Here is a 282,874-nt window from a genome sequence, read left to right on the forward strand (position 1 = left end):
TTCAGCCCCTTCATCCTCTCTTCTTGATTCCTCCTCCTCCTCCTTCTCTTTTCTTCCTTTGTTTTTATTATTTATTTGTTATTATGATTTAATCCTCACCCAAGAATATGTTTTATTGAGTTTAGAGACAGAAAGGAGAGAGAGAGAGAGAGAGAGAGAGAGAGAGAGAAACATCGACATGAGAGAGAAACATCAATCACCTCTAGCCTCCAGCTCCTGCTGCACATGCCCCCTGGGATTCAAACTCACAACCTAGATATGTGCCCTGACTGGGAATCGAACCCACCAACTTTTGGTGTACTGGACAATGTTCCAACCAGCTGAACCAAACCAGCCAGGTTCCTTTGCTTTTTTCAAGTCTATTGATAAATTCTCTAGAGGGTTCAAAATTCTCAGCCCTGCCTCACCAACTGCAGCTCTGTTGGGGGTGGCCAGAACAGCACCACGTGTTAGACCAGTGGGATCAAACTGGACCAGGGTTCAGCAACCTCGGTACTTCAGTTTATCTAGAAAGAATTCAGAGCCAAGACTCAAACTATAAGAGAACATTTATTTGGAAAATCACAGAGGTAAAAGTAATTTGTAAAAAAAAAAAAATGGCTTAGGAAACAAGTTATAGAGGAAAAGGAAGGCAGTGTGGGCAAGCGAACTTGAACCATCCTCACCTGGCTCTACATACTCCTGAGGACATAAGACCTCCAGTGCCCTGCAGCCCTTCCTACTCTTCTAGCTCTTCTCTGGCCCTGGTCAAGGTGCTCTCCCAAGAAGCACCACACTCCCAGCCCTGCCATGCTGCCTGGCCTCGCCCCCAGCTGGCCCCCAGAACCCCCCCTGCTGACAACTGTGCTTCCGCATGCAATTTTCTCAGAATCTCTGGGGTCCCCCTGGCTCTGACCTTTGACACTCTTGGACTGGAAAGGCCGTATTTAGACTGAGGCCCAGGGAAGGGGCTTGGGTGGGACAGTGGCAGATGGAGAGCTGGGGCTGCCTCCCAGACCTCCCTCTTTGGGGTGCAGCACCAGCCAGAGCTGCCACCTCTTCTCCATTCTTCACAGTAATTGCCTTAAATGCTGTATCTGTTGTCATGACAACATATTACCAAACCTTAGGTAAAGCCCTGTTTGCAGGGTGGCTGTCAGGCTGTCTCCAGCTCCATCACTGGTCCCCACCTTGCGGTTCCCAGCTGGTGCCTCTTCCTCCCTCCCTCCCAGAGGTCACTTTTATTTTCAAAATTTCCAGAATATTTCTGTGACTTTTGTGTTCTCTGTTTCACTTTGTGTCTGTGGGTCTCCCTTTCACTCCTCCTCCTCCCTTCCCTCACCTTCTTCCATCTCTCCCTCCTTCTCCCCTTTTCTTTCCTCTTCCCTAGAGCCTAAGCTTCTTCCCTCTGTCTCCCTCTCACTGCCTGTCTCTATATCTCCCTTCCTCCTTCTCCCCGCACCCTTGAGTGCAGCGGGATAGCATGAAGGTGGATGGGGACAGGCAGGGCTGCTGGCTACCACAGGTCTGCTGTGCGGGGGGCCTCAAGAAGCCTGTGGGGCTCTGAGGGGAGCCCAGGGCAGGCACACCCTGTGAGCCTCAGGCCTCTGTGGTGTGTGGCCAGGAAGGCCTTCAACTGCTCCTGAAGAAGCATGGGCCGAGGGAAATGCCTTTCTGCCTCTACCCGGTCCTCTGCCTTCTGCTGTCCTCTGGGCTCCAGCTCGAAGGCTGTCCTGACTGGGGCCTGGCACACTTAGTGAGTGTCCCTGCACACTCAGCGCCAGCCCCAGGGCACCTACACAAGAAGACTTGCGACAATTCCAGAGGGTGAGTGGAATCACTCCATGTCACAGGCCCGGAAATGAAAGACAAGAGGGGTCAAGCAACTTGCTCAAGGCCACGGAGCTGGTCGGTAGATGAGGCAGGATTTGAAATTCCATTCCACAGCCAGTGCTCTCAACCATGGTTTCTAAGAATGACACTATCTCCTGAGCGTTCACTGTGCATTGAGCAACATCTGGAACCCATTGAGCCCTCACAGAAACCCTGCAAGTTGGGGCCATGAGCATCTGTTTTACCAGCGAGGGAATCAGGGCACTGTGAGGTTAGGTACCTTTCTCAAGGTCACACTGTTCTCAGGGGTGTTCTTGGGATCCAAACCAGGTCTTTGGTCTCCAGAGCCTGGTCTCTTAGCCCTCAGTGCAGCTGTTTTCTTCTTCTCCTCAGGGAGGGGGCCACAGCAGAGAGGGACAGGGACATGGGCTTCACACACGTCCAAGTCCCTCCTCCCTGATTCCCTGCAAAGTCCCCTCCGGGCCCAGAAATGCTTTTGGGAACCAGAGGAGGAAGCCGCATGGCAATAGGTGGGCACTGCATCCTCTTCTTTGCTGGGAGCTTCAGGTCACTAGGAGAGGCCCACATATCTTACAGTGATTGCAAGCCTCTGAGCACCCCATAAGCACCCCTGGCTCTCATCACGCAACCTAACCCCTCGGCATCTGGGGGACAGGAGGCTGACGTGTGGCTAGGGAGGCTGACGTGTGGCTAGGGAGCCTGAGCTGAGTCACAGGCCTGTGGGGCCCTGGCCTCTGGGCATGCTCTCCTGGCCGGGGGCAGCCAGGAACATCCATAGCCCTTCTTGCCCCGTTGCTCTGTCCCTGGAGAGCAGCTGGGCCTTGGAACACACTGTCCCTGAGTGTGGCTGACAGGATGATGGAGAGGCGGGTTATTTTTAACAGCCGAGACTCATCGACAGAGCCTCTTCCAGGCCAGGGGAAGTGACATCGAGGAAGGGTGGGGACCAAAACTCCAGGTCCTCCCAGCGTCCCTGCCCTCCCTATGCCTAGGCCTGAAAACCCCACAGGCTTTGTAGAGGCCCTGGGTTGACGGGGTGGCTGCCTCTTGGCTGTCAACCTTGAGAAGGGCCTGACAGTATCACTCCTCATATGTGTGTCCCCCCTCCAACTCCCCCCCAAACCCGCCCCGGAAGTTGCAGGTCTGGGTGCTATTGTGGCTCATGTGCCGCATGAGGACTGCAGGGAGCTCAGGCCTGGCGTGGCCTGCTTGGTCCAGCTGGTGCCAGCCCTGGATCCTTCTCTTTCTGTGCCTCTGAGGAAAACAGCTCATTCTCCAAGCTCCCCAGGCCCTTCTCAGCTTGAGCGGGAACCACTGTGTGACTGAGTATGGGCCCTGGGGGAACTCAGCCTCCCAGCTGCCACAGGTCCTAACACCCAGGCCTTTGGGTCCCCCAGTAAGTGTGCGAGGACCTGGACTATCTCCCTTCCTCCCTCTGAGGATGATGGAAACACCTTACCCACCCCCATCTGGACGCTGAATTTTTCAGTTCTGGCAATGACCCTCTCCTGCCTCCTGTGTCCCTACATGGGCCGGCCCTTTTCACTTGTCATGTAGCATCATATGGGAGCAACCTGCTTCTGGGAGTGAGCACTGGTCTCTTCCTGAGCTCCTTCTCTCCCTTCCACCGGAGGTAAGCCTCTCTCCCCAGTCTTTCCCTCTTCCCTTTGGGGTTCCTCTGGCTGCTTCTCCCGCTAGAAGGCAGACATCTGGTTTCCCAGTGTTCCTGGGTCGTCAGGGAGATGTGTGTGTGTGTGTGTGTGTGTGTGTGTGTGTGTGTGTGTGTGTGTGGTTTATAACTTCCTCGGTGTCACAGGGACCAGCCCACAATGTGCAGCTCCCTTATCCGGATGTTAGTCCTGTTTTCTTCCTCCTCCTGTCCACTGGGATGGAGCCCTGAGGCCACCCCGCTCCCCTCCAGACCTGAGGGCTAAGTCTATTCACACCAAGGAGCCCAAACTCTGCAGAGTGGGCGGGAAGCAGAGGGCAGAGGAGGGAGCAGGAGGCGAAGAGTTAACCATTCTGGCTCTCCCCCTGCTGCCGTGTGACCTCAGGCAAGCTCCCCACCTCTGGGCAGGAGCCCATTCTCTGTGGATTGGGAAAGCACAGTGATCACAAGGTCAATCACAAAAAATGAGGTGAGATCATGCAAGTCAAACATGAAAACAAGATGCCTGTGGCCAGCACTGGGGAGCAGGTAGTAGGGCAGCCACTGCGGTTGGTTAGCGCGAGGCCTGTGATAGGGAGTGAGGACAAGGGGGGAGAAGAACAGCAGCCATAGTCAGGGTCAAGGGCAATCCACAGGGCCCTCCTCCTCCCCATGGAAGGGCTGTGAGGAAGAGAGGGCCTAGAGGGCAGCAGGGAGGCGGGAAAGGGTGTGAGGGGTTCACAGGAGCTGGTGTGCTGGGCCCCAGGCGGCCTGTACACTTCAGGGAGCACCCGTCTTTCTTCCCAGCCAATGTTCCAGGGCAGACTGCCTACCTGCCCCACCAGTGCTCCCCCCTTGGGCACTCCCAACCTCCCAGTGGCCCCACCACACCCAGCCCATCTCCTGCTGCAAGGCCCCAGCCTGAAGAGGCTGCTGGACAATGGTTTCCCCGCAGGGCACAGTCAGTCCGGGTTAATGGCTCCTCGCTGGCCTGAGTGATGTCCCCAGCGCCTGCAATGAACAAAACATGGTTATCGGCTCCTCTGCCTCTGCCAGCTCCCAGATGCTCGCAATAGAATTACGGCCTCATGTCCGCCCTCCCGGAGCCAGGGCAGCTTCTCCTCAACGGCCCTTTGGGTGGGACCGGTGTCCGGCCTGGGGTCCTGCGGGCACCACGGAGGGCTGGGACAAAGGAGGCCAAGCACCAGAGCAGGGGGCTAGACACTTCCCTCTGGGTCTCAGGGTCCTGCTCACAAGACTTCCTGGCCTGGTTTCCTCCCCCCTGCCTTCCCCACCTCCCTTTCCTCTGCAGCTTTATCTCTTTGAAACCCAGACCTGCCCACAGCACTTCCCTGCTTCAAACCCATCAGTGGCTCCCACTGCCACCGGACAAAGTCCAGAGGCCTTGACTGGCGCTGGGGAGCGTCACCTCTGGCCTGCAGCCTCCAGGGGCTAGCTCTTCTCCATGCTGCATTTGAGCCAGCAGTTGCTGGCCGTGCCCTCAAGATGCCCAGCTCCTCCAGAGTGTGGGGGAGGAAGTGCCCACATGCATGCTCAAAGAGGAGCTGTCCAGGCTCCTGCCAGCCTGGGGATCCTCTTATTCCTGGGCACCGTTAGACCACACTCCCAGCCCCCTGGACCTAGGCATGAGTTGGGCCAGTGGGAAGGGGACAGAAGAGACCCAGGTCACTTCTATTTGGTCCATAAAAGTTCCCCCCATGCACTCCGCCACTCAATGTCCCTGTGCAGCTTCCTCAACAGCCTCGGGCTAGAGGTGGTGGCACCAGAGGCTGATTGGAGCTTAGTCCCTGAGCCACCGCTTGGAGGAGAGCTGCCTGACTCACGTGTCCGGCAGGTTGTTGGTGCTGTTGGCATCTAGATCCAGAATCTGCTGCTTCGTCCTCTCCTTCAGCTTCGTGGCCTGGAAAAGAGGACCACGCTGTGAATGGCTCCAAGGAGATTTAAAACATCTTTATTGAGATATAATTTGCATACCACATTCAACCATTTAAAGTACACATGACAATGGGAAGATCCCAAAAGTGTGATGCTGAGTAAAAAGCCTTGCAGTGGATGGAGGCTATCCCACGAAACCAGCCCTGCAAACTGAAAACAGACGCACACCGATCACACTGGATAGTTCTCAGGATTCATGGTGTTTAAGGAGAGGAGGAGGGACAGGAGGAGGAAGGGAGAACAGGAGGAGGAAGGAGGGTGAGGGAGATGGACATAAATCCTTCAGGTGGCACCTCACAGGGCCTACAGGTGAGGGTGGGCCGTGAACATGAGTAGAAGCTTGTGCCTAACTCAGGTCCTGGAAAAGGAAGAGGGGGAAATGGGAAGGCACTGCGACTGCAGGGGCTGTGAGACAGTTGCCTGTGGCCCTGCAGGGAGCAGGGATGGGGGAGCCCATGCAGGGCAGCAGCCCGAGGTCCGGCCTCTGACTGTACAGACCCCGGCAGGCCAGGCTCCGGAGGGGAAGACGTGGCCTTCTGCATGCCTCTCTGCTGAGGTCTGAGGAGGCTGAGCCAGCCAGAATTCTTGGCTCCCCTCTGGCTGAGTGTAGAAGGCTGCTGTCCCCAGTGAGGGGCAGGGGCTTTGGCCCTTGGCATCCAGCCAAGGGATGTGGATGCTGAGAAATGCACAGATATGAGCAGCTCTTGGCAGCCCTGGCCTGTGCCTGGCCAGCCTGGAGCCCAGCCTGGACTCTTCCTCCCTTTCCCTGACATCCACCACCCTGGAAGCCAATGGCTCAGCGGGAGGGACCCCTAGGGCAGAAGGGAGGGGAGGCCACTGTGAATGCCTAGAAGCTTGACCTCATCTGCTGCCTAATTAAAGTGACACTTCCCAGTGCAGGCTGAGTTCATTGGGAACTGACTCCAGGATGTGGCGGTCATGCCAGGGCGAGGGGAAGGAGCAGGTGGGCTTCCTACCCTGACAGGGGCCATCCCACGAGTGGGTGGGAGGGACGGCCTTGTGGGAAACTGGGCTCTGAGGGACAGGTGATGCGGACCCTGTCTCTGCCTGGTCCTTGCCAGTGGTGTGGGCTTTGGGCAAGCTTCCTTCTCTAAGGAAGTTGTGAGATCGGATTCACCCCTGGAGGTACAGGCACTTCCTTTGTAAACTGTGAAGTGCTGCCCAGTGGGAGGTAGAGTGGAGAGCTGGCCTTCCAGTGACCTGAAGACCTCTGCTGGGCAGAGTGGTCCCTGGGGCAGGCAGGTGTCCGGGCTGCAGGCTGAGCCCTTCTCTTTTGCCTCCCCTTCCAGACTAGCCCTGGGGCTGGATCACCCCTTCTCCACGCCCGCCCTCCCAACACCCCTCCATCCCGCACCTGACCACACACACACACACACACACACACACACTCACACACACACACGCGTGCGCGCGTTTGGAGTCTGCAGAGCCTCTGTCATGTCACTTTGCATTTTGCAAACCAGAAAGGACCGTCCTCAGGAGGAGGGTTATTACAATGGCAAGACGGGTCTGAGGCCTTTGGGAAGCACATGGTGAATGAGAGAGCAGCAGTTTCTCCACCCGCAGGAGGGGTGTGGCCTCACTAGAAGCACCTGCCCAGCGGTGAGGCCCTGGGAGGGTCATGGGAGCTGCACTGCGCAGCTGGCCGGCACTCTCGCAGCGTGGCACATGCGGCAGAGACCGGGGAACACAGGCCAGGCCCGGTGCCTGAGTTACTTGCCCAAGTTCACTAGTTCAGGTCCCTGACCCCTGCAGCCAGGCCTTTTGCCCAAGGTCACAGGGATGGTCAGTAATTGTCCTGACCAGCATTCAAGGTCTCTGAGTCCGGGGCAGCTGCCCAAGCCTGAGGGGTTTCCGCCTGGAGGCCCCACCCAGACAGTACGCTTCTTTAGAACTTGGTTATGCAGCAGCTCAGTGGGCAGCTGTGAGGGGCAGGTGATGGTGAGAAGGTGCACAGCATCCTGCCCACTGGTACCCTGGGGAGCCTCACTCGGGGCTGACCTCACCTCCCAGGCAGAGGCTCCACCCACAGCCCTGTCCCCTGGCCATCCAAGTTTTGCTTCGTTCCTTCCAGGGACAGGGAACTCACTGTTCTGTGGGCATCTGGGCCCAGTATTTCCGGGTGGGTGGGCAGGATGGAGTGCAATAATACCTCTGCACCGGCCACCACGTGGGCCCATGGAGGTGCCCAGTTAGCGTGTGCCCGCCTTGCTCCCCATTGCTGGGCCGTTCTTTTTGTTAGAAAGTGCTCTTGTAGCCTGTTCCTTATCAGTGAATCCAGTCACTCCCAGCCACTGGAGATGTCCCCAGGCTGCCCCGGGGAGCAAGCCTCATCTTTTAAAGTGTCTGGAGGAAACCATCTTGTCGTCTGTCGCACCACCCTTACAGAATCCTCAGGACGGAGCGCATTGCTGTTGTCACAGTGAGCAGTGCCCCTCCCTGAGGGACGATGGCATTCACGGCCAGCTGAACCAAGGCACAGCCACGGATGGGATTTTGCCAATGACAGTCTCATATGACCCTGTCGGGCAGAAGCTGTAAGAGCAGCTGTGGTTGGCCATGTCTTTACCACTGCCACCAGGTAGAGAGAATGGTCCAGGTAAAAGTTCCTTTGGGAACTTATCAGCTTGGGACCCAGACAACATGGTGCAGAGCCACAGCCAACCACAGTGGACACGGAGCATGAGAGAGAAGCCATTGACATTTGGCGAGCTCTGGTCACTGCTGTGAAAAGCAGCCTGTCCTGGCTGATACACGTGTGTATTTGCTAATGTCTCTTTGAAAGCGGGGTCTCCAGTCTCGAAAGGATGTGAGCAACGTCGGGGAGGCGGGGGCCTCCATGAGCAGGGTACATATTACTTCAGCCTCTCCAACAGCAGCAGCACAGGTGCTCATAATAAACTTGGACACAGCGCCTTCCTTGTGCACAGCTGGGGAACAAGGATGCTCTCACTCCCTGCTTCAGCAAAGGAGGCCTGCACCTACCTGCACAGACACCCCTTGCTCTGCAGCTGCCATTGCAGATTCTACAAGTTAGGTTTGACTATGTTGCTTTGTCGCTTATCCACCTATCTCTGCAGCATTCCACCCACCTATCGATTCATCTTATCTTCTGATGACTTTCCAAGTAAGTTGCAAAGCATGCACACAAAGCACTTCCCCGTCCCAAACATTTCAACATGCAATTGACCGGAGATCAATATTTGTTCATGCTTTTTAGGTTTATACAATGAGACGCACAAGTCATGTTTCGACAAATGCACACTCTTGGGTAATCCAAATTGCTATCAGGATAGAGATTGTTACCATCGCTCCAGAAAGCTCCTGCAAGCCCTTTCCCAGCCAATGTCCATCTCCCCTTCCAGAGGTAAGCATGGTTTTGACGGGTTTTGCCTATCCTGGAATTCATTTACATGGAGTTTTACAGTGTCAGACTTCTTTTAATCAGCATGATATTTTTGAGACTCACCCAGATCGTTGCCTGTATCTGTGGTTTGTTCCTTTTTGTCACTGACTGGTGTTCTGTTGTATGCTTATACCACAATATTGATGAAGAGCTGGGCCGTTTCCTGTTGACTATTACGAATAAACCTGCCTAGAACACTGGTGTATGAGCCTTTGTGTGGACCCATGTCTTCATTTTCTTGGGTAAATATTTAATAACAGAATTGCTGGCTCATAGGTGGAGGTATCTTTAATTTTATAAGAAACTGACAGACCTTTTCCCAAAGTGGCTGCGCTCTCTTACTTCCACCAGCAATGTCTGGAATGTGCCCACTGCTCCGAATTCTTAGGTTACTTTTTAATCTGGATCTCATCCTTCAGTGAGCTCGCTATCCTTTCCAGCCACTGCAGTCCTGGAGGTTTGTTAAAATGCACTGCGACCCATCTCACTCACTGCCGAGACTTTGAGCAGGATGGAACAGATGGCAGAGTATCAAAGGTCCACTAACCAATAGTTAGTTGTCCAGTCATCTAGGGAAACACAGCACAGAACTATAACCTGTGTACATCACCTCCACGGTATCATGAGATACTTTGTCAAATCAAGAAATTCTGGTTTATTTGTGTAAGTGGAAGAACATAATGATTGGAATAAGAAAAGAGAGAATTATTCTTAAAGACTGAATGAATTTGGACAACTGTATTGCTTTGGAAATATGATACATTTTGGTTCATTTTTCATAACTGATGTCAGCAAAATATTAAAGACTTCAATTACAGGTAGATGTGCTATCAGATTACGCAATGGAGACTTTCTTACAATAAGATTCCATAAAATTTGATGAACAAAAAGAAAAAGAAAGGCTGTCCTTCTAACATCCCTCTTCCTAATGCCACTCAAATATCAAAGAGGGGAAGGGGTTCCGTTAACGTGACCAGATTAGGAGCCCTGCACGTCCGTGGCTACTGCCTCCCTCTAGAAGAGTCTACAGATGCTGCCTCCCAGTTTTTGTAAATTAAGCTGTTAAATAATTTAAGAACCTTTCTAGAGATAATATTCAAGCATAGCTGTGTGCAGGATTCTGAATCCCTTCTTTGAAGCAGGTACAAAGGTGTCTGTCACTCACCGGCCTGAGGGAGAGGAGAGAAAGGAGGCAGGCAGACAATGGACATCACTGATCACTGTTGCACTGGGTATGCAGTATACGCACACTATTTCGTTTCAGGTGTCATTATCATCCTGCTTTTCACATGAGGTCAAATCTGGCCTGCTGCTGTTATTGTAAATAAAGTTTTATTGGAACACGACCATTCCTACTTATTTAAGTATTGTCTCTGGCTACTTTAGTGCCACAGTGGCAGAGCTGAGTAGTTGTGGAAGACAGCATTTGGTCTGCCAAGCCTAAAATATTTACACTCTGGCTCTTTAGAGAAAAAGCTTGACAAACTATTGAAGGGAGCAGTAAAAGTGTGTGGAACAATATTGAATAGTATTACAGATGTAAAATTGAAGTCCCAGAAGGAGAAAAGAAAAAGAATGGGGCAGAATAAATATTTGAAGAGGGAATGACTGAACACTTTGCAAACTTAATGAAAGACATCAACACACAGGTTTTAGAATCCCAGGAAACTCAAGCAGGATAAACACAAGAAAGGCATCTGTACTTAGGTACATTTTAATCAAGCTGGAAAGGGAGGTAAAGAGAAAATCTTAAAGTCACCTGGAAAATAGTCTACAGTCAGAGAAAACACAATGGGAGTTATAGCTAATTTATTATTAGAAGCGAGGGAAGACAGGAGGCAACTGAAGAACAACTTTAAAGGGCTTAGACAAAAGAGTCTGTGAACTTAAAAGTCTATATCTAATAATAATCTCCTTCAAAAATAGAAGCCAAATTAACACATTTTCAGACAAATAAAAGCTTGGAGGTGTCATTGCTAGGAGACCTACATTGGAAGAAATACTAAAGGAAGCTCTGCAGGCCAAGGGCTAGACTCCCAGGAAGAAGTGAAGAGTGCTGGAACTTGTAAATGTGGACAAATATAAACGATTGTTGTTTTTTCCACTTAAATGTTTTTTACTGTTTAAAAGCAAAAGTAAAAATACAGAGGCAACATATATGGCAACCCTAGCAGGAAGGGTGGAGAGCAGTAAATAAATGATGCTATCACAAGGCTTATCTGTTATCTCCATGTGAGTGGTGACCTCAGGCTGTATACATTTGTAGAGTTCACTGAGCTGTACCCGTAAGATTGGTGCACTTCATTGCATGTTAATTATGCGGCTCTTCAACAAAGCACTGTTAAGATGAGAAGAGAAAAATAATGGCCACGACAGAGCTGTGTAAGCCAGCAGGACTCACCAGTGGAGCAGATGTTTGTGTTTGTCACAGGAAGTCAGGTCCTGCTCCCTGGGAGAGGCTGTTACAAGCTGAAGATGGAGTGGGCTGAGGTTCAGGCCCCTTCCCACTCGAGGATGAGGCAGGAATTTCCTCTGTGACTGATTCCTGCTGGAGCATGTCCTCCTGCCTTCATGGAGACCTGCAACATGACTTGGCCCATGTGATGAAGGGCCCTGAGGCCTGGCCTTCCTGTCCTGGGCCTTGGGGGGGGGGGGGGGGGGGGGGGTGAAGAGCTGGAAAACTGATCACCCTCTTCCTGGGACCTCTCCTTATAATGGGAAAAACTAGAATATCCACCTGGAAGGGACCTTGATTCAATCAGTGCCCTGCTGCCATTTCACAGAGATGGGACTTGGGGCTCAGAGTGAATAAATTTGCGGAACTGGACTTGAAACCAGGCCTCCTCTTTGTAACATAGCAGCTCCCTTGGCCCCTGAACATAGCGAGAGGATCCACAATGATATCTTTTTTCCGCCCCTTTCTTAAAAATCTTCATCCCACCACTGCCTTTGTTTTTTGAGTTTTGTGGGAAACAGCTGACCAAATTAATTCATACTAAGGTGTGAGTGATTTATAGCCATTGAAAACCTGTCTCAAAGGACATGCATATTAGCCATCTCCAAGAAACTGTCCTATTGGTGCGATCCCATCCAGCATGGCAGGCCAAGGAGAAATATTGTGAGGCTGGGGCAGGCAAAGAAGGTGAGAAAAGTGTTTCCAGTCTGGAGGCAGCCTGGTGTGGGGTCTGTCTCTGCCCTCGGTCACTGGCTCATCGTGGGCACATTATATTACCTCCCGAGGCCTGTTTTTTTTCCGTGTAAAATGAAGGTTTAACTAGAATACCTCAGAGGCCCTTTCCACTCACTAGTGCCTTCACTTTACAAGAGTGGCCTGTTGTTATCTTTAGCTTTCAGGACTTAGAAGGAGACTAGAGCCTCAGCGGGTGTGGGGAGTCTCCACTTTACAGGTGAGGAAATGAGGCAGAGAAGGAGGGTCCCTGTGTGGGACGGATGCTGTGTGCCCCCCTCCCCCAGGCTGCCTCGTGAAAGGGCTGGAGGGGCCTCCTCTGCACACCAGAGCTCTGGCTGCTCCTCTGGACAGGGGAGGGTGCGAGCCAGCCCCACTGGAGGCCCCAGAGGACAGTAGGGACCCTGACAGAGGGGCTCTTCCCTATCAGCTCCTCCCAGACCAGGCAGCAGAGCCGCCCCAAGGGTCTGGGTCTGCACCTACTCCCCAGTGCCTCTCACCCTCTGCACCTGTGAGCCTCCGCCCAGCGCCCCCTGGGTACCCTTTTCTTCTCTGCCTGGCACATTCTCGCTGAAGTGGTTTCCCACTATTTTTTGCTTTTCACCTTTTTGGTAAATGCACAAAGTTTCTTTGGGTTAGTAAGACAGGTACTGATTTAGGTCTTTCCTAAAGTGAGTGGCATAATGCGTTCATAAAAAGAGGAGGTTACCTGTACATGAAGAAACTTACTCAACGATGACAACTCTTATTCCTGCTGTTAATACTCACAGTACCGCCTGAGAGGTGCTGGGGCTGCCCCGCCACTCCACCAGGCGCCAGGCGGTGCTTGCTCACTGACAAGGTCACCAGGAACCTGGGTCTCTAGAGTCTCCATCCCAGAGCCTCTGCCCATCCCCAGGGACCGCCAAGTGGGTGTGCTCCTCTCTTGCTTTGGGGATTTACAACTGTTCTATTTCCAAAATAAAGAGAACAAAGCTCCTCTACTGGCAATACTTATCTATTCTAATAAAAGGCTAGGTGGTCCTCGCGCCCTCTCTTGACGCCCTCACATAATCACAAAATGGCCACCACAAGATGGCCGGCAGGAGAGGACAGTTGGGAGCAACCAGGCCTGCAGAGGAAGGCAGTTGGGGGCAATCAGGCTGGCAGGCAGAAACAGTTAGGGACAATCAGGCAGGCAGGTGAGCGGTTAGGAGCCAATAGTTCCAGATTGTGAGAGGGATGTCCGACTGCTGATTGGGCCTAAACTGGCAGTAGGACATCCCCTAAGGGGTCCCAGATTGGAAAGGGTGCAGGCTGGGCTGACAGACACCACCCCCCCCCCCCCCCCGCCCATGCACAAATTTCATGCACTGAGCCTCTAGTGGGGTAATAAAAGGAGATTTAATGGGTGCTCAGGGAAGGAGACACAGCAGCTCTGACAACCACCAGTGCCAACTGCCAAAGCATTACCAGTGCCACTCCCTAAGAAACCAGAAGGCAGGTAGGAGACGAGAAGATGGCTACAAGGCTTGCCTCTTCCTTCCCCTGGGCGGCAGGTTCTCCTCCAGAGAATGTGGTCCCAGGAAAATCGGCGCTGGAGCAGAGAGCCTCGGGACCACGAGATCCTTGTCTGACTCTCACAGAGGTCTCCAGGGGCCTGTGGCCACATGGGTAACAGTTGCTGTCTGACCAGTGAAGTCGTGAAGGACAGGATCTTAGAGGCCATCTGGACCAGATTTGGCGATCATCGGTCACAGGTAACCACTTCTGTGCCCATCATGCATCTGTCCCCACTGAACCTAGAGGCAGCCTCTTCCTCAGTGGCCTCAGACTGCCACTCCAGTGGCCTGGTTGGAGATGCAAAAGCCCAGTAACCTGCGTGCCCGTGTGTCCTGTGCATTGGGTCCAGGCCCCCAGCTCAGCTGTCCATGGGAGAAGTGGTGACTGAGGCCTGGCTGGGGACCTGGAAGCCACGTACCATCTGCATCCTGCGCCCTCTTGCCAAGTTTCCTCTTGCCAAGGGGAGGGGTCTGCACTGGGCCCTCACATCTCTAGAGCCCATGTGAGCTCATGTCAGTGTCCCCTGGAGCTCAGTGGTGTCTTTCCTAATGGATCTGAGGCCTCCAAAGGGTGCGGTTTGTCTCATTTGGGTCCCACGAATAGAATCTGGCCTCTCTGTATAGTGTTGAACAGGGCAGGAGTTCAAACCCCCCCCCCCCCCCAACGTATATGACATGGGTGACACTTCTATGTGTGTGTGTGGGGGAGGGGGGACCTGTGAGCTGGAGGACTTGGCTGAACAGGGGATGGCTGGGTTTGCATTTAGGCTTATGGATCAACTGCTCAGTGTAACAGAGAGAGGCCCAAGCGGGAGGGAGGAGCAGAGGGACAGAAAGAGGAAGGAGGTGGGAGGGACTGCACGCACCTCAGCAGGAGGCCTTCTCTGAGGCTCCCTGGATCTTCAGTCATGTGACTGAACATAAATAGGTGTCCCCTGAGCCCAAGGAAGCAGGGTTGGCCAGGAGGAAGCAGCTCCAAGCTGCCCCCGGGGAAGGGCTTTGGACCACTCCCATGCAGGCCGAGGAGAGGGGGACAGGCAGGGAGTGGGGAGGCCCCTGGGTCTGAGGCCAGCCTCTGCAGCTGCTATTTTTTGGGTTGAGCAGTGACCAACCTGCATAACTGGATCCTTGCCAGGTGCACAAACAGGGCACAACCAAGGGACCTTGGGAACCTGAATCCTGATTTCATCCCTCTGCTCTCCGCCTCCCCAGGGACCCCTCAGGCTGGGCTGTCTGGGTTCGCCCCCCTTCTGCTGCCTTGGTTCTCCCTGGTGCCCCCAGCCCCGCCTGGGCACTCCCTGTGGAGGAAGAGGGCAACTTTCAGGAAACTGGCCAGTGCCAGGGCTGGGCACTGCCCATTAAGGTGAGTCTTTCTTGTTATGGTCTCTTGTTTTGATGGAATGTCTCTTCCAAAAGTTTCCTGAGGAAAGGTGCAGACGTGGCCACCTTCACGTGCTGCCGCGTTTCACGGATCACTGGGGCTGTGCGCCTCCAGGTTCTCCAGCAGCTGCGAGTCCAGAGCCATCTGACCTCCGGCTGCTTGACCTTGATGATTGGCTCCAGCTGCTGGGGCAGCTCCTCCTGACCTTGTGGACATGTCCCTCTCCCGACCTCCACTGTCACATCCTGTCACCAAGAGACCCCCAGCAATGACTGCAAACAAACAAACAAGGCAAACAGAGAAAGGGAACACTAACAAAGGGCAGCTCCAATGGCCAGCGGAGCACACGGAGGCCACATCCCAGGGATGCATTTTACTAGAGGCACCTCGTGGAGAAACTGAAAATACTAAGAAGGCAGCACACTCCCGACTCGGCCAAAGAGCTCTAGCAGCAGCTTCCTCCTGTTAAAGAAGATCCACATCCGGAAGTATCAAATTTCTCATTTTCAAAATTATTATGTAATATTTTTTTAATCCTCACAGGAGGAATTTTTTCCCCATTGATTTTTAGAGAGAGTGGAAGGGAGGGGGAGAGACTGAGAGAGACACATAGATGTGAGGGACATATTGATTGGTTGCCTCCCACACAGCCTGCAACCTAGGTACCCGAATTGAACCCGAATCGAACCCGAGACCTTTCAGTCCACAGATCGACACTCTAACCACTGAGCAACAGCTAGAGCTATTAATATTTTTTGGTGGAGCGGGTGTTATGTTTTTGAACCAGTAGCAGCACTGGAGGGAGAAATAGGGGATCCCCAAAGGTGGCTCAAAAGGTTCTTAGATCTTGGCCCCCTTTGTTGGGCCTTGCTGGCCACACAGACTCGTGTAGATCACATCGCTTGGGGGCCTGTGGTATTTGAATGAATGGAGAAGTAAAGTGAGGGGGCAGGCACAGGGGAAAGTGGTGCCCTGCCTGGGTTCTGCCCGGGAGTTTTCTGGACCACATTGGGTGGGTAGAGGTGAGGGGTTACCATCTGCTAGGAAAGGCAGTGAACCGGATGCCAGCCTCTGCCCATCTTCAGATGGACTCCATTCTGCACTCAGCCCCCACCAGGGGCCAGCCTGAGGTCACCAACAGCGAGGAGGTGGCAGTTCGAACCCAGGGCTGCCCCAGGTTCCCAGGAACGCCACCTGGCTGCTTAGCCACCCAGGCGCCTGGGAGTGCCCATTGCAGACTGGAACCAGGAGGGCTGACTGCACCTGCCCACAGTGCGGAACTAGTACCAGGGAGCTGGTACACAACGCTCAGGGGGTAAGGACACCCAGTGCACCCCAGGGAGAGGTGAACAGAGCGCAGGGGTGCGGGTGGTTTGGGGTGTACAAGGAGAAACCTCTGAGAGCCTTGGGGACAATACCAAGAGGTAGGACACATGCACAATAGGACCCCATTCGTGTAGAAAAAGAGTGAGTGTTTTATGAGGAAACAGTAAATATCTTATGTCTGTGCACTAATTTAAAAAGACCCACAGGAGCCTCCCCTCCCAAATTGTTACTAATGCTGATTTGGGGGAGAGAGACAGTTTATCTTAGATTGTTGGTTTTCATTGAATTGTTATCATGAACATGTATACATTTTTGCATGTATTATTTTTTCTAATTTTTAAATTGATTTTAGAGAGGAAGGGAGGGAAGGAGAGAGGGGGAGAGAGAGAAGAAGAGGAGGAGAGAGAGAGAGAGAGAGAGAGATAGTAAATGGTTGCCTCCAGCACATGTCCCAACCTGGGACCGCACCCACAACCTGGATATGTACCCTGACCAGAAATCAAACCCGAGACCTTCTGGAACACAGGATGATGCTCCAATCAACTGAGCCACACCGGCCAGAGCTACATATATTACTTTTATTTAAAAAGTGAGAGGGATATAAAAAAAAAAAAAAGTGAGAGGAGCTGACGTCATTGCCTCTAGGGACAGAAACTTGTTTGGGGGAAGAGGAGGTAGTTAAGAGACACTTCAGCACCGTCTGGAACAGTTAAGTGGTTTGTTTCTTTTTAAAGAGACGCTCTTGGGCAATTTTTAAAGCATTTTAAAAACCTAGTGAATAAATAAAAAATACAACTCCTGGCTGCTGCTTCTGAGCCCTCCCACTTCCCCTCATACCTTCTCCACCTCCACCGTGCCTGGGAGGCTCAGCTCTGAGGAAGCAAACCTGCCTGCAGCCAGAGGAAGGCCTGCAGAGTCCAGGCCCAGAGAGGCTGAGCACTGCAGCCAGGGCAGCTCAGCACTGGGGCTCCCAGCTCCACAGGAGGCGGCCACATTTACCCAGCCCTCCTGTCAGCTCAGAGGAGCAGGGTTGCAGCCCGGGAGCCCAGCTCAACTCCCCAGAGAGGGCGGGTGCTCTTGACACTGATCCCTGCCCAGTCCCCAAGAGGCAAGGCACCATTCCAAGTGCAAAGTCCTCCAAGGCCCTCTGGTTGCACGCTCAAAGGGATCCTCGTGCACCCTGAGCCCACCAGCCAAGGGCCCACACTTTGCCCAGTGTGATGTTTGACCCACTTCACCGGCTCCTTCCCCTCACTCATGGCTTCTCCAGTTACTGAGGCTACGGAACATGGGCTGAAGGAGGGGTGTGTGCTTGGGGAGAGACCCCAGGCCCCTGCCCGGCACCGAGCTCCCGTCCTCCCCTGCTCCACAGTGGCTGGCAGGAAGCGTTGTGCAGCACCTGACAGCTCCCTCCTCTCCCTCCTCTCCCTCAGCTCCTGCCTTCTTCATTGTCATATCAATTTGGACAGCTGTCAAGCCAGCCCTGAAACACACACCCAGTTTCCCTACTCGGTTCTGGAAAGAGCCCTGGACAGAAGCCAGGACACCCAGCCTGAAGTCCTCGGTCTGCTCCAACCAGTCTGGTGACCACAGGCATCCCTTGCTCTGGGAGTCAGAGATGCCACCTTCCTGCCCAGCTGGGCAAGAACAGGAGAGCTGAGGGGTGGAGGAGGCAGTGTTTATGCCCATCTGGCGTTCAGCATTTACTCAGCACCTGCAGCACACCAGGTGCAGCACCAGGCACACCCAGATAAAGGAGAAAGCATCTTTACCAGCAAGGAGCTCAGGGTGCAGGGCTGTGGCCAGCCAACAAGCAGACAGACACTTGTGTGGAAGTTCTACAGTGACAGCATTCGAAGTAACAAGGCAGGGCCTTAAGTTATGGCTGGGGCAGCTCAGAAGCTTTGGAGAAGAGGGGGCGTTTGATCTGGGCTTGGAGGGATGGATAAGAGTTCACCTATTAGAAGAGATCGGAGAGGACTTGTAAGCAACTGGCAATACAGAGAGAAAGCAGAACAGGCTTCGCCTAGAGATGCATCAGATGGTGAAGATGAGGCTGAAGAGACAGGTAGGTGGGCACTGGACAGTGGTGAGTCTGTATCAGTTAGAGCGCTTTTGGCTACAAGTAAATGAATTGACCAGCTAAAGCGTATAAACACACAGTGTTTTATTTTGTCACATAAAGAAGGGAATCAGGGCATTGCCAGGCTGGCGAATTTAGCAGCTCAATGTTATGGTTAAGAACCATTTTTTCGCCCTGACTGGTTTGCCTCAGTGGATAGAGTGTCGGCCTGCGGACTGAAGGGTCCCAGGTTCCAGTCAAGGGCATGTACCTTGGTTGCGGGCACATCCCCGGTAGGGGGTGTGCAGGAGGCAGCTGATCGATGTTTCTCTCTCATCGATGTTTCTAACTCTCTATCCCTCTTCTTTCCTCTCTGTAAAAAAATCAATAAAATATATATATTTTTAAAAAGAACCATTTTTTCCACTTTGGGCTTGTCTCCTCATGGTCACATGGTGGTTGCCACACACTAGACAACACGCCCTCACACATCCAAAGACAGCAAAGGGGCCGCTTCCTCAGCAGCCTCAGCAGGCTCCTCCTATCGCCAGGTCCTCTTATCTAGGCTTGGATCACATGACAGGGCTTTCTCTTGAAGGGAGGCTGGAAAAGCAAGCACGTGGCATTTTTCCGTTCTAATGGAAGGTGACATGTGCCCTGGGAAGAAGAGTGGAAGTTGAGGTCCCGGGAGTGGCCACTGTTAGACAACCAGCTGTGTCTGCCAGGGTCTTGAGTGCCAAGCTTACGAGTAAAGACCATCACGAAGCAATGGGGCAGCTGTCAGAAGCCTGTGGCCAGGGTAGTGGTGGTACAGCCTGAGTGCTGGGACACACACACACACACACACACACGCGCGCGCGCACACACACGTAGAGGGAGGAAGGGTGATTGGCAGGGGTCACCCTGCTCTGGAAGAGCAGTCACCCAACTTGCTCAGAGTTTCCCTGAAGGCGGGGGTCCCTGTGGGCATCTGCAGATGGCAATGTGAAGGAAGGGGCTCAGAGCCCAAGACAGGCTCAGAACACATGGTGGGCAGGGGCGTTACGCCAAACTGCCTCACCAATGCCTGCAACCCACCACTAAAACTTTGTTCCTTCGGGTTCAGCACTGCCCTCTATTTTACAACACAAACACCAACAGCAGGGCGAAGATGCCCTCTGCTGATGTCCCTGGATGTCTCAGCACTCCCCCTGCCCCCAGAGTCTTCCCCTTGCACTGAGGAAGAAGCAGCAAGCCACTCTCGTGGTTGCAGCCCCAGAGGCCCAGGCTGAGGATGAGTCAGTCGGGGCAGCCATGGGGCCAGAGGGAGAGGTGCATGGTCCCCAGCCTTCCCTGAGCCCCCCGAGGAGGGCCCTAGACCCTGATTGCAGGGGCACTGTCACTATCATCTGTCCCCTTCACAGACAAGGCACGGGGGCCCAGAGAAGCTGGGCGTGCACTGAAGTGCCAGCAGAGGGGAGGGAGGCAGGATTTCTGCAGGGGCCTCCTCTCACCCTGAGCTTCTGGGTGCTGATGGGGCTGCGGCGGGAGTGGGGCTCCCTGACCTCTGAGACACCTCCTCCCAGAGCAGAGCCACTGAGTTGGCTCCAGGCCCCCCACAGACAGATGTGAGAGAGAAACAAGCTCTCATCCTGTCAGGTGCTGTTGCAGCAGAAGTAAATCCAATGGACTCGCTCTTTGGTGTCCTGCTAAGTGGCTAAGTGCTGTCACTACGTCACCTCCCATGAGACCTGCCAACCCCTGTAGGGTTCTCTAAGCCCTATCATTTGGCAGGTGAGAAGCTGGAGGCCCAGGGCTGTGAGGTGGCCCAGAGTCAGACCTGCCCAGGTGGCTCCAGCCAAGGGCCCTCTGGGGTCATTCCCCAATTCAGTGAGCAGCAGAGTTTGCAAATGGTCCTGAGCCATCCACGGATGTGTTGGGCCAGAATCCGTCCTGACAAACCTAAACGTGCGTTTTCAGCATTTCCTGGTGCTTCTGAAGAGCAGATCAAGTCCAATGCTTTTGTTTAACTCAGAGATCAGAGAGGGAAAGAGAAGCCCGAGCCTGCCCATCCTCTTTGTGGCCCGGTTGTAATGCCAGCTGGGGACCTGGCCCCCCCCCCCCCCATGAGAAGCTGGGACAGCATTGCCACCCAATGCACGTGTTCCCCCATTGCTGGGGTATCCAAATCCAGCCCAGGCAGGCCCCCCACAGAGCAGGTTCCTGCTGTATCCGCCTAGTGCGTGTTGGCTGTATCTCTTTTCTGTGGGCACCCAGCCAGGCCCCCAGGCTTCTGCCCTGACTATGATCTCTGGCTCACTCCCAGGGCACTGTTCCTGCTGTGCAGATCTTGAACACAGGATTGGGCACAGGTCTGGGCAACCTGGGCCTGTCCTGACCTCAACAGATAGCCTCAGACAGATAAGTTACACCCTTCCCTGGGCCTGAGCTCACCTCTGCATGGCCAGGGAGTTGACCTGGATCATCCAGGGTCAGGTGAGGCTGGTGGGCCCCACTCCCATTCTCCAGGGAAAGAACCTATCCATTCACTCTTTTACTCATTTGACATTCAGCAAATACGTATTATACACTGACATTGTGCCAACTCCTAGGCACTGGGGACACCACAGAGAACAAACCAGACAGCAATCCCTGCCCCTCAGGGAGGTGATGTTCCCGGAGACCCACGTGCACTGTTGGCATCACCAAGCATTCTGAAATTCTACTGGATGGGAGGCAGGCAGGAAGGATGGATGGGAGGATGGATGGATGGATGGATGCAGAATTGGAAGGAGGGATGGATGGATGGATGGATGGATGGATGGATGGATATAGAATTGGAAGGAGAGATGGATGGATGGATGGATGGATGGATGGATGGATGGATGGTTTGAGAGGGAAAGAAGCATGAACCCTTGCTCTACTCCCTGTGAATAGATTTCCATTTTAGTGGTGCTGCCTGGCTGGCTCCCAGATGAAGCATGAAGGGAACAGTGGCCTGGATCAAGGCAGGGCATGGTGGGGATGAATAGTAGTCTGGGGGAGATCTGGTAATGGGCTGGACTCCAGGAAGGTGGCTTGAGAGGAGGGTGTGGAGGACAGGACTGGGGATAGGGGTAGGGAGGGCACAGGCTGAGACCGAGGTTTGACTGCATCAGCCTGCTTCTCTCCTCCTTTGGCCAGATGGGAGCCTCTCCCTGGGGCATGAGATACCACAGTCTGAGCTGCACTGTTCCCCTGTCCCGCCAGGGCCAAGGGCTATGAATCAGGTAACTGCAGAGATGGAGCCCAGCCAGGATACAGGTGACGAGGACCAGGAAGCAAGAAGGCCCAGGGTGAGGCATTTGCTGTTGTGGGGGATGGCCTCAAAGGGGGTGTCGGTGGGTTGGGCCTGCAGCAGCCCTTTAGTCCTCCCAGCAGGTCCGAGTGAGAGCCCGCTGGCACTGTTCTGCAGGATGGGCCGCCGGTGATGAGCCGAGGTCTCTGCACCAGAGCCAGCAGCAGCAGGGAGCATGAAAGTCAGATCCCCTGTGCACAGTGCTGGGTGCAAACCGCAGCGCTCACAGGACGAGCTCTCCCCACGCACCCTCTCCCATTGTCCCTGACTCACCAGCACCCTTCCCTTCCACTCGGTTCCTGAGAAGCTTCCTGTCCCCCCTGTCCTGTGAGTCACCTCCCATCCTCAGCGCCCCTCCCACACGGTGCGATGGATCATCCTCCTGCCTCCCCAGCCCCTTTGCCTGTGAGCACCGAGCACTGTGCTTTCAAAAGGCTGGCACGAGGCAGGGACGGCCAGGCTGGCAGGGCCCTCACTCTGCCTCTCCTCTCCAGGCCCAGGTGAGACCTGTCAGACTTAAGATCCGTCCCCTCGTTAACCATCCAGCACCCTCCCACCCTCCGATGAGGAGGACTGCTCTAGGATCTGGTCCTAGAGACCCCCCTGAGCTGAGGAAACCCGGGAAGGCTGCTGGGGTTCATCTTCAGTTCTCTGCCTGAGGTCATCCCTCAGCTGCTCCTTCGGGCCAGCTGTCCCCCGCTGAGGACAAGGACTCTGGGCGGTGGCTGGGAAGTCTGTCTGCCCCCCATCCTCTCTGTGGCCACCTTTCTGGACCTCGGGTCCCCATGGGCAACGTGTGTGGGGGGCGTCCTGGCTCCAACATCAGACACTGACACCCACCTCTGTTTACAGGGCGACTTTGGTCAAATTGCTTGACCTCCCTAAGCCTTCATTTCATTCGGTGCGAAGGGAACCAATAGTGAGTCCCTGGAGATCAGGTTTTTGATGGAAGACTCTCAACAGCAATGACGCCATGGCCCTTCACCATTTGCAAGGTGCTTTGCACAAAATGTCTCCTCTGACCCTCCCAGTGACCCTGTGAGGTGGAGTCACTTTCACCCCCAGCTTACAGTGTGAGAAACAAGGGCCCAGTTATCGGGGACCAGGTGCAGGGGGGTCCCCTGTCACCAGACCTAAGGCCAGAGCGGCATGGAAAGGCACTGGTGGCCCGAAATGTCGTCCTGCCCGCCTTTCCCTCCCGTTGAGGTCTCTGGGAAGGCAGGGCCTGCAGGCGGATGAGTGGCCCCTCCTGGCGTGGGTGTGAGGCTGAGCGCTGCTCTGACAGCCGTGCAGATAATCGGCTTCTCCGTCGCTGCTAATAGCATGTTTAGCTTTCGACTCCTCTGTTTGCTTGGTGCCTCCCACAGGCTCAGGGCTGTCTCTCAGCTCCTGCTTGGGCAGGGCAGCGGCAGCCGAGAGAGCATCCCTGCTCTCAGCCCTGGCCGGAGCCAGTGGCTCCACCTGGACCCTGGCCCTGGGGGGAACCCCCTGCCTCGGCTCCCCCCATGACAGGGAGCCCCTCTGGGCTCTGGGAAAGCGGAAGGCCTCCAGTTCCTGGGGATCTGAGTGCCCCTGCTCCCACTCCAGCGCTCTGTGGATCTCTTGCCCCCACAGGACCAAGTGCTCTCCGACCTGGAGTGTGCCTCACGGACCAGCCCACCTTCAGATTCCATTCCACCCCTTCCTCCGACCCCCTCACCTCCCAGGCCACCAGGGGCACAGCTTAAGTGTAATCTGACTGTTATAGGCACTTAGACAGACGAGCAGAGCGAGGACGTGGGGCCGGGTACAGAAGGTCAGAAAGCCTCGGGGGCCTGGCAGGGGCAACACTGGGAAAACGAGCACCTTGCCCCCAGGGTAACCTTTCCTCCCCTAGCATCTCGCTGGTCGTGTGGGTTAGGCCCCTGACTTTTCATATCGCTGGTCAGGCAGTTTAGACCCCCTGGCTTTTCCTCCTAAAAATAGCATCTAGGCCTCGGTTGTATTTCAGCTCCAGGCCCAGAAAAGCAGCAAAACCAGACAAGTGACATCAGACCTGCTTCAGGACTGCAGTATTGACTAGTGACCCCCTGCCTGGTGGGGCCCAGTTGGTACCGACCATGCCCCGAAAGAGCACACCTGGAAAGCTAATGAATATTCTGCTGAGACCCTCACCCCGAGATCTCCCCTAAGATTCCCACCTGCAGGGGAGCAAGCCTGTGCCATTCCCTCCCCCTCCTTCCCCCACGGGCATGCATCTCCCAAACTCTAAGGGACCCAGGAGCGTTACACCCAGGGGAGCAGTGGCAGCTCACCCAGGGCTCACCCCTGCCCTGTCTCCAAGGCCCTCTTTTCTCTGACTTCCCAGTGAGGCAAAGCAGCCCGGCCTGGGCTCCCGGTTGCTGCTTCTATGCCCTTCCTTGTTTCATTATCCTAAGTGTGTTTTTGCTGTGGCCAATGCATTCTTTTTTATAATCCTCACCAGAATTTATTTATTCTATTGATTTTTAGAGAGAGTGGAAGGGGAGGAGAAGGGGAGATAGATAGATAGATAGATAGAGAAACATCAATGTGAGAGAGACATCTGTTGGCTGCCTCCTGGAACGGGGCCAGGTAGCGAAAATGCAACCCTATGATGTATGGCGACACTCTAACCACTGAGCATACCAGCCAGGGCCAATAAATTCTTGCTTGCTTTGCCGCACTTTGTCTCTTTTTAAAAATTTTTTTGCCTTGCATATTTTTTCATTTTTAAATATATTTTTATTGTTGATAGTATTATAGATATCTCCCATTTCCTCTCCCTCCCCCACCTCCTCCAAGCCTCTACCCATCCCCCCAGGTCTTCACATTGCCTGTGTCCATGGGCTATGCATATACGTTCTTTGGTTTATCTCTTCTTATACCCTCACCCCACATCGAGGTATGTCAGTCTGTTCCATGCCTCCCTGCCTCAGGTCTTATTTTGTTGGTCAATTCATTTTGTTCATTAAATTCCACAAATAAGTGAGATCATGTGATATTTGTCTCTCTCAGTTTGACTTATTTCACTTAGCATAATGTTTTCTGGGTCTATCCATGCTGTCCCAAAGGGTAAGAGATCCCTCTTTTTTACAGCTGCATAATATTCCAGAGTGTAAATGTCCCACAGCTTTTTTATCCACTCATCTACTGATGGGCATTTGGGCTGTTTGCAAATCTCAGCTATTGTAAGTAACACTGTTATGAACATAGGGGTGCATCTATTCTTTCTGATTGGTGTCTTGGGGTTTTTAGGATATATTCCCAGAAGTGAGATCACCGGGTCAAATGGACGTTCCATTTTTAAATTTTTGAAGAAACTCAATACTGTTCTCCACAGTGGCTGCACCAGTCTGCATTCCCACCAGCAGTGCACGAGTGTTCGCTGCACTTTGTCTCTTGATTGAAATCTTTCCTTCAAGAAAACAAGAACTGAGGTCTCATCATCTGGTCAGTAGTGACCATCCTGGGGCAAGACAGACCCCCAGGCCCTGAGTTGCAATCACTGCTGAGCCTCACTTGCCAGGTTAGTAGGAAACACTCCCAGGAGCTGTTTCCCATCCTCTCAACACACACACACACACACACACACACACACACACACACGGCTCCTCCACCAGCTCCAAAAGCGGCCTGTCAGAGTTTCCTCCTGTGGGGAGGAGTCCGTCTGGCTGGCAGCGCCCACTGCCCTTGGCCTGGTGCCTGACTGGCCCATGGCGACCCTGGCTTCTTTGCTCCTGCCTGACCACAGGCTGCTCCCATGCTGGGCCACTCCCCGGGGACCCACCTGCCCAGATGGGATGGACTTCACAGTGAGCAGCAGAGGGCGGCGGGGAGCAAGGGACACTTGTCATTCTGTCATCTCCTGTCTCAGGGAGGCCCTTACTGGAGGGCGCGATGATTCATGGATTCATCCTTCTCCAGAGGGCTGTCCGCTGGGAGCTCCCGCAGGGGCTGGGCTTGGTCCCGCTCACCGTGGTCTCTCCAGAGCTGGAACAGTGACGTGCCCCAGACAGGACACTCATCGCCACTTGCTGACTGAATAAATATGTACAAGTGTGTTCTCTTTTCCCTTAACATTATCCCACAAGGACTTTTCCAAGTTTGCCATTTTTCTCGGCAGTGTGCTAAGTCTTCTGCCTCGTGGATGCACCATGCCCTCCCTTCCACAACGAGCAGGCCTTTTGGCTCGTTCCAGATTTTGCTATTATAAATAATGTTGCTATAAACAGCTGTGCACGTATAGCTCTTTTCCCTTGCAATTATGTCTTTGGGAGGAATTCCAAACAGTGGGATTACTGGGTCAAAGAGCAGGGCATATTTATGGCCTTGGATGTGGTGGGACTGGCTAATTCTCAGCCCCCTTGGGGCCCTGTTGTCCCCAAGGATTGTCTCTGAGTGATGCCCACAGACCCCTTCCCTGTGGTCCCCAAAGTCATCCCTGCCTCCCTGGGTGCGCTCTGGCTCCTGGCGGCTGGTGGAGCCAGGCCCAGTGGCAGGCAGCTGGTGTGGGGTGTGTGGAGGGGTCAGGAGGAGGGAGCTGTGGGAATGGTGTCCACAAGGCATGTCCCTCAGCTCCTGGGGCCAGGGGCCCTGTTCTGGGGAGGGAGGAAGGCCACGTCCTCTCCCAGATCACTTTTTCCTCTAGGATTGGCTCTCTCTTCACCCCAGTCTCTGAGGGGGAGCGAGATGCACCCCCTTCGGGAAGAAGGGTGGGGGCTCTGGCGCCACAGCTATTTCTGACTTCCCTCCTTCAGGAGAGGGCAGTGTCTGGGAGGAACAAGGAAGTGTGGGAACTGGTTCTGAGCAAAGGTCTACCTTGCTGTAGAAAAGGGGTCTGAGACCCACAGACTCCCAGCATGCTCTGTCTGCCTTCTGCCCCGTCCCTTCCTCTGCCCCCTCACTTCCTCAGCTCCCCCTCACACAGGGCCTGAGTGGCAGACGGGGGTGGGTCCACATTGGCCCCTTCTGAGTCCTGCCCCAGAACCTGCCTCCTCATGAAGGCAGGGCAGACGGCTGGGGGGCACCTCCTCCTGGGCAAACCTTCCTTGTCTGGGGAAACTCATTCATAGTTTGAGGAGTCTGCCTGCTCAACAGATGCCTCCATTCAATGGGGACCTCGGAGATTCACCCCAGGATGGAGTCTCACACTATAGAGTCCTGTGGTGAGAGGAGGGGCCTGCTGTCTGAGAGCTGGCTGAGCTCCCACCCAAGCAGTGCCGGCAGCAGAGGCACGAGTGGGCCAGTGCTGGGAGGGACATCTGGGGCTCCTGTGTCCCTGGCTCTCCCTCCAGAGCAGGGAGCAGTCCCCCTCTCTACCTCCTTCCAGGGCCCCTCTGGCTCCAGGCCTCTGGTGGCAAGAGTGTGGGGAGCAGTGCAGAAACCCATACGGAAACAGCACAGGCCTTGGTGTTCGCTCATCTTTGGGGCACTGACACCCACTCCTGCTTGCCCAGCTCCTGCTGTCGCTGGGGTCAGGGCCTCAGCAGAGTGGTTGCTGGTGGCTGACCCAACACAGAGCCCGGCATGTGGCTGGAACCCAGCATGTGGGGATCAGAAGGAGCCTAGTCCTGCTCCTGGTGGGAGTCCTTTGCCTGGAGCCAGGAGCCCCTCTAGGGTTGGGGTTGTCAGTCCCCCTTTTTTAGCTTCCGCTCCTCTTCCCAGGCCTCACTCTGGAGCTTTTTGCTGGCTGATGAGGGAACAATGGCTGTGGAGTGTGTGGGTGCACGTGGGGGGCTGTGTGATTTTCCCGGACAGGCAGGCGTGAGAGGAGGAAGAAATTATTCTGTCTAAAACCTCAGAGATGAGCTCTTCTCCAGAGCTGGCAGAGTGATTGCTTTACATCGAGTGGGGAGGGCCATTCATCGGGGCAGGAGCAAGGCAGGAAGAGCCAATCCTCAGGCTGGACTCCGGAAGGCCACCCCATCAGAGATAACCCTCTGTGTTTGTCCAGCTGTCACCCCATACAAAGAGCTGTGACACCCACCATAACAGCCCATCCTCACAAGCATCCAGAGGGGCAACGAGGAAGGCAGACATTGAAGTTAACCCAGTTTACGATGAGGAGACTGAGGCTCTAGGAGTTAACTGATTTGCCCAGGTCACAGAGTAGAGCAAGGCTTGAATCCAGGCCTCTGGATCCCAAAGTCCAATAGGCCCTTCACCACCCCTACATGACCACATCGAGGTGGTCTTTCTGAAGGTGCAGCCAGGAGCGACCCCCAGAGCAAACAGCAGCTTCAGTTTTGCTGGATCCCCAGGCAGACTTTGGCAAAGTGCCCCCCGACACCACCCCACCCAGCATCCACCTTTTAGAAGTGTGTCTGTCATGCTGGAGGAGGGGCAAGGTTGTCCTATTGGGACCCCACACCCCGGGAGTTCACAGGGAGTCTCTGGGAATCTGTTGGACCCCAGCTCTCTGTCATGATTATTCTTTTTTCTACCACAGAGAAGGAGCCAACTTACAAGGATAGAAACGGAACCTCCCCAGGAATGTTTCCCTCCTTCTGGGCAACATTTGTTTACATAGTGGGAAATTCCACAGCGATGGGCCAAGTGGGAAGAGTGGGCAGGGGTCTTGGTGACAGGTCATTACAGCAGTCACTGTGGCTATTCACAAATGTCACATCCCTTTTATCCCATTGGAGGAGCTGACTTCTTCATCCACTTCAGTTCAGGCCTGGCCATCTGACTGACTTTGACCAATAAAATGTGAGCGAGAGTGATGTGACCTATGACTTCCAGACAGAAGATCTAAGAGCTCATGTTCTCTTTCCTGGTCTCTGAGGTCCTGGACACACCTGCTGAAATGAAGCCTCCATCAAATTAGGTCACTGAGTGACTATGCCCATGGTAGATGTGCCGGAAATAAATTGCCATTGAGATTTGAGAGCGGTTTGTTATTACAGCATAACCCAGCCTATCCTGACTGATACACCCACCAAGCTGGCCAATAAGAGCCTTTCCTAGGACTTCAGAATTATGACCTAGGCTTTAATTATGACCAGTATAGTGGGTTAGGCTCATCCTATACAATAAAAGCATAGTATGCAAATTGTCCCCTCAACCAGGAGTTCTCCGAGAGTTTGACCAGGGGGCGGGGCCAGCCTGAGGGAAGGGAGGGAGTACCTGGCTGGCAGCTGGCAGCTGGCAGCTGGCAGCTTCTAGGGACCCTACCAGTGCATGAATTATAAAAGCCTAAGCAACCGAATGACCAAACAACTGAACAACCAGCTGCTATGATGTGCACTGACCACCAGGGGGCAGATGCTCAATGCAGGAGCTGCTCCCTGGTGGTCAGTGTGCTCCCATAGCCAACGTCCTGTGGCCCCTCCCCCTGACCAGCTGGCTCAATGGTCCCGATCAGCCCCAATAGCCGGCCAGGCAGAGGGACCCCACCCGTGCATGAATTCATGCACTGGGCCTCTAGTAATATATAAACCTGATTACTGTGGGGGAATGTAGAAGCAGAGATGTAGTTTTTTAAAGCTAGAAAAGAAAGCAGGCTCACAGCAAGGAGAAAAGAAGAGATATTCCCAGCCTCTATTTCCTGCCTAGGATCTAGATGCATAAAAATCCCATGTCCTTTATAAAGGGTGTCCCAAAATTCACACAAGAAGTACTTTTGATAGAAAACACAGGTTTATAATTAAAAATTGTAAATTTTTTATTTATTCATAAAGTATATAGTATAGGGTTATGTATGGAATAGCATATCAGGTAAATGGCCTCCACGGTTTTGCTGGCACATACTCACTCTTTTGTTATTTCCTGAGCAGCCTCATTTTTGAAGAAGAATGATCCGATGATGCCTCTAGCCCAAAATCCACACCAAACAGTGACACGTTGTGGATGCATTTGTGTCTCAACAATCACTCGTGGATTTTCTGAACCCCAAATGTGACAATTTTGTCGATTAACCAAGCCATCAAGATGAAAATGAGCCTCATCAAAATTCAGCCACATTTATGCAAACTGGTCATGGAAAATTTCAACAAAAGAGTGAGTATGTGCCAGCAAGGCCGTGGAGGCCATTTACCCAATATGCTATTCCATACATAACCCTATACTGTATACTTTATGAATAAATAAAAAATTTACAATTTTTAATTATAAACCTGTGTTTTCTATCAAAATTACTTCTTGTGTGAAATTTGGGACACCCTTTATTACACAAGCTTGGGTTCAGGTTGCTTTCAACCAACAGTCCTAATATAGAGTGAAAAAAGGATTCCTGACAAGCCCCATTTTACAGATGAGGCCACTGAGGTTCAGAGTGGTCAAGCCACTTGTCAGAGGTCACAGAGTCATGGAGGACAAATGCTCACTTGCTTCCCTTCCTGATAAAATAATTTAAACAGAAAAGATAAAATGTAAGTCTTCCCTTCTAGTTCTCCCCATCCCATCTCCCAAAATAACTACTCTTATCAGTTTGTTGAGCATTTTACTAGATCTCTTAAAAATGTATTTGCAAACATATATGTATACCACTCTCAAGGAGTTTTATTATAGCAATGGGATCATATTATACCCACTTTTCTGAAACTTTCTCTTTTCATCCAAATTCTATCTTTACCTGGCCAGGCTAGTGACATGCAGAGTAAAGAAGTGGTGAATCAGGTCAGACCCAAAGGCTGAGTGAGGTCAGAAAGCCCTTCAGGTGGGCAGTGAGGCAGGAACATTTCAGGCACCGTTTGAGGCTCCCAACAGCCCTTCCAGGCAGCAGCTCCTCTGGCCAGCTCTGCAGATGAGGTGTGGCTTTTTGTTTAAATGGAAATCTGCTCCCCTTTGAGCTCTCCCATTGGCCCAGGACCTCTCCATTAGTTCCAAGGCAAATTGCTTTTTCATCCTTCAGCCTCCCACAGTGGATCAAGCTGGGAGTGAGGTTGCCTGGAGGCTTCTGTGACACTCACTCCCTGACCCTCACACTATGGCCAGCTCTGCAGAAGGTGAGGACAAACACCACTGCTGACCAGGAAGAAATCAGGAGCCCAGAGGCAGAGAACCAAGGGCCCAGCATGTGGATAGAACGGGAGGAAACCGAGACAGCAAGAAGGCAGGCAGGCAATTAAAGGAGGGGGCTGAGTTTTGTTTTTTAATATATTTTTATTCAATTACCAGGCTCCTCCGCTGGAAGAGGATAATTAATGGATTAGCAAGGCTGTTAGCAAGGCTGCTGCCAGGGAGGATTGGGCAGGCTCTGGGGTGGGGGAGGACTGGGGCTTCAGATTCCATAGGAATGAAGCTCAGAAACTTAAGGGCAGCTGAGGGTCATGGGAATAAGCAGGGACGGTGTGCAGGCTGGCAGGTGTGAGGGCAGGCCCAGAGGAAGTGTGGGGGTGGGGTAAGTAGGGTCATGGACTGCCCCTGGCTTGCAGAGATTATAGGTAGACTAAGGAGGCAGCTCATGAGAGCAGCTAGGGGTAGTGGTGTTGACACCCCTTGAATGTGGATATCCATAGAGCTCACAACCAACATGCCCATGGTTTGGGGTCGCATGATGCTGAAGTAAAGGCTGTCTACAGTGTAGAACAAGGACTGCCACATCTGACACTCAGTTAAAATCCCACTCCCCCTTCTCAACTGGGTGTGGCTTATCAGACACCCCAGCTGCTCTCCCAAGCTTCTCCGCTCCTTTCTAGTTAGGCAGGGTCACACTAAAGCACAAGAGAACCGGGATGCCACCCTCCAGCTGGGTCGCGTGGAGGAGTCAGAGGAGGCCACTGTTCCGGAGAGCAGAGCCTTGATCCGCCTGAGTCACCGAGTGACCTTCGTGAAGCAGATCCCCCGCCAGCCCCTGGGAGCAAGAAGTAAACATTTGTGTTAAGTTATGATTTTGGAGCTGTTTGTTACAGCAGCATAACTAAACCAATCCTGGTTATTACACAGGGTGACCCTGGCCTCCCTGAGGCTCTGTTTCATCATTTATAAAGCAAGTGAGAAGGATCCTTGTTGGGGTCCAACCCCAGCAGGTCCAGGGGTCCCCAAAGGTTTGTACAGAGTCGGCAAAGAAGGAATGACACAGAGACAGCATTCAGTTGATCAGCAGCCTAGCCAGGATCTTGAGGCAAGTTCTGTCTTTTATTGTCTTGTTACATCTGTATTTATACTAGTTGATTTTAATCCTGTCAATTTCTATTCCAAAAGTTAGGGTGTTTCTTATCTCCATACCGGGGAGTAAAGATTATGTAGCTTGAGGGTGATTGTTCGTAGTTAAAGTGATTAACTACCCACCTGGCATTTAGTTAAGGGGTTTTATTCCCTCCCTAACTTCAGGGAAAAATCCCTACCTGGGGAAACAACCTTTCTCGGAGAGGTGACCTTGGTTAAAACACATAGCGCCAAGAAGGGGAGCAAACATATTAAGAACAGTATGCCATATACGCCAGGTCCCTTGAAACATATGCTGTGCAGATGTTTCTTCCCTGCAGCAACTGTGTCAAGCAGCAAGGATGGACCGGCTTCCGGCAGATCCTCACCTTGAATGATTATTGGGAGGTTAGGTAAGAGGACACACACTTTGGCTGAAGGGTACTCTCAGCTCCTGGATCCCACACCCCCTCTAAGAAAAAGGAGTGTTGCTATGTTCCAAGGTCAGGGACATCTGCTTGGCCACGGCCAATGGTCGGAACTTTTACAGTGTGGAGCAAGGAGTTTACGTGGGGGTGGGCAAAGACCACAAGACCCTGGAGGCCTGGGCTGTGCCTTCCCAGGGGAGGCCAGGCCAGTGCGCTCCCTCTCTGTTCCCTCGGCAGTCTTCTGTCTGAAAGGTGGGGAGAGAGGCCGAGGGCTGCGGGGCAGGCTTGCTGGATCAGAGTGCTTCTCCCCAGCTGCTGTCCCTAGGCCACTGCCCTTGGTTCTGGAAGCTCCAGGCCAAAGCCACTTTTGTGAGCTCCAGCAACACAGGCCTTCCCTCTGCCATGCTCCTACAGCAGCCCAGCTTCCCTTCCTTTCCCTTCCACCGCCTTCCCCCACCCGCTCTGTCATTACCTTCAGCATGTTCCTGAGCTGCTCCCACTTTCCGACAGAAGCTAGCGGGTCACAGCCATGGGAGCGGCCGCCTGTCCTCCTCTGCTCCGCTTTTGGCCTGTTCCCCACTGTTCCCTTTTCGTCTACAAGATCAAACCCATTCCCCCCGCCTCCCCCCCAGCTGAGCTCATTCCTCCTGGAGTTTCTGATTCTCAGCCTCCAAAGCCTGAGCAACGGTTTCTATCCATTTTCTGAGAGAGAAGCCGTGTACTGGCTCCTGCTCTGAGCTCACCCAATTTTTCAGAGGCAGGATGTTCCAGGCACAGGTTTTTAACATTTCCTTCTTAGCCTCACATAGTCCATTGGGACTCTTACCCTTAACCGGCTTGGTGGGGGGGCGGGGGGGGGGGCGCTGCTGCCATTTTCCCCGCCTCAAAGCCGGCAGCTAGGGCCTTCCTGCCCACCACGACTGAGCCCACAGCTCTGGACTCTGAGATGCAAACACAATCAGGTGCTCATATTCACTGAGGATCCCTGACTGGGAAAAAACTGGACTCTCACTTGTCCTACACACAGCCAGGGACCAGCAGGGGCTGGTGGTTTCCTGCTCTCTGTCATAAATGAGTTCCTGATGTACCTAACGCCAGCTGCTACCAGCCCAATAACCAGAGGTACAGGCACTAGGCCTGTGCTGTCCAACACAGTAGCTGTTGAGCCTTTGAAACATGGGCAGAAAAATTGAGATGTGTGGCGAGTGTAAGATACACATGGATGCTGAAGAGTCGGGATGAAAAAAAGAAAGTAAAATATCTCACTAATGTCTAATTATTGTCATACATTGTCTCATGGACTAATATCATAAAATCTCATTAATTTATATTGATTACATGTTGAAATAATATTTTGACTATATTGGGTTAAATTATATTATTGAAACTAATGCTACCTGTTCTTTGTGTTTTCTTTTTTAATGTGGCTGCTAGGAAATCTGAAATTACACAGGGGCATGCCTTTTGTTCCTATTGCATAGCACTGCACAGACATTCTGGAAGACTCCCTCACCACAGAGGACCAGACCCAGGGAGGATGGCCATCCTCAGAGCCATTCTTGTCACCTCACTGATGCAGAAACTGAGCTCTGTCAGTTAGGGCACGTTTGACTGCAAGTATAGAAACCACAACAGATGGGGGTTTAATTGAACGGGAGTTTATTTTACTCATATAACAAATCTATATGGTTCCAGGGTTGTGGTACAGTCCAGTAATGTCAAAGCATGAGGTTGGCATGCCTGAGATTTTCTTAGTCTTTCCCTCATTGTTACAAAATGGTTGCTGTAGCTCCAAACATCACATCCTCAGTTAGTGGTCACCAAACTGGAAAGAAGGGAGAAGGACCGAGGAGAGTAAAGGGCGGGGGGACTTCCCTTGTAGAAGAAATCTTTCCCAGAAAGATCCCAGAGGGGTCCCCTTCTTTCTCATGCCTGGGAATAGCTCACCTGGTTACCCCTAGTTGCAGTGGAGGCTGCCCAGGCAGATATTGACAAAGGGCAGAGGTGCTGCCACAACTGCTTACGGAGTGATGACCCACCCCCTGTCTGGGCGCATTGCCGCCCAGCCAAATCAGGGTGTGAAGAGAGAATGCCTGCCAGGTGGGAGACTGATGGGGGCCTGATGTGTCCAGGGTCAGGCAGTGACTGGTGGAGAAGGCAGGACTAGAGCCCCAATTCCCTCTCTACCGATCTCTGGGTGGGAGGAACCTTTCTGTCCTGGTGCAGCAGATGCTGCCGGGCTACGCTGGAGTATCAGAAGCCCGTGCTGTGGGGGTCGTTCCTGCCCTTAAGCCAGTCATGGCTTTCCTGTGCCCTTTGCTGGAGGCTGACCGAGAATGGGTGTGATGCAATTCTGACCAGTGAAATAGGACAGAAGCTGCTACGGGGATTCTGGGAAAAGTTCCCTAACTCTAGTAAAAAGACATATTCAGGAAGAGGTGGTCCCTCTGCTGGGTGTGGTCATGTCTCAATGTGATGCCTGGAGCAGTGGCAGCAAGCTGGTGGTCACGAGGGAGACTGGCCCAAGAGCAGAGCTGGCCCACTGAGGGCAGCATGGAATGCAGATGACACCGGGCCTCTGTGGCTGTCACTGCAGCACTGAGCGGACTGGCCCTGGGCTGTTGTACCTCGGGGCTTGTTCGTGCAGGAGACGCATCTCCTTCCTTGCAAGACCCTTCCCATTGGGCCTTCTGTTCCTTGCAGCTGAGAGCACTCTAACATTCACCTTTCCTTCTGCTCCACTTCCTGCTCTGAGGCAGGTGCGGGCCAGAACCGAGCTGCTCCACTCTGGGGAAAGCAGCACTGCCCATTCTCTGCCCACGGGCTGGGGGCGGGGCCTTGGGGGGCTGGCTGTGCATTACATAATGATGCTGCCCAGCAGAGCCAGAGAGAGGGCGAGAACTGTGTTCAAAACTCCGGGCAGCAGGGAGGAGTGGTTTGGGTGGGAGGTGATGTGGGGGCCGCATAAAGAAAGGCCATTCCTGACCATCAGAACCCCAAGTGGCCCCCCACCATGGCCCTGCCCAGCCCAGCATGGCCCCTGTGTCCCAGAGACAATGCCAGCAGCCACCCACCAGCTGCTGTGGGCAGGCGGGGCAGGAAGGCTGGTGGTTAGGTGCCAGAGAAGCCAGACCCTGGATCTGGCCCAAATAGGCTATTGTCGAGGAGGTATGACCATTCTCTCTCTGAAGCTGCCTGGTGCAGGATGAATACAGGCCAGTTAAGTACTTTCCTGGCAACTGAGTTTATAGATTTGCTTCCGCAAGAGCTCTTTCTTGCAATGACCCAGGACACCTGGAGGGCCCTCCCCCAGATGTTTGTGTTGAAATATTCTGAGCATGCTAGCCTCTTTGCTCTCAGGGAAAGGGGCTCTTTTACAGGGAGAAGGACCTGGGAAGAAATGCTAGAGGGCCTGAATGTCACCACTCCCACCAGGCCACCTACCATTAGCTGCCAAGGGAAGCCTGCAAATTGTAGATCCCATTATGCTGTCCTCTGATCGGGGGTGCTGATGGTGCCTGCTGACCCTGAACTGCTATGCCTGCTCCGGGCAGCCCGCTGTGCTGCTGTTCCAGCTTCATGGTGCTGGGCCTTTGCTCATGCCATTCCCTGTACCAGAATTCCCTTATTGTTCCAGGTGGCTGTGCCACCCTGGTGTGGTCATCAGTCATAAGGGTTGGTTCAGGCATGGGTCTGCAACTTTTCACGGGCCAAAGAGAGTCAGCCCTGAGGCCTTTGGGGGAACCATTGGAAAGGCACCGCACACAAGTGGCATTGCTTTGACCATGTCTGTCCCCCACATAGTCAGCCTAAGAATGAAACCAACCCAGAAGAAAGCAAATCAGAAAGGCATCAGGGGGCATCATTACTTAAGCACCAGAATCTACCTATAATTCTGTACTTTTCAGTCATTTGAATAAATAAGTGTCTTAGTGTTTGTTGTTGTTTTAAATATATATATATATATAAAATATATTTTTTTTTCTTAAAGTATTATAAAGAGTATTACACATGTCTCCTTACCCTCCCCCCTTGACATTCCCTCGGCCTCCCCCACCCCCCAGGGTCTTGTGTCCATTGGATATTCTCATATGTATGCATACAAGTCCTTCGGTTGATTTCCTACCCCCCCCCCCCCCCGCCCCAACCCTCCCCAGGCTTCCCACAGTAGTTTGACAGTCTGCTCAATGCTGCTCTGCCTCTGTATCCATTTTTTTAAATTAAATCTTTATTGTTCAGATTATTACAGTTGTTCCTCCCCCCCCCCCATAGCTCTCCTCCACCCAGTTTCCACCCCACTCTCTGCCCTTACCCCTCCCACTGTCCTCATCCATAGATGTAAGATTTTTGTACAGTCTCTTCCTGCACCCCCACACCCCTTTCCGCCCAAGAATTGTCAGTCCATTCCCTTTCTATGCTCCTGGTTCTATTATATTCACCAGTTTACTCTGTTCATCATATTTTTTATTCACTTGATTTTTAGATTCACTTGTTGATAGATATGTATTTGCTGTTCATAATTTGTATCTTTACCTTTTTCTTCTTCCTCTTCTTAAAGGATACCTTTCAGCATTTCATATAATACTGGTTTGGTAGTGATGAACTCCTTTAGCTTTTTCTTATCTGTGAAGCTCTTTATCTGACCTTCAATTCTGAATGATAGCTTTGCTGGATAAAGTAATCTTGGTTGTAGGTTCTTGGTATTCATCACTTTGAATATTTCTTGCCACTGCCTTCTGGCCTGCATAGTTTCTGTTGAGAAATCAGCTGACAGTTGTATGGGTATTCCCTTGTAGGTGACTGACTGTTTTTCTCTTGCTGCTTTTAAGATTCTCTCTTTGTCTTTTGCTCTTGGCATTTTAATTATGATGTGTCTTGGTGTGGTCCTCTTTGGATTCCTTTTGTTTGGGGTTCTCTGTGCATCCTGGACTTGTAAGTCTATTTATTTCACCAGGGAGAGGAAGTTTTCTGTCATTATTTCTTCAAATAGGTTTTCAATATCTTGCTCTCTCTCTTCTTCTGGCACCCCTATAATTCAGATGTTGGTGTGCTTGAAGTTGTCCCAGAGGCTGCTTACACTATCTTCATATTTTTGGATTCTTTTTTCTTTTTGTTTTTCTGGTTGGGTGTTTTTTGCTTCTTTGTATTTCAAATCTTTGACTTGATTCTTGGGATCCTCTTGTCTGCTGTTGGATCTCTGTATATTATTCTTTATTTCAGTCAGTGTATGCTTAATTTCTAGTTGGTCTTTTTTCATATCCTCAAGGGTCTCACTAAATTTATCAGCAGTTTCTAGAAAATTCTTGAAAAACCTTATAACAGTGGTTTTGAACTCTATATCCAGTCATTTGCTTTCCTCCATTTCTGTCATTTGTGACCTGTTTCTTTGTCTCCACATTTTTTATGCTTCCCTGTGTTGGTAGAGTGGCTTTCTGTACTAGGTGTCCTATAGGGCCCAGTGGCTCAGCCTCCCCAATTACCTGAGGTGGACACTCTTGGTGCACCCCTTTGTGGGCTTTGTGCACAGTCTTGTTGTAGTTAAGCCTTGATTGTTGTAGGTATCACTGGGAGGAATTGACCTCCAGGCCAATTGGCTGAGAATCAGCTGTGTCTGCAGTGGGAGAACTTCTGTGCTGAAGACACTCTTCTGGGGCAGACTTGCTTTAGTGGGGTTTTGGTGCTCACTGAGTCTTCCCCCTGAGTGTGTCCTTTATGGATCTGAGGAGTTGTAATCTGGATGGCCCCACTCTGACCACTGGGTACACTGGCTATTGGATCTAAGGAGGTGCTAATTTAGCCTCTGCCTGAGGCTTCCCAGAAGGAGCAATGAAGAGATCTGCAGATTCCCCTTCCTTGTTTGGGGTTTGGAGGTTGCCAGATGAGGGCCAGCTGTGAAGCAATGCAAGCTGCTGTGGGGCCTTGGGCCTTCTCTTGGAAGTTCTGGGTCTCTCTGACCCAGCTGCAGATTGTTAGGTAATTTTCATATTGCAAAGTGCCAGGGCATTCATATGCAAAAGCCTCTGCCGCAGCTTGGGTGGGACGGGGTCTCAGGGAATCAACAGGGCGGAGCAAGCAGCTATGGCTGATCCTCAGGCCTGCCCTAAGAGGCCCAGCATCTCAGCGTCCTGATAATCACTGCAAGCACCGCTGAGAGAAAGCCGCCCTAGAGTTCTGCGTTCTGCCCACTGCCAGACAGTCCAGTTTCTCCCCGTATGAGTCTGGATCCCCAGAGACTTCCCGGAACTGGAGTTCAGAGCAGTCAGGAGCTTGTGACTCCCTCCCAATTCAAAAAGACAGCCACATCCTCAGTTGCCAGCCCTTGCCCCATGCGCCTCCGTACCTCTGCACTTTACTTCTGCACTGCACTTCTTCTGAGTCTCAGTGTGCTTTTCTCTTTCCTTCTAGTTGTAGAATTTCCACTCAGCCAGCCTTCCTGTAGTTCTAGATGATGTCCGTTTTGTCTTTTAGTTGTATTTTTTTATTAACATAAAATATTTTTATTTAAAAAAAATACCCTGTATTTTCAGAAATAAAACTTAATGAGAAAAAGAGGCACTGTCTTAGATTTTTGCAAACCTGATGTTTGACTTAATAAAAGGCAGATGGATTCTGCAATATTCTGTGATATTCCAACTGGGGCACCATCTCGTTTCCATTGATACATTTGAAAAAAAATCAGTGTCACATAGATTGTAACTGGAAAAGGGGAGGGTACTGTAATATCCTTTTCTAATAATGTTGATATTCTCCTTTGATAGTACACCAAAATTTGACAAGTAGTAGTTTCAATTTTGAATCTGATTATCAATAAACTTCATATTTTATTACATAAACATGTATTATAGATCTGCCTTACACTTTGAATCAATCTCCTAGTTATACATAATTTTGTAACATTAAACATTGATCATTTCAAATATATTAACTAAGTGATGCAGTGGACACATTTCATTAAACAATATCAAAAAGTAGCATTCTTTAACATCACCATCAATATAATTGAAGTCTTTAAATATTGGGAAGCCATCAAGTTCACAGTGGTGAACACAAGCTTTACAGAATCTAATTTTTGTTTAAAGCATGAATTTTATCATTGGTAACACATAATGGTTTTCTTTGAAATGAGGCTCACTTTATTCATTTAGAGAAAACATCTGCAAGTCAACAATAGCTTGTCAATCACTCTTAAGTAAAAATGGTGTTTCAGTAAAAAAAAAAAAGCAGTCCCACTTGTAACTCAATCCATGAATTAATTGCAGGAGTGCTTTTCCTCTTTTTTTGGGATTAATCACTATGCTTTCATTATGTTCAATCTGTAACAATGAAATTGGGGGTCACCACAACATGAGGAACTGTAGTAAAGGGTCGCAGCATTAGGAAGGTTGAGACCACTGGTCTAAGGTTTATTTCTACCTCAGTTTCTGGCTCCTACCCAGCCTGGCCCTGGTCAGGGCTTGGGCAGGAGGCTACCAACTGATGTGTTTCTCTCACATCGATATATCTGTCTTTCCCTCTCTCTCCCACTCTTTCTAAACATCAATGGGAAAATATCCTCGGGTGAGGATTTAAAAAACAAACAAAGGTGGGTAACCTGGTCAGAAGGTCAAATCTGCAGGCTGCTCTTCCCAGGGGGTCCAGAATGAATGTCCTTGAGCATTTCCAGGAAGGCATTCGGGGATGGTGCCTCCACATTCTGGAAGGTGTTCTGGACTCTGCTGAACAGGATGAAGTATTTCATCTTCAGCCAGATGAACCCGAAGTGGTTCTCATCGAACAGGATGAAGACTCCAGAAAAGCGCCCGCGGTAGGCTAAGCCAGGTAAGGTAACAGTGTCCACGCCATAGAAACACATCCTGCAGGTTTGGGGGTAGTTCTGGTCTCTTGTGCGCGTGTGAACAGGCAGAACAAAACGGACAGGCTGCTCCTCCGAAGCTGCAGCCCCGGACTCCCCAACGCTGGGCTGGGCAGGGCTCTGCCAGCCATGGCCCTCGCTTTCCTCAGTCCCCTCTTCTTGCTGCTGCTGCTGCTCCTGGATCACCTGCTCGTCAATCTCCTGGACCACGCGGGAGAGCTCGTGGAAGTTGCGGAAGATCAGGCCATCTCGCAGCTGGATGCCGCGCCTGAGGTGGATCTCAAACGTCCAGATTAACCCTCCCCTGATCTCCGTGACCCTGGCATACTTCCCATGGAAGCTGAGCATGGCAATCTTTAGGCCGAAGGCATCGTACTTGCCTTGGAAGAGGCCTGGCCTGATGAAGTCGTCCGGGTGGCTCGCGGGGAGGTAGAGGCGGCGGTAGGCCAAGCAGTCATACTGATATCTCTCCTCCCGCACCAGCGCCCGTTCTTCCATAAGTCTCGCTGTTAAATCCTTTCGGTGGTCTGTCTTCTTGCACTGGAGGGTGAGCCTGTCCTTCTGAATCTGCACGAGGCGGTTGTGGGGCCTGATGTGGAGGCCTTCCATGCGCTCCACGGTGGCTGATTTCCTCTCCGTCAGGCGAATTCTGAACGAGGACTTGAATTGCAGTGGGCCATCCAGATGGGTGTTAAGGGAAGGCCCGTACGTCCAACCAGTAATGTGTAAGCCGTCCACCACGACATTCGGCAGTGTTCTATAGTGGCAGTATCTAGCTGCCACAAACCCAAAATGTTTCTGTATGGGTGGAGCAGCTTCGCATAGACTTCTCGGTAAGACATACCTATCGTCTCCAGTTTCTGCAGGTTTTCACCAACGCCAAACTCCTCGCAGCAGCGCCATCTCCAGATGCTGTCAGTGTGCAGGATGTGGTGGAATTTACTGCAGGCCTGGGCCAGGCTGGGCAGATCGGTGCCGGGGAGTGAGGCGAAGATCTCCACCAGCATCTCCACGGGCAGGTCCTGCAGCGAGCAGTGGGGGCGCAGCCTGGGGCTCGCGATTCCTTCACTCTCTGCACAGCACCGTGCTGCCGCGTCCGCCTCCACGTGCTTTTCGGCTGGGGCCAGGGCCCGGGCCGGCTTGCCGTTGGCCGATGCTGTCTCAGCTGGGCCCTGGCACTGCTGACAACACCGACATCCCCGCGAAGAGCCCACGCTGCAGAGACCAGCACACTCCTCCATGCCTCAACGTGTAACAGCCACCACAGCTTGGGCCACTGTGCCTCAACTGGGCTTTAAGCTGGATGGTCCCGCCCCAGAGTCCAGCCACATCCCCCAGGGCCTAGCCACACCCCCTCAGAGAGGAGCCAATTGTAGGACGTTAGCAAGACTTCCAAAGAAACCCATACCCATTAATAGTCGCCTCCCTTTTTCAGTGCCCCCTCCCTGTCCTCCAGCCCTAGTCCCAAGCAGTCACTAATCTGCCTTCTGTATGGATATGCCTCCAGGGATATGCCTATGGGGGCGGGGAACATTTCACATAAATGCAGTCATAATAGCTGGTCTTTTGTGACTGGCTTCTTTCACTTAGCATAACATTTTTTTAGCATACTAGGCTTTTATTATATAGGATAGATGCATTTAATTAATTAGCTGATTAATTGGTTGCTTAGTTTTATTTACTATTATTATTATTTTGCATTTTTGAATTTGCTTAGAAAGCCCAATATAATTGTGAGTAGATACAGCAAACATGACATCCTTGCTTGCTACTGATCTTAGCAGAAAATTTTCAGTCTTACAACATTAAGTATGATGTTGTCTGTAAAGTTTTCATAAATTCCATTTGTCAGTTTGAGACAGCTCCCTTTTATTTCTAACTTTTTAAAACATGAGGAAGTATTATGTTTTGTCAAATTCTTTTCCTGCATCTATTGAGAGGATCATGTGGGGGTTTTGTCCTTTATCACTTTAACACGATTGACATATTACATTAAATTAGTGTTTGGATGTTAGATTAACCTTGCATTTCTGGGATAAACCCCACCTGGTCATGTTATATAATCCTTTTGTATTTTGTTGGTTTTACTTTGTTAGTACTTTGTTTGGAATTTTTACATCGTGTTAATAAAGGATTTCATCTGTGCTTTTCTTCTCTTGTGATGTCTTTGGCGCTGCTTTCAGGGTAATATTAGCTCATAATATGGGAATGGTTCCTTCCCCTGCTATATTCTGAAACAGCCGTGGGCAAACTACGGCCCGCAGGCTGGATCCAGCCCGTTTGAAATGAATAACACTAAAAAAAAAAAACAAAAAACCATAACCTTTTATGTAATGATGTTTACTTTGAATTTATATTAATTCACACAAACACTCCATCCATGCTTTTGTTCTGGCCCTCCGGTCCAGTTTAAGAACCCATTGTGGCCCTCAAATCAAAAAGTTTGCCCACCCCTGTGAAACATCAGACTAAGTGAGGAATTGGTGTCATTTTCTCTGTAAATATTTGACAGAATTCAACATTGCGGCCTCTGGGCTTCAGTTTTTCTTTTTTTTTTTTAAATTAAATCTTTATTGTTCAGATTATTACATTTGTTCCTCTTTTTTCCCCCATAACTCCCCTCCTCCCAGTTCCAGCCCCACCCTCCACCCTCACTCCCCACCCACTGTCCTCATCCATAGGTGCACGATTTTTGTCCAGTCTCTTCCCGCATCTCCCACACCCCTTCACCCCCCCACCCCAAGAATAGTCAGTCCATTCCCTTTCTATGTCCCTGATTCTATTATAATCACCAGTTCATTCTGTACATCAGATTATTTATTCACTTGATTCTTAGATTCACTTGTTGATAGATGCATATTTGTTGTTCATAATTTGTATCTTTACCTTTTTCTTCTTCTTCCTCTTCTTAAAGGATACCTTTCACCATTTCATATAATACTGGTTTAGTGGTGATGAACTCCTTTAGCTTTTCCTTATCTGTGAAGCTCTTTATCTGACCTTCAATTCTGAATGATAGCTTTGCTGGATAAAGTAATCTTGGTTGTAGATTCTTGGTATTCAGCACTTTGAATATTTCTTGCCATTCCCTTCTGGCCTGCAAAGTTTCTGTTGAGAAATCAGCTGACAGTCGTATGGGTATTCCCTTGTAGGTGACTGACTGTTTTTCTCTTGCTGCTTTTAAATTCTCTCTTTGTCTTTTGCTCTTGGCATTTTAATTATGATGTGTCTTGGTGTGGTCCTCTTTGGATTCCTTTTGTTTGGGGTTCTCAGCCCTTCCTGGAGTTGTAAGTTCATTTCTTTCACCAGGTGGGGGAAGTTTTCTGCCATTATTTCTTCAAATAGGTTTTCAATATCTTGCTGTCTCTCATCTTCTGGTACCCCTATAATTCTGATGTTGGTATGCTTGAAGCTGTCCTAGAGGCTCCTTACACTATCTTCATATTTTCGAATTCTTTTTTCATTTTGCTTTACTGGTTGGGTGTTTTTTGCTTCTTCGCATTTCAAATCTTTGACTTGATTCTTGCGCTCCTCTGGTCTGCTGTTGGGTGTCTGTATAATATTCTTTATTTCAGTCAGTGTATGCTTAATTTCCAGTTGGTTCTTTATCACAACATCGAGGGTCTCATTAGATTTCTTGTAGATCTCATTAAGTTTATCGGCAGTTTCTAGAAAATTATTTAAAGACCTTAAAAGTGAGGTTTTTGAGCTCTATATCCTCCATTTCTGTCATGTTTCTTTGTCTCCGAATTCTTTATGCTTTCTTGGTGCACCCCCTTGTGGCCTTTGTGCACAGTCTTGTTCTAGTTAAGCCTTGATTTTTGTATGCAATACTGGGTGGGATTTGACCTCCAGGCCAACTGGCTGTGAGACTCAGCTGTGTCTGCAGTGAGAGAACTTCTGTCCTCTAGGGAGGTGCTAATCTAGCCTTTGCCTGAGGCTATCCGGAAAATGCCTCTGTGCAGGGCTTGGGCGGGGCGGGTCCCAGGGGATCAACAGGGTGGGCGGGCTGAGCGAGCAGTTATGGCTGCTCTCAGTCCCGTCCCCAGGGGCTCTGCCTCTCAGAGTCCCAGCAACCACTGCAAATCTCGGAGAGAAAGCTGCCTTTGAGTTCCGATTGAAGCCAGACGGTCCGCTTCTCCTGTTTGAGTCTGGGTCCCTAGAGACTCGCCTGGATCTGGAGCTCAGAGTCTAAGACTCCCTCCCGATTGAAACAGACAACCGCACCCTCAGCCACCAGCCCGCTCCGCATGCACTCCACACCTTAGTATTTGACTTCAGCACTGCGCCTCCTCTGAGTCTCGGTATGCTATTCTCTTTCCTCTTAGTTGTAGAACTTCCACTCAGCCAGCCTTCCTGTGATTCTGGATGATGTCCGTTCCATCTTTTAGTTGTATTTTTGAAGTGGTTGTTCGAGGCAGCAAACTCCGGCATTAACCTATGCCGCCATCTTGGTTTCTCAACATTTTTTTTTAATTGTTTTATTGCTTAAAGTATTACAAAGAGTATTACATATTTCTCCTTTTTTCCCCCTGCCCTTAACAATCCCCTGGCCTTCCCTACCCCCCAGTGTCTTGTGTCCATTGGTTATGCTTATATGCATGCATACAAGTCTTTCGGTTGATCTCTTCCCCCCCTTCGCCCCCCAACCCTCCCCGGCCTTCCCACTATAGTTTGACAATCTGTTTGAGGCTGCTCTGTCTCTGTATCTATTTTTGTTCATAAGTTTATAATGGTCTTTATTATCTATAAATGAGTGAGATCATGTGGTATTTTTCCTTCATTAACTGGCTTATTTCACTTAGCATAATGCTCTCTAATTCCATTCATGCTGTTGCAAATGGTAAGAATTCCTTCTTTTTTACAGCAGCATAGTATTCCATAGTGTAGATGTACCACAGTTTTCTAATCCATTCATCTACTGATGGGCATTTAGGCTGTTTCCAGATCTTAGCTATGGTGAATTGTGCTGCTATGAACACAGGGGTGCATATTTCCTTTCTGATTGGTATTTCTGTTTTCTTGGGATATATTCCTAGAAGTCGGATCACTGGGTCAAATGGGAGTTCCATTTTTAGTTTTTTGAGGAAACTCCATACTGTATTCCATAGTGGCGGCACCAGTCTGCATTCCCACCAGTGTTGAACGAGGGTTCCTTTTTCTTCACATCCTCTCCAGCACTTGTCGTTTGTTGATTTGTTGATGATAGCCATTCTGGCAGGTGTGAGAAGGTACCTCATTGTTGTTTTGATTTGCATTTCTAGGATGATTAGTGACTTTGAGCATGTTTTCATATGTCCCTTGGCTTTCTGAATGTCCTCTTTTGAAAGGTGTCTATTTAGGTCCTTTTCCCATTTTTTGATTGGATTGTTTATTTTCCTTTTGTTAAGTTGTATGAGTTCCCTATAAATGTTGGAGATTAAACACTTATCGGTAATAACATTGGCAAATATGTTCTCCCATGCAGTGGGTTTTCTTGTTGTTTTGTTGATGGTTTCTTTTGCTGTGCAAACGCTTTTTATTTTGATGTTGTCCCATTTGTTTATTTTCTCTTTAGTTTTCAATGCCCTAGGAACTGTATCAGTGAAGAATTGCTTTGGCATATGTCTGAGATTTTGTTGCCTTTGGATTCTTCTATTATTTTTATGGTTTCCTTTATCCATTTTGAGTTTATTTTTGTGTATGGTGTAAGTTGGTGGTCTAGTTTCATTTTCTTGCATGTATCTGTCCAATTTTCCCAACATCATTTATTGAAGAGACTATCTTGACTCCATTGTATGTTCTTGCCTCCTTTGTCAAATATTAATTGAGCATATTGGTTCGGGTCAATTTTGGGGCTCTCAATTCTATTCCATTTATCTATATGCCTGTTCTTGTGCCAGTGCCAGGCAGTTTTGAGAACAGTGGCTTTGTACTATAGCTTGATATCTGGTACTGAGATCCCATCTACTTTTTTCTTTCTCAGGATCGCTGCAGCTATTTGGGATCTTTTTTTATTCCAGATGAATTTTTGGAGAGTTCGTTCTAGGTCTGTGAAATATGTTGTTGGTATTTCAATGGGAAGTGCGTTGAATTTATAGATTGCTTTGGGTAGTATGGACATTTTAATGATGTCGATTCTACCAATCCAAGAACATGGTATGTTCTTCCATCTGTTTATGTCTTCCTCTATCTCTTTTTTTAAAGTCCTGTAGTTTTCTGAGTAGAGGTCTTTTACCTCCTTAGTTAAGTTTATTCCTAGCTATCTTAATTTTTTTGGTGCGATGGTAAATGGGATTGTTTTTTTAGTCTCTCTTTCTGAAAGTTCACTATTGGTGTATAGAAATGCCTCAGATTTCTTGGGGTTAATTTTGTGTCCTGCTACATTGCCGAATTCTTTTATTAAGTCTAATAGTTTTTTGATGGAGTCTTTAGGGTTTTTTATGTATAATATCATGTCGTCTGCAAATAAGGACAGTTTTACTTCTTCTTTTCCAATTTGGATGTCTTTTATTTCTTCTTCTCGTCTAATTGCAATGGCTAATACTTCCAGTATTATGTTGAACAGGAGTGGTGAGAGTGGGCATCCCTGTCTTGTTCCTGTTCTTAGGGGAAATGGTGTTAGTTTTTGTCCATTGAGTATGATGTTGGCTGTGGGTTTGTCATATATGGCTTTTATTATGTTGAAGTATGATCCTTCTATTCCCACCATGCTGAGAGTTTTTATCAAAAATGGGTGTTGGATTTTGTCAAATGCTTTTTCTGCATCAATTGATATGACTATGTGGTTTTTTCCTTTCAGTTTATTTATGTGATGTATCACGTTTATTGATCTGCGGATATTGTACCATCCTTGCATCCCTGGGATAAATCCTACTTGGTCATGGTGTATGATCCTTCTGATATACTGCTGGATCCTATTTGCTAAGATTTTGTTGAGGATTTTGGCATCTATGTTCATGAGGGATATTGGCCTGTAATTCTCTTTCATTGTGATGTCTTTACCTGGTTTTGGTATTAGGGTGATGCTGGCTTCATAGAATGAGCTTGGAAGTGTTCCTTCCTCTTGAATTTTCTGTAGTAGTCTGAGGAGGATAGGTTTTAGGTCTTCCTTGAATGTTTGGCAAAACTCCCCTGTGAAGCCGTCTGGTCCTGGGCTTTTATTTGCTGGAAGCTTTTTGATGACTGCTTCAATTTCTTCCATAGTTATTGGCCTACTGAGATTTTTAGATTCTTTCTGATTAAGTTTTGGAATGTTGTATTTTTCTAGGAATGTGTCCATTTCCTCCAGGTTGTCTAGTTTGTTGCAGTAGAGTTGTCCATAGCATTTTTTTTACAATCATTTGTATTTCTGTGGGGTCTGTTGTTATTTCGCCTCTATCATTTCTGACTTTGTTTATTTGGGTCCTCTCTCTTTGCTTCTTGGTGAGCCTGGCTAGAGGTTCATCAATCTTGTTTATCCTTTCAAAGAACCAGCTCTTGGTTTCATTGATTTTATGCATTGTGTTTTGGGTCTCTATGTCATTTATTTCTGCTCTAATCTTTATTATCTCCTTCCTTATGCTCACTCTGGGCTTTTCTTGTTGCTCTCTAATTCTTTGAGTTGTATAGTTAGATGATTTACTATCATTTTTTCTTCTTGTTTGAGATAGGCCTGTAGAGCTATAAACTTCCCTCTCAGGACTGCTTTCATTGTGTCCCATAGGTTTTGGATTGTTGTGTTTTCATTGTCATTAGTTTTTAGGATGCTTTTAATTTCTTCTTTGATCTCATTGGTAACCCAATCAATATTTAATAACATGCTATTCAGCTTCCAAGTGTTTGAGTATTTTGGGTTGTTATTATTGTAGTTTATTTCTAATATTATGCCATCGTGGTCTGAGAAGATGCTTGGTATGATTTCAATCTTCTTGAATTTGGGGAGACTTTGTTTGTGACCCAATATGTGGTCTATTTTTGAAAATGTCCCATGAGCACTTGAGAAGAATGTATATTCTGTGGCTTTGGGGTGAAATGTTCTGAAGATGTAAATTAAGTCCATCTGATCTAGAGAGTCATTTAGGATTGCTGTTTCTTTGCTGATTTTTTGTCTAGAGGATTTATCCAGTGATGTCAGTGATGTATTAAAGTCCCCTGCTATGATTGTATTGTTGTCGATCTCTCCTTTGATATCTTCCAGGAGTTTTTTTTTTTTTTTTATGTATTTGGGTGCTCCTGCGTTGGGTACATATATGTTTATCAGGGTTATATCTTCTTGTTGTATTGATCCCTTTAGTATTATGAAGTGGCCTTCCTTATCTCTTGTTATGGCCTTCACTTTGAGGTCCATTTTGTCAGATATAAGTATTGCTACCCCAGCTTTTTTTTCATTTCCATTTGCTTGAAAGATATTTTTCCATCCCTTCACTTTCAGTCTGTGTGAGTCCCTTATTCTGAGGTGGGTCTCTTGTAGACAGGAAATATATGGGTCATGTTTTTTTATCCATTCAGCCACTCGATGTCTTTTGATTGGAGCATTTAGTCCATTTACGTTTAAAGTTACTATTGAAAGGTGCTTGTTTGTAGCCATTTCTATTTTTTGTGCCTGTTTTCTTTCTTAGCTTTTTCTTTTTTTAAAAAAAATATATTTTATTGATTTTTTACAGAGAGGAAAGGTGAGGGATAGAGAGTCAGAAACATCGATGAGAGAGAAACATCCATCAGGCGCCTCTTGCACGCCCCCATACTGGGGATGTGCCCGCAACCAAGGTACATGCCCTTGACCGGAATCGAACCTGGGACCCTTGAGTCCGCAGGCCGATGCTCTATCCACTGAGCCAAACCGGTTCTGGCTCTTAGCTTTTTCTTTCTTCTTTTTATACCAGTCCTGTTAGCATTTCTTGCATTGCCCGCTTAGTGGTGATAAACTCCCTTAGCCTGTTTTGTTTGTGAAGCATCGTATTTCCCCTTCAATTTTGAATGATAGCCTTGCTGGATAGAGTATTCTTGGATTCAGTCCTTTGCTTTAAATCACTTTGTAAATTTCCGTCCATTCTTTTCTGGCCTGATGTGTTTCTGTTAAGAAATCATTTGATAGTCTAATGGGAGATCCCTTGTATGTAACTTTCCGTCTCTCTCTTGCAGCCTGTAAGATTCTCTCTTTGCCCTGAACATTTGCCATGGTAATTATGATGTGTCTTGGTGTGGGTCTTTTCGGGTTCACCTTGTTTGGGACTCTCTGTGCTTGTGTGACTTTTTTTCTTCCCCACCTCAGGGAAGTTTTCTGATATCATTTCTTCAGATAGGTTTTCTAACCCTTGTTCCTCTTTCTGTTGTTTTGGCACCCCTGTTATTCTTATGTTGTTTCATTTCATGTTGTCCCACAACTCTCTTTGGCTCTCCTCCTGTCTTTTAATTTTTTTCTCCAATTGCAGTTCAGTTTGGGTGTGTTTTGCTTCCCTGTCTTCTAATTCACTAATTTGGTCCTCCGCTTCTCCTAGTCTACTGTTGAAACTTTCCAATGGTGTTTTTTATTGCAGTTATATCTTCATTTCTTCTTGGTTCTTACCTAAGTTATTGATTTTTTTCATCCATTTCTTTTTGATTCTTACATAAGTTGTTAATTTTTTCATCCATTACTTCTCAATTCTTGCATAAATTGTTGACTTTTTCCTCCATCCAGTTTATGTTCTCTAGGACCCTTAATCTGAATTCTTTTTCTGTCATTTTGCATGCCTCTGTTTCACTTAGCTGCTTTTCTTGCGAATCCTTTTCTTTCCTTTGGCAGTTTCTTTGTCTACCCATGTTTGATCTCAAGGACATATCTAGATGTTGAGTCGTTCAGTGGCTGCTCCTTGGGTGGCAGTGGCTCCTTGGGCTGCGGTTGCTCCTCGGGCGGTTGTGGTAGCAGCTACTCCTCAGTTGACAGCAGCTCCTCTGGTGGGTGCTGTTCACAGCTGTGGTGGCTCCTCTGGCTCTTAGTTGTATTTTTGAAGTTGTGGGAGGCAGCAATTTCTGGTGTTTACCTATGCCGCCATCTGGGTTTCTTCTCTGTATCCATTTTTGTTCATCAGTCTATAATGGTCCTTATTATCCACAAATGAGTGAGTTCATGTGGTATTTTTCTCAGCTTCCCAGCAGCCGTCTCAGTCTCACAGGGGCCGTCTCAGTCTCACAGGGGCCATCCCAGCCCCACAGGGGCTGTCTCAGCCTCACAGGGGCCGTCTCAACCTCACAGGGGCCGTTAAGTATATTTTTATTGATTTCAGAGAGGGAGAGGAAGAGAGATTGAAACATCAATGATGAGAAAGAATCACTGATTGGCTGCCTCTTGCATGCCCCCCACTGGGGATCAAGCCTGCAACCAGGGTATGTGCCCTTGACCAAAATCAAACTTGGAACCCTTCCGTCCACTGGCCGATGCTCTATCCACTGAGGCAAACCGACGAGGGCTGTTGTTTTTTAAATAAAACCACAACAAGCCCTGGCTGGTGTGGCTCGGTTATGTGTCATCCTGTGCACTGAAGAGTTGCTGGTTCAATTCCTGGTACATGCCTGGGCTGTGGGCTTGATCCCTGGCGGGGGGCATGCTGGAGGCAGCCAATCAATGTGTTGCTCTCATATGGATGTTTCTCTCTCTCTCCCTATCTGTCTATCTATCTTGCTCTAAAAATCAATAAAAACTTTTTAAAAAAACAAAACAGTTTGATCTGGGCTGTCACTCACGTTGAAAGTCATTACTAATATAAAGGTGTGACACCATCAGGCAGATTCAGTCTGTCCTTTGCTGCTCCCACCTCAGCGGCTTTCCTGGTTTCTTTCTCTACCTGCCCCACGGAGCTATTCCCTCTGGAGGAGTGGACAGTGCTGTACCTCAGCTTCCCCTGGACCTCGAGTGGATTTATTTTCTTCTTCAGTCACCTTAAACTGTAGCGGTCAAATGGAATGAAGTTAACTAGAAGAGGACGTTCTGCCAGGAAAAGGTGGGAGCCTGCAAGCAGGCCACGTCAGAACAAAGTCTTGCACGCAAGACTTATTGTTCAGAGGCAGAACTTTCCTTGAGGTGATAAATAGTCCATGAGGGCATGGAAAGTTCAAGGGAGGGTGCACTGCTGCAGGTGGAAAGGGTCTTTGTATAACATAGGAAATTAATAGTGTAATGTATAACTTAGCTCAGATGGATCTCGTAAGCATACTTGTTAATCATTGTTACTTGCTGTACTCCATTGTTATTTGCTGTACTCCCCAAATAAAAGCCATGAGGGCTTTGGGGGCTTTGCTACTCACCTGAGCGAGTGGTAGCCCTCTGCTTCTCTGTATCCTGCACATCCGGCTCATCTCAGCATCACCGTTCACAAAGAACATCAACATTAAACTCTGCACATTGCCTTTGGTCCATATAAGATTCCTCCCTTGTGTCTTTATTCTTTCATCTCTGGACTCTCTCCCATCCCTTCCTCTGCATAGGCAATGTGCTAACAAGTCTTTTCCTCCCTTATATGTGCTCCTGCAAAATGAGTATTATCTTTAGGTGGTTTTTGTTTCTGCAAATGGTACTATTTTGTTTCTTTTTTTTTTTAAATATATTTTATTGATTTTTTACAGAGAGGAAGAGAGAGAGATAGAGAGTTAGAAACATCGATGAGAGAGAAACATCGGCCAGCTGCCTCTTGCACATCTCCTACCGGGGATGTGCCCGCAACCCAGGTACATGCCCTTGACCGGAATCGAACCCGGGACCCTCCAGTCCACAGACCGACGCTCTATCCACTGAGCCAAACCGGTTCGGCTATTTTGTTTCTCATGTTGTTTCTTTTTTTTCTTTTCTTTTTTTTTTTTTTAACTCAGCATTGTTTTAAGGCCCATCCCTGTTGCTCTCCTAGCTGCTACAGCATTCTCGTGCTGTGAACCATTCTCATTCTTCTTCCCAGTAGCCCTGAGATGGATTCCTAGGTTGCTTCCAACAGCCTCTGCCCCTTCACCACCATAAAGAACTCTGCAGTGATCATAGTGAAATGCATGTCCCATGCAACTGTGTCAATTCTGTTTGCGTCTCTACCTGGATATGGAATTGCAGGGGTGTGGGGGATGCGTACTATAGACTAACTACCCCCACCGTGACCTCACTGCTCTACCGTAGCATAAGCAGCGCTGTCACCAGCATCCCCACACGTCCACCCAACACCAACACTTGTCTCTATCCAACTAAGTTTGGCCTGCTTCACAGATTGCATTAGTTCTCTACTGCTGGGTAACAAGTTACCACAAACAGAGTAGCTTAAAATAACACCCAGTTTTTATCTCCCTTTTTTCTTTCTTTCTTTTCCTTTTTTTTTTTTTTTGTGGACCAGGAATTGGCACAGCGTAGCTGGGTCCTCTGCTCAAACTGCAATCAAGGCATCATCCAGGTTGCCTTTTTATCAGAGGCTGGATTAGAGAAAGAGCCACTTCCAGGCTGCCTCCGGTTGTTGGCAGAATTTGTCTCCCTGTGGCTGTAAAACTCAAGGTAACTTGCTTCTTCCAGGTCAGCAGGAGAGTCTCTGACCTCTACATCCTTTTTTAAGGGGCTCACCTGATTAGGTGCGGCCCACCTAGGTTCATCTCCACTTTGATTAACTTAAGGTCAATCATTAAGGGTTTTAATTACATCTGAAAATTCCTATCATCTTTTCCATAAATTGTAACCTAATCAGAGGTGGTGCTCCATAACTTTTGTTAAATTCTATTGATTAGAAGCAAGTTACAGGTCCTGCATACTCAAGGGAGATAATTATATAAGGGCATGGGCACTGGGGCTCATCTTAGAATTCTGCCTATCACATAGGTGTAATGTGATATCTTATTGTTGTTTTTTAAATTGTGGTAAAATATACATAACATAAAACTTACCATCTTAACCACTTTTAAGTTCAGTGATAGTAAGTACATTCACACTGCTGTGCAGCCACAACCACCATCCATCTCTAGAACTTCTTCATCTTGCAAAAGTGAAGCTCTGTACCCATTAAACACTAACTTCCCATTTCTCCCTCCTTTCATCCCTGGTGACCACCATTCTACTTTTTAATTTTATTTTATGAATTGGATTATTTTATGTCTCATAGTATTTGTGTTTCTGTGACTGGTTTATTTCATTTAGCACAATGTCCTCAAGGCTCATCTATCTTATAGCGTGTGTCAAAATGTCTTTCCTTTTTAAGGCTGAATAATATTTCATTGTATGTATCTACCACATTTTGTATACCATTCATCAGTAAGTGGACACTTGGATTTCATCCATTTTTTGGCTGTTGTGAATAGTGCTGCTATGAACATCGGAATACAAGTATATCTTTGAGATCCTGCTTTCAATTCTTTGGGGGTATATACCCAAAAGAGGAATTCCTGAGCCAGGTGATAATTCTATTCTTAGATTTTTGAGGAACTGATATATAGTTTTTCTAGTGGCTGCACCATTTTACATTCCCAACAGTGCACAAGGGTTCCAATTTCTCCAATCCTCAACCAACACATTATTTTCTGTTGTTGTTGTTTTTACAGTAGCCATCCTAATAGGTGTGAGTTGGTACCTCACTGTGGTTTTTTTCATTTCCTTACTTAGTAGTGATGTTGAGCACCTTTTCATGTGCTTATTGGCCATTTGTATGTCTTCTTTGGAGAAAGTCTGTTCAAGTCTGTTATAATCTGCATTTCTCTACTAATGATTTTGCCCATCTTCTCATGTATTTCTTCCAAAAATTGCCTGCTCATAATCTTTGTCCATTTATTTTTCTTGTTAATTTGTAGGAGTTCCTTGTATATTGAGGCTTTACTAATCTTGTAAATTTTAGACTATGCATATATTTTCCTTCATTTTGTGATGTGTCATTTGGAACAAATAGTTTTAATGTTGACATAATAAAGCGGCCCCCCCCCCCCCAAAGCCATTTTTTTTTTTTTTTCATGATGAATTGTGCTTTGATAGTTTGTCTAAGAAATCTTTTTCTCCCTCTAGGTCTCAAAGATGATCCCCTCCATGTTATTTTCTACCAATGTTATAATTTAACCATTCAGACTGACTTTTTTTTTCTATTATTAATCCTCGCCTGAGGATATTTTTTTCCATTGAGTTTTAGAGAGAGTGGGAGGGAGGGAACGGGAGAAAGAGAAACATCGAGGTGAGACACATTGGTTGTCTCCTTCATGTGCCTGGACCTGAGCCAGGATCATTCCCAGGTACGTGTGCTTGACCGGGAATTAAACCCACTCACAACCCTTTGGCCCGTAGGCTGACGCTCTACCACTGAGCCACACCAGCCAGGGCCACCTTGACTTTTTTTTTTTTTAATATATTTTATTGATATTTTTACAGAGAAGAAGGGAGAGGGATAGAGAGCTAGAAACATCGATGAGAGAGAAACATTGATCAGCTGCCTCCTGCACGCCCCCCAGTGAGGATGTGCCCGCAACCAAGGTACATGCCCTTGACCGGAATCAAACCCAGGACCCTTGAGTCCGCAGGCCAACGCTCTACCCACTGAGCCAAACCGGTTCGGCCACCTTGACTTTTTAATCCACCTTCTCAGCACCCATCTTGTATGGGATTACATTGTGGCTTTTTTCTATAAAGCCAGTTTCCCCAGTAAGAACAACTCTTTCCCCACTGATTTGTGATGTATTTTTTTATTGTACCTAAACTCCCCTATAGCCAGAATCCATCTCTGAACTCTCCATACTGACCCAGTGGGTTGTCCATTCTTCCACTAACACCATACTGGGGGTTTTAAAACAATGTCATTGTATGTCTGAATCTCTGGGTGGGAGGGGGGAGTTTCCTGTAGGCCTTTCTCCCTCCTTACACATTTCAAAGTAAGTTCATGTAGCTGGAACTTTTATTAGGATTACAGTAAAGTTATAAATTTAGGGAGAATTGACATCATATATTAGGCCACCTCTCCTTGATAGCAGATCCAGGTCTGAAAGGTGATGCTTCTTTTGAAATGTCTAATTGCAGCAAACAAAAATTACTCACATTTCTTCCAAAGAAGTAACATAACAGAGGCAGAACTCTACTAGATGACAGCCGGGTCTCTGCCATCCCAATCTGTCCAACTGTCATGTCTGAAGCATCTGTCTTCAGATAACTTCTCAGCATCAAATCTCCCTACTGACCACTGCAAAACCCCATCGCCTCTATACATGGAGTTCCTAGAGCAAAGAGGTATTGGGTAAATTCAAGTCTGTACTCTTAGGAGGCAACTTATGACTTCAAAATAAAGGTGTTTTTGTTTTGGAGCCTCAGAATCCCGGGGTTTAGTTGTGGGCAGTGTATTCTGATACAAAGAAAGACAAGAGGAGGGAAAAACGGATACTGCAAGTGCTAAAAGGACATTGCAAACGTGGGTGGATATGGATATACAGCCTGGGTAGATAGACACAAAGTGGAACAAAAAAAGGGAAATATGGCTACACCCTGGAGAGGAAGGGTGGAGGCAGTCACATCAGGGTGGTGTGTTAGAGAAGAGGGAGGAATGAGAACCGCCTTGGACTCTCAGGCCCAGCCAGGCTCCGCTGTGGCTTTGTTCATGGGATTCTCTGGCATCTAAAGTGCGCTCATTACATAGGTGCTGGGTGGGAACAGATCAGTCATCCCCTTTCCTAGTCCGCATGGCTTGCTGGTCCCCTGCGGGTGCTGGGAACGGCGGGAAGATGCAAGCGCTCGTTCACCCGAGCTTCAGGCTGAGGTAGGAGTCAGTATTAATCAAATAACCACTGGAATAAAGACACCCTGGTCATAGGACCAGCTGCAACCCGGGCAGCTCGTGACTGCAGCTTGTCCCTGACTATGATCTGGAGTTCTAATCAACAAAGGAAATGACACCGGCTAGGCTTGATTTGTTTTCACGATCCAAAACTTGTTTCTGGTGATCTGTCTTTTCTAAGTGCCCCCAACTCGGAATTTTGCTAGAACCTAAACTCCAGCTTGGCGGCGTGTGTACCTGGAAACTCTTTCATTAGAACCTGGCTGTTCTTGCCCACCCTGGGGAGCCGGGGACCTTGCGGGTGTCTCCGGGGCCCAGCGTAGGGAGCCGGGGGCCCCGCGGGTGTCTCCGGGGCCCAGCGTGGGGAGCCGGGGGCCTCGCGGATGTCTCTGGGGCCCAGCGTGGGGAGCCGGGGGCCTCGCGGATGTCTCCGGGGCCCAGCGTGCGGAGCCGGGGGCCCCGCGGGTGTCTCCGGGGCCCAGCGTGGGGAGCCGGGGGCCCCGCGGGTGTCTCCGGGGCCCAGCGTGGGGAGCCGGGGGCCCCGCGGGTGTCTCCGGGGCCCAGCGTGGGGAGCCGGGGGCCTCGCGGATGTCACCGGGGCCCAGCACACAGGCAGGCGCTCAGCAACACGCCAGGGGCCCACAGTCAGCCCCGCCCATCCCGCCCTGGGCGCGGGTCACGTGGCCAAGCAGCACGCTGAGGGGGCGGGGCGTCGGGCCCAGCGCGCCTTCCCATTGGCTCTCAGAGCTGCCTCTCAGAAGGCGCGCAGAGCCTACAGTCCACGACCTCGGCCTCCTGTGAGGCTGCGGCTTTGGCGGGAGTTGGTCGCCGGTGTGAGGTAAGACCCTTGGAGTGGCTGCTGGGCCTGGTCGGACCGGGCCTGGGATCGTCCAGGGCCCTGTCCGCTTCAGGAGCCACCTGGGCGCCCTTGGGGGCGGGGGAGGGGCAGGGGGAGGAGCGGAGGCCCTGAGGGCCTGCTGAGCCGTGAGTCCTTCCCGCCGCCATGGTGTGAGGGCCACACTGGCGACACCGCTGCGCTGGGCCTGGCCTATGGTCACCCTAGACAGGTGTGTGTGTGTGTGTGTGTGTGTGTGTGTGTGTGTGCGCGCGCGCCGCTCGCGCCCTCTCCTCAGCCTCAGGCCGACCAGGGAGCACGCGCCGTGCGCCTGGCGAGGGTCAGGTTCTGAGGGCCAGGGGTGGGCCTAAGGGTGAAGAGGTCCGTTCAGGCCGCGCTTCTTGGTAGGGAGCAGAGCGGGATGTCACCCTCTGATGGAAGGCTTCAAACTTAGGTGTGGTGGCCGGTCCTGCTGCCGCCGGCCGGAGGCCTGTGCGCTGCCTGCCACAGAGGCCAGGCCAGGGCTCAGGGCTGTTTTCTTCACCGCAGCAGCTGGAAACCATGCATTTTAACCTAACAAGCTCCAGTTTCATCATCATGTTTCAGAATATTGTGTGGCGGCAAGGAGGTGTGTGGCCTGCATTTGGCCCTCAGGATGGCAGCTTGCCGCCTGGGGAGGGGTGTCCAGGTAGGAGCTGCAGACGGACACAGACCCCCATTGGGGGGCTCAGGTGCCAGGTGGATTGTGTGTGCCAAGTAGGTGCCGCAGTTGGCAAGTGGGGGTTACCCGGGCCCTGACTTTTCTTCTTTCTGGCCCCTTTAGGGTGAGCACGGATCTAGTGGGTTTAGATTCTGAGTGAGGTGGCCTGGGGCCGGGGGAAGGCACCCTCCTTGCAACGGAAGCAGAGTTCCCCAGATTGCAGTCCTGGCTTGGGAGCTCCCTGTGCCAAGTGTCTGTGCATGGGGCTGTGAGGACATTTTCAAAGTAGGAAGTGCATTTGGGATGAGTCTGCCCGAGCTCCTGCACTGCAGGAATCGTGACCCTGGTACCACTTGGCTTCCTGGTTTTAAATAGCGCTAATTGGGAGGGGCAGGGGGAGACCCAGAGGAAATTACGGCCAGTCATTGCGCACTTCCTGGGTCCCTCGCTCTGCAGGGCAGACTGCTAGGCAGAGATGAGGCCGCTGCCGCCCTGGCCACAGGACACTTGCAGACCATGAGAGGAAGTGAAACCTCAGCTCTGGAGGAGGTGCCTAGCCCAGCAAGGAGGAGAGGAAAACCCTAGAGCAGGGGTGGGGAACCTTCTTCTGCCAAGGGCCACTTGGATATGTGTAACATCATTCGTGGGCCATACAAAATTATCAGCTTAAAAATTAGCCCGCTGTAGTTGGTCAGACATTTCATTAACTCACCCCTAATGCCTTGGCAAGGCCAGACCACACGATTTCACCGGCCGGACATTCCCCACCCCTGTCCTACAGGGCGATCCAGAAGCATGGTGGACTTAGAGCCATGGACAGAATTTGGTGGGAAGGGAGAAGGCACATCTGCATGGGCATGTGCAGCGTGTGGTGGGGCAGGGATAGCATGAGTAACTGGCCCAGCCTACCCATCTGGGACACGGTAGAGGGGTTTTTAGGGCCTGATTTCGGGGCCAGGAGGGATTCCGTGCTGCTTTATGGAATAGGTATTTTTGTTAGTTCAGGGGAGTATTATGGGAAGGAGTGGCTGAGGAGCAACCCAGTGGGACCATCTACTTAGAGTGCTATATGGGAGGATGGGTTTCAGAAAAATATGTCTTGTTTCCAATAAGAAGAGCATTCCTTGGAAACAGTTCTGTGTGGTATTTCTCCGTGTTCTGACTCCCCAGCTATCCCCACCTAGTACCTGGCCCACATTCCGGTGATGGTTGAGTAGGTGAAGTGCCATCTTCTGGTGTGGAGGAGAAGAGCAGCTGAGCAGGACCCGGTGGTCTTGCCGCCATGGTCCTGTTCCTCTTTGGCCGTCTCATAACTCCTTCCTGCCAACCCAGCCTTGTTCTTTCCCTCTGCACAGAAGGGTCTGACTCTCCAGTGCAGCCCTCATCTGTGCTGGGATATGGCAGGGTGGGTGCTGATGGTAAGACAACTGGCCTCCGTTATGTTAACCCTCAGGTTGCCCCTGATCTGGACACTGAGACCTTTTGAGGACAGCTGGCTCCGTGGTGGGTCCAATGGAGTAAAGGGCATGGCTTTGGTCTAAGTCAGCTTCCAGCCCAGTTTCTCACCACTGCTGGCCTGGGTGTTGTCTCTCTATCCAGGGATGGGAATTTGGTGGTCACATCAGGACTTCCAGGTTGTGGCTCAGACTCCAGTACCCGCTCTGTCATTCCATCTCTCCCCAGGTCAGTTTGCTGTGGTGAGAGGAAGAGAGGCATAAGTGGCTGGTTCTCAGATCTTACAGCCCCCCCCCCCCCAAACCCCCCATGGACACCATGTTGGGAACCAAACTCCGAGCTCAGCAGAGCAGTAGCCAGAATGGCCGGGAGGTATGGCCCCTTCCATTCCCAGAACACCTTCTGCCCTCCCCCTCCCCTCCTGTACACCTCACTCTTAGAGCCTCCCTCCTTCTGCCAAGGGCTTTGAGTCTTTTCACCCCTCCCTGTGGCCACTTTCCAGACTAGCCCGTGGACCTCAGGCTTGGGGATGAAGCTGGAGGCTGTCACCCCATTCCTCGGGAAATATCGCCCCTTTGTGGGTCGCTGCTGCCAGACCTGCACCCCCAAGAGCTGGGTGAGTAGTGTAGGGCTGGGCCCCAGCCTGGAGAGCTGGAGGTAGCTTGGTTGTGGTTCCAGGTTCGGCCCTCCCTGCCCATGCCTTTGTTCTTGTCTTAGAAGGGAATGGAAGCACTGATACTGGTTGTGTGATTGGCCTGGGGCTGGCTCGCAGTCCTGGGAGAGTTGGGTGGGCAAGTGCCAAGGCACCTGAGAGGATAGGGTGTGGTCAGAGAGCTAGGATCTGACCATGCCTGCACAGTCCTGTTGTTCAGTTTGGGGGACCTGCCCACTTAGAGTCACCCAGCACCCAGCACAGGCTTGAAGTCCTCGTGTGCTGGTGCTTATGGAACCCACAGTTCTGGTGGAGATCCAGGCTACATGAATGTTCTCTGTGGTAGATGAGAGACCTTCTCAGAGGCTTGAATATGCCACTCTGCAGCGGGGCGGTGCTGTAGAGAACGCAGCCCTTCCGCTTTGACCGCAGAACCCTTTTCCTGAGTGAGCGTCAGGATCTTTTGGGAAATGCTGTACTACAGTCCTGTTTCCTGGTAGACACGATAGTCCATCAGGCAGAGACTGCAGAAGGCGGAGCAGGGGCTTTCCTTTGCCGGTTTGCGAAGGCCCCCCAAAGACATGCCATCCCTGCCCCTCTTGGGCAGGAGTCCCTCTTCCACAGAAGCATAATGGATCTGGGCTTCTGCAATGTGATCCTGGTAAAGGAGGAGAACACCAGGTAGGCAAAGCCAGGGGTGGGCAGGGCCCTGAGGTGTGGGACTGCTAGGCCCCTGCTTGTGGTGTCATCTTCTTCATCCAATGGGAAAGAAGGGCCCCTACCCTTTGCTCCATACCCACAGGCGGGAAAGGCAGGGAACTGCGGAAACACCTGTGGTTCCTTCTGTTAGTATTTATGGACTGCCCACTATGTGTCAGGCCCTGAACCTGTACCCCACTCAGTGGGGAGTGGGTGGGAATGGGGCACAGATGGGCAGGTGCTTCCTCATCCTGCTCTGTGATAAGCCAAACTCAGGTGTTCCCTGGCCATGGGACTGGGTGTGATTCCTCCCTGATGGACTACCCTCTGTGGGCCCTAGTGGGAGGTAAGCTCTCTGAAAGATCTTCCCCTTGCTTCCGGGGCTGTGTTCAGGTTTCGGGGCTGGCTGGTTCGGAGGCTCTGCTATTTCTTGTGGTCCCTGGAGCAGCACATACCCCGCTGCTGGGATGCCTCACAGAAAGTCATGGAAAGCACTGGGTGAGGAGCAGGCACTGGGGTCGGGCTGCCACTCCTGGGATCCTTGAAGGGATGACACCTCTAGGCAGGGGTGGTTGGGAGGGCTGGCTTCGAGAGTGTTAGCTTTGCCTAGGTCTGAAGCTATGCCCTGGGCTGAGGAAAGTGACCTGAGGGACCTTAGCCATGCCCCAGCCTGACACCACTCCCTTCACACCATAGGGTACAGGATGTCATCTCAGGGAGGGCTCCAGGAGGAGCTGGGGAAGGCCAGCTGCCCAGCCCTGCGAAGAAGGAGGTACAGCGCATCCTGGGTCACATCCAGGCCCCGCCGCGCCCCTTCCTGCTCAGGTAACTGTGCTGAGGGACGTTCAGTCCCTAGGCTAGGCCTCTGTCCTTTTGGAGAGTGAGTGTTGACGGGGCTTGGGGAAGGACTGGACTCCCCCACTGGGGAGCCAGATGGTGTGTTTACCAGAGGGCCTGAGGAAGCCCTGATCTGGACACTGGCCTTTTGAGGACAGCTGGCTCCGTCGTGAGACCAGTTGGATATGGGATGGGCCTTGGGTCTGAGCCAGCCCCCAGCTTCCAGCCCAGTTTCTCACCACTGCTGGCCTGGGTGTTGACTGTCCTGGGTTGGGAATTTTGGGGTCATCCAGGAGCCTCTGGTTGTGGCTCAGATTCCAGTACCCACTTCCAGCTTTTCACCCCTTCCCAGGTCACGTTCCTGTTGCAAAAGGGAGACAGGCAATGGTGACTGGTCCCCCCATCTTATAAGCCCCCATACTCTCTCCCGAATTCATCCTGCTGTCATCACCTGCTCCCTCTCACATTCATTTCACAGTCTGGGCTCCTTTTAGATACAGTGTTGTTCCAGGGGGAATGAAGGGATTCACATGTCAGAGCGAACAGATACATATGGCTGCAAGAACAGGATAAGTGCTGGGACTCAGAGAACCTGGAGGGCAGTAATCGACCATAAGCCAGGCATCAAAGGGGGGAAAAGAGCCAGCCTTGGAGGAAGGGGTGCAAGGATGGGAGGAACAATCCCACTAGAGCAGCAGTTCTCAACCTGTGGGTTGCGACCCCTTTGGGGGTCGAACGACCCTTTCACAGGGGTCGCCTAAGACCATTGGAAAACACATATATAATTACATAATGTTTTTGTGATTAATCACTATGCTTTAATTATGTTCAATTTGTAACAATGAAATTGGGGGTCACCACAAATGAGGAACTGTATTAAAGGGTTGTGGCATTAGGAAGGTTGAGAACCACTGCACTAGAGGGAAGAGCATGAGCTATGGCCACAGAAAAAGGCCAGGATTGCTCATGAAGCTGTGGTAGCTGGAAGCTGGCAGTGAGCTGTTGAAGATGAAATCAGAGGTAGAAGGGACCAGATACACAGGGCCATACAGGAAGTTTGTATTTGATTTCTAAGTGCAGTGACAACTAATGGAAAGTAGGGAATGACAAGATTAATTGAGATCAAGAGTAGAGATCAGAAGACTGTCTGGGAAGCTGTTTTGTTAGTCCAGGTGAGACATGGTGATGGCTTGGATAGGAGATGATAGTAAAGGTTGGAGAAATGGACTGAGAGACCAATCTGAAACTAACAGGACTCACTGATGGATTGGAGGTCAGGGTGGGACAGTGAGGGAAAGGGGAGAACTCATGGGAGAGCCATTTTCTGGTCAAGCACCTGTTGGTGTGGATGGAGGGTGAGGTTTGGGAGGAGTGAGTTTGGCTCACAAAGGATGTTTTGGATACATAGAGTTTCAGACACCTGGCATGCTGGTGGAGGCATTTGTTTATGTGAGTCTGGAGCTCAGAAGAGGGCTGAGACCAGGGATGAACATTCGCAAAGCTTGAGCACACGGGTGATGGTTAAAGTTAAGCCAGGGGATGAGTGAGTTATGGAGGGAAAAAGGGTGCAGGGAAGTGTGTGTCAGACTCAGCTGTCGCGACAGAACTGAGAAGTTAACTGGGAAGGATAGAGAGTAGAGGAGGTTGCTGACTGTGACCAGCCTCCACATGAAAATTCTTTTGACTTTGTTGAGACGTCCAGTCCCCTGACCTGGCCACCTTTATACTATCAGCTACTCCTGGTGCAGCTTCAATTCCAGGATTCCTCATGAGGATAGCACCCCTGTGAAGGAGTCACTGGGCACAATCACTTCTGTTTGAACCCAGGTACCTGCCTTCTCTGTACTGAGCAGCCAAACATTGAAAGAGAGGACACACTGTGTGGCTTTGCTTCCCTCTGAGTGCAGTTCTGCAAGGGGCACAGGCTCCGATCCAGACTGTCTTTCTCAGCCTGACCCGCTGTCAGTTGATGCTCCATCTTGTGCCATCAGATGAGGACATGATGCTTGTCCACCACATCTTCAGGCTAGCTGCACCTATGCTCCTGCCCTCATTTTAAGCCAGTCCCCTTCAACTGTCCCTTTTCCTGCTCATATCACAAACTCCTCCCTTTTCATTTCACCTTTCCCAGCAGTTTGCAAAGAGCTGGCCTGTCTATGCCTGGAGTGAGTCTTAGTCCTCTAATCTCCTTTGGGGTAAACTGGGGCACGGAGATGCTCTGAAGCTGATGTGAAGCAGCTGCACCCTGAGGTCTTCCTGGGGGTGTGTCAGCATCTCACAGGCATGGGCTGTGGTGTCAGGCACACCTGCCAGTCCAGTACCTCTTAGCTTTCTCTACTACTCAGCAGTTTCTGTAATCTCTCTGAGCCTCACTTTCTTCTTCTGTAAAGTGGGGACAGTATTGGAGGCCCTCTGAGATGCTGAGGGGCCCTGCGTCATGGGCAGTGCGTGCCACACCTCAGACTGGGCCTCGCTGCTCTCCAGGCTGTTCAGCTGGGTGGTTCTGCGGTTCCTGAACTGCCTCTTCCTGAACGTGCAGCTCCACAAGGGCCACATGAAGATGGTCCACAAGGCCGCCCAGACGGTAAGCCCTCCCCACAATGGTATGGGATGGGATGGAATGGGATGGGGTGGGGTGGGGTGGGGTGGGATGGGATGGGGTGGGGTGGGGTGAGGTAGGGTAGGGTGGGGTGGGATGGCAGGAGCAGAGCTAGGCCGAGCCCTTAGTCAGGACCAGCCCCACTGCCTGATGGGAAAACGCCATTGCTTTTTGATGGCCATCTCTTCTTGTCTCAAGCTCTGCTCCCAGGGGGCTTCCTCTAATATCTTTTCATCGTGGTCTTAACAATCATTACATCAGTGCGTTACCTTAAAAGTTGTCGACAGAGCTCCTCTCCTTTTGGGAAATGTGCTCCAAGGAAGAACTACCCAGCTGAACCCTTTGTCACTCTGTGGCTGGTTTCAGCTCCCTGCATCATCAGGGTGGAAGCGGGTTGACACTTCCCTCTGGCTCTCCCCAAGCAGGGCTCGCCGCTCGTCCTCCTTTCTACCCACAAGTCACTCCTGGATGGGCTCCTGCTGCCCTTTGTCCTGCTTTCCCAGGGCTTGGGCGTGGTCCGTGTGGCTTGGGACCCATGTGCCTGCTCCCCCATCCTCAGGTAAAAGCTTTGTGCCCCCAGACATGCATGGGGATGTGGGGATGTGGATGGGGGTGCTGGCAGCAGCTACCCCCAGGCCCTCTTCCTGGCCTATTTGCTCCCAGCCTTCTACCAGTTTAGCCTGTGGGCTCAGATGGTCAGCTGTGGTTTCTGGGGCCATGCCTGGCTTCAGTGTGTTTAGACAGGACCCAGGCTGTCCTGGGTGGGCTGAGGCTCTTTCTAGCCTCCTGCTTGGTCCCATCTCCTGAGCCCCTTTTCTCATCAGGCTTTGTCTGCCCTGTGCCCCACAGAGCTCTGCTGAGGAAGCTCGGGGCGCTTTTCCTGCCCCCAGAGGCCAACCTCTCCCTGGACAGCTCCGAAGGGGTTCTTGCAAGGGCTGTGGTCCAAGCGGTGAGTGCCCCCAGTGGTTTTGTTTGGGGCCCAGGCCAGGGTATCAGTGCCTGTTGCTGCTCTGGCCTTAACACCTACCTCTGCTACCACCTCCCCACCCCTTCCAGGTTGTGGAGCAGCTGCTGGTCAGTGGGCAGCCCCTGCTCATCTTCCTGGAAGAGCTCCCTGGGACCCAGGGGCCTTGGCTGTCAGCCCTGGGCCAGGCCTGGCTGGGACTGGTGGTGCAGGCGGTCCAGATGGGTGTTGTCCAAGATGCTATGCTGGTGCCGGTGGCCATCACCTATGACCTGGTTCCAGATGCATGTGATACATACCATGTGAGACCCTCCTGTCACTTGGGACTCCAAGTGGACACCAACTCCAGAGAGGAGGCACAATGTATTATGTCCTATGGCTGAGTGCCCCTCAGGGTTAGGGTCAGGGAGGTGCAAAGGAATTCTCCCCCTACAGTCATCATCCTGTGGCGCCTGCCCAGCTGATACAGAAATCCTCTATTTCATCCTCAAAGACCCCACTAGGGAGGGATTTCTCGTTTCATGGATGCGAACATGAGCTTGGAGAGGTCATGGTCATGTACCAGGTGAGCCAGCTCCCTTAGCCCCTTCCTTCCTGCAGGCCACAGCCCCACGGGGGCTGTGGACAGGAGCTCTGGCTGTCCTACGAAGCCTGCGAGGCTGGTGCTGTGGCCCCCAGGTCTGTGCCCGTGTGCAGCTGGCCCAGCCTTTCTCCCTGCAGGTATGATGTCTGTTGGGCAAAATTGGGAGGATCTGTGGTCTGTCGTGGGGCTTCTGGCAGCTTGGCCCTCAGAGCCACTGCAGGGATAGTCTCGCCTACCTCTGTGGGCTGTGTGCAGGTGTCCTGCTGGTCAGGTAGGCCACCTGAGAGTCTTATTCTGGGCAGGAATACACCATCAATTCAAGAAGCTGCTGGGGCAGCAGGCAGACCATGGAGCAGCTACTGCAGCCCATTGTGCTGGGCCAAAGGTAGGGATAGCGGCAGGGAAGGGTGTGGATCTCAGGGGCCCAGCAAGCAGTCCTTCAACACATACCCATAGACATTACCAGCTCCAGCCTCCTCTCATCAGATATTCTGGGTCATCTAGAACAGAGCCCGACACCCCTCCTTACCTCTAATCTCAGTGTGGGAAATGGCAGGGGCCGGAAAGGGCTGGGGAGCCATCTCTGCCCTGGGGCTGGGCTGGGGAAACACCCTTTTTTGAGAAAGCTCTGGGCTTCCCCAAGATTGTCTTTAGGTTGGCTCCCCTCATCCTGTGATCTGTCTCTATCCCAGTACTGTCGTCCCAGACACTGAGAAGGAGCAGGAGTGGACCCCAATAACCGGGCCCCTTCTGGCCCTCAAGGAAGAAGACCAGCTCCTGGTCAGGAGGCTGAGCCGTCACATCCTGAATGGTGAGGGGAACTAGGTCTGGGCATTTGGGGAGGGTCCTGAGCTGTTCCTTCTCTCTGGGTTAGCAGGTTTTAGGGGCCCTCCAAGTGGGTTTCTGTACCTGACCCTCCCTCATGTGTGGCCTACCTGGGATATGTGAGGAGTGAGGCAACCAGGGAGAACATGAGGGAGCCCCTAGTGAGTGCACACAGATAGCTGCCTGAGCTGCAGAGTATGGGTTGTGCAGAGGGCCGGTGCCTGGATCCAAGGTCAACCTGGCCCTGTCTCAAGTTCACCGCTTCACCTCTCTGATCTGCACTGTAAAAGGGTGACTGACTGGAACAATGCACGTGAGGGACTTAACACAGTGCCTGGCACAGAGGGACTCTTAACAAATGGTCATTACTACTGTCTTCTTAGGTGCCCCTCTGTGGCAGTGACTGTGGGTTGGTGGGTAGGCCTATAAGGCAGGGAAGGTCCCTGGGCTCCGTGCCTGTCTCTGTAGACATTTGGTAAATGCCAGTTCTCCACTGGGAAGGTGGTCCCCAAGCACCCGGCAGGGAGGGTGGCCACAACTCCTTGGGGTAGAGTTGTAGGGGAGGCAGGCTGCTGCCAAGGAGGCAGGGGAGCACTGTTCTTAGCCCAAACATTGGGTGATGGAACCGGCTGCTGGACCTAGGCCCCTGACCAGCATCCCCCAATCCCGGCTACAGCCAGCGTGGCAAGCTCTGCAGTGATGAGCACAGCCATTATGGCGACGCTGCTGCTATTTAAGCACCAGAAGGTAGGCAGTGTGACGGGGGAAGATGGGGGGTGGCTGGGGAAGGGATGTGACCCTGCTGCTCAGCCCTGGTGCTGCCCACCAGGGTGTGTACCTGTCGCAGCTCCTGGGGGAGTTCTCCTGGCTGACAGAGGAAACGCTGCTGCGTGGCTTTGACGTGGGCTTCTCCGGCCAGCTGCGGTGCCTGGTGCGGCACACTCTGAGCCTGCTGCGGGCACACGTGGCTCTACTGCGCATCCACCAGGGGGACTTGCTGGTGGTCACTCGGCCCGGCCCAGGCCTCATGCACTTGGCACGTCTGAGCGCCCAGCTGCTGCCTGCCTTCCTGAGCGAGGCCCTGGGTGGTGAGTCCTGAGGGCTCAGGGATGGGTGGGGTGTCAGATTAGGGGATGGCTTCCTCCTCATGCCTGGCCCCCTCTCTAGCCTGTGCAGTTCGGGCACTGCTGGCAAGCAAGGTGCCACCAGAGGGGCCCTGGGAGCTGCAGGGCATCGAGCTGCTGAGCCAGAACGAGCTGTACCGCCAGGTCCTGCTGCTGTTGCATTTGCTGCCACAGGACATGCTGCTGCTGCAGGTCAGGCCTCCCACCGACCCACTTGGGCCTGGCACCCCTTCAGTTATAGGAGGGGCTGTGCCTGCCCCTCCTCTGCCCTTAAGCCCTGCCTGGCTCTCCTGAAGCTACGTGGACGCCTTTCTCCCCAGCCTTGCCAGTCTTCCTACTGCTACTGTCAGGAGGTGCTGGACCGTCTCATCCAGTGTGGGCTTCTGGTTGCTGAGGAGGTAGGCAGGGCCGCTGAAGACAGAGCCCTGCCTCTGCCATTCTGTGCCTTGGGACTTGGTGGGCCCATGTAGCTATCATGACAGGGCTGCACAATTGTACCGCTGAGGGTCTCTGCACTCCTCCTGCCCCCACATTTCTTATCCACAGGGCTGTGGACCTTGAGGGTGGGCGCCTATTTCCTCTCACCCTGCAGATTGGCTCAGCAGGTCTTGTGTGGCCCCAAGAGGCCTCTTGAGGTCCCTAGGTCTGCTTTTACTGGTTTTCCTCCATGTGCCTGGTCTGCCATGTACCTGATCTGGGGGCTCAGGGCTGAATCTTGGCCAGCCTGACAGAGACCAATGGCTCCTCCGGCTCCCAGACCCCAGGCTCCCGGCAGGCTTGTGACACAGGGCGACAGCGTTTGAGGGCCAAGCTGCTGTGGAAACAGAGTGGGGACTTTACTGATAGTGACAGTGACAGCGACGACTTCGAGGAGGCTGAGGGCCGGTACTTCAGGGTGCGTTGGGAGAAGCCACTGGGGAAGGAGGCAGGGGAGACAGTGGGAGATGCCCTGACCTGGTCTGTCCCCCTCCAGCTCAGTCAGCAGTCTCGGTGCCCCGACTTCTTCCTCTTCCTGTGCCGCCTGCTTAACCCGCTGCTCAAGGCCTTCGCACAGGCTGCCACCTTTCTCCACGAGGGCCAGCTGCCTGACACGGGTGAGGCCTGAACTCTCCTGGCCATCCTTAGGGAGGGGCTGAGAGCTTAGGCTGTGCCTGTGCCAGGCCTGAGTCTCCTCTGCCCCACAGAGTCGGGCTATGTGGAGCAGCTGTTCCAGTTCTTGCAGGCCACTGCCCAGGAGGACGGGTTCTTTGGTGAGTCCCAAGGCGCCAGGTGGCACCCAGGAGGCAGGGGCTTGCTGGTGGTTGCTGCCCTCTACTGGGCAGTGACAGCCCCACTCCAAGGAGGGCTAGAGTAGAAAGGCCTTTAGGTGCAATCTGAGCCCTGCCCTGGGTGGTTCCTTCTTTTGACAAAAGAGAAGCCTATGCCAGTAGCTCTCTGTACCCACTAGAGCTCAACTTCTTTCTTTTACCAGAGTGTGCGGATCCAAGTCTCGCCATCAAAGCTGTCTGGACCTTCAGAGACTTGGGGGTGAGCGGAGCCATTCTCACCCTCCTCCTATGCCCCCTGCCTCCATCTTGATAGAGCTGCTCAGGGAAGCCCATCTATGCCCACCCTGGGACTTCCCCAGTGTCTCCCAAGAACAGGTGTGACAGGAGTTGGAGATGGGATCGTTTCCCTGTCCTTGGTCTCCCAAACCACCACTTTATTCTACTCCCAGGTGGGGTACTGGGGACGGTGTAAGTGTTCAAACCCTATGGCCTAAGGGGCCAGAGGTCTCACTGCAGGTTTCCCCATGGTGAGTGCTCACAGTCCTTTTCCATGGCACAGGTGCTGCAGCAGAGGCCCAGCCCTGCAGGCCCCATGCTCCACCTGTCCCCTACATTTGCCAGCCAGGACAATCAGGAGAAGCTGGAACAGTTCATCCAGCAATTCATTTGTGGCTAGAACTGTGGGTTAAGCCTGTGCTGAGACTTCTCAGCTCCAGAACACACCAAGCCCTGCAGCCAGAGGCTGCCCATAAAATCATTGAGGTTTGATTGTCTCACTGCCTCTTGCTTTCTCCATCCTTGGGTGTGATAAACGAGAGGCCTGGACTGGACAAGTCCTCTTTCCAAGCCCAGCAGTGTGATTTGAGGTACATAGTGTTTGCTCTCCTTCCCCACCCTGTGGCAATGTCCTATCTTGATCCCTGAAACAAACCATAAAAGACAGGCAGAAGCCAAGCTACTGACTTAGTCTGAGAAGTTTATTGAAGAGGAGAGGCTTCCCCCACCCACAACACACCTAGATGAGGAGCCTTGAGGGGGGCAAGCACTGGGCCTTGCCCTATACAGTGAGAATGGATGCCCGCCTCTTAAGTCCAGGACCTGCAGCAGGAGCCGTCACACCACCTTGTTGATGATGACACCCAGTTCTTCAATCTCACACTGGACTTCATCGCCCTTCTGCAATGGAGTGGTCGCCAGGTTGTCAGTCCTTAGTCTGACACACACAAATCTACACATACATACACAGGCTTGGGTTTCTCAAGCCTGAGCCACACCTGTCAGCCTCTGGGTCCTTCTCCCTTTCCTCCTTTTAGCCAACCTACCTTGAGAAAAACAGGAGGTTTCCTGAATACACCAACACCTGGGGGGGTACCCGTCAGGATGATGTCCCCAGGGTAAAGGGTGACGAACCTGGGCAGGCAAAAGGGCCAGGTGAGACCAGGGGCTGAGGGGCCACAGCCAGGGATGGAGGGCTTGGCTCAGCTGTGGTGGGGTAGGGCTTCATCTCACTTACTGGGAGACCCAGGCTATCAGCTCTTCTGTCTTAAACACCATCTGATTGGTGTTGCTGCTCTGGACCACCTCCCCATTCACCCGGCAGCAGATCTTTAAGTTGTGTGGATCTGAAATGCATAAAACACCACCTTGGGCCTCTTCCTGCTCTTCCTCAACCCTACCTGGATGTGTCCCAGACCCTCCAGGGTGAGGGAAAAAAATAGCAATTTTGCCTTAAAAAATGGACGTCTATCCACAGCAAAGGCTGACAATAATAAAATAGACTCGGCACCTGTAATGCAAAAAGGAAACTGCAGAAGCAGGGCAGTGAGCCTCCTGTACTTGACTGGCAGGTGGTGGCTCACCAGTAAGTGTCCGGGCTCACCGCATTTTTATCTTAACTTTTGTTTCGCACATTTACAAACACACTCTCTTAGAGCAGCCAGAACACAATAACTTCACTGTTGACGGCTAACCCCCCCGGACACACACCCCAACCCAAATGGCCATGCTCTGCCCTCTGCACCATGGCCTTTCTTCCTGGCACCTGGTGCCCTTGCTACTGGTAGCCAGTGTTGCCCTGGCCACAGTGGCTGGGCAAGGTCCTGTTGGTCGTGTCTCCCTGACAGGAAAATGCATGGGCTTTGTGACAGCCATTCTCTGTGATGCTCAAGGGCCAGCCTTGCTTCCTTCCAATCTAAAGACTCCCAGATGGTGGCAGCTAGAGAGCCTAACCACCATGAGAGGAACACTGTTGCCTGTAATTCGCTTGATGAATGCAGATTCACCACCTCTGGCTGTGGTCCTCTAGAGGGTGAGGGGATGTGGAAGAAGGCCCACTGAGCCCAGGTTGAGACTTGCTCTGTAAGGAATCAGTGAAAGGCAGCTGGGGAGGGGTCTCCACATTGAACTGTCCCTACACTCCCATTTCTTTGCTCTGACATATCCGAGCAGAGCAAGATGCGTCATCATGGTTGCTGTCCGAGACCTACCTGCTACACTGTCCTTGGTCACCAAAGCAGGACCCAGGGGACAGAAGGTGTCAAAGGTTTTTCCCAGCAGCCACTGCCTTCCATTGCGTTTCATTTGCCAGTCACGAGCACTTACGTCATGTGCCACAGTGAAGCCAGCCACATAAGCCATGGCATCTGTGGCCTATGGGGGCAGGGGATTTGGCCACATTAGAGGTTAGATAACAGTGACACCAGCCCCCATAACAAAGCCTTTATCCCAGGCTAGTAGCCAGAGCTCACCAAGTGTTAGGCCAGGAATAAGGCAAGTGCCCAAGCCGACCACTTCCTAAGGCCAGGGATAGTGAGTACCACCCTCTCAACCTCACCTTGATGTGCTTGCCTTTCTTCCCAATGACCACGGCCAGCTCCACTTCCCAGTCCACCTCCTGCAGTGGGAAAGGAGCAGTAAACTGCCTGGCCCTGGGCCTCTCCCAGTGCTAGGAACTGCATGCATGTCTTGGGGCCTCGGCCCCCACCAGTGGGGTCAGCTGCTGGCCCACAGTCATAAAACGAACCATAGGGGCAAGGGGCGTGACTTGTACACCCATAAACCTTGGGCAACGGCAGGCAGCACCACTGATGCAGGTACAGTTCCCATGGTGACTAGAGGAGCAATGCTAGTCTGGGGACTGAATTTAAAAGTCATTCTTGCCCAGCCGGCATGGCTCAATGATTGAGCGTCAACCTGTGAACCAGGAGGTCTCGGTCTGATTCCTGGTCACGCCGTATTCCTGGGTTGTGGGCTCAATCCCCAGCGGGGGGCATGCAGGAAGCAGCCAATCAATGATTATCTCTCATTAATGTTTCTATCTCTTTCCCTCTCCCTTCTCTGCAATCAAAAAATATATATATATGTATATATAATTTTAAAAAGTCACTCTTAATACTTCCAAAAAAGGATGGATACCAAGTAATAATAGCTAATCTTACTGTGTGCCAGGCGCCATTCTAGTGCTTTAATGCATTAACTCATTTAAATGATAAAAAGATCAACATGCCAAAATAAAGGTGGGCAAAAGGCTTGAATAAACAATTCCCAAAAATACACAGGCCACAGAAAATGAAAACATAATCAGCCTTTCCCATTTTAGCAAAGTGCTACAAAAAAAGAAACAATCTAGCTTTTTAAACTGGCTGCTCTTTGGAATGGTCCAGAGCTACTATGAGTACACCTGACACTGACTTTGATCTTAGCATTGCACCCCACTAGAAAGAACCAGGTTCCCTGGAGAAATGGCTAATTCCAGGTCTAATATACTAATGAGCCTGTGTTAGACAGAAAGCAAGTAAGTGCTCAAAAAGTGATGGGGCTGAAGGCCAACCTGAACCCCCACTGGCTAAACAGATCATTTGCATGTAAAAACTGTAAATGATGGATTACAACATGTTGGATAAAAATCAAATTCATGGTACTAAAGGAATGGAGTAAAAAAAAGGAGGCATCTCTTGTTCACAGAATGCCAAATAATAAAGAATAGGAGGCATGGTGAGAAATCACATTTTTCTAACCCCCAAGGCAATAGAGGTAAGGATGACCAGGGAATCCTTAGATGAATCAGTGGGGCAATAAGATAGTCCCATGGTCTCAAACAACTACAGATTGCTTAGTATCAGACCAGAGAAATGCACCTTCACAATGGAGAGGTCTAATGAACAGCCAGTAAACCAAGTGATCAAACTTTAAGCACCTGACAGGAGTCTCCCAGTGGGACGCAATGTGAGGATACAACATCTGTGCTATAGACTGCATGTTTGTGCCCCTCCAAATTCATGTCTTAAAACCTACCCCTCACTCAATGTGATGGTACTTGGAGGTGGGGTCTTTGGAAGGTGATTGTCATGAGGGCAGAGCCCCCATGAGTAGGATTATGCCTTTATAAAAGAGACCCCAGAGAGCTCCCTGTCCCTTTTTACCATGTGAGGACACAGGGAAAGACATCTAGGAACCAGGAAGTGGCTTTCCCAGACATAAATTTATCAGTGCCTTGATCTTGCACTTCCAGCCTCCAGAACTGTGAAAAAGAAATGTCTGTTGTTTATAAGCCACCCAGTCTATTTTGTTATCGTAGCCCAAATGGACGGAGAAACTTTATAGAACTCTTGACAAAAATGTTTAACCTAGATCTGATCATGAAGACACAATCAGACAAGTCCAGACCATGGGACATGCTGAGACAACTTGTGTCACGACAGATAGAAAACAGGCTCGGCCAGGGTGGCTCAGTGGTTGAGCATCCACCTATGAACCAAGAAATCCCGGTTTGATGCCTGGGTTGCAGGCTCGATCCCCAGTGGAGGGTGTGCAGGAGGCAGCTGCTCAATGATTCTCATCATTGATGTTCCTATCTCTCCCTCTCCCTTCCTCTCTGAAATCAATAAAAACTTTTTTTTTAAAGGGAAAGAAAATGACAGTAGGCTGTTGGTCAGAGACAGAGGTCAGCAAAGTACGGCCTGTGGGTGAATCCAGGTTGCTGCCTGTTTCTGTAGATAAAGCTTTCCTGGAACACAGCCACGTTCATTCATTTATGTATCAGCCATGACTGTGTTCACACTGCAGTGGCAAAGTTGAGCTGTTGCAACAGACACTACTGGCATTCAAACTCTAATGTTTACTAACAGGCCCTATGAGAAAAAGTCCATGGATTCCTGTGGATCTGTAGATTACAGGTCACAAAGAGACATAACCAAATGAAATGTGTGACCTTGTTTGATCCTGGGTCAGCAAACAACAAAACAGTACCCAAATTGAAAGTCACCTCAGTTGGACTTTGTATCAGAGGTTATTCATGATAATATTCTTGGTTGTGATAAAAGTATTATGGTCATGTAGGACATTGTCCTTATTCTTAGAAGGTGCATGCTGAATTTTATAAGTCCCTACGATGAAAGTATATTACTTTTGTAATCCAAATAGAAATAACGGAAAGCTCTCTTCTATTAACTTTTTTCCTGAGGCCAGGCTTATAACTGTATAACCCCCTGTAGTTTCTGTTTAATGCACTGCAGGTGGCTCCTGTAAGCTGGGTGCTGCGCCTCTGTGATGGGCCCCAGTGACTTGAGAGGGCCATGGGGAGGCACCGACCTGGCTCTCAGGAGGGAGGATGACCTCATCGTAGGGTCCCACGATGGAGCTGGCAAACTTGCTGAAGATGATGGGCTCCTTGGGCACGGGCACGTTCTGTTCCTTGCAGTGGTCCACGTAATTCATGCCCACACACACCACCTTGTCTGGCCGTGTGACGGGAGCCAGGAAGGTCACCTCTGACCGTGGTAAGACTGGCAATTGGGCAGCCAGGGCTCTGCAGAGACCGGAGCAGGAGAGAGGGGCTGGATGGGAGCAGCCAGCAGTCCTGGGCACGCTGGGGAGATCCCACAGCAGCTGCAAGTTTTGCTGTGTATATTTTTTAGATCTATCAACCATCAGAGTCAGTGTGAAAATCAAGGCCAGTATTGTTCTTTGACATCAGAGCACGGTTTAATATTTATCCAATGTGGGTTTCCTTTCCCCCATCAGGCAATACACGTCCATGTAAAGGAATTCAGAAGGTGCAGATGGGAGTAACTGGGAAGGCCTTTCTTCTACCCTTTCTCCTAGTCACCCGCTGTAGCCTTGGAAAGAGACAGTGTCCTATGCAGCTCTTCACAGCTACTCTATTCTTCTCCTCCTGTCATTTTATACAAATGATAGCACACTATATACACCTTACTAAAAATATAGATATATTTCAAAGATATCGCCATAACAGTTTATTATGGCTGCGTACTACTGCACTATAGAGACACACTCAATTCCCTGTTGACAGATACGGAAGTAGGTTCCAATCTTGGGAGAACATGAAGTTTGGGAAACATATTCTTACCAACACTGTATACTGTCAAACAGTTGTATTTTTGCCAGTTTAATAGGTAAAACGATATCTCAAAGTGGTCTTTACTATTCATCAATACCTTTAGACCAAATGCCACAGGGCTCCTCCTCTTCTGGGAAGTCACCATCTAATCTAGCCCAAACCCAAGAATCATCTTTAAGAAAACCTCCATGCAATTCTCTTTCCCCCAAGCAGCCAAGAGTCCAATCACTCCTCCAACTTTTCAAGATGCTATTTAGGACTCCTGGTCCCACACCCCTCAGGCAGGCAGCAGCTTCACCCCCAGGGAAGTTGTGATGAAGTGGAGTTTGTGGTCTTTGGATAATCACCCTCCCTGGGACTTAGTTTCCCCCACTGTGCACTGAGGCTGCTGTCATGTAACATTTCTAAGAATCTTTACTAAGAACAGGTGAGAAAAGAAAGCTGAGGCTACCCTGCTTCCTTGCAAAAGAGCTCCCTGCTGGTTCTGTTTCCCAGGGCAACCACCACAGGGTGATGCTGCCTGCTGATTTACCTTCTCGCCACTGAGAGAGTGGACTCTCCCTGCTCCAGGAACTCTACCATGGTCTTGGGCAGTGTGGGGTCAAAGGCATTAAGGTTGATGACCCCTCCGCCATTCCCTGACTCCAGGCCCAGGTGAGGTCCGGTCAGGTGGGGTGCCTGGAACTGCACCAGTCTCATGTCTCTGGAGGGTTGAAAGGGCCAGCGCTGAGCCTGCAGCAGAGCCGTGAGCAACCTTCTTCTAGCAGGGAACAGCATCCGTCTATGGAGAAAACAGTGGGTCACAGGGTACAGAGGGAGTGGGAGCCATCATCAGGATCCCCATGTTCCTCGAGTTCCAGCCCAAGTTCCTGGCACACCATGGAAGTGGTCTGGATTTATGTTATTTCACCCTCTATGCTTCATAAGGTGGTTTTTTGCTCAATTCAATACACATAATGAAACCTTTCTAGAGGAGCAACTACTTCATGTCAGGCCCTAAGCTAGGTGCCAGGGAATCCAGCGTTCCTTCAACCAGCACTTTCTGAAAGCACACACTGTACCAGCAGCACTGAGGCAAACATATAGATGAGACATACTCAGCCCTGCCATTCTGCTCACAAGGAAAACTGATGTTAACAACTGATAAGATTCAGCAATGGGACTCCTGCTATGATAATCAAGGGTCCTGCAAGGGTGACCAAGGCAGTGTGACGCAGGGGTTTTGTGACCGTGGATAATCAGCCTTCCACGGCCTCAGTTCGCCCCTTTATTAACTGAAGCTGCTGTCACGTAAGATTTCTAGGCTCTTCAGTAAGACAGGTGAGAAAGGAAAGCTGAGGCTACCCTGCTCCCTTGCAAAGAGCTCCCTGCAGGTTTGGTTTCCCAGGGTAGGGCTTGGCCTAGTTTCTTGAAGTGATGCTGAGCTGCGCTGGGCTAAGATGAGCAGAACTAGGAATTAGGTAAGAGTGGGGCCCACCACAGGCAAATGATCCCTGGGAAAATGGCTTCACACCTGCCATAAGCAGTTCTTTAAATGACAATCTGATCGTTACCCTACTACGTAAAATGCTTCCACTGCTCCCATCACCAAGCCATAACCCCCTGCTCCAGCCTTCCAGGGGCAGCCCCCACCCGCCTCTCCAGACAATAAATGCTTAGTTTTTCCTGCTGGAGCCCAGGCCGCCTGAGGGAAAAGGCTGCAGACAAAGGGCAGGGCCTAGGCCTGACGGGCATCACCAGGCTGTCTCCTCTCGTCCACTGCGCCTGGCACGCAGAGGCTCTCCGCTGTTCTCTGCTGAGTGAACAAATGCCTGAGCAGGGGCTGACTTTCCACTACTTGGGAAAGCTTGGTGAGTGTGAACCTCAGGACACGGCTGTGCCTCCCTCTTCAAACCACCTGGAAGGTACCAAAGGGCTCAGACCCTGCTTCAAGTTCCAGTTCACTCAAAGAGAAATCCCTTTTGTTTGTTTCTAACCTGTCTGACCTCCAAACAGTCCCTCCCCTACCTGGCTCCTTGCTTTTAAATTCAGCCCTTTATGCTCAGGCATCTGGCGGTTAGTCCCAGACTCCTGGTACTCCTCTCATGATTCAATCGGCCTTGTTCAGTTAGAGACACATTGGACGCAGGTAACTGATCTAACTACTGTGCTGGCCAATGAGTTTGACCAGAAAAATGGGACTTCAAGCCCAACCATGCCACCGATAAAGGTTGGTCTAGCAACTCTAGCCAAAGTGGGTGCGCTCGGACACTGCACCCACTAAAATATATACAACAGTAATCACTCCCACTGAATGCCAGGTCTCATTTAAGTGCTTTATCCACAATGTCTGATTTATTTTGATAATTGCGAAAGGTAGGTATTGTTAGTCCATTTTACAGATGTAAAAACTAAGAGTTAGAGAGGTTAATGGATTTTCAATCCATGTCCAGGTGACACTGAAGTTCTTGGTTCAGAAACCAGGCGATGTGCCAGCAACATACTCTTAGCTTTAGCCCACCCCGCCTAGGGCACTTCAGCCCAGAAGACTGTGGTGAGAAGCAGGGTCCTCCAAGAGAGCCTCATGCCCAGGCACTCTGCCTGCTCTCAGCCACGCTCGCGGAACCTGGTCACCTGCCGGCTGCCGCCCCAGGGGTAAGGCTGGTGGTTGCTCACCTGCTCTCCCCCAGCCCACACTGACTGACTGTGCCCTCCCACGTGAACCGCACATGCAGGTTCTCACTCGTCCTACCACAATCCCCTCGGGCAGTGCGCCCCGTTTTACAGGAAGGGGCACTGAGGCCTCAAGAGGAGCCGTCACCTACCAAGGTGTCAGTCAGAACGTGGCCCCGGCGCATCACCTGTTCCCTCTGCAGCAGAGCCCGAGCTCGATCCACCCCTGACAAAGGATGCCCCGACGTGAGGAGGAAACAGCACCCAAGTGTGTGCCTGGGACAGCGTCCCACCGTCAGTCCCCACTCCCTGCGCCCGGGCCGTCCCTCGGTTTCCCTACGTGCTCAGCGGAGGTCCCCTGCATTTAGTGGGCGCCCACGAGCCCGGCGGTGTGGTCCGAGTGGCGGGCCGAGGATGCCCCCACGCCGGCCCGAACCCGACCTACCTGGCCGCGGCGGCGGTCGGGAGCGCGCCCCGCGCTATCGGACCAGGCTCGCGGGGTGGGGTCTGGAGTTGGCGCGCGCCAAGGGACTTGTGTCAAGTCGCCAGACTAGGACCCGCAGGGGGACCTCAGCTGCAGCGCGTCCTCGGCTTCTCGAATTAGACGTGAGCAGAGGCGGCGCTCCCGGTGACGCCCAGAACGACTGCCAGCAGCAGGGCGCTGCGTCCTGTCTCGGAAGTCACGTGCGGAGGGCGGGCCCACGCTGGAGGGGCGGGTCCAACGCTGGGGGCGGGCCCAACGCTGGGGGGCGGGCCCACGCTGAAGGGGCGGGCCCAACGGGGCGGGCCCAACGCTGGGGGGCGGGCCCAACGGGGCGGGCCCACGATTGAGGGGCGGGCCCAACGCTGGGGGCGGGCCCAACGTTGGGGGGCGGGCCCAACGCTGGGGGGCGGGCCCACTCTGGAGCCTTCGGGCCTCTGGTAGTACCTGCGCGAGCCCGCAGGACGGCGCCCTTCCCTCTCAGCGACCTGAGTAGGTGCTTCCTGACGTTTTGTGCCCTGGGCCTGAGCGCCGCGCTCCCCTCCCCCGTTTCGGGTCCCTGCCTCTGAGTAGGGCACCATTTCCATCGTTGGGCAAATGCGGTAGAAGAAACCAAATTATAGCGCGCTGTTGACAAAGGCAAACCTCTGGCTTATTGAGGAGAGGAGGGATGATGGCACCCATTTTACATATGGGACACCTGAGGCTGGAAGTGCTTTGCGCAAACGGACACAGGCAGTGGGGAGGGGAACCACCTTTTGACCCCAGGTCCAGCCTTTTACACCCATCTGAGCAGCCCTGTCTCACATGCACTGTGTTGGGCTCAGGACAAGGTAGTGGGAGGCAAAATCTCCAGCTCAGAGGACAGGCATTCTCCCGAAGAGGTGGTTTAATTAGCAGGCTCTCCAGGCCTCTGGCAAATGAGGACCTACAAAGGGGCTCTGGGCAAGAGGTCCAAGATTTAATCAAGGGCCACATACGCAAGGGCTTCGGTTGTCCCTGGAAGGCGTTTGGAGCCTTACCTAGCACACAGGCCACTGGGAGGTCCTCACAGGGGATGCATGGTTAGACTTACATTTGAGCAGTTTTACACTGGTCCTCCTCCAAGGAAAGGGGTCTGAATGGGGCGCGGATGAGAGCAGTGGTGGCTGGTGTGCAACGGAGATGATGAGCGTTCAGAGATGTTCAGGAGGTAGAACTGACCGTCCTTAGTGATGACAGGAGTTGGGAGTGAGGGGGAAGGAGGGGCCAGGCTGCCTCCTCGGTCTCTGGCCTGTGATGGCAGTGCTAGTCATGCAAACAAGTTCTGGAGAGACAGCAGCTCTGGGGGGAGGATGGTGAGCTGGGTGTTGGATGGGTTGTATTCAATGTGCCTGGGGGACATTCGAGTGGGTACTGCAGAGCGGGCAGTTGCAGCGTGGGGCTCTAGTCTGGCTTCAGGATAGAAAGAGGTCAGCATGGAGATAGAAATGAAGACTGTGGGAGTGAATGTGAACAGGGGGAATGTCCTAGAGAGCCTGGCATAAACCCTAGTCAGGAGACACACCCTGTAAGGGTGGGCAGCACCAGAGGAGCAATCAGAAGAACTGCAGGGAACAGGGAGAGAGGAGAGCACATAACAGGCAGTCAGGGAGCCACGCCTTCCAAATGGCAAGGAGAGGAGGACTTCTGCTTCTGGCCAAGATGGAGTAAGAGGGACAGATTTACCCTGCATGAAACAAGAAACTCAGACAAAATATGCAAAACAATGGTTTTCAAGAAATTGGACATCAAGTAACGAAGAACAGTGATATCAGACAGGAAACAAATGAGAACCTGTGGTTGCCCCTGCTTAATGCTTTGAGAGAGTTTCCGGGCTGTGGCAGAAGGAGGGTGGACCAAAGTGAAGCCTGCATACGCCATGAGTTGCAGAAATGGAGCTGAGGCCCGGTAAGACCCAGGAGGCTGGAGTTTGCAGGACAAAGTACTGGAGAGGGCATTCTGTAGAGGCTCCCCCTCAAGCGTCCAGCAGAGTCCTGAGCGGGGCATGTCTGTGAGGCAACTACCTGAGAGCAGGGAAAGAATCATCGAGAGGAATCAGAGGGAACGGTGTCAAGAGATTGCACAAAGGCCAGGAACAGCGCCTCTTCCCACTAGTCAGATTGGAAAACTCAGAAATCACCGGACACGGGTAGAGTACTTATGAAGGTCTTGCCTCCACAGGGAGGTGGGGAGTAATGCCCCACACATCATAAAACCAAGATCCACTGCCGTAACCCGTTTGGCTCAGTGGCTAGAGCGTCGGCCTGCGCACTGAAAGGTCCCAGGTTTGATTCCGGTCAAGGGCATGTACCTTGGTTGTAGGCACATCCCTAGGAGGAGGTGTGCAGGAGGCAGCTGATCAATGTTTCTCTCTCATTGATGTTTCTAACTCTCTATCCCTCTCCCTTCCTCTCTGTAAAAAATCAATAAATATATTTTTTAAAAAACAAGATCCACCAGGATCAAATGCTGCAAGTAGCTTAATTACATCACAGGCCAAGCTCAGTAATGTTTATAGAAATAATAAAAAATATCCAGCAACTAACAAGATCAAATTCACAAGTTCTGATATCTAATCAAAGATAACCCAGTCTTGGAAGGAAGCAGGAAAACATGACCCATAGTGAGAAGAACCTATTATTTTAGTGGAACTCAGAAGTGACACATGTTAAAATTAACAGACAAGAATATTACAACAGTTATGATAACTGTACTCCATCTGTTCAAAGTTAATTAGAAACAGGGAAGATAGTTTTTAAAGGGATCCAAAGCAAACTTCCATTGATGGAAACTACAATATCTGAGATGAAAAATGCACTAGATGGGTTAGTGGCAGAGTTGACATTGCGGAAGAAAAGATGAGTGAATTTGCAAACAGGTTAATTTGCACTAACCTGTTCGCTGGAGCCAAAGTTACCCACACAAGGGGAAAGAGGAGAGGCATCCATTCTGTTGCTGATTTAGCCACAAACATGCGAATATACAAAAAGATGGCGCTGTAGACAAGAGGGACTGGGGGCTGCTCAGATAGGAGTGCCCCAGAAGTGTGACCGTGGCCAAGCTGGAAGAGCACCAGCCTGCTCCACTTGGAGAAACAAAACGGAGAAATGGGTCCCCCGCTCTGAGAGCCCGTGCACAGGAGCCTGGAGGACTTCGCAGTCTTAGTTGGCTGGCCGCTAGCTGGCAGCTGGCAGTCTGGGGCTGACTGCTGGCCTGCTCTTGGGGCCTTATTTGTAGTTTCTGGATGTCTTCCTGTATTTGGTGATTTTTCAAAACAGGGGAAAAGCGCTGCCTGGTTTTGTTAGTGAAACTCGGAGGAATGGGATCCAGCCAGAATTGCTCAGGACAGGAAAGTGGGTGGAAGAGAGCTGGGCTGAGTGGGGTAGGGGTGGGTGCTCAGAAGGAGGTGCCCTTCAGTGCAGGCCACATGTTTCAAACAGGCCACATGTTTCAAACAGACTTTGAACCTGGTGCCTCCCAAGCTGGCCTGCGACCCAGCAAGCTCACCTGGGCTGTCTGCTCCACAGCAGCGGCTCCTTCCCTGTAACCTTTGGCGCAGCAGCATTACTGGCCACTCCCTCCCCATGTGACCCCCAGGGCTTTTGCTGGCAAGAGGCCCACAGTCTGGCAGGGAGACAGGCTGGGCATGTTGTTCCGACCCCCTTCCCTCGGGCCTCGCTGACGTCTGGAAAGCACGTTCAGCCCCACGGGTGAGCTTGATGAGGCTCATTGAGGCTGTGGCAGATGAGACGTGTTAAGCGAGCTTGGGGTGGAGTGTTGGGGTGGGGAACCTATGAGTGGCTCACATAGCAACGGATCTGAGATCGGGAGGGGCTTGCTTAAGGTACAGTTTGATTTTGAGCTCAAGGGCTGAACCCTGCCCCTTCCCCTTTGCTCTCTCTGTCTCCATCCCTCAGCCAGCTTACCTTTCTTCTGCTCTGGCTTCACTCCCTGGCTCCTCCAGTTACCAAATAGCAGCCCCAGCCTCACGACTCGGGTCCTGAAGCTTCAGATGATGAGGAGCAGAGGCTTTACCAGCATTTCCATTGGGTTTCCCTTGGCCTCCTTCGCTCCAGGGGCCCACCCTCAACCAACCACTCTGAGCAGGGAAGACATGTACCAACGGGCTGAGGGCTGGCCTTGGAGGTAGGGTCCCTGACTTTCTGGACAGAGAACGGGAGGGATCCTCAGGGAGACTGCGGGCTACTGCCCGAGGAGGGGAATGCTAGAGAGGCAGCAGGCCGGTGTCCAATCAGCTGACCTTCCTCAGCACACACATGAGACCGCATGAGACAGAAGCCCCTGAGGCCTTTACTGCCGGGGCAATGGACGGGCCATCTCGGCAGACGGTGGGGCAGACATAGATTCTGCACCCAAAGGACAGCCCAGAGAGCTGAGCAGAGGGGCCCTGGGCCTGCGTCCAGCTGTGAGAGCAAAGAGGGGTAGGGCAGGTGTGGGTGAGTTAGAGGATGCTGGGGATTCCTGGTCAAGGAATAGACAGAACCAAAAGGCACCCAGCAGACAGCAGGGAGCCCAGTTCTAGCACTGATGGCCCTTGGCAGTCAGGCGAGCCCTCGGGGGGAGTTTGTGGGTGGCATGGCCTCCACCACCACCCAAGAGAGTGCTGCCTGCAGTGCCTGCTCAGACTGAGCCTGCGGATGTTCCAGAGCAGGAGTCCTCAAACTACGGCCCGCAGACCACATGCAAATACAAATATTGTATTTGTTCCCGTTTTGTTTTTTTACTTCAAAATACGATATGTGCAGTGTGCATAGGAATTTGTTCATAGTGTTTTTTTTAAACTATAGTCCGGCCCTCCAACAGTCTGAGGGACAGTGAACTGACCCCCTGTTTAAAAAGTTTGAGGGACCCTGTTCCAGAGCCATTCCAGGCCTCCTGTCAGGCCCACTCCCATTACAGGACCTTCAACTCTGGACAAGGTCTAGTTAGGCCTTCATCTTCTCTTGGAGGTTTATGCAATTTCCCCATGTGAGTGGGCGGGTCTGAGTGAGATGGTAGAGTTTCTTCCGGACGCCCTCATCTTGGCCCTATGTAGGCACAGGATAACTGCTGGCCATGCTGGCTCTGATTCTGGCCATAGTCTCCTCCCTGTGCAGATTGGGCCCCATCTACATCCCACTCTCCTCTCCAATCTCAGACCTGGCTGAGCTCGCTCTGCAGGCAGCTGGCCTCTGCATGTTCCCTTTACGACCAGCTGGTTCAGACAGCCCATGTGATTGTTGCTGACCCAGGTGAAACCAGAATGTGTGTTGCTTTCAGTGGGAAGAGTAATGTAGATTCTAGATTCCTGCATACTCCATATTATTGGAAACTAATGAGCTTGTATTTTTTTCATCCTCACCCGAGGATATTTTTTCCATTAATTTTTAGACAAATTGGGAAGGGGAGAGACAGAGAAAAACATCAATGTGAGAGAGATGCATCAACTGGTTGCTTCCTGCATAAGCCCCAACCGGGACTGTACGTGCCCTAGACCCGAATTGAATCTCAGACCCTCAGTCCATGGGCTGATGCTCTCAACACCGAGCAAAATTGGCTCGGCCAAGAACTTGGGTTTTTTTGTGTGTTTGTTTTTTTTAATGTTAAACCTTGCATTTCTTGGATAAACCCAAATATGCGATGATATGTTACATATATCATGTATATGCATATTATTGAAATGACTAATATTTTGATTTTTACATCTTTGCTTATAGTTGACAATATCCTATAATTTCCCCCTAATCCTATCCATGACTGATTGCCCAGGGGTCCTTCTAGACTCCTCACTGCCATTATAGCCACACAGAGGACACAGCCAGCCGTCCCCTCTGCACTGAGTGTCAGGAACAGGAAAGTGCTGAGTAGATGCATAAATTGATGGATGGTGGATGGATGGATGGTGGATGGATGGATGGATGGATGGTGGATGGATGGATGATGAATGGATGGTGGATGGATGATGGATGGATGGATGGATGGATGGATGGTGGATGGATGGTGGATGGATGGATGGATGGATGGTGGATGGATGGTGGATGGATGGATGGATGGTGGATGGATGGTGGATGGATGGTGGATGGTGGATGGTGGATGGTGGATGGGTGGATGGATGGATGGAGGATGGATGGATGGTGGATGGATGGTGGATAGATGGATGGATGGATGGATGGATGGATGGTGGATGGATAGATGGATGGTGGATGGATGGATGGATGGTGGATGGATGGATGGATGGTGGATGGTGGATGGATGGATGATGGATGGATGATGAATGGATGGTGGATGTATGGATGGATGGTGGATGGATGGATGGTGGATGGTGGATGGATGGATAATGAATGGATGGTGGATGGATGGATGGATGGATGGATGGATAGTGGATGGATGGATGGATGGTGGATGGTGGATGGATGGATGATGGATGGTGGATGGATGGATGATGGATGGATAATGAATGGGTGGTGGATGGATGGATGGATGGTGGATGGATGGATGATGGATGGTGGATGGATGGATGATGGATGGATAATGAATGGGTGGTGGATGGATGGATGGATGGTGGATGGATGGATGATGGATGGTGGATGGATGGATGGTGGATGGATGGATGGATGGCTGATGGGTGGTAGGTAGATGGTGGATAGATGGATGGTGGTTGGTAAATGGATGGATGATGGATGGGCTTTCCCTATTTTGAGCTCTGGCCCATTATGAATGGGGTATTTCAGTGCCTACACCCAGCCTGGAGCCACTGTCCTGACTCCATTCTTTAATGGCTTGGAGGTCTTAACACCTTTCAGCTCAGCTTCCCCACCCCGCCCATCAGGCTCTGACCAGGTTGGATGGGCTCCACATAGTGGCCAGCCAATAGCAAATGCAGGCCATCCCACCCCCAACAGCAAAGTCAGGCGGCTCCCTTGCCAGGATTGTGCCAAGGCCCTCGGTTTCAGGTGGGGTGGAACTTTCGGTGTGTGTGGTGGTAGGAGGTCCTCTCCTCTGCCCTCCTCGCTCCTGCTGAGATGCTCATCAGGCAAAGCTGGTGACCCAGAGAGGCTTGGGTCTCGTCACTGTGATGATGTCACATGGCCTTGGGTCTGGCCCTTGAAACACTACCAATACCCCCAGAACCTACCTCTTCTCTATCTCCAAGTTAGGGACCCCCTCTCACTCCTTTCCCCCAGGTTTTCATTCCTTGCCCCTCCCCTGGCATAATCCTTCCTGAGTTTACACTTTTGAAAATAAAAAGCAGGAAAGGAAGACATCTTCAGGCAAATTGTTTCCGCGCTGTGGCCTGTGCCCTCCAGCCCAGGGGACATGAGAAATGACATCCTGGAACTGGTAAAGGAGAGTGATCCAGGAGCGAGATAAATGGTACCTCAAGAAGGTTCCCACCCCGCTGGCTCCGTGTGGAGGCTGCAGGGCTGGCATTTCTCATAAAGGCTTCCAACTGCGGCCTTCAGTGACATCACCTCGGGAGCTTGCGATCAGCATGGAAATTGGCACAGGCTACAATGCGGGGCCTGTTACACACTTACCAGCACAGCACTGGGCAGGAGCCACGGATAGCAGCAGAGGTGGGAGGGGCTGGACCAACACTCACAGGATAAGCCACGGTGAGCCCCACGCCTTTGTCAAGTTTCTTTTATTAAAATATACAGGACTGATGTTGGCGGGCACTGAGGACAGGCGCCACCCTCCCAGGTGTGCCCAGGGGAGACGCTTCTGCCATGCAGACATGCGGCCAGTCCTCGTCCCAGCGTGGGAGACAGGCCTCTCCTGGCTGGACGGCAGCCCGTCTGGCCAAGGCCAAGGGTAACGGGGTGGTGGCCACCCTCTCCTATGACCTGGGCCCCTGAGAAGCAGAGCGACACCAGCTGGGAGGACCGGGCTGGGGGCGGGGGGAGGAGATCCCTGAGCCAGGGAAAGCTGATGCCTCCTGGAGGAGGGGAGGGACCCCAGTCAGACTGGAGATGGGGTGTCAGTGCATCTCCAAGCTGAGGACCGCTTGTGGGTGCCCAGGAGTCCCCTGGCCAAACCAGACCAGTCTCCAGGGCCTCCGCCGTCCCACCCTTTCTGGAAGGCCCCGCTCACCCCGGGCCAGGCCGAGCAGAGGCGGGACGGTAGCCGATGGAATGTATGTTTGGGAATGTTCCTCGGAAGTCCCCGCTGCCTGGGCAGGAGCGGTCATTGCTCTGTGTGTCCTGGAGGCCCCGTGGACCTCCCACCAGCCTCAGGCCCTCAGCCCTCACTGCTGCCTCTGGCCTCAGGTGGACATTGGCCCCATCCCAGGGCAGAACCCAGCCAAGCAGAGTCCGGGGTTTGTGCTTTTGAATGTTGGCCTGGGGAGGGGCTTGAGCCCCGACTGCTCTGAGTCACAGAACAGACCCCCGCTTCCTTCCCTGGGCCACCTGCAGGCCACCGGGCCCAGGGCTCCGGGCCCAGGCTCAGCCCACCAGGAGGGCCTCGTCTCAGAAAAGCGGTGTCTTCAGCTCCTCTCGGGCTCCACCTGATCTCTGGGGGTGCTTGTGCTTTGTGTATGGGTTGGGGTGAGCCCCTGTGGAGGTGGCCACACTGCTTCAGGATCCCACCAGAGGGGAGCTCAACCCAACTGCTGGGCCACGGGAGACAGAGGCTGGGGGACAAAGGACCGAGAAGCCCTTCCTGGGCTGGCTGCCACCGGGCTCCTGGGCGGCCAGTCCCTGAGCCACATGGCCTCTTCTTGGAACCTACGATGACTTGGTGCAAACAGTTCAGAGCTTGAGGGGTGGGGGCAGTGCCACCATTGTGTCCCCACTGAGCCTGGCCTGGGCAAGTAGGGGAGGGCTTCTCCCATCTCGTGGGGTCGGCACAGTCTCCTCACATTCTCCACCAGGAAACCCAACCCTGAGCTTAAAGGGCCCCCTTCCTGGGATGGAGGGACAGCAGGGATGGCCCCTCATCCTCGCAGCAAAGCTCACCAGGAAACTTTCCAGGAAGCAGCAGGCTCTGCCTCCATCACTTCTTTCCTAGTCTGAACACCCTTTATCCCGGCTGCCCCTCAGGGTTCTGTGGTGAGGTGCATCCTGGGAGTGTGGTCAGTGGGCTGGGAATGGCTGGGAGACAAGGAGGCCAGAGCCTGGCCCATGGGTGGTGGCAAAGAAGGGAAGCGGGAGGGAGGGGCCTTCACTCTGGAGACTGGACCTTCCTTTGCAGGGGAGCTGAGCACTTCCCTGCACACACTCCGCAGCCAATGGCTGCAGACACTGCTCTCCCCTCGGCCCACTGCAGAGGCAGCCTCACTCCGCTGGCCTGGGATGGGCTGGCTGGGGGTGTAGCTCATGTCACCTGGACCCAGCTCCCAACCCGATGCAGCACCCCTCCCCCACCTAGCCCAGAGTAATGGTGCACGCACGTGTGTGTGTGTGTGTGTGTGTGTGTGTGTGTGTGTGTGTGTGTAGCAAACTGTTCACTTTTTGCAAATATATTAGAAAAAAGTTTCTCTTGGAGGCTGTTCCTGGCAGGATTGAGGTGGTGACGATGGCCACATGGGGATCCCCGAGGTGTCCTAGATGACGTTCTCGAACAGCTGCATGGAGCTCATGATGTTCTCGTCCTGCGTGGAGAGGCGATGAGAGGCCGGGTCAGACCCCGGTGGACAGGGCGGGCGGTGCCCACCTCTGGTCACCTTGAGCAGATTCTGGTCAGGACCGGCCTCTGCAGGGACCACTCGGTCTGTGTCCCTGGCTGGGAGGAGCTGGTCAGGCCCAGCCCATCTTCAGCCCCAAGGCCTGACTGCCGCCCGTCTGGGATCGGCTAACTCACTGAAGGACAAACCTCCCTGGTTGCTCACCCAGTGGAGGCCAGGGGCCATGGACAGGTCACTCTGGGAGCGAGGCAAGTGGCAGAGGTCTGATGCCCTGGCTCCCCGACCCCAAGGGTGCTCTGCAGAGAAGAGTCAGCAACACTGGGAGGCTCCAGGTGCCTGTCCCCCAGCGTGACCCTGCCCGAGGGCCACACTGCCTCATCACCCCTGCGGGCCCCACCTCTGCCCCCTCTAACTCAAAGCACGCAAGAGCAGGGCTGAGATAGGGTGGGCCCAAGTGGGCTGTGGCTGGCAGGAGCCAAGGGAGGGGTTCAGAAGAAAGTGAAAGTGGAGCTTGGGAGTGGGGAGTGGCCTGAGGACTGGCCAGGGTAGGACACAGTGTTCTCAACTCCCGAGGACACCTACCTTCTGACAGGTCTCCAGGAACTCATCCATGGTCACTACCCCGTCCTGATTCCGGTCCATTTTCTGCAACCCAAGCCACACCCTCGGTGAGTCTGTGTCTCACCAGGCACAGTCCCTGTCCCAGGCCTGAGGACGTGCACAGGGTGGACCTCCTCCACCCCCACCTCTCCCCTCTGGTCCCTACACTGGGTCCTCAGCCCTCGCACCCCACAGCTGACCTCTCCCCAGTCTGCCCTCCAGCCCCAGAGGCTTCTGATGGCCTCCTGGGCTTACAATTCCCAGAATTCACCCCGACAGGCAAGTAGGACAGATGGAGCAACCAAGGCACAAAAAGGCCACATGTCCCACAGACACACAGAGAAGTCACCCCAGCCCCATTCCTCTTGCAGACAGTTTCCCTGGAGGAGCTGGGCTGGGGGGGGGTGGGGGGGGGGGGTCTTGGAAGGCACCAGGACACAGCCAAGATGTCAGCCGCCTTGGAATCTGTGAGCCCAGCCGGCACTGAGCCGAGGTTCAGCTGACCGGGCACGGCCATTTACCCTCCTGTGGGAGGGGAGGCCCAGGTGTCCTGAGCAGGAGCCCCTTCCTCTTCCGGTCGCACATCCGGCTGGAGCGCTCACCTGGAAGAACCTCTCCACGTGCTCCAGAGGCGCGTCCTCCCGCAGGAGGGGGTAGGTGTGCCGGCCCATCATGTCATAGATGGACTTCATGATGGCCAGCATCTCCTGCAGGGGCGGAGGGGCTGGCATGAGTCCAGCTGCAAGGATGGGGGAGGGTGCAAGGGCCCGAGGGGAGGGGGCTGCACCTATGGATGGAGAACCCCTCCAGGGCAGGTCTGAGCCAGCTGGAGGCCGCCCTGCTCTGCCCCCGCCCCTGCTCTGCCCAGTGACAGCTCTGACTCTTCAAGAAAAGTCAGAGGTAGATTTTTGTCTCCAAAATTTGAGACTGTAGCTACTATTTCACATACAAAAGGTGTTTGGGCCAAAAGAACCCACCTGTGGCCCCATGTGGTGAGGGCCCCCCCTTGCCCCTTGATTGGTGGGAGCCAAGGCCAGCCCCACCCTAGGCTTCTCCACCTGTGTCTCCCCAGGCCCTTCTGTAAGAAGGGCTGGTCCTAGGACACTTGCAGAACTGAACCCGATGTGTGGTGAGGGCACACAGCCCCATGCTCCCTGCACTCAGGGGCCCAGGACAGAGCCCAGGAGAGGAGGAAGCCCCCTGGTGGCTGTCCCCCACCTGGTCTCTGGGTGGGGAGGGGAGGGGAGGCAGGACAGCCTGGGCAGTAGCCACGGGGGGCGGGAGGGCAGACAGGCCAGGCCTCAGTCCCCCGTACCTCTTTGGTGATGTAGCCATCCTTGTTAATGTCGTAGAGGTTAAAGGCCCACTTGAGCTTCTCCTGGACTGTTCCTCGCAGGAGGATGGAGAGGCCAACCACAAAGTCCTGGGAGGAAGGGAGGGTGAGGAGTGCCAATCTGACCCCAGGTTCTATTTCCAGTTCGCTGTGGGCTTCCACTGAGCCACAGCTCCAGAGTGAGGGGCTTCCATTACAGAGCAGGCAGGGGCCCATGAGGTTGACAGTGTGTGCGCATGTGCATGTGTGTGCATATGTGTAAATGTGTGCGTGTGCACGCATGCATGCGTGTGTGTGGGGATGACATGGTGGCTGATACTGATCTTCTCAAGTAAAGCCATTCGAACATATGGTGTCTCAGACCATAATGCATTGCTCTGATGGAGGACACCTCTTTAATAAGGGGTGCCCTCCCTGTAGTTTGCCAGGATCTGCATGTCAGGGTGTTTGAAACTCCCAGCTTCCAAAGCTAAGCTAACAGCGCTCAATTCTGGGCCAGGACAAGCCTCTAAGTGTGGTGGATACTGATCACCAATGTGACAAGACAGACGTTCCCACGGCTCCCACTGGAAACGCCCACTGTTGTGTCACAACAGCTGGGGGGACGAGCCTTTCCCTCCGCTCCCAGGAAGCCTGCAGGCTGAGCCTCCCGCCCGCGGTCCTCCCGGGGCTTCCTGAGGGAGAGGGGCAGAGAAGGCCGGTCCCAGGAAGGCGGAGGGGCAGCCTGTGGAGGGACAGGCCGTACACCCTGGGGCTTAGTCCCCACTCAAACCGCGTGCTTCCTGGGTCTGAGGACACCGGTGTCACAGGGAGAAAGCCAAAGGGAAACAGAGAAAAGCGATTTGGAAGAAACAAAATTATTACAGGAGGAAAACACTTAACAACAACTTTTGGATTTGGAGATTGGAAATCTGACATTGCTAAAATAAGAACAGGATGCTATAAAAAAGGAATAACTAAGAACAAGAAAAAAGCTTTTGGAAATAAAAAGTAAGAAAGCAAAATGACCTACACGGAAGCATGGTTGGAGAAGCCTGTGGAATCTTCTGTGAAGGGGGGGGGGGGGGCAGAGCCGGAAAGTAGGGGAGAAATGGCGGTAAAGAGAGGCCCCAGAGCATGAGCAGCAGGAGTGCCAGAAAGAAGGGAGGACATGAGGCATGAGGGGCGAGAAGGGAGGGAAGACCGCCCACAAGGGAAGGCTGTGCCTGTGCAGGGCCTGCAAACAGCCCGCAGTGTCACCTGCAGGCATGTATCCCGATGCCATTGAGAAAACTGGGTGCAAAGAGAGCCTCCAGGCTCCCAGAGAGAAAAACAAAGCCGAAGAGAAAAGCAGAATCAAGCCTGTTCACAGGGCCCAGGTCAGCAGGCTTTGCCCTCTGGGCAACACTCAGGGGAGGAGGCCAGGGGCCTGGTGGCCACCATCCTGAAGGACCACAGCTTCCCACCACGCTCTGGTCCCACACAACACGTCAAACAAGAGAACAGAATCAAGACCCTCCCAGACGTCTACCTCCCACCTACTTTCTTCCTAGATGGCTGCTGGGAGACGCGCCTGAGAAGAAAGAGTAAAGTGGACAGGAGGACAGTGATGGGACCGGGAGACCTGACGCAGGCCACCCAAAGCAGGGGACAGGGGACGAGACCCCCAGGAGGTGCCCAGCCCCAGTGGATGCTGGAGCCTTGAGGCTGGGGAGGCGTGTCCTCCGGGAGGTGCCTGTCCAGACGACAGGAGAAGGACTTGGGTGAGTTAATGATGAGGTCCAGACCCCAGGCAAGTGAAAACTCAGGAAATTGCCAATGGCAGGCAGGATGAGAATGTGTGCAGAAGAGGAGAGCACGCCACAGTTTACTGCAAGGCTTACTGGGCTCAAACACCCACCAGGTGAGCCGCGAGTCCTTGTCCAATCAGAACCCTGTGCTTCTGTGGGAAGCGGGGGATGGAAAAGTGTGTGCCTGCGAGGCCGAGTCCCCACCACCAGGGCAGACGGCCGCAGGCCGTGTCTGAGATGGACAGTCAGGAAGGAGGAGTGCTGCTGCGAGAACAGTGACAGTCAGCTAAAAGAAGGCTGCCTCCTCGGCGATGTGGGTGTTACTGCTGTTTCCCAAGGTCTATGGCCTGTAATCCGCGGGACTCTTGACATCACGTGTGTGTTTAGGCGAAGAAGATGAGAGTATGTCTAGGAAAACCACGGACAGTCCTCAGAGTCGAGGGCACCGCTGACTCCTGCTGGCGGTTTCCTCAGCAGCGAAGAGTCAAAGCATCTGAGTTCACGCCCTCCCTCTCCTCTGGGGTCCGACAGGCTCCCTGGTGGGAGGGGAAGGACTGGAATCCCACACAGGACCCCGTCTCGCGTGGGCCCCGGGGGCACCACTGTCCCCCCCTGGCCTTCACAGACGCGGGTCTGTGTTGCGGAATCCCTCGTGGTCAACCACCCGAGGACTGCCCTGTTCAGGGTCCCTCCGTGTGTGTTGTATAGCAGCGATGGTGCCAGGAGAGGGTGGTGGCAATGTGCCCGGGGCCCACTGGCCCATCCTCGGTGACACACAGATGACCTCACGTCCAGATAGCTTTCGAGTTCTAAATTGCCAACCCACACAGCACAGTAGTGAGTGGGGCCAGCGCTAGTTCTGCGACTCCTTGCCCTTAAGTCTGAGGCATAAGCAGCCTGTCACATCCACAGCCCTGCTCTCCGGCTGTCCCCGAGGGGCTCCTGTAAGCCACACCGTGATGCCAAGAGGCCTCCGAACTAAGACACCCAGCGTGGCTCCATGCCAAGGTTTGCTGGTCTCACCCATCTACTTTCTGGTCGTCTCTGGTGAGGGCAGGGAAGTTATAACATTTTCCCATATCAGTCAATTTGAATTAATATGGGTCTTATCTCTCAAGAACATACGAAAGCACCGGGATCCTGTAAATGCCCATAAACTGACCTGAGTGTCCATTTCCAGAACACGGTGAGTCTGAGCCATGAGGGGGCTGAGTGTCATCCCAACTTGCCGGGACCCTTCCTGGCCTGTGAGCAGCCGGCATGGAGCCCTGCTGGTTGGGAGGACCCTGGGGAGACACATGCCCTCCTCCCTTCCTGGAAAACCTCCCCACAGCAGACCCCGGGTCAAGAGGAAGGTCATCATGAAGAACAAACACCATGTGGCCCCAGAGGCGCTACCTTCACAGGCAGAGCAGCACATGGAAGGCCAGATGACAGCGGAGGTGCCAGGCAGAGGGGCCTCAGGACCAGCACCCTCAACTCAGCCACTGACAGCAGCCCCCCAAGGCCCACCACCACCTTAAAGGTGTCAAAAGACCCCTCCCTCGGGGGATGGGGAGTGATGGCCACAGGGGAGGAACCTGGACCTTCCTGGCACCCCCCTGGGCACAGAGGGGCCCTACTGAGCAGTCTGATCCTCCGATTTCAGAACAAGAGGAGCCACCACCACTCCCTGACGTGTCCCTCTCACTAGCCCCTTCCCACACCCCCTTCCCAGACGTCTCAGGTACCTCGAGAAGGATCTGCAGAAACTGGTCACAGGGAGGGGCCCTGGGGACAGTGGGCTTTCCCTGCTGTCTCCCCCTCTGCACGGACGGGATCTGTACTGTGTGCGGGCATCACTGAGAACAGGGAAGCTGGGAACACTGCACGTTCACACACGCACAGGAGCCCTGAGAGTGTGGCCCAGGGGGCGGGCCTGTGGCCACCCAGGCGGTGTCCGTGCAGCACGGGGCGGGTGGGCGGGCACACGGAGGAATGCAGCACCGCCAGGATGCGATGTTAGAGCTATTATCTCCCCGGCCTCGCGGGTCCGAGGCTTTCCTGTCACCGCCCTTGGCCGGGTGGTTATCGATCACGCCTGGCTCTCAGCATGGGTTTCCTCCCCAAAGAGGTTTCAGCTTTTCACCTGCAGCTATTTTTAGGGGCCTGGGCTCCGCAGACATGCCTCCTTCAAATGATCTTGTGGCCTGGCCGGGGTGGGACCCATGGCCGCCCACACTGAGCCGGGCGAGGCCCTGCTGGGGACACGGTGGGGGGCAGGCTCCCCTTCCTGACAGCGAGGCACCAGGCTGGGATGGCAGGAGCTGCTCAGGCCGGGTGCTCTGTGTGTTTCCTGACAAAGGCGGTGAGCCTGGGGCTGGGCCTGAAGCCCGCTGTCAGCACAGATCTCTCATGGAGCCTCGTCTCTTTCTCCCGTGCAAACTCACCCTGGGTCACTGCCACCTCGGGGTGCCGCGGTGGCTCCCTGGGCTCCCTGGGGCTGGACTGGAAGACAAGGCTGGGAATAGGAGGCCAGACGGCAAAACCAAATTCTACCGACTTCATAGTTAGGCCCGGGCCAGCCAAACACAGTCCACCTGTTCCCCAGGGGACCCACTGGACCATGGACACCAGGATCAGGCCGGACCCTCTAGAGAGCCCAAGGGTGTGGCACCAGGGCAGAGGGACGCCTGGCATGCCACAGGGATGTGGGAGGGTACAGCAGAGACCTACCTCGAAGCAGATGGCCCCGTTCCCGTCAGCGTCGAAGGCATTGAAGAGGAAGTGTGCGTAGGTGGTGGCATCTGGAGGAGACAAGGGCACTGGCTGGGGTGAGGGGGGCCTCCTGGCAGCCAAGCTCCCACCTCAGGCAGCCCCACTGGGGGCCCACCTGTGTCCTGAGCTGGGGTACCCCCTTCCAATGGGATAGAGGCAGCATCAGGCCACCAGGAAGCAAGTGGTGGCGGGGAGCATAGAGGTGGGGGTGAGGGTCCCCTCCCCATAAAGGGACACCCGCCCTCTGCAGAACTGCCGTAGGGACACAGTGGGGGCATTGGGAGAAGCGGGAGCAGGGTCTGGCCTCAGACTCACCTCCCTGAGGGAAGAACTGTGCGTAAATGAGTTTGAAGGTGTCTTCATCCACCAGGCCCGAGGGACACTCCTGCAGCAGTAAGTCACCCTCAGCAGCCTCGGCCACCCCCAGCCCCGCACCCTGACTCCTCCCTCTGAAGGATGCCTACTGTCCAAGGCACTGCTGGGCTCTACTGAGCGCCCAGGAAAGTCTGGTGGTTGGGGCGGGGGCAAGGCAGGAAGAGTAGGTGTGTGTGGGGCGGGGGGAGGGGGGCGGTGGCTGGTCCCCTTGGGCCAATCTGGTCCTTCCTTTGTGCCAGCACATAGACACGCAGAAAGGAGACACTGCGTGTCTGGGCTTGGCCCACACACTCCCCAGACAGGTCTCCCACAAAACATGAGCCACATCAAGGCCCCAGGATATTTGCTGTTCCATGAAATTTCTAGGTCTGCCTGAGCCAGAATTCCCCTTCCTGGAGCCAAGGATAAAAGGGCAGGGTGGGTCAGGGCCTCTCCTGAGGGGTGGGAATCACTCACATTCTTGAAGCCCCTATAGAGGGACTGCAGCTCCATCTTGGTGAACTTGGTCTGTGCCTGCAGCTGCTCCAGCCCCTCTGGCTGGTGGCGCACCATGGACAGCTCCAGCTCACTGTCGCTGGTATCTGGAGGGGCACACAGACCCGGGAGGGTGGAACATGTACCCCCACCCCACTTCTCCTTCTTGCTAGGGAGTGGGTGCCAGGCCAGGGGCTGATGTCGGGGGTGGAGGGACTCTCCTTGCAGACTGTTGTGTATGGCCTCACAGGCTTCGCACTGCACAAATGGAGGGGCTCTAGTGGGGCAGCACGCTCAGGCCACTCTGCCTCCCTGTCCTCACACAGAGTGGGCCGTCCCTACTCATCTCACCTGCAGCATGACCACCCTATTCGCCACACAGTAGGACAGGGGCTGGGAGCTAGCTCTGCCCTTAAAAGCATTGAACAAGGGGAGACAGGAGGGATAAAGACAGCAAGACAGGCTTGAGGGACCCTCAACCTTCAAGACCCAATTCATGGCCACCCCCTCCAGGAAGGCCTCCCTGACTTCTGGCAGGAATGGGGAGAGGACCCCCCATGGCCCATTCAGCCTACCACACTGTTGCTTGGCTACATTTGGTGGGGGGGATGTACTCACATTTGGACATGAGGTCAAATCTCAAAGGCCCATTGGGCAGGGACAGCCCTTTTCTTTAATAATAAGACATCCAAGTGTTAACTATCGTAGCTGCCTCTCAGCAGGGTGGTGAGAGCATGGATTTCAGATGATCTACTTTTTTACTTATCTTTTTTTTTTTTACCTTTTCCTAAATTTTCTTGATGTGGCATGCATCACTTTTATAATACAAAACAGAGCTATAGACAGAGAAGCACTGAGTACCTACACCTGCTGATCAACCTGATCACATAATTACAGACCTTCCCGCCACACTGTCACCAGCCCCGCCTCCCCAGGCACCCCACAGAATGATGAGTCTGTGGTGATCTGTCGCCCCTTTGCAATGCCCACCCTGTGCCCACAGAGCCCAGAACACTGCCAGGCATGGAGTACTGCTAACCTGAGCCTTTAGAACCCTTTGCTGGACCTGCTCCATGCCCAACCTCTCCCAGAAGCACTGCCCACTCTCACTGACCCATGAGCAGCCTGCACACTGCCCGGCAAGTGGACTCTGTTGCCCTGGTCATGCACACTCCCCGTCTCCAAGACAGCTGTTTCACACCTTCCTCTCTTTGAACTGCCAGTACCTCCTCCCCATCCGGCCCCTCAGGCTGCTTCCTATATCACCAAGAAAATAGAAGCCACAGAAGAAAATTTCCTGCCACAACACCGACCCATCTACCTGCATCTGGCCCAGACCTCCGCTTTTCCTCTTTCTCTGGGGATGAACTGTCCCTGTTCTTGGCTAACTCCTCCACTTACACTGTGGGTACTGTCCCTTCTCACCTACTGAAGCATGAGGCTCCAGAAATTCTCCCCACTCTTTCCTCTCTCCTCACCATTATTCTTTCCTCACTTGAGGATCATCCCATCATCATTGGACATCTGGCTATCCTCAGTCAAGTTTAGTATAGGCAAACCTTGCAAGCCAGCAATTCTACTCTGGGTTCTAACATCCCAAATGAAATCTTACCCAGCGAAGGCAACCTGTAGAAGGATGCTCATGGCAACTGCATTTTTTAAGGAGAGCGGGAAGCATCCCAAGACTTTGTCAAAGACAGGATGGGAACCACAATATGAGGGGTGCATACCAGGAAGCACTGTGCAGTGGATTAGAGGTACACCTCAATACACAGATCCAAGAAGTTCAGTGAACCCCAAGAAGGAAAAATAAAAAGACAAACACATGCAGGAACAGCATGGTCAAGCTGAAGAAAACCAAAAATAAAGAGGCAATCTTAAAAGTATCTAGTGGGGAAAGGGAGACTCTACAATAGAACAATAAGAAAAACACCTAACTTCGCACAAGAAATTATGTAGACCAAGAGACAATGGAGCAACACTTCATATTGATGAAAGGAAAAATCTGCTAACCTAGAATTTTATATCCATTGATAATATCCTTCAAAAAAGAATGTGAAGTGAAGGAATTTTCCAGTAAATCAAGCATGTCAAACTCAAAGGCTAACACAGGCCAAATAAACAAGGTTTAAGTTTATGTGGGCTGCAAAAAAACAAAAGCTTCAATTTCCATAGAAATGTAGATTTATTTCGATAGAGACATGCTGAATACAAAGGGCTGAAATAAATGAGACATCATTAACATAAAATAGAACATTTTAATAAAAATTAATATTTTTTCTTGAACATTAACTTACCAGGCACTGAATAACTGCACAAATTAATAAGTGTAATGCAAATAAACCTATTTTTCTTGTTCTCTGAAAGCAAAATGTTTCCTGTTGCGCACACCAAACAAGTCAGTCCAAGACTAATGACATGGCAATCAGCTGCTAAAATATTTGCTGCTAGTATTAGTGGAGAGAAATGGTGCACCTGCACGTAAGGGAAATGAATGCAACATGATTGTAGTAATTAGCCATTAGCGAACGTTGTAGTTCGTTATTAATAATTATGTATAACAGGATATTATAAAAATTAAGTTATGAAATTTGTATGAAAACATTTCCTACATACCATTATATTGGCTGGGCGGCAAAAATATCCGTTGTGGGCCGTATGCGGCCCGCGGGCTGGGAGTTTGACATGCTTGCAGTAAATGAATGCTAGGGAGTTTGTTGCCAGCAGAATTGCATTACAAGAAATGCTAAAGGAAGTACTTCAGGATGACGGAAAATGGTATCAAATAAAAATCAAGATCAGCAAGAAAATAAGAGGAAGCTATAAGAGGAAATATTTTGAATTGAATTTTTGAAAAGATAACATCAAAATTTGTGGCAAGCAGGTAAATTACTTAGAGTGAAATTTAAAGCATTAAATACCTATTTTAGAAGAGGAACGTTTCTAAATAAGTAAGCTTCCCCCTAAGGCTAGGAACAGGCAAGAATATCTGCTCTCTCCTCTCCTATTCAACATCACGATGAAAGTCCTAATCAATGCAAAAAGGCGTTGGGTGGGGGAGGAGGAAGAAAAGAAAAAAGAAAAGAAGAGAGCAAGGATTAGATTAGAAAGAAAAAAACAAACTATCTTTATTTGCAGATGACATGATTATTTATGTAACTAATCCCAAATAACATACAAAAAAACCCTCTGATAAGTGAGCTTAGCAAGGTCACAAGAGACGTTAACACACAAAATCAGTAACATTTCTATAGACCAGCAATATACAATTGGAAACAAAAATTTAAAAACAATACTATTTGCAATTGCTTGTCCCACAAATGAAATACATAGGTATAAATCTAACAAAACATACACATAATCTGAATGCTGAACACTACGAAATGCTGATGAAAGAAACCACAGAAGACTGAAATAAGGGAAGAGACTACCATGTTCATAGATTGAAAGACCCAATATCATAAAGATGTCAATTATTTCCAAAATTTACGGATTTAACAGAATTCCTATAAAAATCCTGGGAAGATATTTTGTAGATGTACACACAATAATTCTAAAATTTATATGGAAGGGCAAGGAACAGAGTAGCTAAAACAGTTTTGAAAAAGAATCATGTGGGGGAAATCAGTCTATCTGATTTTAAGAGTTATTATACAGCTACAATAACCAAAACTGTTAGGTGTTTGAGGAGAGATAGACACACAGATCAATGCAATGAAACAGATAACAGATTTTTGACAAATGTGCAGTGGAGAAAGAATGATTTTTTTTAATAGATGGTACTAGAAAATTAGACATCCATTACCAAAAAATGAACTTTGACTAAACATTATCTATACTAATAAAAGAGTAATATGCTAATTAGACCAGGAGACCTTCCAGACAAAGCCATGGTGGCGAGGCCATTACAGAGGCAGTTAGGGGTGATCAGGCCAGGAGGGGAGGGCAGTTGGGGGTGATCAGGCTGGGGGGGGGGGAGACAGTTGGGGGTGGGCAAGCCGGCAGGGGGGGCAGTTGGGGGTGATCAGGCCAGCGAGGGGGGGGGGGGAGACAGTTGGGGGTGGGCAAGCCGGCAGGGGGGCAGTTGAGGGCAATCAGGCTGGCAAGGGGGCAGTTGAGGGCAATCAGGCTGGCAAGGGGGGGCAGTTGGGGTTAACAGGCCGACAGGCAGAGTGGTTAGGGGCAATCAGGCAGGCAGGCAGGTGAGCGGTTAGGAGCCAGCGGTCCTGGATTGCGAGAGGGATGTTCCAGCTTGGAGAGGGTGCAGGCCAGGCTGAGGGACACCCCCCTGTGCATGAATTTCGTGCACCGGGCCACTTGTATCGTATACAAAAATTAACTCAAAATGAAGCACAGATTTAAATGTAAGACATATAATAATAACACTTCTGGAAAAATAACATGGAAGAAAATCTTCATGGCCTGAGTTTAGGCAAAGAGTTCTTAGATATGACATCAACAGCAAAATCATAAAAGAAAAACTTGATAAACTGCACTTTTTAATGAAAAAGTAAAACTTTTGCTCCATAAGACAGACTGCTACATAAAAAGATAAACTACGGACTGGAAAAATATTTACAAATCACATGTCTAACAGAGTTTATAAACAACTCTTAAAACCCAGCAGAATTAATAAATGGGCAAAGGACTTGATCAAACACTTCACCCAAGAGGATCTACAGATGACAAGTAAGTACAAATAAAGGTATTTAACATCCTTTGCAATGAGGGAAATCCAAATTAAAACCATAATGATATTTAACTACACACCTATTAGAATCACTTAACTAACAAATACTGACAACGTCAAGCGATGTTAAGGAGCGGAGGAACAGGAACTATACTTCGTTGGCAGGAATGACAATGGTGCTGACCTTCTGGGAATCGGTGTGGCAGTTTCTTATAAACATACACGTACCACATGACCCAGAAATCCCACTGCTGCTTATTTACCCAAATGAAATGAAACCTATTGTATTTACACAATAACTTATGTAAATATCTAGAGCAACTTAATTCACAATCATCAAAAGCTGAAGATAACACAAATGCCCTTGGACCAGTGAATGGATAACTGAACCGTGTCACATCCACACAGTGGAATACTCCTCGGCAATTAATGTGAACAAAGTATAGATAGCCACACAACAGGGACGAATTGCAAGTGCATTGGTAAGTTAAAGAATCAGGCTTAAGAGGCTACCTAATGTAAGATGCCAATCATACGACTTTTTGGAAAATATAAAATTATAGAAATTATAGGGAAGGAGAATATATCAGGGGCTGGGGGCAAGGGATGGGCTGACTACAAGATGAGGGAATTGTTTATGGTGATGGGCTTGTTCTAGAGCAGTGGTTCTCAACCTTCCTAATGCCGCGGCCCTTTAATACAGTTCCTCATGTTGTGGTGACCCCCAACCATAAAATTATTTTCGTTGCTACTTCATAACTGTAATTTTGCTACTGTTATGAATCGTAAAGTAAATATCTGATCTGCAGGATGTATTTTCATTGTTACAAATTGAACATAATTAAAGCATAGTGATTAATCACAAAAACAATATGTAATTATATATGTGTTTTCCGATGGTCTTAGGCGACCCCTGTGAAAGGGTCGTTCGACCCCTAAAGGGGTCGCGACCCACAGGTTGAGAACCGCTGTTCTATAGCTTGATGGTGGTAGTGGTAACATGACTATGCATTTGTCAAAATCCACAGAACTGGGAGACACCAGATGCATGCACAGAGGAAAGACCACACGAGGACACAGTGAGAAGGCGGCCATCTGCAAGCCAGGGAGAGAGCCTCAGAGGAACCAAACCTGATGGCATCTTGCTCTCTGATTTCTAGTCTCCATGTGCACGAGAAAATAAACTTGTGCTGTTAAACAAAACAAAACCAAACAAACAAACAAAAAACTCATAGGCCTGGGCACCCAAGCAGGCAAATGGCACTATACCATGCAAATTATAGAAAATAAAAATTAGAATAACAGCTCCAGGGAAGGAAGACATGGGAGAATAAGAGGGAAAGGGAAAAATAAAATAAGAGAGAGGTTTTAAATGAGTCAAGACTGGCACTGTCCCATGAACTAAAGAGTCTAAGTAACCTAATCCTCTTCCTCAAAGGCCAAAAAATAAAATAAAATGAAAATCCTGGATAAATATATCCAGGGGTGGGCAAAAAGTAGATTTTCAGTTGTGAGTTCATGAAACACAGTTTATTTTTGTAATATTATTTATTTACTTATTATTGCATTATTCATAAACCTACTCTTTATTAATTATTGTATTATTTTCTTTTAAAAAAATAAATCTTTATTGTTGAAAGTATTACATATGTTCTCTTCCCCCCCCACCCCCATTAACCCCTTCAGTTCACCCCCTGCCCCTCACCCCAGGACTTTAGCACCGTATTGTCTGTGTCCATGGGTTATGCATCTATGCATACAAGTACACCTTAAATTTACACAATGTTATATGTCAATTGTATCTCAATAAAGCTGAAAAAAACAAAAAAATTATTTGCTCATGTCACTTCTGAGCAAAGATGAAACCAAATGTTAGCCAACTTAATCCAACAGTATTTTTAAAAAGTAAAAATGCAACCTGATCAAATAGATTTTAAGAGAATAAGGAGGGAAAATCATTGAAAATCAAAAAAAGGCACTGATAAATATCGGCATCTATTTATAATTAAAGCAAACAAAAACTCCTAGCAAACTAGGAATTCAAGAGAACTGTCTTAACTCGATGCAGCTTACATTTGCAAATCACATATTTACAGAAAATATTAGATTTAATGGCAAAGATAAAGACACATTCTCTTTAAGATCTGGGCCACAATCACAAGGTTGGCCTTAACCATCACTAATTGATGTCCTACCAACGCTCTACAAAAATTTCAAAAAAGAAATAAATGATGTGAGTGTTAGGAAGTAAAGGACAGAACTAACATTACTTGTCAATAATACGGTCCCCAGGGACCAAAAGAATCAACATACATGAGGATTTGTAAGGTTGCCAGCTGCAAAATTAATTTATAAAAACCAATAACAACTTTCTCCGCCAGTAATAACCACCTAGAAAATATAATTAAAAAGGTAACATTCGTAATTTCAATAAAACCTAAAAAGTACCTAAGCATTAATCAAAACTCAAAGGACCTCTGTAAGACAGATATCTGAATACATGAGACATTCCATTTTAGATAGGACCATATAATATTATAAAGATGTCATCTCTCTCCAAAGTAATGTGTAAATTCAGTGCACTCTTAATCAAAAATCTAGTTGGCCTTTCTGATAAATTTACTCTGAAATGTAGAACGAGGAATAAAAAGTCCATTAAATTCTGGAAAAGAAGTACAGAGGGAGCTTTCCCTATCAGATACTACTACATACTGTGCAGTCACTGCATTAAAAAATGTGTGGTTGGTACAAGAACAAGCAGACCAGGGAGCTCAAAAAGAGAGGTATAGAGGGGGCTTCGCCGAAGACTGAGGAGAGGTCAGATTGTGTAGTCGATGGAGTTAAGGAAGCTGGCTCCCCACATACAGAAAATGAATCTGGATCCCTTTATGCCACGTGCAACAGTGGGCTCCACCTGAACTAGGAACCAAATATGAAAGGTGAGCTGCAGAATTCAAAGAAAATGTATCTTGCTAACTAAATGGTAGGGAAAGACTTCTGAAAACTTCGAAAGCTCAAACCATAAAGGAAAAAAATGGAAAAATCCAATCCCGTTAAAATTAAGGATTTCTGTTCAACAAAGGCCAGTTAAAGACACTCACAGGACAGGAGATGACAATGTCCAGTGCTCACAGCCGACAAAAGAAGAAGGTCTAAAACAGAGAATCATCGGGAAAGGAGACCACTGCGCTAAGATGCAACGCTCAGAAAGCGGTGCCCAGCTCCGAGGGAGCAGGTTGTGTCAGCTCCCATCGCTTCTGGCAGAAATGACCTGGCCCAAGTGACCGCAGGGTCACACACCACGGACTGTGTGCTGGAAGCTAGTGGGCAAGGAGGATGCACCAGCAGGCTCTTTACCACAGTGCGCACCCTTCACTATGTCCTCTGCAAGGACCAGGCGGGCACCTGGTCCCCACCGGCCCAGGATACTGCCTGCTGGGCTGGCTCCGGTGAAGGGGAGAGAGAGGTGGGCTTTGCGGGGTGGTTTCTGGCTTCTGCTGGACAGGGAAGTGGGCCGGAGCCCCAGGCTTGATGTTGCTATAGGCCGAGGGCTTGAGAAAGGCCTTCCCTTCCCTAGTCTCTGGCTCAACTGTTGCTTCCCTGGACACGGTCAGTGGTTTCTGAGAAGCTCAGTCAGGAGTCTCACATGAAGTCTTACTGGGCAGCCTGCCAAGTGCATCCTCCCTGCCCACTAACCTCTAGCACCGTCAGTGGAGCGTGACCCTGGGGGTCGTCTGGGCCAGGTTCCTTCTGCCAGAAGCGATGGGAGCTGACACTTCAATGCGCTCCCTCTGCCGCTCTCTGCTTCCTGGGCTTTGCTCACATTCGCACAGTCAGTCCTCACAAGGCTTGTGGGCAGGACTCTTCCCACTGTAGATTGGGACCCAGGCAACTGCTTCCACTTTGAGCTCCTGACACCTGTGCCGTAAGAGACTGGGACACACATGGCCCCTGCAGCCTCGCAGAATTAGACACATGCATGCAGTGTGCCAGCGTTCAGAAAGGTCCTGGCCCTGCCCCCTTCTGACTGGGTGTCCTTGGGCAGGTCAGTTCCTCTCCCTGAGCCTCAGCCTCCTCACCTCTAAAATGAGCCGAAGATGAGGACAGAATTATGATACGCACAAAGGGCCTGAGAGAGCGCTCACTAGATGCTGGCGAGCCGTTGTCGTCAGCACCCCAAATCTGGAAACTCTGCCCCGGGGTCGAAGAACACTGATGGGCTTGCAGTGTACCAAGAGCGGCGGCCCCTGCCAGGGACCAGAGAACCCAGGACGCCCTGAGCATCACCAGGGACAAGAGAGTCCAGGACGCCCTGAGCAAATCCAACATTGGCAGGAGAGGGTGCTGGGGGGAAGGTGAGCAAGGAGCGGGTAGGTGGAATAACAGTGGCTCAAGCCAAGAGTAGCCACAGGTCACCTTGGCAAGGCCAGGCCCAGATGGGTGCTGTGAGGAGAGGCAGCTATAGACGGTGGGGCTGCGCTGGAAGAACAGTGGTGGTGGGCCAGGCCCTGCACAGGTCTGTGGTGTGATGCCCCACGCTCCCCTTCCCTCCTTTCTCTTCACCATCTACACTCCAGCCTCACAAACGAGCCTCCAGACGTTACCAAATGTCCACTGACAGGCAAACTGCCCTCAGCCAAGAGCTACTAGTCTAGAACTTAGCAAACCTGGACTGAGATAAGAAGCAGCTGGAGTCAAGCCTTGGGCCACAGGTGTGGACACAAAGGTCTGGAGTTAGGGCTCTGTTGGTCTTGAGAACAAGGCTGGTCAGCCTAGGTGCGCCCCATCCCTCAGCGTGTCTTAGCGCCGAGTTCCACTTTTAATTTTGCAAAGTGCAGTTGTTCACCCCACCTCTCTGAAGTGGATAGGGGGAAGTAGTCTGTTACTATCCTCATTCCACAGATGTGGAAATTACAATACACCAAAGTCACCCAGTAAGCTGGTGACCACACCAGGCTGGAACTCCCCTGACAGGGTCACCAGAGACAGAGACTGACAGGGGACCAGGGCAGAGAGAGGACGGCCTGTTGACTTCTGCATCTATTTCTAGAAACCCGCATCCCTACAACCCGGATCCATTAGTTCCTAACAATCCCCAGGGGCCTCATAACTCTGTTCTCTTTCAGATGAGCACTACAGAGGCTCAGAGAGGACAAGAGACACATCCCACTGCGTGTGTGTGTGTGTGTGTGTGTGTGTCTGGGTGTCTGTGCGTGCGCACATACACAGGCTTGGAGAGAACTTGGGCACCAGCTCCCTTCCCTTCATGCCAGCCCACATCCAGGCTGGAGCCCAAGGCTTAGGGCTCCTCACAGCCCATCTGACAGTCCCTTAGACACTGCCTGGCCAATGGCCCTTCCAGGCACTTAGCAGGCCCCACTCCCCATCAACAAGAAACACCTGAAACGTACAATCCTCTCCCTGTGATGCAGGCAGGGCCTGTCTGAGTGAGAGGATGTTTTCAGCAGTGAATCGCTTCTGTTAGTACAACTCATCACTGTATTACTCGTTATTGATGACAGCAATAGTTCACGAAGCTTGTGCATTTATCACACACCAAAACAGTTCTGGGGCCATGATAGCCCCACTGACCAGTTACAAGTCAGCCACAGCGTCATAAGGCAGGAATTATCATTGGCCCCACTTTATAGAGCGTCAAACTGAGGCTCAGAAAGGTTAAGCGAGATTTACAGCCAGTATGTGTGGGTGACAGACTCCCGGCTCAGACCTGGCTGACTTTGAGGTGCTGTGCTCCTCCCACAGCATCCAGACTCCAGAACTTCAGGGGAACAAGTGAGCAAATATACCAGAAAGAGAAACTCATTTAAGCCTGAGGTGGGTGTTTTAGCGGATTGACTAGAGCCGTGGTCGGCAAACTGCGGCTTGCGAGCCACATGCAGCTCTTTGGCCCCTTGAGTGCGGCTCTTCCTAAGCCTTAGGAGTACCCTAATTAAATTAATAACAATGTACCTACCTATATAGTTTAAGTTTTAAAAAGTTGGCTCTCAACAGAAATTTCAATCATTGTACCGTTGATATTTGGCTCTGTTGACTAATGAGTTTGCCGACCACTGGACTAGAGCATCTGTGGTCTTGTGCATACTCTCCACCTTGTGTAGAAATCCATTCTCCTTCACAACGGCTGACTTCAGTCTGACCCAGACCTGTGAGCAAGATGCCCCGTAGCACTTTCACCCACATCCCTGACTGTCCTACGGCCGCCCATCTGCCAGAGCAGCCCCTGGCGAGCACAGCCTTCGTGGTCCACCCGGTGGAAGGAGGTGAGACTCCCACACCTACCACAGCTATCCTTTGGGAAAGGATAGGGAATAGGGGATATGCTAGTGCCTGGCAAGAAGCGGGGTTCTCCAGCAGTGCGGAGTGCTCAGCCCCCCACCTCACCCAAGTGCCTGCATCTCCCACTAGGCTCCTCCTGGCAGATTACCCTGCCAGGGTCAGCATCCAGCCAAGTGCAGACCTGGCGTGGACAAGTTTCCTCTCCAGGAGCGAAGTTTAAGGTGATAGCTCTCAGAACCGACCGAGCAAGCTTCTACCTGGGCCTCCTGAACTCACCTAGAAAAGGTGTGACGGAGCGGGATGGGTTTTGGAGGGCACATGGCATGAACTTCAGGTAAAGAAGGCAGAATGGAGGTCAAGCCTGGCTTCCTGGCCCTGTGCCCTTTTTGCCCTCAGCAGCCCTTCGCAGGGGTTGGGGTGCATCCCCAGGGGGCTGCGGGCAGTTCACAGACAGGGCCAGGTTCCCTCCCAGGGCCTCTGGGTCTCAGTCCCAGGAGCTGGACCCTGGCAAGGTCAGCAGAATGCTGAGGCAGGTGGATGCCCACCCTCTTCTGAGAGGACAGCAGGGGAACACGGGTGACATGAACAAGACCAGCTGGCCCCTTCCCGGAAGTCCAGGGGGACAACTGCCTCTTTGGGGGGGGGGGGGGGGCGGGGACAGGTTACAGACCTGGTGAGTCAAGGTCCCCTTCAGAATGGGTGTGCCCTGTAGGGGCTCCTCCCCCAACCTGCCGGTAGTAGGGAGGAACCAAGGGTTGGGAAGCAGGGATCTGCCAGGGGTCTTGGGGAGCCGGCAGTGTCTGATTTAAGAGTAGGTTTGTCTCCTCCGTTAATATTTTATTGGGACAGAAATGTGGCGCCTGAGGATTTGGTTACTGATCCCGTGGGCCTGAGCTTTGCCTGATGTTGGATGGGGGCGAAAGGGACAGCCCCGAACGCACGGCAGAGGCCTGATATGACTCGCCGCCCAGCACCCTGGGCGGAGGGTCTTCAGTCTTCATCCTGCAGCACCTCCGGCCACCGGGCGGCCTAAGCCGCTGTGCTCACCGCGGACCACTCAGACCGGCAGGACTGAGACGGCCAGGGCTGCGGCTCGCGGTGCCACCTGGCATCTCGCTCACACCCACCTTAAGCACCGCGGCTCCGTTCCCGCGGAGGCCACTCCGGCCCAAGACCTCTCTGACCCCTTAGTCCCCGGCCAGCGCTCCGGAGCCGGGAGGCCACCCGGGCGGCGGAGCTAGGCATGCCCTGCCGGAGCGCGTGCGGCTCCCTCCCCTCGGACGCCGGCCCTGGCCGAGGGCAGCGGGGCCGGGACCACACGGTACCTTCCATGGAAATGGGCTCCAGGATGCCGAACTGCTTGAGCACGGCGATGAACAGCAGCACCACCACCGCCATGGCGCACAGCTCCATGCCCTGGATGCCCATGGCGGCCCGCGCGCTGCCTCCGAGGCGCCGGGCCGGTGTAGCCCGCCGGCTCTGGGGGAGGCTGCGGCTCACATGCCCCCAGCAGGCGGGGCTGCGGGTGTCTGCGGGGCCGTTGCCCCGCACAGGGCGGCGGCGGCGAGCTGGGTCAGGCCCGGAGATGCGACGCAGCGCGGCGGCCGATCCGGGGCGCAACTTTGTGAGTCAGTCGGCAAACTTTGAGGCGCGGCGGTGGCGCGGGCCAGAGGCGCCTCCATGCCCCGCACAGGCGCCGCGCCTCTAGCCCCCTCTCCAGCCGGGCGGGAGCAGGTATGCGAGGGTCCCCGGCGCTCCCGGCCACCCAGCCTCCATCGCGGCTCCCCGCACGCTCATTGGCCTAGGCGTGGCGACCACCCTGGAGGCGTCCCCCAAGGTCCCCCCCCCTCCCACCGCGGGCCGGGAAGGGCGGGGGAAGGCAGCCCCGCCCCGGGAGGTTCAGCCCCGGACGGAGCCTGGCTCCTGGCCACCGCTTCCCCGCCAGCCCCGGGAGGCCGCGGGCTGGGTGATTTCCCCTCCCGTGCAGGGAGGGGACCGGGAAGAAGAGAGCGCAGCATCGCGCCCTGGAGCCGAGGCTTCCCTCTCCTGGGTGAGGGGGCGCAGGCTGGCCGCCGCGGCACAGAGTCTGCCTTCGAAGGATCCGGGAGCCCTCTGGCCCGGCGTTTTCCAGAGTCCGGCCCTCCGCCGAAGATTAAACTTGGCCCCGGTCTCCAAAATTCTTCGGTTCTGGAAACCGGGGTGCGCTCGAGGCTTTAAGAGGTCGTGTGGACTTTGGCACCAGAGTCCGCGAAGCTGAGTTCAAGTCCTGCCTTAGCTGCGTGTCCTTGGCCTCCTCCAGGAGGGCCTGTTGCCTGCCTTCCCAACTGCGGGAAAGAGCTCAGTGCGTGCCAAGCGCGCCGCACGGGCCGGGCAAGGGAGTGCTAGTTAGTTTGTGGATTGCCTTTTTCCTGCCCGGGGCACTGGGTAGGGAAAAAAGCGGCAGAAAGGAAGGAGAAAAGGGGGGGCGTGGCAGGGCGGAACCGGGATCCCCGGAGTGCCCGCACTCCAGGACTCAGGGGGCTGAAGCCGCTACGCCCTGCTCCTCCAGTGGGCGCTGCGCGCCGTCCTGGGCTTAGGGGGCGAGACGCGCCTGCCGCAGCGGACAAGGTCTGTCCTCCCCGAGCCTTAGCGGAGGGAAACGCGGCCCGGGCCACGCCCGTGAGTGTGAACCCTGTTTGCACCTGGCACCTGAACAACCGCAACTCCCACTTATGGAACCTCTGACACGCATTCATTCAACCACCACAGATCCTGAGCGGGTGCTTGTGTCCCAGCACGGAGCTCGGTCGCTGCGGGTGGGTGTGGGTGTGTGTGGGGGGGGGGGGGGGGGGGAGCGAGTGCCTCTGTGCCCGGAGGGCCCTCTGGAGCTAGCGCCAGGAGCCAAGTCCTTAGGGTGACCCGTCACCCTGAGGGCTCCCCCAGGAGGCATTTCTTTCCCCTGTTGTGCAGAGGAGGAAAGCGGGACCTAGAGGGTGGACGAGGGTGAGGACACAGGTGCCGCTGCTTCTGTGGGAACGGAAGGGGAGGAGGCTGCAGGGAGCCTCACTGTGGGTCGCGCAGTTCAACCTCACTATTTAACACTGGTTAAAAGTCTGAGTTGTTGGAGACATTTTTAAAGCACCGTAAACACAGTTTTCAATTCTGTTTCAGTGGGATGCAATGAGTCTCCAGTGGCCAAAGGCAGCGTAAGCAGAGAGGCTAAGATGCAGAGATGGCAGCTCTGCGGGACCAGGCAAGTTACTAGAGTGTGTGAAAGTCTACAGAAGCCAGAGCCTCCTTGGGTGGGGCCTCCAGGCCGGCATGGGCCCTTCAGGGTGTGTTCTGAAGCTGCGTGTGTCCAGGGTGCCAGATGTGAGAGTGGTGGGAGGACAGAGAACCAAGCAAGAAAAGGAAGCCATCTTGGGTCCTCTTGGGGCTTCCCCAGCCCTGCTCTCCCGCCTCAGTTTCCCCTGCTGCTCCTGCACATCTTCCCTGGGAAAGCTTCAATGGCTGCCCATAAACACTGAGCTATAAACAAGACATCGATCCCCTGGCTCTGCAGCGTAAAATATTAACGATGCCTAAGTAGATAGCAGGGCCAAGAGCAGAACGTCCGCTCAGCATCGGCAGCCGGGCTGCGGGCCTAATGGATGGAAGCTGACTCCCTGCTCGCTCACTAGCTTGGGGCCTGCCAGCTCTGGGGCCAGCCCAGGTCCACTGAGGCTGGGCTGGTGGCCCTGTCACACTGGCTTCTTCCCTAGATCTGGAGAGGGAGGCAGACACAGACAAGCCCCCAAGGCCCATAGGTGCACCCCACACTCATGAAGTGCCCAGCCAGGGCTTCCCCAGCCACCTCTAGCTCCCCTACCAGGGACCATTTGCCCTGGCCTGCATTCATTCCTCCCAAATGCCCCAGAGCCTCATGTGACAATGCTCCTGGCCTGTTTCCTGCCTTGGGGAAGGAGTGGGCTAAGGGAGGGGCACAGAGAAATCCCTGTGGGTCAGGGTGCTGAGGGCTGCCACAGAGGTAGGGAAAGATGAACGCCCTGAGTAAGGAACAGCTCACTCTTCCTCAGCTGAGTGGGAAAGCTGGGGTGAGCCCGCACTGGAAGATCTCAGGATGTCTGGGGAGCCCAGAGAGGCCTGGTGTCTTGATCTAACTTAGAATGTTCTTAGAGACCCAACAGCTTTGGGGCAGGGTAGGGCACACTCCACACCTGAGCTCATGGTCTTCCTTTTGTCTGGCACACTGATGATGCCACTCCAGTTCTGTCTCCAGGAAACCACCCCAGATTACATCAGCCCTGCATTAACCCCCTTCTCCTCAGAGCCCCCATGGCCTCTGCTGCCTGTCCACGCCATTCTGCATTGAGTTTCGGCTGTCTACCCTGACGTCTTCCATGTCACCCACGCTCCTCATGTCTAACCACAGTTGTACGTCAACTCCTGGGGCGTGGGACCCATCCGTTTGACTAACATTCATTGCATGCCCTTACCCTACTGGTCCTGACCACCTAGATCCTGAGGAGTCTTTTACTCTTAAGGGAGGGACTAGACCAGGCAGATATTGTTCCAGAAACACATTCCCTGCAAACAGCTCAGTAAGTTGTTCCTGGAGCAAAGGCTTCCCTTGGTTCTCGTGCATTCTACTGGGCAGAACAGCCATTATTCAATTTATTCATCTTTCTTATCTATAAATATAAAAGGCTAATATGCTAAGCGTCCTTCTGGGTAATGACGTCACATAGCAATGCCTGGCTTCCTCTCCCTAGCGATGACTAGCCTCCTTGCAGTTTCTTCAGCCCAGGAACATGACTTGCTTTATAGCCAGGTGGAAACATTTCACACTGTAACCAAATGTCTGTGAAGCATTTTCCCATGCCTCATCTCATTTGATCCTCACAGAAGTCCTGGAGTAGGTAGATAGGAGACCTGGCGGAATCCTATTTTCTTTTTATTAGCCGGAAAACAGAGATTTAGAAAGCTGAGAAACTTGACCAGACTGAAAAGAAGTAAGAAATGGTGGACCTTGAAAATGACTTTAGGTTTTCTCACTGCACAGAATATAGTCAAACACTGCTGCAGTTAAATATTTTACCCTTTGTTCTCCCTGCATGATCTACAATAATAATTGGCTTCATGTTGATATTTACTGCTGTGTTGCTGACAATTACCTGAAAGAGAAGTTGGGGTGCTTCACTGGTCTGGAAAAAGTTTAGCTACATCAGAAAGCGGGTCTAATTAAGCAAGTTTATTCTATATCTATAAAAGGCTAAGTTGACTCTCGCATGTGCAATACATATAAAGCTCTCGCTGGCGCCAATCACATGCCTGTGTTTTGATCTGTCATTGTCGATTGTGAATTCAGTTGACACTTGTATTAGAGAGAAAGGCTGAATAGCAATACTAAAATATTCTAATTAATTTCCTTTCAATATGCATGAATTTGTGCACCGGGCCACTAGTATTTCATAAGAACCAGACAAGAATGCCACAGAAACATGCCTCCTGGACTCCTACCCATGGATTTCCCTGGGCTGCTCAAATGCAGGGCATCTAAAGGTGAACTCTCACTTTTCACCCCAAATCAACCCTCCCACAACCTGCCCCTCCCTGCAGCCCCCTGTCTCAGCTGCTCGGGCCAAATCCTGGCTCTTTGCCTACAATCCCCCTGTCCCCACTCCTGCCCAGTCTGTCACCAAGCTCTGGCTCTGTGCTTCTTTCTCATCTATTTCTGCTCCACTGCCGCTAGCCCGGCTGTGACATTGAATGCCTCTCCCCACCTCTACTCTGCCCACCTCCCATCTTGTCCATTCAGCAGCCAGAGTGGTCATCTCAGGGTCATCAGACCCTGTCTATCCCTCCCTGTGTAAACATCCAGTGTCTCTCTGACTCAACACTGCCTGTGGCTGCCTGCTCAGCCTGCCTTTTCCCGATTTGGAACAGCACCTCAATTTCCTTTTAGAACACCCTGCCAACCTCAGGTCAGTGATCTTGGGCCTTTGGGGATCTCACTGGCCACTCAGCATCAATTCCTCTTTTCCTACTCCACTCCCCTTCTCCACTGCCATGGTGATTGGCTCAGGGCTGGGCACCAGATGGGAACTAAGACAATGAGAGACCTCCGTGAGACTGGCCCTGGGACAAGCAGGAGAGAGGCGATCTCTTTCATATGGTAGCTAAGTGGCCACCTGCCACCTTGTGACAGGGAGCCTGAGAATGTAGTCACCTCACTGGAAAGCAGAGCAAACAGTGGAGAGAGAGTGCTATGTGCCTAGATCCAGCCAAGCCTGATGACATATAAACCTATATATTTTAGCCCTGGCCAGTGTGGCTCAGTGGATAGAGTGCCAGCTCATAGATGGAAGGGTTGTGTGTTTGATTCCTGGTCAAGGGCATGCACCTAGGTTGCAAGTTTGATCCCTAGCCCTGGTCAGGGTGCATGTAGTAGGCAACCAATCAGTGTGTCTCACTTACCCCTCTCTCTCTCTCTCTCTCTCTCTCTCTCTCTCTCTCTCTCATCATTCCGCCCTTCCAGTCTCTCTGAAAATCAATGGAAAAAATACCCTCAGGTGAAGATTAACAATCCTATATAATAAAAGGATAATATGCAAATTGACCCTAATGGCAGAACGGCCAGAATTACCGCTTGACCAGTCACTATGAGGCGCACCGATCTCCTCTTGGTCCCTTTCCCTTGCCAGCAGGCTCCGATCGCCTGATGGTGAACAGGGAACCAGGAGTGGGTGGCAGGGAATGCGGGCGGCACCAGGCCAAGGCCCCAGCCCCACCAGTCATCCCACACACAGCCAGTGACCTGCAGTGGGGGTGGGGCTGGTGAGTGGGTGGGAATGGCTGACCTCTTGGACCCTCCCCCCGGCCGGCAGGCTCCAATCACCTGATGGCAAACCAGGAACTAGGGGTGGGTGGGAGTGGGGAACGGGGCTGGCTGGCTGCCGGCAGCCAGGGAAGATGGTCCTGATCGCAGGCCAGGCCTAGGGACTGTACCCGCGCATGCATTTCATGTGCCGGGCCCCTAGTAAATAAATAAACCTATATTTGTTCAGTTATATGAGCTAATAAACCCTCCTATTGTTTCTCAAGCCAGTGAGTTGGGTTGCTGTTCCTTGCATTCAAGAGGGTCCATAGAGCAAAATCCTTAACAAGGCCCATACAGCAGCTGACATCTACCAAGTACTTATTATGCATGAGGCACTTCAACACAATCATCTCCATTTCTCACCGCTCCAGATAAGGTAGAGACTTGATAAGAGGAAGAAATGGAAGCACCACGTGGTTGATGGTTTGCTTAAGGGAAAAGTGCTGTTAAACCACAGCTTCAGGATTTGAATCCAAGAAGTCCAGCTTCTAGAGCCTATGATTTTAATTCAACAGCAGCCTTCCCTTCCAGACCCATGTGGTCTGGCCCTCCAATCTCTCTCCCTGGATCACGTGAACCCAGCCACCTGAGTGAGCCCAGGACTCTCACTTCCAGATCTCTGTGCACAGTCTTCCCTGAGCCTGTATGTTCTCCCTTCTCCTCCTCTGAATCATTGATCAGCTGCCATCTGCATGTCCCCGCCTGGGGATTGAGCCTGAAACCCAGGCATGTGCCCTGACCAGGAATCGAATCGTGACCTCCTGATTCATGGGTTGATGCTCAACCACTGAGCAGCACCAGCCAGGCTTCCTCCTTCTTTGCACCCAACTCATCCATTGGGTCTCAGCTAATGTTACTTCTGCAAGTGGTGTCTTCCCTGACCTCCTTCTTGTTAATCTCTATCATGGCCCCATCCCTTTCCCTCTTGGCAGTTTTCACAATGTGAACTTAGATATTTACTTGTGTGATCATTTATTTGTTTCTGTCCTCCCACTAGATTGTAAGCTTCCCAAAGGTACTGGCATTACCTGCCTTGAATAAATATTTAAAAAGAAAAAATTAACGAGATGTCTGATGATGCCTTTCCCCAAATTATTTCAGCAGAGGCTATACTGATGTCACCAGCAAGACTTCTGGACTGGTGTCCAGGAGAACCAGGGCGGAGTCCCTAGTCCAGCCCTCACCTGTTGGCAGAGTTGGCCAGGGCTCACCATCTCTCCAAGCCTTCCTTTCCTTCTTATAAAATGGGGTCACTTGGTGGCATTACCTGCCTGTCACACAGTGCGCCATGGGGATCTGACAAAAGTCAGCATCCCAGACATACATGAAGGACCTTTTTCTTTCCTAGGACATTGTCATGTTGGGATGTGATGTCTGGCACTAGGCATCTATCTTGTGATATGAGGGGAGCCAGCTGGTGATAAGGGTGCTGCTGGCAGTGTAGATACAAGAACATAGGTCCTTAATGATACTGCTGGTCAGAGTTTACTGCTCCTGGAGCCACCCCCTGCTGGACTTGGGTGTGACATGATACATTTGCTTATTATTGAAGCTAAAGGAATGGAGGTTTTCTGTTACTTGTAGCCATAACCCTCCCACATTTTATCTGAAGATGGGCCAGAGCAGAGAATATGTGGATGAGTTCTGGGTGGCCCCCAGGGGTCTGTTGAATTGGAGGGCTCGGGCAGTACCATGAGATAAGGAAAATTGGATTCCCTTGGTGCCACTTCCTGGGTGGTACTGGTGAGGTATAAATTATGGCATTCCAAGTAAGCAAAAACTAAGAAAACAGCCATCTGCAGACACATTCCTCAAGAAGTACTAACGAGAGAAGTCTCCCGTGTCAGAAACAGCTTCTGGAAAAGGCTTTCACCATCACAGAAATCGTGAGCCAGAACCAAGGCCAGTGGTCCCTGGAAGATGAGCACCTTCATGCTCCTTAATTAAGGAGTTCTCGTTCACACGGTTCTCATGGCCTGGAAAGGCTTGGAAGCCATGAGAGGACTGAGCTACTGGCCGTGCGCACGCGCCTCCAGGTGTCACTGCCGACGTATGGGAACACGCTCTGGATTGCCCAGCCACATGTTTGGCTCCCTCTTGGTCAGGAGAAAAGGTCAGTCTCCATGCCTCCATCCCCAGACAGGGCATCGCCAAACCCCCATCTGTTGTCCCAGGGGTTTACAAGAGTCTAGTCATATTGAACAGGCGATGCAAGGAGGGACACTTGGGGGCCCCTGGTCCTCAGAGCCCCTCATCCTGCTCCCTACTCCCCCATGATGGCGTATTCCCAGTCCCTCTCCCATGTGGAACTTTTCATCTCTTCTTAGGTCTCCTCTTAGGTTCACTCAGCTCCAGCCCAGGGAAACCAACCAGCCCCAGCCTGGCAGGACTGGGTAAGGCCAACTGTGGCTCTTCCCAGCAACTTCACATCAGAACCTAGAGTCTGCACCGTGTCCACCATGTTGGTTCATGAGCCCCTTTGGTTAAACTTATGTTCTTGACAGAACTGGGCTTCCCACCCCTCTGTCTGCAAGAGGACTGGGTACTGATGAGTCAGGAGATCCAGGGCTACATTGCTCCTCCCCTCCTTCTGCCTCAATTTCCTCATCTCAAAAGTGGGGGAACATTCCTTCACCCTGGCCTGCCCCCTAGTATTGTGGGAACCAGGGGCACCCATGCCTGTGGGTGTGCTCTGTACACTAGGGGGCTCCATGCACATGTTACCTGGTGTTGTGTTATCTTAATGCCCAGCTGAATCCTGGCTGGGGCTCTGTGCACAGATACTAGGAAGTATCGCTGGCAACCTAGAGTTTGCTGGCTCCCCTGGCAGTCGCCCAGTCACACAGGGTTATCAATCCTCATGGTTTATGACACTGATGCTAAGTGCTCCCAAGTCCCTTTCTTGCTGCTGGTCTGGACATAAGCATTTCTTTGTTTGAACTCGAGCTGAGGGCCCCCGGGTGTCTTGGGGAATTTCCATCCTGGACAGTTGGTGCCAGTATCTCAGCCTCTGCGGAGGCCTCTGAGCGGGGCGGGGGGTGGGGGGGGGGGGGGGTGTTTATTACAGATGCCTGGCATCAGCTGGAGGCAGGTTAGTGACTTGGGAATCAAAGCCTGGGGATGGGAGATGGAAAACAGAGGGAGAAGCAGAGTCCTGGCTTGGGAGCGGCAGTCCCGGGTCTGAGTCCCACGGTGGCTGCCCACAGGCTGGAGGCCTCCCAGTCCATACTTCTCCCCGAGCTCAGAAAAGCGAGGGAACTGGCTAATAATAGTAATAGTAGCCGCTTCGTTTATGGAGAGCTTACTAGATGCAGCCACTCTCCCAGGCACGCACCTGCTGGTATCACTGATCCTCACAACATCCCTATCAACACCCCCAGTCACAGCTGCAAAGAACAGCTGCAAAGAACAGAGATGCAGGACTTGCCCCGCCCAGCACTTTCTGGAAGCGCTGGGACTCGATTCTGAGATTCTGAGCGTTGGTGCGGAAAACTCCTCTGAGATGCCCAGCATCCCTGCTGCGAAGGCGGACACTTGTGAGGCCTCCACAGAGGAGGGCGGGGCCCAGAGGAGCTGTTAGCTGGACCCTGAGGAGGAAACATGGTTTTTGAATCCCCCTTCAATGAGGAGAGGTGTGAGACTCAGAGTCAGAGGAGGCCAAGGGCCACTCCTGCGTGACTCCTCAGACACATTCTGCGGAGTGTCTGCCCTGTGCCTCGGACACAGCACTGCTGTGGCGGCCGGGGCTCTGGCTCCAGGAGCTTGCACTCTGGAGAGGGAGACAGACAATGGAAGAGCTGGGACAGGGCAGAGCCAAGACTGCGGTAGGAGACACAGGTCAGAGGAGCTCCCACTCCAGACTCACGGCCCTGGTCTGAAGGCAGAAGAGGTGTGAGGAGGGAGGATCTGGGGCAGATGGACCAGGCTCCGTAGCTCCAGGACTGCAAAGAAGGACGTGGCATGAGCAGGGGTGGGACTGAATGTGAGCAGCATAATGGCCCATGGAGAGCTATTGGGGAGCAGGGCGGGGGAGGATAGGGCCAGGCAGGGCCAGAGTTCAAGCTGAGAGTTCAGACTTTATTTCAAGGACAATGGAGATTCCCTTCCCTTCCCTTCCCTTCCCTACCCTTCCCTTCCCTTCCCTTCCCTTTCCTCCCCTCCCCTCCCCTCCCCTCCCCTTCCCTTCCCTTCCCTTCCCTTCCCTTCCCTTTCCTCCCCTCCCCCCCTCCCCTTCCCTTCCCTTCCCTTCCCTTCCCTCCCCTTCCCTCCCCTTCCCTCCCCTCCCCTTCCTTCCCCTTCCCTTTCCCTTTCCCTTCCCTTCCCTTCCCTTCCCTTCCCTCCCCTCCCCTTCCCTCCCCTTCCCTTTCCCTTTCCCTTCCCTTCCCTTCCCTTCCCTCCCCTCCCCTTCCCTTTCCCTCCCCTCCCCTTCCCTCCCCTTCCCTTCCCTCCCCTCAGCTCCCCTTCCCTTCCCTTCCCTTCCCTTCCCTTCCCTTCCCTTCCCTTCCCTTTCCTCCCCTCCCCTCCCCTCCCCTCCTCTTCCCTTCCCTCCCCTTCCCTTCCCTTCACTTCCCTCCCTTTCCCTTCCCTCCCCTCCCCTCCGCTTCCCTTCCCTTCCCTTCCCTTCCCTTCCCTTCCCTTCCCTTCCCTTCCCTTCCCTTCCCTTCCCTTCCCTCCCCTTCCCTCCCCTTCCCTTCCCTCCCCTTCCCTCCCCTTCCGTTTCCTTCCCTTCCCTTGGAAAGGACTGCCTGCCCTGGCTGCAGCACCGCCCCGCCCCATTAGAGGGTGGGAGAGGCTGCCTTCCTCCCACCTGCCACTTCACAGATGACGGGCCGTGAAGTCACACAGTGGCACAGCGGGGACAAGTGCCCAGCTTCTCAATGTTTTGGCCAAGACTCCTTCCTCGGCCCTCCCTTGGCCTGGACCGAACCTCTAAAGCCTGGCAATGGCTTGAAAGGGAGGGAGGAACACCCACAGCCCCACCCCCAACCCAGCAGCAGGAGGGTCGGGCTGCCCTGTGCTGTACACAGGGTCAGGGCGCAGGACAGGTAGGCGGCACTGCCCAGGGCTCCCCTGGAGTGAGCATTCTGGTCTCTTCTCACACGTCACTCACATCTGGAAGAGCAGGGTGCGCAGCCCACCTTTCTAAGTCGTGTGTGAAAAGTTAAGTGCACAGCTGCCCACTTTACAGAGCGTGAAGCAGCAAGGAGACGGGGCCTGTGACAGAACCCCCTGAGGCAGGGGTCCATGTTTGTACACTCCGTTCCATGCCTATCATCTCCTTGAGCCCCTGCAACCGGGAAGACAGCCAGGGGTGTCGTTGCGATTCCTATTGAACAGACGAGGACATCAAGACCCAGAGGAGCAGAAAGTCCTCCCAAATGTCACAAGAAGAAAGAGGCAGGTGGGGGTTGAGGACCCAGGTCTGACCCAGCACCCTGTCTTCAGTATGCGCACAGTGCGGGAATTCGCTGAGCCGCACCTGACCGGCGCCTCTCACAGGCACTGACCACAGGATCCCTCCCACAGGACGCATGTTCACATCCACCTGCCACGTGAGCTTCGGGGGCTGTGCAGCTTGTCTTAGCTCCGTGACCCCAGCCCGGAGTCCGCAGACCCTCAGCAGGCCCTCCTCCTGGCTGTGGGCCCGGAAGAGGCCCATCCGCTTCGTCTGGGTTTCTCAGGTATCAGGTGCGGCTCCCTCACTGCATCGCTGGGAAGGTTCAATGAAATGACACTTTTCCTCTTAGTGACCGTTTCCTACGCTCTGTTCTCCCAGCGCCTGCTTCCCGAGCTTCTTTTAGATCAGCGGTTCTCAACCTGTGGGTCGCGACCCCTTTGGCAGTCAAAGGACCCTTTCACAGGGGTCGCCTAAGACCATCCTGCATATCAGATATTTACATTACGATTCATAACAGTAGCAACATTACAGTTATGAAGTAGCAAATTATGGGTCACAACATGAGGAACTGTATTTAAAGGGCCAGAAGGTTGAGAACCTCTGTTTTAGTTCAAAGCTGAAACTCTCCACCACGACTCTCAATTCTTTTTTACATTTTCGTCTCTTTATCTTTTCATTTCTACAACTTGATGGAAATTCTAGGCTAGAGTCAAGCTCACGGGTTTGTCTTGTAGGGGGATGGCGCTGCTATTCACACGGTCAAAGACATTTTCCCTTCCAAGGTTGTCGACTCTCTGCATATAATGTCCTCCGGGGTCTCTGAGAATTGTAGTTATACGGATTCTGGTCTACACTTTCCTTTCACTTGTCTTAGTAACTGTGTTGATCTGCTGTGTACCCTTCCTTCCATGTCTTCGGTGTTGTTTCCTCAGCGGGCGGCTCCCAGGCACACGTCTCTGCATGTGAAGTGAGTGGTGGTGCAACGTGTACGGTGTGCCCACGCCTCTCCTCTGGGACAGGTGCCCTGTGCTTCTTGGGCATAGCCAGTCAGCCGGGCACTGCCATGCCTCTCAGGTCTGCATGGCCCTATTAGCTCTGGTCTGCAGAGGGCACCTTCATGCACAGATGGGCAGTGGGGCAGCCTCTCGCCAGGGACCCCTACTTCAGCGCCCCACCTGCTCTGTTCACTCCCTCCCACTCGGCACTTGTGCAAGCTTCCTCCTTCGGGGTGAGACCCTTCTGGGGGTTCTTACTAATTTCTGGCCCGCTGCGGGCACTGTTTCTTCATTTTTTCTGGTTGTTTTTTCTGTCCTCCAGGGGAGAGCTGGAAGCAGATGTGCATGGCTTGGCCTTGGCCCAATCTCCTAACATATGTAATCTCCTAACACGTGTACTCTCCTAACACGAGTACTCTCCTAACATGAGTACTCTTCCAACGTGTGTACTCTCCTAACGCGAGTACTCTCCTAACACGTGCACTCTCCTGACACGTGCACTCTCCTGACACGAGTACTCTCCTGACACATGCACTCTCCTGACACGTGTACTCTCCTGACACATGCACTTTCCTGACACGTGTACTCTCCTAACACGTGTCGAGTAGCAGCCGGAGCTCCGCCTCGCTAACCCCTCCTCTCTCAGGGGGTGTGCAGCACATTCTCCTGAAGGTGACTCTCGCCCAGGCCAGGTGTGTGCTGGCCTCCCTGGTGTCCTGTCCACACGCCCCTCACCATCTGCCTGCTGAGGTGCTATATTAGGGCTCCTGGGTGCAACTTGCTCAGCCAGAGGGATTTGTTGTCCCTTGAACCAAACCACAGGAAGAGAAGGGAACAGAAATGATCAGAAGCACGAGCTCAAACCATGTTCTCACTTCTCGCACTCCCACTCAGCACGTCAGCCTCACTCTCCCCAAATGTTTCTTTCACGTGGCTTGACACTTGGCTACTAGTGTTGGCCTGTGTGTCACAGCCTCTCCGCTCCAGACATGGGGCCACTCACGGTCAGAAGACCTGGGCACGGTCCCACGGGCTGTGCTGAGCCAGGGCCCACCTCCAGCTCAACACGAATGTGAAATGCTGGGAGCCCTCACCCAGCCAATAGTGAGAACAGGAAGAAGGTGACTTTCTGGAACGTGGATGGTGCCTTTCTGGATAGAATAAACCATGGAAACCTGCTGTAGATGACAGGGGTTGAGTTCAGAGTGTGGGTGTAAGAGCAGGAGACCTTTAAACGGCTCTTGCGTGCCTGACCCGGCCCTGGATCGCTCTGTCGGGTCTTTTGGCTTTAAATCCTGTCTATGTGCTAGAGGCTCCCAATGTTCTCTCTCCAGCCCAGCCTCCCTCATATCCCAGCTGCTAACTGCAGCCTAACACCCCACTAGGACGCCAGCAGGTGCCTTAAATCTAACCAGGCCCTCCCCCACACCACGTTCCTCCATGCTCTCCACAGTAAATATCCTGCACCTCTAGGTGCTCAGGAACAAACATTTACCTACGTGAGCCTCAGCTTCTCTCTTTCTCTTGCACCGGATGTTCCTTCCATCAGCCAATCCTGTCAGCTCTGCTTTAGGGAGCTGCCCAGGTCTTCTGTTCTGACCCTCCTGCTTCCTACCACCTGTTTAGCCCGTGGGGCCTGAGAGCCCCAGCTCCTTCCTGGGCCCTGAGGCTTCCCCTCCACCAGCAGCCACAGGGGCAGCCCAGGCCGCAGGCAGTTCCTGGCCAGCTGTTCAGACCCTGGGTTCTGCCTCACTGCCAGGAGCAGCTGAGACCCCACGGTGGCCCCCAGGTCACCGATAGCACCGATAGCTTCTCCACATGGGGCAGCTCCACCTGGGCCACCTCCCTGCCCCAGACATGCCAGCTCTCCCACCTCTGCCCGGAAAGCATCCCCTTTGGCTCGACCTCCCCTCAGGTCTTTATTCACCTTCCCCCCAAACCCTTCCCTGAGTGTCCCCCCCTCCTCCCTGTGTAACTTCTGCAGCCGTTTCTACTAACCTTTCTAACATGTCATTTATTTACCCATCTCCCGAGATAGGCTGTACCCTCTAGAGGGGTTTTGAGCTGTCCAGTTCCCTGCTGTGTCCCCAGGGCCCAGGGCAGCACCTGGCAGACACACTCCACTACTTGTTGAGTAAATGTACCACTGGATGCTCTCGGCCTGGCTTGAGGCTAGAAGGAAGAGGAGTTCCAGAAGTTTCCATGGGACCATGCCAGCCCAAGATTGGGGGCCACGGTCCTGGTGCCCTGGCCCAGTGGTCCTTCTGCAGAGGTGGCTGCTGGCCCAGGACGGGCCACCACACACTGGTCCCCTCGCTGCCATGGTGTCCGCCTCTGTCAGCCTGGCCTGCATGGCCATGAGGATCTCACGGGGCAGACGCTCCGCCTGGGGGCTCAGGTGACGCTTCCCCGCACCCTGGTCACCCTGGGTGGGCCTCGAGGAAGAAGGGCAGTGGGGCTCAGTGGTGCTATCGGTGGCCTCTAGTCTGGGCAGCCTCCCAGACCACCCCTGTTCAAAGATGGCCCCAGAGGATGCCAGGGAGCACCACAGCCAAGAGGCCCCGCACAGGAGACTCACACCCAGGAGACGCTGTAAATACTTGTTCTGCCCACTCCCCAGCCCACCACAGGGGCATTGCTGCCTGGAGCCTAGCTAGGGACCCATTCAGGATGGGCCTCCCCTGTCACCTCAAGATGCCCTCTGTCCTCCCCTCCCCGCCCCTCCCCCTTCTTCACTGCAGGGCTCCCTGGGGAGCAGTGGCCAGATCTCCCTGCCCCTGCCCCTGCCCCTGCCCCTGCCCCTCCCCCCAGCCCTGCAGCTCAGTTCCTCCAGGCCCTCCCCTTCTTTCTCCTCCTCATCCTGCTGCTGCTGCTGCTGCTGCTGTGGGAACACCAGATGCCCCAGGCCGAGCCCTCTGGGAGTGGTCACAGGTGGGCATGGAGGCCTGGTCTGAAGCAGAAGGGGGGTGAGGGCCGCGGGCAGGGAGGTGGAGCAGAGAGGGACAAAGGCCCTGAGCTGGCATTTTCAGGTTTGCTTTGGAGACTTGTAAGGAGCTGAATTATTAATGCCATGTGAGAGCAGAGGCTGTTTTTAAGAAAGCATGAGTAAGCAGGGCTTGCCCAGCAGCGCCCGGGATCGAACCGATCAATCGCCATAATGGCTGCAAAGGTTTACTCAGCGTATGTGAATGTGCTCCAGTGGGTACTTCACAGGGGTCCCTGCCCAACAGACTCCCCATCAGGCTGCCCGAGGGGTGCAGCTTCAGCCCCTGCCATGTGCCCTGCTGGCAGCCACAGGTGAGGGGCTCCTTGAGGGACCGGGCTCTGTGGTCAGAGGCAGAGGGGCCCTCCCAGCTTGGTCACTGGGGCGGCTGCTCAACCTCCCTGGACCTCAGGACGCATCTGTAAAATGGGCTGGTGACGCCCACCTCAGTGCACAGAGCACACCCAGGACGGCACTCAGCAAATTCCGGTCCCGCTGGCCTGGGCCCAGGGGGTGGGAGGTGAGGCCCATCTGGGGCAGGTGCCGGGGGCTCTGGTCTTAGCCCAGACCTTGCTTAGGTGGAATCCAGAACCAGCCTACACGTCAGATGTGGGTGCTCTGAACAGTAGCCCCATCAGTGTGAGATGGCCGGGGTGAGGCTCAGCCTGGGGCCAGGAGCCCGAGCATTTACTGAGCACTCACCGGGGGCAGGCGCTCCTGGGCTAAGTGCTGCTCTTATTTCTTCCTCGTAGCAGCCAGAGAGGAGAGTTCTAGCATCACTCCCCCCTTCACAGAAGAGGAAACAGGCTCTGAGGTGAAGTGACTCGCCCAAGGCCACCTCACGGTAAGTGGCACAGCCAGGACTGCAGCCCAGGCCCCTCCCACCCTTTCTAGGAACCCTCTGGGTTGCATTTAGAACCCTTCGCCCAATCTCTACCTTTCCCCCCTTCTCCCTGGCACCCTCTCCTCTTTCCTTGGGCCAGTAAGAGGTGCTCAGCTGCCACCAGCAGCTGACATGCCCAAGGACACATGTCTAAGAGTTGACAAAGGCCACAGCCTAAAGGTGCCCAGTTTGTCACTCCTCTGCCAAGGCCTGTTACACGCAGCAGCCCTCCACCCTGAGATCCTGGCTCCAAGGGGTCTGTACCAGCCAGGCCACCCCAGTGGTCAGTCAGCCAATCTCTAAGGACCTCTGATCGTGGGTGAAGCTGTTGCTGCAAGGACAGCGCCTGGTCTCCCCACCCTCACCCAACAGGTAGTCTCAAAGGCCACATCGATCACAGAGGACCTGCAGATAGTAAGTGTGTGCACACACATGCTCATGCACACACACACATGCATGCGTGCACAGGTGAACACAGCCATGCCAGCACATGGCTTCTGGTCTCCCCACAGACTCCCCTCAACACTTTCCTCGTGAGAGCCATGCTTGGAAATAGCTCAGCCGCCCCAGGGCACCCCGCCCCTTCTCGGAGTGCTGAGACCAAGCCCCCAGCCTCTCTGTGAGGGACACTGAGGCTGAGACACTTGTGGGAGCAGAGGGAAGAGCACTGTCCTGGGAGTCCCCAGACCTGTGCCGTGCACAGTTCCCATTCTCTTTCCAGGCCTCAGTTTCCTCATTTGTGCCATGAGAACCAGCAGGTCCCAGAGGAAGTCACAGGGCTGGGGGCTGGGTAGAGTCTGCCATTGTATTTGATCCATTTTCCCAGGCCTGGGGAAGATGGGGTAGGGGTGGGCAAGGAAAAACTACACCCAGAGGGTGCAGGGCACGGGGAGCCCCAGGTTTGTCCAGCACAGGCTGGCAGCGGGTCTCAAATATCCCCAGCTCAGGCCTGGCCTTGCGGCCCAACCACAGCAGGTGCCCAGCTGTGTTGGGGGTGGGGTCAGACAGGGCCCTGCAAGGAGGGGAGGGTGGAGAGGAAGGGCCCCCTGGCTATCTTCCCTTCCAGCTGGGCTCATGCCCGGGTCTGTGCCAGGCTCAGGAGGCGCTTCACAGATATGTGTTGGGTGGACAGATGGACAAACCATTTGCTCCCAAGTCTCAGGTGCTCCTGGAACTGCCCACCATGCAGGACCTGAGTGAGGCCTGGCTGAGGGCAGACTGTGGTCCCGGCACCACAGGATGCACGGAACCCACTCTGCCCACCCATCCCTCTCCTGGGATGGCCCCTCACTCTGGCCTGGCAGGTGCTCAGAAGCCTCACAAAAGGGCTCTAAGTGAAGCAGTGACCCTGCTTCCAGGCATACCTGTGTGTGTATGTGCGGGTGCGCGTGTGCGTGTGCGCACACACTTCCTTAAAGAGCAGGCAGGGGCCTGTCTGTCACCTCAGAGCCATTGAACTGGGATTCCTAAATGCAAGGGGTGATGGGACCCCGGGTGCAGGGCCACGGTGGGTGTGGTTAGTGTGATGCGCAGGCAGCAGAGGGCCTGATTCTCGGGGGCCCCCAGCACTGGACCAGCTGGGCAGCCTGAAGTCCGCTTGTTCTCCACGCGGAAAAGCCCTGGGGCCAGCGAGCAGGTGGCGTGGATCCCCAGAAGAGAGAGCGGCCTCATCAGATGCCATTTGATCGGGCACCTAGGGCCTTCGAATGTGGTGGGTGCGGGGCTTGTGGTGATACCACAGGGCGAGTGCTCTGAGGAGGCGGCATTTGAACTGGCTGAAGGGGGAGAACGAGCAGCCGAGCAGAGGACCCCACCGAGCCTCCCGCTGAGGAGCAGCGGCGGGGGCACCTTCAGGGGCTCAGGGTTTCGCAAGGCTAAGGGGCGTCCTCCGGGGGTTTGGGCAGGAGAGGCATTCGTTTGTGAAGCTCCGCTGGCTGCTTGCTGGGTGGAGCGTGCGCTCGAGGAGCCCCTCCAGGGAGAGACCCGCCCCGCCCCGGGTAGGACAGTGAGGATGAGGAGAGGAACAGGGAAGATTGGAAAAGGAGCAGCTCCCTCTGTGCTTCCCACCCCCTGGCAGGGGCCCCCACGCTCACGGGTGGAGTGAGTGACCTGCAGGGTCATGGTCCACGGGGCAGTGGGCGGGGCGGGGCACCTCACCCTCCACCCCAAGGCGAAGCTCCTGGCCCCCCCCCCCTTCAGCCCTCCCCAGCTGCCCCAGGCTCCTCACTCCCCTTTTGGGGCAGATCCTCTGCTTTGGGGGAGGCAGCCTCCCGCCTGACTGGGGGAGCCCCGAGTGAGCCCTCCTTCCTGCTCTCTCTCTTTTCTTCCTGGAAACGTAGGAGGTGCAGAGACTTCCCTGGCTCCCCTCCTGCGGGACCGCGGCTCAGTACGCCTGGGTGGCTGCTTCCTTGGTTGCTCCTCTCTGCCTTTCGCCTCGTTCCTCCTCCCTGGGTTATCCACTGGCCTACTCTCGGTTGCTCTCTGTTCTGGGGCCTGTGCAGTCTCAGCCATCCGCCCCCCGCCCTGCTCCCCAGATTCTGGTCACAGCTCAGGCCAGTCCTCAGCTTGCCCTTCTCTGGGAGGGACAGTTCTCAGCCAGCAGAGTGGGGGCCCAGGCCCATGGACCCCCAGCATGGCCACACCTTGCTCTGAAGGGAGGTGGGGGAGAATGTGGTTCCCGAGGCCCAGCCAGGACACCTGCCCTCCCCATCCACCCTGGCCTCCGCCTCACTGCTATCACGGCCCCTTTCTAACCTTCCAGCCTCCGCAGGGCAAGGGCTTCGAATGGGGTCCCAAGGCCCCTCCCACCTCCTATTCCCCCACATTTGGAAGAGGCTATACAAGTGTCACCTTTTATTTTGCAAGGCAAGGGCCCTAGGAAATAAATGCAAACAAACCACGCTCTGTCTGTGGCGTCATTTCAAAGAGAAGGAGGACACGCACCACTGGGAGGGAGTTTACTGAGAGTCTGACAGCCAGGCCACTGCCGTCCTTCCCCGATTCACCTCAGAGACCCTGCCGGCCGAGGGACGGTGGTCAGCAGCCTGGTCTGCCCGTCTTAGGGAGCATTTGTTTCAGGTCATCATAGCCCCACCCCAGGCTGGGCACAAGCCAGGGCATGGGCATGGCCCCTCTCGGAGCCTGTCCCCTCGTTCACACCGAGGAAGACGGCTAAGGAAAGCCTTCCTGAGACGCCCTGGGCCTCCTGAGGCCTCTGGGGTGATTCCAGAAGGAACCACTGCCACCCCAAGGCACACAGAGCCCATAACTGGGCAGGCACTCATGGGCAGCAGTGGAGGGGGTGCCTGCTGGGGAGAGGGTCCCAGACTGTCCTAGGCTTAGCTCAGGGCATCAGGAGCCAGGATGCAAGGATAAGCCCTGGATGAGAGATGGCAGCCAAAGGTGTCAGAGGCAAGGGAGGTGGGCGGGGAGAGGGTTAATGTCAGAAAATGCAGAGCTGGTGGCTTAAGATGAAAATGGTCCAGGGTGGCAGACGTGTTGGTCCCTGCTGCCCCCTGGTGGAAAGGTGGGGGAATGCCTGTCAAGAGAGAGCCTTTGGCAGGCAGGTGAGGAGGGAGAGAGGCCACAGGACTGGGGTGGCCCCGCCAAGGAGTTCTGGATTTTGCCTGAGCAGCCCCGAGCATGGCACAAAGATATTTCTTCCCATCCAGAGTATCTGGAAGCGATTTCTGTCCCGCTACACCCCCAAACACACACATTAAAAAGCCCCAATCCCCCTCCAAGCCAGAGGTCAGGGACTGGGCCCCACAGCAACAGTAACACCACACACACACACACACACACACACACACACACACACACATCCCACATGGGAACCAAGTTTGGCAGGAAGGTGGCAATGGGGCCCAAGGGACCAGTGTCTGGGCAGGTGGCTCTCAAATACCTTTCTGGGGGTTCCCCTGACCCACCTTTCCTGTCAGTGCCCAGTGAGCCTCCCCATTGACCCTCTGTCTGCATCTGTGTCTACACCCATCCTACCCATTCTGATCCGGCCATTTGGAGGCAGGCCATGGGGGAGGCTGTGTGGGCAGAGGCCACTGGAGGGGTGGAGGGCATAGCAGCCCATTATAGCTGTCTGCAGAACCCCAGCTGCTAATGCAGGATGTCAAGCTGCTCATGTTAATGAACTTCTCCTTGTTAGCAAAGCCCTGGGAGGGGTTTGGGAGATGCTCTGAGTGGCGGAAGGGCAGCGTCTCTCAGGATTTGGAAAAAAGATCTAAGGAAAAGCCAAGAAGAGGCAGAAGTGAGCAGAAGCTCAAAAGGCAGGCCCCGCCCACCCCAGGGTCCAGGAGCCACAAACACTTCCCAAGCTCCCAGACCCTTGTGACCAGGTAAGAGTGGGGAGGGGAGAAACCACAGAATTCAGAGATAATACTTGACCTTGAGATTGCCCTCTCCAGCTCGAATTTCACAGGTAAGGAAAAGAAAGGAGGAAGCCCTACAGCAGAGTCACGATGAGTGCCCATTACCTCCAGCTCTGCCACTGAACCTTCGAGGGGAAACACTGCCCTGGTCCTTCATGGGCTCTGGTAGGATCCTCAAAACCAGCCTCCATTATATCCACTTAATGGGTGAGGAAACAGGCTCAGACAGACCGAGTCACTTGCCTAAAGTCACGCACCAATGTAACGGAAGCCGATATAGGAAGCCACCATGGTGGGAGGTGGCGAAGGTGAAAGTCAGAGATTTTCATGTGCATCTGGCAACAACCTTCATAATGACCTTATTATTCTTAGGACCATTTTACAGACGAGATAACAGGCTCAGAGAAGTTAGAAGAAATTTGCTTCATGCAGAGCTATGTTCAAGTATTTAAACCAGGAGGCCACGGACCGAGGTGGCTCTAATGCTATGGTAGCCTCTGCAAACAAACCAAAACCTAAGCCAGAGTCAAGTCCGAAGAAACGAAACTTACGAACAGCCCATCACGAACAGCCAATGAGGCTTTCCCCAATAACTCCTGCTCGAGCTACAGCCAATCCAATACGTCCCTTGCTTTGTTTCCACATCTTCTCTATACAGTCCTCTCCCGGGCTCCTGTTGCTGGAGCTCTCCTAACACCTTTGCTTTGGCGTTGCCCGGTTCAAATGGATGTTTGCTCAAATAAACTCTGGTCAATTTTATATGCTTCAGCTTACCTTTAACAGCAATGAGTGGCACAGATGAGATTCTTAAAAATTGTTTTTAGCCAAAACCGGTTTGGCTCAGTGGATAGAGCGTCGGCCTGCAGACTGAAAGGTCCCGGGTTCGATTCCGGTCAAGGGCATGTACCTGGGTTGCGGGCACATCCCCAGTGGGAGATGTGCAGGAGGCAGCTGATCGATGTTTCTAACTCTCTATCTCTCTCCTTTCCTCTCTGTAAAAAATCAATAAAATATATTTTTTTAAAAATTGTTTTTAAATTTTGAAAGCAAAGCCCCAAGAGCATGGAAAACTGATAAATGAACAGAGAGCATAAGCCCATGGGTGCGTTTTCTCCGCCCTGGATTTCTGTTTCGTTTCTAACTGAACACTCACTTCTCGGTGCTTTTCCTTCCACCCTCTCTGCAACCCCCTGGGTGTCTTTTTGAACCAGCTTTGCCATTCTGCTGCTTCCCTCCTCCAGGACTTCAGCAGGACCTGGACACACAGCCTGTCTATTTGCAGGAGAATTCTATTTTTAACACATCAAGAATGATGCTTTGACAAGTCAAGCCAGCTGTGCCCACCTTTGTCTGGAATCGTGGGTCTCTGCAGCCTCAGTCTCTGCCCCCTTCCCTGGTCGCTGGCCCCTCCCTGCCTCTGCCCTGTGCCCGCCTCCTCCCTGGGAGCCCCGGGCCTGCTCCCCGGGCCTGGGCAGAATGGGCTGCATGGCCCAGAAGACAGGCTGTCTTGATGTGGATTCCAGGTGTTAAGTGTGACTTTTCATCTTGAGTTTGGCATAGATCCCAATGGCCAAGACCAGCTAGGCAGGTCACACCCTCAGGGCCTGGGAAGGGGACTTGGTGACTCACCCCTCCTCCCACCAGGGGCAGAGAAGCCGAGGCTGTGAGGTGGAGGGAGGGCTTCTTTGGAGGGGCAGGCTGTGTGCTGGGGAGTTCCACCTCCTGCCCTCACCCAGCCAGCTGAGGGGTTGCTGGGAAGCCTGTGGGATCTGGGCCCGTGTCCCTGGAGCTTAGCGGGTACAGGGCCAGGGGGGCCTGACCCACACCGGGAGGAGGTCAGGGTAATGGCCACTGGCTACACTGGCCAGAGGCCCGAGGGTAAGGGGAGGGACATGGATCCCCCCAGCGATGGTGGTGGAGGCAGAGGGTGTTTCTGCAGCGCTGCCTCAGACCCTGTGGAAGAAAACAGGGGAATCCATCTTCAACGTTCCACCCTCCTCCTTGAAAGACGACCTGGGGAGGGGCCGCCTTCACACTGTGGGACGAGGCCATGGGGCATCATGTGCTCCGATGGGAGTGGCACTGGCCTGGTCCCCGAACTGAGGGGCCTGGGGACACCCAGGGCCCTGCCCACCCTCTGCCTTCCCTCTCCAACCCTAAGCCTGGGACAGTCATGGGGAGGGGAGCCCCACGTAATGGGGGCCTGGAGCTCTGATGTTGGGCCAGGAAGGAGTCCTTGAGTGCTCCCCGACCTGGGAGGTGTGCACAGGGTCTGCATGAACTCCATCCACAGCACAGGAGCTCCGTTCCCCAGAGCGGACTGAAGGGTCACGGGTGACGAGAGCCAAGCTTCCTCTGCATGTTCCTGCCTCGATGCCACGCATCTGTGTTCTCAGCAGAGTCTCAGGGTTCACACTCAGCCTGCTCTCAGCCCCCTGGCTCCCCACTCCCAGGGGCTCCTCCCCACCCCACCCCACTGTACTGCCATCCCAGAGCCAGCGTCCCCGGGGCTGGAAGGAGCCCGGAGGTGGGCCAGCAAGCCCATGCCTGTGTTTTGCTGGTGAGGGACCTGCAGCATCATCTCTCCCCTTGGAGATGGACTGAGACAGAGAGACAGGCAGAAGGGGCAAGAGAAAGCGTCCCCTCCCCTACCCCTACCCCCACCCCAGGCTGCAAGTATATCAGGCAGGTAACACTGTTCATAACTGAGCCCGAAGCTACCAGAAGCAAAGACCCCCAGTTACTGAGACTGCAGTCAGCACGGCTGTCACTGCCCTGCCCCAGGCGACCCTGGGCTCCTGTTCCCTGCAGCCCAAGTCCCCCCACAGTGGGCCCTGAGGTCACACCCCTGCCTCAGACTCACACCGCCACTGGACCCCCTCAGCCAGCCTCCATTCTGTCGGAACTCTGTCTTCTTATTCATAGAGATTCCTATTGCTTTTGAGTATTTTAAACCATTATTATTCCACGGATTTTGAGGTGGTTGGTTATTTTTATTCTTTGCATGTTACTCATTAGCATTCAGATACCGACAGGTATTAGCACACCGGGCTCTGGGCGAGGCTGTCAGGACGGGGCAGGGCGCACGCTGGGGGACTAGGCCCCACCCTGGCACGGGGACAAAGGCCGGCTTTCCCAGCCCAGCCCTGCTCAGCGCTGGCACGTGGTCCCCGGCAGCTGCGAACACCTTTGGGCCGCCGCATAAGCAGCTTCTAGCTTTGGCCAAGAAGCCAACACGTCGCCCGTCTACACGGACATCTTTCTGTTAGGGCTCTGCTCGGTAGCTCTCCAGGGAATCACGTGATTTCTGTAGCTTCCTTTCCTTTGAGCCCTTCCCATAAGAGGAGACAACAGAGCTGGAGGTTGCTGGGGTCTCCCCTTGCAGAGGACAAATCTCCTGGCACCGCCTCCGGGCATCCAGCCAAGAAATAGGGGTCCCCCATGCAGGTGTTCCTCTTCCCGTGCTGCCTCCTGGGCCGTGGCCTCCCCTCCTTCTGGTCCTGCTCAGCCCTGGGCCCCTGCACACACGTGGGCAGAGGAGGCCTGTGGCAGGGGTTCTGGCCCACCCAGGAGTCCCTCCCACATGGGGCTTTTCCCCAGGAGGGGAGCTGGAGAGCGCGGTCTGCAGGGGAGCCCCCTGGTCCCGGCCAGCAATCCCAGGGAGGCTGGTCTTCATCGATGCAGCAAGATGGCTGTCCCTGACTGAACACTTTCCTTACGCAGGTCTGTGCACACACTCGCTCCTTCCTCACATCTGTCTCTGATGGGCGGGGAGAGGGCTTCCCAGGGAGGGAGGAGTCGAGGGAGGGGTCAGTGTGCACAGGTGGCCGTGGCTCCCTGCTGCCTGGACTGTGCCTCAGTCTTAGGGACTCCCCAGAGGGCCTGGGGTGTGGATTGAGGGAAAGACGGCAATGCAGCCCCCCCCTTCCTCGCCTCCTTTCCCTCCCCAGGACCATGAGTAGGGGAGCCCTGGCTTGGCACTCACGGCCCACAGGTCCCAGGGCAGGGCCACCGCCCCCAGTCACCCACCCTGTTCTACGTGGGTGCCCTTTGGGGCTCCTTCCTGCGCCGCCTCCTGCCCTGCTGAGTGCTCCTCTCTTCGAGCCAGGTTCCCAGAGAGGAAGCGGAAGAAGAAGCTGATGGCATCGCCCAGGAACTTCCGGCAGCCATGCTGGCCCTTCTGCAGCCTCAGGTGGCCCCCCAGGCCGGGCCAGAGGCCTCTTGGGCCTGACCTGGTCCCAGGGGCCCCTCTCCTTCCCCTGCCCTCACTCTGCCACCCCACCAGCTCTGTCCATCTTCTGCCTGCCTCTCCCCAACTGAACACCCAGAGCCTTTCTTCCAGAACATTCTTTCTCTCTCTCTCTCTCTCTCTCTCTCTCTCTCTCTCTCTCTCCCCTCTGGTCTGTCTCAGCGTCTCTCCTGTGGGTCTCAGCCTGTTCACCCCTCCTGCTCTCTGGGCCTTCCTCAGCCCTCAGCCCGGGATCCCTGCTCCCACCCAGAGCCCACTGCCTGGAGGTGGAAGGACTCCTGCAGCTGCCTGGGCTGGGAGCGGGTGGGCCTTGCTCCCGAGCTCCCACACCGATGAGGAGGTGAGTTTTGGCTGAGGTGTCATCTCACTGCAAAGGGGCCTCATCCAGGTCCCAGGGCTTCTCTGCTCCTGTCCAGCCCCTGTGGGAGCCTCAGGGTCCAGGGACCCTGGGCGGGGCTTGGAGATGGGTGGGCCTGGCCTCTGCTCACTGGCCCCATCCCCCCGCCCTGCTGGTGCCTCTACAAAATGGGGAGACGGCCAGGGGTCCCTCTGATGAGGAGGATAGGGAAAATCAAGTGTGTGCCTGGAGGAGGAACTGCTGACGACCACCCCTGCCCCCACATTTACTGAGAACCTACTGTGTGCAGGCAGCTTGCTAAGGTCCTCTGGGTGCCGGTGCTTCCTGTCACCGTGACCCTAGGAGGCACGTCCGGCAGAGAATGCCACCGCCTATCCATCCTCCTCTGTCTTTTCAACAACACAATTCAGATTTTGTCGGAGGTGGACACGTGCCCAGCTTAAAAACTGCCGCTCCCGCCTTCCTTGCAGCCAGGGCTCCTCGGTTCTGCCTGTGCCACGTAGAACGAGTCCTCCGGAAGTGCCTGCGGGTGTTGCTGCCCTGAGGTGGGTGCCACCACTTCCTCTTTCCCCTGCTTTCCCCTTCCTCTCGCCTGGAGCAAAGCCATGGTGGCTGGAGCCAAAGCCACGACCTTGTGACTGAGGGAGAGGGCAGGAAAACCCAAAGCCCTTGACTCTGACATCCTGAAGCTGCTAAAGTGCTGCCGGCCACTGCCCAGCCCGGATTCTCAAACAGCAGCTGCTTGCCTCTAAGTTAAGTCACTGTTGTTCGGGTTTCTCTTGCATGTAAGTGCAGTGCTTCCTTACGCACCACAGTTAGTGGCGGCTCCAGGGAAGTGAGGCTGCTCTGCCTTGGGCCTGAGGACCAAGCACTCCATGGGGCGCCAGGTCCTGTGGGCCCTTGGCAGGCCCCATGCAACATTCCATGGTCTCCTGGGGTTTTGAGCAAAGCCAGGCTTTCTTTGGCAAAGATCTCTTCTTCTCTGGACATGGAACGAGTGGCTTCTTACTGGGCTGTCATGGAGAAGGGATGCCTGACTGTGGGACGCCGGGTGGCCCTGAGACCGGGATGCCCACCAGGAGCGCGTATCAACTCCCCCCTCGGTGCTAAGGCGCTATCGTCATGCACAGGTGCTCTGTATGGGCTTAGGGTTGAGGCATCTAGAAGGCTCAGGTGTATTTGTAGGGGCTCAGCCCCCTCACCCCCCCCCCCCCCGTAAACAGCTGGATTGCCATCTTTCCCTCAACCCACACCCCAGGCCCCCTGTGGAGTCCCTACGACCATTTGAGGAGATGTGTTCGTATGTCGTTTGCTGACAGAGCTGCAGGAAATGCTGGCACCAACTCTAAGTTCGCAGACAGCCCACCCGGGGAGGGACGTGGAGAAGGGACATCGCCCTGGCGGGCAGAATGTTGAACATGTCTGCTGGCCCACGTGGCCTGGCAGGAGAGGTGGCCTGGGATACAGATTGCAATGTCCTGGGCAGTTGCCAACCACTTGTTCAAGGGCCAGGGGAGGGGAGGAAATAGTTTGGAGGAGCGGCAACCAGGCGGTGTGAGAATGTCAGTCTTCTGTGACGCCCTCTGAAGGGCCTGAGGAAGCCCCGGGTCAGGTGGGCAGGATGGCCTGTCTGCTGGTCATCCGCCTGTCTTCCTGGCTGCGGTGGACCAGAGCTCCTTAGGTCCCCTCACTGGGCTGGGCTGGGCTGGGCTGGCCGCAGCTGCTGTCGAGTGCCCAGCCGGCCAGCAGGTGGCAGGCCAGCTACACTGCATCCCTTCCCTCCCGGCAGGGTGTCTCACTAGGCACTCACTCTGCCTGAGGGCTTTCCTCCCCGCCCGCTTCTGCCAACACCACCACCCATCACAGTGTCCCGCACATCACTGTTCTCATCAGCGACTCATTTTACAAGGAAGTGTAGCCAAAGGCCAGTGCCTACAAGACCCCTGGCCTCACCCTGCCCCAGTGCCCAGAGCCTCACAGAGCAGGAGGAGCGCCCCTGTCAGCTGGTTCCAGAAGAGCCGAGGCTCAGGGGCTGTCCTGTGGGAAGCGGGTGCTGCTCCCCCTCCAGCCAGGAACACGGGTCCAGGGCCCATGGGAAGTGGTGGCGGTGACCCTCACACCATCCGGCCAACCACGCACAGTCCTCTGCTTTCCACTTCCAATGCAGTTGACTCTGGAAGGGAGGTTTTAGATCCCAAAGAAGAATGCTTCTCAGAGGGGCGCTGCCTCTGGGCCACTGAGATGGCCCCAGTGCCGGGAAGGATGAGGGGGACACTGCCGGCCCGGTGCTCCCCTTTCCTTGGCACAACCACTCTAGAGGGCCCTTCGCAGCCCAGGAGTGATGCCAGGGCACCGCGGCAGCCGGTCAGCCTGGGCCCGCAGGACTCTGGCCCCTGAGTCCCATCCGCTCCGGGCCGAGGTGGCCCAAGCTCAGTGGCCGTGCGGTTTCCTGGGCCCGGGCCCAGGCTTCTGCTCTGGCTGCCCCAGAAACCCGCCTCTCTGACTGGCTTCTGTGAATGGAAAAACCCTGACAACAAGGGCACAGTGTCTCGGCTGCCCGTGCTTCCGCTGGTGCGAGGAGCCGCACTGAATGGTGCCCATTGTTCCCTGTGCCCAGCGCCCACCCGGGGAAGCTCCCGGAGGAGGAGGGCGCCGGCTGCTCAGCTCAGCATTTCAGGTGCGAACACTGCCCTCCATGGGACCAGCGGTGCCGTCCTGTGAGACTCACACAGGACGTGTGGGATGGAGGAGGCAGGCATGGTCTCCCCTGCCCCGTAAGTGAGCGCGTGCTGCCCACACAAACCCAGAAGCTCCCTCTTCCCTCAGCTCCCGAGAGAAAAGACCCGGGAGACACAGGTCAGGGTGGGCAGAGGGAGAAGCCCAGGTCAGAACCCACGATGCCCCTCACTCCATGCAACCTGCTGAGTCACGTGACCTCCCTGAGCACCAATCGAGTTTTTAGTAAACAGCGATCTGCACTGCCTGGCGAGCTGCCTGGTAAACACATCCACCCAGAGCTGTTGGTGGCTCTTGGGCCTGCCCCCTCCCCCTCCAAGTTGCTCAGCAGACACATCCGGATCGCCCAGGAGGAGCTGAATGCGAAAGGCCCTGCCCTCTCAGAGCCCACCCCGAGCTGAAGGTGGGACATGTGGGTGTGGTCGCCTTGGCCCCCTCACTGTGGCCTTAAACACAGCAAGCCTGCTCCCAGCTCGCCTTTCTCCGCGTCCACCCACATCCGGGTGTGCGAACAGCCCCAGCGAAGGGTGGCGCACCACACCAGCCCAGCCTGAAATTCGGAAACTGGAGACAGAGAAAGGCCTTCGGTGGGTGGGGTGCTGGATGGAGAGACTTAGGGAGGGAGCGACAGGGAGACAGAGGCCAGGCGGAGGGGCTGTGAGATCTCGGAGGAAGGGGAGGATCTTGTGTAGCCAGGGAGGAGTGGGGGGTGGGATGAAGCCTGCAGGGAGGGAGGAGGAGCCCGGTCAGTCGGGAGTGCCACGCTCCCTCTGCTCTCCACGGGAACTCGGGGAGCCCAGTGTTTATCCTGCTGCAGGATGATCAGCATCCTGTGGGAGCTTCCCAGGTGAGCTGTTTGCATAAACTTGTAATGACTTCATGTTTCTGCCACCTGCAAAATCTATTCGCCTGCCCCCAGAAGTTGAGGAGTGCACATGGACCCCACGCGTGTTCACGTGCATTAGCGCTCCGTGGGAGGCCGCTGTGGGGAAGGCCAAGAACAAACGTCAGGCCAGGGTGACAGAGCAGCACAGACAGGCAGGCGCCTGAGGAAGCAGAGGTGGCTGGAGTGTGGCTGGGAGCCCCCTGGAGCGGTTCTGGGGGGGGGAGGGGGGGTCAAGGACACAGGCCTGGCTGGAGTTGGCTACCAGCCTCTGTGCCGGCTCCCTCCTCCCGCCTCACTCCTCACTCCCACTCTCCTCACTCTACCCTCCTCACTCCTACTCTCCTCACTCTACCCTCCTCATTCTACCCTCCTCACTCTACCCTCCTCACTCCTACTCTCCTCACTCTACCCTCCTCATTCTACCCTCCTCACTCTACCCTCCTCACTCTACCCTCCTCACTCCCACTCTCCTCACTCTACCCTCCTCACTCTACCCTCCTCACTCTACCCTCCTCACTCTACCCTCCTCACTCCCACTCTCCTCACTCTACCCTCCTCACTCTACCCTCCTCACTCTACCCTCCTCACTCCCACTCTCCTCACTCTACCCTCCTCACTCTACCCTCCTCACTCTACCCTCCTCACTCCCACTCTCCTCACTCCTACCCTCCTCACTCTACCCTCCTCACTCTACCCTCCTCACTCCCACTCTCCTCACTCTACCCTCCTCACTCTACCCTCCTCACTCTACCCTCCTCACTCCTACCCTCCTCACTCTACCCCTCCTCACTCTACCCTCCTCACTCTACCCTCCTCACTCCCACTCTCCTCACTCTACCCTCCTCACTCTACCCTCCTCACTCTACCCTCCTCACTCCCACTCTCCTCACTCCTACCCTCCTCACTCTACCCTCCTCACTCTACCCTCCTCACTCCCACTCTCCTCACTCTACCCTCCTCACTCCTACCCTCCTCACTCCTACCCTCCTCACTATACCCTCCTCACTCTACCCTCCTCACTCTACCCTCCTCACTCTACCCTCCTCACTCCCACTCTCCTCACTCTACCCTCCTCACTCTACCCTCCTCACTCTACCCTCCTCACTCTACCCTCCTCACTCCTACCCTCCTCACTCTACCCTCCTCACTCTACCCTCCTCACTCTACCCTTCTCACTCCTACCCTCCTCACTCTACCCTCCTCACTCTACCCTCCTCACTCTACCCTCCTCACTCCTACCCCATCATGCTGGGGGAATGAGGCCACAGCTGTACCCATTCTCCAGCGAAGGGGACTAAGGCCCCTGGAAATCACAGAGTGTCTGAGACAACAAACAAGACAGTTGTCAGAGCCACATCTGCACCCTTTCCTTAAAGTCAGAGCGGCAGAATCTCAAGCACACCTGTTTGTGTGTGTGCCTGTGTGTGATATGTGTATGTGCATGGTGAGCAGGCATGCACACGTGTAGCAGGTGCACAGGTGTTCATGGTTGGTGTGCACAGGTGTGCATGGTAGTGTGCACAGGTGTGAGTGCATGGTCTGTGCATGTGTGTGAGAAGATGGGGCTGTACAAGGCCACACAGCAAATACCAGGTATTGCCACAGCCAGCACAGGGCAGCCACTTCTCTCCATGCCTCACAAACACCCAGAGTGCAGGCCCAGTGAAGAGCCAGCACCAGCCCTGCGTGCACCAGGGAAGGCCCCTCTCCCCAGCCCCTGCACGCATTGTTGCCCATCTTCACATGTGCCCTACATGTGCCCTGCAGGTGAGCACCAGCCCCCACCCCCTTTTTAAATATATATATTTTTTATTTCAGAGAGGAAAGGCGAGGGAGAGAGTGATAGAAACGAGAGAGAATCATTAACCGGCTGCCTCCTGCATGCCCCTCAACTATGGATCGAGCCCACAACCCTGGCATGTGCCCTGACCAGGAATTGAACCGTGGCCTCCTGTTCATGGGTCGATGCTCAAACACTAAGCCACACTGGCCGGGCAACAGAGGACCTAGAAAGGATGAGTTCTGGCCCCATGTTACCCAGCAGGTGAGGTGGGTGCAGCAAGCCCAGCCTGCCAGCCTCTGAAACTGGGCTCCACCCCACCAGCGACCCCAGTAGCACCTCTGCATGGTCCCAGCCCTCTGTCTCCACCTTTGGAGGCCCTGCCTTGAGCTCAGTGGCCTGCATGGAAGAATGAGGACGGGCACGAATGAATGAAAACATCTCTGAAGGAGACAGAGGTGGTGTGGCCTGGGTTGGGGCCCCAGGTTGATCTCTGAACCCCCAGACAGGACAGAGCTCCAATCAGATCCCCAGCCCCGCCCCAGCCCTACCTGAGCCCTGTGGGGCAGCGCTGGACAGGATCCACTTGACCAGGCAGCACCGCATCACGGCCTGGCGGGTGAGCCTCGGCCTCTGCCACTTGACACCCTGCTTCTTGCTTAGTGGTGTGTCCCCAGGGTCCCCCAGGAGGCTGCCATCGGACACCTTCATCATCTCCTGCAGCAGGAACAGGCAGAGGGGTCCTGAGTCCTTGCTCAAGAAGGGGACAACCAGATTGCTCCAAGCTCCCCCACTCTCCTGGGCAAGGCCGTCCCGTCCTTAACTCCACCCAGGGACTCGTCTTCCAAGGTTGCATGCCAGGAGCCCCCGGTCCCGGCCAGAGAGTTGCAGGGGCCATCTCCTGCCCAGTGCCTCACCAGCCTACCTCTCTGTGCAGGAGCCCTTGGTCTGCATGGCGAGGGCATGTTGCAGGCACAGACAGTGTCCACTAGGAGAGCAGCCCAGTGCCCAGGACAGAGGAGTGGGTGGAGAATGACCAGTGAGGCCATGAGCCTCCCACACACACTCTCCTCCAGCCACACCAGCCTGGCTGTGGACACACCAACTTTCCCACCCGCTGTGTTCCTCACGGCTGTGGAAAGCCTTCCTCTCAGGGCCCAGGGAGCCCTACTCATGGTTTAAGACCCAGCCACCAGGGTTCCCCGGCTTTGGGCCGAGGGACTGGGTCTGCCCTTGCGTGCAGTGGAATTCCGGGTCGAGGGCAGGGCCTGTGGGCTCCCCACTCTGCACCCTGGTCTGGCACATGATGGGGTCCCCAGAAGGAGGGAGATGAGGTCTAGACTTGCTCATCAAACTCCAGCCCTGGTATGGGTCTGGTTGTCAGAATTGGACAGTCCCTTAGAGATCACAACCTCTCCCTTGACTGAAGCCCAGAGAGGGCAGTGGATCTGCACCGGGTGACACAGCAAAGCCTGGCCTCCTCACTTCACTACTGCGCCTCCCATCTTTTTCTGCCTGAAGGGAGGCGGGGCTGCAGGAGAAACCCGGCCTCCTCGGGGAGGCACACAGACGGAACCCACTGCCCTGGGTTGTGCGATGATCTGAATACACAGCTCAAACAACAAACTGGAGGGATCCAGGCAGAGAGGCCATAGGAGTTATTCGGAGATGCTGGACATGAGCTCCATGGTGTGGGCGGGAGAGGACAACCTGGGCAGAGGCCCCAGCGCAGCCGGATTTGTTTTTCTACAACAATATTTTGAGCAGCACCCCATCCTGGCCCCTGGAGCACCCACCGTCCTCAGTGCCCACACTGGCAGCAGGGCGACCCCTTGAGGGCAAGACTTGGGAGGGTCGTGTGCAGCCAGCAGCCATGGTGGCCCCTCTGGGCATCTGCCCAGTCTCCTGCTAGGGACGGCTATGCCATGGGTGTAGCCCGGCCAACTGGGTCATGCCCACAAGCAGCCCCCAGGCTCATTCTATTTGTGACAGGCCTGAGTGCTGGCTGTGGGAGGCAGCAGCACCCCGTGTAGGTGGGTGGGTGGCCAGGACGATGGCCACTGGGCTGGCTGGTGACGTCCTCTGAGGGTCAGCGTGCTGTTGGCATAGCTCTGAAAACTTTTTGGTTGTTCAAAGCAAATAACAGATAGCTGTGCAATTAGGTGGCTTCTGCAGAGGCCGAGCCCCAAACGTAGCCCTGCCTCAGGTCCTCAGGTGCAAGGAGCAGAACCTGACCCAGGCGGATTTCAACCAGAAAGGAATGAGCAGGGCGCAGCAGGGCCAGTCCCAGCCTCCCCAGGGAGGACAGACAGCCAGACGGACAGACTGCAGCAAAGAGCAGGCGGTTGGACAGCCAGACCTCAGCCATGGTCACCCCACAGAAGGGGCTCATGAACACCTATGCACCTGGGTAACACTGTGCTAGGGACCCGCCTCCCCCCCACCCCCCAGCCTCCTGCCCTGCTGTCCCTGGAACCTGGAGGCTGCAGCTGGGGTGTCTCAGTTGAATCACTAGCTTCAGGTTCAAGGCCAAGCGGAGAGGAGTCCATTGTCCCAGCCCAGTCCCTGGCTGCAAGGTGAACGGGAAAAGCAAGTGCCTGGCCTGTTAGACTCTCATCCTGCCCCGGTGGGGGCTCTCCCACACGTGGGGAATAAGAAACCGCCACCAACATCTTCTAAATGGTGGGATCTGTGGATGCCGAATGGTGAGGGGAAGCTGGTCTGTTCATCTTGAAGGGTCCCATTAGGTGGGAGGTCCCCCATGAGGCCCAAACACATTTTGGGGGGAATTGGGCTTCCTGGTCAGTATCTGGTGAAGTGGCCACCTAGACAGGTCCACTTCCAAACCCCTAATCCTGACTTTTGGGCATTCCCCAGCCTGGTACCAGATGCCCCTCTCATAGTCATCAGCCCCCGCAAGCCACATCCCACCACACACCCTCCTTGGTAACACCCCCACATTCCTCCCCTCCTCCAAGGCTCAGCCTGGCAAGGAGGCAGGGGAAGTGGTGCCCAGAGCTGCAGCAACCTCGCCATCCTGATGGCACAGAGGAGGGAACAAGCAGGGGAGAGAGGGCCCCAGGATGCCAGGGACGCTGAGGGAGGCCCCTCCACACACTACACATGAGCACATACTCACATGTACAAACATGCACGCACATACATATACGCACACACACCCGTCCAGGGGGGCATCTTCTCCATTATTTATTTTTATTTTCTAAATCCTCACCTGAGGATATTTCTCCATTGATTTTTAGAGGGAGTGGAAGAGAGAGGGAAAGACAGAGAGAAATATTGATGTGAGAGAAACACATCGATTGGTTGCCTCCTGCACTCAGGCTGGGGAGGAGCCTGCAACCCAGGTGCGTGCCCTTGACAGGAATCCAACCCGGGACCCTGCGGTCCTCGGCTGACACTCTATCCACTGAGCCAAACTGCCTGGGGCCGTCTTCTCCATTATTAATGATCTTATTCAGGAGAGAAATGGCCTGATGAATAAAGTCTTTATTTTGGTCCCAGGGGTGGGGTGAGAGGAGACAGGCAGCTGCTGCTTCGTTACCGCATGAATTTTTGCAGAGGGCTCTGGGTTAGTGGAGGATGTCAGAGGGAGAAACTGAGGTGGCCTCAGAGCCGTGGGCAGGACCCCCTCTCTGGCCCCGGGGACTCCTTCTGCAGCCCAGGCCTGGGCTCTTTCCTCCTGGAAAACCTGGAGGCCCCCCGGCCGGCCAAGAGCTCCCCTCCTGCATTCTCCTCCGGGTCTCAGTGTCAACTCATCGTCATGACAACCCAGAGGTCGGCAATGCCACCCCCATTTTAAAGATAAGGAAAGAAGTCCCAGCGGAGACTTTCATTTCAGGGCCACAGCGCTCCTGGTTCCATAGTCAGGCGGTCTTGGCCGTGAGCCGCTTGGCTCTCCTGGGGCCAGGCCCCCTGAGAGGCCTGGAGAGTTGAGAAGGGCTTCCCCAGCCCCTGAGTCATGGCCCAGTCCCTGCTCACAAATGCTCCGCTGTGCTCCAGGGCTAGGAGCCCCCTCCCCCCCCCCCCCCCCCCCCCCCCGCCCTGTTCTCCCTGAGCAGGGTCCAGGGAGGGGGCGGCAGGAGACATGGGCCAGGTCCTCCACATGACTGAGGGCCTGGGCCGCTGTGAGCCACCCTATATGAAGGGGGGTCCTCACAGTAGGAATGAGGGGCCCACAGTGGCTGAGCTGGGGCAGGGCCACATAACCGCAAGGAGGGGTTGAATCCTGTGGACTAGGCCCATCAGACTTCAGGGGAGGGCAGGGGAGTGACAGCTTCTCATCCTCATGAATATTTGACACTTGTCTGTCTGGGAGAGGGTCTGGCTTGGCTGTCAGGGACTGTTATAGCCACTCCAGCTCCCTCCCCTGGGATGGGAGGCTCTGGGGCACCGAAGGGAGGGGGGCTCAAGAGATGACACATCACCCTCTCACCCCACTGGGCCTCTGTAAGGGAGGTAACAGTCTAGGAAGCGAGGTCAGTGAGGAGACCCACACAGGAATGAAATCCCCCCTCACCCCTGCTTAGCACACCCAGGGGCATTTCAGATAAAACCCCAGTGACCTGGTCCAACCTGCAAAGACCCACTCCAATCAAGCCCTGCCTGACCCGGGTCAGCCTCATCACATCTGCCTGCCACCACCTCACCCTGCTCTTCACATGCCCAGCACAGCCTGCTGTCCTTCACCTGCACATTCCCCTCCACCTGCACATTCCCCTCCACCTGCACATTTGCTCCTCCACCTGCACATTCCCCCCTGCACCTGCACATTCCCTCCTCCACCTGCACACTCCCTCCTCCACCTGCACACTCCCACCTCCACCTGCACACTCCCCCCTCCACCTGCACATTCCCTCTTCCACCTGCACATTCCCCCGCCACCTGCACACTCCCTCCTCCACATGCACACTCCCTCCTCCACCTGCACATTCCCCCCTCCACCTGCACACTCCCTCCTCCACCTGCACATTCCCTCCTCCACCTGCACATTTCCTCCTCCACCTGCACACTCTCTGCTCCACCTGCACACTCTCTCCTCCACCTGCACATTTCCTCCTCCACCTGCACATTCCCTCCTCCACCTGCACATTCCCCTCCACCTGCACATTCCCTCCTCCACCTGCACATTCCCCTCCACCTGCACACTCCCTCCTCCACCTGCACATTCCCCTCCACCTGCACACTCCCTCCTCCACCTGCACATTCCCCTCCACCTGCACACTCCCTCCTCCACCTGCACACTCCCTCCTCCACCTGCACACTCCCTCCTCCACCTGCACACTCCCTCCTCTACCTGCACATTCCCCCCTCCACTAGCACACTCCCTCCTCCACCTGCACATTCCCTCCTCCACCTGCACATTCCCCTCCACCTGCAGACTCTCTCCTCCACCTGCACACTCCCTCCTCCACCTGCACACTCCCTCCTCTACCTGCACACTCCCTCCTCCACCTGCACACTCCCTCCTCTACCTGCACACCTCCTCCTCCACCTGCACATTCCCCTCCACCTGCACACTCCCTCCTCCACCTGCACACTCCCTCCTCTACCTGCACATTCCCTCCTCCACCTGCACATTCCCTCCTCCACCTGCACATTCCCCTCCACCTGCACACTCCCTTCTCCACCTGCACATTCCCCTCCACCTGCACACTCCCTCCTCCACCTGCACACTCCCTCCTCCACCTGCACATTCCCTCCTCCACCTGCACATTTCCTCCTCCACCTGCACACTCTCTGCTCCACCTGCACACTCTCTCCTCCACCTGCACATTTCCTCCTCCACCTGCACATTCCCTCCTCCACCTGCACATTCCCCTCCACCTGCACATTCCCTCCTCCACCTGCACATTCCCCTCCACCTGCACACTCCCTCCTCCACCTGCATATTCCCCTCCACCTGCGCACTCCCTCCTCCACCTGCACACACCCTCCTCCACCTGCACACTCCCTCCTCTACCTGCACATTCCCCCCTCCACTAGCACACTCCCTCCTCCACCTGCACATTCCCTCCTCCACCTGCACATTCCCCTCCACCTGCACATTCTCTCCTCCACCTGCACACTCCCTCCTCCACCTGCACACTCCCTCCTCCACCTGCACATTCCCCTCCACCTGCAACTCCCTCCTCCACCTGCACATTCCCTCCTCCACCTGCACACTCCCTCCTCCACCGGCACACTCCCTCCTCCACCTGCACATTCCCTCCTCCACCTGCACACTCCCTCCTCCACCTGCACACTCCCTCCTCCACCTGCACATTCCCCTCCTCCACCTGCACATTCCCCTCCTCCACCTGCACATTCCCTCCTCCACCTGCACATTCCCCTCCACCTGCACATTCCCTCCTCCACCTGCACACTCCCTCCTCCACCTGCACATTCCCCTCCACCTGCACACTCCCTCCTCCACCTTCACATTCCCCCCTCCACCTGCACATTCCCTCCTCCACCTGCACACTCCCTCCTCCACCTGCACATTCCCTCCTCCACCTGCACATTCCCCTCTACCTGCACATTCCCTCCTCCACCTGCACACTCCCTCCTCCACCTTCACATTCCCCTCCACCTGCACATTCCCCTCCACCTGCACATTCCCTCCTCCACCTGCACATTCCCTCCTCCACCTGCACACTCCCTCCTCCACCTGCACATTCCCTCCTCCACCTGCACATTCCCCTCCACCTGCACATTCCCTCCTCCACCTGCACATTCGCTCCTCCACCTGCACATTCCCTCCTCCACCTGCACATTCCCTCCTCCACCTGCACACTCCCTCCTCCACCTGCACATTCCCTCCTCCACCTGCACATTCCCCTCCACCTGCACATTCCCTCCTCCACCTGCACACTCCCTCCTCCACCTGCACATTCCCCTCCACCTGCACACTCCCTCCTCCACCTGCACATTCCCTCCTCCACCTGCACACTCTCTCCTCCACCTGCACACTCTCTCCTCCACCTGCACATTTCCTCCTCCACCTGCACACTCCCCCCTCCACCTGCACACTCCCCCCCTCCACCTGCACACTTTATCCCTCGGACTCTCCAGGCTGACCCCTTCTCTCTATCAAGCCTCCTTCAGGTCAGGAACTAGGAGTTCCCCTCACCTCCAGGTTGCCCTCCTTCACGCAGGCTCAATCTCAGCATTTACAGTGTTTTCCAGCATGCATGGCTTTTAAATTTCTCTTATGTATTAGTTTTCTGATGCGTTTTCTGTCTGTTTCCCACTTCCTCTGCCCATGTCAGCTCTGAGGGCTGGCCCTGGCCTGTTGTGTGAATTTCTCTTCCCCATCAAGCGCCCGGCACTCAGGAGGCTCTGACTTTCAAAACCCAACAGTAAAAGAACAGAGTATCCGTGGGAAGATGGCAAAGCCCCGCACTGACCTTTCCCCAAGGAGGCCACGCAGGTGGCCAAGAAGCACATGAAAAGATGGTCAACACCATCAGCCTCCCGGGAAATGCAAATGAAAGCTGTCATGAGATGTCACTCATACCCATCGGGATGGCCAAGCAGTAGTGACAGCACCAAATGCCTGCGAAGAGGCAGAGAAGCCACCCACTGCGGCTGCTGATCCTGATGGGGATGTGATGCGTTGGCCATTCTGGAAAACAGTTGGTGGCTCCTTAAAAAGCAAATATGCAACTGCCACCCAACCCGGCCATTGTGCCCTTGAGCATTTATCCCAATGAACAAAGCCTGCTCACAAATGTTCACAGCAGCTTCACCTGGAATAGTCCCAAACTAGACAGGCCCCAGATGCCCTTTTTTAGGTGACACCATGGAGTACTAGGCAGCGATCAAAAGGATTAGACTGTTACCCTGGCCGGTGTTCTCGGTGGTTAGAGCGTTGGCCTGCACACTGAAGGGTCATGGGTTCGATTCCCAGTCAAGGGCACATGTACCTGGGTTACAGTTCACTCTCTGCCCCCAGTCAAGGCATGTGCAGGAGGCAACCAATCGATGTGTCTCTCAGATATATGTTTCTCTCTCTCTCTCTCTCTCTCTCTCTCTCTCTCTCTCTCTCTCTCTCTCCTCCCTTCCTTTCCACTGTCTCTGAAAAGCAATGGGAAAAATATCCTCAGGTGAGGATTAACAACAACAAAAAAGGAAAGGACTATTGTTGCAAACAATAAATTGGATGAATCTCCAGGAAATGATCTTGAATGAAAAAGCCAACCTCAAAAGATCACATACTGTACAGTTCTATTTCTATAGAATGACAAAACTTTAGCACTGCAACAGATAAGTGGGCCGGGGTTAACAATGGGGCAGAGGCGGCAGGAGGGAGGTGCGGCTGTACAAGGGCAGTTCATGAGATGCTTGTGATGGGCCTGCGCTGTGTTGTGACTGCGGTGGTGGAAATACAAAGCTACATAAGTACATAGAATCGCAAACACTAAGGCGATGAACATGAGTAAAACTAGGAAGGCCAGATGAGACTGGTGGATTGCACCACTGCCATGTCCCACTGTGATTGCACTACAGTTTTGCAAGATCCTACCCTCAAGGGAACTGGGGAATACGCAGAATCTCTCTGTATTATTCTTTCAACTGCATGAAGATCTACAATTATCTCAAGTTTCAAGTCAGAAATACTCTCTTACACTCACACACAAAAGAGTATTAAAAAATACAACCACACACAAAGCCCTCAATAAATATTAATTATTGATTGGATTCAAGTCCCATGATACTCTCCATAACTTACCTTCCCACCCCCCCATCACTTGATGTCAGTGTCATTGCACCAGGGGACAGAGCTTCCATCTTCCATGGGCCTCAGGGGATGGCCCAGGTTGAGTGACAGAGACCAATGAAGCCTGAAATCTTGGCCCTCGGGTCATGCAGAGTCCTCCATTGCACATCTGGCAGTGGGGCGTTCTGGTCCAGGTCCCAGAAATGGCCCTAGGCTGGCACTGGGGACCTGCTGCCTCCTCTGAGCTCTACAAGGTTCCTTCTGGGCAGAGGCTGCAGGTGGGCAGGGCCAGGCCCTAACACTCACCCCAAAGCCCTGAGACTTCCAGCTCCTGCCTGGCCAAGAGGTCCAGGGGCAGGTCCCAGAGTCCCTCAAGTCCCCTGCCCATGAGGAGCAGGGGAGGAGCAGGCAGGATGCCACATGGCGATGCACCTACTATGTGCCTTACTTCATGTGCACACCAGTCTCTTGAGGTCACTTAGACCCTCCTCCAAATCAACCAACTGAAGCCCACACCCTGCCCTGGTTTCTTTCTCACACCCTCTTACCAAGCTCCCCACCCCCGGCCCTGTGCTGTGCTCTCACCCACTCAAGGTCAATGAGGACTCAGCCCAACTTGCTCAACTTCAGGTGTGTCCCAGGGGCCCTGACTGGAGGTCACTGGCTCCAGGAAGAAGGGCTCTGCCATTGGGCACCCAGGAGCTACCTCTGCCTGGCACAAGAGATGACTTAGCACCCCTCTAGCTCCCGATGGGCCCCCTCTTTTACAAAAGCAATGGAAAAAATATCCTCCGCAGGCAACATACTGATGGGTTATTGTTTTCATTTTGGTGATGTTGCTATGGTTACTTTTGAGGAAAGAGTGAAGAAATAAAATGGACTCACTGTAGTCAAGCTGCTAAATTACTAAAATCAAGTATCTGGGGCGTGAGGAAATGATTCTACTCTTGCTTTTAGTAACCTGGGAACTTGAATTTTTGAACTCTCCATTTAGGCCTGGAGATTACACATATATAAATGCGATATAAATACTACAGATAACCCTCTGATCACCCCCTGAAGGACTTAGAAAAGAATGTTCACATATCCTACAGCCTGCCATGACCATCCAGACCACCAGCCACCTTAACGATTATCTCCTACCTAGACCAACCCAGAAGCTCAGGATACAGGACTGATTCTTCTCAAGAATGTCGTTTTTTCTATAAGAACTCTTAGCTTTTCTTACTTCTTCAGGACACTTAGGCATTGCCTCGTTGTGTTTCTGGTTTATAAACCGGAAGGCCCTTGAATGAATCCTCATCTTGTATTTCCAGCCGAGGCCTCCTGATTCATTTACGCTTGATCGACACCTACTTCAGCAACTGCTACCAGCACTCCATTTACAATAATGACTTAAAGACTCCCTTTTAGAATTGCTTGTTAAAGCTTAAAATGTGAGTTCATTTAAAGAAAAAACAGTAGCACAGATAAGACAAAATTGGTGAAGGCAGAGGACAAACAGGTAGGAGCTTAGAGGCCGAGAGGCCCGCTGAGGGTGGCCAGGCTCCGTCCCCCACGGTGGCCACTGGCCACCTGTGGCTGCCAAGCACTTGGAATGTGACTGGTCCAACTCCAGATGTGCCCTCAGTGCAAACACGCACTGGGTTTCAAACCTTCACTTACTAGCACGCAAAATGGCTCATGAGTAGTTTTTATGTCGAGTGCACATTGAAATGACGATATTTACAAAGGGTTAAATAAGATACATTATTAAAAATGATCTCACTCTTTTAAAAAAGGTCTTTTATGGACCCACCTGGACATTTGAAGTGGCTCCTGTGGCTCGCGCTGTTCCTATTGGCCAGCACTGCCCCCGGCTTCCCTCTCCCACCCCAGCCCCAGCCAGGGCCAGGCAGAGTTGTTTCAGGAAGGTGGCCTGGTGGAGTGTTAGGAGGGTTGGGGAACAGTGAGGCAGGAGGCCAATTTGGGGGGCTGCTCCCGCCCAGGGAGAAAGGGGGGCTGAGCCAGACCCCGGCAGTGGGCTGGGTGGCAGAGATTCTGTGTGCCGTGTTTAGGACCTGCTGCAGATGTGGGTAGTGATGGGGGGTCGAGGTGACTCCTCAGCAGCTGAAACGTCACCACGGAGATGTAGGAAGCAAACCCTCATGCCTTCCAGCTCCCCCGGAATCCAGTACAGACTCTGCCCCAGGAGCACCATCCTCTGAGAGTCTTCACCACATCCCAGGCCAGATCACCTTCGACAAAGCACGAACCTGGGCCCGACATCCCGCCTCGTGGCTCCCCACTCCCCACAGGTTCCCTGAAAGGTCAGGTGCCACAGTTCACAGCCCCCTGCCCAGTGGACACAGCCTTATCCTGTGGGGCCCATCTGGTCAGGCGTTGGGAGCGAACCGAGGCAAGACCTTTGAACAGCCAGTTCAGTCTATGGTTCTCACCAGCTGTTCTGAGAGTGGCCCAGAGCTGGCTTGGCAGAGCCACCTGCAGACAAAGGCTGCTGTGGGGATGAGGTGCACAGCTGGAGGCCATGGAGGGCCCCGGGCCACCTGAGTTACAATACCCAGGCTCCGTTCCCAGAGCTGATGTCATGTGAGTAAGCACCTATGTGAAAGGCATGGCCGACGTCTCCCAAGACACGTGTGGATGCAAAGCAGCATGAACAGCTTCGGACCAGCAGATGCTGGTTCAGGAGACGCACTTAGGAGGGATGGGGGTGGTTTCAGGCTGCTTACTGTTACTCAGGCAGCCAAGAGCAGTGGGGAGAGGTCTTGGTCAGCCGGACAGGGACTTGAACTCTGGGCCCTCGCCTCCTGGCTGGGTGACCTTAGACAAAATACCTGACCCAGCTGAGCCTCAGTTTCCCCATCTGTAAATGGGGATGATAATGTGCCCGCACAGGACTGTGGGAAAGGTTAACTGAGCTGACATACACAAAGCCCCCAGAAGGAGTGATCAGCACTATTCTTCACCCTTCTGATGCCAAGAGAGGGCCTGGCCACCCGGTTCCAGGGGCATGGCCAAGCCCATGGCCCCGTGGTGTTTGGCGGGAGACCCAGCCTCTCTGCTCAGCGGCACATCAGAAGCGCCTGGAGTGCCCACACCTGCCTGCCTGAGGGCTGCAGTGCTCGCCTGCACGGCTCGGCTCGGTGTGTTAAAGCCTCTCAGTCCGTTTGAAAGCACAGCTCAGGTTTAGAGCCTCTCCCTCCAGCCAGGAAATGCTGGGCCTGGTCTGTGAGAGGGACAGGCTCCAGGCTCCAGCCCAGTCTCTCTCCTCCCAGCAGCTTTTCCCTAGGACAGTGGTCGGCAAACTGCGGCTCGAGAGCCACATGCGGCTCTTTGGCCCCTTGAGTGTGGCTCTTCCACAAAACACCACGTGCGGGCGCGCACGTACAGTGTGATTGAAACTTCGTGGCCCATGCGCAGAAGTCGGGGGCCAAAGAGCCGCATGTGGCTTGCGAGCCACAGTTTGCCGACCACTGCCCTAGGGGACCCGCAGGCCTGTTCAGGTGGGGGCTGCTCGGCCCTCACCCATCGGGGTGCTGCAGCGCAGGCTGGCTCACTGAGCACCCACTCACCGCCTGCTCTATTTCCATCACTTGGGACAGATGGCAGGAAGTGGCGGTGGGCGTCACGTGGTGCGGCCCTGAGTGTTTGGAACGGGAGGCTTCTGGGATCCTCGATTCTCCACCCACCCCCGGACAGACAGATGTGGGCCAGGCAGCTTGGCTGACGAGGGGGAGCTGGGTTTGTCATGAGTCCCTGCAGACACCTGCATGGGCACGTGCTTGAACACACACACACACACACACACACACACACACACTCCTGGCCCTCCCCCTCCCAGAGCCCTGGAGCAGGAGAGGGGAGAACTGGCCTCTGATGACTGCCACTTGGGCCAGGACGCAAATCGCCCGCTCCCTGCCACCGTGCTGCCCGGGAGGGGAGAATCTCACTAACCCAGGGGTCCCCCCTGTCGCCCAGCCGCTCACTGACCACATTCTATTGTCCGGCCTTTTCCGGGCTCTACCCAGTCACCAGAAAACAGGGGCATTGACACTTCCCAGCATCATGGAGTTCTCACTGTGCTCCCGGGCCGTGCTAGGGATTGGGGCTAGGATTGGCTCTCTGGGGTCACTGCCTAGATTGCCCATCTTGAGAGAATCTTAAAACGGGCACCAGCAGCAGGGGGGCCCAGGTTTGCCTCTTGATGCCCTGGAAGTGCCCATGTGCAAAAGGTGGGGGCAGTGCTGGGGTGAGGGCAGCGCTGGGGAGGAGGCTGGAGAGAACCAGCAGCTGCTGTGCCCAGCTGAGCCAACATGGGCACAGGCCAGCCTGATGGAGGGGGGCTGGGCAGAGACCTGAAGCAGCAGATCCCAGAGGGGAGGCCAGGCTGGGAGGTGGGACAGGACCCTCTTGGCCGTCCTGCCTCAGCTCTACTCAGCCCAGACCCATCCTGCTCTGGTGCCTGCAGGGCCCCTGGGTTCTCTACCTGTCCCGTGGCTGCTCTGTGGTTCTAGGACAGGGGTGGGCAAACTTTTTGACTCGAGGGCCACAATGGGTTCTTAAACTGGACCGGAGGGCCGGAACAAAAGCATGGATGGAGTGTTTGTGTGAACTAATATAAATTCAAAGTAAACATCATTACATAAAAGGGCACCGTCTTTTTTTTTTTAGGTTTATTCATTTCAAACGGGCTGGATCCGGCCCGCGGGCCGTAGTTTGCCCACGGCTGTTCTAGGATGTGGGCTGATCACAGCTGACAGGTGCACCTGTTGGAGGGAACATCAGTCAGCGGGGGATGGGGAGCTGGTGGGGGAGGGGGGAGTACAGCACAGTGACTCACTTCACACTGCACCCTCCTGCTCAGGCTCCTTCCTGCCCTGTTTGGGACCAGCGAAGGAAGACCTGCCAGCTCTCCCCCCTCTTTTTTCTTTGCCTTGGAAATCAAGGCGGCCCTTGTGGTTCACAGAGGTCACATCAGGCTTAGCAGCTGCTCCTGGGCCTCACCTGGACTGCCTTGGCGTGGTGGGGGAGGGGGCCCGAGGGCCCCAAGCCAGACTGAGTCTGCAAAGCAGCTCCCACTCTTGCAGAAGCTTCTGCTAAGAAAAGGGATCCTGAATTCACAAACCCCGGGTTCTTTTCTTTGCAGCTCTGGCCCTGCATCCCAGAAAGGGGCTCTGGAGGCTCCAAGTTGCACGGCTGGTCCAGGAGACGTGGCTGGGTGTGGGGCCTGCTTGTGTGCAGTCACTAAAGGACTCAGAGGATCCGAAGCCACAAGCGCACAGAGCCAGCCCCCAGCTGGGAGAGAGCCCCTCCTCAGCCACCCGGTTCCAGGTGTGCATCTGTCCCTGCAGTCCTCTCCCAGAACCCCCCCTCCCCCAGCCCTAGGGAAGTAAGACAGAGCAGGTTTCAAATCCCAACTGCAGCTGTGTCACTTGCCATCTAGGGCAGGCCTCGGGGTCATCTGTGAAATGGGTACAATGCCAAGAGCTACCTCGTGGGCCGCACGTGGGTCCAGGGAGATGATGCAGGTACAGGGCCAGCCCTGACCTCCCAGCCTCCACCTGGAGAACAGTCAGAGCCTCTTTGGGCATCTGACTCATGCCTCAGCTCCAGCCAGGCAGATTGAGGGAGCAAGTTGGAGCCCACCTCCTGAAAGTGCCCTCAGGAAGGCTGCAGCCTGGCAGGTAGAGGTTCCCAGGGCGCACTCCCTGAAACCCGGGAGGCAGGCATGAACCCCGGCAGCAGGCATGCCCACTCCAGCAGAGCCCACTACTCACAGAGTTCAAGTCTGGGTGCTGTGACGGGCAGGCTGCCCCCTCCTCTGAGCCTCGGTGTCTGCAGAGGGCAGTGGCTGTGCTTGCCCTTTGGGGCTGCTGTGAGGGCCCATGCATGACGGGAGGGTGCATGCAGGAGGCCCAGGACTGGGCCCTGACGGTGGCAGTGACAGGCAGCCTGCGCCCTGACTTGCAGTCCCTCCTGCCGCTAGTGAGGAAGGTGAATTTCACAACCGGTTCTCCTGCTGACCTTGGTGAGCGGCCCGGGGGCAGCTTCCTTGAGGACCACTGGCCCTGCCCGGCCCTGCCCCAGCAGCTGTGGGCCCTGCTCCAGTCACAGGAAGGCTACTGGCAGGTGCAAGGCCCCTCGAGATCCTGTAGGGCCGGGAGCCAGTTGAGGAGGAGGAGGAGGGGGGATGGCAGTGTGGGTCACAATGGCCAAGGGGAGGACCAGGTGCAATTGTTGGAGGGGAACACATGAGCTACTCCCTCCACCCATCCAGTAGGGGCCGGCCAAGCTCCCAGGATGAGCTCTGGGCGTTAGGGCAGAGGTAAGGCAAGAGGATGACTGTCTACATGCAACTGTGCAGCCCAGGGCCAGGGGCAGGTGCTGCGTGTGGCCATGCGTGTGGCAGTGTGTGCTCGCACTGACCTGCGGATGGGCAGGGACTGTGCTGGCAGCGGTGTGTGTGTGCACTGAGCCTGCAGTGTGTGCGCCTAAGAATAGGCGCTGTTCCTCTACGTCTGCCTGCCCGCCGGGGCTGCTGGGAGAACAAGCACCCCTTCAGCCTGCCCTGTTGCCAAGCTTGAAGAGGTTTGTGTTGCCACCTCTGCTAATCCTCCTGGCAGCCCTGGGAGATGGACTAGGTGGGGCAGGGGCGGCCGGGCTCTGAGCAGTGTGGCCTGAAGTTAGCCTCAGCCCACCGTTCGCCCCTTGTTCTCATGGGTGAGAGATAGGAGTCCATCTTTGGGGGCATCCACTCTTCCCTGCGCAGGAGACCCTGGTTGTATTTGAATTTTCTTCCCGTCCTCCTCTCCTCTTCCTACTGCCTGCAGTGCTGGCTGGGGCTCCCGCAGCCCTGTGGGCCCGTAAGGTCCCCTCAGAATGGGAGCCAGGGAGCCCGATGGAGCCTGCGTCCCTGCTGACCATGGCTCTCCGTGCCTGCCCTCCTCTGCCCCCTCTGGACTTCTGCCCGAGAGAGAAAGGCAACCAGCCTTGTTCAGAACATTGTTATTTGGGATGTTCTGATGCACACAGACCTACTCTCCGTGCCACTTCCTGCCGCAGAGAGCCGGTCCCAGCACACGAGGAGCTCGCACGGCCTCGGGATGTTTTCTGAGTGCTAACTGACTCTGGGGTCGGCTATGTTCCTTTCCCTCCTTCTTCCTCCCTTAATTATTATGCATCCTTCCCACTACCCTGTCACCATATCTTGACCTCCACCCCAAGCATTTCCCTTGCTTCCTCTCTCTCCAAACTCCCAACAGCCCCCAGAGTGAGAACTCTCAGCATGCGTCCTTGTTAGGGACCCCATGGCCGGTTGGGGAGTAGGCATTCATTCATTACTTGGATCATTAAAAGGTGCATCATTGGCCAGTCCTCGAGCATAAGACACTCCCTCCCAGCACGCACGTCCCGGCTCTAAGGGCTATGGAGCCAGGCTCAGGGACCTCACAGAGCAGGACCGGCCACATGGCTGACCCCAGGTTCTCCTCTGTCCGGCTTCTGTCCCACAAACACCTAAAAACTCTCTCCCACCCAAATGGGACCCCAGGAATCTAGCCTCCCAGCCAGGACACCCCAACACTTATTTTCCCAAAGCGGTCCTATAGAGGACAGCAAGGAATGAGCTCAGAAAGGGAGGAACAACAGGTTCCTGGGTGGTCCGAGGCAGCCCCCAGCCCACAAGCCCCCAGCCCTGCCACTACCTACCTTGGCGCGCTGCATCCTGGGTGCTGAAGGAAACTGTGGCCGGCCTCCCCTCCTCACAGCCCAGGAGATCAGCACTGCCGGGCAGGGCTGGCAGCTGCCTCATGTTTGCTTGGACTGGCAGCTTCTCGCCCGCCCCCTGCCCACCCCTCCCTGCCTGTCTGCTTCTACCGGCTCCACCCCTTCTGCCTCTCTCTCTCTCTCTCTCTCTCTCTCTCTCCCCACTCCACTCCCTGCCCCAGGCAGCACTGTCCCACTCAGAATAAATGGATAAATGGTTCTAATCCTGCCCTCTCGGCCTGTTGAAGTCCTGCCAGTCTGGCTCTCTGGGTCTCCCCTCGGCCCCTGCCACCAGGGGTCCTCTCTGTGCCACCCCCTCTGTCCCTTTCTCTAACACACTTTCTCTGCTCCCCCACTTTGGTGAGGGGAGGCTGGGATACAGTGGGGGGTGCAGAGCCCAGGCTGGGGGAGGGGCTTGAGTTCCTGCCCAAGTGAGGGGCAGCCCTCCTGTCACTGCCGTCCCCTCCTCACAATTCCTTGTGGAGGGACCAGAGAGGACCTCAGGCCATGCATTGTAGCCAAGACCCTGGTGTCCCCTCAGCAGCCCTCCTCCCTGTGGGGACATCATTGTGGAGTGCTGGGTCCGAAATGGCCTCAGATGGAGGCTCACCACCCGGAGAGGGTGACAGCTACCGGGGCCACATCATGCGGGTCACACACAGGGGTCCTTTCACCTCTTTCACCTGCCACCACTTAATTACCCCTTTTTTACCCCTGGGGCCCCGCCATGTGAGAGCCCTCCCAGGTAGCCTGTCCCTCCTGTCATCTGTCCCTGCCTGGAACCCCATCGGGGGGCTGAGGGACCTCATCAGATCCCCTGGGTGGAGGGTAGAGGAAGGGGTGAGGGTCCCTGGGCATCTTTGGGAGGGTAGCAGACTCCTGGGCATTCGCTCAGCCCCCAGGGAGACCCCCTGGGAGCCAGGTGCCTGAAACCTCGCCAAGTTTCCCTTTTCTGCACCCCAGCGCCAGCCTGAGCCAGTGGTTCCCATGGAAACAGAGGCCTGTGACACCCTCCTCTGCAACGGGCACAAGGCGCTCACACGCTCTTTTCCTATTTTTTAGCCAGTCAGTTCGCTCCAACTCTCAGATCCGCAGGGGGAGAGAGCGGCCAGAGCTGCTGGCCCACTGAGTCCGACGACCACCTGCAGAGCGGGAGGCAGCCAGGGGTCTGCCCGGCTGAACTCCCAGGGCTGGGCCTGGGAGGAGGTACAGTGTCGGTCCCAGGCTGAGCTCCCCGGGAGCCCCGGGGCCGTTCACCGGTGGCCTCTGGCTCGGAGCAAGACCCCACAAGGGACTCAGGGAGCACGGAGTCAGCACAGTGGCCTTGGGGGGAGTGTCATCACCTGATGTGATGAAAGTGAGACCCAGGAAAGTTAAGGACTTGCCCAGCGTCCACAAGAGAGTGACACAGCCGGTCCTGAAAGCCTGGCTCTTCCATTCCAAGTAGAGCACTTGGCTGAGCCCCACCCTCCCTCCCAGCTCCTTACACCAACCTGGCAGTCTGCCACCACGCTGCCCAGCACGGGCCTGGCCTTACTTCTGGCCTGGCCTGAAGAGGTAGGACCCCAAACCACTCAGAATGGCTTCCTTTGAGTTGAAGAGCCTCAAGCTGTGACAAGACATGCCCAGGACAAATTGCCCCCCACCCCACCCCCACCCCTGCTCCACCAGGCCCTTGTGCCTTTGGGCTTGGGGAACCTCCCACTGCAACTGCCATGCAAGGGGTGCCCTCATAAAACACAGATTGGGGGATGTGTGCCAGGCCATGACCTTCCCCACCCCTGCTCAGAGCCCCAGGCACTGCCAGTGGGACCCTCCACTGACCAGGAGAATGGAGGGGGGGGCCACCTCTTGGAGGCCCCAACAGTGGTGTGGGCACGTGGGATCGGCAGACGTCCCCAAGAGTGTCTGGGAGTGTCTGAAGATCCGTGGGCAGCGTATCAGACCCAGAAGAGGTTGAGGAAGGCAGGCTGCAGGAGGCCCGACCGGTCAGCATGAGCATTCAGCCTGAGGTTCCAGCCGTGGTTTTCTCGCATCAGGGGTGGGGGCAAGGATGGCGGAGTTTGAAAGAGGGAAAGTTAGGGGTGTTTCAGAAGGTGGAGTTTCCTTGTTCACATTTGAGTGCACTGCCATAGAGAGGAGGCCGACGACAGCCATCTCAGCTGGCTGGGGCCCTCTCTCATCCCACCTTAGGGAGGAGCTCACAGCACCCCCACCCATGAGTGCTGGGGTTTCCTGGGCTTTCCTCCATCCAGGTCCAAGGTCACCCCCCGCCCCAGTAGGCACTCAAACCTGGCTCTCTGGAACCCCTAGCCAGTATCTTTTTCCTGGGCCCTTTTCTTGGGCTCTGGCTCTGCCTACGCTGGCTAAGGGCAGGGGGAGAGAGAGAGAGAGAGGAGATAGGAAGAAGAAAGGTGAGAGGAGGAGGATTGAGGGAAGGAATAGTGGGAGGAGGAGATTGAGAGAGAGGGGTGCTCAGTACGGTTTCAGAGTTTGGGCCACTGCCCACCAAGAGCCACTGTCTGTGAGGAAGGACCGCTAGGTAGAGGTGGGTTTCCCTCTGCACATGGAGCTCAATAAGTGTCTGTTGCCCAAAATCAGCCCTTCCCTGGAGCCTCAGCCCTCAGGCACCATTGTGAGCCAGCACAGCTCCAGAATGGGAAAGCCACCTGACAGCCGTATGTCTTCCGCTGGTCCTCAAACCTCTTTGGCAGCTGGATGGAAGCCTGGCAGAGCCGGGGTGCTGCTTGGTGGTGGCCCAGTGGTTCTGTCACTTCACATCACACAGCACGGTCTAGGCCAGTGGTCAGCAAACTGCGGCTCATGAGCCACATGTGGCTCTTTGGCCCCTAGAGTGTGGCTCTTCCTAAGCCTTAGGAGTACCCTAATGAAGTTAATAACAATGTACCTACCTATATAGTTTAAGTTTAAAAAATTTGGCTCTCAAAAGAAATTTCAATCGTTGTACTGTTGCTATTTGGCTCTGTTGACTAATGAGTTTGCCGACCACTGGCCTAGGCCCTGGTCCAGCCCCTGCCCTGGTTGGCCTTCCTGCTGGTGGCCTGGTGCCCCCCCAGTTCAGGTGGGGCTGGGCCTGCAGTGGCAGCATCGGCCTCCAGAGGGAGCTCTCGGGAACTGCACTCTGGGTTTGGCAGAGATTTAAAGCTGTATCTCTTCTCCTGTGGGCACCCCAGGGGTCCTCAGAGCCTGGCCCTTGCTGGGCGCATCTCTACCATCCCCTGACTAGGGTCTCTCACAGGGGCCTCAGGGGAGCCAAGAAGCCCCGACACCCCTTGCAGCCCCGACACCCCAAGGAGCTCCACCGTCTCTGCTGAGCTCTGTTCACCCTCCAGGCTGGGCCTGAGGACCATGCCTGTCCCTCTCAGGAGACCCTCATCTGGACCAGCAAAACAGCAGGTGGGGGTGAGACGTCATCCACTGGGTTTCTCAAACTATGGGGACATCATGAAGCTTCAGGGGACTCTCTGTAAGCCCCTTTCCTTCTGGCTTGAAGTGAAGACACCCCATCTATTTGGGCTCAGCTCACCTACTCTAAACCCCCTCCTTTAACCTCAATACCTATTCCTGGGTCCCCTCCGTGTGTTGGGGGTTCAGGTGCCTCAGTTCTGCATCCCTGTGGCGGAGGTCAGGGGTGACGTCATCTCTACACGCCCGCCTTCTTCTCACCAGGCGCTGCGGTGCGCAGTGCGTGTCTGTAAGATGGGGAGCGCCAACTGCTCCAAGACGGGCACGTCCAGGCAGCACAAGAGAGAATTGTGGGCCCCGGGAAAGGGCATCATTCCAGCAGCACCTGGTGTGTGGACAGGGCAGGCCACAGTGTACAGGCTCAGTCCCAGGCATTCAGGCCTGGAGACAGGGCGCTGGGAGTTAAGTGTAGGGAGGGCCTGGCTCTGGGATGGTGGAGGGCACTTGTCTGTCTGTGACCACCCACAGCAGGGCCTCAAGCCGACCCCAGAGAACTCAGATATCACCGGAAATGCCCCAATTATCAGGTGATTGCTTTGGGGAAGTGGTGCCCTTCCTACTCCGCCCGCAATCAGCCTCAGTGCCTTAGTTCTCTCAGCCATAACTAGGTAAATAGCCACGTCGGCCTCTTAGTTAATTCATGAAAAGTGTTTAGCACATTTGTGGCGTGTACATCCCACCGCTCCATGTCTCCGTCCCCTTTGGTAGCCTGAGCAGGCCTCTAGCTCCCCTGTGCTTAGCACAGCTGCTAGTGCATACCAGAGCTCCATAAATGTCTCTGTCCCTTTCTTTTGCACACCTGAGCCAGCCAGAACTGCCCTATCCAGCCACCTGGGACCTCAGACCCAGGTGGGACTCGGACGCCTGGCCCATATAGCATTTCTTTGGCAGAATCTGCCACTCCTGGCTCACAGGGCCTTTGCTCTGCGATGGCCAGGCTGGAGTCTGACAGAACTCCCAGGACGTCCAATCCGCCATCCCTCCTGCCACAGGACAGCAAAGATACTTGCCGAAATCTCCTTGGGGTCAGGGCCTCGTCTCAGACCCACAGGGAATGGGGACCGGCAGCGTGCACAGGAAGGAACCTCTAGGGCCACCAGACTAGGGGCCCTGAATCCCAAACAAGGTCTACTTGTGAGACCTTGAACCAGCCACCCAGCTTCTCCGAGCTTCTTTTGCTCAACATGAGACAAGGACAGTCCCCACGCCCTTCAGGGCATGTGCTGGTCACAGATGAGCCTGTGGGAACCAAGGGACTCATTTCACATGTAAAGTCGGATTCACATTTTAGGATGCCAACATTTTAAAATCAGGGAAATGTGTAATATATTTTTCTCTGTGGCTATTTCTGTCTCTCTGTCCCCTGCCAAGTGCCAGCTTCTCTCCCTAAGAAACCAGAGCTCATGGTGATTCCAAAACACGGGGGCTACACTTCCCCTGCACAGGGCAACAGATAAGAAATGAGGAGAAAAAAACTCTCAGGGAAAAGCCAAAAAAGGCGATTGTGCTACATTCTGGGATGTGAGTGTGAGTGTGAGTGTGCTTATAACTAAGTGTTTGAATGGCTGGGGCAAGGGTTCTGGACACCAAGTTCAAACAGCAACAGGCTTTTCCCAATTCACAGGGGAAATCACGTCTATTTTTTCAGGATTGCTGCTCTGATCATGGTGGACTAGGACATGTGGACTAAATCCCCAACTGAGGTCAACTTAAAAACTGCTCCGATATATTTTTAGTCTGATTTGGGGTATTGAGGGCCAAACAAGGCAGTAAGGAATCACAGGCCCAAGATCAGGGAAAGGAAGAAACCCAGAGACGTGTGCCTGGCATCTGGAGCTACTTCCTCTCTAGGGTCCCGCTGGTCCTAAAAGATACAGTGAGCTGCTGAGCAGAGCTGTTAGCCTCTGGGGCAAAGGAGGTAAAAGCCCCACCATGAGACGGGGTGCCTGGCAAACCTTGCATGTCTTGGGTTGGGACTCCAGAGAGCTTCACTCCCAGAATACGAATGGAAACAGGTCACCCCTCCGAGGGACTGCAAGTCATTTCAGCCCCAGAAAGTAGAAAGCCATCCTGGTTTGCTAGATCCCAGCCACCTGCCAGATGTAAACATAACCCTCGTGGGGGAAGAAAACTTTATCCTACCTCAAATTATTTCTACAAGTTTCAGATGTGATATGTGGTACTCAACCAAAAATCACCAAGCATGTGAGGACACAATACAAAACTAGCAAAAAACAAGAGAAACAACAGACACTAGAAACAGGCTCATGAAGGCTCCATGTTAGGGAGTTACTGAACTTCAAAACAACTATGCTTAATATGCTCAAATATATCAAAGATAAGATAGGCAATTTTGATAGAGAGCTGGGAGTTATTTTTTAATAGTTTGTTTCTTTTTTTAATCCCATCTATTTCATTCCTAAAACACAGGGGCTACATTTCCCCTGCAAAGAGGCAACAGTTAAGAAATGAGAAAAAAAAAAAAAAAAACCTCTGGGAAAAGCCAAAAAGAGGCGATTGTGCTACATTCTGGGATGTTTGTGTGAATGTGTTTACAACAGTGACAATACCTTGTGTATGCACCATGCTACTTCCTAATACCAACGTTGTTGTTGGTTTGTAAGATGCAATTAAACACAGACACTCCCGAAACTCAGCAGAACACAGTCTTAAAGTGCCTTTGCACAGGGGCCCACCTCCTCTACCCTTGCTCCTGCCCAGCCCCAGCTCTGTCCCTGATTCAGTCATGGTAAAACGTAGCAGCATTTGAGCATGTTTTGTGCCAGGCCCCTGCCAAGGGCTTTACACACATTGTCACATTTTCCCCAGCCCTATGAGGAGGCTATATGACTCTGCTCCCATTTTAAACATGGAGAAAGTGAGGCCCAGGACCTCCATGTAACATGTTTGAGGCGCCCCACTAACAAGCGTTAGAACGAGCACATGGACCCGGGTCTGCCTGCTCCTGGAGTGGGCCCCTGCCCACCTGCTGACTGCCGGGGGAATCCCTGATGCCTGTGACCAGAGGAGGCCTTGGGTTCTCCTCTCCACACTCATTAAACACCGACTGCTTACAGGGCCCTCACCTGGGAGACCTAGTGTTCCGGACCCAAAGCCAAGGCTTAGGAAGTGAGAGCACTGGATTGGTTCAGGGAACCTATCTCTCCTCCTCTTTCCGCTTCCTCTTCTCTTCTTCCGGAACCCGGGACTCAGCGTGTAAAGAGAGCACAGGGTGGACCAGGGTGCCCCCAGGCCACATGCACAGAAGGAGCAAGGGCCACAGTGCAAAACCCTGTTGTGGCCACCAGGTCCTGCTGGGGAAGCTGGGTGAGGGCTGTCAAAGAGCTACCTCCTGGGGAGCCGAGGGGTCAGCCCTCCTCTGGCCCAGGTCCCAGGTTCCTTCCCTCAAAACAAATACTCGGAGAGTTGCTTGGAACAGTACTGTTTCCAAACAAGGATGCAGGCAGCAGGCTCTGGCTTTACACAGGCTGGGGGGCCAGGAAATCCAGGCCGGGGCTTGTGGAGGGTACAGGTCTCCAGGCAGCAGTGGGCTCAGAAGCCATGCGGCAGCCAGCCCAGGCCTGGCCATGTGGCCCTGGCCTGCTCAGTGGTTTTACCTGATTAGTTTGGTCAGGCAGAGGGGTCCCTGGGTCCAGCAAGGTGGTGGGATAAGCTAAGGAAAGGACAAAGGGGAACGGGCTTCCCTGGGGGAGGATGTAACATGTGACTGAGGAGGGGACAGAGCAACGCTGGGGAAAGGGGAGGGGAGGGTTAGGGGAGAGGAGCGATGGGGGGGCATGCGCAGGGAGAGGGGTGATTGATGACAGAGCGGGTGGGCAGGGCCTCTGTCCCACCCAAGGTGCTGAGAAAGGGTCTTCTCGGTGCTGACCTGCTAAGGAGGAGGGGGAGGGACGCCTGGAAGAACCTGAGGGCTCTAGCTCAGCAGCAATTGAGCTTTTGAGAATGAATAAGGGGGTCATGCACAGATGGGGGTGGGAAGCTGGAAGTGGGGGACAGCCCAGGCCTGGACGCTGGCCTGGGCTCCGAGGGCAAGAGCGGCGGGATCCTCTGGTCCAGGCCAAGTCAAGGCGGAAGGCGGCAGCCCAGCATCACGCTGCAGCCAGCAACCCTGTCGTGGATTCAGAAGGAAGGAGGTGAGTGAGAGGGATGGGGTACGTGCCAGGGCCTGTCGGTGCCACTGCTGGGTGGGCCAGACCCCACACTCAGACCTCACCAAGTCCCAGCGCCTGCCTGCCTGCCCCCCTGGAGCCCCCAGTTGTCGAGAGGGCCTGGCTCTGGGACAGGAGGAGGATGGCAGGGCATGCACCAGAGCAGGGCTTCCCCCAAACCTCTGCCCTGGCACCAAGGAATTAAGGGGTGACTCACCCAAGGGGGTCCTACAGCTTCAGGGAGGTGACCCGGGGAATGTGGAAGAGCTGAGTCTCCTCAGAGCTGCTGGAGCTGTGGCATCACAGAGAGAGTGAGGGACCCCACACAACCCCAGCCCAATGGGGACAAGCCCAGAGCCCCAACATTCCTGCCTCAGATGCTCTCCAGGGGCGGGGGGGCGGGGGGGGGCGGGGACCGGAGTTTGAACTGCAATGCCTGGCGGGTGGGTGTAGCAAGGAGCAAGGGTGGCTCCTCGGGACCAGCAGGCGCCTCCTCTGCCTGGCGGGGGGTCTCAGGAGGGGTGTGAGCCCCTGTTGCCCCCACAGTCCTGGCAGCCCCTCACCTGAGGCGTTTCCAGATGGGATGGAAGTATTTGGAGGTCTTGATAGCAAAGATAATGCTGGGGACCAGGAAGAAGGTGCACCACGCCAGGCAGAACCAGAAGGCGTTCTGGAGCAGAGGGTGTGGGGTTAGCTCCCGGGGCTGGGGCTGGGGCTGGGCTGGGCAGCTCAGTACCGCAGGCCCCCACAGCCTCAGGGACGGGCACGAGGCAGTGCTCCCTGAGCCGAGTGCAGGCCTGGGGCAGGGACCCTGCCTCGCCTCAGGTCCTGCCATGCACCTCCCCCCTCCCCGTCCCCAGGGGCCTTAATGTCCACGAGCCCGTATGAGCGCCCCAGCACTCACCCAGGGGTCAGCCATCATGTCACACAGGATCACGCGGCCATTGTCCAGGGCTCCAGAGAGGGGCTGGCAGGTGGCGATGTGCTGAGTCACCTGTGGCACCACATGAGGCAGATACATCCAGACCCACAGGTGCACACCCCACAGTCAGGGAGAGAGGTTGACAGACACAGACAGGTCCGGGGACACATGGGGGAGACACAGGGATGCAGATCACATGGACAGACACATGGACACAGGAACACAGAGATGTAAGGACACACAGCTCAGCTCCTGCCCTTTCCATCATGCCCCAGCCTGTATTAAGCGCCTACTGTGTGCCCAGCACTGTGCCTGCAGTCACACTCTCCCTGAGAGGCAGCACAGGAGGCCGCAGGCTGCGGGCTGGGTTGGACTCAGACAGGATGGGCAAGGGGCCCGCACGAGGAAGGGCATGGGACCAGGTGAGGACGGCACGTTCGGGACCTGTGGCCAGTCCCGCTCACACTCAGGCCTCAGAGAAGGGCTGCCTGGAGGGTGGGTGTGCAGAGCCCAGCTAGCAAGCAGGGGCATAGATGCCAGGTTTGGGAGTTTGGGTTCCAAGGCACCTCCAGGGCATCCCCAAGGGGCTCTGAGGTGGAAGAGGGTAGAGCAGAGTGAATGGCTGGTACCACTGGGAGCGAGTGATCGGCAGTGGCTCTGAGGCCAGGAGGGGCCTGTGCCCCACTCACCTCCTCTCTCACCCAGGCCACGTATTGAGAGAAGTAGCCCATCTCCCGGGCCAGGAAGCACTTGCTTTCCTGCAGGAAGGAGAGGAGCCCTGGCTGGCAGGAGTCCCAGGAATCGGCACCCAGTACCCATGCATGGCACCATCAGGTCAGGCCTAGCTGGCTTTCCTGGGAGCCACGGTGAGGGGACAGGGCTGGAGGAGAGGCCGGGGTGGGAGCCATGTGTGCCTCAGCCCCTCGGCCCTCCCCTGGCTCTGAGGCAGCTGCCACCCCTCTGCTATCCCTCACTCACATTCCTCAGGATACGGGCAGCCCAGGCAGGCAGCTCTCCTTGCAGGCGGGTGACTCTGTCCAGGACACCTGAGGTCTCCCGCTGGGGAGAGGAGACGGGCTCACTCAGTGTGCCGCTCGGTCCGGGGCGGCCTCACTCATTAACTCAGCACATAGCACACAGCACGCTCAGCCTGGGGCAGGGGTGTTAGGCCCTAAGGTCACAGCGTCCCGGACAGTGGTCCTCGGGGATCTGCTCACCCACCCCAGATCTTCCCATCCAGCCCTCAACCTCCCGTGGGACCGGGCAGAGCAGGTGAGGTCCCAAGTCAGCCAGGCCTCCTCCTCCCTCCCTCTGCTGCCCCCTGCTCCTCCCCACCCTCCCGTCTCCAGAGCCACCTGGAGGTTTGGTGCTGAGAATGCCAGGGCCCTGACACTGATGTTGAGCTTGGCCTGTGGAGGAGAGATGGGGCTGGTCAGGGCAAGAGCAGGATCCGGTGCCTGCCTCCCTGTTCGTGCCCTCTGCCTGCCTGCCCTCCTCCACAGGCCCCCAAGCTCCCTGGGCCTCCAGCTTACCACGAGGCTCTGCTGGGGGAGGACCTTCTCCTGGTAGAGGGTTCTGAGCCCTTGGGCCTCCTCCTGCAGTTGCTTCCCCAGCACAGAATTGCCCTGAGGGGAGACAGGGACGGAATGGCCTCTGCCCAGAACGGGGCAGCCCTCGCCAGCATGTCCTTTACCAAACTGTTCCACCAACATGCTGAGGGGTGTGCACGCCAGGCTCAGATGAAAACACTGAGGCCTCCTTGAACTCCTGGGCTGGATCTGGGTTTGGAGGCCTAAGCTCAAGTTCAAGGTCTACTGCTAGCTTGCTGGGCAACCCTATGTCAGCCACAAAACCTGCCTGAGAGGCATCTGCTGGGTGGGGTCTACAACCTATCTGGAAAGTAACTTTTAAACTCTAAATATTTCTAAATACAAAGTGCTATCTTCCCAGTGGAGTTGAAACTCCTGAGGGGCAACTGTCATGATATCTGCTCCATCGCACTGTCCTCATGTCACCCGTCCCAGTGGCCCCCACGAGCACTGAGAACTTACAAACACTTGCCCCACAGTGTGATGTCAGACCAGTCAGTTCATCTGATCTCACAGACAGAATAAATAAGGCCCAGGCCACACAGCCAATTGGTGGCCGAACTTGAGTCAGAACTGATACTGCAAAACCCTTCAGCCCTGCCGGGGGTGCGGAGCCTCACTGGCGGGAGCCTCAATCCCCTGCCTGTGCCCTCGCCCCCTCCCCAGTCCAACCACTCTCACCCCCTCCCACGGCACAGGCCTCTCCCCGACTCCTGCCTGCCCGGCGGGGCCCCTGTTCCCTTCTCACCTGAGAGTGGGCCAGTCCTTCCAGGTCGTGGGCCAGCTTCTCCACACTGGTGTTCACCACGGGCTTCTCGGTCTGGGGGCAGATGGAGGGGCCAGGAAGGGATGAGCCCTGCTTCCCCCTCCCCTGAATTTCCAGTCTTTGCAAAAGTCCTGCACACCAGTAGGGACCATCAGCAGGTTTGACTGAACCTGTGACTGACATACACCATTCTCCATTCAGTTAGAAGAAAAAAGTGAGGCACTCTCTGGTGTAACCCAAGGAAGAGAAGACTTCCCACTATCATTTGCCACAGCAGAGGGTTCAGAACCACGGACAGCGGCACACTCTGGGGTTGGGGGGACATTCACTCCAGCCCAGCAGGATGGGGACACCAGGACAGGCCTGGGGCACATGGTCTGGGGACCCCCGCCCCCAGGGACATGGGGAGTTGAGAAAAGATGGAGGGTCGGGACAAGACGAGATGCACCCCTCCAGTTCCTCCATGGGCCCCTCTGTTCTGCAGCGGTCTGGCCTGCAGGGCCCACGGCTGACCTGGATGAGGAAGCCAGGGTAGTGGATGTTACTAAGCCCACTGCTCTGCAGGGCCTTCAGGTCCCGGAAGCCAGCTGGGCTTAGCAGGTCCAGACTCTCCATGTCCATTTTGAGGTTCTGCAACTCCTGCTCCAGCTTGGCCGAGTACTGGGAGAGAGGGGACAGGGTGGGGGCATGCCCAGGCTCTGAGCCAGTGCCCCAGAGCTGCTGTCCTAGATGGGGGGTCACCAGGGCCTCCATGCTGGATCCTCCCAGCCCCAGACAGACCCCCACAGACCTCTGCTTCCTACCCACCCTCTCCCTCCAACCCAACCCCACCAATACCCAGCCCCGCTCAAGCACCTGTCTGGCTATTGGACAGCAACACAGACCTTCCATGGCATCCAGTGTAAAATAGCTTCCCTGCCCACCTTTCACATCACCACGTGTCAGGGCTTCAGAGCACCTGCCCCTGTGACATTGTGTATGTGTGCACTTGCCGCTGCCATCAGCTCTGTGAGAGCAGCGCCCCCTCCGCCCATTCTGAACCAAACCCTCGGAGTCTAGAGCAGGGGCTCACGTGTGGTGGGTGCAGGACAGGTGTGTTGAATGTGCAGAAGTTAATGGATGGATGTATGATTGAATGACTTAATGAATGAACACAGTCACTTAAGCCAGGCCACAGTTTAAAAAGGGACACTCATGGGGGTTTAATGGGGGAGATGAGGACACATTTGTAATACCTTAACTAATAAAGTATTTAAAAAAAGGGGGGGGACACCCAGCATTTCCCAGCCATTGCTGGAGGAGATTTAAAGGGTGTGACACTCAGCCATGTTTAACAGATGAGAGACAGAGGCCAGAGAGGAGCATTCACCTGCCCGAGGATTCATAGCAGGTTAGAGAATGGAGCCCAGCCCTGGTCCCCTCTTGCCCACCACCCTGCCTTCCCAGGGGGAGAAAGGCCTAATTCTTTCTTGGAGGCATCCGTGACACACAGGCAGGTGCAGGACGTGTTTGAAGGCGGCCAGAGCTCTCCTGGTGCCCTGCAAAGCACACCTTGCCACAGTTATCCCTGCCTCACCAGCTCTTGGAGGACAAGCCCTCTTAAGGACACATTCGATGTTGCCAGATGGCCCCCAAGGACTGCCCAGTCCCCCTGAACCTGAGGCCCTAATGTCCAGACTCATCTGTGAGCTGGACCCTCCCCTCCCAGGACCGGCTGAGACCCCTCCCCACAAGAGCCATGACTCCCAGCCAGCAGAGCAGGGCCCCTCTGCCAGGCCCCTGCTGACACCCTCCCTGGCCAGCCTCCCTCCACGGGCGGTGTCTGTCGTGACTGAGAACCCGGCATCACCTGCTCTGTGGGCACCCTGTCTGGTTAGAGACCCTGGAGGAGGAGAACGCTAAGGCCCCCGCTTATACAGTTTAAGGTACGGAGTTGGGACTGTCACCTGGACCCCCTGGCTATGCTGGCTGCAGGACTCAGGCACTATGCTGCCCTGTGGGCTGAGAATGAGTGGTGGGTTACAGAGGAGTCAGAAGGTTTTCTGGATGGAGAATCAGGACTCAGCACACTCGGGGCAGGGTTGGGGGGTCCCAGGATATGCTTGGGGAAGCTCTCTGGAGGGCCTGGGAGTCAGGCGCCTCTCCCTCACCTCCCTCAGTATGGAGAGAGGAACGGAGAGAGTGTCCACCCTCAGGAGAACCCCCTCCCCAACAGCTCTCAGGAAGTAGCTCTTCCTGCTCTGTCCCAGGACCGTTTCTATGGGCACGGATCCTTCCACCAGTTCTATGCACCAAGCTCTGGCAACGTCCAGCGGCTGAGGGATTGAGTCCTGCCACCGACTGTCAGTGTAAGCTCAGCAAGGGGCCATGCCTAGTGGTACCCAACTTCACCACCATCATTTTCACTGTCACCCCATCCCGACCGCAGCGTACCAGCCAATGCCTGTCCTGGCAGGACACACCCTCAGCCCCCTACTCACTGCCACCAGCCTTCCCTACTGCCGCCTCAGCTGTGTCATTTTCCTGAGCACAATGCTCAGAGCTGGTCACGGCCCCAGGCACTCATCCGCCCACCTGCACATTCCAGAAACCTCCTGGGCTCTAGCCCTTGGTCAGGCCCTGAGCTGCCATCAGGGCCTCTGGACCTGAGGCACCTCAATGGCTCTTGCAGACATCTTAGGTTCAAGGAGATGGTCCCACCACAGAGGCAAGACAGGAGGAGGGGCACCTGTAGGAAGGGTCCCCACGGCCTCAGGTTCCCTCACCTGGCTCAGATCCAGGTACGGCTCCAGGTCATAGGAGTCATTGAGCTGCAGAACCCTCCAGAGTGGAGCCCCTTTCCTGCACTGCCTGGGGAGGAGCGGGGAGGAGGAGAGACAATGGGCATCACAGATGAGAGAGGGGATGGCCAGGGGGCTGGTGTCACCCTAATGGGACCCCCACCTCAGCTCCTCCTCACACCCTGTCCCAGCCCCACTCACTGATAGGCCAGGAGGATACTGATGTTCTTCTTCAGACCAAGAAGGTGGGACAAGTTCATGGACGAGGGCAAGTTCCCCGGTGTGTCAACAAACTGGAGATGGGTCAGAGAGAAATGGCCTGGAGTGGGCAGGGGCAAGCTTGTCCCAGCCAAGGGCCCAGTCCCACGACATCCTGGCTTAGCAGACAACATACTCCTCTGACTCCGGCCCAAAACTGCCTCAAACTCAAATCACTCTGGGCCCTATCACCTAGCAGGGACCCTTCCCACAAATCTTGGGGAGAGGGGCAGCCTGGTCTGCAACAGAGAGTCTGGGATTACCTGCTAGAAGCACTGAGGAACCAGGACCCCCAGTTCGCAGACTCAGAGTTAGGGGAAAGAAGGGCTGAGGTCTGGGAGTCCCTGCCCTGGGGCTGGGCATCAGTCCAGGCACTCAAGGGCTCTTGCTCCCACTCCTCACCGATTGGTGGTTTTCTGTCTTTCTTGAGCCGTCTTCATCACTGCCCCTTCCTCTCCCTCTTGCCTCCTCTGGCCCCCACTTCCTTCCACCCTCTTTCTCTGCTCATATCTCCCTCCACCCACCTCGTAGAGCTTCCCGCTCTCCCAGCTCCGACACACCAGCGTCTGCACGTTGCCGCCCACCAGGAAGGTGGAGAAGACGAGGAGGATGAGGGGCGCCGCGAAGAGGAAGCTGAGGTTGGCCCCACTGGGGAAGGCAGAAGGGTGGGGGTTGAGGCGAGAGAGACCCTCTGTCCCCACCCGCATCCCAGGCCAGCGTGGTCAGCAAGTTGGTCCCAGGGCAGAGCCCTTTGGGGAGAAAAACTCAGAGGACTCCACCACCTTGGCCCGGAGTTAGAACTGCTGACTGTCCCCACCCCGTCCACCCCCATCCTCACTGTCGCTGGGCCCTGGCAGCCTAGAGAAAAGGGTAACTGTTTTGCTCAAAGAGCCAGGACTGCCGCCCCCTGGGCCTAGGACACATAGAGGTGACCAGCTCCAGAGCTCAGCCCTCAACAGGACCACCTGGCACAGCCAGCCATGACCCACCAGCAGGCACAACTTAGAGGGTCTGAGAAGGACCAGTGCAGCTGACCTGTAGGGCTTTTGGGGAGGTAGGCACAGCCCCATGTCGGGACCCGAGCTTAGAGAGTAAAACATGGGCTGGATTTCAGCCCCCACCCTCCCCTTTGGCCAGACACCCTTATGCAGTGAGCAGCCTGCACAACTGAATGTGGCAGCCCTGGCCTTAGAGACCATCTAGTCCAGGGCAAATCGCTTCTGTCTCTGGGGCCGCCTCCTATGGTGGTGCTGCCTGGATGCGGGTGAAGAAGAGGCTCCGTCTGGGCTCAGTGGGAGTGCCTTTGGTTACTGCAACTGCAACTGGTGTGGAGGTGGAAGTGCTTCTGTGTTGTCTTTCCTGCTCTAGTCCAATCCTTTTATACAGATGAGGACATGGGGCCCAGATGGGTTACGAATTTGCCATGGCCACCCAGCGAGTCAGTCTCTCAGTGCCCAGGAGAGAAGGAGTGTCCGTGGGCACAGGGGAACCTGGCCAGCCCGATGGGAGAGACCCTGCCCCTCTCCACAGCCCTTCTTACACCATGAGGACGCGGGCTCCAGCCCTGCCCTTGGCCTCCAAGTGGCTGCGGTCCCGCTGGGCGGACAGCCCCCAGATGCCCAGGTTGAGGCCCACGAGGTTACAGACCACCACAAGCAGGACCACAGAGCACAGAACGTAGCCCACAATCCACCTGCCACAGAGAAGATGCGGGTGTCACTGAGAAGGGACAGGCTAGCATAGGACGTAGTGGCTGGGTGAGGCCACTAATGCCAAGGCTGGGGGCTTAGAGTGTAGATATGGGCACTTCCTGAGCCCCCTCCCACACACCCCCCCCCCCCTCCCGTGCTCCTATGGGGTCCACAGGTTCAGATCTCAAGGACATGCAGCCAAGGTTGGGACACTGGGGCCCAAGGAGTAAAGGATCTTGGCTTAAAGGAGGCAGAGGCTTCGTACAACAAGGAGTTGATGGGAACTGTAATGGGGCCCTTGGTGGCCAAGAGGCTGGGCTGCCGACTCCACCCCCACCCCCAAGAGTCCCGAGCACCTGTATTTCTCGTATCTCTGCACCTCCTTCAGGTAGGGGCGGCTACTGTTTTCCACCTTCTCCAGTGCCTGGCTCCAGCGAGAGGCTGCCTCCCAGTTTGGGAACGCTTTGGCCAGTGTCTTCAGCCCTTTAGGCTGCTGGGCCACCGCCTTCTTCAGCTCTGCCCAAAGTAGCAGGGGCTTATGGGTTGGGGAAGGCACCCAGGGGCCCAGGGAGAGGATGGGCAGGAAGATCACCTGGGACCCACAGAGAAGGCCCACTCTGTCCAGGCCCAGCCCAGGAACAGCCGTCAGCCTCCACCCACTGCCCCACTCCTCAATCGGCGAGCCTGTCGTTTGGGGTGGAATGGGGTGGCGTGCCAGGCAGCCAGCCTGGCCCCTGGGCAGGGTCTTACCTTTGACCACATCGGCCAACTGCAAGGGAGCCAGGAGTGGGAGGGCGTTAAAGGTGCTGTTCTCCTGCCAGAGCAAAAGGCAGCTGTGCCTCCCTCTCTATACCTGGAGGTCCCCGCCTGGGGACCTCGACACCACCAGGCCCAGAGGGAGGGGATCTCACTTTGTGCTCCCAACTCTGGAAATTGGGAACAGCCTCCCCTTGGTTCTCTTGGTCGATGGCTTCTTTCCCCTCCCTGGGCCCAGCCTGACCCAACTCCCCAGAGCTCCTCGATGACCCTTTGATCCCCTGCCCTCATGCCTAGACTACTGCAGTAGACTCCCACCTCTCCCATCCGTCCTGCACATGACTGCTAGGTGCATTTCCCTAGAGTCCATTCTAACCCACTCTCGCAGCCTCAGCTCCCACTCCTTCCTCCTGGAACCATGGCTGCAGCCACCTCACACAGCTGCCTCGCCGTTTCCTCAACTCAGGCATTCCAGGCCCTGGGTCACAGGTGTTGGCTCATGCTGTGGGGCCCCCCACAGCCATGTCCACCCAGGAGATCCTGCCCGCCTTTGGGGCTCAGCTGCAGGCTCCCTCCCTGGCTGCCCTGCCCCCACACCCTGAGGGTCCTAGCTCTTGCTTCTGAGTTCCGGGCCTGCTTCCCCCGCCAGACCATGTGCACTCAAGAATTGGCATCCATCGTGGGATTTCAGCCCTGGGTACCATGTGATAGGTGAGGCCCTGCTTTGACCCAAGTTTAGGTTCAACTGGGCAAGCACCCGAAAGGGGGAAACTGAGGCTCCTCGCGGTGAGTTCTCTGGCCGGTGGAGGAGAAGCCAGGTAGACAGGGTGGGCACGTACCTCCTGGACCATGCTGGAGAAATTGGCCTCCGGGACCCCCTCCAGGCGATGTAGGACATCGTCCACGTGGGGCACCTGAAATTGGAGGGGATGGTGGGTAATGACAAAGGCCTGAGAGGGATTCCTGAGGGAGGATGGGGGCAGAGGCCCCTGAAGCCTCAGTGTCCTCATGTGTAAAATGTCGGGACCAGCACAGCCTTGTTCTGGGTGGCAGTGAGACCTCAAGGACCTCATGGCACATTTTGTGCCGTAGGAAAGCTGCTGCCCCTCTGCCAGGATGACCAGCATTAGCCCGGGAGGGTGGAGAAGCATGGGGGTCTCCCTCGGGAAACAGGGCCCAGGGTGACTCTGGGGGCAGCAGGTAGAGCAGCCCCTTGCTCTAACGGCTTCTGTCCGGCCAGCACCTGGCTGAAGTCAGCTCCCAGCTCCAGGCCATGGGCCTGGCTCAGGGTCTCCTGGCAGCCCTGGCAGCTGGGCTTCTGCAGCAGGTCACGGAGGCGCTCTCGGTGCACTGAAACAGCCTGCTCCAGGTCCTGCTGCCCCTCCCGCAGCTCCAGGAGGGTGGCATTCAGGGCTCGGAGGTGGTCCACGGAGACCTGCAGGGCTGAGAAACCCCCCAAATCTTGACTGAGCAGTTCCCTCAGAGGTCTGGAGGGAAGTAGAACATCACCCCCCGCCCCCCACTCAGCCAAAGGGAGCTGCCAACATTGACCTCTAACCCCAATAGTTATAAAGGAAATGGCCCCAGGGCACATTCGGGCAGGATCTGGGCAAGGGTGCCCAAGGGGATCCTAGGACAAAGCCAAGGGTGGGGCTTGGCTAAGGCGGCAAAAGAAATCCAGGGCCTCCAGGGCCGAGTGAGGGTGGGGCCTGGCCTCAGGAGACACCACCCTGGGCGCTGTCCCACTCACGCTGGCCCCACTCACCCTGGCCCAGGCTGAGCAGCGAGGCCAGCATCTCATAGACCGCGCTCCGGAGCTGGGTGTGGACCGCGGTCCCGATGCTCCCGGCAACACCTGAAGAGCACAGGGCAGTCTGAGGGCTGGTCCCCAGGCACTGGGAGCCCTCCTGCCGGTCCATCCAGCCTCCCCAGCGTCTGCAGCAGCCTGACTGCCCAGCTGGGCCCAGTCCCCACCTCTGAGAGGGTGTTCCCAGGGGGAGCCCCGGATGAGGGGATGACAGGGCCCCTCAAGACAGACCTGGGCAGCGGGCCCCAGGGGCTGGCCAGGCTGCCAGCCAGCTCTAATCCTCACCATCCAGGTCCTTCAAGACGCGATTCTGGGGAACGGAGAACTGCTGTGCCACCGCCTGCAGCTCCTAGGCAACACGGGTGGTCACCTGACAGGGCCCCCTCCATCCTTTCCCAGCCCTTCCCCTGACACAGGGGTGCATTTATGTAGTACAGTGACTCTCCAGCAGGGGGCAGCCAAGTACATGTTGGAAGGACCCACTCTGCTCTGACCTGCCTAGGCCTGGTGCTCATGTGGATGAGAGGTTACCCGGTGCTCACCTGGGGGACATCAGAGACCAGGCCCCGGAGGCTGAGCAGCGTCTCGGGCACGGCCTCGACACTGGGGCCCATCTGCTCATGCACACGCTGGTTGGTGACAAAGGCACAGACAACACCGATCCTGTGGGATGGGGCAGAGGAAGGAACTCGCTGGATGTCCTTGGGCACCGGGGCCTGGGCCCACCCTCCCGCCTGAGCCGGGCACCCCTCACAGCAGCACGAGGGTGGTCAGCAGCAGGAAGGTCATGAGGGTGCCGCGCTCACAGGCCATCTCCTTGTACTCCGTCTTCACTGGGCCCCCACAGCGCTGGTGGCCACGGCAGCAGCAGAAACAGAGCCCAGCAGTGGGCACCACCAGGAGGTAGAGGCCGGCAATGACAGCGCACACCACGTAGCCAGCCTCGTACCGCACCACCTGCAGGGCAGGGCGGCAAGGCTGTTCTGACCCACCAGCCAGCCTGCCCTACAGGACACCCCAGGGCCACCAGGAGGGCGGATGCACCCAGCGGGCACTTTCACGAACGTCCTCGAACCCATGCAGGTTGCACGTGTCCGTATTGTTGTTTACCACCTTACAACGGAGGAAACTGCCCTCCAGGGGGTCGGGGCTCACTGCAAACCCCGGTTAAGGGCAGAGCTGTGGCTTGCCATCAGGTCTGCTGACTGCAGGGCTCATGAAAGAGGGGAAGGGATGCCCAAGATCCACCCTGGGGGACAGCCAGCAAGGCGGGCTGAGCTGAGGGGGCCTTCCCCCTTCTGGCCCCCAGGCTCAGCCTGAACTCCCTCTCCACCCTGCCCAGCCTCACCTCATCCACCTTCACGGAGGCCGGCTCATTCAGCAAGTTCCTCACCAGCTCTATGGAAAAAGGCAAGCTGGGGGCTGAGGGCTGGGGGCTGGGGGTTTGGGGTTTGGGGCAGGGACTGCTCTGCCCCTGTTCCCGCCTCCACACCAGGAGAGGTGGGCTCTCTGGAGGGTCTCCTCCCACCACCAAGGCACCCTGGGAGAAAGCAGTGTCACCACAGCCCGTGGCCATCATGCCCAGGCCTCAGGATGGAGTGGCTGAGGGCAGGCCTGGCCACCCCTCCTCCTGGGCCCTACAGGCTGGCCCTGCAGCAGGAAGCCAGGCCACCGGCCTGGTGAAGAGTGGAGCTGAGCCTGGCCTAGCAGCTCCTCCCCTGGGAGGCAGGAGACAGGCTGAAAGGGCCCTGCAGCCCCTCCTGCTCCTCCCAGTCCCTAGCACCACTAGACCCAGAGGAAATCCTAGCCAGCTCTTTGGGAACTTCTAACGTAACCGCTATGTTAGGTCAGAGAGACTGAGGCTCGGAGAGGAAAAGGGCTCACCCAACATCCCACAGGAAGGTCCTGGGGGGGGGGGGTCTCCAGGTGATGCCCCTGGGGCAGGAAGATGGGGGTGAGGAAAGCTGGGGATCCTGCCCTCCAAAACCCCTGCTCCACGATGGAAGGGGACAGGGTGCTGGCCAGGGCCCATCCCGCCCGGGGCCCGCCTGGGGAGAGCACACTCACCGGCAGGGAAGGGGTTGAGCTGCACAGTGGAGAGGAAGCGACGCACGGTGCCATAGAGGTGGTCCAGGGGCCCTGGAGCGCGCACGCGAGGGGCCAGCCACCGGTCCCTAGCTGCCCGCGTGAAGGTCAGGCGCGTAGCCGGGCCAAGGGACTCACAGTCCGTGGCCCGAGCCCCCGGCAGGCTCAGGGCCAGCATCAGGCCCAGGCCCAGGCCCAGAAGAGACGCCATGAGGTCGCCCGCGGCCGAGGGCAGGCGGATGTGGGCTCAGGCGGCAGAGAGTGCAGGAGGAGCACAGGGCCGGCCGTGCATCCTTCACCAGCCTCGTCCTTCAGATCTCAAAACTGGCCTGACGGGTTTGGGCTCCAGAGCTACCTGGGCGCCCGCCCAGAGCGCTGGAAGGGCAGGGCGGAGGCCTGGAGTTGGGGGCAGGGCCTGTTTGGACCGCCCTCAGCACCTGGGGTGTGGGAGCCTGGCGCTCTGGCCCCTCCCCAGGTCCTCCTGGGAGGGCTGCCTCTGAGCTGGGTTAGAGGCGCACTCAGTAGCTCTGAATTGGCTAGCGAGGCCCAATTGCAAATATTATATTCTGTGCTCAGACCAGCAGCCCAGACTGGGGGCTGGGAAAACAGCCCCGCAGGGAAGCCCTGACCCCAGGGTGGCAAGAACAGCCTTCCAGGCCCAGGAGCCAGGCTCCTCTCCCAGCTCCTTCTGGGGCCCACGGCCCTCTCACCCACACCTCTGCACCAGACAGGCCACCAGGCTTTGACCCGGGTGGCTCTCGGAGGGGCCACCCAGGCAGGCACAGGCCTTTGGGTGGGCAGATTCCCGTCAAGGTGGGCCCCCTGGCGCAGGAGTGCCCCATCCAGTCACAGCAGAGAGAACTGGTCCAGGCTGTGCCCCGCGATGTGTCTGCACAGGCCTCTGCTTTCTAAATGGCTGTGTGCCTGATACCGAGACACCGCCTGTGGCTGGGGAAATACGCCAAGCGAATGGTTTGGTCCTGGCAGCATTATCCATCACACCAAACCCACCCCGATGGCCACCCGACGAGGGAATCGGTAAAATGAGCATCTCACATGGCACACCAGCAGTCATTAAAGAAACGGCTGTGGAAATGGCTTGTTAACGTAAAAAAAAAAAAAACCATTGAAACCTGTAAAGAATTTTTGTGAGTTTATTTGAGCCAAACTGTCGACATATGCCGGGAAGCAGAACCTCAACCAATTGAGATAGTGCTCCGGAGAATGGCAGGGGTTACATCCTTATTTATGCATTGCAATCAAAGGAGGGACATAGGTGAGTTACATGAAATTCAATTAACATGATAGTGAAGGAATTTGTGGTATCTGTCTTGGGGCCCAGCACATTTGGTTGTGCCCCAGGGGCTCCAGAAAAAGGGAAGTCACAAGTTACCCAGACATTTCAAGGGTATGTAATCACAGATGCAAAAAGACAGGCTCAGTGAAGGTAAAGGTTGACCTTGTCAGTGAAGATACTGGCCTTGGACGTAAACTGCCCACCATAACTGCTTTTAGTTAAAGTTTAATTTCAGACCATCCTTTGTGGTTACTTTAGGTCTCCGAGTTTGCAAGACCGCCATGCAGGCCTCCACTGAGCTTGTCAGGTCAGCATGTGGCCCCTGTCGTCCACGGGCTCTTTGACCTGGAAGATACTCACAGGGCACAGAGGCGAGCAAATGGCTGGTGACGTAACAGTGAGTGAGGGAAGGCATGAAACCTGAGCAGCTGTGGGTAAATCCGCTAAAATCACAGGCGATTTTTCTTCTCTTCTGCTCGTCTCTGCTGCCCAATTTATTTGCCCGACACATGTGTTGTGTCTAAAGAAGTAATAGGAATTTGTGAGTTTCCATGGGAGCCCTGGAGGGAGGGGCTGCTGCCCAGGTTTTTGGGGTGAGTGAGTTGCTCAGGGGTTTTTTGCTGCTCATGGGCCGGGGGTGTCACTTAAATCTGAGTCAGGGCCAAGTCGGCAGCACATCCTTACCCTTCCCATCGCTGCCCCGCAGTTTTCTTAGAGCTGGGGGTGAGGCACAGTCACGGAAGGAAGAGTCCTGTTAATAACGGGGTGCTCATCTAAGGGTGACTCAGAGGTGAGGATCCCTGCAGGACGGGCTGGGGGTGTCCTGGCTCCTCAGTTCCGGGGGTGGGGGGGTAGCTCTGCCCCTGGAGGCCCAAGGCAAGTACATGGCGGGAGGCCCCTGACCACTCTGCCCTGGCACCGCCGCATAAATGCCCAACTCCCACCCTTCCAGTCTGACACACTGAGCCCTGCACCTGTGCTGGGGCGCCCCGCCCCCAGTCTGCCATCAGGAAGGGCTGCTCTCCCCAGCGCCTGCCTGCCCCTCCTCTTTCTCTCCTCCTCCAAGTGGAGCTGTTAAAAAGTTACTCGCCTGGCGCCTGGCGATGGCTTTCTGACTTCAGTTCTGCCACCAGCAGGATGGAACTACCCCTTTCCCAGCTGAATCCAATCCACTTATGGAGCGATTAGTAGCTACGATTGGGCATTTTTTGGTATTTTCTGAGTTGGCAGCGGAGAAACCCTTGGGGCTTGGGGCCACGAGCAGCCCGGGCCCCCAGGCTTGCCTCTCACCCTTCCTCTCTTCTTGACGCAAACACACGTTTTCTCCAAGAAAAGACAAGGGTACCAGCCTCTTTCTTAGCTGAGGGCAGAGGGCTGATGAAGACACTGAATCTGCCTGCTTGGCAGTGGACAAGGTGAGGCAGGAAGAGGGGAGCGTCCGGAGTCAGTGGCCACACCAGGCCAGTCCTTCCCAAGTAATTCTCTCTCTCTCTCTTTAATCCTCACATGAGGGTGTGTTGAGAGAGGAAGGGGGGGGGGGGGGGGAGAGAGAGAGAGAGATCAGTTGTCTCCTGCATTCACCCGACCAGGGATCGAATCTGCAACCTTTTTTGGTGTGTGGGATGGTACTCCAACCCACTGAGCCACCAGGCCAGGCCCCCGAGCAGAATCTTGATGGAGCAATCTGTCATCAGACTGGCTGGCCAGCCCGACTCCTCCCCTCCCACATTCCCACCTGGGAGAGCAGGCAGGGCTCAGGGGCCGCACGGGCGCTGGACAAAGCAGGAAATGAAACTGCTGGAGGGCCGAGCAGATGGGCTGTGTGGGGCTGGGCTCACTGGCAGCAGCCATGCCCCTGCAGCAGGCTGGGGGGCTTTAGGAAGTGGGACGGGGCTCCAGGTTTGGTGCTGTTCTGCCTCCTTTTATTCATGCCTTTCTGGGCATGGGGCATACAAGCAGGTTCCTTCCTCTTGCTACCCCCTGGGGCTCTCTGCCCTAGAAATTCTTTGATTGACCTGGGATCAGCTAACCATGGTTACCTTGGGAACACTTCCTAGGGCCACATTCCCACCCCCTGGCTCACACATTCTCAGTTTGATGGTCCCTAAACCCTGTCCCCTCTGAGAGCTGGGAGAGGGGAGTGTGGGGGTGAGACCTGGACAAGGGGAGGGACTTCACCCTCCAGAAAGCAGTTGGGAGGACACCAGTTGTGGCCACCCTCTGGGAACAGAAATGTCCAGCTGTCCTCAGAAAAACAGCAGGTCTGAGGGCTGCTTCCTCTTTTTGCTGCCTCAGGTGTCCATGCTGTGCCCTGGGAACAGGTCGTAAACCAACCCAAGGGGCAAAGACCGGGCCAACAAGGCTGTAGCGGGCATTCACCGGCCACAGAGGCTGGAGCGGGCATTCACAGGCCACAGAGGCTGGAGCGGGCATTCACGGGCCACAGAGGCTGGAGCGGGCATTCACGGGCCACAGAGACTGGAGCGGGCATTCACGGGCCGCAGAGGCTGGAGCGGGCATTCACGGGCCAACGAGGCTAGAGCAGGGCACTGCCATAGTGGACACATCTGATGGCAAGAAGCAAACACCTGCTAAGGCCGCTGAAAGATCTGAAAAGTGGAAATTTGTAGTAGGGATAGGAGGCATTTGAGGAGTGCGCGCGTGGGAGCTGGAACTGGGCCTGGGGGCTTGGAGCCCATCCTGTGCCCGCTGCTCTGTCTCAGACGGTCACTCGGGCCACGGCTCTCCCCAGCACGCACTGTCTGGGATCCTGTGTCTAACAAGGCAGAGCAGGCCGTCCTGCCCATCAGAATGGACCTGTTCTCCCAGGTCGGGGGCCAGCACAGCCCGCAGCACCGCAGGCCACATTCTGAGTCTTCGGGGAAAGAAAACAACGGCCCCATTGGAGGCAGCATACCCCAGGCCACCACGGTCCAGCCCTCCGTGACAACCTCACATGGTGCAGGTGCAGCTGCTGGGCCAGCGCAGGGGGTGGTGGGGGTGTGGGGACAGTCCTCTGAGCAGGCGGTAACACTCTAAGGGTGCTGGTCACACTTGTGCCAAAAAGCCACCAGATGCATAGGCCACCCAATGAGGGTCATTCTGAAAGTTCTAGGTGAGAATTCTGAGAAAGGGAACCAAGGGCTGCCTTGGTGAGAACATTTTGGTGAGAATTTCCATCACCGTGAGCCTAGAACCAACTCTGGTTTCTCGTCTCTCATTCTTGCATCCAGACAATCAACTGTGTCCTTCCAGTGCCACCTCCCAAGCAGGTCTCCAGAATGGACCATGGAAGCCCTGGCCTGTGTTGCTCAGTGGTTAGAGTGCTGACCCTGACACCAAAGGGTCACAGGTTCAATGCTCGGTCAAGGGCATGTGCCTTAGTTGCAGGTTCAATCCCCTGGCTCCAGTCGGGGTGAGTGAGTGAGGAAACCCAGACTATGTGACTCCCTGGCGTCAAGCCCTTCAGTGCTTCAGCGCCCGCACCAGCCTCAGGGTGAGCGAAAGCCATCATCTGTGCCACCAGGTCCCTCACTGCAGGAAGGGGGGCGGGCAGGGGGGGGGGTCTCAGCCCCCTGCAGCTTCCGGAAGTGCTTGCTGTCACTGTCACACTCCTCTCTGCCCTTCCCTGCCCACCTGATGCCCCCCCCCCCATTCTCCTCGCCTCTCTTTTACCCCAGTGCTGTCCATTCTTTAGCCTGGGCTCCGTGCCATCTTCTCTTGGAGGCCCTGGCGTTCCCAGCGCAGTGAGGGATCCCTTCAGGCCCCACGTCACCGGTGCACGCATCTGCCTCCCCGCGTGCTCGGACTTGTATCCCCTACCTCAGCCCCGGTACAGTCCCCAGACACAGACATGCTCCATACATGTCTTCCTGGCCTTGAGGAAAGCGGGTTTCAAAACATTCGAAGGTAAAACATGTTCTCAAGATCAGAGTTTGAAAGTGAGTGAGCTTCCAGCGGAGATGCGAGTGTCTCCAGCTGCAGCCTGCACGTGTGGGGTGGTGGGCCTGAGGGGGGCTCCCCGGTGAGCACCTTGTGCTTGGGACCAACTTCCGAGCCTTGCCAAGCAGTAAGGATGCGTGTGGGGGTTTGGCACGTGCTGGAAGGTTCCTGTGACAGCCACTGCGGGCGTGGCTCTCCAGGGCCACGGGCATGGCCAGGAGGCCGCAGGCAGCCTCCCTGTCAGAGTGGTCAGGCTGGGGGGGGTGGGGGGGCAGGGCCCAGGAGCACAGGCTCTCGGGGCAGGGGGAGCTTCCAGAAGAAGCGGCCAGTGCTAGAGGCCCTCCAGGAGCGCTTGCTGTGGGGGCTTCAGTCCTGGCAGCCCAGGCCCCGGGGGAGGTTCTGCACCCTCTGCCTGGCCAGGGAGCCCCTTGGGACCAGAGGGTTGCCTCGTTTTCACGCCTCGTTGGTGTCGACATCAGCTGAGAAGACAGCATCGTCCTCGTGACCACGGCCTCCCCAGCCCCCCTCTCTCCAGGTCAGCTCCCTGCTCTCCTGCTGCACTTGTGGCCGCGGCCCTGGGAGAAGGCAGGCAGAAGTCTGGTTCCGGAGCCTGGGCACTGGGGGCCCCCTGCTGCCCATGAGCATCACGGGGCAGGCTCTGCCCCTAAGGAGCCCGCCTTCGGAAGGAAACAGTCACAGTGAGATGAGCCGCTGGCCCTGTGGGCACGGGCCTGAGCCCCGTCCAGGCGTCCTTCCCTCCTCTGCAGGCTCCGGCAGAACCACGGATGGAGCCTCCTCCTGGGCACGTCTTATGCTGCAGCTAGAAAACCTGACCGCCTTGTCCCCTTGAGACAGTGCAGAGCGGACACAGGGTGTAGGCACGAGGCCCTTCCAGTGGAGGCTGCAAGCGGAGCCCCCTGCCATGCCCGGGAGACTGGGTGCCGCCCAGAGGGTGGAGTTTCGGGTGGCGTGCTGCCTGCTCTGGCTCAGAGCCTGTCTCCTGTCAACACCACCACACGACACCGCCCCCCCCCACCCAGCGCCCCCCAGAGCTCAGGTGCCTGGTCCTGAAGACAGAGTGAGGATTCGGAAGAATCTCCACCCCCAGGAAGGGTGGGTTCAAACCCACAGCAGGAAACGGAGCTGGAGAAGTGTGATGGCCAATTGGCAGACAGATTCCTAGATGCGTAACCGTTTGTGGGAACAAAAGGAGAATGGGTTAGCTGACAGCAAGTTAGCACGAGTCAGTAATGAGGCCAGACACCCAAGAAGCCTCGGTAACGCTAGAGGCCCAAGAGGTCAAAGGTGCCCCCTGCAGAGGCCCAGTGCCGCCGTCCTGTGCTGCTCGGCCCTGCTCTGAAGCGCTTACTCCCTCTGAGACAGCGGGAGCAGAAGAGGCAGGGCCAGAGCACCTGTGCCAGGCTGGGAGCCACCGGGGGCCAGGAGGAGGGCCCCATTGCCTTCTGGTCTTTGTGCCAGAAGCAGCCAAGAGACCTGCCCTGACTGCCCGGTCTGCTCCCACCTCTCCCCACCCACCCTCCACCTTCACAGACCTGGCCGCCCAGGCCCGGCCCCAGCCTCAGCGTCACAGCCTCTGAGGGATGGGGCAGCGCAGACCAGCCCTCTCTCCCAGCAGCATCGCCCTTTCTTGTTGCATTGCCCTGACCGAGGAAAGGGCCGAGTTGTCACAGTTCCCCCCAACCAGGGGAGAGAACATAGGGACCCCCCGACACCCTTGGTCCCAGGCACCACTGCCCCGTGCAGCAATCCCTCGCAGGTGCACCCCAGGCAGGACGCTGTACACAGGAAGGAACCGGACGGCCGCTTCTCTGGGCCCCTTCGAAAGGAAGGCCTGTCCTCTCTGGGGGTCCCACAGCGAGAGCTCTGCCCGCCCCCTCCGTTAGAGAAGGCCGCTCCAGGGTGAGGCTGCCCCTGTGGCTGGCGCATCCCGTGCACAGGTGCTGCTAACTGAAACTCAGGTGTCACAGACATAAAATGTGGACATTTCCCCAGGACAAGGTGGGGGTGTGGATGACAGCAGTCTGTGTCCCCAAAACAACAGAGCATCATACACTGCGGGAGGGGCTTCTGAGTCACACACCATCCCCGTGAAATGAGTGGGGGCAATGGCGAAACTGTTCTCCCCCACGGGGGACCGTGTCTTCCTGACAAGATGCAAGTCCCCAGCCTGCAGCGTGAAGAGCTGTTTTCTCCGGGCCTTATCCTGGGAGGCAGGGGCACCCCCACCTCACAGGCCTGAAGTTCCCTGTAGGGGCATGGGGAGGGCTGTCTGCGGCCAGCTCCACCCCACCTTCCCCATCTACATGCTGTACCAGGCAGCTTTGGGGACCAGCTCAATACAGGGCTGGGGAGTGTGTGTGAGAAGGGGGTGTAGGCAGGGCACTGGGTCCCTCAGCTGCTCCAGGGAGGGGGGCGATGGGGGGGGGGGGGGGGTCCTGGGCTGCATGGGGCTTCAGAAGCACCTTTGGGGAACCTCCAGTTGGTTGCAGGCCAGCTGAGATTTGGGGGTGACACCTGCCCCTGAAATGTGTGGAGAGGCAGAGAACTCCCTGCAAAGGTGTGGGCAGCCTGCGTGGTTCCCGGGGGACAGTTGGGGCTCTCGGGATGGGCTAAAGTGCCGGCAGGACAGACCGTACTGGGGAGCAAAGCAGTTGCGCCAGAGGCGGGTCCCCACCTCGCTCCGGCTGGTCATTCCAACGCAGAGGACAGCGGGAGAAGGACTGGAAATGGAGATGACACTGGGCAGTGACATCAAGTGCCGTGGACAATGGAGCAGTGTTTCCAAATGCAGGAGACCTCGGGTCTGACGGAGACGAGTGACGTGAGGGAGCCTTCACATGGGAGGAGCGTGGGACAGACGGGAGGACACTGGGCCATTCTTCCAAACCCTCGGGGCTGTGGGCAGTGACTCCAAAAGCAGAGGACCCTGCACAGGGGACATCAAAGCAGAGCTAAGAGTCCGGCCTCTGGCGTGCACACCCCACAGCCCTCACACCCCACAGCCCTCACACCCCACAGGCGGCGCCCCTGCCGCGGAGCCGTGCCTGGTGCCGAGGACAGCACGGCTGTGCCTCCCACGCGCAGGGGACGGCGGGCAGTGCCACCCAGATTCGGAGGACACTGGCGCACACTCCCAGGGCAGAAGGAGAGCTGCAGTGCATCCCAGCGCGGCGGGCAGGGCGCAGTGCCTCCACGTGCCACAGAGGGCGCCTTGGTGCGTCCGCACCGCCTGGAGACAATACCTACAGTTACCTTGTTTTCAGTCACCAAGCTTGTAGTGACTTGTTTCAGCAACAGAAATCAGATACAGAAACCTGATTCCCTCCATCTCAAATATGAAACTTCTAGCAAAATAGCAATGCGCATTGATTTAAAAAGGAAACAGTGTGAAAGGGATTATACTGAAAATCAGCAACCGCCCCCTTCCCTTCTCTGCCCCAGGCACACCGCCCCCTCCGGATCCTGTGTTCTGGCACCTCCGTCCGTGTTCATAAAGAACGCCCTTATGTTGCTCTTCATACTGTGAACTGTAGACACTGCGATTCGCTTTCTGTTCTGAGAGATTAAAGCTGTTCCTGGAAGATGTGCTCCCCCCAAAATGATGGCACGAGCCAGCGATGAGGAAGACACAGGGAACCAGTGTCAGGAGCCAGTGAGGTGGAGAGAGAGCTCCGGGGGAAGCTGTTAGCAGACCTGCAGCTACCCGGCTGGCCGGCTGGGGGAGGAGAGGGGCAGTGAGGGTGAGGTAGGAGGGGTGCTGAGGGGAGGGTGGGTCTGGAATAAGGGGTGTGCTATAGGAGGTGCTTGATGGACTACTTGGAAATAATTAACCATCTGTGCCCAGTAAATTATGCAAGTTACCAAACAAGGGAAACTATATAACAGAGAAAGGGGATTCGTTCAGAGCACACATACCCGTCGGCCGACCCCGAATACAGATTTACTCGTGTTCCCGAGGGAGGAGGGACAACGAAGGGAGACAGTGTGACCATGGAGGTGTCTGAAGACAGAACCAAGAGGGGGAGCTGTGACTGGGACAGAGAAGGGAAGGGGCAGCTTTGCTGATTTTCAGTACAATCCCTTTCACACGGTTTCATTCTTAAATCAACGCACATGTATTATTTTGCCCAACGTTTAATATTTTGGATAAAGGGAATGAGGTCCCTGTATCGGTTTTCTATTGTTGCTGAAACAAATCACCACAATTTTGGTGACTTAAAACAATGAACTTTATTATCCCCCGATGTGTGATCGAAGTCTGTGGGCTCGCTGCTTCCTGGGCTCCCGGTCTCACCAGGCTGAAGTCACGAGCTGACGATGTGGGCTCTGGTCTGACGCTCAGGGTACAGCCAACTCCCATGCTCCCTCAGGGCATCGAGAGTATCCATTCCCTGAGATCCTAATCCCGGGGTCCCCCTTTCCTTGCTGGCTGTCAGTGTGGGCCACCCCGAGCTTCTAGAAGCTGCTCTCTGCTCCCCGCACGCAGCCCTCACACCCTACAGCCAACACTGGTGCAGCAAACCCTTCTCACACCAGGAATCGCTCTGATTTCCCGTCTGTGTGTTTCTCTCGCCTTGTCCACTTCATCTCTCTGCATGGCTCTTCTGCTTCCGATCCGGTGGGCCCACCTGGATGTTCTAGGACTGGCTTCCTATCTCAAAGTCAGCTGCTCGGTCGCCTTACCTATACCTGCAACGTCCCATCATGCAGTATCTAGAGTAGTGTTTGATTAACAAGGGACAGGAATCTTCAAGGGATATCTTTAGACTTTTGCCTATGACAGGTTTCTTGACTTTAAAGCTTCTCACTGTTTTACTTTGTGAGTATGAACTCTGACTCCGCCAGAAGGGGTCTTCCATGTCGGGTGTATGTGTTAGGATCAGATTCAGCTGACTATGTCAGAAAACACAAAATAGCAACAGAAAACCAAACAGAAATATATTCTCACATAAGATAGACTGGAGGTGGCAGCCGTGGCTCACCGATGTTCGTGCAGCAGCCACCACCCAGGCTCCTGCTCACCACCATCCCCGGCAGGGCCTAACCTCGCAATCGCCTTGGGGAACAGATGGCAACTAGAGGTCCGGTCGTCACACACACATTCCACCTGGGAGAGCTGGGGGGAGGGGCGGCTCTATCCCTCCTAGCTGAGGCAGCCGCCCAGACCGACCTTGACCCCAAGGCTGGACATAGTGACAGGGGGCTGGGAAGCATGTTCCTTGGGCTGGGCGCTCAGCTGCCTGGAACAAAGCCAGGGTCTGTGGCCCAGGACAGGGGAGCGTGGACCTGGTGGATCCCACCTTCGCTGCCACCCTGGGTGTCCCCAGCAGATGGCTCTGCTCTCAGACCAGAGTTCAGAACGTGCCTCTGGTTTCCTTTAACCTGCAGCATAAGGCATTACGTCTGGCTGCCCAATACATTCATGCCCTGCTCTCCTAGTCCCCAAGCAGTGAAAGCATTTTAGGACCAAATCACATAGTACTGAAGGAAATACAAACATCCGCCAGAAACTGCATCAAAATAGACTCCCGTGCTTGTCACACTAAACCTGTCCCCTCTCGCCCGTGTTTCCCTCCGTGGGCGCGAATGTGACGCAGCACAGGGAGCACACACAGTGCCCGCAGGGAGCAGGGAGCGTGGTGCCCCTGGGGCTGGGCGCCAGGCCAGAACCAGTGAGTGACCACAGGGACTTCCGCCTGGCGGTCCCAGGTCCTCCCTTCATGTCCAAACCAATGGCCCAGCTCCCACCCACAGCCCTCTCTACCTCCGTGCAAGGTCACCTCCTGTCAGAGGCCTGGGGCACAGGAGGACTCTCCTGTGTCCCCTGCTCACCCAGCGGCTGGTCACAGCCAGGACTCTGGGTGCTAACCATTTCTCCACCCCTGCAGCACCACTCAAAGAATTACATCAGGATTTTTGCGTAATGGTTAGGGGGTGAGGAAGGTACCTGCCACAGAGGAAGGGAAAACCCTCAATGTGAATGTCACTCATCACAGTCCTAGCAAGTCACTCGCAGCCGGGCCACGGGGACTTCTCCATCCTCACGTCATCTAAGTCTTCCTCCATCTCAGATCCGGGTACTGAAGACCCAACTAGCCTGATGGCGACATTGAGAGGGCCTCTGCCTGGGGCTGGGGTTCGAGCTCCTCCACGTGCACAGCCCTTCTCAGGTGACATGTCACACTCAGAGAGAGGCTGCTCTGGTCCGGGCTGGCCTCCCACTCCACGCTCATTAGCCTCAGGGGACCTCAAACTCCTCAAATGCAAAAGGGGCCTTGGCCATGCTGACCTCTGGCTTTGACCCCTTTCCCCCAAACTGACAGCTGATGGCCACGGGCTGCAGGAGAAGCTCTGGCCCAGAAAACACCTTTCTCACAGAGGAGGCAGGGCCCTCAAGGGCAACGCGCCAGGCTCTTCACTCTCACAGCCGGGGCTTCCTGGCCCCAGTGGGAGAGCAGACAAAACCAGTAACGGAGAACCCTGAGGCTCTGATGGAGGGGCAGCGGGGATGAGAGCTGACATCCGCGGGATAAATGACCACCGCGTTGGCAGTGATGGCGAACCTATGACACGCATGTCAGAGGTGACAGGCAAACTCATTTTTTTGGTTGATTTTTCTTTGTTAAATGGCATTTAAATATCTATAATAATAAAAGCATAATATGCTAATTAGACTGGACAGTTGAACGACCTTCTGGATGTCATTCCAGATGTCAGTCCTGATGAAGCCATGGCAGGGGCTGAGGCAGAGGCGGTTAGGGGCGATCAGGCAGGCAGGCGAGTGATTAGGGGTGATCAGTCAGGCAGAAGGGTTAAGGGTGATCAGGCAGGCAGGCAAGTGGTTAGGGGCAATGAGACAGGCAGGCAGAGTGGTTGGGGCAATCAGACAGGCAGGCAGGTGAGTGGTTAGGAGCCAGAAGTCCCGGATTGCAAGAGGGTGCAGGCCGGGCTGAGGGCCCCTCCTCCAGCCTGCATGAATTTCATGCACCAAGCCTCTAGTATAAAATAAATATCAAAAATATAAGTCTTTGTTTTACTGTGGTTGCAAATATCAAAAAATTCTATATGTGACACGGCACCAGAGTTAAGTTAGGGTTTTTCAAAATGCTGACACGCCGAGCTCAAAAGGTTCGCCATCACTGGTATCGAGGCTCAGACTGCTCCAGGATGGCCAGGCCAGGCGTACCCTGTGGGAGGAGGCACCGGGCCCTTCAAAAGAAGGTGACAAATGGGAATTATGGGCATCAGGAGGACAAGAGCTTAGGGAAGCAGCTAGAACCGGGGCCGAGGCTAAATCAGGGACCAGGCAGGAAGCCTGAGGCAGACACACACTCACTTCAGAGTCCGTGTGAGGCAGCCAGGTGACCAAGCGGCAGGGGGACAGACTTTGGCATCAAGGGTGGCAGCAGCTGAGCACAGGAGGCACCAGATACACGGGTGAGAGCCAGGTGAGTGCAGATACCAGGGCACCCAGGGGGTGAGCGCAAGTCCCTGCAGGCAGCGGGCAGCCGAGGGCAGCGGAGAGGAGGAGGCCTCTGCTCCACTGGTGCAAAGGCAGCGGGATCTGGGCATGAACTGGAGGCAGAACTCCCTAGTCAGCTCAGGGCCTCCAGGTTCCACTCAACCAAAGCCCCGACAACAAGCCTTGGGGGCCGGCGTCGCTGCTCGTGGGTGGATGCCGGCATCCAGGGCACCCTGGGAGCTTTCGGAGAGAAGTGGCCTGTGTCCAGGCCGCAGTGGTGACACGGCGGGAATCCCCTCTCCGACTCTCTCTGCAGAAAATCCTGCCATCAGACAGCACCTGCCGCCCTTTGCAGCAGCCCTGGGCCTCCGCACCCCCACACCAGCTGCAGGCAGACCTGTCCCAGAGCCCACAGCATCACGCAGTGTGACCACAGGTGACCCATCTGACCATAACACTCCCTGACTTAAAACACTCCCAGGCTTTGTACCCCTAATACAGTCCTTCCCCAGCATCTGTCAACCACGGCTCCAAAGGCAGCTCTCCACGTTCATCCAGCCCCACCTCAGGTCCCATCAGACTGAGCAAGACTGCCTTTCCCAGCCTCCCCTGTGGCTGGGTGGGGCCCTGTGACTAATTCTGGGGCATGGGCTCCAGGCAGAAGTAAAGTGAGTTACTTCTGGGCTACAGCACAGCAAAGCAGAGGGGCCACAGATGCCACACGTCCAGATGGCGATGTCACAGGAAGGTGGCACCTCCCACAGCCATGGCAGAGCTGCCAAACCCAACACCCTTCACCCACACCCCCCTGTACACACACACCAGCCCCAGCCAGCGTCGGACATTGGGACTGGGCACTGAGATCTGGAGTCAGCCTGTCATGGAAGCATCCCCTGGACACTCCTCACCAAACACATGTGGACCTGGCACTCTGGGCATCTGCTCACGCTGGTCAAACCTCTCACAACCAACTGTAAGCTCCAGCGACATCCGCCACACCTCTCCGTCCCCGGACACAGACACAACATTGCCTCTGCCCCTGGCATGACAGTCCTTCGTGCCTCCATCTCTCTGCCACTGAACATGCTGTGTCTTGACCCAATGACCCTTGTATAGTTCTCCCAGGGACCTCGTGTAGTTCTTCTGGCCAAGCTGCCTACTGCCTTCCCCGACGCCCGCGCGCGCCCCCCCCCCCTCCCCCCCGCCCCAATCCCCCCACCGCCGGCCCCTGCCGCCAGCACGGAAAACACTTCCTGCAGCATGGAAAATGCTCAACAAATGCTAGCAATTATCAGGAAAGCGGGCTCTTTGATCCACGGAAAATTGGGGGACTGGGCTCTGTGAGGGAGGCACCACTGAAGGTGAATCATTTGGACTTTTCCAAACTCATCCCCAGAGGACCACGCCACAAGTCAGCCACACAGGGAGGTCACCTTTCCACGTGTGGGGACTCCTCCTCCACCAGCTTTCAAAGGAGCCTTAAGCACATTGTCATGGTTACCTGCAACGGTGGCATCTTGGCACCAAGATATAATTTTTGGAAACAGATAAAAGTCGTCTTCAGCTAAGCCCGCTGGATTAAGTAGGTAACCACGATGAGTAATAGTGTTTGCTCAAGAGTGAGTGACGGTGACATAACAAAACCAGTTCTTTCCTGGCTCCAGACTCACAGGTATCTCTTGTGAGCTGACCCCTCCCCGGCCCCCGACTGACTGGTAAAGCACTGCCACCTGGTGGCTCAGAAGGGAACTACAGGGCAGTTCCTAAAAGGCCAGAAAATCCTTAAAAATGCAAAACCAAAGATCCTGGGCCTGCATCCTGCAGAGGTCTTCAGTTTCCCCAGTCACCAAAGTGTTCCCGGAAGTTAAATTAATGTGATCTACTCTGGAACGCTAAGTCTGCGAGGCTGTTAATATTTCCTGCCTTCCATTTTCAACTTGGAGACATAAATCATACACATACTCACACAAACTTAGACACATTCTAGAAAGATTTTACATACACTGCAAGCACACATCTTAACTGGATAGTTCTGGCAAACAGATACACGCTGTGTACTCCACATCCAGTCAAGATAAGGAGCATTTCCATCAGCCTGGGCAGCCCCCGTGGCCTCCCCAGCAGCCCTCCCCCCAAGAGGCAGTGACGCTGCTGTTTCCCATCACTACTGACCAGCTTTGTCATCTGAGTGCACTCATACAGCACGTACTGTAGCATTCTGCCTTCTTTCGCCCACATGCTGCTGGGATTCATCCAGGCACCAGTAGCTCATTCTTTTCATGTTGAGTAAGAAGTAGTGCATTGTGTGAATATGCCAGCACTTGTTGTTGTTGTTTTTATTATGCTGCTGCTGGACATTTGGGCTATTTCCAATAACAATGGTACTACTAGGAACATTCTGGATTAAGTATTTTTGGAACATATTTTTCATTTCTCTTGGGTAACTATTCAGGAGTCAGATTTCTGGGTCAATGGGTAGGTGTGTGTTTACCTTTATGAGAAACCACTAAGCCATTTTCCAAAGTGGTAATAGCATTCGTACCTTCCCAGCAGAAGTGCGTGGGTTCCCTTTTATTTCTAAGTGTTGGGAGAAGTCCAATTCTACATGAGCAGCAACATGAACTATGATTTCGGCATTAGGTGAGGCAGGTGTTCGATAGAATGCCCCACACTTTAAAATGGCAATGTTGGCCCGACCAGTGTAGCTCAGCGGTTGAGCATTGAGCCAAGATCTAAGAGGCCACCGGTTCAATTCCAGGTCAGGGCACATACCTGGTTTCGGGCTTGCGGGGGAGGGGGGGAGGGAGGGGGGAGGGAGGGGGGGAGGGAGGGGGGGCGTGGAAGGGGCCTGCAGGAGGCAGCCAATCGATGGTGTTTCTCTCTCATTGATGTTTCATTTTTCTATTCCTCTCCCTTTCTCTCTCTCTAAAAATCAATTAAAAAATATTTTTAAAGTGGAAATGTTGGATTAAAACATAATAAATCTGCTCATAGAAACAAAAAGCTATCACCTCACACCTATTAAAATAGCTGTTATAAAAAAGACAAGAGATACTGCCACCTGGTGACTCAGAAGGGAACTACAGGGCAGTTCCTGAAAGGCCATGTGTTGGAGAGAATGTGGAGAAAAGGGAACCCTCGTACACTGTGGTGTGAATATAAATTGCTGCACTCATTATGGAAAACAGTATGGAGGCTCCTTAAAAAAATAAAAAGTAGAACTATCATATGATCCAAAAAAATCTAAAGCACTAATTCAAAAAGGTATCTGCACCCCCATGTTCATTTACAACGTTATTTACAACGAAATTTGTGCACTCAGGGAGGGGGGGCCCTCAGCCTGGCCTGCACCCTCTTGCAGTCCAGGAGCCCTTGGGGAGCGGGCCTAAGCCCTCAGTCAGACATCCTTAGCGCTGCCTAGGAGGCGGGAGAGGCTCCTGCCACAGCCACTGTGCTTGCCAGTGGTGAGCCCAGCTTCTGGCTGAGTGGCACTCCTCCTGTGGGAGCGCACTGACCACCAGGGGACAGTTCCTGCGTTGAGCATCTGCCCCCTGGTGGTCAGTGTACATCATAGCGACCGGTTGTTCTTCTGTTTGGTCGATTTGCATATTGGCTTTTTATTATATTGGAGGATAGCCAAGATCTAGAAGCAATCTAAGTATTCATTGGCAGATGTATGGATAAAGAAGATGTGGTACATATATACAATAAAGTATTATTCAGTCACAAAAAAATAAGGAAATCCTGCCATTGGTGACAACATGATGGGCCTTGAGGGTATTACGTGAAGTAAGTGTAGGAAGTGAAGTAAGTCGGACAGAGAACGTATGTATGTCTGATCTCACTCCCCACCACGTGCCTGTCTGTCTCTTCTGTTTTTATTAATAATTACAATACATTTATTGTTATACAAAAGTTTTATAATTTTTAAAAGTTGTTGACAGTATTACAGAGAAAGAGAGAGGGGGAAACATGGATGTGAGAGAGAAACATAGATCGGGTGCCTCCCGTACACACCCTCAGCAGGGATTGAACCTGCTACCTAGGTAGGTACCCGGACTGGGAATAGAAACTATGATCTTTTTGGTGCACAGGATGATGTTCCAACCAATGGAGCCACCAGGGATACCAGGTTTTGTTTGTTTGTTTTTCTTGTTTGTTCATTTGTTGCTTTCAGTTTTATATTCCACATGGGTGAAATCATATGGTTCTTTTTCTGTTTGACTTATTTCGCTTACTTAGCATGATATTCGCAAGGCCTATCCATATTGTTGCAAATGTCAGTATTTCATCTTTTACGCCTGAGTAGTATTCTATTGTATATATGTACCATATCATCTCTACCCAATCATCTATCAAAGGACACTTGGGTTGTCTCCAGGTCTTGGCCACCATAAATAATGCTGTTATCAACATAGGGGTGCACATATCTTTGCAAATAAATGTTTTTAAGTTTTTCAAGTAGAAACCCAGAAGAGAGTTTGCTGGGTCATGTGGTAACCCTATTCTTAATTTTTTTGAGGAGCTTCCATACTGTTCAGGTCCTCTGCCCATTTTTTGATTGGATAGTTTGTTTGGTGTTGAATTGCATGAGTTCTGTATATATTTTGATATTAATCTGAGCTGTTGTTTGCAAATATCTTCTCCCACTTGCTTCGTTGCCTTTTCATATCGTTGGCAGTTTCTTTTGCTGTGCACAAGCTTTTTAGTTTGCTATCGTCCCATTCATTTATTTTTGCCTTTACTTCCCTTAGACCTTGGGATCAAATTAATAAAATCTTCTCTAAGACTGAAGTCCATAAGTTTCATACTAATATTTTCTTCTATGTAATTTATTGTTTCGGGGCTTATATTTAGGTCTTTAATCCATTTTGAGTTAATTTTTGTATATGGTACAAAATTTACCATATTCCTATATATTCCCCAAAATTACCATTTCTATATATTAATAATAAAATTTTGGGGGGAAATGAATTATGCAATTCCTTTAACAATTGCAAGAAAAAGAATAATATACCTAGGAATAAACTAACAAAGAATGTGAAGGACCTATATACTAAAAATTACAAAGCATTATTAAAAGAGAAAGAAAAAAACACACACAATGAAATGAGAAGATACTCTGTGTTCATGGATTGGAAGAATCAACATATTTAAAATATCCATATTACTCAAAGCAATATACTGATTTAATGCAATCCTCATCAAAATCCCAATGACATTTTTTTAAAGAAATAGAACAAAAAAACCATCAGATTTGTGTGGCACCACAAAAGACCCTGCATAGCTAAAGTAATCCTGCAAGAAGAGAATGAAGCCAGAGGAATCACACCCCATGACTTCAAAATATGTATAAGCGACAGTAACCATAACAGAATGATGCTGGCAGAAAACAGACACATAGACCAAGGAACAGACTTGAGAGCCCAGAAATAAACCCACATGTATGTGGACAAATAAGTTTTGACAAAGGAGTAAAAAAATTTACAATGAAAACACTCAATTCTAAGAGGATTAATGATGCAACAGTAACATTCTTGGTCTCCTGGCAACAATACTCATGGTATTGTGGCCAATGGAGTGCAGAGGATGTGGGGAGATCAGTCAATGTGGAACTACGAAGAAGGAAGCTAGTCTTCAGAGTAGGGATGCTGTTAAATTTAACAACGTGTGCTACCCAAAGACATGGTGAGAAATCCCATAGAAAGGAAGTTTTGATACTTCTTCTTGTTTCAACTATGAGTAGACACTAAAATTACATTTTAGTAGAAACTTATTTTGTTCAACTAAAATGTATATAATGAATTTCATAGAAAACTATTATTAATAATTGTTTCCATAACTATGGTTGTGGTTAAATTGAACTCAGTTAATGTGCTGGAAAGATGCATTGTTTTAATATTTTAATTTATGTGCTAAGTCAACAGTAATAGATAAGAGACATAATATAACTGATGTGTTAATATGGTATCAAGACTTACATTTATTCACAACTCCAGGGTAAGGGAATTACAAAAGCCTCTAGATCAGCGGTTCTCAACCTGTGGGTTGTGACCCCTTTGGCAGTCGAATGAGCCTTTCACAGGGGTCGCCTAAGACCATCCTGCATATCAGATATTTACATTATGATTCATAACAGTAGCAACATTACAGTTATGAAGTAGCAACGAAAATAATTTTATGGTTGGGTCACAACATGAAGAACTGTATTCAAAGGGCCAGAAGGTTGAGAACCACTGCTCTAGATTAATTTACTAACAGAGTGGTCGGCAAACTCATTAGTCAACAGAGCCAAATATCAACAGTACAACGATTGAAATTTCTTTTGAGAGCCAAAATTTTTAAACTTAAACTGTATAGGTAGGTACATTCTTATTAACTTATTTAGGGTTAAGCTGGCCTTTGCTAAAAACATCCTCAATCTGTACCCCCACTTCTTCTAATGCCACTTCTTCAAAATAGACTCGCCCAGGCTGGAAACCAACTTCTGCGCATGGGCCACGAAGTTTCAATCGCTCTGTACGTGCGTTCCCGCACGTGGTATTTTGTAGAAGAGCCACACTCAAGGGCCAAAGAGCCACATGTGGTTCGTGAGCCACGGTTTGCAGACCACTGCACTAACACATTGGCATCTCAATAAATAGCCTAACAGTAAATGATTTTTTAAAATTTTGCTCCAGACATATTTAAAGTGAAGTATTAAAGTAAAATTCTTATTTTTTTAATACCAAGTGTGCTTAATTACAACATATCAGCAAAAGAAAGTTATATCCAGTAAGCTAGTGTATTCACATATGTTTTTTTCTATAGTTTTGAACTCCCCTCCCCTCTGAGATCTGGCAGTCTATTCCATGTTTCCATGCCTCTGCACCTATTTTATTCATCAGTTTATTATGTTCATTAGATTCCACATTTAAGTGGAGGGGGAGATGGGAAGAGATTAACCAAAGAATTTATATGCATATATGCATAGCCAATGGACAGACAATAATGTGTGTGGTGAAGGCCTGAGGTGGGACAGGGGCTGGGAGAAGGGAGGTAAAGGGTGGGGGGAGGAGTTGGGGGACATCTGTAATACTGTCAACAATAAAGAAGATTAATACATTTAATATTACTAATAATAAATTTAATGTATTTTATTAAGGCAATTCCACTTTTAACTGTCAAGGACTGCATTTTGAAAAAAAAAATTGTTTTAAAGAATACTACTCAGCTGTTTTCTCTGTGAGAAGCAGCTATGGGAGAAACGGGGGGAAACACAAGGAACTAAATATTCTAGCCAAACCAAGAGCAGCAGGCGTTGAAGTCAGGGAGGGAACTCCTCATGATCAAGAGAGTTAAGAAAAAAGACACTAGGAAAACAAGCCACTTATTTCATAAAAACTGCCTTCTGGGAATGGATTTAAGTTGTGTTTGTGTTGGCAATGGTTGAAGTAGTGTGGGGAGGAAGAGGAGTTGTGTGTGTGTGTGTGGGGGGGGGGCAGTTGGATGGGTGGGAGTTAGGAAAGACATAGGCCAGACAGTATACTCCACTGGAGAAAGTTCAGCACTAAAGAGGAGGGAAGAAGTGGAGAGATCGCCCTCCTGCGGTAAGTGGAACATATGACTCAGTACACATGGGCCACCTTGAATTGTGTGAGGACAGGTTGCCTAGGAAATGTTCCTACCTACAAGGGGGATGAGTCTGCGGAAGGAAAGCCTGTGGGACTAGAGGGTGTGTGATTTAAGCACTCGGTTGCCTTTGGACAGCAGTGGCTAGCAGCCTTGGCAGCAGCTGTTGCAAATGCTTGCTATTTGCCTTCTCTTTTCCTTTCTTCCTTAATTTCTTTCCTTCCTTCTCCCCTTATTCCTTTCTTTTAATTTTTAAAATGAAATACTATGCATTTATTCTGTGGATACTTACATAATTGAACCTTTATTAACACATACAGAAGAGAAATCCAAAGTCCTAAAACTATCTAAAAATGATGGGAAAGTATTTGAGTGTGTAACATTATTTTTTTAAAATATATTTTTATTGATTTCAGAGAGGAAGGGAGAGGGAGAGAGAGATAGAAACATCAATGATGAGAGAAAATCATTGATTAGCTGGCTCCTTCACACCCCTCCCCCCCACCCCCCACCCCATCCCCCCCATCGCCGCACTGGAGATGGATCCAGGCATGTGTCCTACCGGCATCAAACTGGTTCATAGGGTCAACGCTCAACCGCTGACCAACACTGGCTGGGCTGAATGTGTAACTTTATTAAATGTGTTTTTCTTGCCGAAACCGGTTTGGCTCAGTGGATAGAGCGTCGGCCTGCGGACTCAAGGGTCCCAGGTTCGATTCCGGTCAAGGGCATGTACCCGGGTTGCCGGCACATCCCCAGTGGGAGATGTGCAGGAGGCAGTTGATTGATGTTTCTCTCTCATCGATGTTTCTAACTCTCTATCTCTCTCCCTTCCTCTCTGTAAAAATTCAATAAAATATATTTAAAAAAATAAAATAAATGTGTTTTTCTTTATTTTTTTTATTTTTATTTTTTTAAAAATATATTTTATTGATTTTTTACAGAGAGGAATGGAGAGAGATAGAGAGTTAGAAACATCGATCAGCTGCCTCCTGCACACTCCCTACTGGAGATGTGCCTGCAACCCAGGTACATGCCCTTGACCGGAATCGAACCTGGGACCTTTCAGTCCGCAGGCCGACGCTCTATCCGCTGAGCCAAACCGGTTTCGGCCAAGCTGTTTTAATGTATACACGTTTCGCCCTGACTGTCTCTCTGACCATCCTCCCTTTCTCTGTGTGCCTGCCACAGGCTCCCTCCGGAGCCCCCCTCTAGCGACACACCAGCCCCCTTCCAGGTTGCTCCTTGCCCGGACGGACTGGAAGAGAGCAGCGGTTCATAAAGTGCATTCTTATGGCTGACGGGGTTCAGGGAGGGGAGAAGCTAACAAGTATATAAATATTTGAAAGCCGAGGCATTTCCTGGAGCATTCTGGTGAGTTCCTACTTTTCTGCTTCTTCCAATATCGTTCATGAACCCTGTGAAAGTTGCATGTGCTGTTGACTACAATTCCAAAGTCCTCTTCAGCCTCCAGAAAGTCCTTGATCCCTTGAGTGTTGACAGGGTCATCCACCGAAGGATAAGAGCTCTGGAATGACCTGGTCACTGAGTTTATTGTGAGAGTCCTGGCGAGCGGAACAGGGTCCAGTGCAGAGGGCATGGGGCTGTGGTCTCACGAGGCAGTTTGGCTCCCCGCTTGCCCAGAAGCCTCCCGCACTCCGGAGTCTTCTCCATGATGTTCCACCCAGTCGCTCGCCTCTCTGGGGTTGGTTGCAGTTTGGAGCAGCAGCAGCTCTTTGCATGAGGTTCATCAGAAGCAGAAGAGGCCTGACGTGGTGGCTGTTGAACTCTGGTAGCTACCAACCCCTACCAGCCACTGAAGGAGCGGAGGGGGAAAGGAAGGAGGCGGTGCTGCCAGGAGCTCTCACATTTCCCTGTAAGGGACTGGGCTACACTGAAGAGTTGGAAGACGATTTCCTCAGAACAGTGCACACGTTTAGGGCTTAAAATCAACAAGGAATATCGCAGCAACCCAGAGAAAAACACACGCACACACAAGCAAGTGTAAGTATGGGCGCTGGAGCAGAATGCGAAGAAAGTGATAAGATTTCTCTGCAGGAGGCAACCAATAGATGTGCCGCTCCCACATGAATGTTTATGTATTGTTGAATTCAGAGTTAGAAAAATACATTGTGATCAAAGTCTGTTTTTGTCTGTTTATCTAAATGTAGGTATGTGTGTATCTATCTATATGTACAATCATTTATGATGTATAGTTAGACTTGTATTTTTGAATCCTGATACAAATTTTATAGACAAAATGACACTTTTCCAAGTTTAGTTTCTAGTTAAGGAAGAGTCTGGAAGTGTCAGAAGTATTGACTCAGGTAGAATTGTGATCACAGATGACCCCTTTCTAGAGAATGAAGCTTTCACGTGTGCATTGCGCAGAATCCCGCTGTAGGACCTCTGATTTTTCAAGGTTTCTCTGAACTAGAATGCACTAATAACACTTTAATAAAGGCCATGATTCTAGAGATAAACATTCACTTTTCAGTTCTTTAAGGACCCTGAAAATCTAGGCAACTAAATGTGAAATTACTTACATGACTTACTGTATCACTCAGAGTTCAGATTGGTGTAAATTATAAACTAACTTTTATTTTTAGTATGAAAATAGTCGAAATTATTTTTAAGCATTGTTATGTGCTTTTGTATAATTCTTGAAAAATGTTTAAAGTTAGATAAGAAGTTGCATTTTAGTTTCAATTAGTATATAAAAATTACAAGTCAAACCAATTAAACTTAAAAAAAACGAAAGCTATATATAAATTTAGATTTCACACATAACATTATATGTCAAAGTATACAAACTTACAAAAATTTTAAAGTCCTATAGAATTAATACTACACTAAAATATAAAACTATTAATAGAAGATTTACCTTTGTTAATTATAATATAATATCACATTTATTGAAAAATTTCAGTATATTTCATGTATTTGCTCAAAAATACCCTGAAATAACCTGTTGGATTATCTGACATTTTCAGATCTCAGTCCATTCTGATTGCATGATATTGTCTATGGCTATTTTTAAAATTTGTCTTTAAGTTATTTAAGTTCCCAATTCACAAATGACCAATGATAAAACGTAAGGTGACATAGCCAAGTCTTAATTGACCTTTAAATGAAGGTATTCTGCTGTTTTAAAGCAAATCCCATTTATCTGAACAACACACTTGCTTTATGTCCAATCACTGTTAGAAATTTAATTGGAAAGTAAAGTTCATTTTGACAGCTTGTGGCTACTTGTTTCATCTCATAGGCCCTGTTTAGATTGACTGAAATCAGTGTTAGAACTTCCTCTGAGTTTGAGAAGCATTCTAGAAAATTCTTTCTTTAAAGGTCTTCTGTATGTTAAATGAAAGTCTCAACCTGCAAAGCAAAGAATTAAGGCAATTATTCAAATAATTCCACCAGAAACATGTCACTTAGTAATGAACAAGGAAAAGTGAACCTAACTTATTTATGGTCCAAGTCATTAATCATGTGTATTTGGCCAGACCAAATATAATTATTGGATATGAAAAAAAGTGATATAATACCATTTCATCAGATGTAAAATAATTAATCCAATAAAAAATTTTAGTAGATCTAAACTCAATAGCAAACAAATTAAAACTGTAAGTCTTTATCTTAAAGATGTGTCTCAAGCTTTAGTTCATTCAAATCCAATTGTTTAGCACTAAGAAAATATCAGCAAAAGGAATTACAGTCACTGAGTGGGATGTGAAATAGAAACATCCAAATGTAGTTACCCAGCGCCCAGTAAAATTGCTGATATGATTTCCTACACTAAATAAACAGACTTACATGTTAACATTAAACAATTCAGCCTTCTAGGAAAACTATGAATATAAATATAGCTTTCTAAATATTTAGGTGGGGTTTTTTTAGCCTTAGAGTTTATATCTCCAGTTTTAATCTTTTACTGCAAAAAGTTTGAAGTGTTCTTAAGAATTTGCTGTTTTTTTGTAAATGAAAACTTTAAATATCTAAGAGGTGATTGAAATGTCAAGAGTTGAATGAAAGGTGTATATTAGCTTTAATGTTGACTCTATGTTAAATCAGGTTAATTTTTCCCCATGTTATTGCTCATTATATAGTTCTGAGACATGTATGTACTATTTTGGAAAATGTATTTTATATTGACAAAAATTAATGTTATATGAACAGTATGGCAACTATTTTCAAATGGATGATAATTGTACTCTTATTCATCTAGCTCTTGTACCTATTTCATTTGCTTTGTCTCATGCTTTTGTGCACTATGTGGGAAAAACACCACAGAGATTCTGTTATTAGATTAAATAAGTTTTTAAAATATCACTGTGAAACATACAGCATCGTGCCAACTGCAAAATGGGTAAATACCTATTGTTTAAAATACCACCAAATGAATTGTTTGCATTGTGTTCAAAAAGTACTTATAAAGGAATTTTACCTTGGAATTTGTGCAGAATGCCATTGATAATCAATGAGAAGGGACTGACTTTCAGTACAATATGGCTCTATATAAATGACTTTTACCTTTTACAATAGATTAACCAACAGATGACCCCTTTCACATAGCCTAATGGTATATTTTCTCTACATAATGTAAATTATCAGATTACTAAAGCTTAAAGTAAGATAGATGATTACCATAAAAAAATGAACCACCGACACAATGAAGACAGTTTTTAACCCTATAATGTGCAAGGATAAATTGTGCCTTGTTTGGTACTTTAAACTTTAGCAGAAAACATAGATACTATCCACTGAAAAAAATAGCCAACTTTAAATTTATTCACAAATGGTAAATATAAGCCAAAGCATTCCTGTTTTTGTCCCACAATGTTTTCCTCATAATGTGCCAGTTAAATCACAGGTAATATTTAAAAATAAAATAAAAGGTGTTGGTGGGTCCAAGATGGTGGCGGATTAGGTGGAAGCTACACTGACCTCCTAGGGCCAAACTGGAATTACAACTGAAATATAGAACAGCATCCTGAATAACCATCTGAAGACGAGCTGGAAAGAAGCCTTAGAGGTGTTTCATCTTGAAGGGCGTTTGCTGGTTTCTTTCTGAAAGAGCTGCATTTGATACCAGCCTCTGCAGGTGACAATCATCATGATCTCCCTTACCAAACTGATCACCACTGGACCTGGTTGCAAAGAATAATTCAGAAAGGATATTCCAGTGGAATCTGCAGACGTCTCGTGATTATTTCTGGTCTTACGTTTCTCATCGTTCATAACCTGATGGCCATTTATGACAGATACTGGGAGTCACAAGATATCGTCACGATCCAACTAGAATTACTGAGGTGTCTCATTAACAAGGATCAAATTGGTGCCTCACAAAAGGAGAAACGGAAGGACACCAAGTCAGGATGATCTTAAACCTGAACGCCTTTGGGGTTTTGGGCCTTTGGGCCTTTTTAAAGTCTCTTGAGCATTTTTAAATAGAAATAAATTTGGGCTTCACAGGAAGGAAGAAAGAAAGAAAGAAAGAAAGAAAGAAAGAAAGAAAGAAAGAAAGAAAGAAAGAAAGAAAGAAAGAAAGAAAGAAAGAAAGAAAGAAAGAAAGAGAAAGGGAGAGAAAGGGAGGGAGGGAGTGAGAGAGGGAGGGAGGGAGGGAGAGAGGAAGGAAGGAGAAAGAAGAAAGGAAGAAAGGAAGGAAGGAAGGAAGGAAGGAAGGAAGGAAGGAAGGAAGGAAGGAAGGAAGGAGAGAGAGGGAGGGAGGGAGGGAAGGAAGGAAGGAGAGAGAGGGAGGGAGGGAGGAAGAAGAAAGAAAGAAAGAAAGAAAGAAAGAAAGAAAGAAAGAAAGAAAGAAAGAAAGAAAGAAAGAAAGAAAGAAAGAAAGAAAGAAAGAGAAAGGAAGGAAGGAAGGAAGAAAGGAAGAAAGGAAGAAAGGAAGAAAGGAAGAAAGGAAGAAAGGAAGAAAGGAAGAAAGAAAGAAAGAAAAGAAAGAGAAAGGAGGGAGAAAGACGCCTTATAACCAACTACTTAAAGAGGAGGCCACATCCAGACTGATAGGAAGGGTGGAGGCATGAGAGGGCTGGCGGGGCTCCCACAGTCAGCAGCTGAAGTTCCAGAGGGATATCTTAGCTGCAAGGGGTTCCCCCTGAGAAGTCTGGGGTCTAAACCTCAAACTAGGTTTCCCAGCCCAGAGCACCATGTTACTAGAAACATGTCTGGCCCTGAGTGTATGCCTCGGGCGAGCAGTAGTGGAGGGGGGAGGGGGGTTAATTTCGTACAGGAAAAGTTTCACAACACAAGTCCAAGTGAGTTTTAGAGGGTGTTTATTAAAGCTGGGGACAGGGACACATGGAAGGGCCGGGGAAATGAGCCCAGGCTAGTCTGTGTTGGCTCACTAAGAAGTCAGAGAAAGGGGGCCTCGGGGACAGGTTCAGGGGGTTTGCCCAGGATGAACTGCCACTGCCCATTGCTGCCCTGGTTGCAAGCTTTGTAGGGTCCCTTAGAGGTTAGGAGATGCAGGCCTGTAGGGAAAGGAGGAGTGGGGAGTATGCAGACATGCTCCTGGGAGGGAGAGTGTGAGTCGGGACTTTCTCATTTTGAGGGATTTTTAAAGGCTGGGTGTTTAGGGGAGGTCTTAGGATATCAATACAGTGGGGCCTTGACTTACGAGTGTCCTGACTAACGAGTTTTTCAAGATATGAGCTGTCTCTCAGCCGATTTTTTGCTTTGAGTTGCGAGCTAAAATTTGGGTTACGAGCCAGCTTCAGATACCCCACCACTAGTTGGCGCATCGAACGTCACAGTGAAAGCCACAACATCAGCCCAGCATCACGTGTCTCACTCATTCACTTTAAGTGGTAGCTCTCAGTTGAAGCATCAGTGTTGTGCTCGCATTTGTGCTTGCAGTTATTTTGCAAAACTTTGTTTTTTGGGTATCCGGAATGGATTAATGGCATTTCAATTCATTGTAATGGTGAAAATTGATTTGACATACAAGCAATTTGAGTTACGAGCTCCGTCATGGAACGAATTAAACTCGTAAGTCAAGGCCCCACTGTAGAATATTCATCAGTTTTATGCTGCTGTACCAAAATGGGATTTATTTTTCATCTGTCCTTGGGTGAGATTGGAAAATGGCACTAATTGGATTTATGCCTACTTCCTGAGTGGGGTGACTTAAGCTATTTACCCTCTGGCTAGGGAGGTTAAGTGCAAACCATTTATTCTTAAGTGTCCCTGGTTTAGGGAAGATGGCTACAAACTGCTGTTTAACTGTTCCCTATTCTGCTTGTCTTGGTTTACTGGCCTTCCTCAACCAGGACTAGGAAAGGTTCTCACATAACACCTGGATATGAATCATGGGGTTTCAGTCTGCAGGGAGAGATGGCTAGAAATGCAGGAACTGTCTTAAAGGGCCAAGGCACAAAATTTCGTTTGCAGCCACTCACCTTGGGCTCTGGCAGAAGGAGGGCAAGAGTGGACTAGAGCTGTGAGGAGACTAGAGTTGGTGGCACTGGGAAAGAGCTGAGAGGACAGCCACCTGAATACCTGTGCTGAGCCATTCCCCCCCACTGCAGAAGCCATCACTCTCAAGCAGACCTTTCCCATTATGCAGCATTAGCCTGGGGGAAGCAATAGCTCCACCCTTTGGGATCCCTTTCACCCTACCTTACGAAGCTTATACCCAGAAGGGGTTGGCATGAAATATTCAAAGTGAAGAAAAACAAGCACCTACAACTAAAACTTCTTTACACAGCAAGGCTATCATTTAAAAGTGAAGGAGAAATAAAGAGCTTCCCAGACAAGAAAAAGCTAAAGGAGTTTGTTACCACCAAACCAGTAATCCAAGAAATGTTAAAGGGCTTGCTTTAAGAAATGGGAGAACTTGGCTTGCCGTTGGGTGAGTGTGGTGGACGGGGAGCTCAAGCTAGCTTGAAATATAAAGGACTCTTTGCTTTTGCATCGGACTGCTGGCTCCCTGTTGGTTTCTTGGGGATCTTGAAATCTGGGCATAACATATATTTTTCTAGAGAATGTCCAGGCTAAGAGTAAAGTAGGCCAGGCCTCAATGGCAGGAACAGTTTTGAGGATCATGGAGAGAAATGACTTAGATTAGACTCATTACCTTCAGTTCAAGTGTCTACAGTTAAGAATACAGAGAGAGTGCACACAGTCCCCCAATGCCTCTTTTTGTTCCTCAAGGATGCACACCAGTAGTTGGATGGTCTCAGTATGTGGCATGGAAGAAGAGATTGGCCAGTTCAGAAAAACCCAGAAATTTGTTCTACGTTAAATTGAGGTGCTGGAGCATGTCAGCATTAAAAGGCTCATGCTGTTACCATAGGAGAAAATTCTTGTCTAATCAGTTACACATTTATTTACTCTAATTCTTACTGGAACATTAGATCTATTTGCAGTTTCAGTGCTACAGCCTTGGCCAAGGCCTGTGGTATGGCAGAGAGCAATTTGAAAGAGAAGTATTATCACGTACACAGTCTCACTCAATGTCTCTTTTCTCAACCCCCTGCTGTTGTTTATCTCATAACTTCCTTTCCCAATCCACTGGTAATCCTCTCATTTGTTATGCAGAGTAGTTTAGGCTGTGCCCTTATCTAGTATCTATGCCACCATTCATGAAAGAGCTCTTTGGAGCACACCATCATGAGAAAGGCACCTGGGACTACATACCAGTATAATAGATATATCCTGTCATTCAGGTGTTCAAGCAAAGTACTGAGAACCAATAGTGTGGATTTATGGAGAAGTCTCCTCTGATCTTCAAGAGTATATCTGTACCAGGGGGGTGAGGGCATGAGTGGGGAGGTAGGGGGACAATGGGGGGATCAGGACACATATGTAATACCTTAATCAATAAAGAAAAAAAGAATATTAAAAAAAAAAGAAGTGGGAGAAGAAAAAGGGAAAAAAATGAACAGAGAAACATATTTTAAAAAATAAAAAGTCAATAAATATGTCCCTATCAATGATCTTTTTAAGTGCTCCAATCAAAAGACATAAGGTAGCTGAATGGATAGGAAAACAGTATCTATGTATATGCTGTCTTCAAGAGGCGCACTGCAGAATGAAAGATATACAGAGACTAAAAGTAAAGGGATAGAAAAGAATATTTCATGCAAATGGAAAGGGGAAAAAAGCTGGGATAGCAATACTTATATGTGACAAAAGAGACTTTATAACCAAGGCTATAGTAAGAAACCGTTTATAACAAGCAAGGAGCTGGAAGAAACATTTTTGGAAAACTAACTGTAGTGTAAGACCCTGACATTAAGCTTTTTTATTATTATGTAGTGCTGGACATTAGGCTTTTGATTGCCAAGGTATCCATCTCTAGTAAACACATAGATAGCTACACAGACAAAGAGCCAGGCCACCACAACCATAAAGTCCTGTTTTAGAAAACCCTGGGTAACCTAGTTAACTGTTTCAGTGACCCTGCTTGCCCCTCCCCACACCCTAATTCTGGTTCTTACATTTTGAATTTGCCAATAATGAGTGAACCCATGAAACCCTAGGCACCTCATCCTTGGTCCCCTATAAAGGCAGAGCCCAGGTCCACACTCCTCCTCTCTACCCATGAACTTGCTATGTGGCCCCTGGATGTGCTGTGTACCCTCCAGGATTTCTGAGTAACAAATCTTTTTTTAAAGTCACCTAATGGTTGGTGCTGAGGTGCATTCTGCAATCATAATAAGGTCCACAAAGGCTATTTCAACTACAACATTGGCTCCAGTCAGGGAAATGTCTCTGGGAGCTCCCACAAGTAGTACAGGCCCAGGTGAGTGCCTCCAGCATTCCTAGATCAGGCATCATTATCATAGCCTGAAACCAACAAAAAAAAACCACACTAATGAATATAATAATGTTGGTTGGATAATCCCAATATTGCTGGACAAAGTGGTTTAAAAAATAGATAAATTCAGAGATTGAAATTCTCAAGTGCACATGGAACATTCTCTAGGATGGACCACACGTTAGTTCACAAAACAAGTCCTAACAAATTAAACAAGATTGTAATCACACTAAGTAGCTCCTCAGTGAGTCAGCAGAGCAGTCTCCCCAGAAGGTGCAGATCTCTGTGAAGACCCTGACTGGCAAAACCATCACCCTCGAGGTTGAGCCCAGTAATGCCACCGAGAATGTCAAAGCTAAAATCCGAGACAAGGAGGGCATTCCACCTGACTGGAAACATGTGATTTTCGCAAGCAAATGACTGGAGGATGCTACACTCTCTTATAGCACAATATTCAGAAAGAGTCCACCTTGCACTTGGTGTTTCATCTGTGGGTGGCATCATTGAGCCCTTCTGTCACAAACTGCAACAAGACAATCTGCCACAAGTGTCATGCCCACTTGCATCCCACACTATCAACTGCTGCAAGAAGAAGTGTAGCCACACTAATAATCTGTACCCGCCCCCCAAAAGGTTAAATAAGGCCCTTCTACAACCATCTTGAGCTCATAGGGCAGCCTTCTGCCTGAACCCTATGACCCTGGCCTCAATAAAGTTTCCTTTTCGTTTACTGGAGAGAGAGAGAGAGAGAGAGAGAGAGAGAGAGAGAGAGAGAGAGAGAACAACACACTAAGTATATTTTCCAACCACAATGGAATGAAACTAGAAATCAGTAGCAAAAAAAACCAAAGCAAACAGAAAATTCACACATATGTGGAAATTAAACAACACACTCTTAAACAATCAATGGGGCAAAGAATAAGTCACAAGAAAAATTAGAAAATACCTTTTTTTAAAAATTAAATCTTTATTGTTCAGATTATTACATTTGTTCCTCTTTTTTCCCACCATAACTCCCCTCCACCCAGTTCCCACCCCACCCTCCGCCCTCACTCCCCACCCACTGTCATCATCCATAGGTGCACAATTATTGTCCAATCTCTTCTCACACCCCCCACACCCCTTCCCCCCACCCAAGAATAGTCAGTCCATTCCCTTTCTATCTCCCTGATTCTATTACAATCACCAGTTCATACTGTTCATCAGATTATTTATTCACTTGATTTTTAGATTCACTTGTTGATAGATGTGTATTTGTTGTTCATAATTTGTTATCTTTACCTTTTTCTTCTTCTTCCTCTTCTTAAAGGATACCTTTCAGCATTTCATATAATACTGGTTTGGTGGTGATGAACTCCTTTAGCTTTTTCTTATTTGTGAAGCTCTTTATCTGACCTTCAATTCTGAATGATAGCTTTGCTGGATAAAGTAGTCTTGGTTGTAGGTTCTTGGCATTCATCACTTTGAATATTTCTTGCCACTCCCTTCTGGCCTGCAAAGTTTCTGTTGAGAAATCAGCTGACATTCGTATGGGTACTCCCTTGTAGGTAACTGATTTTCTTTCTCTTGCTGCTTTTAGGATTCTCTCTTTGTCTTTTGCTCTTGGCATTTTAATTATGATGTGTCTTGGTGTGGTCCTCTTTGGATTCCTTTTGTTTGGGGTTCTCTGCACTTCCTGGACTTGGAAGTCTATTTCTTTCACCAGGTAGGGGAAGTTTTCTGTTATTATTTCTTCAAATAGGTTTTCAATATCTTGCTCTCTCTCTTCTTCTGGCACCCCTATAATTCGGATGTTGGTACGCTTGAAGCTGTCCCAGAGGCTCCTTACACTATCTTCATACTTTTGGATTCTTTTTTCATTTTGCTTTTCTGGTTGGGTGTTTTTTGCTTCTTCGCATTTCAAATCTTTGACTTGATTCTTGCAATCCTCTGGTCTGCTGTTGGGAGTCTGTATAATATTCTTTATTTCAGTCAGTGTATGCTTAATTTCTAGTTGGTTCTTTATCACAACATCGAGGGTTTCACTAGATTTCTTGAAGATTTCATTACATTTATCGGCAGTCTCACCAGTCTTTTCGAGAGCCTTATCAAATTTATCGGCAGCTTCTAGACAGTTCTTTAAAGACCTTAAGTGTGGTTTTGAACTCTATATCCAGTAGTTTGCTTTCCTCCATTTCTGTTGTTTGTGTCATTTCTTTGTCTCGGCATTTTTTATGCTTCGCTGTGTCGATAGAGTGCCTTTCTGTGCTAAGTGTCCCAATTACCTGAGGTAGATACTCTTGGTGCACCCCCTTGTGGGCTTTGTGCACAGTCTTGCTGTAATTAAGCCTTGATTGTTGTAGTTATCACTGGGAGGAATTGACCTCCAGGCCAATTGGCTGTGAGAATCAGCTGTGTCTGCAGTGGGAGAACTTCTGTGCTGGAGACACCCCTCTGGGGCAAGACTTACTTCAATGGAGCTTTGGTGCTCACTGAGTCTGCCCCTTGAGTGTGTCTTTTATGGTTCCATGGAGCTGCAAACTGGATGGTCCCACTCTGACCTCTGGGCTTCCTGGCTCCTGGATCTCTAGGGAGGTGCTAATCTAGCCTTTGCCTGAGGCTACCCAGCAAAAATCTCCCTGCAGGGCTTGGGCGGGGCAGGTCCCACGGGATCAACAGGGCGGGGCTAGCAGTTATGGCTGCTCTCAGTCTTGCCCTCAGAGGCTCTGCTTCTCAGTGTCCCAGTAATTGCTGCAAGCCCCTCAGAGAGAAAGCTGCCCTAGGGTTCTGACTGATGCCAGACAGTCCCGCTTCTCCTGTATGAGTCTGGGTCCCTACAGACTTGCCCGGAACTGGAGCTCAGAGCCTGAGACTCCCTCCCAATTGAAAACGACAACCACGCCCTCAGCCACCAGCCTGCTCCGCATGCACTCAGCACGTTAGTATTTTAATACCATACTGTGCCTCCTCTGAGTCTCGGTATGCTTTTCTCTTTCCTTCTAGTTGTAGAATTTCCACTCAGCCAGCCTTCCTGTGGTTCTGGATGATGTCCGTTCTGTCTTTTTGTTGTATTTTTGAAGTGGTTGTTCAAGGCAGCAATCTCCGGTGTTTACCTATGCCGCCATCTTGGTTTCTCTCCTAGAAAATATCTTGATGTCCTGGCCGGTTTGGCCTAGTAGACAGAGCATCAGCCCATGAACTGAAGGATCCCAGGTTCGATTCTGGCCAAGGGCATGTAGCTCAGTTGCAGGCTCTATCCAAGGCCCCAGTCAGGGCGTGTGCAGGAGGCAACCAAGCAATGTATCTATCTCACATTGATGTTTCTATCTCTGTCCCCTTCCCTTCCACTCTCTCTAAAAATCAATGGGAAATATCCTCCAGTGAGAATTAACCAGTAAACAACAACAAACGAAGTCCAAAGTTAGCTGAAGGGAGAAAATAATAGAGATTAAAGCATAAATAAATTAGAAAGTAGATAAGCAATAGAAAAAAATGAAATTAAGAGTTGGGTATTTTAAAAGGTCAAGAAAATTTAGGAGAACAAAGGGAAGGAAGAAACTGTCCTACACTCTACACACACACACACACACACACACACACACACATGAAAACAGGGGTTTTAAAGAAAATAAACATATTTTGAACGGCAATAAAAAAGGTATTTTTTTAAAAACCTAACTTTAAAATTTGTTTCAAGAATAGGAAATCTGAATACCTCTAAAATCCGGCAAAACTCACATCACACAATAACCCAGTTTACCACGTGACTGCAACTAAAGTATTCAAGGAACATAAACTTTTCTAGGATGAGGAAATCACTAAATTGGGTAAATCCCAGGAATGCAAGTATTCTTTAACATTAGGAAATCCTTGAAGGAAGAATAAAGGGTAAAAGGTAAAGGGGGCCAAATATATGGTGACAGAAAATGATTTGAGTGTGGATGGTGGGCACACAATGCAATACACAGGTCACGACAGAAATGTATACTTGAAACCTACATGATCTTATTAATCAGTTACCCCAATAAATTTAATTAAAAAAAGAAATAACTAGAAAATCCTTGATGCAATTTACTATATTAACAGGTTAAAGAAAACCATATGATCATCTCAAAAAATGCAGATTTGACTGGTGTTTAAGAAAAATTATTTTTCAAAAGATAAAAAGAAACATTACATTATATTTGTAGTCATTTTTATTGGGCTATATCAGCAGAAAGCATACATGATGGACAGGGCACATAAAGGACTCTATAAACAATACATAATAGATATTTAGCACTTGATGCCTTACAAATCACTTTGTATCTATTATCTGTCTAATCTAGCCACTCTCAAGAAGTATATTTTAAAACAAATGAAGAAACCCATTTTTAAAAAGTGTGATTTGTCCCAAATCCCAATTATTTTCATTTTTTATTATGTTGATTCTCTGATGTCCTGCGTTATATGTCAAATTAAAAATGACAGATGTCACCCTAACCAGTTTGGCTCAGAGGATAGAGTGTCGGCCTGCAGACTGAAGGGTCCCAGGCTCAATTCCAGTCAAGGGCATGTACCTTGGTTGTGGGCACATCTCCAGTAGGGAGTGTGCAGGAGACAGCTGATCAATGTTTCTCTCTCATCAATGTTTCTAACTCTGTATCCTTCTCCCTCTCCCTTCCTCTCTGTAAAAAACCAATACAATTTATTTTTTTATAAAAAGTTTAAAAAAATGACAGATGTCTAACTATAGATAATACATAATTAAAAAAAAACCAAAATTCAGAATTCAGTTCTCCAGTGGTTCCCACATGCTCTTGGAACAGAGACAAATAAAAATGTTTAATTCCATAGTTTATATTCTTAGTCATATCTATCTTTCCTTCTCAAACTTGTAATCTACAATTAAACACTGGCTGCCCTGGCCAGTGTGGCTGTTGGTTGGAATGTCGTCCAGTAGATTGAAAGGTTGTGGGTTCAATTCCCAGTCAGGGAACAAACCTAGGTTGCAGGTCTGATCTGAAGTCAGGGCATGTATGGAAGGCAACCAATCAGTGCCCTCTCTCACATCGATGTTTCTTTTAATCTTCCTTCCCCTCTCTATAAAATCAATAAGCATATCCTAGGGTGAGGATTAAAAAAATAATACTGGTATCCTTGCTGGTTTGGCTCAGTGGATAGCACGTTGGCCCATGGACTGAAGAGTCCCAGGTTCAATTCCAGTCAAGGGCACATACCTTACTTGCAGGCATGTGGGAGGCAACCAATTAATATATCTCTCTCATATTAATGTTTCTTTCCCTGTCTCTCCCCTTCCCTTACACTCCCTCTAAAAATTTTTTTTCATTAGAAAAATGTCCTCGAGTGAGATTAAAAATAAAATAAAATAAATAACACTGGTGTTTTCCCCACTTAAAAACTATAGTTTCTTCAAAGCTGGATGAAGCTTGAAGCCTGGTGGTTTCTATCTACCAACTTTGCAGCTTCTCTCTGGGGAACAAGTGAGCATCCCTCTTGGTAGTCAATCCTGACTGGTTAAACAACCTAGGTACACCACAAGCTCTGACACAACTTGACATATCACTTCCGTGTCAAAAGGAAGGACATCATGGGAAAGGGGAGGAGTACTCTCCCCTCTTCCTCTAAGTATAGCTAAAACCCTGGACACCATATATAAAACAGTGTAAGAAGTTCTGAGGATACAAGCTACTGGGGCCAGGAACCTGAAGAATGATAGCACGGAGTCCCTTGAGTTTTCCTCTTGCCTCATCAGGAAGCTGGCAACCCAGAAATGCCACAGATACAGACCAAAAAAGGTCAAAGAAAAGTCTACTCTTTTCACCCAAAGGACTAAGAAAGGAGTAGACTCACAAGACAAAATTTTTAGACAATAACCATCCTCCTCTAGCAAAAGATCATGGGAGAAAACTTCAGCCCTATCCACACCAACAAAGGCAAAGTGGGATGCTTACACTCCACCCTCACCAGGCTGTAACCCCCACCCTGGAGTAGAGTCAAAGAAGGTCAAGTGAGGAGAGAGGATCAAAAAAAAACACACCAAAAAACCCCTCTCATCGCACTCCAGCATATCAATGGAAACCGTGTGGGGAGACCAGGCTTCTAACCCTGGTCAGAAGAGCAGACATCTCCCCTTTACTGGTTTGGACAGTGGAGGGTCAGGACTCTTAGCAAGTCATGAGGTCACTCCCCACCCAACCCTACCTCATGGTGTCAGTAGAGGCTGTGTGGGGAGCAGTAACGAGACACTCTTGCTCCTCCCAGCTAGGTGCTATCAGTGGAGCCTTAGTGGGGAGCTGTAACTCCTACTCCTGCCCGAATAGAGGTCAATGATGAACCTGGACTTCCAACACCAATTAGAGGCCAAGTAGAAGCCAGTCCAAATAGAAGATTTAAACAGTATAGTTTTCTAACATAATGCCCAAAATGTCCAGATTTCAACTGAAAATCACTCATCTTGAATGAGAAGACAATCCACAGATGCCAGCACTGAGATGATCCAGATGTTAGAATGACCTGTTAGATTAAAACAGCTACCATAAAAATACCCCAGTAAGCAATTACAAACATGCTTGACACAGATTTAAAAACAGAAAGTCTCAGCAAAGAAACAGAACAGAGAATCAAATGGGATTGAAAAATACAATAACAAAAGCCAGTGATGGGCTCACGAGCAGAATGGAAGGGACAGAGGAAAGAATTCGTGAACTTGGAGATAGAACAATAAAAAACACCCAACCAGAACAAGAAAAAAATTTCTATGGACTGACTTGGGTTCCCCCTTCCCCTAATGTGACTGTATTTAAAGATGGGGATTTTAGAAAGTAATTAAGATTTTAAAAGTTCATAACTGTGAGGTTCCAATCTGAGAGGGTTGGTGTCCTCTAAGAAAAGAGAGCTCAATCTCTCCTTTCTCTACACATATGCACAGAGGAAGGGCTGTGGGGGCACAGTAGGAGGGTGGCTGCGTGCAAGCCAGGAACACACCAAAACCAAATCGGCTGATACCTAGCTCTCAAAGACATCCATCCTCCAGAGCTGTGAGAAATACATGTCTGTTATTTGAGACCCCCAGTCTGTGGTACTACAGCCCAAGATCAAGGCAGATTTGGGCGCTGCTATGCCAAATACCTAAACATGTGGAAGTAGCTTTGTTAACTGGGTAATGGGTGGAGGCTGGGAGGTTTTAAGGTTCATGCTAGAATACAGACATCAAAGGCCATTCTGATGAGCTCTCAGACAGAAATGGAAACAGGAAGAAAGGCAATTTTCATTGTAAAGTGGCAGTTTGCCTTGTCTGAACTGTGTTCCACTGTTTTGTGGAAGAGAGAACTTGGGAGCAATGAAACTGGGTATTCAGCAGAGATTTGTAGGCAAAGTATTAAAGGTGCAGCTTGCGTCCACTTCACTGTTTATAGCAAAATGTGAGAGGAGAGGGATGAATTGAAGAAACAGTTGTTAAGCAAAAAGGAAAAGAACTTGGAGATTTGGAAAATTCTGTCTATCCACATTGCAAAATGAGAAAGCTTGTTCAGCTGTGGCTGAAGGGCCATTTGATAAAGAGATCATGGGTGTGACTCACAGGTTTAATCAGCCATCTCAGCAGAAGCCAGGAATAGAGATGGGATTAAACTATCAGAAACACTGCCAGTTGGTACTAAAGGGGACAGAAAACACTAGAAAAGATAAAGGCAGGCTTTCAGACTTCTTAGATCCTACAGGACCAGATAGCAGAGCTGCAAGTGTGCCCTATGCTGCAAGGAAAGGGGAGCATGACTGAATAGATTCAGAGACCATCAGGCTACCTCTTCAGTTCCAACAGGTGGGGAGGACCCTGAAGTGTCAACAGGCCACATGGCCTAACACTGAAGCTTTGGTGGGTAGGACTGCCCAGACCAGTCTCAGTGGCAGGACTGCTGAAGCAGAGGATTGTGAAGGTGGAACCCCTGCTTCAGTGAATCTGGAAGGTAAGGCATCAAGATCTGATGGAATTGCCCACTGGGTTTTGGACTTGCTTGGGACCTATTTACTCCTTCCTTCCTCTCTTCCTTCCTTCCTCCCTTCCTCCCTCCCTCCCTCCTTCCCTTCCTCCCTCCCTCCCTCCTTCCCTTCCTCCCTCCCTCCCTCCTTCCTTCCCTCCCTCCCTCCCTTCCTTCCTTCCTTCCTTCCTTCCTCTCCTTTTAGAGTGGATCATCTGTCCTGTGCCTGACCCACCATTGGTCTGGTTTCACAAGTTCACAGCGGAGAGGAATCTGCCTTGAGTCTGAAATGTACCTTGAGTCTAACCCATACCTGCTTTACGTGATATGTAGGTGAAACTGTGGACGTTAGGGTTGATGCTAACATAAGTTAAGACTTTGAGAGTTGTTGGGATGAAATGAATGTATTTTGCATGTGAGAAGAATGTGAATTTGGGGGGCCAGGGGCAAATGCTATGAATTGTGTCCCTCCCAAATTCATATGCTGAATGCTACTTCCAAATGTGACAGTATTTGGAGAAAGGACTTTTTAGAGGTAATTAAGGTTAAATGAGGTCATAAGGTTGGGGTCCTAATCTGATAGGACTGGTGGCCTTTAAAGCTAAGGAAGAGAGATCTTGCCTCTCTTTCCACAGGCATACATCAAGGAAAGGCCATGTGAGGATACAACAGGCAAGAAAGCCAGGAAGAGATCCAGGACCAGAGACCGAAGCTGACACCTAGATCTTGGTTGTTTGAACCACCCAGTCTATGGCCTGTTATTTTCTGTTGTTTGAACCACCCAGGCTATGGCATGTTATTTTAATGACAGCCTGAGCAGATTAAGATAAACATATAGTGAAAAATAATGAATAGAGTCTCAGGAACCTGTGATATTACAAGCAACGACCTAACATTTGTTTCAGCATCCTGGAAGGAGAGAAGGTTTGGGAGGTGGAGGCTGAAAATGTATTCAAAGAAATGATAGCTGAAAATTCCCCCAATTTAGCAAAAGACATAAACCTACAGATTCAAGCTTAGCAAACAGGATAAACCCAAAGAAATCTACACAAAGATATATCTTAGTCAAATTCAAAAATTAAAAACACAGCACTCAAAACATTTCTAATAATAACCTTCAAAGTTTCAATTAAAAAAAATATATATCATGTCATCTTCTTCTACCCAAGGATAAATTGGTGAAAGGCAAGTATTTCAAAGTCTTTTCAAATTTTCACAACCTAATATTCAGTGTCAGTTCAGGCCTACAACTAAATTTTACTAAGGTATGAAAAAGTCTAAAGTACAAACTACATACAATGAAGGTAAATCTTCATATATAAGCGCATTATCAAGTAACTCAGCTTAAAACACAGAAAACATCAAAGGCCCCTCTGTACTCCCCCTTTCTAGACTACAGGTCTGACCCTGGTAATTAACATGATTTTCAGTAGCTGTCTCAATAAGCAAGGTCTAAAAGACACAAAGTGCAAAAGTGAACTGCCAGGCCAATGTGCTGTGGATTCAGGGGAAGCTGCCCTCATGGGAACTTTGTGACTGGCTAACTCACAAGCCTCATTTTTCCCAGGATGTGAGTAATCATCTGAGTAGTTATCTCAATCAACAATTGTCCCCTCAAGAATTGTTACTACACTTGATCTTAGCCAAAAGGCCGAGAAGCGATTGCCCTCAAGAATTGTTGATTGAGATAACTACTCAGATGATTAGTCACACCCAGGAAAAAAAATTTACAGTCCTTAACCATTATGGATTCTATTTTGCTGGCCAAAGGCTGAATGCTCACTAAAGACTTTTCCATATTCTTTGGTTTTCCCTCCAGCATGAGTTTTCTGATGTTGAGAAAGGGATGAACTCTGGCTGAAGGCTTTTCCACATTCCTTACACTTATAAGGTTTTTCTCCAGTGTGAGTTTTCTGGTGCTTTGTGAGAGATGAGCTCTGGCTGAAGGCTTTCCCACAATCATTACATTTGTAAGGTTTCTCTCCAGTGTGTGTTCTTTGATGACGGATGAGGGCTGAGCGGTCACTGAAGGCTTTGGCACAATCACTGCATTTATAGGGTTTCTCCCCTGTGTGAGTTCTCTGGTGTTGAGTCAGGGCTGAACAGTAGCCAAAGGCTTTCCCACATTCATTACACTCATAAGGCCTCTCCCCAGTATGAGTTCTCTGGTGCTGGATGAGGCCTGAACGATCACTGAAAGCTTTCCCACATTCGTTACACTTGTAGGGTTTCTCTCCAGTGTGAATGACCTGATGCTGGGTAAGAAATGTGCTTTGGCTGAAGGCCTTCCCACATTCATTACACTCATAAGGTTTCTCTCCGGTGTGAATTCGCTGATGTTGAGTGAGATAGGAGCTCTGATTAAAGGCCTTCCCACATTCATTGCATTCATAGGGTTTCTCTCCAGTGTGAATTATGTGATGGCGAATAAGGGCTGAGCGGTGACTAAAGGCTTTCCCACATTCGTGACATTTGTAGGGCTTTTCTCCGGTATGAATTCTCTGGTGGAGAGTAAGGTGTATGCTCTGGCTAAAGGCTTTGCCACACTCATTACACTCATAGGGCTTTTCTCCTGTGTGAATTCTCTGATGCAAAACAAAAGCTGAGTAGTAACTAAAGGCTTTCTCACACTCATTACACTTCCAGGGTTTTTTCCCTGCACAAATTCTCTTATGCCTCATTAGATCTGAATTTTGTTTTAGGTTCTTTTTCAATGAATCACAGTTACGTAGTCTTTCTCCTTGCTGCTGAACAAGTAATGACCTCCGGCTAAAATTTCTTCCAAATTCATCACACTGGTAACTTCTCTCCCCAGATTTCTTCTGAGTGACAACTTCTTGTATTAAATGTTTCTCCTGGTTTTCTTGCTGACTCTCTAGAGAATCCTCACATCCACTGTCACCTTCCTTTGGAAATCTTTCAATTAACACTCCAGGGGCTGAATCTTCTCCAGAAACATCCTGCTCTCGAGTTAGCTCCTTGCCTTCTGGTCTTATCTCCCAGTCTAACAGAAACAAAAATGGACATGTATCATTTCCTAAACCGAGAGTAAGGTAATTACTGTGGTGGGAACAGTAAAACAAACAAAAAATGCTACAGGGAACACATGAACTTAAAAGCTCTCAAAACAGCCTTGCAATCTTAAGAGAACATGAGAAAAGAAAGATGACTGGGCAAAGAAGTACAGCTGCATACAGGGAGAGGGTGAGTAGGCCTTCACAATTCCTCTGTCCAGTGGCTAGGAAAAGAGAAAAACTAATGGAACAAGACTAAGCAGAGGTGATAAAAAACAGTCTGGGGAAACAGGGCTGGGATCAGAGAAATATAGTTCCCCAGAGACTGCCCACTGCCAGCACCACACCATGGCATTATCACTTCACACCTTGAGAATGACCATCATTAGCTGATCTCCTTCTGCCAATCTTTTCCCATTCCAAAATATCCCACTCAATGCTAACAGACTATACCCCACAAACTGCAAAGAGTAAAATAAAACTAAATTTTTTTTTTTTTTAATGAATAGCATGTAGAGAGGGGAAGGTCAAATCCCCATGTACTCAGATTGGTCCCCAACCTGTCAGAATTGCTACCCCCAAATGCTAGCCTTTTTAGTAAGGGTTTGGAGGGGAAGCTTCACTGCTAAAAAACATTTAAACATTTCCAGGCTTAAATAGTCTTTAATATCCATTCCAACCATGATGGTATATACAATAAGTCAATATGATCAAATGTTCTCAACTACATATCCTAATTAGGGAAGTGCCTGAGATTTTAAAGGACAAATAAATAGATACAGGTTACAGGCAAATGGACTTCCAGCTAAGAGAATAATTAACTTATTACAGGTCACAGAGCTTGAGTAGCTGAAATTTTGGCTTTGGACCTGGAAGGCTGGGTCCAAAGTCTGAACTCATAACCACATGCTATGCTGCCTCCGCTTAAATAGAAGAAAGCAAGGGGAAATTCAGAGATCAATTTATAGCCATTGCTGTTAGACAAAGAGTCACACTACCCTCAGTGGTAAAATAACATGAAAAGCCTGGTTTAGAACCTTGCACCCATGCAAATTATTAACATACATTAAAATGCTACTTTCATTTCATCTTATTGGGGAGAGGGGGGATTGGTTTAAAAGAGTAGAAAGTACTTTCCAAAATATAAAATTATGAACTTATAACAGACTAGAGGCCCATTGCACAAAATTTGTGCACTCAGGGGGTGGGGGGTGGGGGGTGCGGGCCCCTCAGCCCAGCCTGTGTCCTTTTGCAGTCCAGGAGCCCATAGTGGATGTCCGACTGACAGTTTAAGCCCGCTCCCCACTTCTGGCTGAGCAGTGCTCCCCCTGTGGGAGCACAATGACCATCCAGGGAAGCCCCTGTGTTGAGTGTCTGCCCCTGGGTGGTCAGTGCACGTCATAGCAACCGGTCGTTCCGCAATTTGGTCGATTTGCATATTAGCCTTTTATTATATAGGATCATCATCCACAGAGGGTAAAGTGTGGCACAGGAGAAAGGGACTTCAACTTTTCTATGGTCTAGCAAAATCTGAAAGGCTCCTTCACAAGCATTTCAATGGCCATGAGGGTTTTAAGTTCTCTGTTTCCAACACGCACTCACCTGGACTAGTGGTTTTTGAGACTTCTCTCTCCAACTTCTCCCCAGACTCCAACTGAGAGATTACATCAGGCTTGGAAATTGGAAGCCCTGTTCATGCAAAGAAAAAGAAGTCTGGTAAAAAGCCCAGGATTAGCTCTTTGGTCATTAGGAAAGACACTATATGAGAGGTGGGTTCTGGATTTCTCCCTCACCAGTGCTCAGGAGACAGGAAGGTTTATACAGGGACTATTTGAGTTCAGAACAATTAAGTCCCTATTTCTACCTCTCCCTATTAAAATAATAAGCACCCACTTCTTAAGAGGTATTTTTACTAGAACTTCATCTTAATATCTTTGGTCAGATAATAGAAAGGAAGGTTATTACTAATTCAATAAAAAGGAGTCCATTTCTAACTCTAGGGGTTAACAATATCCAGAAACAAAAAGCAGAAATTACATGTCTCAGGCCTTTTAGGAATTAAGACTCTTTTAACCATTTGTATGCCATAAGCGTCTATAGGTACAAGTGACCTTTTTTAAATTAAATTCAAAATATCATGGCAGTTAACTGGTTAATCTAAGAACCTCCGAGTTCCTTGGAACTGAGGAAGCAAAGCTCACAGGGACCAAGGAGCTATCCTTACCCAGCAAGACCAGATTCCTATGCTTCTCAGGCACATCTCCCTGCGGAGGGTTCAGCTGTCCCCACTGGGCGAGAGCCTCAGCCATATCCCTGATCATGAGCGACTCCTGAAAAACCAAATACATCCATGCTCACCAAAGGACCACCTTCCAGAGGTCTCTGGGAAGGACTCAAAGTGACAGACAGAAGAAGGAAGACATGAAGGATGGGAAGGCTAGACAAAATGACCTCTAACATCCCTTCCAACACTAAGATTCTCTGGTGTATAATAGTCGCCCCTTATTTGTGAGGAACATGTTCTAAGATCCACAGCAGATGCCTGAAACTGCAGACAGTACTGAACCCTATATACAGTATGTTTTTTCTTATACGTACATACCTTTCCACTTAAAAGAAGCACTATGACTTGTCTTTGACATATCTGAATTGCCAGCATCATAGAGGCCCTGATGGGTCTGACTCCCTCCTGTCATCTGCCCTCAACTCCACCATACACTGCTCCTTCTGCAATCTCTGGGCTGTGTGTGGCCGCCTTTCCACAATGCTCTCCCCTTGCGCACCCTTCAGCTCTCCAAATCCCACTCACATTTCAGATCTCAGCTCAGGTGTTACCCTTCAGGGAAGCCTTCCCGGACTCTCTGGGTTGTAGCACCATGTTCCTTCCCTTCTCTTAGATCATGCACACATTGAGGAGACTTTCTGATCAACATCTCTCTGTCTCATTCACCATTAAGCACCTGGAGAGTGGAGGCCAGTCCTGTTTTCCCTCACTGAAGCAGCCCTGGTATCTGGCACACTGTATCGGTCAGACAGTTGAAGGAAGGAAGGAAGGAACACTTGAACAGGAATCAATAGAAACAACGTTTTAAATGGGATGTTCTATGAAAGTGCGCGTGGGAACAGAGGTGGGGAGGGGAACAGAAGTGTATCAAACAGGATCTGTCTTCCAGAGCTAGTGAGCCAAACTGGAGCCATGGAGGTACAGAGCATGGAGAAGCTTCTGGCAAAGGCCGAGCAGGATGAAGCCAAGAAGTTGCAGTGCATCATGGTGCACCAGGAGCTGGAGCTGGAGTTCCACCCGGGTAACCTGCTGGCCTCTGACTGGAAGCCCTTCATGGGCCTGCAGTGCAGGGATCCACACCTGGAGGCTGAACTGTGGGCCTTGGTGAGTGAACTGTGGGCCTTGGTGCGGGACAACATGCAGCTGCTCAGCAACCATGGAGCTCAAGGAGGAGGCACTGGTGGTGTGGCTGCCAGAGCCCACCACTTGCCTGCCGCACAAGAAGTTGGTGCCCTGGCCATGCAGCTTATAAGCTGGCAGCAGTTCGCACGCCTCAAGGGCATTTGACCCAAGAAGAAAACCACTCTGTTGTGGGGTGAGGTGAGTGGCCATGGTGGCGCCACTGGGGCTACCAGCACGCCCGCGACAACACCAAGGAAAGGCTGATCAAGGTGTCCAGCAATGCTGACCCCTTGGAGGATCTGTTCACCAAGTAGATTCAGGCTAAGAAGAAACAGGTGGCCAAGAACGAGCGGAACCGGCTGCATAATTTAGCCCATGTGCACAGGCCGACATGCACCCTACCAGACACCAAAGTAAGGAGGAGCAGGGCCATGGCTTGCAAGTGGCCAAGGTCTCCACTGCTTCTGTGGGGCACTTCCAGGTGCACCTCCCAAAGAGAAGGTGCCCCAAGGATCTGGCAAGAAGAGGAAGTTTCAAGCTCTTTCAAGGACTTTGCTGGGGAGAAAAAAAGCCAGTCGGAGATGCTGAGTCATGAACGGCAAAAAGCCTCAGGTGGACGTGATGAGGGCCACTTATAAGCAGATGAGAGAGGAGGACCAGAAGGAAGTGGCCAAGAGGAGGAAAATGAGCCAAATGAGCAAGAGAAAGGGGGGCAGGGTCCTGGAGGCAAGAGGAAGGGGGGTCCACCCACCCAGGGGGACGGAAGGGGGAGAGCTAAGGAGGCTTGGGAGGCAAGATGAATTCTGGGCTACCTGGCTTGGGTGCAAGAGGAAAGGAGGGAAACACCAAGGAGGAAAGAGGAGGAAGTAAAGTTCACTCTCCAACCTGCCTGCCTATGCTAGTAAACCAAGAACTATTCTAAATGTTAAGGTCTAAGTCCTGTAGGGGGATGCAGAAGAAGGTGGCCACTGCCTTCATTGAGCTTGAGGTTGAAGCAATAGGACTGCCCTTCCCTCAAGATAGTATATAAGGGATTAAAAATGGCGGCAGAGTAGGTGGATGCTGCATGGACATGCTCCCAGGAACAAGCTGGAAATACAACTGAAATACGGAAAGGCTTCCTAAACAATCAATGGAAAACTCAACAGAAGAGAATCCTGATATCTAAGAACCAAAGGTGGAGACCACATAGAGACTGGGAGGAGGGGCGGAGGCATGAAAGGGCTGGCCAGGCACCCACAGACAGCAACTGAAGTCCCGGAGAGATATCTCAGCTTTGAGGGAGGCCAAGAGACATGAAAACATGCTCAAAGTCATTAATCATCCGAGAGATGCAAACCAAAACGACAATGAGGTATCATCTCACACCTGTCAGAATGGCTATCATCAACAAATCAACAAATGACAAGTGCTGGTAAGGATGCAGAGAAAAAGGAACCCTCGTGCACTACTGGTGGGAATGCAGACTGGTGCAACCACTGTGGAAAACAGTAAGGAGTTTTCTCAAAAAATTAAAAATGGAACTCCCATTTGACCCAGTGGTCCCACTTCTAGAAATATATCCCAAGAAATCAGAAACACCAATCAGAAAAGATATATGCACCCCTATGTTCTTAGCAGCACAATTTACAATAGCTAAGATTTGGAAACAGCCCAAGTGCCCATCAGCAGATGAGTGGATTAGAAAACTGTGGTACATCTACACGATGGAATACTACGGTGCTATAAAAAAGAAGGAACTCTTACCATTTGCAACAGCATGGATGGACCTGGAGAGCATCTTGCTAAGTGAAATAAGCCAGCCAGAGAAAGATAAATATCACAAGATCTCACTCATTTGTGAAATATAATGAACAACATAAACCAATGAACAAAAATAGAGCCAGAGGGGGAAAAGTATTCTAGAATATAATAGAAGTAACCCATCCTGTTATTTTCAGATTTTTAATATTTCCTACAACTTTTGTGATAGGATACTATGTTAGCAGTTTTGGTAATATTATTATACTTAAAATCCTTTTATTCTTAAAAATTAATGTTTACTGCATGTAATATTATATAAGATTATTTTTCTTGAACAATTAGTGTTTATTGCATGTAACATTATCATATTTAAAATCATTTTTCTTGAGATATTATTTATTGCATGTAACATTATTATATTTAAGTTCATTTTTCTTGAAATATTAAGGTTTACTGCATGTAACATTATTATATTTAAAAGTTTTTCTTGAAATAAAATAAAGTGGGGGGAAAAAGAGAGTATGTAAGCATTGGACTTTACAAATTAATGTTTTCCAACAATCAAGTCTTTGGATGGAGATTTAAAGCAGTGGTTGCCAACCGGTGGTCCACGGACCATTGGTGGTCTGTGAGGTCCAAAAGATTGGTCACCTCTGATTAAAAGGATGTATTTGGGGACATAAGAATTAGGAAAAGGCCCTGGCCAGTTTTATTTAGTGGTTAGAGTATCAGCCTGCAGGCTGAAGGGTCACAGGTTCGATTCCCAGTCCACTCTCTCTAGAAATCAATGGAAAAAATATCCTCGGGTGAGGATTAAAAAAAAGAAGAAGAATTATAGAAAAATTTGGTCAAAACTGGGAATGAAACAGCCTTTTTTTCTTTTTTTAAATTTTGAGTGTGATGTGAAGGAGAGCTGTTGATATTTCAGAGACTTAAAATAGATCGATTTCAACGTTATTTTCATAACAATCTTGTGTATTTATCAATAAAGAAATACACAAAAATTACCTTTTGTGGGGGCACACAGAAAGGTTACATTCTCAGAATTGGCCTTAAAAGTAATTTTTGTGAAGTTATTTAATAAAAGTGTGTCTGTAGCTCTAATTGGTTTGGCTCAGTGGATAGAGCATCAACCTGCAGACTCAAGGGTTCCGGGTTCGATTCCCGTCAAGGGCATGTACCTTGGTTGCGGACACATCCCCAGTGGGAGTGTGCAGGAGGCAGCTAATAGATGTTCCTCTCTCATTGATGTTTATAACTCTCTATCCCTCTCCCTTCCTCTCTAAAAAAATCAATAAAATATATATTTTTAAAAAGTGTGTCTGTATCTTTTAAAAAAAAGTGTGTCAAACACTGAAAACATTGCAGGAATGTTTACTCTAGCCTAAGCTTGATCTAGACGTTAGGCACAAAGTTTAGACTGTCTGCTAAAATGTGGGGCAAGGGAGCAGGGTGGGTAATGCTCCTTTGAATGTATAGCTGAGTCTGCTTACTGCTGCTAAGTGAAATGTCTAATCATTTTTCTAATTCTGTAAAAAATTTCTATACAAATTCAACTTAAATGAGACACATTAAAATAGATCAGTCCCTAGGGATGCTAGCAAATGAACCAGTCTTATCCCTTTTTGAACCACCACTGTTGTCATAGCTCCCTGAACGTATGTATGAATATAAAGATTAACTGTTTATATTCAGTATTGTAAAGTGTATGACATAGCTCTTCAAGAACAGCTGATCAAACAATTCACATAATGAAATACATTTAAAGAACTACCTACTTTGAAAATCCCCTGCCCAAAATAATTTAATTCATTATTCTAATACTTGAAGTATGAAATCACTACTCTCTTATTTTAGTTGATGGTCCCTTAAGGCCAAACACTTCAGGAGTGATCAACACAAGCAAAACATAGTTGACCCTTGAACAACAGGGAGATTAGGAGTGTTGATATTCCACCTGCAAAGCTGAAAATTCACATGTAACTTTTGACTTCCCCAAGATTTAACTACTAATAGCCTATCCTTACCAATAACATAAAGTCGATTAACACATTTTTGTATGTTACACATATTGTATACTGTATTTTTAAGTAAGCTAAAGAAAATTTTATTAAGGAAATCACTAGGAAAATATATTTATAGTATATACTAGAGGCCCGGTGCACAAGATTCATGCACTGGGGGGTTGGAGGGCCTCAGCCTGACCTGCACCTTCTCGCAGTCTGGGACCCCTAGAGGGATGTCTGCCTGCCAGCTAAGCCCCCTAAGCTGGCAGGCAGACATCCCTCTTGCAGTCCAGGACCCCTCGCTCCTTACTGCCCGCCTGCAGCAGAAACAGGAAAGGCTCCCACCACCGTCACATGGCTAGCTAGCCGTCTGGCTGAGCAGCGCTCCCCCTGTGGGAGCACACTGACCACCAAGGAGCAGCTCCTGCGTTGAGCATCTGCCTCCTGGTGGTCAGTGTGCATCATAGTGACCAGTTGTTCTGCCCTTTGGTCGATTTGCATATTATGCTTTTATATAGGATTGAAAAAAAACTGGCATATAATTGGACCTGTGCAATTCAAACCGTGTTGTTCAAGGGGCAACTGTAATTTATAGTCGTCTTTCTTTACAAACAATGCTCACAATAACAGACAAACTGGCAGTTCCTTTCAGACATCAGTTCCCTGAGAAAACCTCAGTAATCAAATTCATTCATGGAGCTACCACTCTGTGTGCATGTGCTGGCGCTGGGGGCATGGGCAGACTAAGCAGACACTGTCCAGCAGATGCTACCGACTTTCCCTCCAGCCTTCCTTTCCTCTGAAGGAAATCTACAAATTCACACATGAGAACCAGTACTGGTGTTTTCTCCCAGAGTTTTACACGAACCTTCTGCACCTGTGTGCTATGAGGCCAGGGTTGAGGCTAAAAAGTGGTTCCAGAGCCTTTACCCCGGGTCTGCCTTTCTCGGTGTCCTAGGCCAGCCCCTAGAGAAGCATTTTGACCAATCTTCTCTCTCCAATCGGCCGTGGTACATTCCATCCTGTGGGCCTTGGGAATAAGACCCAGTGTAGGTTTTCCTGTGGTCTGGCTACAACATACCCCAGCTTCCCTCACCACACTCCTGCTCACTCCACAGAGATACACACCCACACCCCTTAAAGACCTCCAACTCTCTCATCACTTGGAGACTTTTCTTTGCCAAAGCTGGTCTCTCTTGGAACATTCCTATATTCTACCCTCCAACTTCATACTCTCTCTTGTTTTTGAAAGTGCAGCTTTTGATCCCAGCCTTTTCCCCCCCAATATTCTAGAGGATGGCAAACCTCTTCCAGGTTCTATTATGACTTGTCCCTGCAGTCATTTCTGCATTTAAAAATATGTATGTATATTTCTTCTTGCTATTGAATTATTTTACTTATCTACATCTTACCTCCTCGTTAACTTCATGAGATAGGAGCAAGTGGCTTTTATTACTTTGCCTTTCACCATGAGGCCAATTACATTACTGCAGAGCTACTAAGTGTGCACTAAGCACTAAGTGGGGAGGGGAGAAGTAATGCCAGGAGGGAAAGTTCTGCACAGTGAGGGACATGTGTCATGAAGTTCATCTCTCCTAAGTTTATCAGGGTAAACACCATGGTCTAGGACTCAGACCTGAGCAATTCCATAACAATGGAAGAAACCATATCCATGATCTGAGAACAGAAGGGGGAAAAGAAGTAATCTAGACCCACCTGGGCTGCAGCGAGCACGCCCCTTTCTTCTGGGTTCCCAGCATGGAGAAGGCCGGAGTCCTCAGAAAGTGACCCTAGAAGTGGAGAAAGGAGCCAGGATGATTACTCTTGCCTTGCAGTGAACTCGCTAAACCTGCCACACACATCTACTTGTCACCTAAAAGAATCACCCAGGGAACCAAGGGATAACCCCACAACATCTCTGAATCAAGACGGCCGTGACCATGGCTGCCTCAGGCTCCTCCTATCCTCCGCTCCCTTAAACTTCAAAAGAACTCCTCTAGACACATAAGTTAAACACATATTTCTGTCATCTGCTGAGCGATAGTCAAAATAATAATCAAAGAACCTGTGTCAATCCCTGTCTCCCTTAAGGATTCACTCCGGCTCTATTCCAGGCTCACTGGAGGGAGGAAGGCTAAATTCTTTTTGAGCACTGGTTTTTCGGATACAATACTTGCTTTCGCAGTAAAGCGATGGGTCATGAAGGGAAATATCAAGGATTCTAGACAAATCCTGTGACTTCTCAAATCCTCACTTTCCCCATCTGCCAAAAGGGTCGTATCTCCTTCCCAACAAGAGTTAGTCGTTATCAAAAGCCAAATCGATCTGTAGATTTGGGGGCAAGGAGGCGGGCGCACCCTACAGGCAAGCAGGCAATGCAGGTAGCGGCTCTCGCTTCGGGAAGGGGCTCTCCCAGAGAAGTCGGATGCTGCCCATTGGAGCCGGCCCCAGCCAGAGGGCAGCCTTTCTCCTTTCATCTCTACAGTAGGCGCCGCGCATTCCTCCGAAATTCTCACCTCTGCCCCCAGGCTGAACGGCGACTCCTTCCCGGGGCCGTGCAGGAGGCCCCCACCGCGAGACCAGGGTCCACCGCTCTGTCCACCCAGAGGCCCGGGGACGCGCGCGACCCTCACCGGGCCGCCGGGCGCCTACCCGGGGGGCTCCCTGCGCGCTCCCTCCAGCCACTCGGTTTAGAGGACCCGCGCTCAGCCCTCCTCCACCCCAGGCTCGATCTCACGCTAGACACTGAGGAAGCCGGGCCAGAGTCAGAGGCATCTAGGAGCCGGCGGGGCCAAGACCCGCCAGCCCGAAAACAAGGTCGAACTACAACTCCCAGAACCCTCTGCGCGGTGTAGCACGTCACCGGACGCTGCTTCCAGAGGCTCCCGGGCATTCCAGGCAGGCAGTTTTCCGCTGTCACGGCCTCGCACCCCGCCACCGAGTGCAGGCCCCCGGGAGTGCTCGGCCGCTCGGAAGTCGCCTTCCAGGCACAAGAAAGGTTACCCCTTCTTCTAGGCCGTCTCTGGGCTCTGGCCCCGAAGGATGCCCTCGGCCGCGCCGAAAGGCACCTCGCTCGGAACCCTCCCTGCAACTGGACCCCGCGGAGGGCCGCGCCCCCAACCACAGGATTCCCGCCTCGGCTGCTGACCTCGCTCTGAGGAGAGGCGCCTGCATCGCGTCCCCTCTACTGCGTCTCCCCGGCTTTAGGCCCCTTGTGGTGGGGACGGAGATCACCCCGAGTAACCCGGGATGTTTATTCCGGGCTGCACCTCGGAATAAGGGAAAGTAGGACCTCAGCCCCGGAAATTACCTCAACCCAGAAAAAGCCAGGTCCCCACAGGTCCCGCGGACCGCAAGGAGATGAACCTGCAGCGCCTCCAGACTCCCCAGCAGCTCTAGGAGCCGCCGGCAGGGAGTCGGTATCTCCAGGCTGTTGCATGCTCTTGCTTATCCTCCCACTATAAAGTAACTAATTTTCCACCCAGATCAAATCCCAAGAAAGAAAATCAAATCAGCAAGACTGCCCGTGTTTCGCTACAAGCCACAAGGTTTGTTTGGCACCAATAGAATCCGCAGTTTTAGCCAGGCCTTAGGCTTCCCAGAGTAACGATGACGTTTCTCGGCACCCCCGCCTCTTGCCAGGGAGATGGAAGGAAGAGCGGTTTTTACAGTGAAGAGGAAAGCGCCTGCATGCTGGCTGGAACACGGACAAGTGGTCATGAGCAGGTGGACAAGGTTAAGACCCTAGGAATGGCGAACCAACAAAACAAAGAAGTGCCCCTGACAGTTTGGTGGAACAGATCTTGTGCTTTTTAACATGAGTGAGGTGTAAACTGGTATTGTGTATAAACCCCTATTGTATTTGGTTTCTGCAGCACAGATAGCCACACTGACCTCCTAACTGGTCTCTAGGTGGTCTGCTTTTGGCCTAATCGGCTAGGCCTGGAGGAGAGGGGACATATGGAGAATACAAACCTGTTGACTCAAAGAAGCTCCGAAGGGAGTCCCCACCCCCTTCCATCAGCAGAAAAAATAGTGTGTACTAGTGTGTAAGGTCCCACCAGCTGACATGTCTGGAATACCAGGAAATATCCTAATTTTTATTAACCACAGAAATCCCCCTCCCTTTTTTTTTTTTTTTACCAAATCATTGGTCAGTTCTCCATCCTCTCAATTTACCTACCAACAGTATTTGATAAAACTGATTATTCCTTCCTTGACTGGTCACTCCTTAATCTCCTTTATCAGTGGTTCTCAACCTGTGGGCCTCAACCACTTTGGCAGTCGAATGATCCTTTCACAGGGGTTGCCTAAGACCATTCTGCATATCAGATATTTACATTATGATTCATGACAGTTATGACGTAGCAACGAAAATAATTTTATGGTTGGGTCACACCATGAGGAACTGTATTTAAAGGGCAAGAAGGTTGAGAACCACTGTGTAGATCCTCCTCTTCCCAGCCTCCAAACCAGTGTTTCTCAAATTGTCTGTTGCATGATCAGAATCACCTGGATGGCTCCTTGAACACTGGGCCTGAGGATTTGTATTTCTAAGAAGTACCCAAGTGATACTGAAGGTGCTCATTTGGGAACCAACTAAATGTTGGAATGTCCAAGGGCTCAGTGATAATAGGGGAAACCTATACCATCCAAATATGGTCAACTGCCAATTTATATCTTCAGCCATTATTCACATTCCATGTAGAAAGAAGGGAAGGACAAGAGGAAAAGGGAGTTTTTAGCTGTCCCCCAGTCTTTTAAGGTGCTGTGGGGTCCCTGTTTAGAGTGCACTGGATGGTCAAGGCCGCTCTGAGCCTGGGACTCATAATCAGACTGTTCAGGACTCTGAGCCTGGGAATCCTAATTAAACTGTGAAGACGTGCCTTTGCCAAATGGTAACACCAAAATACTGATGTTACCATTTGTCAAAGCACCACTTTTGTTTGAGCACGCATATAAGCTGCTATTGACCAGCCTACTGTGGCTGCTTTTGTACGGAATAAAGCATGTCCCACTTGCCTGCTTGTACATGCGTGTTCCGATTCCCGTCATCCAGGAGGGTTAAGTCCCTCGCTGAGGAGCTTGCACCTGACAGGTGCCTTGCTGGAAGTCATGTCCAACAAACTCCAAATATATCAATACTAGTGGCCGGTGCATGAATTTGTGCACATTGAAAGGAAATTAATTAGAAGAAATATTTTAATATCGCCCTTTCTCTATAACAGAAGTGTCAACTAAATTCATGATTGACATGATAGAATGAAACACACACATGCGATTGGCGTCAGCGAGAGCTTTATATGTATTGCACATGTGCGAGTAACTTAGTCTTTTATAGCTATAGAATAAACTTGCTTAATTAGACCTGCTTTCTGATTTAACTCAACTTTTTCTAGCCCAATGAAGCACCCCAACTTCTCTTTCAGGTAATTGTCAGCAACATAGCAGTAAATATCAACATGAAGCAAATTATTACTGTAGATCACACAGGGAGAACAAAGGGTAAAATATTTAACTGCAGCAGTGTTTGACTATATTCTGCGCAGTGAGAAAACCTCAAGTCATTTTCAAAGTCTACCATTTCTTATTTATTTTCAGTTGGGCCAAGTTTCTAAGCTTTCTAAATCTCCATTTTCCAGCTAATGAAAAGAAAATAGGATTCCACCTAGTCTCCTATCTACCTACTCCAGGACATCTGTGAGGATCAAATGAGATGAGGCATGGGAAAACGCTTCACAGACATTTGGTTACAGTGTGAAATGTTTCCACCTGGCTATAAAGCAAGTTGTGTTCCTGGGCTGAAGAAACTCCAAGGAGGCTAGTTGCTAGGGAGAGGAAGCTGGGCATTGCTATGTGACATCATTACCTGGATGGACACTTAGCATATTAGCCTTTTATATATATAGATATCATTGGCTTGGTATTTAATATATCCATATACCATTGGACTGATATTTGATATAGCAGCAATTCATTGTCCTAATACTTCCCTGCAAGAGAGGCTGAGAAATATTGTTGGGCACTCTGCTGCTCAGAACAGACTCAGAGTTCCTATTATTAAAGAAGAGAAGAATAATGACTACAAGTTAGGCAACTAACAGCCTCCAGCATAGTAAGCATAACTCAATGCCCATTATCAGCACTTTAGCTATTGCAAATTACTTTATCCTGAGGTTCTATAAAATGGCTCAATACATTGAACAGCTAATCCTAGGATAATTAGTCATTTGCCTCTTCTGCAGACTTTGCACAGGTTTAATACAAATGAATGATGGAAAGAAATCTACATCCTTACACAGTACCTCTGGCATGTTCAACAAGCTTGGGCACTATACCAGGGGCCAGATATTGGATTACCATGGGGACTGATTTTTGTGGCCTCTGCAACTGGGCTTCGCCATCAGTCCATTTGTCCTCCTAAAGTCCCAGATCCCTGCTTATTAATAAGATGAAAGAAGAGAATGCCATGTTAATTCTCCATCCTTCATCCGCTGGAGTGCTAACATGGCACCAAAAAATTAAAGTAGTTGTGCTTCTTAAAAAACACACCTAGACATGAGGATCCTGTCCTTATCTTGGCGCTCATGCTCTCTCAGCCTCTCTCTCTCTCTCTCAACAGCTTCATTACTATGCAGGAATTCTCATTTGGAATCTTCATTCTCATTAGGAGTCTGCATTTGGTTTCACAGATGCTGATGTTGAGGACATCATGTATAATAGGACTTGGTGACCTGGATTTCAGTTATATTCTGACCTATGCTACTTTTGTACTGACTACTCAGATGAGTTTTGTCTGGAGTTGACTTTGACTTGGTGGTATTTGAGATTAGACAGCCCCATTTTCTGGTTCATTATTGCTGACTTCTTCAGCCTGGGACCCATCCTCCTAGCTGCACAGGCTGAAGCTGACTATTGCAACTGGACTTTGAACTTTTTGGTATGAATATTTTTTTCTTTAGTAGCTATGAGTGAATATGTGATGAGAAAGGCAGCATGTCCACAGTATCAGTGGAATATCAGGGCCAGATCAAGGAATCTTACTAGTAGTCATCAATAAGATTAAAGCAAAGATAAAAACAACCACCACCCTAGAAACAAGAACAGTTGGGTGATAGTTTGGTTCACTAAAGGTCAGGTTAGAGGGAGAAGAGTCAAAGGTCAGGGAACCTAGGGGTCTTTTGGAGCTGAAGTGAACAATAACATATAACCCAAATCAGAGCTCCATGAAGCTCCATGTAGAGTGGACTAAAAGCTATTAGCACAACAGTGTAAAGTATTTGCCGTCCTAAATCAATATTAGCTTGATGTTTATTTTCCTAGTTCTAGAACGTGCATTTGGTTTGGGACTCAAGTTCTCATGACTAGATAGGTATTTGTTAATTCAGTGCTCAGATTTTCTCTACCATACTCTCTTTATTTCAAAGTTCCTAGCATTGCAGAACCTTTCCTTTGAAGAGTTGATTTGTGGAGTACTTCTATTAATATGTGTGCTAAGTATTCAATTCTTTTACAATTTAGATAGGGCTTATTTAAGCACCAGAGAGATTATTTCATTTCCTTAAAACTAATTTCAAAGTCTTAGGCTAAAACACTACAAACAGTACCAAGTATTCCACCTTTTGTCTTAAGAATGCTGACATACTTCTAATTTGGCCAATTTCTGATTCCAAGATTGGATCCTACTAATGGCCATTAGGTGTAATGAAAACCTCAAAATTTAAGGCCTCCACTACTACATGCCCTATTGTGAGATACCAATTAAAAGGTAAAATGGCCCTTCAGAACTTTAAGCAGGAATTGGAACAGTATTTCACATTTTTAAAAAAATCCCTTGGCTGGTGAGGCTCAGTTATTTGGGTGTCATCCCATGCACCTGCCCGCTCGATTCCTGGTCAGGGCATGTGTCCCGTTGCAGGTGATGTTTCTCTACCTTCCACTCTCTCTAAATATCAATTTTTTAAAAAAAGATGTAAGAGGCAGGATTATAGAACAACAAATCCTCTGAATACCAAATTTAAAAAGGTAACAAAGAACTATTATATTGATGCCCCCACTTAGTTTTATTTACCTCTGTACTCAAAAATCTGTTAAAATTCTGAATTCTAGTCTCATCTTGCTGGCATTGCCAGAATATCTTAGAGAAATATTTGATCCTCCATTTACATTTAACAAAGCAGTAAATGAAAGATTTAGAACTCTGAGACAGTCACCAGCCAAAAGGTTATCAATAATCCCTTTTATTTTCTATGTAACATTAAATATTATCAGTTATTATCTACTTCAATAGATTCTAGAGTGTTTTTCTTCATGTGGCTTCAGAAGTCCACACATGAAAATCCTTCATATGCTCGAAGAAAGGTGGGCCAAGATCAACAGGGACATTAGCAAGTTGGGGTTCACCTTAAGCAAATGCCTATTTTATTTGGTGAAATAAAAATATTGGGCTGGGCCTAGGGAACAGAAGATATTGGAGTCAAGACTTAAAAGTTCAGCAATGTGAGATCACATCGAGCCAAACCTTTATATTCAGGGACACTTCAATTGAGGAGCAATTTTGCATCCTGCATAAGACAAAGATGGTAGAAGGGTCATTTGGAAAGAATGGCCTAACAGTAACATGCAAAATGTAACCAACAGCTATTGATATTAACCAAATATTGAGGTGCTTGTTTACTTTTCTACCCTCTTGGTGGTGGGTTCTGGTTTGTGAGATGTGGACAGAAGTGATGGCCATTAAAAATATTCTACAAAATCCTCCAGCTTTCTCTTGACTTTGGAGTAGACAGACTGACTCACATCATGTTTTATGTGAGAAATTAATCTTTGTTTATTGGGGGGGTGGGGGTTACTTGTGATGACATCATAGCATAACTCTCTTCAATGGTGAAGTGGGAAGAATTGGAACCAGAAAGTGACTACTGCAGTAATGGGACCCTTTGATGATAAAGGTGTAGGCTAGACTGAAAGAATTCAAAGAAAGGATGTGAATCTATTAGGTGTTTTAAATGGAACTGGGTAAGATGAAAAGTCATTCATTCAGATAAATATTTATTGGGCACCTATTATTTGCAAGGCACTGTGAGAGCTACAAAGTGCTTATAATTTAGTTAAGTAGATAATAAATGTACATAAATTATAAAACCAACTTTATACCATAATGGTGAAAGGTATGGATTTTGAAGGTAGACCTGTTCAAGAACTGGCCTCACCTTTTACTAGCTGTCACCTTGGGCAATTTATTTAACCCCTCCAAACTCCAGTTTGCTCACCTGTAAAATTCAGGTAGTAATAGTACCTACTTAATAGGGTTTGTTTTTTTAATCACTATCTTTTTATTGATTTCAGAGAGAATAAGGGAGCAGGAGAGATGGAAACATCAAGGATGAGATTCATTGATTGGCTGCCTCCTGCACGCTCCCTACTGGGGATTGAGCCCACAACCCAGGCATGTACCCTGACCAGGAATCTAACCATGACCTCCTGGTTCATAGGTCGAGGCTCACCCACTGAGTCACACCGGATTATTTGAGAGGACCAAATAATCTCCTTGCAAAACTTGTAGTTGAGTGCTTACCCCATAATAAGTGCTCAATAAGTGCTAGCTATTAGTAGTAGCAGTATTAAAGATATCTAAAAGTTGGGACACACAAAAAGATCAGTGTGCAAAAAAACCTCCAAGAGAGAGGGACTAACAGCTATAAAAATAACTATTTGAGTAACAACAGTCCTGCTCTGATATAATTTTGTCTTTCCCTTCCTGTTATAGCCTCCAGTTATTTAAAGTGCAGGGATACCAGGGGTCTCAGATAAGAGGTGTGTCTGAGGATCACCTCCTAACATTTATCCTATTGTCTGAGAAACTTCTGCAAAATGTTGACTCTTTACAATTGCACCCTAATTTCCAGCATCCCACATCTGTACTATAACACGGTATATAGTTTTTATTTAAACACTGTGGTAGCAGAGGCAGGAAAGGAGAGCAGTAGCCAGAATAGGTAGAATGATTAATTGATCGGTTTAAGATGAGGAAGACCTATTTTAAGTTTTCATGGAGGTCCTTTGACTAAAAATTTCACTCAATTCAGTCTATTCCCTGTTTGGCATAGCGCCGTTGATGTTGAATAACTGATGATTTAGAACTAAACACTTTCCCACATACGCTGCATTCAAAGGGTTTCTCTCCTGTATGAACCCTCTGATGTCGTGTAAGCCGGCTTCTCTGGCTAAAGGCTTTCCCGCATTCACTGCATTCATAGGGCTTGTCTCCAGTGTGAATCTTCTGATGCTGTGTAAGGGATGAGCGGTCAAAGAACGCTTTCCCACACTCACTGCACTGGAAGTGAGGCTCTCCAGCATGAGCTTTTTGATGTCTGTTCAGTGATGAGATACCATAGAAGGCTTTCCCACACTCAGTACATTCATAAGGCTTCCGGCCGGTATGGATGAGCTGGTGTCTAGTAAGAATGCTTTTCTGGCTGAAGGCTTTCCCACACTGATTACATTCATAAGGAGTTTCTCCAGTATGAATTCTCTGGTGTCGAGTGAGGGATGAACGGTCAAAGAAGGCTTTCCCACACTCGCTGCATTTAAATGGTTTCTCACCAGTGTGAATTCGCTGATGTACAGTTAGGGATGAACGGTCAAAAAAGGCTTTCCCACATGTGCTGCATTCATAGGGGCTCTCCCCGGTGTGAGACATCAAGTGTCTGCTGAGACTGCACCTACGACTGAAAGCTTTCCCACACTCACGGCATTTAAAGGGCTTCTCTCCAGTGTGAACTCGCTGATGTACAGTTAGAGCTGAACGGTTGTAAAAAGCTTTCCCACACTCATGACAGTCATAGGGCTTCTCTCCCGTGTGAGTCTTCTGATGGCGGATAAGGGATGAGTGGTCAAAAAAGGTCTTCCCACAATCACTGCATTCCTGGTCTCGGTCTTTAGTGAGAATTTTCTTGGGACGGGTTAACCCTTGCTGCAAGCTTTCCTCCTGGGAAAGGGATTTCTTACAAATCTCCACTATAGGACTTTCCTTCTCTGTTTCCAACCCACCTTCTAGTGCATGAACTTCCAATTTAGTACACAGAGGACTTTTTCTTCCAAGCTTTTCCATTGACGTTCCTTCTGACTTTTCTTCTGAACCACTTTGAGTCTCAGGCTTTGTCTCCCAGTCTGTAATGGACAGAAAACAGAGATGCAGTTTTTTTCCTGGGATAGAAAATATTACAGCAGAAAGAAGAGGTGCTATGATAAATGTGAAAAGTAATATGGTCACTGCATTGCTTGCTCCGCAAATAGCTACAAGGTTTAGGTAAAGACTGAGACTTGGGACTACAGAAGAAGGCAGGGAATAGAACTGATGTTGGACATCTCAGAAAATAATTTCCATGGAGCATGCCCAGGGTAATTATGAGAATATGCAAAGTGGAAAGGATGGTGAGAAACAGGAATATCAAATTGTGAATAGGCAACATGACAGATTGGAGGGTAGCACTGGTGAAAAAAGAGGAATAATACCAGCCCCAACCAGGTGGCTCAGTTGGTTGGAGTGTTATCCTGTGCACCAAAAAGGTTGCAGGTTCTATTCTGGTCAGGACACATACCTAGGTTGCAGGTTCCATCCCCGGTCAGGGCACATATGGGAGACAACTGATCAATGTTTCTCTCTCACATCAGTATTTCTTTCTCTCTCCCTCTCTCTTCCTCTCTCTCTAAAATCAGTAAACATATCCTAAGGTGAGGATTTTAAAAAAAAAGATGAATAATAGCTTTAGATGTAAAAAAATTGAATCCTGGTGGGTGATAGAGACTAGCACTAGCCTGGCGAGTGTGGCTCAATGGTTGAGCACCAACCTATGAACCAGGGGTCATAGTTTGATTGCCAGTCAGGGCACATGCCTGGGTTGTGGACTCAATCCTTAGTAGGGAATGTGCAGGAGGCAACCCATCAATGATTCTCTCTTATCACTGATGTTTCTATCTTTCTCCCTTCCTCTCTGAAAATCAATAAAAAAATATGTTTTTAAAAAGAGAGAATAGCATGAAAGCAGAAGATCTGAATTGGAGAAAAAGATGATAGCCAATGCTCCCTCTCACAAACCCGCAAATAACCACAAAACAAAACAAACTGCCCTACCCTGCTCATATACAGTTACCTAGAGAAATGTTCTCTGGCCATCTCCTTTCATCAGGTCCATGAAGATCAATTATCCAAGGTTTATCCTCTCTCTTCAACTGGAAAATCACATCAGGTTGAGGAACTGGAAGTCCTGCTCATGGAGAAAGAAACAAGCCAGGTATGTGACAAATATACACAACCACTCCAAAACTTCATCCCAGCCTCTAGGACTTGCAGGGAGAAAACAGAGAAGGCAGACCATGTGTGCCAAGAATGCAGAATACAAAGTAATGCAGAAAATGCAGGGACATCTCGATAGAGGTCAACACTAAGGTTCTAAAAAGAATCAAGTTGCACTTGGTCAAGAAGTTGATAAAATCCCCTTGAATGAATGTGTTTATTCTTTCTTCAGAGGTACATGGGCTTTAGCACTGGTAGGATGGGTGGGAACAGTCCTTGGCTCAGGGAAGTAAAAATGAAAACTGATCATCTTGAGTAAAAACGTGTAATGAAAGTGAATCTTTATTTGTTTATCCTTTAGTGATATGCTTTTATTTAAATAAGTTCGTCATGTTCATTGTAGAAAAATTAGAGGTATGTACTTTGTATTCTTGTTTTAAAATTTCTATTCATTTCAGTACAGATATACTCTGTTAAAAACTGCATAATGAAATAATGTTGATTTGTAAACTTGGTATTTTCACATAATAAATTTAAAAATTATTTTATTTCAATTAAGCACAGATCTACCTCACCATTTTAATGGCTACCTGATACTATATTGTATGGAAGAATATAATTATTTAATCTCCTGCTGACAGATAATTCAGACTGTTTTTAATGTTTTTCTATTAAAAAACACACACAATATAATGAATATGTATGTACAGCATGGGCTGCTAATCCTATTATTTACTTGGGACAAATTTCTAGAAGTGAAACTATCCATTTTTTTGTTTGTTTGTTTAATCCTCACTCACAGATATTTTTCCATTGATTTCTAGAGAGAGTGGAAGGGAGGGAGGAGAGGAAGAGAGAGATGGACAGGAAGGAGGAGAGGGAGAGAGAAATCACCGTGAGAAAAACACATCAATTGGTTGCCTCCAAAACTTGCCCCCACAGGAACTGGGGAACTTGTACCTAGATAACTGCTTTTTTTTTTCCTGTCCTGAACAAGGCACCTGCCCTTGACAGGGAATTGAACCCATAATAGTTCGGTCTGTGGGCCAATGCTCCAAGCAGGACTGAACTTATCCATTTTTTGGTTATATAGATTTCACTCCTAGAAATAGTCTTGAGGTCTAAACTTCCTTTGCTTTGGACCCCCAACTTGGGAAAGAGAAGCACTTTCTTACCAGACCCTAGGATCATGTATCCAGTTGTATGCTGATTCTCTGCTGTCAGAGAGGCCACATCCATCACCTCCCTGTGGCTTCTGATCTGATGAATTCTATATTCCCGAGAATTTCATCCCACCAAAGCCTCCGATAAAGGCTTAGCAGTCTCTCTTAACACTCCATGGACACTATTCTGTTTTCCATATTTAGCCTGTTTAAGCTACACCAGGGGGTGTTACACTTGCTTTTTTGAGCTGCCTTGCATGAAACCTGCAATCTGACTCCTCTTATTAAAACCTGCTGTTGACTGTAAGCCTGCTTCTGAATCTGTGCATCTCTCAGCCTCTTATTCTGGAAGCTCCTGAGATGTTCTCATCACCTGCAGGAGCCCAACTTTACTTCTCAAGAATACCTGACATCAGCAGTAATTCTTAACTTTCCCTTTGTCATGAAAGTCTCTAATTGCAGAGTCCCGTCTGTGGGCATCTAAAATGCACTTAAGACAAATATTCAAAATCAAACACATTTCTAGTGACCTGCTCTGAGGCACAACCTTGTATTCCCCCGACACCCCACCCTCTTTTAAAGTGAAACATGTCTCTCCTCTGCTTCTCTAAGGAGAACTTTTCCTTCAACAAGATGGCTCCTCGCCCCACCCTTACTCTGGATGGAGCTGAGTAAGTTACCTGACTGATGAGCTGGGGGAAGAGCTGGGCATAAATAACTCAGCCTCTTGTTTGCCCCTTCTGGAGAGCCAGCTCCCTGCTTACGGTTCAAGGAGCAAGTCTGTCCAATGCTGAGGTTCAGGATTAGGAAGCCCACTGTCACTGTACACCTGAGCCACATCCTCCTACTCTTCTATCTTGTCTCTCAGTGGTTTAGAACTCAGGTGGGAGAAGAGGGATCCATTTATTAGCCCCTCAATCCATTTTAGCACAAGACAGAGACCAGCTACTTATGGGATGCGCTCCTTACCCAGTGAGACGATGCTCTGATAGTTCTCCAGCATTACCTCCTTGTAGAGGTTCCTCTGACTAGGGGTCAGATGCCTCCACTCTTCATCTGTGAAAATCACGGCCACATCCATGAATGTCACTGATTCCTGGAAACACAATCACATTCTCCCTTACTCATAACCCTTCATTTTACATGGACCAGATAAAACTTCATAAAAACAGCCCTGGAGGTTGTGAAGGTGGGGAAGGAAATGGTTCTGACAAAATAGGGCTTTGCCGCACTTGGGGAGAGTAGCATCGTTCCCCTTGATCGTAATCCCACACCACCATAGTCACAGCTGAGCTCTGAGTATGGAGGTTGTTTTTGAGACTTACAGAAAACTTGCAAGAAAGAAACAAAGAATTCCCATGGACCCTTCACCCAGCTTACCCAAATGTTAGTATCTTCCATATTTGCTTTATCTTCCTGTCTCTCTGGAGAATATACTCCTATATTCTTCCTGAACTACTTAAGAGTAACTTGCAAACATGATGTCCCTTTACTCATTAATATCTTAGTATATATATTTTGTAAAAACAAGGTACTCTCTTGTATAATCACAGTATAATTATAAAAATCAACAAAATAGCATTGACATTTTACTATTATCTAGTCTACGACTTTATTCAAATTCCACCCATGGTCTTTTTTTTTTTAAAATATGTTTTATTGATTTTCTACAGAGAGGAAGGGAGAGGGATAAAGAGTTAGAAACATCGATGAGAGAGAAACATCGATCAGCCACCTCCTGCACGCCCTCCACTGGGGATGTGCCCGCAACCAAGGTACATGCCCTTGACCAGAATCGAACCTGGGACCCTTGAGTCCGCAGGCCGACGCTCTATCCACTGAGCCAAAACCGGTTCTGGCACTTTTTTTTTTTTTTTTTTAACATATCCTTAAAACATTGATGTTGACTAGATCATCTTTAGGATCCCTCTCATTTTACTCTAATGTTCTGTGATTCTGTTAGATTGCATGTTCCCCCTACATCCTAAAACCCCAGATGAGTCTTCAGTGTGTTTGAAAAAATTTTAAGTCAGAGCATGTAATTCAAGACCCTATGCCTTTGCGTGAGAAGAGGGCAAGCACATGACTGTGCCCACCACATGCTCCTCAGGACTCATGACCTCACTGAGGTGCTCTCATTCCCCAGCCTAACCCAGCACTCCCTGGACTGTTTGGGGCCTGCTTTTAGTCCATACAAAGAGAAGTCAGAACTAAACTGGCCCATTGCTCCCCCAATCGGACCCGTACAATCATTTTTTTAGGCAAAATCACTCAGAGTGAAGGCCACAGGGGCTGTATGTCTGACAACAGGCTAATGGGAGCACAGCACGCACTCAAGGCAAGAAAAGGTCACTGAGGGACACCACAGTCAAATGGGAAGGAAGCACTCCTTACGGAATCCTTCTTCCACCTGGTGGGTCTGATAAAAATAAAGCTCCAGGACAGAGAAAGAGAAGGGGTTACATTCTGGAGACAAAGCATTTCAAAAACAGAGAAGTCTACATCACCTGGCACATGGCAGTTGGAGCCACAGCAGCTGTTCCCTCCTGGGTGCTCTCCATTAGGAAAGGGCAGAGTCCTAAGGAAGTAAAGGTGTGGGATGAGAAAGAGTGTGAGAAAGACCATCTTGTTTGTAGTTTTCTGAGCCAGGAAGCAAGAAATCTCCATATACCAGTAAGTTATATATTCATCCTCAACTTAATACCCTACACAAAGGGAAGGGAAGTAAAGCAAGGCCAGGGGCAAGCCTCTCCTGCCCCAAAACCAGAGCAAAAGGCATGGATATTGCTATTTAGGACACAATATGGTGCTTGTTTTACCATAATCCTAGAGGCAGAGTTTTGCTCCTGTGTGTGAAAAACAGATTAAGGCTCGTACTGTACTTATAAAGTCACATTCAGTATTGCTCGGAATGGTGCCTGGCTGGTATGGCTCAGTGACTGAGTGTCCACCTATGAACCAGGAGGTCATGGTTTGATTCCCAGTCGGGCACATGCCAGGGTTGCTGGTGATATTCCCAGTAGGGGGCATGCACAAGGCAGCCTATCAATGATTCACTCATCATTGATGTTTCTATCTCTCTCTCTCCCTCTCCCTTCCTCTCTGAAATCAATAAAAATATTATATATATAAACTTCCCTGAATGGTTACTGGATAAAATGCATAAGAAATTTTATAAATGACTACATGGATAACATATGTCAAGTAAATACCCTAAGCCTCTTCAAGGGAAAAATACCCTATTTATAACCCTGAGCTCAAGGATGTGGGCAGCCACGTTGAGCAGGCCATAGGTGGGCTACGCACAGGCTGACTAGCAGACTGAAATGTGATCTGACTTCCTTCCTCGTGAATGTAAACTAAGAAATGTCAGGACAAGTGGGTGCTGAACTGAACAGATGTGATGGATAGAAGTAGCTATGAGGATTAGGGGAGCCAAAGTTATCAGGAAGCAGAAGCCACGAGTGCGTTGGGGGCAGAGCCAGACAGAGTCAGGGGGAAGAGCTGCTCAGTCACATTAGTGATAAAGCACTGAAGCAAAGACCCAAGAATTCCTAGCCCCGAAGTACCACCCCTGGGCTCCAATATGCATAGAGTCCAGCCTTATTTATTCTTGGATGTCCATACAACCCCAACCTCTTAGGCTTTGTGTGAACCCTTACCACTACTCTCTTTAGCTAGTATGTCTCAGTTTCTTATTAGAACAGTGAAATCAAACATTGCTGGGATTTAAGAGTGGGATGGGGAGAGAGTGTGGTCCTTCGAGGAAGGAGGAAGAGGTATGGTTTGCTGACTGCTCTCCTGTAGGCAAGGAAGTATGTTAACTGATCCTTATTTTTCATTCATCCAAACAACGTGTATTCAGCCCTAACTATTGATAACAAGCCCCAAAACCATATGACACTTTCCTTGTCCTCTAAAAGCTTATAGCTTAGCACACAGGACAAACAAGTAACCAAAATAACATTTCACTGCAGAATGGCTAAGTGCTGTCAAGAGACACACAGCAAACTATGAGAGCACATCAGCCTAACCCAGATGGAAGGAGGGAGGAACAGAGCAGGTTTCTGGGCAGAAATGGGATCTAAGATGAGCTGTGATTTGTAGGAGAAGATTCTAGGCAGGAAAAACACCTGGTTTTCAAAAACAAGGAGGCACGTCTTTACCTGGAAAGGACTGACAGCTGTAACTACGTTAGAATGGCAGGTGTCTCTCCGCAAGCAGAACTGTGGGAAAGGATGAGGATGGAGAAGCAGGCAGCAGCCAGCTGGATCCAGGAGAGCTTTGTGTGTCCCTTTTCTATACATCGCATGGGGATCACTGAAGGATTTAAGCATGGAGTGTCATCATTAGATTTTAGAAAGATCATTGCAATTTGTATCAAGAGCCTGGAAATACACATAGTCTTTGATCCAGCAATTCTTCCCCAGTTTATCCTAAGGAAATAAGAATATATGCAAAGTTTTGTCTTAACCATCATTTATTGATTGCTATGTGTGGAAACCTTCTAAGCCTTTAATCCTTACAATAATACAGAAAAAATTTGAAATATCCTAAATTTCTAAGTAGGAAATTTGATTAATTTATGATCCAGCTCATCTATACAATGGAACACCATATTAATAACTAGCATTTTTTTTAGCATTTGCATTTGCTACTGATCAGGTACTGTGCCATCTTTTAATGAAAATAAGTCATTATAGGACAGAGGTTAAAACTGCTAGACAGACCTGGGTTCAAATTTTACCTGAGCCTTTTACAAAGCCTAAATTTCCTAAACCACAACACAGTACCTACCTTATTGATTTATGAGGATGGAATGGAACTATCATCATAAGGAGTATTTAGTACAGTGCCATTCCTGGATCTCAGTGTTTCTGGAGAAAACACTCTTCAAATTCTTATTCTCCATCTTCAAATGAGCCCTTGCCGTCCTAACCTGTTTGGCTCAGTGGATAGAGGGTCGGCCTGTGGACTCAAGGGTCCTGGGTTCGATTCCAGTCAAGGGCATGTGCCTTGATTGCGGGCACATCCCCAGTGGGGAGTGTGCAGGAGGCAGCTGATTGATGTTTCTCTCTCATCGATGTTTCTAACTCTCTATCCCTCTCCCTTCCTCTCTGTAAAAAATCAATAAAATATATTTTTTTAAAAAATGAACCCTTGCCTAAAAGCTTTTACTGTTCCTGTCCTAGCTCCATAGCTACTCCAAATCTTCAATTTTAGCGGAACACTATACTGAGCTTTTACTATACTGAGCTTCACAAAAGCAAGTTCCAAGGGAGGCAGAACCATGAGGTAGAAAGCAACCACAGACCTGGAATTATTGATTACTTATGCTTACTTCATGGAGTAGTTGTAAATAGTGAGACAATTAATGTAAAGCATTTATCTTACAGCTTGTTCAATTAATGAAAGCTCCTTTCCTTTCTACTGCCCAATACAAACCCATTCATCCTACCATTCAATGAATATTATGCACTAGGCAGAAGGAAAGCGAGGTCAACAAAACAGAAATGTCTGTCTCTAGGACTTTGCCTTAGTGTCTCACAACTGTGTCCTATGTTCTTTTCCACTATTGTTCTTGCGCAGAATCAGCTCCCTGCATTGCCCAGTTTTTCTTTCTCCAACATCTCTCATCTCTCCAGTACCTTCTTCCCATATGTTCAAACACATACAGTCCTCCTCTATCTGAAACGATCTTCACTGAATCCCATGGCCTCCCTCTAGCAAAATAGTTCTCATTTAGGTTTTCCTTTCATGACCCAACTTCTTGGATGAGTAACATATACCTATCTACTACACATCACCACCACCCGTTCTTCTTCTTCTTTTCTTTCTTTTTTTTTGGGGGGGGGGTGGTAATCCTCACCAGAGGATTTTCCCCCCCATATATTTTTCTTAGAGTGGAAGGGAGAGAAGGGGAAAGAGAAGTAGAGGGAGAAAAGGGAGAGACACATCTATTGATTGCCTCCCGCACGTGCCCCGACTGGGGTCTGGGATTGAATCTGCAACCCAGGTATGTGCCCTTGACTGGAAATTGAACCTGAGGCCCTTCGGTGCACAGGATGACACTGTAACTACTTAGCCACATCGGCCAGGGCACTTAGTCTTCTTGAATCCTTATTCTGCTCCTGCCACCCTTCACACACCTGAAACTGCATGCTTGAAAATTAACAATGCCTTCCTGAGCTCTAATTCCAATCATCCTTCTCTCCTTATCTATTTCTCTGCAGCTTTTGATTGTTTTGACAAGTTTCTTCTTCTCTAAGTTGCTGTAGCTGCTCTGATACTGCACTAGCCTGACTTTCTTCATCCCACTAACACTGCATCTTTCTGTAACTCTTTTTCCCAATCTTGCCCTGGGAACACGGGTGCTTCGCAAGGCTGTCTTTATACAATGTTCTTCTTGCTAACCCTCAGAAAATCCATTCACACCTGGCACTCCATTTTCCACTCTCAGAGGTGGTCCCAGTGTAGTCCCAACACCTCTTCCAAACTCACCCTGCATTTCCAAACGATTTAGGCGTTCAGCCAGGACCTCCAAGCAATCTTCCCCTCTGCAACTCCCTACCTCAACTCCTCTCCGTTTCACATTTCCATCAGATGTTCTAGCTCCTTCCAGGTGCCCCACATTCCAGTTCTTTTTTTTTAAAAATATAGTTTATTAATTTTTTACAGAGAGGAAGGGAGAGGAATAGTTAGAAACATCGACGAGAGAGAAACATCGATCAGCTGCCTCCTGCACGCTCCCTACTGGGGATGTGCCCGAAACCAAAGTACATGCCCTTGACTGGAATCGAACCTGGGACCCTTGAGTCCACAGGCTGACACTCTATCCACCGAGCCAAACCAGTTAGGGCCACATTCAAGTTCTTACCGAACTCTCTTCCTAAGTCTAGTCACCAGGTTCTCTGATTCTTCTTTTGCTGTGTCATTTGTATTCTTCCTACCACTGACATCATAATTGGGGTCCATAACAGCTTGCTACAAGATGACTACCACTAACCATTCCTAACTGGCTCCCTGCCACTAGTCCCTTCCTCTCTCTAGTTCTGGATGTGACCTCTAGAACTGTCCCAAAATAGTTTATTCCTGTCAGTCCCTGGATCAGACCCATACAATCACCTTGCCCATATGTCTTGTCCTGATTCTCTATGCGACCTCCTCCACGAAGCCGCTCCTCACCTGGATCACTCGGAGGTCAAGGTAGGGACTAAATCATCAATCTGAGATGGTTTCTGGGAAAGAAGGACCGAAGTGGGCGGCACCCTACGAGTGTCAGCTCCACCCACCTTTAGTAAGCACCCATAATGGGAAGAAGGGGCGAGAGGAGTTGAGTATTTTATGTTATGACTTTGTGGTCCAGTACCTGTAACTTTTTGCAATTTGGACTCTGGCTCTGCTTGAGTGACTAAGTAGCTCTGCAGTCTGAACTCTGACTCTGTCTACCTGACAAACCGCACTCCCTGTATTGTCTGTTTAATCGCTACCTGTTTGACAAGTTTGTTTCATGAGCTCCGAGGGAAACCGAGGCAATGGTCCTAGTCTTGTGACAGCCCTGCTGCCCATGTCTCATGACCACAAGCGTTGGCCATATCTCCTACCTCTACCTGCTGACCATGGATGAACAGAAACTAGAAAGACCGGTTGCTCTCATCAACCAGAAACGGTATGGTGTGCACTTATGGCTTTGCCCCCCGTGGCAACCAATCCCTTAACGGTCAGCTTCTTGCGGTTTTTCTGCCTTTAAAAACTCTGCCCCACCTCCCCTGCGGTTCATCCTGGAGGCCGGCTCCCTGGTCTGCAAACCACTGCTGAGCAAAACTGTCTTCGGTCTCTCAAACAGGCCTCCTGGAGTTTTCGTTGACAGACGACTCCCGCCTTCCAACCTGAAAGTTGGCAGGTGACAGACGTACAGTGTATAGTGTATCCGTGTGTATCTGAGAGAACACGAACACGAACACACACACGCACACGCAGGCTCCGCCGTGTCCCCCAATTCTACTCCCACACCACCTCCCCCAGGGTCTCAGTGTGCCCTCCTCACGCCGGGGCGCTCACTCCGCATCAGTCGCGTCTGTACAGCCCTCACCTCCGGGACTCGGCGCTCACGACCCAGGAAAACGGCGCTTCATCAGGTCGGGAAAGCAGAGTCTGCGCAAAGGGCTCTAACGCCTGCGCGCACAATCAGAGCTCGGCCTTCGCTCGGACTGCATTTCCCAGAAGTCTCCGCGGCCGGCGCGCTCCAGTAGGACGTATGAAACATGCGTCGGCCTGCGCCTCTGAAAGGATTGGCGACCCTGAGGCGTGACTGTGCGGTGGCCGCAGTGAGAGGCAGCGGGTGTGGCTGCCGAGGCTCTGGTCACCCTGGCAGTGCTGACCGCGCGTGGTGGCGCATTCCTCCGGTCCTCCTGTGGGGAATGTGTCTTTCCTCTGGTTTTCACCGCCCGGGACATGAGTCTTCTGGCGCTCGGAAGGGGCTTGTTTCCGCTTCAGCTCGTCCGCGGTCAGCAATTTGGTTCTGAGATGTGAGCCAGAGAGACACAGAATTTAGTTCCGAGGACGGGGCTGGGCCTGAGGCAGCGTATGTGCACATTCTTGCGCGGAAGAGAAGAGCCGAGGACATAGTGTATTTAACCGGGGAGCTGCCCGACTGGCCAAGAGCTGCTGGCACACCAGCCTGCCTTCCTCGGTGCCGCTGGAAAGGGCCCTGGGGGAGGCATCGCAGGGATTCTCAACCTTTGCTGCACGGGAATTGATAGGGAGCGTACATTCTGATAGAACACCCGAATTAATCTGAAAAGTAATCCTATTATTTTAAATCTTAGGATACATATATATATATATATGTGTGAATAGGAGGTTAAGTTTCTCACGTGAATAGGGAGTTAGGTTTTTCTTAAGTTTCCCTTTCAAGGCCTGTGTGAAGCGATTGAGGTGACTCAGGTGTGAATCCAGCAAGCAGAACCGATAAGCAGGGTCAGACTGACCAACCAGGAGTCAAAACATCATCTCATCAACATCCTCTCATCGCCTGATGACTAAAGACAATAGCTGACGACTGCAGACCTCCAGGGCTGCCTCACCCTAGCCTCTTCCCCTTTATAATCCTGCACCTGCTGGAAGACAGGATTTGATGCTTGTAAGCACCCTGTCTTCTTGGTTGGCTAGCCTTCTGGATAAACCATAACATGATTCAGCCCTGCCTTTGTTGGACACAGCGACAGGCAGCCAGAGCCCAACAGGGGGTTTCCTGGTAACAGAATCACCTGAAGAGCTGTAGAGATATATGTTTGGGGCCCACTCTGAGGAGTGAGAGTTTTAAAAGATCTCCAGGTGATTTTAATGAGCAGCTAAAACTGCTGGGGTCCAGCCCCATGGGGTCCAGGGGTTCCCAAAGGTGTGGACGGAGTCGGCGAAGAATGTTTTACACAGAGACAGCGTTCAGAACTCTCTAGCTTTCTTTAGTCTCTGTGGATCTTCCCTGTGCCTGGCTGAGGCCACAGAAAAAAGATCCCAAGGCAAGCTGAGCCTTTATTTTATAGTGAGCGGGTAAACAAGGTAGTGGTTTCTATAGTTACACAGTTCTTGTAAGTTTCACTTGTTTACACTGCTCTTTTAAGTTTCACTTGTTTACACTGCTCTTGTAAGTTTCACTTGTTTTTGTTCTTGTTGCACTTCCCTCAGCCCATTAGCTTCCCGAGTAAGATCTAGGGAGCTTTATACAAGGTCAAGACTAATTATGCTAATAGGACTGTGCTCTCTAAGCTGGGAATTGTTTATGACTTTGCCCACAGGTCAGTCTGAGGCTTAACCCTATATCAGCTCCCCACATAAAACTAAGAACCACTGAGCTAGAGCTTCAGGGAAAACTGATGGTCACATAAAGAATATGATAAAATCCCATTTCAGGAACAAGTCTCCCCCCCCCCCCACCCCCCCTTTTTTTAAAATATATTTTACTGATTTTTTACAGAGAGGAAGGGAGAGAGATAGAGAGTTAGAAACATCGATCAGCTGCCTCCTGCACATCTCCCACTGGGGATGTGCCCGCAACCCAGATATATGCCCTTGACCGGAATCGAACCTGGGACCTTTCAGTCCGCAGGCTGACGCTCTACCCACTGAGCCAAACCGGTTTCGGCCAAGTCTCCCCTTTTAAACAAACTAATAAACTACCATAGGTAAGGCATTGTCACACCCTTTGTGACCACTGTTTTGTTCTGTACCTTTAGTTTTGCTTTTTCCCGAGTGTCATATAAACAGGATTATACATTATGTGACCTTTAGACTCTAAAGGCTAAGAAGTATGGAGACACGTCTGAGGTATGGTAAGCAAGCTCCTTTGAAATAGGGGTTCTTGTCAGAAGCAGCAGGAGGTGAGGGCAGACTGAAGAGGGCATTAAACACAAAACTGAGGGGTGACAATTTATCCTGTAGGCAGTATGAAGACTTTCAGCGGCACAGGTAGGTGCACAAGAATGGTTAATGCAGCAGATATACACTAGAGCCGTGGTCGGCAAACTGCGGCTCGTGAGCCACATGCAGCTCTTTGGCCCCTTGAGTGTGGCTCTTCCTAAGCCTTAGGAGTACCCTAATTAAGTTAATAACAATGTACCTACCTATGTAGTTTAAGTTTAAAAAATTTGGCTCTCAAAAGAAATTTCAGTCGCTGTACTGTTGATATTTGGCTCTGTTGACTAATGAGTTTGCCGACCACTACACTAGAGAAAGGGACCAATTTTAAGCTGAGACTAGCAACAAAGTTGTTGCAGGCATCCAGGTATATAAAGTGACTTGGGTGGGGGTAACAGAAGGGCACTGGGGAAAAGATGAGATAGAGCAAATTAAGCTCATGTAAAATATTTGCTATTTCTGCTCCTGTGAACCTTGGCTATCTGGGAATACACATGATTTTTAGCCTTCTAGACTGGCATCCTGATCTCAGCTGTCCAGGTGGCTCCTGTGCATCCCACCTGCCTGCTCCCCTCTGCCTTGGCCAAACTCTTGGACCCCTAGATCCTGCTTGTCTGCATGGATCCACTTTAAACTGGTTCCCTGAATTCGGGACTCAGCGTTCTCATCTGGAGTTTAAATGTCTGAGGACTGTCCTAGTACAAGCTAACTCTTTTTAGTCAAGATGACTCTGATCTATGGTAGCTCCTGTTCTCAACCTAAATTGCAGAGGCAACATGATATGAACCTGAGAGCCAGTAAACTTAGGGTAACTATTACCATGGAGTTTAGCAGCCATTTCTGCACAAACTGCATGCAAACCACTTCAGGAAGAAGCGTGCACTGAATGGCCTCCTGCACTGTTTCTGCCATCTCTCATAAAGGAGTCCTGGAATCTTATTTCAACCAGTAGGACAGAGGCTTTCCCTATCCAGTTGGAGCTGCATAGCTCCAACCAACATCTATTCTGATCAATCATGTCAGTGCCTTTTGGACCAATCAAACTGAGAGGATTTGGATTTACATGGGAACAGACCAATCAGGCACCAGGGGTGGGACCTTCTGCCTCTATAACCCAGCTCCTCTCGGGCTCTAGGCAGGCCCTTGTCCTTTCCACCAAAGAAAGATGATTGTGTTTCCCTGGCTGAGCTGAACCATGGAGATGCTCACTAGAGCAGACCATTGAGGAGCAGAGCAGAGCTGTCTAGCTGGTGAGGGGCCTGGCCCCAGGGCTGGCTCACAGCTATGCTGCATCACATTTGAGCTGTTTTTTTTTGTTTTTTGTTTTTTTTTGCTAAATAAAATTCTCTTCTTCACCACATCCCAAAATGAGGATTCCTGTTAGGACTGAATTGGTGCCCACGTGCAACCTTGATAATATGATCTACTTTCAAGGTTACTTTCTACCTCCTATGGAAACCTCCTACCATTATCAGTTGATCAAAGCAGTGGTAGGTCAGCCTGGATTTAAAGGAGGTCACACGAACTCAACTAGGCAAAGGAATGACATGCAAGCACATGAAGAGAAGGACGTGATGGGGGGCCATCTTCACAGGCACCCTACCATACACGAATTATTTAATGAGTCAGCAGTTCTCCCTCCCCAATCAATCCGTGTGCCAGTTCCCCAAACCTCTGCTAATACTGAGCGTGATCAACCTCTTTGCTTTAAATGGGCCAATTTGATGTTAAAAATCTAGTTAAATGGGCCGCATCATAAAAGAGGCAGGAGTGAAACCAGTTGTTTAGTTCAGCAAAGCAGAAAATAGTAGTAGGTGAAGCAACCATCAATTTTGATAATCTTGGGCTCTAGCTTGTTACTAGTTTTGCTTTTCTGTATTTGAAATATTTACACTAACTTTGAAAATCGGAGGTTTGTCTGAACAGGATTCCTAGCTTCCTACAAGACGTCAGTGTATTTAAAACTGCGAATAAAAACTGTAGCCCAGACTTGGTACACAGTGTGTGGCCAAACCTGAGAATCAGAACAAAGCGAATGGCCTCCAGAGCGCGACTGGAGGGGGTATGAACGACTGGCGCCATAGCCCTCGTCTGCCTTACCGCGTGGACCTCCACTCAGACCCGTTCCCTGACGCCTGTGTGTCGCTCACCCAGATGCTAAGTCCCCAGGCCCAGCGCGTGCGGAGGGGAGGAGGAGGTCAAAGGCCAGCGTCCGTCGCCTCGGAAACCTCCCCCGCCACCTCTCGCGAGAGAACGCTGGGCGAGCCCTAGCCCCGCCCTCCATCCTCGGGGACCAGCCCAAACCCCGCCCTCGGGTCCTCACCTGAGGACCCTGCGAGGCTGTCCGCAGCCGCGCCGGACTCGTTTCTTTCGGTGCCAGTCCGGACAGTTTCCCAGCCCGGGCTGCGCTTCGGCGCTGCCATCTGGCCTCGGGGATTGAGGCCCGGGGAGCAGAGGCCGGCTCTGCGACCCGCTGCAGTCTGGCGGGCGGTGGGGAGGGCTGCCTGGAAGAGGCGCAGCGGGGGCTCCAGCATGGCGGCGGCGGTGCGCGCAGCGGGCTGCCTCCCTGCGCTGTGCCGCGTGCCCGCGGGTGAGAGCAGGGACACGGAGTGGGGGCCTTGGGCGGAGCGGGGACTACGGGCAGGGAGGGGACCGGGAGCTCGTCTGGGCGAAGAGGAGCGTGGAGCCGCGCGCGGACCCTGGGCCCCTCTCGCCGGCTCCCCACCCCGATGGGCTGTGTGACCTTGCGCGCGCCCGCGCCCTCTCTGGGTTCCAGGGTCGGTCGGTAGCGCGAGGGTCCAGGGCTCCTTCCAGTTCTCCAGATGGTTCTGTCCCGTGTGCTGGGCAGAGCGGGGCCCGGAATCGCAAGCAAGTGTCGCCGTCCTGGTTCGAGGTGGAGGGCGGCCAGCAAAGCTTAAGGGAGAGAGGCTGTCCTACAGCTTGAGTCGCGTGGGTGTCCGACTGTTAGATCCCGGGCTGGCAGTACCATTACTTAAAAGAGGGCTGTTAGCTGCCGTCATCTAGTTCCAGCAGCCCCTGAGGGTTATTTCTCTACATTCTTGACAACGTTTGTCGTCAGCCCTTTTCATTATAGTCATCTTCGCGAGAGTGAAGTGGTATCTGTGATTTTGATTTGCATTTTTTATGGCAAATGAGCAGATTTTCTCATTGCTTATTGGCCATTTGTATATGGTGTTTTTGGAGACAGTCTTTTAAAATATTTTCCTATTTTTAAATTGGGCTGTCTTTTTTGAAATATATTTTCATTGTTTTCAAAGAGGAAGGGAGAGGGAGATAGAAGAAACATCAATGATGGGAATCAGTGATCAGCTGCCTCCTGCACGCCCCCTGCTGGGGATCCCGAGCCGCACCCCCAGCATGTGCCCTTGACCGGAATCCAACCCAGACCCCTCAGTCCGCAGGCCAGCTCTCCAGCCAGGGCTTGTCTTGGTTCTTTTATTCTATAGGTATTGATATTAATGTGAATATGGGCTTGACTGTTTTTAAAGTGCTTTTTCATGGAAAAATGTATCTTATTTATTTACTTACTTACTTACTTACTTTACAGGTCTCTTATGTTCCAGGCAGCTTTACCCACACACCATTCCAACAGCTTCCACTTTGGCATTGAAGACTGTTCCCAGTAATGGTGAGATTTGTTTATTTAACTACCTTCTCTTAGATCTAATGCTAGAGTACTTTGTGTGGTTTTTAGAAATGTAAATGAACAAAGCATGTTCTTTGTAATGGAATGCATAGGGTCTAAAGCAGTGGTTCTCAACCTTCCTAATGCTGCGACCCTTTAATAATACAGTTCCTCATGTTATGGTGACCCCCAACCATAAAATTATTTTCGTTGCTACTTCATAACTGTTATTTTGCTACTGTTATGAATCGTAATGTAAATATCTGATATGCAGGGCTCATCCCCAGTAGGGGGTGTGTGTAGGAGGTGGCCGATCAGTGATTCCTTCTCATCATTGATGTTTCTATCTCTATCTCTCTTTCCCTCTCCCTTACTCTCTGAAATCAATAAGAATTAAAAAAAGTTCGGGATTTTTATGACTTAATTTTATTAGGAACAATTAATTATTTGGTTCTGGCAATGTTTATTCACAGCCATGGAGCATCTAATTCAAAGTTTTTTCCCATCTACCTACAGGCCCTTTGTCATCTCCAGGAACCAGAAACAATTGTCATATCAGCAGCTTGACCTGTGCGCTACAGACACAATGCTGGATTTCTTCTCCCAGCAACTGGATGGGCCAACCGTATAGATCCTATAGTTTCTTCACTAAATGTATGTAGACTGGCTGCAAACTTCCCTTTTCATGAAACAGGAAAATTAAAGATGCTTTTATATCTTAATTTTTCTTTATTTTCTACTTCCTTAAATGAATTTTCACTTTAGTGATTAGTATGTGATACACTATTAAAATAAAAATGTTCCTTTATGTGCCTTGTAATATTATCTGACATGCTACCAGTCATATTTGTATTATACTTTGGGAACCACTAGTTTACTTTAATGCCCTTCTTTGGGGCCCCTGAGGCTGCTTTAGATTCACACCAAGAAATATACTCGGAGTCTGTTTCCAGTTGTGCTTTAGTTGAGGTAGGATATCTAATCAGGAAAAGTTTATTTATTTTAAGTAGATATTTTGTTGACACGACTCCTACTTGTGATAGAATTTGAAAGAGTTCAATCTGAACTGATATAAATGGAGATTGAAATTACAACTCATCATTAGGCACATTTTTTAAAAACTAGAATTATAAAGCCAGTTTATTTTAAACTATTGGTAAATACAGAATCAAAAAAGAAAAGCACCTATAACCCTACTGCCTGAAATCCTGGTTTTGCCATCTTTTCATGCAGCGATATATTCTACATTTCCATGTTAGTTCACAGACTCTTCTCGTGCAGTGTTATGACAGCTGAATATTGCACTGTGTGGCTGTAGTTGACTGTAATGTGGAGGTCTCCTATAACTAGGTCATTGTGTAGCAATGCAGGAAAGAGGACTTGGTGGTAGGGACATAAGTTGCATAGGCTTTGTTGTATCTGCAGATTAGGTGCAGAGAGAAAAGAGAGGTGGATGGAGTTGGAGTCTCTTCGTGCCCCTATCCCCAAGTGTTTCTAAGAGTTGACTTTGTGCTTAGGGACTATATCAGACTCAAAGGCCTTGGGAATTTTTTTAAATAGTTTTTGCCTTGCCCTAAAAGGTCTTTTCTCCAACTCCTCTTATTCTAGAGGTGCCTTTTGTCCTCGTAGGCCCTGTCCCTGCACTGCTGTCCCACCAGCCTCAGACTCTGCATTAACCTGTGTTCTCAGTTATGGGACTCTGTACCCTTATGAGTTTATTGGCTCCCAAGTCATATTGAGATTAGCTTCAAGGGGGTGTTCTCAGTTGAAATTAGCATGGGGCTAATTTTTTTGCTGTTTCTTTGACAGAAAGGGTTGAAATAATAGTAAATCTATTCTAAATAGCAATTTAGGTTAATTAGAATCTTAGGCCAGTTAAAATAGTAAAATCTCTGTCAAAACAATTCAACTTGTAGCTGTTAAAAAATTTTTGTGAATAATACTAAGAATATGAGATAAGGCACATAATGTAATAAATACAAAAATACAAATGTTATAATTCCAACTTTGTCTAAGACAAAAATATGTATACACTTAAGTATGCATGTATGAATTATAAAAATAGAAAATACATTCTGATCTAACAGTGGTGATGGGATTCTGAATATTTTTTATATTCTTCATACTGCCTATATTTTCCAGATTTAAAAAAATAACCATTTCTGTTATAATCTTAAAAAGAGTTTAAAACCATTTTTAAAAACCATAATGCCATTCAAAAGTTGACATGTGACTTGTCTTTTTCAAATGTAGTTAGAAATTTTATTTTCCTCTTATGGAAAAAAGATGAACTAAATGCTTTAGTCTTTTTTTCCTTGTCTCAATATCAACTTTAGTCTTTTATTTCCTTGTCTCAATATCAAGTTTTTTTTCAAATAGAACCCCTTTTAGTCTTAATGAGTGATTTTCTTATTCTGCTTCTAAGTGATTAAAAACTCTGTAATTGATTTACCTGTTAATATGCCTCCTTTGGAAAGGCTCTCATTGTGAACTTCCAGGTTTGGATGGCATTTGTAGGCACCATAATTTTTAAGCAGTCAGGAAAGAAAATCAGCTGTTTAGAGTTTAGTCTGAGGGGTTGGTTATTTTATTTTGAACCTGTGCTTCTTTCAAGTGAATCAGTATCATCCTAAAGTCTGAGCTCAACCTAAACCCTTTGCTCTGATCAGGGGTGAACACAGCACTATATGATGTGGAGTCTCACTTACTCTTTTGACCTTCAGTTAATGGAAATCAGCTGTACCAATATGTGTTTTTTAAAAAAAACAGTATACTGTGCAGGTAAAAGCATTTAACAGTATTATAAATCCAAAACATTTTTCCCTTTCGTGTAATCTACCCTGAGGGTCAAGTTAAGGCTTTTCAGGAAGCAAGCAGGTAGAACTTTTAAACCCTAAGGGAGGATAAAAATACTTGTGTTGTAGATATTTTTAGTACATCAGGCAGGCAGCTATATGTAGTTTAGATTTTTGACTAGTACATTTGTATGGCTATGATTCTTTATTAAATAAATTGATAACGGAACAGAACCTGTGGTTATAAAACCAATTGGTGTTACTGTGAAAGGTTGGAAGTGCTTGGGAAGAGAGAATTTTTTTTTTTTTTAAATATATTTTATTGATTTTTTTCACAGAGAGGAAGGGAGAGAGATAGAGAGTTAGAAACATCGATGAGAGGGAAACATCGACCAGCTGCCTCCTGCACACCTCCCACTGGGGATGTGCCCGCAACCCAGGTACATGCCCCTGACCGGAATCGAACCCGGGACCTTTCAGTCCGCAGGCCGATGCTCTATCCACTGAGCCAAACCGGTTTCGGCAAGGGAAGAGAGAATTTAAATCTAATTAATGATTTAGATTCTACACCAATAAAATTTAGAATTATTTTAGTATTATTCACAATTAAATTCTACACAAGTGAAATTCAGAAGTAAAGAATCTGCACATTACACAAGCACAAAGGGGAAAATACTGATTGAAATGTATGGTAGGAAAAGATTTTGGGATCCTTGAAATTCACCAGTGGAAATCAGCAGTGTCAGGTCTATACGTAAAGTAAAAGAGAAGCGTGGTGTAGGAAGACACACACTCACATGCACATTTCAACTCTCAGACCCCTACTCACTCGTTCTTTCCGTGTATTGATTAGGTTTTAATCAGAGTTGAAGGTGAATTGGGGCATTTTATTTTGAAAGAGATGTTTAGGTCATTCACAGAAGAATAAAGCAAAACGTCCAACTGATTAAGACTTATGGGTTCAGATTGACACATCGGTTCTTGTTTAGGTTAAAAAGTCTGTATTTAAGAAGGAAAGTTATTGATTATCTCAGTGGTTTTAATGGAGGCAAGAGGACAGAGAAGAGATCTGTAAATAGTTGATAAAATGTCTGGAAAGCAAACTTGTTGGAAAGAGGGATCTAAATGTTGGCTGTCTTTTGTAGAGGAAGGCCATATTTGAAAGTAGTAGAATTGGTTCCTTTTGGGTTTTCCAAATGTAATTATGAGATATGTGCAAAGAATGGTTTAATTTTACTTTCATTTCTGCAATGGTGCAAGTGAAGTTGGTGTCTTCTGTTCTTTTCTATTCGATGGGAGACCATAGATCATTGCTTAAAAATAAGATAAATAAATAAAATCCTCTCTCATTACAGTGACAGCAGATGAGCTGTGGAAAGGTGCTTTAGCAGAAACTGGTGCTGGAGCAAGAAAAGGAAGAGGAAAGAGAACCAAGAGAAAGAGAAGGAAGGATTTGAACAGGGGTCAGATCATCGGTGAAGGTAAGCTTAAAAATATAGCTAATGTGCTTTTTAAGGTTCCCCGCCCCCCCAAATTTTATAGATATTTTTACAATCTAGAAGCATTAAAACATTTCTCTTGAAGGACATGAGGATCTGCTGCTCACCCCAGGAATCTGGGGGAGGAAAATTTCGTAGAAAGGGATTCATTCCTTCCTTCCTTCCTTCCTTCCTTCACAAGCCTTCGGTATCAGTGTAGCATATGCTTTGACAGTTCCTGTCCTCAGCTTATGATTCAGGATAAAAGATGGAATAAATGGCGAGTTGGCAAACTCTCTCTGCAAAGGGCTAGATAGTAAATAGTTTCCGCTTTGTGAGCTGCATGGTCTCTGTTACAACCAGGGGCACAAAATAGTCATTGACAATACATAATCAAATTAGCATAGCTTGTTCCAATAAAACTTTATTTATAGAAACAAGTGGTGGGCTGGATTTGGCCCGTGGCCCTTAGGTTTACCTGGGAACACATGATTGTTTATTCTTGTGTTTTTTTGAAGAATAAAAATAGTATGGTGTACTTGAATTGGCATTTTGTTGTGGTTGCTGATAAATTATTGTTGACTGGAGGCCCGGTGCATGAAAATTCATGCACTTGGTGGGCAGGGGGGGTCCTTCAGCCTGGCCTGCGCCCTTTCACAGTCTGGGACCCCTCAGGGGATGTCTGACTGATGGCTTAGGCCCCCTCCCCAGGAAATCAGGCCTAAGCTGGCAGTCAAACATCCCTCTGGCAGTCCGGGAGCCCTCAGGGGATATCCAACTAATGGTTTAGGCCCACTCTCCCGCAGGGAGTGGGTCTAAGCCATTAGTCGGACATCCTTAGTGCTGCCATGGAGATGGGAGAGGTTCCTGCCATGCCCCTGCGCTGACCAGTCATAAGCTGGCTTCTGGCTAAGCAGCACTCCCCCTGTGGAAGTGCACTGACCACCATGGGGCAGCTCTTGCATTGAGCATCTGCCTCCTGGTGGTCAGTGTGTGTCATCGCGACCAGTTGTTCTGGTCATTGCGCCCTTAGGGTCAATTTGCATATTACCCTTTCATTATATAGGATAGTAATAGCCTTTCAGGCATGAAATAAACACATTCACTGTTCTAGTTACTGCATATCTACTTGGATATCTTTCTCTGCCTTACCTTGTATTTTACTTACTTATTTATTTATTTATTTTTAAAAATATATTTTATACAGAGAGAAAGGAAGAGGGATAGAAAGTTAGAAACATCGATGAGAGAGAAGCATCGATCAGCTGCCTCCTGCACACCTCCTACTGGGGATGTGCCTGCAACCAAGGTACATGTCCTTGACCGGAATCGAACCCAGGACCCTTCAGTCCGCAGGCTGATGCTTTATCCACTGAGCCAAACCGGTCAGGGCTACTTATTTATTTTTTAATTTAAAAATATTTTTGATTTCAGAGAGGAAGGGAGAGGGAAGAGAGAGTTACAAGCATCAATGATGAGAGAGAATCATTGATCAGCTGCCTCCTGCACATCCTCTGTTGGGATCGAGCCCGAAACCTGACATTGTGCCCTTGATCAGAATCGAACCCAGGACCCTTCAGTCTGCAGGCTGATGCTCTATCCATTGAGCCAATTGGCTAGGGCTGTATTTTATTTTTTTGTTAACACTTAAAAAATTATATATATATATATATATATATATATATATATACACACACACACACACACACACACACACACACACACATACACCCTCACACATACACACATGCACACTTCTCAGTAAAAACTTCAGACTGTAGGAGAAACCTAAGTCCTGGTGCCCTTCCAATATCCCTTTCTCAGTTGCCTTGAAGAATAAAAATAAAATGGTGTACTTAGAAATATCTAATCTCATTTTGGTGTGTTTCCTTCTGGCATTTTGTAATGCTCATCTATAATAATAAAAGCGTAATATGCTAATTAGACGATGTCCTTCTGGATGAAGCCAGGGCTGCGATGGAAGCCCGGGTCCAGGTGCCTGCTGGTGGCTGGAAGGACGCCTCGGGCTCAAGTGCAGGAGGGAAGCCGGTGCCGGCAGCCGGGGGAAGGAAGGTCTACTCTTCCACAAATTTCTTGCATCAGGCCTCTAATATATACATAAAAATCCTAAAATAAATATATATTCTTTTCTTTTAAAAAATAAACTGTATCATGTGCTACACACTGTCTTAAAATTTACCTGTTTTTTTTTTTACTCAGTTAAATCTTGGGAAATTGTTCCACCTCAGAACCCACAGAACTATCTCATTATTTCAGTTTAGGGCAGAAGATTTCATATGTTGACTGTGCCATGGTTCACTCAACCCTCCAGTAGTGCTGGACATGTAACACATTGTTTCCATTCTTTGCCTTTACAAATAGCTCTCAGTGCACCTCCTTGTCCCGGCACACATATGCCTCCTACCTGTGTGGGAGCATTTCTCCAGGCTAATACCATGAATTAGAATTATCATTAGCTGAAAATTTTAATGGATGTGCCAAGTGGCCTGCCAAGTGATTATGTTAGTTTAAACTCCTACCAGCAGTGTCATCTGCACACCATTGCCTGGCATTTTAACACTCAAATGAATGCTTTAAAGAAATTCTTATTCATGTATGTTTTTAAACTTTCAGGGCGCAGTGGCTTCCTATGGCCTGGTCTGAATGTCCCTCTTATGAGGGATGGAGCTGTGCAGACCATTGCCCAGAGAAGCAAGGAAGAGCAGGAGAAGGTGGAAGCTGACATGTTCCAGCAGAGAGAAGAATGGGAACGGAAGAGGAAGATGAAGGTTAAGCGGGAGCGAGGCTGGAGTGGAAACTCGTGGGGAGGTGTCAGTCTTGGCCCCCCCGACCCTGGTCCCAATGGAGGTAGCAGAGTCCTGATTTTGCTTACCTTGGTGGCAGAGAGATTGTAGTTCTGGAGTTGCTTAATATGAATTTATTTACTTACCTGTTTAGATTGCTTTTTTCCAAAAAAAAAAAAAGGATTTGAACATCATTGAAATAACTACATTATTATCCAGCTGTATTTTATGGAACATTAGAGGCCCATAACCAAAAGTATTCCACACACAGGATGCAGAGCACTGGGTTCTGACACTGCTATTGTGTGGCTTCTCAGAGCCTTCCATGTGGTGGTGTGCGTTTTGGATCTGCACAGCAGTTTCCCAACACAACTGGTCGGGTGCCTGTGGAGCAGCATGGTGTGGGAGTTTCCATAACAGGATAAACCAGATGGTTGTCATTAAGCCTCATAAACAGAAAAATGAAAGAAAAATTCAAAATACTTATTAGGCCAAATTAGAAACCAAAGTCCTCCGCACCCCCAACACCCATGTATGTAGAGAAAAATCTCAAAAATCCATTCTTGAGGAGGAGATGAATAGACAAGAGTGTGGCTGCTTTCTTAAGTTTGGCTTAAAGAGAAGAGCAGAGGCTGAGAGGGAGAGACTGGCAAGTGTGCTTAGAACTGAACAGAAGGCTTCAGTTGGAAGGAGGAGAAAAAAGATCAAGTCCCTAATGGGGACCCAGATTCAGAGTAGAGATAAGTGCACTAACTTGTGACAGATTCAGGTGAAGCCTGTATTGTTAGTAGTGGGGCAGGGTGTGTGAGCGATGTCTGTCTGGTGGCTTCAGCTGGCCTGGGAGGAGGAGGGGCCATCTGCTGAAGGGAGGATGGGGCAACCATGAGCATGGCTACCAGAATATTTTTTCTTTTCTTTTTTTTTCAAACATTTTATTGATTTTTCACAGAGAGGAAGGGAGAGGGACAGAAAGTTAGAAACATCGATGAGAGAGAAGCATCGATCAGCTGCCTCCTGCACACTCCCCACTGGGGATGTGCCTGCAACCAAGGTACATGCCCTTGACCGGAATCGAACCCGGGACCCTTCAGTCCCCAGCCCGACACTCTATCCAGTGAGCCAAACCGGCTAGGGCTTTCTTTTCTTTTTAAAAAAATATATATTTTTATTGATTTCAGAGAGGAAGGGAGAGGGAGAGATAGAAACATCAATGATGAGAGAGAATCATTGACCGACTGCCTCCTGCACGGCCCCGACTGGGGATCAAGCCCGCAATCCGGGCATGTGCCCTTGACCGGAATTGAACCCGGGACCCTTCAATCCACAAGCCGATGCTCTATCCACTGAGCCAAACCGGCTAGGGCTGGCCACCAGAATATTTTGATGAAAACTAGGGTATCTGGGACTTTCTTTCAGATTATCCAGAGTGGGAATTGAACAGTGTAGAGAAAAGAGGACTGACCATGAGTTGATAATTGTTGAAGCTGGCTAATGAGTACATAAGCTGTCACTGGCTATTCTGTTTTTGTATTTAATTGAAATTTTCTATAGTAAAAAGTTAAAGGAACATAAAATGTTTGAAGTGGCTATGAGGTGAGTGAAGAGGGGCCTAACTAAAAGGACATAAGAGGCTGACAGGTCGCAGGGAGCTCTTGATTGAATTAGAGACCATGAATGTTTAGGGGTCCAAGTGTGTACTGTGCTTTGACTTCTGTGGCACCCAGCAGGCCAGGTGTGGCCAGACAGCTGCATTGATTCAGGCATAGACAATATGGAGGAGAGAAAAAGGTGAGGGAGTCGAGGCTATCCACACGCTCTGGTGGAAATGATGGGCTGTGGTGTGTTGGCTGTGTGGGAGAGGCTATGAAGACCAGAAGGGATAAGAGGGAAAGAAAACAGTGGTCAAGAGTCTGGAGGTGCTGGGGAGCGCCAAGAACCATCGCCTGGGGAGACATTGAGTGAGAGCTGGAGGGGTAGGAGGGTGTAGTCAGGGAGGTGGTGGCCGAGTGTATGAATTTAATGGTGGAGTGGTCTGGTGTTGGTGGAGGACCAGGGCATAGCCTGAGAAATGGCACCGAAAGATTCACTTTCTTTCTCACATAAATGTCGATAATCATGCCTGTATTGAAAATGCTTTTGTACACTAATTATATTGACATGTATCTGTATGACTTTCTTTTCTTTCTACAGAAACATATGATGATTTTGATACCAGGATACTTGAGGTAGGCACGCTGAACCCAGTACCCAGTTAGGTCTTTGGAGAAGTTGGGAAAGTTTGGGCTGGTGGAGTAGGGATAGGGCACGAGGACTGTGAGGAAAAGCCTTGATGGATGATGTTTTCTAAGACACAGAGCTGATTTGGGTAAGAAAATAATGAAACTTGAGTTTCAATCTTTTGATACAGGTTCTCCTGACTGTTGCCCTTTGCGGGGCACTGTCAATTGAGGTCTCATGACAAGGCAGCTTTGGTGGTGTTGGTAACAGAATTTGGGGATTACGTTGAGATTTCCTCCTTCCTAAAGCTAAGGTAGCATTAGTGACCTGTCCTCGAATTATGAACCAGCTGAATCTGGCTTCAGTTCAGGGAGCAGGGACTGCAGGAGCCATGGGGCAGGGCTGGGAAACGTGGGGGTGCTGTGATGTCCAGCTCTTGATGGGCAATCACCCTGCAGGCCTTCAAAACAAGCCTGCTTGAGGTGAAGCTCAGTCACTTCCCAGGGCAGTCCCTCAGGTCGTCATCTGCCCTTCGAGCTGGTGCTGCAGCCTTGTTAGTGTTACCTGCATGTAGAATGATCATTTATTGAGTTTGTGACTGAATCTTTTCTATTATTTCTTCAATACCAGTTGTCTATAGAACTTAAAGTATGTTTACAAGTATTTTATGTCTTTAGGTCCCAATATATACTTATTGGAAGTTAATTCCTTTGAAGAATACTTCTACATGGGTGTTTTCCTGTAAGATGATCCACAGCAGTGGACTCAGCTCCCTTTTCCTTTAACCTCATTTTATGGGAAAGCGGCTGCTATTTAAGCTGTTGAGTTAACAGTTTCATGGTTCCTGGACTTTTATTTACATCATACACACAAAAAATGCAAGTTTTCCTGTAGTTCATAATATGCAGGTATTTCCAAATTCTCTATTTTCAGGTGAGCCTAATCCTCAGCACAGAGATCTGATTGCATGCTATTTTTTTCTATATACTGCATTTTATTTCTAAATGCACATTCTTTCATATTTCAACATCTCTGGTATTGGGTGTCTTATAGCCACCAGTTATAAACCATGACAGAGTTTAATCAGCACCTTTTTTCCTTTGCATACGTTTGTTAAAATGGGGTGCATTGTGTTGTGTAGTTTCAAATCCCTTTAAGTTAGCTCAGAACTGCTAACAAGCTCTAGCTGGTTTGGCTCAGTGGATAGAGCATTGGCCTGTGGACTGGAGGGTCCCAGGTTCGATTCTGGCCAAGGACACATGCCTGGGTTGTGGGCTTGATCCCCAGTAGGAGGTGCCCAGAAGGCAGTGATTCTCTCTCATCATTGATGTTTCTATCTCTCTCTCCCTTCCTCTCTGAAATCAATAAAAATATATTAAAAAGAACTGCTAACAGCCCTGAGAAATAGGAAGAGAGATTCTTATTTCCACTTTATTCCTGAAGAAACAATCTAGGTAGAGGCTTCCTGTGAAGGAAGTTTGCTGCTTGTGCTCATGAACTTGAGGATGACATGTCTGTTCATGGGTGTGTGTGTGTGTGCTGCACATGTAAGGTGGCTGCTCCAGTTCCCACTTCAGAGTTTTCTTAAGGTAAAATATTTATGAAACATTTGTCTTTTAGGTAAGAAATGTTTTCAATATGACAGCAAAAGAGGGAAGAAAGAAATCGGTCCGTGTGCTGGTCGCCGTGGGGAATGGCAGAGGAGCCGCAGGTGAATGAGGTGCAGTGACGTTAGGGGTGCTGGTGGTGGCGGGGTTAGGTGTGGCCTTTATTCAGCCCGAGTCCATGGGTTCATGCTGCTGACCAGACTTTTTCTACTGATGAATGAAATCTTTTGTGTTCACAAATCTTATGGTCACCCCATGAAATCCCTTAGAGGGAAAAGAAAGAATAGATCTTCCCATATCCGCCATTTCCTGTGAGGACCAATGGTTATTTTTTTAAAATATGTTTTCATTGATTCAGATTTTTAGAGAGAGAGGAAGGGGTAGGGGAAAAGAGAGAGAGTTTGAGAGGGAAACAGACAGTTTAGTTGCCTCCTGTATGCCTCCTTTGGGGGATTGAGCCCACAACCCAGGCATGTGCCCTGACCAGGAATCAAACCAGTGACCTTTGGTGCATGGGATGATGCTCAACCAACTAAGCCACATGAGCCAGGGCACCAATGGGTATTTTAGAAACATTATTGTGTTATGTATAATAGTGAAAAATGAGGGGAAAAAACCATTACATTACATGCTCAATAGTAGGGACATAGTTACAAAAAGAATACAGCCATATATTGTAATATTCTTAGGTCACTAAGGAATTATGGAAACTTATAAAAATAATGCAAAGTAAAAAAAGCACAACTTCATATAAGACCAAATATAATTTCAACTTCTGTGGGGTTTTAAGTATCATAGGAATGTACACTTGAAACCTATATGATCCTATTAACCAATGTCACCCAATAAATTTTTTATTTAAAGTTTTTATAAAGTACTAGAAGCCCAGTGCACGAAAATTCGTGTACTTGGGTGGAGGCGGTGGTCCCTCAGCCTGGCCTGTACCCTCTCGCAGTCTGGGACCCCTTGGGGGATGTCCAACTGATGGCAGTCACACATCCCTCTGGTAGCATGGGAGCCCTTGGGGGATGTCCAACTAATGACTTAGGCATGCTCCCAGGGAACGGGCCTAAGCCATTAGTTGGACATCCTTAGTGCTGCCACAGAGGCGGGTGAGGCTCCCGCCACTGCTGCTGCCCTGGCCAGCCATGAGCCGGCTTCTGGCTGAGCGGCACTCCCCCTGTGGAAGCGCACTGACCACCATGGGGCAGCTCCTGTGTTGAGCGTCTGGTGGTCAGTGCACTTCATATCGACTGGTCATTCCACCCTTAGGGTCAATTTGCATATTACGCTTTTATTATATAGGATTAGAGGCCTGGTGCACAAAAATTTGTGCACTGGGGGGGGGGGGGGGGGGGGGTCCCTCAGCCCGGCCTGTGCCTTTTCGCAGTCTGGGACCCCTCGGGAGATAACAACCTGCTGGCTTAGGCCTGCTCCCGGATGGCAGAAGGCAGGCCCAATCCCTAGGTACAGCCCCTGGTCGGGCTCAGAGCAGGGCCGATTGGGGAGTTGGGGCGCCGTCCCCTGTCATGCACAGAGCAGGGCGGATTGGGAGGTTGCGATGCCACCCTCAGTCACGCTCAGGGTAGGGCCGATTGGGGGGTTGGGGTACCGCCCCCTGTCACACTCAAGGCAGGGTCGATGGGGAGGTTGCGGCACCACCCCCTGTCACGCACAGAGCAGGGCCGATCAGGGGGTTGGGGCTGTGCCCCCTGTCACACACAGAGCAGGGCCCATCAGGGGGGTTGGGACTCCGTACCCTGTCACACACAGAGCAGGGTCGATCAGGGGCTTGGGGAGCTCCCCCCTGTCACGCACAGAGTAGGGCTGATAGGGGAGTTGGGGCACCGCCTGTCACACACAGAGCAGGGTGGATCAGGGGGTTGGGGTGCCGCCCTCTATCACCCACAGAGCAGGGCCGATCAGGGGGTTGGGGCGCCGCCACTGTCACACTCAGGACAGGGCCGATGGGGAGGTTATGGCTCTACCCCGTCACACACAGAGCAGGGCCCGTGGAGGGGGGGGGGTTGGGTTCCCACACCCTGTCACACACACAGAGCCGCAGGACGATCGGGGTTGGGGAGCTCCCTCCTATCAGGCACAGAGCAGGGCTGATCAGGGGGTTGGGGCGCCTTCCCCTGTCATGAACAGAGCAGGGCGGATAGGGAGGTTGTGGCCCCGCCCCCTGTCACACACGGAGCCGCAGGGTGATCAGGGGGTTTGGGCGCTGCCCCCTGTCACGCTGATCCCGGTGCCGGGAGGCCTCGCGGCTCCGCTGATCCCGGTGCTGGGAGGCATATTACCCTTTTACTATATAGGATAGAGGCCTGGTGCACAGGTGGGGGCCGGCTGGTTTGCCCTGAAGGGTGTCCTGGATCAGGGTGGGGGTCCCCACTGGGGTGCCTGGCCAGTCTGGGTGAGGGGCTGAGGGCTGTTTTCAGGCTGGTGGGTGACTGAAGCTCCCAACCACTCTTTTTTTTCTTTTTTTTTTTAATTCTGGCCCAAAGCCTCTGCTGCTGTAAGCAGGTATCTGGTTTGTTTTGGTTCTATAATCGAAACACTGTATCATCTCAGCTCTGAGATCCCGGCTGCTGAAAGCTGGTTCCTGGGGTTTTGTTTAGCTTCTATATTTGTTACAATGTTTCAAACTGCCAGCTCAGAGGCTGGCAAGGCAGGCGGGGAACGTTGGAGTCCTTCACTGAAGCAAGCAAGCCTCATGTTTGCTTCCAGCTGCCTGGCTGCCGGCTGCCATCTTGGCTGGCAGTTAATTTGCATATCGCCCTGATTAGCCAATGGGAAGGGTAGCGGTCGTATGCTAATTACCATGTTTCTCTTTTATTAGATAGGATGTTTGCCAAAGGAAACTAGTCTTAACAGTTATTTTTGTATCTTTCCCAGAGATTCTTTATTCATATATCTTTTTTTAAATTTACACAAAGGGATCATAATATGTTGATAATTATATACCTAACTTTTCTCAGCATTATCCAGAGATCTTTCTGTATTAGCATAAAAAGATTCCCCCTCATTCTTTGTACTGATTCCATAGTGTTCCATTGTGTGGGTAAATGTAATTTTTGTTACCTTTTCCCTTTGTTGAATATTCATGTTGAGCCCAATTTTGTAGTATTTTTTTTAAACATCCTTACTATATAGGATAGAGGCCTGGTGCACAGGTGTTTCTTGTACATGTAATTTGTTGTACTTTGGTACGAATGTCAATAGGGGAAATTGCTTGCACTGAAATTGCTGCCTCAAAATTGTATGCATTTTGAATGTTGATAAGTATTGCCAGAACCCTCCCAAAAGGTTACATGGATTTATGTTCATCTGTACCCTCACACCCTTGCCAGCCCTGAATATAATCAAACGTTACTGATCGTCAGTATCATAGTGAAACCTATCTCTTTGTTTTCATTTCCATTTCTTTCACTATGAGAGCTTGGACATCATTTTGCATGTTTATTGGCCATTATTATTTCTTCTTTGTGGTCTGTCAGTTCATTTGCTTTGCCCATTTTTCTGTTGTGTGGTTGTTCTTCTCATTGAGGATATAGTTCTTTGTGAGTTAAGGACGTTGGCCCTTTGTCTATCACATATTTTGACTTAGTTTTTTATTTTTTCCACATGTAAATTTTAACCAACAGAGGTTTTAAACCTTTATGTAGTAAATTTATCAATCTTTTATTACTTCTGATTTTGTGTCTGGATTTCTGGTTTTGTTCTTAGACAACCTTCATTTGAAGGTTATAAATACATTCATATTTTTCTCTAGGACTTGTATGGTTTAAGTTTATTTAAATTAGGAGTTGGAATCCATTTGTCCCAGGTTTTCAGATGTCTTGCGTCTCTTATGGAGCAGTATTATGTTACTTTTAATAATTAATGGTGACAGCAGACAGTGGAGGCATTTATGGTAACTTGTGATAAACCTGACTTCATGGGGTTGAGTACTCACAAACTCAAGAATCATTGATTTTTATCTCCTAGTTCTTTGAAATCTGAATTGCATATGAAAGTTCCAGTGAAATCATGGTTTTACTCTATAGCAATGTATGTTTTCCCAACCTTTCTGGTTATTTTAATGTATTTTCAAAAATATTCAAAACCATGTTTAGTTTTATTGAGTTTATTTAGTTTTATGTAGAGATTAATAAAAGGTAATGTTATGGATTTTATATCCCAAAAGTGTACTGTTTCCCAATGTCCCAGAACAGAGAAGCAAATCTCTAGCCTCCTGCTTTATCATTCATTTAGCATAGCAGGTTTGCTGTGGGCAGAGGAGAAATGAAGTGCTATGAAATATTGTAGGAGCTGAAACTTGGAATGTGGTCAAAGATGTGCCAAACATATGCCTTTTTTCATATTTTGGCTTTTTCTTTTAAAGGTTTTGCCATTGGAAAAGCCACTGATCGGGCGGACGCTTTCAGAAAAGTATGTACTTTTTCCCTTCGTTGTCAGTAAGAGATCAGTAGGCTATGTGCTAGACATGATGGAAACTACACACAAAAATAAACTGAAATAACCCTCTCCTGAGACTACTTGTCCAAGTTCCCACATCTCACAAAGAGCAGTTTCTGAAATACCCATGTTCTTTCACATCATTTTCATCAGACTTGTGATTGTTACCAAAATTGTGAGACAGCTGAGAAGGTGTCTCACACTGACAGAATGTCCAAGGGCACTAAGGAATTATTGTTAATTTTTTGAGGTTGTGATAGTGATATTGTGGTTAAGTTTCTTTTTTAATTAAATTTTTCTCTTTTAGAAATATATACTGAAATTGTTGTGTAAGTTTGAAATTTTCCATAGTAAAATATTTTATGAGAGGTTTTTTGTTAATCCTTAGCAGAGGTTATTTTTTCTATTGATTTTTAGACAGCGTGGAAGGGAGGAATGGGAGGAGGGCGAGAGGAGAGAGAAGCATCTATGTGAAAAAGATACATCGATTGGTTGCCTCCTGCATGCGCCCTGACCGGGGCCTAGACCAGCCTGCAACCCAGGTACATGTCCTTGACCGGGAAACAAACTCCAGACCCTTTGGTGTGAGGGCTGATGTTCCAACCACTATGCAACACCAACCAGGGCAAAAGATATTTTGAAATCTCCGAGAAAAAGTACATTCTAACAGTAGATTAAGAAAAATATTTTTCATCTTTCAGGCAAAGAACAGAGCAGTTCACTATTTGCATTATATAGAACGATATGAAGACCATACAAGTGAGTATTAATCTTTTCTTTTAAAATTTGCAAGACTGTGTTGGCTCATTGTGTGGCAGTATATCTCTGTGGTAACTTTGTTTTTCTCTGTTGCTATGTTCTTACAATAAACATGTAGAATGTAGAAGCAAACTTTCTCTCCTGAGAAGGTGGTGATGTGTAAATCAGACTTTGTCACTTATCCTTGGCCACTGTGTGCTGGCTGCTTATGGTTGTATTAGTTGCTGTGGAATATTTGCAAGGGCATTAAAGCTCATACCTAACCTTGTTCATCTTTATGTTTTCATCCTCCAGTATACCATGATATTTCTTTAAGGTTTAAAAGGACACATATCAAGATGAAGAAACAACCCAGAGGTAACTTAAAAACTCTTACAATTTTTTGAAGATAAAGCAGTGCAGTTATAGTAGTTCTATCATGTCCTTTACTTTGCTCACTTTTACTTGAGCTCATTTTGAAAATACCAAACAGAAAGCCTAAGTTAGATTTTAAGAAGCCTGAATAATTTTTATACCTAATTGGTTTTGAAACACTGCCTCCCACCCTGTCCAGTGTGGCTCAGTTGGTTGGACTGTCACCTCATACACCAGGGGGTGTGACAGGTTCCATTACTGGTCAGGGTGAATGCAGGAGGCAGCTGATCAATGTTTCTCTCTTACATTGATATCTTTCTCCCTCTCTTTCCCTCCCTCCCTCTCTCCTTTCTCTCAAATACATTTTAATTTAATTATAGAGGTTAGCATTTTTTATTTTCTCTGTCTTCTATATTTTTCAGGTTTCTATATAGTTTAACCTATTACCTGTGCATTGGGGTTAAATATTCTGCTAAAGCAGTATGATACATTATTCATAGTTTTTCCTAAAGCATGTGCATCACTATTTCTGTGGGAGGATATTAATAACCAAAAGAGTGCCAAGTAAGAAAACTGTATTAAGGAAAGTAAAAAAGATACTTGTGTATCTTTGTGAATGTACATGTGCATCTCCCAGGGAGATCGAGAATGCCATGTTCCTAAGCTTTAAACATAGGCACTTCTGCCTTGGCTGCAGGACAGTATCTGCTTCCTCACACAGCACTACAAAGCATTTCCTGTACCACACACACATGAATTTAGCTTGTATTAAACAAATGTTTTTTTACATTTGAAGTCTTCACAATCAAAGTACATACAGTCAGCCCTCACTTAACATTGTTGATAGGTTCTGCAAAATAGTGGCTACCATTCGTTGGTGGAGCATCTTGTGTGGTCCAGGTGCTGTGCAGCATACACACCTTCCCTCGAGTGCTCCCCATCATGCCCAGGTCATCCAGTGAGCCTCCGAGGCCCCTCTAAACATCTGTCTTGCACTTTCTTGCATGTGTACCTCTCCAGGTGTGTGTGCATCTATACACCTTCACCCATGGGCATATATTCTGTGTGTATATAACTCCACATAGAAGAATAAACCACTGCATTGTTAGCCTGTCTTTAGCCACATTCTAAAGCCCTCAGTTCTCAAATGATCTGGCATAGCTGGCCCACAATTAATTTTCTCTTTCATATAGCAAGGACAGTTCTAGGTAAGAATATAGTTTTTACACACATATATTGAGTCACGAAGAAAAATGCTGTGCCTTAAAGTGAGTGGGGAGGTTTCTGAGTTTCACGTCTGGCTAATCAGAATGCTAGCATCTAAACTTGGAGCTCTTTTCTGTCACTCACTCCCACCTGCATTTGCTAAGTACTGGTCTAGGCTCTGAGAACACAGCAGTGAACCATATCCAGCTCTCATGGAGCCCACATTCTACCTGAGGGCAACATCGGATTGACAGGTTGTGCTGAGGGCCTGAAGCAGCAGTCAGGATGCCAGTTTAGGGAGATCCTGGCCTTGGGAAGGAAGGGTGATACCTTCAATCTTGTGGTTAAAGATTGACCCCTGAGGACGAGGTATTTAAGGTGAGAAGTAGCCGTGTGGGGAACAGGCAGGGAAATGCCAAGTGCAAATTCCCCCAGGTGACAATGCCAGCACCAGGAGGGTGGAGTCTGCATGAGGTCAGCGAGACGTCAGGTCATAGAGGGCTTTGGGGGTGGGGTGGAGTATTTTATTTTATTTTATTTTATTTTATTTTATTTTAATTCAGAGAATAATGGGAAGTGAGGGCTTTAAAGGAGAAGAGATATGTTTGGTTTGTTTTTAAAGCTCTTCCTGGAGCAGGTATTGTAAGTAGGCATTAATAGGGCACATGGCTGGAGGTCAGGTCTGCAAGGAGGTGAGAAGGACAGGCCAGGAGAACATCAGAGGAGAGTGTTACAAAGCCAGAGAGTCTTTCCAGGAGAAGAAAGTGGACATCTCTGCTCAGTGTAGCCAAGCAGTCGAGGGGTGACAACAGATGTATCCCTCGATGGTTAGTTCGTAGCAGGATGTGAGGAACTGCCAGGCAGCTCAGTTCATCTTCATAACAACCCCGTTTTTCTGCCCATGTGCTCAAGATATTTATTTCTTTAGTTCAAATAACGTTTAAATAAGGATCATCAGGGAAGTTAAATAACTTGTCAAGGGTCACCCAGCTGGGAAGTGATGAGCTGGACTGTGAACCAGAGTCTCCTAAACCCAGAGCCTGGAGCTGTGTGAAAGCAGCAGTGCACTGACTCTGATTCTCCCCTTTCCTAGGCTACGGTCTTCGCTGCCACCGCGCCATCATCACCATCTGCCGTCTCATTGGCATCAAAGACATGTATGCCAAGGTCTCGGGGTCCGTGAACATGCTCAACCTCACCCGGGGCCTCTTCCATGGTCTCTCTTGCCAGGTAACCGTGCCTTGGGTCTGAAACGGAAGTTCTGGTTTGCATTTCAGTTGTGTGTGTTGAGACTACTATGTCCTGGGGCCACCTGAAACATGGGTTTTATGCTGACTAATCAGGTAGTTCATTCAACTGAAGAGTTAGTTCACGAAGATGAACCTTTAAAAAATACTTCATGGGCGTTTTGAACTTTCAAAAGTAAGTATTTTTAAAAGTTAGTAATTAGACTCTGTTTTATTATGAAAAGAATACATGCTTGTTCTAAATCTCCAACAATATAGAATTAAAATAAAAAGAGAAAGTCCATTTCCTAATTTAGACCTTTCCATTGGAACTGGTGTGAGCCTCTCAGCCCCTGCTCCACTCATGAGAGCTGTCTTTACGGGAAACAGTGTTCATGGTCCCGGCACAGGTTGTTCAGGCAGCTGCCTGACCTCTGAGGAGCCATGAACCCTAATATGCCAGGCTGTCACCACACAGTTGGGAGTCCTGGGCCAGTGCTGACTATCCCTCGAAAGGAGGGGTAGATCTTAACAGATCTGCATGAGAGAAAAGACAGCTGGGTTCAAGAGACTCCTTTCTGTGGCCTCCGTTTGTTGAGGATTTTGACAGGCTTCCTTACAGAGAGTTTGATGGCTGTTTTTGAACAAAGTGATCTGTGGAATCATTGTAGCTCTCTCTGTTCAAAATAGGAAAATTAATGAAAAGAAAGGGTTTTGTTTAAAAGGAATATACCTAGGAAAAAACTTAACCAAGGAGGTAAAGGGCTTGTACTCAGAAAATTACAGGATGTTGAAAAAAGAGATAGAGGAAGACATAAGTAAATAGAAGAAGATACCGTGTTCATGGATTGGTAGAATCAACATCATAAAAATGTCCATCCTACCCAAAGCAATCTATAGATTCAATGCAATCCCCGTTAAAATACTAACAGCATATTTCAAAGACCTAGAACAAACTCCAAAAATTTATCTGGAATAAAAAAAGACCCCGAATAGCTGCAGCAATCTTGAGAAAGAAGAACAAAGTTAGACGAATCACAATACCAGATATCAAGCTGTATTACAAAAACACTGTTCTCAAAACCGCCTGGTACTGACACAAGAACAGACATATAGACCAACGGAACAGAACAGAGAACTCAGAAATTGACCCAAGCCGTTGTGCTCAAATAATATTTGAAAAGGGAGGCAAGAGCATACAATGGAGTCAAGACAGTCTCTTCAATAAACTAGGGGCGCCGCCCTACCTTAACCCTGAACTTCTCCATGCAGAGCTCTAGCGTGCCTGGCCCAGCCCCCAAACCCTCTGGCCTTCTCTGGCCACTTCAAGCCCCGCCCTCACTCCCTCGAGTCCCATAGGGCTGGTCCCGTCTTCTTGGCACCTCCTCGCTTCTGCCCCATCTCCGGAGCAACGCAGTGGCTCTGCCCCATCATGGCACCGGAGGAGAGCATGGAAGCCTCCTGCCTGCTGCACTGTGCTCCTTCCCCTGGCAGGTGAGCCGCGGGGCACTCAGAGTGCGAGCGGTGGGTGGCGAAGGACTATGCCCTCTCACCCCTGCCCTCCCAGGCACGGCATGGTCCCGCCTCCTCCAGGCTCCTCCCCGCTTCCACCCTGTCTCTGGAGCAACACCCTAGCTTATATGCTAATGACCTGATCATTATTGTTATGGCGTATCGACCACTAGCATATTAGCTCTTTATTAGTATAGATGGTGTTGGGAAAATTGGACAGATACATGCAAAAAAATGAAACTAGACCACCAACTTACACCATACACAAAAATAAACTCAAAATGGATAAAGGACTTAAATGTAAGACAGGAAACCATAAAAATCTTAGAAGAATCCATAGGCAGCAAAATAGCAGACATATGTCGTAGCAATATCTTTACTGATACAGTTCCTAGGGCAATGGAAACTAATGAGAAAATAAACAAATGGGACTACATCAAAATAAAAAGCTTCTGCACAGCAAAAGAAACCATCAATAAAACAACAAGAAAGCCCACTGCATGGGAGGACATATTTGCCAATGTTATCTCTGATAAGGGTCTAATCTCAAAAAGTTACAGGGAAATCATACAGCTTAACAAAAGGAAGATACACAATCCAATCAAAAAATGGGCAAGGGACCTAAATAGACGCTTTTCAAAAGAGGACATACAGAAGGCCAAGAGACATGAAAACATGTTCAAAGTCATTAATCATCTGAGGGATGCAAATCCAAACAACAATGAGGTGCCATCTCTCACCTGTCAGAATGGCTATCATCAACAAATCCACAAAGGACAAGTGCTGGCGAGGATGTGGAGAAAAAGAAACCCTCGTGCACTGCTGGTGGGAGTGCAGACTGGTGCAGCCACTGTGGAAAACAGTATGGAGTTTCCTCAAAAAATTAAAAATGGAATTTCCATTTGACCCAGTGATCCCACTTCTAGGAATATAGCCCAAGAAATCAGAAACACCAATCAGAAAGGATATATGTACCCCTATGTTTATAGCAGCACAATTTACAATAGCTGTGATTTGGAAACAGCCTAAGTGTCCATCAGCAGATGAGTGGATTAAAAAACTGGGTACATCTACACAATGGAATACTATGCTGCTATAAAAAAAGGAATTCTTACCATTTGCAACAGCATGGATGGACCTGGAGAGTATTATGCTAAGTGAAATAAGCCAGTCAGAGAAAGATAAATGTCACATGATCTCACTCATTTGTAGAATATAATGGACAACAAAAACTGATGAACAAAAATAGAACCAGAGACAGAGAAGCATCAAACATACTGTCCAACCTTGAGGGGGTAAGAGATCAACCAAAGGACTTGTATGCATGCATATGAGCATAACCAATGGACACAGACAGTCGGGGGGTGAGGGCATGTGCTGAGGGGTGGGAATGGCCGGGGAGAGGTCAATTGGGGGGAAAAGGAGACTCATGTAATACTTTAAACAATTAAGAATTTAAATTAAAAAAAAACACACATCTTTTTTGAAGAGCTGTGTGTGTGTGTGTGTGTGTGTGCTGTCCAAAACATCCTTCAAAAGTACTTTTGAATTTAAACTTATTGTTAGAGGTTTAATTATTTGATGTGACTAAGATTGTTTATTTTTTAAATATATTTTATTTATTTCAGAGAGGAAGGGAGAGGAAGAGTGAGATAGAAACATCAATGATGAGAGAGAATCATTGATTGGCTACCTCCTGCACACCCCCTACTGGGGATCGAGCCCACAACCCAGGCATGTGCCCTTGACTGGAATCAGTCCCAGGACCCTGCAGTTCGCAGGCCAACGCTCTGTCCACTGAGCCAAACCAGCTAGGGCAAGATTGGTTTTAGATAGTTCATATTTATGATCAAGTATATTTGTTCACTTATATGATGTTTTTGTTTTACATTAGTACTTTGAATCTTCTAATGTAACTATCCCAGATACCACCAGCCATTAAAAAGTTGCGTTATTTAATGTGCTACTCACGAGAAAAAGTGCCACCAATTTAAGTTATGTGCTATTGATTATCAGACACTGATTTAAATTAGTTTGTTTTTATGAAACAGCTCATCTCTTGTCTAATTTCAAACATATGTAGTGTTAGAATACTACAAGGTAGACAGAACCTGGAAACATGAGATTGAACGTATCGGATATTTTAAGAAACCATCTGTAAACCATCCACTGACTTTATTTGCCTGCTTCCAGACTTTGATGGCTACCTTCTGTCATGAGTCCCCTGGCACTTTCATCCGTGCCAGCAGTACCACCTCTACATCATTTTATTTTATCCATAAATATGTATCTGAAAGATAAGGATTTGAAAGTACCCACAATACTACTTACTTTATTACCTAAAGAATTAATGGGAATTTAGTATTATCACACATCTCATCAGAGCTCATAGAAATGTCCATTTAGCCCTAGCCAGTTTGGCTCAGAGCGGTAGCCTGGGGACTGAAGGGTCTGAGGTTCGATTCTGGTAAAGGGCACATGCCTGGGTTGTGAGCGCAATCCCCAGTAGAGGGGGTGCAGGAGGCAACCAATCAACAATTCTCTCTCATCATTGATGATCCCACCTTTCTCTCCCTCTCCTTTCCTTTCTGAAATCAATAAAAATATATTTTTTAAAAAAGAAATGTCCATTTAAAAATAATTTTTTATGCAATTTGTTTGAATCAGGTTGCAGATGGGTCAGTACATTGTAAGTTTTTGCTGTGTCTTTTAAGTCATTTTTAATGAGTAGGTTCCCTTCTTTTTTCTTGCATTTGGTTAGTAGAAGAAACCAGGCTGTTCCTACTGTGGTTTCCCAGTCTGGTGCTGACTACATATCTGCATGTGGATCCTCCACATTTTCTTTCCCTTTGTGTCCTGTGAATTGGAAGCTAGACTAGGGCTTGATGATATTCAGATTGATTTTGGGCACAGCCTGGCACATGATTGGCAGGGTTTGGAAGGACAATGCCTTCCCTCTGTCTGCATTGTGGGTAGGAAGGTGTGGCTGAGATTATTCCACCTACAACAGGTCACCCCAGAATCATCTGAAAGGGTATTTAAGTCCTAAGTGGTACAGTGTTGTCACTGCCCACTTCTCTCTGGCTGAAGGCAGTTCCTGCTCTTTGAATTACAGATGTGCCTCACAGTGCTAACTGTTCTTCTCCATTTGGTCTTGCCCAGGAAACCCACCAACAGCTGGCTGATAAAAAGAGTCTCCATGTTGTGGAGTTCCGGGAGGAGTGCGGCCCTCTGCCCATTGTGGTCGCCTCGCCCCAGGGAGCCGTGAGAAAGGATCCAGAGCCGGAAGATGAGGTTCCGGACACCAAACTGGACTGGGAGGATGTGAAGATCGCCCAGGGAATGAAGCGCTCTGTGTGGTCGGGTTTAAAGAGAGCTGCCACCTGAGTTCTCCTTGGCCTCATCCACCCGTTGGTCAGGTCAGCACCTGGAGGGGACTCAGCTACACCTTGGAACATCATGGCTTTTTTTGTTTTGTTTTGTTTTTTTAAGGAGAAAGACCAACCTCAAGTTCTTTATTTACAAATAATAAATAATTATAGTTTTAACTTATTGAGCATGTGGTATATATTAGTCACTGTGATAGAATATAATAGAATTAGGGGCATAGAAAGGGAGTGGACTGACTATTCTCATGGGGGAAAGGGGTGTGGGGGGTGCGGGAAGAGACTGGACAAAAATCGTACACCTATGGATGAGGACAGTGGGGTTGGGGTAGAGGGTGGGGTGGGAACCGGGTGGAGGGGAGCTATGGGGGGAAAAAGAGGAACAACTGTAATAATCTGAACAATAAAGATTTAGTTTTTTTAAAAAAGGAACTTTGCATAATATCCTTGTTTGAGACTATCTTATCTAATAAAAGAGAAATATGTAAATTGACCATCACTTTGTGATGCCCCAGCCAATCAGGAGGGCGTATGCAAATTAGCCCTCCCCAAAAGATGGTGGCGGCCCTGCTCGCCGGCCACTCCAGGGCTCTGGGCAGCGTGCCTCCTCAGGGCCTCCTTGCTGTGCTCCATACCTGTCAATTGACCTTGCAGCCTCCCTGTGGCCCAGCCCTCGGCCTCAGCGGCAACCCTCCTGGTGTCTGCCGTCTCCCTATACCAGCCGTGGGCAAACTACGGCCCGCGGGCCGGATCCGGCCTGTTTGAAATGAATAAAACTAAAAAAAAAAGACTGTACCCTTTTATGTAATGATGTTTACTTTGAATTTATATTAGTTCATGCAAACACTCCATCCATGCTTTTGTTCCGGCCCTCCGGTCCAGTTTAAGAACCCATTGTGGCCCTCGAGTCAGAAAGTTTGCCCACTCTTGCCCTATACCCTACCCCTGCCCACTGCTCTGGTAAACAAAACCCTAGTGTTGGAGCAGTCCAGTGGGCACGGATGTGCGCAGGAGCTCACTCAGTGCACAGTTAGCGCGCCCTGGGAGCCCCGGGCCAGCCAAGGGGTGATGGTGGCGGCAGTGGCAGGTGGCTCAGCTTAATTTTGAATAGATGAAAGAGGCCACCTACACAGTAACCCAAATTATTAGATCTCCTCCCTATCTCACCAAATCAAGAGGGGAGGGGCAATGGGCATGGAGGGAGGGCGGGCAGGCAGGAGGCAGAGGGTGGAGGAGGAAGAGGATGAGGAAGGGGGCCAGTTGCATCCCACTTTCACAATAGGAAAGTAAACCGCACTAGCGTACCCAACATCTCCAGTCCTCCCCACCTCTGCCGCCACTGCACAGGCTGCCAGAGCGAGCCCTCTGTGTGCCGGCAGCCAGGGAAAGGAAAGCCTATTCTTGCATGAATCTTCGTAAATCGGGCTTCTAGTTTTAAAATTCATGTAAACTATAACCATAAGTGAATTAGGCAGATAGTCTGACCCAATCAGAAATAATGTGTAATTAAGTGGTAGTTGACTGTAGTCACACAACTGGGAAGTAGAGGAAAGTGGGCAAGCCTTGTTCTTTTTGACTCTAGAAATTTTATTTTTATGAAGCCTCTTTGAATGGATATTTCAGTGGTTGCCCTAGGTATTGCATTATGCATACATTGCTTATCACCAGTCTACTGATGTGGCCTTTTTATCAGCCAAGTGACATGTAGACCTTACCTCCCTTTAAATCTCTCCCCCTTCCCCATTTCTAATGTTTTTAAAATTTCCTCTACGGACGCTGAAAACCACATTAGTGCTAGTCTTTCTGCTTTCAGCAGCAAACATAATAGAGAAAGCTCAAGGGGGAAGAAAAAACCCTATCTCATTTACCCATAGTTTTACTCTCTCAATTGCTCTTTCTTCCTTCCTGATATTCCAAGAGTCCTTTAATCATCTTGAGTAGGAAGAAAACAGTTCTGTGTTTCTCCTTTCCCATCACTACTACGATGCACACACTTTTGACACCAGATGGAGGCAGATTTCTCCCCCAGCAAGCAATTCTCTGCAACACCAGGAGGGTGTCCTACAATTAATGCTGACACTGCCTGGAGACAGCATCAGATACCCCAGGTTAAGGGCTCAGTCGCACAAGACTGCCCTCCCTCCATTTCAGATGTCAAACCTAAGGTGGGTTGTCACCTGTGCTGTAAGTCAAAAGATCCCACGAATTTCCTCACTGGGATCCACTGACTTGCTAGAACCATCACAGAACTTGGGGAACAGTTTACTTACCTTTACCACTTGATTTTAAAAGGATGCGATGAGATACAGATGAGCATCCAGAGCGAAGATGTGCTTAGGGAGAGGCATGTGGGAAGGGTGTGGAGCTTCCATGCCCACTTGAGGCGCCATTCTCCCGACACCTCCCCAAGTTCACCAACCTGAATGAAGCTCTCCAGACCCCATACATTTGGAGGCTTTCTCACATAGGCACGAATGGTCAATCATTAACCCTATTTCTAGCTCCTCTCCTCTCTGGAAGATGGGGGCTTGGGGTGCTAGGAAATTCGAAGCTGCTTTTTGTTTTTAGAGAGAAACATCAATTTGTTGTTTTACTTTTTTATGCTTTCATTGGTCGTCTCTTGTATGTGCCCTGACCAGGATCGAACCCACAACATCGGCCTATCGGAATGATGCTCTAACCAACTGAGCTACCCAGCCAGAGCTCAAAGCTTCTAATCATGACTTGGTCTTTCTGGTAACTAGCCCTCAGCCAGGAGTCCACCCACAGTTACCTCAACGAAAGACACTCCTGTCACCCAGGAAATTACAAATGATTTAGGAACTCTGTCAGGAACCAAAGTCAACTGCCAGACTGTTTCCCCCAATGGCTGCACCATTTTACATTCCCACCAGCCATGTGTGAGGTTTTCCTCACATCCTTATCAACATATGTTTTGTCTTGGTGATAGCTATTCTAGTGGCTGTGAAGTGGTATCTTGTGGTTTTGATTTGCAACCCTCACGGCTAATGATATTGAGCATCTTTTCATGTGCTTATTGGCCATTTTTATGTGCCTTGAAGAAAAGTGTAATCAGGTCCTTTGTCCATTTTAAAAATGGAGTTATTTGTGTTTTTATCGAATATACTGGTTCTTTTTAAAAAATATGTTTTTATTGATTTTAGAGAGAAAAGTCAATGAGAGAAAACCATCAATTGGCTGCCTCCTGCACTCCCCCTACTCGGGATGAAACCTGTAGCCCAGGCATGTGCCCCAAACGGGAATCAGACCAGCGACCTCTTGGTGCATGGGAAGTTGCTCAATCAGCAGAAACACTCTGGCCAGAGCAGTTGTAATAGTTTTTGATAGATTCTACATATGAGCTCTACCAGAAAAATTTCAAGCAATAAATTTTTTTTTTTTTTTTTTTTTTGATGCAAAAGCAAAGAGCCTTTATTCAAGCTTGAGCTCGGTCTCTCTGCCTCTACCGACGCAGCGGCAGGATGCGAGAGAGCCCCAAGTTTCAAAAGCACAATGATTTTATAGGGCTTGGGGTCGAGGGGTGGGGGCTAGGGTCCAGTGACGCAAAGGCAGGGTGTGGCTAGGATCTGGTTACACAAAGACAGGAGGTGGCTAGCATACTTTTGGCCTTAGGTTAGTTCCCCTTGCATTCCCATTGGCTGATTTAAGGATGGGTTGGGTAACTGACACATTCTGTGGTTTTTTTTTCTTGGAGAAGGGGTCATGTCAGGGACACAGTTACACAAGATGGAAGGCACAGTGTAAAATGGACAGTCCTGCTCTGCCCTCCCAGATGGAGGTGATTAAAATGACCAAGAAGGAAACCTCTCAACTTCTTGATCCACTCTGATTTGTAATATCATTTGTACCTGTGTTTCTTTTTCTAGTATATATAGAAGTTGCAACCTTTCTCCTATTTAAGACCAATGTGTCTATGAGTAAACTTAACCAGGTTTTGAAGAACAACTTAAAGAATTTCAAGCAATAAATTTTGTTGTCACTTAGTATGAATATATAAAGGGCCAGATAGATATATAGTATATATATATGGACAGTGGCTAATAATTTTGCCATATGGTCATGGAATTAAATATTACAAGATTAAAGGATTAGTAATAAATTAATCAGAGGAAGGGATATGTAGATGAATCTTTCAAAATTGGCAGAGAATAACAATTTATGTATCTAAATTAAATAATAAATTATTGTATCTATGCAAAATGTGTCATCAATAATGATGCAATTTTATTTTTACAGACAAAATTTATGAAATAATAGCACACAGAGCATCAGGCAGTGAAAAATGGTCATTCTAGAGAGACAGGAAACCTAAAGTTCTACTGCTCCATCCTACAACGTAGAGAAAATATCATGGCCAACTCACAGGTAGAGTTTCCTGAATTTCCAAAGTTGTGAAGACAAAGTTGGGAGCCCAAGACATCCAAGAAACAAAGAACTGGGAAGGCAGAGCGAAAATAAGAGAGTTACCCAGAGTGTTGCCTAGGGATCTGAGAGAGTCCCACTTAAATATTCAGTTGAGTACTAGTAAAGGAATACATATGACAAATAATCAAGGCTAGGGAAAATATTAAACCCTGGAAAGACTAGAGGAAACAGTGCCTGATCCAATATAATCAACCTGATAACAGTTACAAGAACAGCTTCCCCACTGCAAAATAGAATTATTTCAGCATTGCTAGTCTCCACTGTACATAGGATGGGCATTTAGCAGTTCACTAAACCAATCAACCTTGTTGAGGAGTACAGTCATCCATGTTGTTGAGTTCAGGAATAAGTCTCCCCTTTCTGTTGCCATGGTCACTTCGCATTAAAAATGCCTGTATCTAATAGCCAGGGGGAAAACCTCATAAACCAGTGGACATTGATTAAAATACTAGAATTGTCTTGTCGAAATAGAGGGAAAGGAATAATTTAACCATAGAACCGTAGAATAAATCTAGCTTTGATCCCACCAACAAAGTTTAAAGTCTAGACCAAAAGGATCAACATGTTTCCAGGTACCTGATTATTTCTTTAAGGAAAAATATCTGGTAATACAAAATGAACTTTTTAAAGATTTAAAACGAATGAAAAAACATCTCAACTATTTTTTCACATGTGGTATTGCTATCATCACAGCTTTAAAAATAATAATCAATTGCCTTTATATATAAACCTGAAATACACCCACTAGAAGATATAATAGGAAAAGTCCATATACAATAATGTCTAAATCTAATACTGACAAGAAAAATATATTCTTTCAGTATATAATGTTAAGACAGTCTAAAAAGTAAATTTAACAAGTGGAAAAATACTCTATGCTAATGACTACAGTATCATAAAAAATATCAGTTCTCTAAATTGTAAGATAAAAATAGAAGGCAATCCAATTTAAATACCAAAAAAAATTTTGGTTTTAATTTTTTTCTATAAAAGATAGGCTGATTCTAAAGTACACATGAAAAGTAACAGGAAGAAGAGCTAAGAGTCCCCTGGGGGGCGGGGGGACCAACAGCAGTAGAAGGAATATAATCCTATGAAGCATTAAAGTCTACTACAGGGCTTTTATATTCAAGACGGACTTACAGCATTTAAAGAGATACAGAGATCAAGAAAGCAAGCCACAATGGACTAAGAAAAACCTAGAATTAGACCTAACTGTGTATAAAATTTAGTCTATGATAAAAATGTTAAACCAATGGTGGGGACTTGAGCAATTACTAAGTAAATGATGAACATTTAAGTAAATGAAATGAGAGAAACTGAAAAAAAAAAACTATTTGGAAAATAAAAAATAAAATTGGATCAATACCCCAGACCATCATCACTTGCTTTAAAAGGCAAATATTTTTCAATTATAAAGAATTTAAAAAATAAAAAAAATAAAAGGAATTTAAAAAATGGTAGCCCAAAAAGAATATAGATAATTTGACTTTCAACCTAGAAACACAGAAATCAAAGTATGAATATAAATCTAGGAACAATGAATTAAAGATTCATAGAGTCCACTTTGTGAAATCAAAACACTCTCTTTGGAAACATAAAACCATAATCATAGTCAACAGACAAACATCAAGTTCCAAAATGGTGGAGGAGTAAATGGAAGCTACACTGACACTTTCCCAGGATAAAACTGGAATTACAACTAAAATATAGAAAAAATTATACTGAATAATCAACTGAAGACTAGCTGGGGAAAACCTGTAAACCAAGCATGGAAAGTGGAGACCTCATAGAGACTGGTAGGACAGAGGTGCAAAAAAGATTGCTGGGATCCATAGGCAGCAGCTGAAGTTCTGGAGGGTTATTTCAGCTGTGGGTGGTTCCCACTGAGAGCAGTGGGGTCTAAACCCAAGCTGGGATGGCCATCCCAGAGGACCTGAATGGAGAAAGGTGCCCAGAAAACATCTGACTGTGAAAAGAAGAAGGGTTGTTGCCTGGAGCCATCTCCCACCCCCATTTCCAGTTTGATGTCCAATTATTCAACAGTGATATAAAACTTATTTGAATGCCACTTTCAAGTTACATTAGATAACCTATCAGTTCCATTTTTTCCTTGGAGACTTTTCAGCTATAGTTGTCCCCCTTTTAGAAATAATCTGTAATATTTACTTGCTAAGTCTTCTGCACCAATATACTTATGGAATATATTTTTTTCTACTCTTATTAGAAGGTCTACTCAATGGATTTTGGGTCTTCCTCTTCCTTTGGTCTACTCCCTTGTTTTAGTGGAGTAAAACCTCCTTGAGTTTTCTGAGAAAGAGTATATTTGAAGCTTTGCATGTCTGAAAATGAATGACTATTATTTACCTGTAATTTATAGTTTGACTTGTTCAAAATTTTAGAGTGAAGCATAAAAAGCCAATTGGAATCTCTGTGACTATCAGCAGGATATGTTGACTGGTGGTCCTCACTGTCGGGTAAGTGAGAAATTGCTTGTTTCAATTTAAAGACCATTTTAAATTCACATTTGTAGAAATTTTCTTTTGTGCTGTTTAAATTTTTTTAGAAAAAAAATGAGAGGAGTCTTTAAATTTCCAGTGAAGGAAAACGTGTCGGTATCAGAATATTTTTTAAGTAGTTGGAAGAGAACTAATAGCAACCACTCTTTATAGATGGTTTCAATCCATTTTCATAATATATCCCCTCCCCATTTCAAACTGCTTTTTGTTTCCCTGACTTGGAAGCCAGCTAAAACCTTCCCCAGAAGTCATTCTTAAACTTTACCATGTATCACAATATGCAGGAGGGCTTGTTAAAACACTTTGCTTGTACACATTCTCAGAGTTTGTGATTCTTTGGGGGTGGTGTTGCTGAAATTTGCTAACAACTTGCCTGGTGATGTTGTTGGTCCAAGAAGCAACCACTATGATACAAAAAGGCTTGGAAATATTACATATTCATTCATTGTAATATGTATAAACTATCTTTGAACATCATTCTCATTATAATGAAATAAAATAGCAAAATTTGTCAATCTCATGTAATCCCAATTAGAGGGATTACATGTAATCATTATCTATATTTATAGGGCTCTTCAGAAGAAATTTGACCAATTGTCTCTCAGAGTCCCCGATTAGGAGTAACTTTATCATGGAAAAGGGGCTTTAGCAGCGTGATTACAACTATGAGCTCTAGAACCAGGGATCTAGGATTCCTTGTTTGTGGGCTTAAGGTAAGTAAGCCCCATTTGCTTAACTTCTATCATCTCCTCTGGAAATATCAATAGCTCTTATTTATTATCTTATTTTTAAAATTTCATCAGATAATAGATGAAAATCATTTATTGAGAGCTTGGCCCACAGTGAGCTCTGAGGGTATTGTGTGTGTACCAAGAGCCTTCTCATCTCCAATGAACTGCTGCTATGACTAACAAAAGGACCTGGGATTCAGGGGCTGACTCAGCTCTAATGCAACCTTCAGCAAGTGTAATATCTGCATTTGAGCAAATATGAATATCACCATCCTTCTGGCTTCTGGGACACAAGAAATAACATCCGTTGTCCCTGTCTCAGAGAACTTGTGTCTTCTGCCAGCAGTAATGAATGTGTGGCAGCTAAATATTGAGCTTGTAAGTAGAGTAAAACCCAAAATGTCCCCATGTTTTTAACTGTTTCTTTTTTTTAATACTCACTTGACAATATTTTTTCCATTGATTTTATTTTATTTTACTTTTAGAGAGAGAGTTAAATGGGAGAAAGAGAGAAGCATCAATCTGAGAGAGGCACATTGATTTGCCGCCTCCGGCATACATGGTTACGGGGGCCCTGGATTGAGCCTGCAATCAAGGTACATGCCCTAGCCTAGAACCTGACCCTTTGGTCCAAGGGCCAATGCTCCAACCACTGAGAAAAACCTGCGAGGACTTACTCGTTTCTTTGAATGCTGGTGAAAAATGTCATGTTATCTTTTAGTTGTACCATTAAGTTAAATAGACTTAAAAAAATAAATCTCTACATCTGCCCTGGTGGATGTGTCTCAGTTGGTTCGATGTCATCCTATGTAGCCAAAATGTGCTTGTTCAATTCACAGCCAAGGAAAGTGACTAGGTTGCAGGCTTGATTCCCAACGGGGGCATGCAGGAGGCAGCCAATGGATTTCTCTCTCTCAAATAAATGTCTCTCTCTCTCTCTCTCTCTCTCTCTCTCTTTCTCTCTCCCTCTCCTTCTCTCTTAAATCAATAAAACATATTTTAAAGTAATTAAATAAATAAACCTCTATCATATGAAATTACAAAACACAAGTTACTTTTTATATGTACATATATATGAATTTTTACATCCTTTGAATCCTAGGTAAAAGTCTATAAATATTTACCAAGTTTAATTTTTTAAGGAAATTTTTGTACTTCTGTGACTAAAATATGGGCTATTTGTGCATATGGTTTTCAGGTTAATATCCTGAAAATGGAGGTTACCAATGCATTACAATCTGATTTCTTTTAAACTTAAATATCTTTAACACTAAAGTTTTTACTATTTCACAAATGTCTTCCTTTGCAGAGGAATGAACCCATTGCAGACTAATTTGGTTTGAATAATATATGTAGTTTTAAAATCAGTGCTGCTTTATTTGTGGCTAGTTTTCTTGTTGTTAGTATATTTTTCTCATTGGTGTTTAGGAATACATTATTCTGATAATTTTTAAAATGCTAAATTTCTGTGTCTCAAATAAAGCTGGTTTCAATATGGTGGGTTTTATGTTCAGTCTCCGGAGGGTAACATTAAAGTAGTTAAGTTTAATGTTTGACAAAATATTTTAAGTAGTTAATCTTTCAC

At 50.5% G+C, this 282,874-nt stretch overlaps 7 protein-coding genes, 1 long non-coding RNA gene, 1 other non-coding gene and 1 pseudogene across 13 annotated transcripts in view; 4 read left to right on the plus strand and 6 right to left on the minus strand.

The window, feature by feature from the left end:
• Positions 1-39,797: 39,797 nt before the first annotated feature.
• Positions 39,798-41,287, minus strand: LOC139019264 (F-box only protein 31-like). Its single transcript, XM_070428327.1, has 3 exons — positions 40,891-41,287; positions 40,210-40,822; positions 39,798-40,047 (listed from the first exon to the last, which is right to left on the minus strand). The coding sequence occupies exons 1-3, from the start codon at positions 41,285-41,287 to the stop codon at positions 39,798-39,800; spliced, it is 1,260 nt and encodes a 419-aa protein (XP_070284428.1).
• Positions 41,288-59,037: 17,750 nt separating this feature from the next.
• LOC139019509 (glycerol-3-phosphate acyltransferase 2, mitochondrial-like) lies at positions 59,038-69,016 on the plus strand. Its single transcript, XM_070428517.1, has 21 exons — positions 59,038-59,106; positions 59,237-59,350; positions 59,994-60,067; positions 60,479-60,583; positions 60,782-60,910; positions 63,407-63,506; positions 63,947-64,080; positions 64,371-64,470; positions 64,578-64,787; positions 65,086-65,205; positions 65,371-65,453; positions 65,761-65,879; positions 66,570-66,640; positions 66,723-66,981; positions 67,061-67,209; positions 67,338-67,415; positions 67,775-67,912; positions 67,991-68,111; positions 68,202-68,267; positions 68,489-68,544; positions 68,845-69,016. The coding sequence occupies exons 1-21, from the start codon at positions 59,044-59,046 to the stop codon at positions 68,959-68,961; spliced, it is 2,406 nt and encodes an 801-aa protein (XP_070284618.1). The 5' UTR covers positions 59,038-59,043; the 3' UTR covers positions 68,962-69,016.
• A 225-nt stretch (positions 69,017-69,241) lies between these two features.
• On the minus strand, positions 69,242-77,947 carry LOC139020089 (oxaloacetate tautomerase FAHD2A, mitochondrial). Its single transcript, XM_070429680.1, has 8 exons — positions 77,741-77,947; positions 75,176-75,424; positions 73,875-74,091; positions 71,119-71,178; positions 70,772-70,934; positions 69,799-69,907; positions 69,608-69,695; positions 69,242-69,461 (listed from the first exon to the last, which is right to left on the minus strand). Exons 2-8 carry the CDS (start codon positions 75,418-75,420, stop codon positions 69,399-69,401), a joined length of 945 nt encoding a protein of 314 aa, XP_070285781.1. The 5' UTR covers positions 75,421-75,424; positions 77,741-77,947; the 3' UTR covers positions 69,242-69,398.
• A 7,486-nt stretch (positions 77,948-85,433) lies between these two features.
• KCNIP3 (potassium voltage-gated channel interacting protein 3) lies at positions 85,434-153,735 on the minus strand. Of its 2 annotated transcripts, XM_070428519.1 has the most exons (9): positions 153,662-153,735; positions 137,784-137,949; positions 94,716-94,840; positions 94,200-94,269; positions 93,843-93,913; positions 89,341-89,448; positions 88,628-88,732; positions 88,008-88,070; positions 85,434-87,392 (listed from the first exon to the last, which is right to left on the minus strand). In XM_070428519.1, exons 1-9 carry the CDS (start codon positions 153,674-153,676, stop codon positions 87,345-87,347), a joined length of 771 nt encoding a protein of 256 aa, XP_070284620.1. In that variant the 5' UTR covers positions 153,677-153,735; the 3' UTR covers positions 85,434-87,344. The 2 variants fall into 2 exon arrangements, with proteins under 2 accessions (XP_070284620.1, XP_070284621.1); XM_070428520.1 differs by lacking the exons at positions 137,784-137,949; positions 153,662-153,735 and adding an exon at positions 107,046-107,148.
• A 5,727-nt stretch (positions 153,736-159,462) lies between these two features.
• PROM2 (prominin 2) lies at positions 159,463-174,368 on the minus strand. Its single transcript, XM_070429681.1, has 24 exons — positions 174,010-174,368; positions 173,291-173,340; positions 172,697-172,899; positions 172,485-172,605; positions 172,228-172,291; positions 171,901-171,990; positions 171,379-171,578; positions 170,975-171,049; positions 170,130-170,193; positions 169,736-169,895; positions 169,229-169,381; positions 168,213-168,336; positions 167,632-167,723; positions 167,416-167,500; positions 165,164-165,310; positions 164,633-164,704; positions 163,828-163,920; positions 163,651-163,704; positions 163,274-163,354; positions 162,985-163,053; positions 162,278-162,367; positions 161,937-162,043; positions 161,591-161,665; positions 159,463-161,333 (listed from the first exon to the last, which is right to left on the minus strand). Exons 1-23 carry the CDS (start codon positions 174,236-174,238, stop codon positions 161,602-161,604), a joined length of 2,487 nt encoding a protein of 828 aa, XP_070285782.1. The 5' UTR covers positions 174,239-174,368; the 3' UTR covers positions 159,463-161,333; positions 161,591-161,601.
• A 37,895-nt stretch (positions 174,369-212,263) lies between these two features.
• ZNF892 (zinc finger protein 892) lies at positions 212,264-244,028 on the minus strand. Of its 4 annotated transcripts, XM_070429683.1 has the most exons (7): positions 243,819-244,028; positions 243,491-243,615; positions 239,893-240,046; positions 238,234-238,304; positions 236,696-236,822; positions 234,421-234,534; positions 230,541-233,437 (listed from the first exon to the last, which is right to left on the minus strand). In XM_070429683.1, the coding sequence occupies exons 4-7, from the start codon at positions 238,285-238,287 to the stop codon at positions 232,350-232,352; spliced, it is 1,383 nt and encodes a 460-aa protein (XP_070285784.1). In that variant the 5' UTR covers positions 238,288-238,304; positions 239,893-240,046; positions 243,491-243,615; positions 243,819-244,028; the 3' UTR covers positions 230,541-232,349. The 4 variants fall into 4 exon arrangements, with proteins under 4 accessions (XP_070285783.1, XP_070285784.1, XP_070285785.1 ...); XM_070429684.1 differs by lacking the exon at positions 243,491-243,615; XM_070429685.1 differs by lacking the exon at positions 243,491-243,615 and having other exon boundaries at positions 243,788-243,825.
• LOC139020272 (U2 spliceosomal RNA) lies at positions 213,568-213,759 on the minus strand. Its single transcript, XR_011473273.1, has one exon. It is a non-coding gene; the product is annotated as a U2 spliceosomal RNA (small nuclear RNA).
• On the plus strand, positions 218,307-219,386 carry LOC139020093 (ribosome biogenesis regulatory protein homolog; annotated as a pseudogene).
• Positions 244,029-248,504: 4,476 nt separating the features above from the next.
• Positions 248,505-273,760, plus strand: MRPS5 (mitochondrial ribosomal protein S5). The gene is made up of 12 exons (XM_070429686.1): positions 248,505-248,732; positions 249,711-249,791; positions 250,305-250,442; positions 253,939-254,064; positions 256,696-256,929; positions 259,056-259,090; positions 260,703-260,793; positions 265,077-265,123; positions 265,852-265,909; positions 266,204-266,266; positions 268,563-268,699; positions 273,370-273,760. Exons 1-12 carry the CDS (start codon positions 248,675-248,677, stop codon positions 273,592-273,594), a joined length of 1,293 nt encoding a protein of 430 aa, XP_070285787.1. The 5' UTR covers positions 248,505-248,674; the 3' UTR covers positions 273,595-273,760.
• Positions 273,761-280,439: 6,679 nt separating this feature from the next.
• Positions 280,440-282,874, plus strand: part of LOC139019511 (uncharacterized) — a 4,520-nt gene continuing 2,085 nt past the window's right edge. The window contains exons 1-2 of the long non-coding RNA XR_011473115.1: positions 280,440-280,516; positions 281,128-281,271. This is a non-coding gene — a long non-coding RNA (uncharacterized lncRNA). The remainder of the gene's footprint in view (positions 280,517-281,127; positions 281,272-282,874) is intronic.

This window comes from Myotis yumanensis, unplaced genomic scaffold (genome assembly GCF_028538775.1).
Source record: "Myotis yumanensis isolate MYYU_CA2020_CCGP unplaced genomic scaffold, mMyoYum1.0.hap1 SCAF_11, whole genome shotgun sequence".
Taxonomy (NCBI): domain Eukaryota; kingdom Metazoa; phylum Chordata; class Mammalia; order Chiroptera; family Vespertilionidae; genus Myotis; species Myotis yumanensis.

Bases quoted from the DNA above. Each gene is read 5' to 3' on its own strand.
- LOC139019264 (XM_070428327.1), bottom strand. From the start codon at position 41,287: ATGGAGGAGTGTGCTGGTCTCTGCAGCGTGGGCTCTTCGCGGGGATGT. The intron at 40,823-40,890 runs GTATGTCTTACC...GGTTTGTGGCAG, and splicing joins GCAGAAACTGGAGACGATAG to CTAGATACTGCCACTATAGA. The intron at 40,048-40,209 runs GCAAGAAGAGGG...CCAAACCTGCAG, and splicing joins ATCCAGGAGCAGCAGCAGCA to GATGTGTTTCTATGGCGTGG.
- LOC139019509 (XM_070428517.1), top strand. From the start codon at position 59,044: ATGGACACCATGTTGGGAACCAAACTCCGAGCTCAGCAGAGCAGTAGC. The intron at 59,351-59,993 runs GTGAGTAGTGTA...CCTCTTGGGCAG, and splicing joins CCTGCACCCCCAAGAGCTGG to GAGTCCCTCTTCCACAGAAG. The intron at 60,068-60,478 runs GTAGGCAAAGCC...GGCTGTGTTCAG, and splicing joins GTAAAGGAGGAGAACACCAG to GTTTCGGGGCTGGCTGGTTC.
- LOC139020089 (XM_070429680.1), bottom strand. From the start codon at position 75,420: ATGCTGTTCCCTGCTAGAAGAAGGTTGCTCACGGCTCTGCTGCAGGCT. The intron at 70,935-71,118 runs GTGAGGTTGAGA...CTGCCCCCATAG, and splicing joins AGAAAGGCAAGCACATCAAG to GCCACAGATGCCATGGCTTA. The intron at 69,908-70,771 runs GTAGGTCTCGGA...TATGCATTTCAG, and splicing joins GACCAAGGACAGTGTAGCAG to ATCCACACAACTTAAAGATC.
- KCNIP3 (XM_070428519.1), bottom strand. The intron at 94,270-94,715 runs GTGAGTGATTCC...TTACTGCTGCAG, and splicing joins TCTATAGGGGCTTCAAGAAT to GAGTGTCCCTCGGGCCTGGT. The intron at 89,449-93,842 runs GTAGGTCTCTGC...CCTTCCTCCCAG, and splicing joins ACGGGGCCATCTGCTTCGAG to GACTTTGTGGTTGGCCTCTC.
- PROM2 (XM_070429681.1), bottom strand. From the start codon at position 174,238: ATGGCGTCTCTTCTGGGCCTGGGCCTGGGCCTGATGCTGGCCCTGAGC. The intron at 169,896-170,129 runs GTAAGACCCTGC...TACTTTGGGCAG, and splicing joins GTTGGCCGATGTGGTCAAAG to AGCTGAAGAAGGCGGTGGCC. The intron at 168,337-169,228 runs GTAAGAAGGGCT...TGCCTTCCCCAG, and splicing joins GGAGCCCGCGTCCTCATGGT to TGGGGCCAACCTCAGCTTCC.
- ZNF892 (XM_070429682.1), bottom strand. From the start codon at position 217,431: ATGATCAGGGATATGGCTGAGGCTCTCGCCCAGTGGGGACAGCTGAAC. The intron at 216,800-217,334 runs GTAAGGATAGCT...TTGCATGAACAG, and splicing joins TAGGAATCTGGTCTTGCTGG to GGCTTCCAATTTCCAAGCCT. The intron at 215,101-216,712 runs GTGAGTGCGTGT...TGTTTCTGTTAG, and splicing joins CTCAAAAACCACTAGTCCAG to ACTGGGAGATAAGACCAGAA.
- MRPS5 (XM_070429686.1), top strand. From the start codon at position 248,675: ATGGCGGCGGCGGTGCGCGCAGCGGGCTGCCTCCCTGCGCTGTGCCGC. The intron at 250,443-253,938 runs GTATGTAGACTG...CTCTCATTACAG, and splicing joins CTATAGTTTCTTCACTAAAT to TGACAGCAGATGAGCTGTGG. The intron at 254,065-256,695 runs GTAAGCTTAAAA...TTAAACTTTCAG, and splicing joins GGGTCAGATCATCGGTGAAG to GGCGCAGTGGCTTCCTATGG.